This window comes from Drosophila hydei, unplaced genomic scaffold, assembly GCF_003285905.1.
Source record: "Drosophila hydei strain 15085-1641.00,03,60 unplaced genomic scaffold, DhydRS2 tig00008119-arrow-pilon, whole genome shotgun sequence".
Classification (NCBI taxonomy): Eukaryota; Metazoa; Arthropoda; class Insecta; order Diptera; family Drosophilidae; genus Drosophila; species Drosophila hydei.
This window is the reverse complement of record NW_022045830.1, coordinates 4,369,153-4,653,715: the sequence shown is the minus strand read 5'-3', so window position 1 is coordinate 4,653,715 and position 284,563 is coordinate 4,369,153. Positions and strand designations below refer to the sequence as shown.

General features: G+C 41.5%; 25 protein-coding genes across 41 annotated transcripts; 10 read left to right on the top strand and 15 right to left on the bottom strand.

Annotated features, from left to right (window-relative positions):
* Positions 1-1,065: 1,065 nt before the first annotated feature.
* LOC111598335 (acyl-CoA Delta(11) desaturase-like) lies at positions 1,066-10,077 on the bottom strand. 4 transcript variants are annotated; one of them, XM_023313538.2, is made up of 5 exons: positions 9,974-10,077; positions 3,146-3,471; positions 1,781-2,117; positions 1,525-1,710; positions 1,066-1,458 (listed from the first exon to the last, which is right to left on the bottom strand). In XM_023313538.2, exons 2-5 carry the CDS (start codon positions 3,456-3,458, stop codon positions 1,140-1,142), a joined length of 1,155 nt encoding a protein of 384 aa, XP_023169306.1. In that variant the 5' UTR covers positions 3,459-3,471; positions 9,974-10,077; the 3' UTR covers positions 1,066-1,139. The 4 variants fall into 4 exon arrangements, with proteins under 4 accessions (XP_023169306.1, XP_023169305.1, XP_023169307.1 ...); XM_023313537.2 differs by lacking the exon at positions 9,974-10,077 and adding an exon at positions 6,258-6,456; XM_023313539.2 differs by lacking the exon at positions 9,974-10,077 and adding an exon at positions 4,395-4,469.
* Positions 10,078-10,288: 211 nt separating this feature from the next.
* Positions 10,289-11,050, top strand: LOC111598338. The gene is made up of 2 exons (XM_023313542.2): positions 10,289-10,532; positions 10,598-11,050. The coding sequence occupies exons 1-2, from the start codon at positions 10,437-10,439 to the stop codon at positions 10,979-10,981; spliced, it is 480 nt and encodes a 159-aa protein (XP_023169310.2). The 5' UTR covers positions 10,289-10,436; the 3' UTR covers positions 10,982-11,050.
* A 95-nt stretch (positions 11,051-11,145) lies between these two features.
* LOC111598336 (acyl-CoA Delta(11) desaturase) lies at positions 11,146-13,757 on the bottom strand. The gene is made up of 5 exons (XM_023313541.2): positions 13,515-13,757; positions 12,297-12,587; positions 11,895-12,231; positions 11,642-11,827; positions 11,146-11,577 (listed from the first exon to the last, which is right to left on the bottom strand). The coding sequence occupies exons 2-5, from the start codon at positions 12,580-12,582 to the stop codon at positions 11,259-11,261; spliced, it is 1,128 nt and encodes a 375-aa protein (XP_023169309.1). The 5' UTR covers positions 12,583-12,587; positions 13,515-13,757; the 3' UTR covers positions 11,146-11,258.
* A 543-nt stretch (positions 13,758-14,300) lies between these two features.
* On the bottom strand, positions 14,301-15,823 carry LOC111598297 (probable enoyl-CoA hydratase echA8). The gene is made up of 3 exons (XM_023313485.2): positions 15,604-15,823; positions 14,760-15,548; positions 14,301-14,697 (listed from the first exon to the last, which is right to left on the bottom strand). Exons 1-3 carry the CDS (start codon positions 15,701-15,703, stop codon positions 14,423-14,425), a joined length of 1,164 nt encoding a protein of 387 aa, XP_023169253.2. The 5' UTR covers positions 15,704-15,823; the 3' UTR covers positions 14,301-14,422.
* Positions 15,824-16,142: 319 nt separating this feature from the next.
* On the top strand, positions 16,143-24,176 carry LOC111598274 (glutamate dehydrogenase, mitochondrial). Of its 2 annotated transcripts, XM_023313451.2 has the most exons (6): positions 16,143-16,632; positions 21,534-21,968; positions 22,031-22,350; positions 22,590-22,794; positions 23,238-23,276; positions 23,823-24,176. In XM_023313451.2, the coding sequence occupies exons 1-6, from the start codon at positions 16,230-16,232 to the stop codon at positions 24,092-24,094; spliced, it is 1,674 nt and encodes a 557-aa protein (XP_023169219.1). In that variant the 5' UTR covers positions 16,143-16,229; the 3' UTR covers positions 24,095-24,176. The 2 variants fall into 2 exon arrangements, with proteins under 2 accessions (XP_023169219.1, XP_023169220.1); XM_023313452.2 differs by lacking the exon at positions 23,238-23,276.
* Positions 24,177-24,537: 361 nt separating this feature from the next.
* Positions 24,538-26,463, bottom strand: LOC111598276. Its single transcript, XM_023313453.2, has 5 exons — positions 26,283-26,463; positions 26,045-26,218; positions 25,584-25,952; positions 25,218-25,486; positions 24,538-25,144 (listed from the first exon to the last, which is right to left on the bottom strand). The coding sequence occupies exons 1-5, from the start codon at positions 26,314-26,316 to the stop codon at positions 24,875-24,877; spliced, it is 1,116 nt and encodes a 371-aa protein (XP_023169221.1). The 5' UTR covers positions 26,317-26,463; the 3' UTR covers positions 24,538-24,874.
* A 179-nt stretch (positions 26,464-26,642) lies between these two features.
* On the bottom strand, positions 26,643-27,689 carry LOC111598270. The gene is made up of 2 exons (XM_023313447.2): positions 27,336-27,689; positions 26,643-27,276 (listed from the first exon to the last, which is right to left on the bottom strand). Exons 1-2 carry the CDS (start codon positions 27,609-27,611, stop codon positions 26,710-26,712), a joined length of 843 nt encoding a protein of 280 aa, XP_023169215.1. The 5' UTR covers positions 27,612-27,689; the 3' UTR covers positions 26,643-26,709.
* Positions 27,690-27,744: 55 nt separating this feature from the next.
* LOC111598269 (cytochrome P450 307a1-like) lies at positions 27,745-29,680 on the bottom strand. The gene is made up of 3 exons (XM_023313446.2): positions 29,660-29,680; positions 27,897-29,593; positions 27,745-27,826 (listed from the first exon to the last, which is right to left on the bottom strand). The coding sequence occupies exon 2, from the start codon at positions 29,575-29,577 to the stop codon at positions 27,898-27,900; it is 1,680 nt and encodes a 559-aa protein (XP_023169214.2). The 5' UTR covers positions 29,578-29,593; positions 29,660-29,680; the 3' UTR covers positions 27,745-27,826; position 27,897.
* A 432-nt stretch (positions 29,681-30,112) lies between these two features.
* LOC111598355 (26S proteasome regulatory subunit 4) lies at positions 30,113-31,700 on the top strand. Its single transcript, XM_023313566.2, has 2 exons — positions 30,113-30,242; positions 30,302-31,700. Exons 1-2 carry the CDS (start codon positions 30,240-30,242, stop codon positions 31,616-31,618), a joined length of 1,320 nt encoding a protein of 439 aa, XP_023169334.1. The 5' UTR covers positions 30,113-30,239; the 3' UTR covers positions 31,619-31,700.
* LOC111598250 lies at positions 31,617-32,304 on the bottom strand. The gene is made up of 2 exons (XM_023313414.1): positions 32,215-32,304; positions 31,617-32,054 (listed from the first exon to the last, which is right to left on the bottom strand). Exons 1-2 carry the CDS (start codon positions 32,302-32,304, stop codon positions 31,701-31,703), a joined length of 444 nt encoding a protein of 147 aa, XP_023169182.1. The 3' UTR covers positions 31,617-31,700.
* On the top strand, positions 32,153-33,465 carry LOC111598358 (probable DNA-directed RNA polymerase III subunit RPC6). Of its 3 annotated transcripts, none has more exons than XM_023313571.2 (3): positions 32,153-32,241; positions 32,503-32,901; positions 32,959-33,465. In XM_023313571.2, the coding sequence occupies exons 2-3, from the start codon at positions 32,509-32,511 to the stop codon at positions 33,445-33,447; spliced, it is 882 nt and encodes a 293-aa protein (XP_023169339.2). In that variant the 5' UTR covers positions 32,153-32,241; positions 32,503-32,508; the 3' UTR covers positions 33,448-33,465. The 3 variants fall into 3 exon arrangements, with proteins under 3 accessions (XP_023169339.2, XP_023169338.2, XP_023169337.2); XM_023313570.2 differs by having other exon boundaries at positions 32,158-32,241; positions 32,363-32,901; XM_023313569.2 differs by lacking the exon at positions 32,153-32,241 and adding an exon at positions 32,242-32,321.
* Positions 33,466-33,557: 92 nt separating this feature from the next.
* Positions 33,558-35,029, top strand: LOC111598357 (zinc finger protein-like 1 homolog). Its single transcript, XM_023313568.2, has 5 exons — positions 33,558-33,883; positions 33,935-34,046; positions 34,103-34,296; positions 34,359-34,557; positions 34,618-35,029. The coding sequence occupies exons 1-5, from the start codon at positions 33,782-33,784 to the stop codon at positions 34,911-34,913; spliced, it is 903 nt and encodes a 300-aa protein (XP_023169336.1). The 5' UTR covers positions 33,558-33,781; the 3' UTR covers positions 34,914-35,029.
* Positions 35,021-35,995, bottom strand: LOC111598359. Its single transcript, XM_023313572.2, has 2 exons — positions 35,393-35,995; positions 35,021-35,331 (listed from the first exon to the last, which is right to left on the bottom strand). Exons 1-2 carry the CDS (start codon positions 35,979-35,981, stop codon positions 35,042-35,044), a joined length of 879 nt encoding a protein of 292 aa, XP_023169340.2. The 5' UTR covers positions 35,982-35,995; the 3' UTR covers positions 35,021-35,041.
* Positions 35,983-36,653, bottom strand: LOC111598360 (biogenesis of lysosome-related organelles complex 1 subunit 5). Its single transcript, XM_023313573.2, has 3 exons — positions 36,558-36,653; positions 36,226-36,497; positions 35,983-36,165 (listed from the first exon to the last, which is right to left on the bottom strand). The coding sequence occupies exons 1-3, from the start codon at positions 36,577-36,579 to the stop codon at positions 35,995-35,997; spliced, it is 465 nt and encodes a 154-aa protein (XP_023169341.1). The 5' UTR covers positions 36,580-36,653; the 3' UTR covers positions 35,983-35,994.
* Positions 36,654-36,852: 199 nt separating this feature from the next.
* LOC111598356 (bifunctional arginine demethylase and lysyl-hydroxylase PSR) lies at positions 36,853-38,547 on the top strand. The gene has a single exon (XM_023313567.2). The coding sequence runs from the start codon at positions 36,977-36,979 to the stop codon at positions 38,192-38,194; it is 1,218 nt and encodes a 405-aa protein (XP_023169335.2). The 5' UTR covers positions 36,853-36,976; the 3' UTR covers positions 38,195-38,547.
* Positions 38,548-38,952: 405 nt separating this feature from the next.
* Positions 38,953-42,640, bottom strand: LOC111597850 (GTP-binding protein SAR1b). Of its 3 annotated transcripts, none has more exons than XM_030224759.1 (6): positions 42,545-42,640; positions 41,601-41,732; positions 41,182-41,301; positions 41,045-41,110; positions 39,447-39,682; positions 38,953-39,388 (listed from the first exon to the last, which is right to left on the bottom strand). In XM_030224759.1, exons 2-6 carry the CDS (start codon positions 41,641-41,643, stop codon positions 39,272-39,274), a joined length of 582 nt encoding a protein of 193 aa, XP_030080619.1. In that variant the 5' UTR covers positions 41,644-41,732; positions 42,545-42,640; the 3' UTR covers positions 38,953-39,271. The 3 variants fall into 3 exon arrangements, with proteins under 3 accessions (XP_030080619.1, XP_030080621.1, XP_030080620.1); XM_030224761.1 differs by lacking the exon at positions 42,545-42,640 and adding an exon at positions 42,376-42,505; XM_030224760.1 differs by lacking the exon at positions 42,545-42,640 and adding an exon at positions 41,787-41,919.
* A 452-nt stretch (positions 42,641-43,092) lies between these two features.
* LOC111597826 (farnesol dehydrogenase) lies at positions 43,093-46,658 on the bottom strand. Its single transcript, XM_023312716.2, has 5 exons — positions 46,322-46,658; positions 46,100-46,265; positions 45,922-46,048; positions 43,489-43,624; positions 43,093-43,375 (listed from the first exon to the last, which is right to left on the bottom strand). The coding sequence occupies exons 1-5, from the start codon at positions 46,457-46,459 to the stop codon at positions 43,199-43,201; spliced, it is 744 nt and encodes a 247-aa protein (XP_023168484.2). The 5' UTR covers positions 46,460-46,658; the 3' UTR covers positions 43,093-43,198.
* Positions 46,659-67,049: 20,391 nt separating this feature from the next.
* LOC111597869 lies at positions 67,050-67,752 on the top strand. Its single transcript, XM_023312794.2, has 2 exons — positions 67,050-67,167; positions 67,230-67,752. The coding sequence occupies exons 1-2, from the start codon at positions 67,141-67,143 to the stop codon at positions 67,749-67,751; spliced, it is 549 nt and encodes a 182-aa protein (XP_023168562.1). The 5' UTR covers positions 67,050-67,140; the 3' UTR covers position 67,752.
* Positions 67,753-70,007: 2,255 nt separating this feature from the next.
* LOC111597879 lies at positions 70,008-71,085 on the bottom strand. Its single transcript, XM_023312804.2, has 3 exons — positions 71,056-71,085; positions 70,779-70,982; positions 70,008-70,598 (listed from the first exon to the last, which is right to left on the bottom strand). The coding sequence occupies exons 1-3, from the start codon at positions 71,083-71,085 to the stop codon at positions 70,008-70,010; spliced, it is 825 nt and encodes a 274-aa protein (XP_023168572.2).
* A 12,056-nt stretch (positions 71,086-83,141) lies between these two features.
* LOC111597855 lies at positions 83,142-90,350 on the top strand. 3 transcript variants are annotated; one of them, XM_023312767.2, is made up of 6 exons: positions 83,142-83,528; positions 86,578-86,853; positions 86,974-87,151; positions 87,360-87,466; positions 89,916-89,993; positions 90,119-90,350. In XM_023312767.2, exons 1-6 carry the CDS (start codon positions 83,157-83,159, stop codon positions 90,251-90,253), a joined length of 1,146 nt encoding a protein of 381 aa, XP_023168535.2. In that variant the 5' UTR covers positions 83,142-83,156; the 3' UTR covers positions 90,254-90,350. The 3 variants fall into 3 exon arrangements, with proteins under 3 accessions (XP_023168535.2, XP_023168536.2, XP_023168537.2); XM_023312768.2 differs by lacking the exon at positions 83,142-83,528 and adding an exon at positions 86,433-86,492 and having other exon boundaries at positions 90,119-90,338; XM_023312769.2 differs by lacking the exon at positions 83,142-83,528 and adding an exon at positions 86,451-86,521 and having other exon boundaries at positions 90,119-90,340.
* An 8,317-nt stretch (positions 90,351-98,667) lies between these two features.
* LOC111597805 (carcinine transporter) lies at positions 98,668-102,615 on the bottom strand. Its single transcript, XM_023312690.2, has 10 exons — positions 101,934-102,615; positions 101,102-101,459; positions 100,915-101,033; positions 100,558-100,720; positions 100,299-100,475; positions 100,071-100,220; positions 99,729-99,953; positions 99,519-99,646; positions 99,003-99,424; positions 98,668-98,867 (listed from the first exon to the last, which is right to left on the bottom strand). The coding sequence occupies exons 2-10, from the start codon at positions 101,413-101,415 to the stop codon at positions 98,769-98,771; spliced, it is 1,797 nt and encodes a 598-aa protein (XP_023168458.1). The 5' UTR covers positions 101,416-101,459; positions 101,934-102,615; the 3' UTR covers positions 98,668-98,768.
* Positions 102,616-106,211: 3,596 nt separating this feature from the next.
* Positions 106,212-262,850, bottom strand: LOC111597858 (sterile alpha motif domain-containing protein 5). 7 transcript variants are annotated; one of them, XM_023312774.2, is made up of 18 exons: positions 262,078-262,850; positions 219,799-220,540; positions 122,954-123,280; positions 122,235-122,518; positions 122,118-122,167; positions 121,945-122,051; positions 120,274-120,360; positions 119,406-119,462; positions 116,157-116,214; positions 115,565-115,764; positions 113,649-113,812; positions 111,481-111,562; positions 110,816-111,022; positions 108,963-109,155; positions 107,834-107,976; positions 107,499-107,764; positions 107,303-107,424; positions 106,212-107,186 (listed from the first exon to the last, which is right to left on the bottom strand). In XM_023312774.2, exons 2-18 carry the CDS (start codon positions 220,156-220,158, stop codon positions 106,729-106,731), a joined length of 3,165 nt encoding a protein of 1,054 aa, XP_023168542.2. In that variant the 5' UTR covers positions 220,159-220,540; positions 262,078-262,850; the 3' UTR covers positions 106,212-106,728. The 7 variants fall into 7 exon arrangements, with proteins under 7 accessions (XP_023168542.2, XP_023168545.2, XP_023168544.2 ...); XM_023312777.2 differs by having other exon boundaries at positions 106,212-107,165; XM_023312776.2 differs by having other exon boundaries at positions 115,565-115,749.
* On the top strand, positions 109,720-110,209 carry LOC111597860 (acylphosphatase-1-like). Its single transcript, XM_023312782.2, has one exon. The coding sequence runs from the start codon at positions 109,779-109,781 to the stop codon at positions 110,139-110,141; it is 363 nt and encodes a 120-aa protein (XP_023168550.1). The 5' UTR covers positions 109,720-109,778; the 3' UTR covers positions 110,142-110,209.
* A 957-nt stretch (positions 262,851-263,807) lies between the features above and the next one.
* LOC111597812 lies at positions 263,808-265,761 on the top strand. The gene has a single exon (XM_023312701.2). It carries the CDS (start codon positions 263,902-263,904, stop codon positions 265,759-265,761), a length of 1,860 nt encoding a protein of 619 aa, XP_023168469.2. The 5' UTR covers positions 263,808-263,901.
* A 1,932-nt stretch (positions 265,762-267,693) lies between these two features.
* On the bottom strand, positions 267,694-280,375 carry LOC111597807. Its single transcript, XM_023312692.2, is given in 14 exon segments — positions 267,694-268,378; positions 268,503-268,646; positions 269,247-269,346; positions 269,408-269,717; positions 269,780-269,930; positions 271,267-271,353; positions 271,412-271,751; positions 272,364-272,621; positions 272,684-272,818; positions 272,873-273,024; positions 277,314-278,561; positions 278,563-278,638; positions 278,641-280,165; positions 280,256-280,375. Coding segments are annotated over 13 exon segments (4,761 nt in total). The 5' UTR covers positions 279,947-280,165; positions 280,256-280,375; the 3' UTR covers positions 267,694-267,924.
* Positions 280,376-284,563: the final 4,188 nt, after the last annotated feature.

The following is a 284,563-nucleotide window of genomic DNA, read 5'->3' as shown; positions in this document are numbered from 1 at the left end:
GTATCCTGCAATTCGTTGACGGCCTTATAAACATGCCGATTCACTTTCTTTGGCACGTTGAATTGATCCATGTTTGAATAATTAAACAATAATTTTGCAAATAAAAAAGTTAATGTTTAAATGCTTTTATGATATATATATTTATATATATGTACGTGTTAATATTCTCGTGCGCTTTGCCCAGTTTGTGTTTTGTACTACTTTCCGAAGTGTTTTGAAATAGTTCAAGTCGAGTCAAGAGCTCGAGCTGGGGAGCAAAAATCAAAGGCTACTTTGGGTTTAAAAGCTAAAACGAAGAGATTTTCGATTTTATTTATAACAATTTCTTGCGAAAAATTCATTTAGGTGTTCAAGAGGTTTATGTATATATATGTGTTTGTGTGTGTGTATGTGTGTCTAACATAGATCGTTTATTATATATAGTAGACATATAATATATATTATGATTTCTTGGATTCGTGTTAGTTCATTTTTGGTTTACCATAAACACTAAAAACTTTTATAATTTATCAATTTTTTTGCAGGTATTTCTCATTATAAATAATTTTCATTTTCATTTTCAAGTGAATCTTGCTTGTTACAAACTTGAGAGGCTCCACATATATATCCAATTGAACCATAAATAAAATTTCTTTGTGGTCGTTTATAACATAGGTAATAGTGTATATAGTATATAGTGGTATGTGTATGTATAAGTATAAAGTTAAATTTCTGCCCGCTGTCCGAGTGCTGGTCCAAACGGGGTACTCAGTACACCTGGTTGGCATCCGGAAGGGCCGATATCTATGCATTTCCAAAAGAAGCAAATGTGGAGCGAATAAAAAAACGATTTCCAGAGCTGGTTTAACACAGACGGTACACAGTTATTGATAAACAACAGATGTTTATCATCAACATCATTTCTTAAAATTATTTAAAAGGGGTTCAGCTTGTTTTTTTTTGCTGCTGTTGTTTGCTTTGCTTTGCTTGGCTTGGCTTGGCTTTGCGTTGTTTCTGCTTTGCTTTGCTGCTGCTTTGGATATTATTAAGCCGGCACTTTTAAAACGGAAATATCATTATTCATAGTTTGTTAGATCTATTTCTGCTTTTGTTTTGATTCAATTTCATTCTGGCTATCCTGCGAGATACCCACAATCAATTTATTCGCTCTTTTTGTGTGTAATCACGGCATCATCGATCTCCTCCTTGGGCTGATCCTTGTCGCCCCAGCCCCAGGTGGCGTGGGTGCCATCGCCGGTGCGCTTCACACGCTTCTTGATAATGTCGGGGGACACGCTCTTTAGATCGTAGGCCCAGCCAATCTTGGCGAAGAAGTCAATGAAAGCCGTGGTCAGATTTAGCGAGTATTTGCCAAACTCAGCGGTCTTGTAGTCCCAGGGGAACACATGATGATAGTTATGCCAGCCCTCACCGAAAGCGAGCATCGCCACCGAAATGTTCTCCGAAGGATTGATGAATCTAAGTACAGAGAAGAGAAATGTGGTTGAAAAAGAGTTTCAACGATTTCGTAGCTATTCAACTCACCTGTCATAGGGACGGCCGCCGAATTTGTGCGCAGCACTATTTACCAGCCATGTCACATTCAGAATGAAGCACCAGCGGAACATGGTGGCCACGAACCAGGCATTCACAAAGCTCTCACCCCAGAAGTACATGGGCGCCACAGTGGGTAAAATGAAACAGGCCAAAGGCATCAGCACAAAGTAGTGTCTAAAAACAGGCAACAGGAGAAGAAGAAGTTAGCTTAGGGTACAAGTGCTTGGCTTATGAAGGCGCTCACTTTTTCTGGAACATCAGAACGCGGTCGGCACGCAAATCGGATAGGTCAACACCCTTGCCCTTGGCCTTCACCTCGGGATGCTTCTTGCACAGCAACCAGCCAATATGCGAAAAGAAGAAGCCACGCGTGGCATTGTGTGGATCAGCATCGGTCTCCGAGTATTTGTGGTGCACACGATGGTCGCGAGCCCAGTGGTAGGCGGCGTCCTGGAAGGCAACTGTATTGAAGATGACCAGCAGCACGCGCAGCGGCCACTTAGCCTTGTAAGAACGATGGGCCCACAGACGATGAGCGCCAGCCGTAATGCCCAAACCAGAGACAACATAAAGAGCGAAAGCTATAAGAACAAAATGATATTTATATAAGAAATAACCTATATATATATATATATATATATATATATAAAAGTACCTAACGATGTAGACATTACAACAAAGAATTTAATATTGTGTCATAACTGAAAAATTTTACTATCGCCCCGGTTGATCATCATCTTCACCCAGTTTGTCAACTTTGATTAGCATATCCTCGACATTGCGTATGGCATATGCTTTGCTATCAGCGCTGATCGAGATTACGCCCAGCTTTGTCAAGTTATACAGCGAGGACTCAACCTGATATTCTAAACGATGCACAGGATTGCAATTGCGCATCGAATACTTCACGCGATCCTTTATATCAGCGAATGACGCATAATCCAAATCCTCATTATCTGTAATATAGCTAATGGCCTTTAGCACATGGCGATTCACCTTGCGAGGTACACGAAAATTGTCCATTCTATGTTCAGATATGGCTGTGAGTTTATCTATATGTAATACTAATGTTTAGTTTATATTCTGTAGCTGTATTTGACATAAATATAATTGTCTCTAAGCGAATGACAAATATTACTACGTCGTCAAGTTCAATCGGAAATTATTTAAATTTTACATTCCCAATGAATATTTATACCTATTTAATATTGCCCACAGATAACAAATTGATTTTTACTATAATTTCATTTCAATTATGCTTCATCAGTTGACTTCGAGCCCTGTTTCTAAGCTCTCTGTGATATATAGACTATGGTAAAAAGTTATATATTGAATACTTGATGGAGAAGAGAAACGTTGCGCAATAAGCTTCGCGTGGATTGGGCATTATGTTAATTCGTGTCTGATCTATTGGACTATATGATATGACTTTGCTCAATGTTATCAGTGCCAAATTTGAAGTAAACAACGCTGATAACCTTGCAATTGAAATGCGAGGCACGCGACGCTAAGATGACAAACAATGAATAAATATTAAAAATTCTATTGATTGCCGTGCGGTTATCTGGCCGTCTGGCTGGCTGTCTGTCTGACTGTATTTTTCACTTACCCAGAGCAATTGTCTGCCATTTAGCCGAGGTGAAGATTAGCCATGCGCCGTAGACGGCAGCCAAGTGTAAATATCCGAATGCAATTATGTTACGCCAGACGAGTTTCAGTTTGCGTCTGTCGGCCTTCTTCATGGAAACAATGTCCTTGACGAGGCCGCCATCGATGGTCTCGGCATCGCACTCGAACAACACACCAGTTGAATCCTGTTGCAGCTTGGTTGGATTCTGCTCCGATTCGGCAGCAGCTGTCGCTGCGGCAGAGATCAACGAGTCGGTAATCGACTGGCCTCCAGCAGTTGCGTTGGGCGGCATATTGTGGTACCAGCTGTAGTTCAAATACAATAAAAACAGAAAATAGACATTACATTTTAAATGACTTGCTGGCGCAATTAGTTAAACAAATTGACTAAGTTGAACTTGACACGCTTTACCCGCAGAGGTGAGCAGTTTTGGGTGTCACAGCTCTTTAATTATTGCTTGTTTTGTGTTTTTTATTGTTGCACGTTAACTAGCGGTCGTTGCACACCTCCCTTGGGCAATGTGCCGCTGTAGTCTTGTTGGACGCATTGAGGCAGGCTGAATCACAAAAAAATCAATAATTTCAAGGATGATGTCCTTGCTGAAGGATACGTGCAATACAGTGAAAGCACGCTTGAGTGACCATTAACTCTTTTCTCAGTGTAAAAGTCACCTAAAACATGTACACCTATTTCCACCTTTAACAATCGCTTTTTATAATCAATTTAAATACTTTTTCTCAGTCAAAATTGTTGCTTGTTGTTGTTGCTTGGGTTATTTCTGCGCTCGTTTCATGCCGAAAAATAGGGTATTAAAATATTGGGAATTAAATAAATACGACCGGCTAAAGAGCACGTCTGCAGCTTGTACTGTTGATAATTAAAATGCCGGCACGACAACAACAAATCAGCGCGGCACAAACATTCGACAGCACCATTCACACCTCTGTTTGTGTGTGTGTTCATACACACACATGTGGGTCACTGGGCGTCTAATGTGAAGGCTAAGCTCGCAAGACTGTGTATGTGTTTGTGTGTGTCATGGAAAATTTCCCAGCTTTAAATTTGCTATACAAAAACACAAACGCACAAGTAACAGCAATTAAGAATGAAAGAATTATGTATATACTAAGTAACTGTTGTCTCAACTAAAACAAAGCAACATCAATTAGTAAGTGCATTTATTTATTTTGTGCATTTGTGTAAACAGTATAGTATAGTATAGTTTTACCTTTGTTAACGTCTAACAAGTTATTTGACAACCTGCCAATTGGGGGTTCAGTTTTCAACTGTTGAACAGAAAATTTGCGCAAAAGCAAACAAGCGTGCGGTAAAGCTTTTGAGCATACCCAAAAGCTTTGGCAATATACGACGAATTCGTTGGCTATGCCGGCAAGCTTTTGCAGGTGTCCATAGATAGATTAGAAGAAATATTAATAATTAAACGCAGACATCGAATGATGTTTAGTTATTCAGGGTCAGGGTTTTATATTCTGCTAGCATTTAATCACGTTGCTTTATAGCTTCGAGGGTAAAATGGCTATAAACTATTAAATCAAAAATCGTATGAAATGCCATATGGTATTTGTTCACAGAAAACACGAAAAAATAAAAACCCCTCAGCTTAAGCTGTTGTATTTTGTTTTCCGTGTAAGTTACGGTGCCACCAGTGCATTGCATTATTAACATTGAAATGTGAACCACGTGTGTACGTATGCTTAAAGTCATACGATTCCTATGCCTGGCCCGGAGAACCGTGCATGACAGAGACAGCATGAGAAGAACAAGAAATCCAGTTGGGTTTGTTTGTACAGTACTAGTGAATGTCTAAGTGTGTGTGTTTGTGTGTATACTTTCAATTCAAAAGAATATTTAGAAATTGACTAAAAGAGCAGATCGCCAACGAAAGCTTTGCCACTATGGCGCACTCTTTCTGGCTCTTTCTTTGCCGCATAAAGCCATCAGCTGTTCATACATACATAAGTACGTGTTCCCAGTGAACCATAAGATTTATCAAAGCCGGCAACTTGGCTGCCTATGCCAGCGAAGTAAATGTTTCATTATATTTTTTTTCCAAGAAAATTTGTATGATTATTACGGAAGAAGCATTCGATAAAGCCTACTACATTGATATTGAACTTGAAATTTTTGTTCACGTAGCCTCATTGGCGACAATGACCACAGACGAGAGTGCGACACCAAGAGAGAGAGAGAGAGCGGGAGAGTGAGAGAGCGTAAAGCGAATTGGAGCTTAATTCGCCGACCGGCATCACGTTGCAAAAGCGTGTTTCTGCTCAACGCATAAAATCTTGGTTGTCTCGGTCATTTTCTATTGATGCGTCTAATCTGCTAAATTGCGTTTTTGAATTTGCGAATTGTAAAGCTTCCGGCAGATTGTACCATTATTGGATTTATGGAAGAGTATTCTGTGACTACTATGCTTAAGTTAATGAAGCAGTTAAAAAGTTGATTCCCAACTTAAAGTTCAATGTACGAACAATTATACGGCACAAATAGGTGAACTGCGTTTTAATTTATTTCTAGTTTGAGGCAAATGTATTTCATTTTCGTTAACTGTGCCTAATTATACATAATACACATACATACGTATACAACTTTGTACATTTGTATTCGGAATATCAAAAGCATATATTTGATATTCATTTATGCTTTAGTGAATCTAATAGTCTAAAGGGCCTGCGTAAGTATGCTAAATACATGGTCGAGCAGTTAAATGCCGCAAGCTAAGTATAAAAGATTTGTGTATCTGCGCCTAAGTCTCTAACCTTCGGCAAATAGACGCTTTGACCGTTAAAGTACAGCCTTCAGAAGCTAAGAGATTTAAAAAAAAAACTATGAATTGCATGCCTGATCAACAGATCGTTTGATAGTAATAAAAAGCTCACAGAGAAGATTTTTTACTTGAAAAAGTTTTTGATTGTTGGTAGTGTATTTTTTTTTATGTATACTCTTGGGTTGTCTCTTGGGTCACTTGGCTACAGACGAACGTTTGTGTTAGTTAATGGTTTACGTAAACACTTGCAAATCCTGTCGCAACTGACGAACGTCAACATAAACATGTGTATGTACTAACCTGTTTTGCTGACGAAGCTAATAAAGTTGACTTTTCGCGGTTTTTCTTTTGAGAAATATACAAAATAAAAACTTTAGTTTATCACTGTATTTTTGCACGGAGTATTTGTCTGGGGAACTAGCGAGCGGGTAACGTTATAACACGTCCGTACGCTCTGAGGTCTCAGCACACACTGAGAGCCAGTCGAACAGAGTGGTGAAATTTAAACCATTTTTTTCGCTCTCAAAACTTTTACGTTGGCAGAGACGCAAAACTTTTACTGCCCCTTTCTTTGCATTTGTTGTTATATTCCCGGTGCTTGGGCACTTCTAACTGTCAAACATATATATATATATATATATTTATATATATATCTATGTACATACATACGTACACACATATATACGTATATAAACACACATATACACACGCGTACATCATCGCAGATTAGCTTGGAAGATTACGATCAACTGAATTTGCACGTATGCACTTCTCATAGAAGTTTGCAAATTTCGCAAATTTTGATCAATTGAAAGTACGTTAATGAATGAAAATGACTTTAGAGCGTTATTTGAACCCTTCACAAACAACTTACGGACATTGTCAATAGATCAATTACAATTAAAGATACTGCCCCAATGCAATTTAAACAATTACCTAAAGTACACCGCACGAAAATCTTTTAGGAAATAATGCACTCTGCCCTCATCATGAAAATATGTACATAGATATCGGACTAGCAAGATTACTAACTGCTAAACTTTGATAGAAGTTCAAAACCCATTTATAGCTTCTTTAAGTGGCTAACAGAGATAATAAATTTGAGTAACGTGTACTTTTTTAGTACTTTGGCCGGACAAATCGAGCTGATGATGGCACAAAATATTCAAAAACATTTCTTACTCTACTTGTCAACGACGCCCAACTTATACATATGGTTTGTCACACAGTTCAGATTTAGCTTCCAAATATGAATTGTAAATTACAATTTTGTAAAATTATTTAGAGCTTAAGAATTCAAAATGTAAACATTTTAGAAACAAAAAAAAACTATAGCTATTTCAGGTTTTTGACAAATTTTGATTTTAACATTTTAATCAATTTTTTGTTCCTCAATGAAAAACGGTATTCAAAACTCCTGCCAAAAAAATTTAGCCTCAAGATTATCTATTGTTATACAAATAGCTTGAGTCTGCTTCAGTCTCCATAGGTTAAACAATATATTAAGACTAGTATTTTATATTCAAATATATATATCTATATGTATATATATATAGAGCATTGAGTTAATGAAAATAGCTGTACGATTGAGCACCAAATGCTTAACAACAGAATTTCGTGACAAAATTTTTTTGACAATATTCAGTTGTTCATGAAAATAGTAGTTGTTACTAAAAAAGAAAGTAAATCTATTTGACATTAGCCTAACTTTATATAATTTGTCTTTTATATATAGTTTTTGGTCTTATCCTTATTCATTATTTATTCATTTATCCATTATTTTCTATTATGGCTTGGCACCTGCGTGGCATGGAATCGATGAGGTCCTGGCAATGCTTTAGAGTTATTTGGTGCCACGCCTCCTGAACTACTTGACACAGCTCTGCTTTGGTCGATGGCTTTGCAGTTGCCACAGCTGTCTTAACATCGCCCCACAGATTTTCGATCGGATTTAGATCCAGGGACTGAGCTGGCCATTGCATGACGTCAATCCCTTCGGACGCAAACCAATCTATAGCAAGCCGACTCGAATGATTTGGGTCGTTATCCTGCTGTAACGTCCATTTCAAAGGCATTTCCCAACTGGCATAAGGGAGCATTATATTTTTTAGTAAATCGACGTAGAGATTTTCGTCCATGATACCATTTATAACTTGGATTGGACCAACACCAGCATATGAAAAACAAGCCCATACCATAATGCTCAGATGGACATGTTTGAATGTCTTCTGAGTGTTCTTGGGAACATACTGTGTAGAGTCACTCCCAGCAAAGTGAACGATTTCGCTCTCACCCGTCCACAGTATATTGCGCCACTTACTTGTGGGCCAATTTCGGGCGGCGTGGTGCTTGCTGGGAGATAAATGATGTTGGAGTCGACGACGAACTGTCACATCACTAACCGACAGATTCAATACCTCTTTAATTTCCTTTGATGAAGCTAACGGATTAAGCTTAGAATATCGCACAATTTGCCTATCCTCTAGCAAGTTAGTTTTGGATTTGCGACCACGTTTTTCAGCCTGCTTCTTATGGTGAATGGCGTTAAATATCATAGGAGCTGAGCATCCAACAACATTTTCAATTTCTTTATAAGTTTTGCCTTGATTTTTAAGTCTAACAATTAAACTTCTCTTTTCTGCCGAGCAATGCTTTCCTCTACCCACTAAAATAAAAAAGCCATTCCAATAAACTGCAAGCAGTAAAATATAATTTAATTAATTACACTTACTGTTGATAAGTTTTTATTTTATTTTAACTGCTTACATCCAGCACTACTATTTCTATGAACGGCATATTTTCAATGCAATGAATTCAGACCGAAAGTAACGGAATTTTATGCAATGCTATTCTTTGCAGTCTACTCGAAACAAACAGTGCCCATCTTTTTATAACGGAAAAAGTAACGTTGCATTTAATTTTGTGCACTACTTTTTTCATGAATCGCAGCTGTAACAAATAGTTAAGACGGTTTTGTATATTCTTGATTAAAGCTAAAAAAGAGTATAAATAACTGGTCCAAGAACGTAAACGATACGCACAGCTGTTGTTGGATCGCAAACGATAGACACAGCTGTTGTTTGATCGCAAGCGACATTCACAGCAGCTGTTGATGCACCTGCATATGAAACGAACTTTGTATGCATATCCGAATGTGTTCTTTCAAAATAGTACAACTTAACATGCAATTGCGCATGGAAAATTCGAAATGAACTCTAAAGTCAATTAGATTAGAATTGGATTCTAATCGATTAGGGTCACGTTTAGCACGGTGTGAGCTTCGCGCCAATTGATTAACCCTTCAGAACTGCAACTATTCAATACCATATAGAACTAAAGTAAGCAATATGGACAAGGCGCGAGACTAATCTCTGAATTAACGAACTAACGAATTTAGTTCTGCAAATTACATCCGAAATTTGCGGTTTTTTAGTAGTTTCATTTATTTTTGATAGATTTTAAACAAATGGGATAAGATAACGCAGATTTAATATGGAATTTTTATTTTAAGTCTCAAATCTCCATATTATGCAGTTCGACGTTTTCATATATACGAGCGGACGAACATGTACAGAGCGAATGTGCCGTTGTTCTAATAAAAATCATGTGCATACACTTTATAGCAGCTACCTTTTCTATGGCCTATTAATACACGTGAAAAAGCACAGCATTCCCCATTTACAAATTTTTTATAGGGTAGAAGATGTAAGCGTGTTACAGTTCCTAAGAAAACGCGTGATTTCAAACAATGTCCCAGTGGAAAAAATCCCTAATCTACATAGAAACCGTAATCTTGCGTCATTGCATGCAATGTGATGTCACACGGAGAGTGTGTGTTGCGCATCAAAATATTGTTTAGTACACAATTCTAATCTGTAAAGAAATAAATTCTATTTTTTTTTTCGCAATGTGTGGAATGCGCATTTGGCTGAGCTGATATATATTTTGGCAATATATGGATTGTTTTTGATTCTAAGCAAGGTCAATGAAAAGTTATAAATATGTATGCAACTTACTTGTACAACTATTGACCAATTTAGTTGTATAAATCCAAAATCTGCTAAATTGCACTGATGCCTGTAAAATAGTTTAGAGATGACACGTACTGGGATTCTCGAGAAGTAAGTATGAAACTCGCAACTCGATATTTACGATACAAACATTATATCGATATAAAAAAATTAGATACAACCATCGGTGCAGCATTCGCTACAAATTCATATTCAACTATATGGAATTTTTTGGCTTCAGATTCTTTAATATGTATGTAATAGTATGAAATATTTCTTGTTATTATCGTCATCGTAATGTTTTAAATGTATATATTATTTATGTTTTTGGCACAATACAAAACAAGCGCAGTGAAGACTGTCAAAGAAATTAAATGACTCGCATTATTATAGACAGGATATTAAACGATTTTAATCGATAGCAAGCCATTGTGCCATCGCAATTTATATTTTATCTGAAGTCAGGAAAATGTCAAAGCAAATCCTTGAAGACGAAGACGCAAGAAAAGATCTAAACCAAGCTCAATATAATGCGAATGAGGAGCTGAATGAGGTTAAAGTCCAGGTATATACTGGTGCAGTATGTGTAAAACCAAATGACTGTTAAAATAATTTAAAATATCTTTTAAGGAACAAAATGTAGGCACGGCTGCAGCAGAATTAGCAAGTCTAAATAAAAATATCGTAAAGGCAAATACATACAGAAGATTAAATCTGAAAAGAAATATGGATACCAATGCTGCGCAGGATACAAAAGATGATATGGTTAATCAAATGGGTATTGATGAGCATAAGCGAGAGACCAGCTTTGTTAACAAATCGCCAGCTCTACGCATTGCAGTGCACGGCATGTCGGAGCTCATCAACACACGACTCTCGACCGAAGCACTCGACATTTGTGTAGAGCTAATAGAGGCAGGTGTGCAGCCAAGGGCCCTGTCTGAAGTAGTACTTCATATCCTAGACATCAAGGTGAAAAACTACGAAAAGGAACATGGTCCCATACTACCATAGGGTATCCAGGGACCGTTGTTAATCCCCCGAGCACATTCGAAGATAATGCTTATCAACACCATGATAACACCTGCAAACTACAGCCGTCTAGACACGCGAGAAATAAATCGATTACAATCTTAACCGAGAGACTGGCACAGCAGCAAAACCACGCAATTGCGATATCCGAGTTAATTACATTGTATATATTTTTGTTACTATATAAAATACAACCCACTTAGCATAAGTGTCTAACTATATTGTCCTAAGATTAAAGTACTTTTAATTAACTATGCTTTTAGTGCGTCTTCATGTCCATAAAGAGCACGCGCTGTTGATCCTCTGCGGTCATATCCTTATCACCCCAGCCCCATAGCTCGTGTGTTCCATCGCCGGTGCGACGCACTCGTCGCTCTACCGTGTCCGGGGCCACTGACTTCAGATCGTAGGCCCATCCAATTTTGGCAAATAGATCTATGAACGCTGTGGTCATGTTCAGCGAATAGTTGCCCCATTCGGCGGTCTTGTAGTCCCAGGGGAAGACATGGTGATAGTTGTGCCAGCCCTCGCCAAAGGTAAAGGCCGAGACATACGGACTTTGCGATGGGTTAATATTCCTATACGTAAATCATATATGAATTATTTATATGTTTTATGATAATTATAAAGTATAATACGCACTTATCGTAAGGACGTCCGCCAAACTTGTGAGCTGCGCTATTGACGAGCCATGTCATGTTCAACTGGAAGCACCAGCGGAACATGGTGGACACAAACCAGGAGCACAACAGCGATTCGTTCCAGCAGACCATGGGTATGACAGTTGGCAATATGAAGCAGGCCAGCGGCATTAGAACAAAGTAGTGTCTGTCAATTGGAGAGATCAGCTATAGTTGGAATAGTTCTCTCTATAGCCAGGTAACTTGCTACTCACTTGAGCTGGAACATGAGTATGCGATCGGCGCGCAGATCGGTCAAGTCCAAGCCTTTGCCCTTGGCCACCACATCGGGATGCTTCTTGCACAGTAGCCAGCCGACGTGCGAGAAGAAGAAGCCACGCGTCGCATTGTGTGGATCGGCATCCGTCTCGGAGAACTTGTGATGCACGCGATGATCGCGCGCCCAATGGAAGGCGGCGTCCTGGAAGGCGATCGTATTGAAGGTGATCAATATCAGGCGCAGCGGCCACTTGGCCTTGTAGGAGCGATGAGCCCAGAGGCGATGAGCGCCGCCCGTGATGCCCAGCATGCCCGCCACGTATAGAAAAATGGCTGTCAATAGAAAAGTTGGTCAATTCAGGATCAACTCAATGGAGGATCAACTCTGTGTGGCTTACAGAAAACAACTGTTGGCCATTTGGCTTGGGTCAAGAGCAAGAAGCCGCCGTAGAGAGCAGCGAAATGCACATAGGCAAAGAGTATAATGTTGCGCCAGACCCACTTCAGCTTGCGCTTCTCGGCCTTCTTCAACTCTACGACATTCACGTCCAAGGCGCCATCGTTGGTGTCTGCATCATCTTCGAAGAGCACGCCCGTCTGCTTGGATGCTCCAGCTTTGGAGCTGCTCAGCATTTGCTCCACTTCAGCGCTGCCAGCTAGGCCATTGGCTGCATTTGGTGGCATTTTTACTAAAATCAAGCGAGGATAAAATATAAAATAAAATTTTACGATTTTTCTTGATCTCATCAGAGACGTAAGCTAGAGCTATAAAATGTGGTATGCAGCTTATATTTAAACTAAGCTTTTCTTTAATACTCAAAATCTATTCAATTCTTTAGCTTTCTTTATTTTATACAATATTTTAGTCTATCTGATCCTTCTGAACTCAGTAACTATATAAGTTAGAGTTATCAAATTTGCCATGCAGCTTATATTTAAGCTTATCTTTAATTGAATACTTAAGTTCTATTCAATTCTTTATGTTAAGTCTAGATTTCATACCATATTATAGTCTATCTGATCTCAACAAACATATAGGTTTAAGCACGAAAATTTTGGTATGTAGCTTATACATCAAAGGAGCTTTCGATACCTACACGTTAGACATATATATGCACCTATAATAAACGAACTATACCATTTGTAGTCCTTTTGAACTCAGCAACTATATAAGTTAGAGCTATCAAATTTGGTATGTAGCTAATATACCATCTAATCTTTTGATATATACACACGACAATGACTTTTCTTAAAAGTCAAATAGCATGTGATAGCCTTGTTGAACTCAGCAATTATGTAAGTTCAACTAAGCAAATCAGCTTATATTTGAAGTGAACTTTTGACATTTACACGCTATCTATATATATACACATGCCTACGTTGTATAACTGGACAATCTAAAAGTCTTGCGGATCTGAGACAGCAAATTTTGCTCGTAACTTATATTTCACTCGAGCTTTCAATAGGAACACGTAAGACATATTTAACGATTCGTATTGAATTATATTTGGTTTTTTTATATAATCACATCTCTTATGTAAAAAACGTTTCAAATTGGTTCTAACTCAACTGTGCTTTATCAATTTTCTAAGTCACTTCACGTCTGAAATACTCACCAAACACTTTAAGTACTTCAGGGTAATTGAGGAATTTATGAAAGCCGAGGAACCGAATCGACCTGTGCCGGGAAGAGCTGGCTTATTACTGTGCTCACGGCCAGACAGACAATGAATCCAATCGTCTTTCTTATTGGCAGTCTTCTTCACTTTGGTATTCGCTTAGGTTTACTTTTTTTAATATATTTTCTCTGTGGAGCTGAAACGCTTGAAAATTATCTGAAATAGTTTGAAAGGCGAAGATCGACTGCTTGCAGTATTTATACTGAAAGTTAAAATCGAAAGATGCCCTTCATAGGAAAATCTGATTACAAAATAATCTTTTTAATGAGTACAACTAATGAGACTTAATGAAATTAGTGCAATCTTTGCAAATTCATTTATTTATTATTTCATTTATTCCCATTGAACTGTGGACAAACAAACACTCACGTAGGTAAATGGATCGCATGTTGGTCAAAGTACAGGATTTGATGCGTCTAGACGCCAGATGTGAATCATAATTCATCGAAATTAGTGACAGCCACGTTATCTTCTAATTAAAATCAATTCAAAATCCATAATCAAAGCGCCATCTACATGTGAATGTCAATGCGTCAGCTGACGTTCGTTTGATAAAGCTTTCAGAAACATTTTAAGTACCCGGCTTTATCCGTTAAAAATATAAATAGGCGAAAATTTCATTTTATCTTGACTTAAAGTATTTTATAAGGAATTAAAGTAAAATATGGCGAAAATCAAATTTTCATTTTTTTAAATAGTTTAATATAAACCGATTAACTGTTCCTTTATGTATGTTATGTATTTAAATAAATAAAGAAATTCAAATTTTTCAAATCTGAACTGCATGTAAGAATGATGTTATTTACATAATATTTTAGTTTGTCTCATATATACAAAGGTTTTCCTTATTTATCGTTCTCCTTTTTGGTTACATTAATGTTTTCGCCTTCGTTGCAGTCCTTTTTGGCTTTTTCCACAGATGGTTTTGGTTCAGCTGCTTTCTTGGACTTGCTCTTGGCCTTCTCTGCTTGCTTTTGTTTCTCGGCTTCAACAATTGCGGCCTCTGCCTCTTGCTTCTTGATCTCTTTCTGAGCAGCTGCCACAGCTACATCTTCGTCATCCCAATCGGCCATGGAACGATCACGTTTTAGCCACGAATGCGTCGTATCTGCCTTGAACGCTGAAATGCCATGAAATATTCTATTTAGTTCATCTGCTTTCAGTTAACAAGGAATTACTCACTGTTATTGAACCACTTGATGCCATTCTGCATGTCCTCGATGATTTCTGGAGATGTGTACATGACCTCGTTCTGCACCGCCTGGTGGAACGTTGACGTCTCAAACGAAGCCGAGTAAACCGAGTTGCGATCATGATTGAGTGCGCGTTGCGGAAATTTGGATAAGCACATGGCCAGCTCCAGAGCATGGCCCAGCGCTGTACCTGTGGGCACTATGCGATTGACTAGACCAATATCGTGTGCCTCCTGTGAGCCCACTGGACGTCCAGTCAAGATCAAATCCAGCGCACGGGACAGGCCAATCATGGCGGGCAGACGTGCAGTGCCACCATCTAGCATAGGTACACCGAAGCGCCTATTGAAGAAGCCCAATACAGCGGATTCCTCCATGACCCGCAAATCACACATCAGCGCGAGCTCCAGACCATTGGCTATGCAGTAGCCATTGATGCCGCAGATGACCGGCTTCTTGATGTGGCGACGGGTGGGGCCCACCGATCCCTCGGGACGCATCAGAATATCAACGCTTATCTCCTCCTTCTCGTCAGTGCTGATCTCAAGTATATCAAATCCCGAGCAGAACGAGCCACCCACCCCATAGAGCACTGCCACCGGCGACGTATCATCCGCCTCGAAAGCAGAGAACGCTTCACAAAGCAGCGAGGCGGTTTTCGAATCGATGGCGTTGCGTTGTTGTGGACGATTTATGCCGATTAGCGTAATATTTTTATCTTTCTCCACAAGTATACGTGCAGGCTCTGCCGCGTTCGTATCAATCTTAGCTGCGACATCTGTAAAAATAATTCATTTCATTATCAAACATTATGTCACGTTGGTTTTAACTACCTTTGAACAATGCAATTGTAGAGGCGAACGTGCGTCGAGGTGTCAAACGTAAATTTTGGCCAATTTGCTGACCCAGTTGACGTCTTATCATGTGGAACATGTTTGTTAAAAGATGTTAACAACTTTAATTTAGGATAGATGCCAGCTAACAAACAAATAACTCCAATTAAGATTCTACAAACAAATATGTGAATATCGTAAAGGGGCTATCGAGAAACAATCGCGGAAAACTGTTCGATAGTTAAACGCACAATCGATAAAATGTGTAGTACAATCAATGCAATCAGATATCACATGGGTGACTATGGGACATGAAATTAAATTGCATATGGCTGACATAATTTAATTTCCTAGTTCAATATCGTTATAACATTTTTTAATAGCTGTTTTAATTATCGATATTCCGAATTTGCACGTTCCACATCTCTATTATGCGCGGTTTGATAAATGCAAATTTCACCATGATTCTGGTGAGAAATTCTCAATAAGAAAGCTTTCAACGTTTGGAGCGTGCCTGAACGTACTCAGTTTGGAGCGGCGGTTGTGTATTAGCCATCAGCAGCAGCTAAGGAGCGGTACCAATATAGAACATTTGAATTTTGTGTGTGCGTCGTATATTATAAACCATGTATCACCTGAAAAGTTTGGCCCGACAGGGAGCCATGCATCAGCATGAGCTGACCGCCTTGGCCAAGGCATTGCCCACCGCTGTGCTCCAGACGCGCAACTACCAAATTCCTGATCGTCTAAAGGACGTGCCAACCGCCAAGGATCCCCGTTTCTTTGACATGGTTGAGTACTTCTTCCATCGCGGTTGCCAAATATCGGAGGATCGCCTGATTGATGACATGAAGGGCAAGCTATCGCTGGATGAAAAAAAGCAGAAAGTAAAGGGTATATTGATGCTTATGCAACCCTGCGATCACATCATCGAGATTGCATTCCCACTGCGCCGTGATGCGGGCAACTACGAGATGATTACAGGCTATCGTGCACAGCACAGCACACACAGGATTCCAACAAAAGGAGGTAAGACAAACAAACATTTTTCGATACGCATTTCGTTTTTCTTTTCGCGTCTCTCTTTCTTTATCTTGTCTGTCTACCTTTTAGCCGGTGTATTTGTTTTGGATTTTTTTTATTCGTGGCGTGTGGGAAACATCTTGCCAAATGTTGGCAAAAATCGATATTTCTCTAGAGTTGATGCAATTCTTTCTTGCCTTTGCCATTATGTAACCATCGCACTCATATTTCGGTCTACTCACTAGCTGCTCCCATTTGGCATCTTTTGTCCTGCTCTCGCGCACTGTACAGCATTTACTGTTTGTTTACATTGACGCTGTCCGCAGTTAAGCGTGTTTGCTATTATGTGCTGCCTTTTCCTTACCGTTAGTCCAATTGCATAAGCAGCTGGTAGGGCATTCCACGTGCCACTAATTGATTTCCAAACCCTTCAAGTGTTGTTCACACGCCCTCATCCGATTGCCACGCCTCCAACAGAGAATGTGTCGTGCAAAATGAACACAAATTTTTATTCACCTAGCTAGTTGGCAAAAAATTTTTCAATAATTTGTTTTTGTGCTTTTGCGCTTTGCTTCTGTTCTATTTTTAATAACGCTGTTTAGCTCCTTTCTTTTTGCTTTTGTTTTGAAGAGCAAGAAGAGCAGCACAGCAAATAGTGTACAGTGTGACAAACATAAACATACGCCGAAAGAGTCAAAAAACGAAATTTAGTTGTCAAGCTGCAAAAAACGTGCCCCCGAGCCCTTTTTATTTTTAACTTAATTTAGTGAATATTGCATCTGGTAATAAATATGATGGGCATTATTATTATTATTATTATTATTATTTAGTTATTCATATTATTTGACATATATTTAAATACATTTTAATTATATTTTTTTAACGTATAAGAAATCTTTAAAAATTATATACGAGACACGGTTGTTATCAGACCTTTACTAGGCAAAAAAGAAAAAAGTAGACTAAAAATGTATATATAAATATGTATATATATATTTATATATATTTGTGTCGTATCATACTATATAATTGTGAATGTTATTTTGTTTTTGCTTATTGTTATTGGCTGGGACGTTGATAGGCGACGCCCTCGAAGGCCTGCGGAGCATAAATAGACGAATAATTGAACAACTTTATGATTTTATTGCCGATTTCATATAATCATTGAAACTGGTTGTAAACAAGTGTGACTTGCTGTTGCCAACCACTTCAGCTTGTTAATTATGCCTTTAAATATTTTGATACTACGATGCTTTTCAGATGATTGCTAAAGCTATAAGCACATATATATATATATATATATATATATATATATTATATGTATATCTGTATCTACTAGATATGGGTGCTAAATTATTTGTGCGGCCTTTTAGTGGGCATTTTAAATAGGTTCGGGTTTCGTTACTCTAATTAATGTTAATTGCATTCAGTTCAATAAATGCACGTATCTATGAATGTGTCTGTCTGTGTATATTCATGAATGTGTATACTTTATTGACACAAATGACTTCATAGCTTGGCTCAAATTCGGCAAAATATATTTTGCAATTTGTTCTCAACGCTTTGACGTCGAAAGCTAGTCATAAAATGAAAGAAGAAGAATATCAACATGCAGTTGGCTGAGGCGCAACGAATTTGAAACACTCTGACAAGGCTTAAAAGGATTTTTCACTTTCATATGATATAAATAGTAATTTGTTCTTTTGACTTATTAACTATTATAGTTAAAAATCTTTGATATAGTAAAATCACGAGTCAAGTCGATTCTAACTCAATGAATACTTTGGAGGTTCAATGATTCAGTTATTAATTCAGCACCTGCTTTTATGTTGCTGTAAAGGAACTCTCATATTAGGAACTCTTTAACATATTAGATTACTTTTACGAAATATTAAAAGTAAATGGACTATTTTCTGCTCAACATTTTCTTCTTCTTTTTCACTATTGTTAGATCTGTAGCTGTCATATATGTCTATCAATAATTCGCATAATTTTTTTCTATATTTTCTTTCCTTTTAAAACATGACATTTTCCTATACATGTTGCATATCCAATAACAAATTGCATATAACCTTCACAAGACAATGAAGAAAGAAAGAGTAAAAAAGCCGAAAACACAAAAACCGGTTTTCAGCCCAATGCTCTGGGTGTGTATAAAACTGTATCTCCGCCGATCAGCAAATTTAATTTTTATGAGCTTCACATGATGCTCACGTTGTGTTACTAGCGTGAGTCACATGTTTCACAGTCTCGACACACTGTGCAGCAAATGAATCGAGTGTTTAGCCGTCTTCATATACAGCTTTCTATGTCGTTGAACTGTCTGACAATTGGATTCATTTTATTTGCTATATGTGAATGTAAATACAATCATATATATACTGATACACTTATATATATACAGTAGCTGTAATGGATTGACAAATAAACAAGACATTAGGCTGAGCTGAAACATGTATAGGCAAAGCATATATTTCCCCATGCCCAGATGAGCACATTGTGTGTTTGCCTTCAACTATCGAAATTTACTTGGAAATCAAATGATGTTTCCGCTGATAATCTAAGCAATGTAATAATAGCCCTTATCAAGCCAGGGCTTATGTACAGTAGACGCTTGTTAAGTAAAGTGTGTGAAAGAGGGAGAGAGTCAGAGTGAGTTGTTTATCAAAATTTATGTTGAAAATAAGATAATAAATAAAATTGGTAAAAATCTAAAAAAAAAATACATAAATATATTAAATGTTCTATGGAAAAATACTAGGAAAAAATATATTTTTTTTCAAAAATCAAACAAATTCTATATATTTATAAATAAAATACAATTTATTAAACATTTAACTCATATATAACTCTAAACCGTTTTTGTTTTTCATGTGTCGACTGTACTTTCAGTATCTATATACGATTTGCTTACAATATTCTAATCTATAAAACTACTAGTTGCAATTGGTATTCAAATAAATTGTGTCAACATTTAACTGTTGTGTGAAAACCTGCTGTGTTGTTTGCTTACATGCTTCTGACTCAAGTGGCAAATACGTCCAATTCTCGATGACGCCCCCAACGCCCCCTGTACAAGATGTATATCTATTTGTTCAGTTGTTCGAATGGTCCAAATATTTTTGGCAGCTATGATATGTACATATTTTCACAGCTCTCAAGTCATTTCCTGCGCTATCTTGATTCGGCTATATCTTATCATATATAACATAAGATGCCGTCAGCATACGCTAAATCAAAAAAATATATATCATATGGCTCAGTGACTAGTCAGCTGATGTGCGCGGACCCCCTAGGGGTCCAACCGGTTTTTAGTCTATGAATTTGCGATTGCTGTTGCCAATGGCACACAGAAGCACACACACGCAATGCTTATAGACGTGGCAGTATATACGCCCCATACGATCGAGCCCCCAAAAAAGCACAAGAACTTATCGCGCACGATTGTATAAGCATGTCATACGTACATAGTATATAAACTCACATATATACACACGTATATGTATATAGCTTCTATGTAGCTTGTATGCTTCTAGATTGGCAAGCTCTAGGCATAAATAGATTTCTGCGATATGTGTGTGGTAAATAGTAGAACTACGAAAAAAACATAAAATAGAAATCACGCGTTCGCTTTTTGTTGTTTGGTTTGTTTTTTGGTACAACAAAATATTAGTCGAAAACAAGTAAACAAGTAGCTTGTTTTTCTTCAGTGTACCGATAAAGCCGGTTATTATTAACGTATCTTGAAATGGCCGCAACACAAACGAAAGAATAAATAGAGCTGAAGTTTTGTTTTTTGAGACAACAAAAACTGAATATTTTCGCGCTGTTGTTATGCGCACAAATTGTAGAACGAAAGAAAGAGAAGGGGAATTATATGGAAAATGTCAAAGAAATAAGGCAACAGCGCATTGAGCTTTTTTTGCGTTGATGAGTTTTGTTCGTTAAGTTTTTGTTTGTTTACGCTGCAATCCAATTCCGTTTCTTGAAGACGCTATCGCTGCACTGCTTGCCAGTGCAAGCAGCGCTGAATACACTAATGCTGAGACACTACTACATGCACACATCCATGCAGATGTATGTGGACACAGCTGATAAGCAAAGCCGAGAATATGTGGAATGGCAAAGTTCAAGCGGATTCATGGTCAAGCAATCAAGCTTAGCGCTTGGCAACCGCATTTAATTAGCAAAAAATGATTTGTTTATTTTCTTCTTTTGTTTCGTAGGGGGCTTGTCAACGGGAAAACAAAACTGATTGATCGTTTCTTGCTATACGATACATAGAGTATACAAATTTATGGCTATAGATAAAAATTATTAAACTTTGTGCAGGGTCATTAATATTTTATGGCTTACATCGTAAAATTGGACAAAATAAGCATTTTGTTTTTTGAACGCAAGCCATTTAGAACTTGTGGAAGTTACTTATCTAATCGCCAAGACATTTTTTTTTAAAGATATCTAAAGATAAATGTGACAAACAAACAAGATAAGCAACAACGGAAAATACTTGCCCAATGGACCTCGTTTTCCTTCGTGTATTACGCCATGGCTAAAATGTGGCAGCTAAATGCGATTATGACCCAGTTGCACGTGAGCAGAGGGAAATAGTAACAGAAAATGTCTTTCAGAAATCAACTTTTGCTTTCGAATAGGTACAAAAAAGAAAGCCGAAATATCGCATATGTTTTTCTTTGTCTATTCTTAGCGCTTTGCAATTGGATTTAGTCCAACATAATATGAACAAGACGAATGCAAAGCTGTTGAGACCGAAGGAATGTACTTTTCTGTTAAACATATATAGTATTCAGTGTTTAGTATATAAATTGCTTTCAAGGCTTTCTGTGTGCCCAGGCACACCTGTCGTATACGTAAGACTTATGCAATTCGTTTGTTGTTTGCTGCAGGCATTCGCTTCTCGTTGGATGTGTCACGCGATGAGGTCAAAGCCCTGTCCGCTCTGATGACCTTCAAGTGTGCCTGCGTTGATGTGCCCTTCGGCGGTGCCAAGGCCGGCCTGAAGATCAACCCCAAGGAGTACTCAGAGCATGAGCTGGAGAAGATCACTCGTCGCTTCACCCTTGAGCTGGCCAAGAAGGGTTTCATTGGCCCCGGCGTCGATGTGCCCGCCCCCGATATGGGCACTGGCGAGCGTGAAATGTCCTGGATCGCCGATACCTATGCCAAGACCATCGGTCACTTGGACATCAACGCCCACGCCTGTGTCACTGGCAAACCCATCAACCAGGGCGGTATTCACGGACGCGTCTCGGCCACCGGTCGCGGCGTCTTCCACGGCCTGGAGAACTTCATCAATGAGGCCAACTACATGAGCATGATTGGTAAGTCCAACTGGTGGTGCCATTCATTTGAGAACTTTCATTTAACCATTCTGTGTTTGCAGGCACCACTCCCGGCTGGGGCGGCAAGACCTTCATTGTCCAGGGCTTCGGTAACGTGGGTCTGCACACCACCCGCTATCTGACCCGCGCTGGCGCCACCTGCATCGGTGTTATTGAGCACGACGGCACACTCTACAACCCAGAAGGCATTGATCCCAAGCAGCTGGAGGACTACAAGAACGAGCACGGCACCGTTGTTGGCTATCCCAATGCCAAGCCATACGAGGGCGAGAACCTGATGTTCGAGAAGTGCGACATCTTCATTCCAGCGGCCGTCGAGAAGGTCATCAACAGCGAGAATGCGGGCCGAATTCAATGCAAAGTATGTATCAAACAGATATGAGCAAGGCTATAGGCTAATGATTGATGCGGGTCGGCTTCGTCTTGATGTAAAGCAAAGAATCTTGTTGCCTCTCTGTATCAGAGCTATTACTGATTGTGTGAATGTAATGGCAGTATTATGAAATCAAATGGATCCATCTGAAATCCCGTTTACAGCCTTGTTTATGATGCTTTCACAGTAATTTTCCTTTATTTAATATTTGCCTTTTCCACTCATAGATCATTGCCGAAGCCGCCAACGGACCCACCACGCCTGCTGCTGATAAAATACTCATCGATCGCAACATTTTGGTCATCCCCGATCTGTACATCAATGCTGGCGGTGTCACTGTCTCCTTCTTCGAATGGCTCAAGAACTTGAACCATGTCTCATACGGTCGCCTGACCTTCAAATATGAGCGCGAGTCCAACTATCATCTGCTCGGTAAGTTAGGGCCTTTAGCTAATTAGATTTAAGCGCACCATCTGCAGTTTCTGCGCACACTCTTTCTATCTATCTGTCTTATCTATGAGTATTTCATAGGCTTGTACGACCAATCATGCCATGTCATTTAAAATTCATTTAAGGGTATATGGTTTTATAAAGTTCTTATATTATTTATTGTATATTATGTCTCTTAAGCCAGTTGCACCAAACCATGCAGAAAAGCAGCGTTTGCTCTTCGTGTTTGGTTTTCATCGAAATACACAAAACACCAAAATGAATATTTATTTGACTCGAACCATTTAGTGCTCTCCTCAATATTCGTATTTCCAACTATTTTTATCAACAAGAACTTAAGACCGTAATTTAATTATAATGCCATCTTAGTAATTCGTTGTTTATTCTATTTCTTCTTTTTTTCTGTTTCTCTATCACCAATGTAGACTCAGTCCAACAGTCAATTGAAAGAATTATTAACGACGGTACATTCTTATTATTAATTCTTCTTTTTCTATTATCCTCCTGCCCCCACCATAAACAAACAAAACAAATGCCTTTTACTGTTACTCATTATGTATTCACCCACACACGAATCGCCCACATTAATTCTTGTTATCCTGCATAATTTAGACAAGTTTATTGTGTGACATATATATCTATATATGCATCTGTTTTTGCTTTGTAGCTTTTGGATTTATCCTTTTTGTATGTTCTGTTCCTTGTGTCAGCATTATCCGTACCATCAATGCATTGGTAGAGCTTGAGGATCTGTTTAGATCACACCCGGACATCTCTTTCCAGCTCCCTATCCATTCATACACACATACGCATCATGCCTGTGATCTAACTGTGCCTCCATCCCTGCTCTAACCTAATCTGTCTAGTTAACCTTGGCGGCTGCTTCTAACGTCAAAACTATCCAGCATGAAGCATATTTAATTAATCGCTTTATTTCGGTTTTTTGTATTTCTCTTCATTCTCTCTCTCGTCCGCTCTCCTTGTACAATGCGTGCTTGGTCATATTTTAGAATCCGTGCAAGAATCCTTGGAGCGCCGCTTTGGCCGTGTCGGCGGTCGTATTCCCGTGACACCTTCTGAGTCGTTCCAGAAGCGCATCTCCGGCGCCTCCGAGAAGGATATTGTGCACTCCGGTCTTGATTATACCATGGAGCGGTCCGCACGTGCCATAATGAAGACAGCCATGAAATACAATCTGGGTCTGGATCTGAGAACCGCTGCCTATGTCAACTCCATTGAGAAGATCTTCACCACATACCGTGACGCCGGTTTGGCCTTCTAAGCTTCGCAGCTAAAACTTAACTAGTTTATTAATCAATCGAACTCAACAAGCAACAAAACATTAAACATATGGCATCAGCGCACCTCCGTTTTTAGAAAAAGTCACAAAAGCAAATTAATTTATATAAATCGACAAATGACTAGCTGGAGCTGAGTTTGTTCAACTTTTCAACTTCATATTGTGTTTTACATTAAGCTAAGCAAGAAACAAAAAGGCGAGCTTGCTTTTACAATGAATATTGTTGATTTTCTGTAAGTTTTTAAGTTTAATGAGCGTTAAAGTGAAGCAATTGCATTTTTCAATTATGTATCGTAACGTATGAAACGCTCCGTTGCCGCAACTTTTAAAGTAATCAAATATACACATAAACTAAACAAAACAAAAATTAAACAATTTGCGTTTTCTCTTTGTATTTATATTTAATTAAAATTGACAATTGTCGTTGGCCACTAAAAACATCACAATATCAATTTTAGTCTTTCCATTACGTATACATTTTATAATTGATTGGAATGTATGGGAATACTAAGATATGTTTATATATGTATATAAAAATATTGGGAGCTACACATAATACTATAAGTACACTTTTCCTTTTTTCTTTGTTTTTGCGAAAGCTACAAAACAAATTACAGGACAATAAACCTGGCATAAATTGGAAGATAGTTCGTGGTCGTATATAGTAGATTCGCAATATCAAAACTTTCCACTTAACTAATAAAAAATTGTTGTGTGCGTATTAACGTGGTGCTTGGTCCAAACAGTGTTCGCAGCTTCAATTTAGATCGCCAGAGATTTCGGGAATAGCTGCTGCTTCACATAATCGTCAATCATTTCCATAAGCAATTCGCGCGTCAGCTTTGGGTGCTGCAGTGTATAGCCGAAGTCCTTCAGTTTCGTGTTGTCCAGATAGAGATGTTTATGATGCAATTGCTCCTCGTCCAAGTACGGTGTAAGCGGTGTATTGTCAATGCCATTGTGTTGGCAAATATCAGCCCAGGGCGCCATGTGCTTATCGTTGATTTCACCCACCGTGTCGCTTGGATAGAGCTGAAAAATAAAAAAGCAATGAATATTTAGTGATTAAATAGTCATGAGTCATCGACCAAAATTGATGACATACCTTTGTCAAATTGGACATAACAATGCCAAAGTATTCCACATTGATTTCAAAAATGTCCACTAGCAAATCGCTGATGCTGCCCTGCGTAGACGCTGAGTCATCCACAATGTTGTAGACCTGTCCAGCCGTTTTTGGACTCTGAGCTAATTGCCAAATCGCGGCACACACGTCGCTCACATGCACCGTATTGAGCCGCATCGCATCGTTCCACAGCAGTTTCATTGTCTCGCCCAGAAATTTGTATATGGCTGCTATTATAATGCGTGGCACTGTGAAGTAGTTGTAATGTTTGTTATACGTACAAATATACAAAACAGATTGTAATGGCGATTACGATTGCTGACAACGACGTCGACAGCGACTTACTTAAATAGCGCTTATCACCAATGCCGTAAACAATTGGTAGGCGCACCACCGTATAGCTCAGATTGTTGATGTGCGCCAGCTCCTTTTCGACTTTAAGCTTTTGCTTGGCCACGCCCGTCCAGGGCTCCAGCTTGCAGTCTTCTTTCAGCGGCGTTTTCTCGCTGCTGTTCACACAGCCCGAGCTGAGCTCCACAAATCGTTTCACCTGCTGACTGGCTGCTTCATTGGCACAGTTAATGCTCAGCTTGTAGATGCCCTCCTTATAGACGGCATCATCTTGGTTCGCACGCGTCTCGGCTGCGCAGTTGATGACCACATCCCAGCCTCGATTCGTTGTTGGGTGTGGTGCGAACGCCAATTTGCATGAGGCTGCAATACATAAAGGACCCGTACAAATGAAAAATCAAAACCAGTTTTAGCCGCTGTGTTAGTGTGCGTGAGTGGGTTGCATTATTACATACCGGCATTAATTAAATTCGCGCTGAAAAACTCGACTTTATCATGGGCGAAGGCCTTGGTTTGCTGCTCATTCAGCCAGGCCATTTGTGGCGGAGTCTTATCAACAATTCGTATTTCCTGCGTCAGCTCATTTTTTAACAAGTAAGTCACCAAGTTGCGTCCAATGAAGCCGCAGCCTGTAGATACAGTCGAGATAAGTCGTACTTATCGCTCAGATTGCACTTCCCCACTTGTACTTACCGCCCAAAATTAAAACAGTCGGTTTCTCAGACATACTGTAACGACACCAGCGACGACGACGAAACCAACAACGAGACTACGACGAATGACTAGACTCTTGCTTCTGTATCGTTTCAAAACCTTTAAATTATATGTAAACGGGACGCGAATCAAATACAAAAGCAAGCGTCAGGGCTGAAATGTTGTGTTTGTTTGGTTCGATAAGCCGATAGCATCTGTTATCGAGCTACAAGCATCGCGGTTGCTTCAACAAGTGAATGGTTCACTTCGAGTTTTTAAATTTATTTAAAATTATCAAAATCAATTTCTTCGTTAGCTGACCGAAAAACCTGGATATAATCCCAAACCCTTTTTAAACGACAGAATTCGTATATGTAAAATTCTAATTTTTACTATTGGCACATAAGGTAAAATATTTCCAAATTTTTTAGCTAGACCACAAGTCGAATTTTGGTGCTCTAAATCCATGAACTATTACATCGGCTTGCCACCACCCAGTCTTTTGCTCTGTCTCTTCAATACACACTTCGTCCTTGACATCTGTTGAATGTAAATTCAAAATGGCGATATCCTCATATATAGTTAATTCCTTGCAGCATTGCAGGTCCGATTTTTCCTTCTCATTCACATGCAACAAATGCAAATGAACATTTTTACAACTTCGGGGAAGCTGACTGATGACATCCTTAGGAAATAGTTTCCAAGTGTCAACCTGTTGCTCTTGCTCACTTGTCAATAGTTCCAGTTCCAGAAACACATTAGTGGCCTTCAGCTCTGTGGACCACAGCGAGTAGAGCTCCTCGCATGTGAGCAGCTGCAGAAGTGTTTGGTTCATTGGCCCATCTGGCATGGAGTGCAGATCACCGTGGTATTTTGATATAGATGCGTGTGGTATGTGTACTGTGTACGATTCTGATGGCATAAATGTATTATTTCCAAACAGAAATCGTAAACTTTTTACGGCTTTGTTTCCCCTAAACGTTCGTCGTATCAGCTAAAAAAATAAAATTTAAGTATCATTTATTTGTTACAATACTCTATGTTTATTTTTACTTCTCGCATATTGCTGATGGCATCCTTAGTCTCTTTAGCCAAGGAACGCTGCTTTTGTAATTGATAGTGATTAAAAGATTCTTGTTTATTTTCCTTGTGGTTATCCTCATCCCATTTGTTCACATAATATTTGTATGTTTTATACACGAATGGAATTTGACTACGGTGAAATAAAAGAAAGTCGAGTATGCTAATTACAAACTCCGCAGTGATTCCCGCTGTTAAGACGTCAACGTCTTGGAGCCTCAGTTCAATATTTTTAGTGTTTTGTGCCATTTGTTTACAGGCGGAACAATTTCGCGGGTTTCTTTAGCAAATAGACTTGAGTTGTTTAGGTTAGAGATGACAGTAGGCAAGCTATCGCTTTCATGGAACTAGCTTGTTGAAATCTCGATATATGACAAAAAAGATAATCGATATTATCTACATATTCAGAGGTTTTTGAAAAAATATTTATTTTAAATATTCATATTCTTATTTAGAAACTACATCTGGTGATAAAAATTTGTATTTACATTTTTATCAATAAAATAACAATAGAAATTTTCTTCTGTTGCTTACTTTAAACTCTGGCCGTTAATATAAGTGGAAAGCAGTTCGCGGGTAACGCTAAGCTAGCTGGATTAATTTTTATATTCGAGATGTCGGGAGTACTTACATTATAATGTAATAAAATATTTGAAAGCAATATAAAACCAAATCCTCGCACTAAATTTTGTCCAATGCAAGTACGTTTTCCTATACTAAAAGGCAAAAAATGTGGAAGATTCTTCTTCAATTGAAACTCTGGGAGATTCAGATTGCTTTGATTATCTCTGGTGCTTAGTAAATAATTATTTTCTTCAAACTCTATGCCGGAATCAGACCCCTCAGATATTTTTCTCTTGTCATTAAATGTTGATGTTCTTTGAGTATTTTTTATAGATTTTTCCTCTAAAAATCTTTCTGGCCAAAAGCTCTGAGGATTTTTCCAGCTTTCTTGACTCATATTGAGTATATAGTTGTTTATAAACACAATTGTGCCTTTAGTTACTCCAAATCCAGATATAACTGAGTCCTCGGTTGCCACATGAGGTACAATGGGAGATGATGAATAGCGCAAAACTTCAAAGATTGTGGCCATTGTGTAAGGCATATGTTCCATGTCCTCTAAAGTAATACTTCGCTCTCCCCTATTTGAGATCACATCTGCTTCAAATTGAATATGCCTGCCGATCGCTGGATCTTTGGCTATATATGCAAACACCAGCATTATCAAGTTCCCAACCGCTGAATGGCCACCGATAAAGTCTTCCAGCATGAAGATGATTGTATTACGGCACATATTTTCGTTCTCAATTAAACTTTTTAACAATGCATCAGTGAAATCGTTGTCTGGCTCCTCAGGATCAATATTCAGCTCTCGATGCTCAAGAACTCGATCCAGAATAAATTTTCGAATCGTCGTTGACCAATGTGCAATGCGATTTGTGTGCTGATTGTAAAATGGTGACAGCCAAGGCAGGAAATCCAATGGATGTCCTTGATTGATTTCCCAGAAGATTTCGTCAAAGAACCAGACAATTTTTTTAAATTCCTCATCGTCATATTCAAATCGCATTGAGCACATATACTGGATAAACATATTTGCACAGGCTGCATTTAAAATGGGCTTCAAAGCGACAGGTTGACCAGGTACAATAACTTTTTCCAGCTCCTCCAGTAATGTGTCAGCCTCTGCACATCCAATCAAGGACATCTTGCAGAAGTACGAGGACGATTCACGGGGAGAGCAATGACGTCTAGCTAAATTCCTTCGTTTCTGTTGCAATTGCGACCAATCGCACAGAGCTAAAGAGTTATTACGATCACCTCCAAACAGCTTATGATAGCGTAGAAAATCCGGTCGGCCACCAAAGAATTTTCCATTCTTATTAAGAACTTCCCGAATCAATTCCAAGTTGTTCACGACAAGGCAGCGCGTGTGGCCAAGAGTCAAGGAGTAAATGTCTCCATAACAATTTGCCAATGTTCCAAATCCTTTGAAGGGATTGTCGAACTGTCCAATTATGTCCAAATTGCCAAGGATGGGCCATGGATGTGGGCCAGGTGCCTGATGGAATGCACGTTTAACGATTGCCCCACTCGGCAAAACCATTTCCACAATTGCTTTTCTTTTGCTTTTAAATAATATTAAAATATACGACGCAACGAACAGAATCAACAGAAATGTGATGAAGAGATAAAACAATTTCAATAACATTGTGATACACAGGTATCTAAAAAGAGTTAACAGAATTCCATTAGAGCTAGGTGGATCGTCAGGTGTCTAAATCAATATCTACCTGTTGATAAGTCAGTAAGATATAACCAATCGCTAATAAATATAGCAACTGTTTGTGTTGCTTATGTTGTTATGTGTTGTTATTAGTTTCGGAACTTGAATATATTTAATATTGTTAATAATACTTTAATTCACTTCGTAAATGATCTTGCCATGTCGGCTTGTAATGTCCTTACTCTTCGTGGTGAATATGTTGAGTAGAATGTAACTTCTGTAATGAGATGCTATGTTAACTACGATGCCATGTTAAATAGTGAACATTAGCTATAGAAGCATAACTAAACAGCTGTTTATTAAATTAATCTAAAATGTTGATGGAAAATATTACAAATATGCCCAATTCGCATATGTGTATGAAAGAAAACTGTTCAAACTCATATTTCATGTTATGTTAATGTTTAAAAATCAGTAGGCGCCAAAGTTCGATTAGCATGCTGTGCAACCGTGCTTAACATAGAGTGTACACACTGGCAATGTAGCCGCAGCCAACTTCACGTTGGTTATGACTAGTAAAAATCTGTTTGTGTTGCCGACAAAATAAATTTCATTTTCGTCTGAAGATATTAAAGTAGAAACGCAAAATGGTAAATTAGCTCAGCAACGATTTGGGCTGAAAGCTACATTAACTGCTTTCGTTTTGTAGGGCCAAAATCAATCGGCACAGGGTGGCACTGGAGACAAGAAGGATGACAAAGACAAAAAGAAGAAATATGAGCCACCAATTCCCACTCGCGTTGGCAAAAAGAAGCGTCGCGCAAAGGGTCCAGATGCAGCCATGAAACTGCCACAAGTGACACCTCATACGCGCTGTCGTCTAAAGCTTCTCAAATTGGAGCGCATCAAGGATTACTTAATGATGGAGGACGAGTTTATACGCAACCAAGAACGACTGAAGCCACAAGACGAAAAAAACGAAGAAGAACGCTCAAAGGTTGATGACTTGCGTGGTACACCAATGTCTGTGGGCAATCTGGAGGAGATTATCGATGACAATCATGCAATTGTGTCGACATCTGTGGGCTCCGAGCACTATGTCAGCATTCTGTCCTTCGTCGACAAGGACCAATTGGAGCCTGGCTGCTCTGTCCTTTTGAATCACAAGGTTCATGCTGTAGTGGGTGTCCTGAGCGACGACACAGATCCCATGGTCACGGTAATGAAGCTAGAAAAAGCACCACAAGAAACCTATGCAGACATTGGTGGGTTGGACACGCAAATTCAGGAAATCAAGGAATCTGTTGAGCTTCCGCTAACCCATCCCGAATACTACGAAGAAATGGGCATTAAACCACCAAAGGGTGTGATTCTGTATGGTCCCCCAGGCACTGGTAAAACGCTTCTCGCCAAGGCTGTTGCCAATCAGACCTCCGCGACTTTCTTACGTGTTGTCGGCTCCGAGCTTATTCAAAAGTACTTGGGCGATGGTCCCAAGCTGGTGCGCGAGTTGTTCCGCGTTGCTGAGGAGCATGCGCCGTCCATTGTCTTTATAGATGAAATCGATGCAGTGGGTACAAAGCGTTATGATTCCAATTCAGGTGGCGAGCGAGAAATTCAGCGCACCATGTTGGAGTTACTCAATCAGCTAGATGGTTTCGATTCTCGTGGTGATGTTAAAGTCATCATGGCTACAAATCGTATTGAAACACTTGATCCAGCGCTTATACGTCCGGGACGTATTGATCGTAAGATTGAGTTCCCATTGCCCGATGAAAAGACCAAGCGCCGCATTTTCACCATACACACATCGCGCATGACGCTCGCCGAGGACGTGAACTTGAATGAGTTAATTATGGCAAAGGATGATCTGTCTGGTGCCGATATTAAGGCGATTTGTACAGAAGCTGGGTTGATGGCGCTGCGTGAGCGTCGCATGAAGGTGACCAACGAGGACTTTAAAAAATCAAAGGAGAGCGTTTTGTATCGCAAGAAGGAAGGCACGCCCGAGGGATTGTATTTATAAGTCAGTTCAATTTTCAGTTAACATATATTATAATTCCTAATCACACACAAGCATTAAACCAGGTTAATCTTAATCTATCAAATCATTTCGCTTGTGATTTGAACAAATTTGTTGTTGTGTGCAGTGCATCGGCGCAGTGTTCCAATAAATTGTCGACATAGGCATTTTGTTTTTCGGATACAATGCTAAGTGGTTCGCTTTGATGTTCTAAATACTTGAAGTGGATTTTATCTGTAGCTTTCGCCAGCTTCATTTCCGTGTATGCCAGGTGCTCCTTTGCTAGATTGTTTTCAATGTTTGCCTTTGTAAATGTCTCATAAAAAGCTGAAAACTTTGTTAGTTCCATGCCAGTTTTTAATCCATCTGCATAGCCTTGATCAAAGCTGCTCTGGAAAATTTGTTCGCGTCCATCCGCGATTCCGTCGGCATAATTAATCTGGAAACAAATTATTTTTATTTGCCATATGTTTAGTTCAGTACAATGACAGCTGATTTTATTAACAGTCTCTTGCACTTAACAGACTGCTTCTTTTTAATAACAGACGCTGTCCGTGGTGCAGGCAAGCAATTTGGTTCAAAGCACGCTTTTGTCATACTTTTTCAACTTTTTCCTGAATTCGCTGGTAATTATTTCTGTTGACGGCTTTAAAATCAGTTTCATCATCAGAGCTGTGTGTTTGTGACATTTTGTGTTTGTACAAACGTAAGTTAATGTAAAATTACAGCACCACAATTATTTTTCAGCTATAGAAAACAAAAACATTCGCGTGTATGCGTTGCTAGAACTTAACAGCACAATATCAGAGATGCTCCTCTTTTCGAAAACACTCCACACTTCACTACCAGCAGCAAATGATTGTACATTTCGTAAAATTCGTTTATAGATCAAAATGGAAGCCGAGGTCGCTCAACTGTTGCTCGCGGTAATCCAAGGAATTCCAGGAGGAGCGACAAATGATGACCTAAGTAAAGCGTTATCAGATATGCCCGCAGGCTCACGGGTTGAGGGCTTGAATGTATTGTTAAAGCAGGGGAGCATAGAAATTTTGAAGAAAGGAGATAAACTCATTTATCGTGCCAAGGATCCGGAAAAGAAAAGTGCACTGCCCAAGGATGCCGATAATGAAGAAAAGGTGGTCTATAGTATTGTTGAAGAGGGCGGCAACAAAGGAATTTGGATACGGGATATACGCATGAAGTCTAATTTGAATATGACGCAACTAAACAAAATCCTCAAGAATCTGGAAACCAAGAAACTTATTAAAGCCGTTAAATCTGTGAACGTAAGTAAAGGATATCTATAAAAAGAAAATTAATCAATTTATATTACCATATTAAAGGCAAGCAAAAAGAAAGTCTATATGCTGTACAACTTGGAAGCAGATAGATCTGTGACAGGTGGCGCTTGGTATCAGGACCAGGATTTTGAAGTCGAGTTCGTAGATGTGCTGAACCAACAATGCCTGCGATTTCTTCAGATGAAACGCGAGGGTGCCGAGAAGAAACGTGATGGACCGCTGGCATTTAAACAAATGTCCTGCTGTACTGTGAAGGAAGTGCACAAATTTATTTCAGATTTGGGTATTAGTAAAGTCAATCTGGATGAAGATGATTTAGAGACAATATTGAAAACCGTTGTATATGATGGAAGCGCAGAACGTATTCTACAATCAGATGGCACGTACGTTTATCGTGCGGTAAATTTACCTCTACCGGCACCTGGTTTGGTTCAAATGCCGTGTGGCATATGCCCTGTGATCAAGAATTGCTCCAATTGTGGTGATGTAACCGCTATAAATTGTCAATATATGAACGATTGGTTGGATTAAATATGCAATGAACTGAAATTTCTTCTATTCCTGTTACGTTAATTTAAATTTACTTAGCGCGCCTTCGCCATTTCCGCAGTAAATAATTGCACCCCGTCTATCGATTAATCGTGAGCTCGATAAAAATTGTCGACCAGGAAACAGTATAAATACGTGGCTGTCGATTCTGTTGTTGTCTCGACAAAAATTCCAGCAAAGCTAAGCACATAATTAAAATTAATTTAGATGTATTCACATTAAATATGCGATAAACTCTATACGAATTGCGACTGTTAGCTCTAGTGCTGTACAAAGATAAACTGCAAAGAACGACAATAACTACTCGGCCTCCACAATGGGACTGTGCAAGTGTCCAAAACGTTTGGTGACAAACCAATTTTGCTTTGAGCATAGAGTCAATGTCTGTGAGCACTGCATGGTACAGAGCCATCCAAAGGTAAGTTCATACATTGGCCAAGATATTTTTCACTTTATCAATCTCTTTCAGTGCATAGTGCAATCGTATTTGCAATGGCTACGTGATAGTGACTATATATCCAATTGTACGCTTTGTGGCACCGGCCTGGAGCAGGGTGAATGTGTGCGTTTAGTGTGCTACCGTAAGTATAATTGTATGTTTTGTGAAAATCGATCAACATTCAACGAGTTCATTTAGATGTTTATCACTGGGACTGCTTGAATGCACGCCAAGCCGGTCTGCCTGCCAATACAGCGCCTAGTGGCCACCAATGTCCGAGTTGTAGTGTGGAAATTTTTCCAACATCGAATCTGGTTTCACCTGTGGCAGATGCACTCAAACAATATCTGGCGCAAGTGAACTGGGGTCGAAATGGATTGGGTCTTGCATTGGTAAGCACCCAACCAAAGGGCATATATATATAATGCTTATATATTTACAAATGGACTTTCAGCTTTCGGATGAACAAAACAATAGCTTCAAGGCAAAAGCTATTAGTGGCCAGTCGGCTGTTACCAATATTACCAAAGTGCATCATCATTCCACTGGAGAACGTGAGCGTATGAAACCGAATGGGGGCATTGATGGCTCCAGTCCACATTCCGTTCTTTTAATGGATGCCTTTAATCCGCCTAGCTCTGGTGACATGCATGGTTTGTTCAAACTTCTCACCTTGTAATCGCTTCTCTTAAATATATTCAACTTTTCTTTAGGAACTAGCAGCAGGCGTCCTCTGCTGCCCCGACAGTCGCCAATTGGCGGCACCGATCGTGATGATAATAAATATCAGCGCCGTTCACCGGCTGAGCTTTTCTCGCGTTGGACGCGTCGTTTTTACGCACCATCCTCGCGTCCACCTTGGCGCCGCACTTGGTTCTTGGTACTCAGTGGCATTTTAGCCTTCATTATGTTTATATATATAATGGCAGTGCTGGGTCGCGGCGGCGGCAACGATAGCTTGGATGACAGCTGGAACAATCCAAACCCCAAACAAAACCACTACGAATAAGTATATATATGTGTGTAACGCGTAATCATATATCCGAAAAGTCCTTCCCTCTGTTAAAATCAAAACTTATTTATGTAACCCAAAATATTGCAAAAGGAAACTTAATATTAAGCTTTCTTAATAACGTTTTAATCAACATGTGGCTTTTGCATCATTTGCACGCCACTAACTTTAGGTGAATTTTTATTTTTACGTTTTGGCGCATCCAATACCTCGTCGTACTCGTGTAGCTTCTTGGCTAGGAAATACATCTCAGCTAGCGCTATAACTAGAGCCACAATGACGCCCAGTAGAATGCGAAAGCCAAAAGGCAATGGACCAATCATCAGATTGACACCAAAAAAGCCAAAAGTAAATCCAGCTGCTACCGAGAAGATGAACTGGGCCACAGCTATAATTTGCTTATTAATGCTTTTTACTGCAAGAGAGAGATTTACGATGTTTAACAATTGAGTTTAGAATAGAATTTGTCAACTCACATTGATAGGCAACTGTGTCCTCTGGAATATGCTTAAGTGAAGCATCAACATTTTTGGTCATTTTGTGATATTCGCGATTTTGTTGCTCTTCGCGCAGGCGCTGACAACGCGCTTCCAGCTCCGGATTGCGAGGCTTCAACTCATTTTCCGGCAGGATAAGCTCGCAGCTTTCAATTAGCTCATATAGAAATACATTAGTTACATTCTTCTGGCGCAGTTCGATTAATATTGAGTTAAGAAAGTGCAAATCGTTCAGATATAAAAAGTCGCCAGTAAGTGGCTGGGTTTGTGCCTCTTCCTCTTTCTCCTCTGGCATTTCATCAATTTCTTGAACTTTTGAAGGCACATCTGGCAAATTTGCAGTCAGTTTATCCAACAGCTTAACATCGATTTGTGGTCGCTTACAGACTATCTCATTGTCTTTTAAGATTCGAGTACTTTTTGGTATGCTATATCCGTTTTTCTCTAGGACTTTGGCCAAATTGGCTGGCAGCTCTTTTAAGTGTTCCTTCTGCGCGCCCAATAAGTCCAACAGTTTCTTGGATGGCCGGAGACGAACGCGAGTGTCCACGATAGTTGACTTCAGCATGTTGTAGATTAAGTTATTTGCTAATATTTAACTTTAGCTGCAAATCCGAATAAAGTTCTGCGATTTCCTCCTCTTTTTCCTCGAATGAATTATCAATACGTTGATAATTGTGTTTCAGATTGTTCATAAACTCAGCTTTGCGTTGCTCACGTGCTCGTCTTGCCTCCTGTAGCTCAACGCTCGGCTGTGCAAACAAAATTATATATATATAAATAGACCTTTATTATTGTTTAAATATACGCACTTCTCGTTCAACTTTGGCTTTCTGTAGCAGTGTTTCAACGCCGTTTAGCAAATTGTTAACAGCTGTTGCAAGTTCAGTAAGACTTTGGTTACCTAATGTAATGCAACGCTCGGAGAGATCGTACTTCAGCGAACCCACAATTTCGGTGACCTGAAAAAGTGACTCGACTTCGCTATCGTTGCGTTTTAGTTCGAATTTATCCAAGAATGTGTCGATTTCGCCGTTAACAAATACTCGATGGTCTAAGATGCGATGCGGCACTTTGTATAATTCTGCAAGAGTCAAATTTTTACTTAAGTCGTCTTCCAGGTAAAGTTCTGAAAAACACGTACCTCTCCCAACTTGGCTTATCATTATTTTTCTTCACAAAACTCAAAATTTTTTACTTCTGTCACATGAGTGGGTCAACGATATAACAATCATTAATCGATATATGAATACGATATGTAAATATAACATTGATGACTTTCCCATAACAATATAATAACGAAAATTAAAATTGGAATTAAGTGTTTTACTACCCAAGGTAGTTTGTAACCATAAAGCAACGTAATTCAAATTTTAGACATAATTGTTAAACTCAAATTTTAATTTCATGTCATTTCACGAAGAAAAATCGATATCAAACCAAAGAAATATATATCGATAGTTGTAAATACAACTCATCTGCATTAGCAGCGAATGCGACGTGCAGAAAGTCATCCACCATCTGCCGAATTACAATTTTATAAATTTTTATAAAATTCCTACAATGAGTGAAGAGTTTAAACTGCCAAAACGGTCGCGTAAGCGTACGCGTGATGTAAAGCGGAAAGCACGACCTGAACTCGATGGAGATAACGCGTGGATAGCAATGCGTTATTTTGAGAAGTTCGAACCATTTTGGGACTTCGTGGATAACCTGGAAAGAATAGACAATGAAACTGTAACATGTGATGAATTCATTGAACGGTTCGAACGCCCATATCTGCCGGTAATAATAACTGGCTGCGCTGACGGCTGGCTGGCGCAGGAAAAATGGACGCTCTCCCGCCTGGCAAAAAAGTATCGTAATCAGAAATTCAAGTGCGGCGAGGATAATGAAGGCTACAGCGTTAAAATGAAAATGAAATATTATATCGAGTATATGAAAGGGACGCGTGACGACAGTCCGCTCTACATATTCGACAGCAGCTTTGGCGAACATCATCGCCGACGCAAGCTGCTCGAGGATTATGCGGTGCCTAAATATTTTTGTGATGATCTCTTCAAGTATTGCGGCGAGGAGCGCCGTCCGCCATACCGATGGTTCGTAATGGGCCCTTCTCGATCAGGCACCGGCATTCATATAGATCCGTTAGGTACTAGTGCATGGAATACACTAATTCGTGGCCACAAGCGCTGGTGTTTGTTTCCAACGCACACGCCCAAGGATTTGCTTAAGGTGACCAGTGCCATGGGAGGCAAGCAGCGAGACGAGGCCATCACCTGGTTTAGCACCATCTATCCTCGCACCCAGCTGTCCTCGTGGCCGCAGGAATACAAACCCATCGAGGTACTTCAGTGTGCTGGCGAAACGGTATTTGTGCCTGGTGGATGGTGGCACGTTGTGCTTAACTTGGACGACACCATTGCGATAACGCAGAACTTCTGTAGCTTTACGAACTTTCCTTGTGTGTGGCATAAGACGGTGCGCGGTCGACCCAAGTTGTCGCGCAAATGGTTGCGTGTGCTGCGCGATCAGCGTCCGGAGTTGGCTCAGATAGCCGAAAGTATTAATATAAATGAGAGCACTGGCTTTGCCTCCGATAGTTCAAGCAATTCAAGTTCATCCTCCTCGTCCAGCAGTTCCTCATCTTCTGAGACGGAGGCTGACGCCGACTCAAATACTGATAGCGGCCAAGAAAGTCTTACCGCAAAGAAAAAGAAGAAACGGCGGATGGGCGGGAGCGGAGATGGCGGCAGTGCCACGGCCTCATCGCGCTCTTGATGTCGGCACAAAGCGAAGAGGAATGGCCTCCTGCTGCGGCTGTTCCATCGTCAACTGTTTTTCTGTCGTCGTATGCCACGTTGTCAAGGTCCGTGTGGCCACCCATCCTGCCGCCACAGCTAGCAGGGATAATCCAGACCCTGATCAGCTCTGCATGTTTTAGTAATATTTTTCTACATAGTCGAGTAATTAACGATGTTGCTGTAAAATAAAACTTTGAATTATCAACGGCTTGGCCCGATAGCCGCTTAATATTAGCTCCAAATAGTCGATTTTTTATTTAAATGCCAGTTGATCCGTCAAGGATAATTAGCCAACGACTTGAATGCAACATAAATAAATTCAATATATTTGTAAAAACCTAAATTGTGTTTTACTGCTGGAATATATTCGAATTATTTTAAAAACCATTCAATTTTCTTTATACAAAACTTTATCATTCTTTTTATTATTTTTTTTAGAATTTGCGTTTTTATAAATTGTTTTCCATGCAACTTAAAAGATGTAGAGCAACAAATCGTATTGTTCGTGAAAAAGTTGATGGCAATTGAAGAAACGAAATCAAAAATATTACAGACATTTTCAAATGTTTAAATAATAAAATTTATTTATGGAACATAAGCAAGCACATGGTCCTTAAAAAATCACCTTTAATTCGCTACAATTTTTTATTCATACATAATTATTTTTAAAAGCTTTTCCCACGCATTCCTCATGTTATCCCGTTTTTATGTTGTTTCTTGTTTTTATTATTATCATTTATTTTGGCGACCTGCGTGTGTTGAATTTTGAGAAGTTTTTGCACTTTGTGATTTTAAAAAATATTGTTTTGCTTTTCATTCTTATTTATGTTGTTTATTTAATTTAGTTCCTTTTTGTTTTTATATTTACGATTTATTGTTTATCATTGTGTAAAAATTGAATATTGCGCTTGCAGCTTCGAATTGCTTACTGTTTCTGTTTTTGTCCATTCTGAATTTAAATCTTGTTGTTAGCCAAGTTCTCGGTTTGTGTTTTGTTGTGTGATTGGTTGTTGTTGAATTCAGTTTGTTATTGTTTGTTTATGTTAATCAAGACTTAATCAATATACTGCGCTAACCAACGGAACCCTTCGCCATAGCCCTGTCGCTTCAGCACAGAGCACATGAACAATTCCAACGGGCGACCAGGCAAGTCCGAGCGTGCAACTTTGCCCTGAAAGCAACAAATGTAGATCAATTGATTTAATTATATATTTAAAGTAAATGCATACCTTGCCGGTCGTTAACTGATACAGTCCAAACACATTTCTCAGCTCATCTTCACTGGCCGCGCCAGGCTTATCAATTTTGTTGCCCAATATGAGCACCGGGCAGTTGGACAGCGCCTCATCTGTGAGCAGTGAATCCAGTTCGTTTTTGCTCTCCTGGAAGCGACCGCGATCCCAGGCATCTATCAAGAATACGATAGCATCCACAGCAGGAAAGTAATCCTTCCAGACACGACGCGCTGCAAGAAACCAAACATTGCCAGTTATTAATCAATCTGAACAGAATGGAGGTGCCATTGCCATCAGTCACGATTGTAGTATCATTCAATCTAAGCGTCTTTCACTCAAAACAAACACAGCTCTGTCTAAAAATCACGCGTAACGCTGTCAGCGTCATTTCGTTCTTTAGGCTTTTAATATACATGTACATATTAGACGTATATATGAGCTGCGCCTCGCCCTACCTCGCTTATCAATAAAAGTTCATATACACATGCAATATATATATATATATATTTGCCAGTCGCTAGACAGTTTCCGCCATCTAACGCTTACCAGCATGATTATATGGATTCGTTTATACGTAAAAACTTGAACATTTCTTATAAATGTATATATAAATATATATTTGTGCACTATGTACATGCAAGTGCTTTTATTCGTTGTTGATAATTTGCAGTTATTATATTTGTTTTTGCTATCTAGCCCGTGTGCTTGACATAGTGTTTTGTAACAGTTATTCTAAGCACAGTGGTTAAAAATATGATATTTCCAAATTAAAATAATTATTTAATATTTTTAAATTTAAATTGTTGACAAATTTAAGTATTTTTAAAAGAAAATTCTTTACACGCTCATTTATTTTAAATCATTTTTATATCCCATCTATGGTGTGAAATCAAAAATAATCTTTTATATTATTTCTATTTTGGTTAGGAGATGCCCGAATAAAAATTTTGTCGAAAAACTCACAAAAACTCGGTTAATTCTGCAATCATCTCAACTTTTCTAATAATATGTACGTAATTTTCTGAATAGTTTAGATGAGAAAATGTGAAAACCTTTCTTTCCTGATTTATTACTTCCCTAGACAAATCTCGATCTGATTTTGTAGGCACAGTAGGGAATTTACAATATAGCCAACAGTAGATAGTGTAAGTAAAATATAAATATTTAATATATAAATTAGTTTACTACCTATAGATAATCACGTATATAGATATATACAATTTTGTTTTGTTGTTTTGCATATAGATTAACGATGACATATTTTTACATATCTTTAAGCACTGCGTTGTGACGTTGTTGTTATTGTTTCTGAAGAGTGAACGCAACAAATGGCAAAATTTACAACGTGTTTTTTATTTGCAAGTATATGTGTGCGTGTGGGTGTGAGTATGTGTGTGTGACCCCCTGCGCTATATTTTACGCTGATTATTTTGTTGTCTTTGTGCTATGTATGTCTATGCGCTTTGTGCTATATTTAGACGAAGAGCACGTTTTAACATGCGCAATATTTATGATTTTAATAAGTAAACTAAGATGATTGAATATTTAATATATCTTCTGAATGTTTTATCTCTTTACGGAGCTTTACTTACCTTGAGTGTGGCCACCCAAGTCGAATGTAGTGAAACGCATATTTCCTATGGACAGCTCCTCAGATGCTATGCAAATCAGGGAAAGAGAATATAAATGAGTTATACCATAATCTGGAGAAGGTGAATGTTCTACTTACTTGGATGCAGTGTTGGCACATGTTGCGCCAGCTTATCATCTTTGAGCATATGCAATAATGTGGTCTTACCAGCATTATCCAAGCCAAGGAACAATAGTTTGCCGGACTTTTTCCATAGACCTGCGCATTGTAAATGTTGATTTAGTGATTAATAATATATTTCAACAAAAGCCCTGGCCGTTTGCTTGTCAATGTTAATGTTAAGGTTAAACTGCGTTTCAGTTCCGACTTAACGAAATCGACATTGATTCCAAATCAACAGCTTCACCAAAACACACGCACACAACTAAACGATTTCATTTGCTTTTGTTGTCTGCTTCTGTTATTGTTGTTGCTGCTGCTGTTTCTGTTTTGTTGGCAAACGGTCAAGAAAATCGCTCATGTAGCAATGTCAAATTCCAACTGGCCCAGACACTTACCTAAGTATCCCAGAACACCCGTGAACCAGTCCCAAATGAACATCTTGGCTTGTGCTGTGGTTTCTTGCGGGAGTGAGCTTCAGTAGCAAAAAGGCTGAATGTGTGTTTATTGGGGGGAAGTGCGGTGCGATACTATAAAAAAAATAGATATATATATATAAACAAAAAAGCATATAATTTTCGTACAAATCAACGAAATGTAGATGAATTAAGTAAATATGCGTGACTAGTTTAACATTCAGTTGCGACACTGTTATTTTTTGTTATTCATAATCCATTTGCTATCGCTCGTAACCTAAATGCTAGTTTTTAAATGTATTAATTTCGAAGCAGCCTTGACATAAATACATTCGGAAAATACCGCGACAGTTATTGCGTTCAGGAAGTAATGTCTGACCGATTATAATTAGGTTAAAAACCTGTTTCAGTTCTTTGTCAAGCTCTCTGGGCAACACTTTCTTTCTTTACAAGTATGCGGTTGTATATATATATATATATATAAATGGTTGTGAGCGGCTACGGCTTTGTCTGCATGTGTGTGTGCGCGTGTACGCTGTATTATATGTACGTGGTTAACACGCATAAAACTTTGTAATTTTCATTTATTTGAATTTCGTAATCTCGCACTTTGGAGCTAGGCATACTCTGTGTGCCCCACAATCATTTCAATTTGCCGCACCCTTGACGCTCGCGCCATACCACTTATTGGTCTGGGCTCATATGTATTAAAAAAACAGCAGACATGACAATCTGATTTTGCACTACGTGGACACACATTTATAGTTGCCTCTTATTTTATGCATTTGATTGCCTGTTACTCTCGTGTTGCTGCCACGTTACTTTGCAGCACTAACTAGAATGGATCGCTGTATTATATGTAACACTATGTGGATGCGTTAAATGCATTTTTCGTTTATTATTTACGAGTTATTATTATTTATTACTTTTTCTGCACACGTTGTATCGAATCGTTCGGAATAAGTTCAATCGAACGACTCACTAAACTGAACAAGCGATTGCTGTTCATCTAGTTCGTTACGTATGTGCAGTAGCAGATGGCTAACATTTAATCGCACTGTTATTAACAGTGGGGCACAAAATGTTTGTGGCTCAGCTGTTGTTAGGCATAACCAGCTTTTAATATTACCAAATTGCAACTATATGTATGTTGATGATCAAATAATATAGCTTTTGCTTTTAATTTCATATTCAAAGGAAAAGTTATTCATATCCTTATCGATGTGCTATCGATGACTTTTATGCATACCGATTGTACCAGCGATAGTGCTAAACTAGCTGCAGCTCGACAATGAACGTTCATTGGAGCCAGTGCAATAAATTTCGATCGATTTACAGCACTGAAAAAATTAACGCGGGAACCGTCTTTTCAAAATTATTTTTAAATCAGAAATTGAAGTATGTACACATATTTAGTAGCAAAGCATTAAGAACTGATTTCATCAACCAAATAAAATGCGAATTGCTAGTTTTATTTAATGAAGTGATTGCTTATTGTTTCATTATACCAAGAGTAATATAGTATAGACAACTGTGGAATATTTAGTGAATATTGTTTTGTAATTTAAACTGATTTTGCTTTATTCAACATTTCGCATCTTCTGCAGAATAATATCCTCCACCTGTACACCGTCGGGAGTGTCGAGGGCATATAGAACTGCCTTGGCCACATCCTCTGGCTGGAGTTTGGGCAATGCATCGACAGCCTGTGAGTAAACATTCAGAAAATCTGTGTCCACCATGCCGGGGCAGATGCTCTGTGCGGGCGAAAGAAGACAGCGTCACATTTGTTTGCTTGCAACATGCGGGGCAAACCAAAGCCCATCCCGCTTATCGGTCGGGTGCAATGTATGCAGTGCATTTAACTTACCGTTAATTTAATATTTAATTTGAGAAAATGTATTTCCTGGCGCACCGTCTGGCAAAGTGCTGTAATTGCATGCTTCGTGGCCGGATAAACGCTGAATAAGGGCACAGGCACATCCGGTATGCGATGCCCCAGCACGCTGTTGTCAATCAACATAGCAAATGAGACAGAGAGAGAGAAAGTGAGAGCGAGAGAGTGAGCATAGGCACGCAATGGGGAAATGAATAAAGTCAACGTTGCTACGCAATGTAAGCACTTGAAATAACAACAAAGGCGATTGGCAACTGTCGAATCACTCACGAGTAAAATGATGGTCAACAGCTGTCGTTGCATTCACCGTGTGAAAGAGGCGCCCGGACCGGAGAGGACCATCACTCGAAAGCTGTCGTTGTGCATTTTATGCAAACATTGCGTAAACTTCTTTTAATTTAACAGTGTCTGAGACAGAGTGGAGGCTGCAGCATTAAGTGCAAATAGCGGTACCAACAGGAGACAGCCCATGGCCAGCACCAGCAGCAGCCCGGTCTTGTTCACGCACTTTTAATTAATTAAGTCTGAATATTATTTCATTGACATTAAGCGCAATGCATATTGAAGCGCACAAGCTGAGGCCAGGTCTCCGACTCGATAGGCGTTCATTAGCAACGCATCTGCGGCGTGCTCAATTATTATTCTCCTTTATATATATAAGTATATATATATATATATATATATATATAAAGTACGCCTACGGCCTGCAGCTGCATTATATCAATTTTCTCATTAATTACTGCTGATGCTCGAGAGTTTTCTTTTGTGGCGCAGCGTTGAGCAGTTGCTCAATTGTATTTGATTACGGCTGTCATTCAATGTATGCGTTTGCTTTTCTTCTTGGCTCATTAAAACTGCAAATTAAACGCACTTCTTGAGGACAATAATGCAAATTCATGGCAAACAAAAGTAAAGTTCGAATTAAAGTTCAGAAATGGACTGAATTGCTAAGGAAATTCACTTTGACATTGACACTAAAGCCTTTGAACTGACTTGAGCTGTTTTGTGATTTGTTCTGAGCTGCTTTGACATTAATTATATTCATTAATTTGATATTATTTAACCTATTAAAGTTGGTTTTTACCTGTGCACTTGGGACAGGCGCTCCGTGCGTATGCGCAATTATTCAATTTATCTTTAATTAAATACGTTTATGATTGCTTGTATGTATATGTGTGTCTGTGTGTGCTTTACAAATAAGTTGCATTTAAACGAGATCAATTCAATTTTAATTTAAAGCCAAAGCGCGCAGCAAACGAGGCGGCTTAATGCGCAGCATTTTGATTTTAAAAGCGTTGCCCATTGGAATTCATGAAATAAAAATCAGCAGACATACACAAATACAAACATATGAATACATTTGTATGCAGGCTGCTTAATGCAAAATACTTAATTATGTTGAATAATTGAGTTGTTGTTGTTGCTGTTGCAGTTGCTATTTGCGCAAACACTTTCGCCATCGCGCTGCAAATGCAAAGCTTTTAATGCACAGGACAACCACAAAGCAGCAGCAACAACAACAACAACAGCAACAATAACGGAAACAGTCGTTGCGGCGATTGCAACATTTAAATATCAATAAATGTTTGTTTGTTTTTGTGCAATGGCTTTTAATTTAATTTAAATAACGCGCAATCGTCTCGCCTCCACACAATGCCGAAACGAAGCCAATGAAAAATGTATGCGCTACTCAACACTAGCCAGTGAAGGCAATGCAGACGCACTATTTACACTTTCATTACGCCCTTACACACACACTCGCGCATGGACACATGCATAATACTCTAAATACTAGCATAATTTTGGCACTCAAGGCAACTTTGGCTTGATGTTTGTCCATTGCAAGCAATTGCTATAAAGCTAATACATATTCAAGCTATTTGTGCGTGTGTGTGTGTGTGTGCTCGTAAGTGCATTGTGCTGATGCATGACCACCAATTCAAGCCCACTGGACCCATTTTGCTATTTTAGCTGGACAAACATCATTTACAAAACGATAACACACTCGTCTCTTCAAACTAAGCTAAGCGATAATTGTGCTAATGTTGTAGTGCAATCAGGCGATTTGAAAGCAAATTTGTTGTCATTTGTAGTCGAGTGTATTGGTTTTGTGAGCTAGCAGCCTGCCCAATGTATGCCCTATTTAATTATTGAGCTATGCCAACAATCTAACAGTACGCAGCCAATTCAATACAAATAATTATAATTTACACTGCCCACTCGGCAGCACTGTTGTTGAAGATAGGCTAATTATATGAACTTGTTCCGATAGCAAATATGATGATTATCGGAAATACTATCTTTTGACATATATAGGATTGAGCGTTAAGCAACACTAGCAATTTGGAATTTAGCAATATTCTGATTTGAAATTTGTGTATATAATTGTGCTTTGGTTTAACTTACCTATTTATAACGATAATATGACAGCGCACCTTTATTGCAGCCATATGCTTTAAGGTCTCTCGCAAACAGCTCGCTGTGGCCACAACATTCAAATCGAACAATTCCTTTATGTCCTTGGTGGGCGATTCTAGTGAAAAGCATTCGTATTGGATTTATCTCACGCGCTCGTTGCACTTACCGCTCAAAAAGTTAGCCTTAAGTATGCCCGCGTTACAGATGAGCACATGGATGCAAAAGAAACGCTCGCGTATCCAGTTGAAGGTGCTGATAAGTTGTTCATCATCGCTGAGGTCACATTGACGCGCAAAGATCTTACCCTCGCCCGTTACTTGAGCGCTCAGAGCCTGCCATAACAGGTCAGATGTAATGATGTCTTACAAAACTTGAAGTGAGCACTCACCTCAATGAGCTCAACGCGCCTGGCCAGACCCACCACCACCATGCCCGCATTGGCCAGAGTCAGAGCTATGCTAGCGCCAATGCCCACCGAAGCGCCCGTGATGACCGCCACCTTATTGCGCCAGTAGAAACTCTCCATGCCGCTTGCTTGATAGATAGACAGAGCTACTCAGAGATAACCCAAACAACTGCGTGTGCCTCGAGCAACTGATGTGCGGAGGCTGTGCGCTATCGCCCCCCAAGCAATCGCAGCGGCTGCCTCAGTCGGTCGCTGCCTTTGCCAATTGCACAGTTCAGCGTCTGCGTCCGCTTCGATTGACTTGGCGAACTTGCAGTTCTCGCATTTAATTATTTGCAATTTACTATTGTCATATTGTTATGGACCTTATGACTCTCCTATCCCCGCTCTTCCAGTGCATTGCACTCTGAACGAATCTCGCTATATACCCTATAAAAATTAAGTGAACGCTTTTGCTATAAGTGTATCCTCTTGATATATATTTTGATTGAATATTTATTTCAATTTTACTTTATATGCCCCCAATAATCCCTATTATATAATGTCTAATCATTTACGGAGTGTCAGCGCCACTAAGTACAGGGTATTTTAAATTCAAGTAGATTCCACATTCTTACCTGTGTTCTAGCATTCTCGCTCAAGCTTGTTTCATGGAAATTTGATACAAAATGAAAATCCCTTTTCGCTTTGCGGCTTTGCTTTGGTTTTGTCACTAATCCCTCGTGGCTGGCACTTGCAGCTTATGCATTTTCATATTTCATAACTAAACGAGTCATTGCCGAGCCACAGTAGGCACTCGCTAAAGGTACATGCATTTTTATAACTAGGTTTCTGGGGGCACCACTCGAAACTCAGCCTATGGTTATATCATGTAAACCACATACATTCTATTTGGTTGTGACAGTGTCGTCTGGTTGAAATATCTTGAAATGGTTTCGTTCAAGCGTTAAACCTTATCATATTTTTGTTATTACCCAACAACAGCTTTGGTTTCTGCTGCTTGCGGCATTCTTATGGCCTCCCGGCAAACACAGAGCACTTGCCACGCCCGACTGAATCCGTAGCAGCAAAGCCGCTGTCAAGTAAATCAGAGATGATATTTATCAGCATGCAGTACAGAATTTTACTGAGTGTAGTCGAGTATCATATACCCTGTTTTAAAATTGTATGTTTTGAGCGTAACTAAAACTGAGCGAGAACACATTCTGTAAGTCTTTAACAGTTTCTCTTTTCCAAACAGTGTTGGAAAATTAAAGCTTTAAGTCGATAGCCAAAAAGATATCGCAAGAAAGTGAGTTATTTATCAAATGATCTGGCTCTGTTAACCTAAGGATATATATTATTCCAGTTCCAGTATTAGACAACAAATTCGATTAATAGTTAATCGAGCATTAAACCAAAAGAGATTGAAGAAACACTTTGTTGCTTAGAGATCTGACTTTGATTCTAAGCAAACCGGATGCAATAATATTTTATTAACCTGAATAAAATGCTAGTTTATTAATATGATATGTCATAGATAAGATACCCCAACTGCACTTGGTAATTATAGCAGCAAAGTAAGCGACAATTGTAAAATACAAAATGCAAAATGAAATTCTAAAATGCATCTAAAAATGCACTCAACTTGGATTTTTGTCAGAGCAGCGTTGCAGATGACAGCAATAAAATGCAGGTGCAGGTATCTCAATCTCATGGCAACCGAGACAAGTGGTCTTTTGTTTGTATATTTCGTTGCACAACCACAAATACAGGTACAGATACCAATGCTGTTAACTAACAGCATTTGTGCAGTCTCCATAACATTTGCTTGTCTGCCAGTAAAAGAATGTTTGATTAAACTGCTAGCAATAAACAGTTGCCGCTGGCTATTCAATTTTAGTTTTTTCGGCCTGATTGCCACACACACACACACATAGACAGACATCGTGGCACATTTTGGTGGCATAGCCATCAAAGTGGCTGCCATTTAAGCTAGACAAAAGCGCAATTGCAAACATTTGCCTCACCCTCAAATTGATAGAAAATTGGCAGGGCCAAAGTGTATTTTATAGTTTTGCAACAAATTTATTTGTTCTTATTTCGATTTTTTATTTGTTGTTGTTTCGCGCATAGCAGCGAAATTTATTGTTGCATACTTTTCGGCTCAGCGCGCGAGCATACGAAAAATATAAAAAAAATGGCATGTTGCCACATGTTGGGGCATGTTGTTGGCTGCTTTTTTTGGTTGGCCTTGTTTATTTTTCGGTTAAGCTCAGATATGCATTTTTCATGGGTGCCGCAGCGCTTTTTGTCTGCAGCTTGGCCAGAGTAACTGCAGCTGTTGCTGCTGTTGTTGTTGTTATTGTTGCACTCCTTTTAATTGTAATAACATTTGTTGGGCACACGATTTAAATTGCATTTATGTTTGGCAATTGGTCTGAGCTCTGACAGTACCACTGTTGCCACTGCTGCTTGGCTTTTCATATGACTCATACGTCACGTTGGCCACGTCGCGTACTGTCGCTTTCACACAATCTAATAAAAAAAAAGAGCGCGCGCAAAAATAAATTGAAACAATGACAATGGCAATGGCAACAAACGAACTTCACTTCGTCTGACGAAACGGGGCCAAATTAAATTACAAACTTTTCTTTTAAGCAAGCAATTTAATTGAATTGCTTCATTCACACACACACACACACAGAGACAGACACACGCACACACATATGTACACTCACACATGCAGAAGGCGTATGCTTATTGCATTTGAATGTGCACAAACAATAAAACTCTTTGGCATTGTTTTAACAAACACAACAAAACTAAAACTAAAAAGTTTCCCTTGTTCTACAACAATAAATAATTGAATTTAACTTGGCTTTGGGGTATCCATAGCACAAAAGGCTTAAAGGTTCTTCAACTGGAGTTTGTTGTCCTGTCAATTAATAAACTTATTATTAACTATAGTTAACTATTTGTCCATAGTCGTATATATTAAGTTATAAAACTTGTCTTTTTTAAGGCTTTATTAATAAAAGGCAGTTTCTTTTTTTCTATTTCCTCTCATCATCTTTAACTTATCTAACATCTCTGGAAGTGTATTTAAATTTTATCAAATCAACTTTTTTTGTCTTTTACATTCTTCTCATTTATAAATTTGAAATACATGTTTTATCCATTAGGCGCCTGTGCAATTATCGTTAAAGTTGTATAACACGAAATGCTCGCAACTAACAATTAATCAAACGTGTGCTAAAGAATTTAATTAAGTGCCACGCCCACATTGACACCTCTATAATTGACACGTAGACAATAGACGAGTTTTAAGCAATTATTTAAGGCGCACGTATAGACAAGAGATCTGGCAGGAGATAGTCGAGGAGAGCAGAGCGGCACTCAAAGGAGGGGTGCAAGCCACCAAATGTGAAAGCCCAAAAACTATGCCAACAATTTTAATGTTAAGTGCCAGCCGGTGTTATGGATTGTTGTTGTTCTGGTTGTTGTTGTTGGGTAGAGACAACTTTTGATTAAATTAAAATTTATTTTAATTAAACAAGCGTCGCAAATGTCTCATTTACGCTTCGATGATGTGACAGGCAACAGAGCTGGCCAACACACAGGCCTGTCTGCCAGGGCAACGTTACGTGTGTGTATGTGTGTATGGGTGTGTGTGTGGGTGTGTTTGAATGACAGCAACAATGTTGCTTTTTTGTTCGCATGTTTTGCGGTCTGCTGACAATTTGTGCGTCGCTTGCGCAACCCAAAAACAAGAAAAAAGACGAATTTTTGTTACCTCTGGCAATACTCGCTCAGCGAGTGTGTGAAGTTGACCATATTGGGTTACAGCTATGATTGATGTTATCCAAGTATCATAGCTCAGTCAAGGAAAAGTCTATGGAAAACATAGTGGAATATTTCTTTATATATTTCGGATCTTTTCATGTATTCATAAATATAATGTGTGTTGAACGTTTCTAGCACAAAAATGGCATTTCTCCCACATTAATATCATAATTAGAGTGACCATATTTCTTATAAATCTCACTGAAAAGATACAAACAAATGAAAAAGCATTCAAGGGAATCTTAACGCATCGAAAAATATACAACGATTACAGTGTGCAAATTAGGGCTACCATATTTTTAATAAAACTCTGTGAAAGGCGTCTGCGAGCGAGATAGAGGCATACCAAAAGTACTCAGTGTGTTAAAGAAGAAATTTGAGCCCAACCTCATAATTAGGGTGACCATATTTTAATGAAACATACTCAATATCATCTATAAGCATTAAACAAATATTCAAATGGTTATTATCGAATTATAATATATATATCCAATACAAAAGTATTAAAATTAGGATGACCATACTTTAAATAGAACTTACTGATAAGCATTTAAAAATCAATATTAAATAAAATATTAAAGAATTCAACTTTCAGCGGCTGTCAAATTCCGAGCGAGCATTGTGCAGTCGTGCCAACCCGCCTGCTATGACTCACTTCGTTTTTGTACTGCGACAACAACTGCAATTACATATATTTAAGAGCCAAAAGTATGCTAAACATTTGTGGCTGTTAGACAAAAAAAGGTAAATGGTGCCGCAAGCAGGTGTTGGGTGTGGGTGGTTGGTGGGCGTGGCTAGAGCCACTAAGCGACGTCTAAGCGTGCACGCTTAAGTGCAACTAATTAGCTTAGATTTTAGGGCAAGTGAACATGCAGCAGCTAAGCATAAGTTGATGTTGTTGCTGTTGTTGTTGCACTTGTTGTTGTTGCGTGTTAAGTGCGCCAGGCTTGCCGCTTAGCTTACGCAAAGTTTTTGGCATTTGCTCAGCCTTGCTGCGGCACTCAATTAGCTTTATCTCCTGCTACAGCTGCAGCTCCTGCGGCTTGGCTATTAATTGATGTTATTTATGACTGACAGACATTTAGACAAAACGCATAGCAAGCTGCTGCTGCTGCTGCTGCTGCTGCAGGTGCACAGCCTTGGCTATGCCAGAAGGTGTGCTATGTTATTTTCATTACGCGCAAACTTTGCATTTAGTTTTGCCGCATCTAGTTGCAAGTGGCTGGCAATTAGTTGCAAGCATGTTGAGCATTTCGCCAAGCTGCAGCTGCATTCATTAGAACTTTCTGTAGAAGGTCTGATGAGGTCAACACTAATATGCGACTTGCCGCCCATCAAAGTGGTAACTAGGCTACGCATAGTCAGGGCATAGTCTTTGGCTTCGAGTATTATGATTTTGTTATCCAATACGCATCATATATATTACGACAAATCCATGGAAAACGCTGCGAAAATCCTTTAGTTTTAGTGGCTTAGCAATCTGTAACAAATCTTATCTGACTTCAGCAAGGGTATTCAGTCGTCTGTTGTTGCCACAGCAGCTACAGCCGTTCGTGCATGTCGCCGCTGATTCTGGACTGCAGTCCAGTCTAGTCCAGGATTGGCCAGCAGGACATTGGGACTGCTGCAGGCATAAATCACGTGCGCCGCACAAGAAACTTTTGATTTGTGAAATCAAAAGCTATTTGCAGCGCTGCAATCAGCACAAACATTGTAGCAGGCAAAAGGCAGCAAAAAACTTTTGCTTTTTGGCATTCGTCAGATATGGATGCCAAGTAGCAGCAGCAGCAGCAGCAGCAGCAGCAGTTTCAGTTGCTGCAGCCAAATCTAAATCCAAGTCCATATCCAAGTTCTGCTCTGTCTGAAACTTTTTCTCTTGTTGTAAAGTTTTTAATAGTTTGTTGGCGCTTTCGCTGATTTGCTGTTGCAAACTTTGTAGCTTTTTATTTTTATTTTGATTTTATTTATTTTATATATATTTTACAGTATTTTTCATTAGCTGGCTTAAAGTCGAAATGCATTCGTTAAATTTCAATGGAGAGGCTAATGAAATGCCTTGAGGCAGGCAGCATTAAGCCAGTTCACATTCACATTTCACTCATGTCTTCTGCTCTCTCTCACTCTCTTTCCCTCTCTCTCTATTTCTCTAGTCATCGTCTTTATCACGCACGTGTCCAACATAATTTGGCTTTAGCCGCACTGCGCTGCGCCCAAAAACTATGCTAAAAGAAACTAAAAGTGTGTCAGACTCTGGCCGCTTGGCATTTAGCATAGAGCCGGAGTCGCCAGCGACACGAGAATTTGTCACAATTCACGTAGGCTGCAGCAGCCATAAAAAAGAGGAGCACGAAAAACTGTGCAAAAAGTGGAAAATAATCAACTAAAGCTAAGTGCAGCGGCAACTGCGACAAGCTGTGCCCGCCCCAAATGAAGAAACTTCCCAGGCCATGCATGTCTCTCACTCTCGCCCAGGCACTTAGTCTGTGTGTCACTATTTTTTTAGGGTATCTCGGAATATTGCACATGCTGGTAACTGGGCGAACAAATCTACTTCACAGCATGTTTGCTGTTGAATATCTCTAGAGACTTGACATTGCAATTTTTGAAAACTTAAAGCTGTAAAGCTGTGCTTGTCGATATAGGGTATCTATTAGTCCAGCATATACTCGCTTGCTCTCACTTCGCTTTTTTCTCCTTTGCTGGCATTAGCAAAAACTCGTAGGAAAGTAGTTAAACTTAAACTTTTAGCTGCTTTGGCTGACATAATTTCACTCGGTTCGCCTTCTGAATGATATATACAAAATGCAGTAATAAATTTGCACAAAGTATACAAAACTTTTTGGCCAAGCATGACGTCACACACACACATACACTCTCTTATATATGTATACCTAAAATAAGTATCTGGTTTATGCGGCGTATGCGTATTAAAGTTACATTTCGCTTTTTACTTGGGCTAAGTTGAATAAATAATATAAATTTAACAGCTAAAGTTGAATTTTCAAAAGAAATAACATTAACTAAAATTATGTTATATAAGAAAAATATATATACAAATTTGTAATATTTTATTTAATAACATGTTTAAATAATATATAACATTCAATTCTTATGGGAAGACAAGCTATAATTTAATATATTATTATTTATTAAAATTGTCATATATAACTCAGAACTAGTTCAGAAACATATTTAAGATACATTTGAACTAGCTCAACTCATATATCAACTCAGAACTGCTTTGAAAACATATTTAAGACACATTTGAACTAGTTCAGCTCATATATCAACTCGGAACTATTTCAAAAATATTTAAGACACATTTGAACTAGTTCAGCTCATATATCAACTCAGAACTATTTTGAAAACATATTAAAAAGACATTTAAACTAGTTCACATGGTTAAGTTTTGTTTGAAAATAATAATAAAAAAATATATAAATACAATTTTTAAATAATATTTAAAATAATAATTTAAATTTTACTTCTCTTTCTCACTAATCACAATGTCAGCTTTATAATATTTATCATTTATTTAATGTCAGTAAATAAGCTCAGCTTCTCTCACTGTCATTCGCCCTCTTTGACCTTCAGCGCAGGACATTAATTTCATGCATATTTTTAAATTAACTATTTGTGCTTTGTTTGTGCTTTTGTTGCGTGTATGCCACAAATTGCTGCACATAGCTGGAATGCATTGCCCTGCCACGCCACCTACTGCCGTCCGCTTTGGCCAAGTTCAGGGCATGGCTGGCATCTTAGCACGTGCTGCCCAGATTCATCTCAGTCAGTGGCAGTCAGCGCACAATTTCTCCATTTAAATGAGAAAAAATTGTGAAAAATTTGTAACGCAGGCGTTTTGCTTGCCCCTCAGCCCCCTCCGGTCCCGACGCCCCTTATAGACCACTCCCACTTTGTTGTTTTTGTCTTTGTTGCTGCTTTGCCTGGCTTTGCCAGTCAAGTCAAGTAAACATGACGTGCGATGTCTAATTTTTTTACTATTCAACTGTTCCTTTTTTTACTTTTATTTTCGGCTCCTCTCTCTATCCATCTCGCTCACTCTCACTCTCTCTGGCCAGTCGTTGACTCCATGAGCCGTTGTCTCTGTCTCGTTTTATTTGTCCCAGCTCGCTTCTCTTCCTCTCTCGCTGTCTCTCTCTCTCTTTCTCTTGCTGGCTTTCAGGAGCGCAATATTTTACATTTTCATGCATGACGCGTTTAATCACGTGATGCATATGATTTTCAGCCGCTGAGGGCAGACGCAACACTTTTCCCGCTCCCGCTCCCGCTCCCACTCCCACTCCCGCTCTCAATCCACAGTTTCTCAACCTTATATTCATGCATACAATTCCATCAGCATGAATTATTATGCCTTGCATACTTTTCAGCTGCCTTCGTTGGCTGTTGTTGCTGTTGCTGTGTTTTGAGCTTAGGTCTTTGGCGCTGTCTGCTGGTGGCTTGCTGTGGTTTGGTGGCCCTTGGCGCCTTTACGAAATGTCGCCTTTTATGTTTTTTACTTTATTCGCTTCTGTTCGGTTTGTTTTTAGGTTCTCTTTCATTTTGTCTGCCAGGTCGGACTGCGCTCCACTCGAAAAGTTGTGGATTAGAGCGTGTAATTTAACTAAAAAGAGCACTTCACATACGACGTATTTGTAAGTGTTTTTGGCTGTTTGGGTGTTTCGGGGCAATGCGCTTTTAATTTCGTCTCTTTTTGGCCAGAGTCACAAAATTTCCATAGAATTTATGTGCTTAACTTTTACAGTCCGCTGCCGGTCAACGAAAAATAGTCATAAAAATGGTCAACATTTTCACACTTTTGCGCCTTTTGGCCAAAAACTGAAAATGAAAGCGAACACAAAGCCAAACAGTCAGCAACCCAGCCACCCAGCCAGCCACCACCAACAACAACAATAACACGCTGAATATATTCAAGTGAATATTTATGAGCGACAAAAGTAGCATTTGTGCTTTGCATTTCGGCTGGCACTTGTTATAAGGTCTAGCCACTGCTCGGGTATTTGGGTTTGTCCGAGCTTATGTGACCTCATGGGAAGTTTTAAGTCTTTATAGCTGAGTTGATCTGGCCTGTCGTGAGTGCGTTACTGACTATCTATCTCTATCTCTATATGAATGCAATCTTAGAGATATTAGAGATCTTAGCATATAGAAATCGAACTTATTGGACATGTCTGTTTGTCTCTCTGCCCATATATCTGTTGTCTCTCTTATCTCTGACTGATTCCTAGAGCCCTACAGCTTTAAAATCTTAAAGGTATATATAGTCTATATATCTATCTGTCACTCTTTGTCTGTAGTCTTTGTCTTGTGGACTCTGTCCTGTTGCATATCCAAGTAGATGCCCATATATTTGTTTTATCTCTTGTCTCTGACTACTGCTTAGAGACTTTAAGCTATACAATCTAAAAAGCATATATAGCCTTTATACGTCGCACTTATTGAACTTACCTCTGTGCCTACCTGTCCTCTTTTGAGCCTCTGCATATCCAAGTATAGATCTGACTGCACACAGTCCCAGTGAATCACACTTCTCATTGATATTAGAGACTTTTGGATCTGGAGTCTTAAAAGTTTATATATTCTTATTAATATTCAACAGCACACGCGAACTATCTCACTGTCTCTGTCTCACTTTTCTCATTGTCTTTCTGCCTGTTGACTTCTTTTTATAAACGCGTTTGATTTGAAAGACCTGAAAAACTAGAGGCAGAAAAGTATATATTATATAATATTAATAATCAATTGTTCGTTTCTCTCTCTCTTTCTTTTTCTCTTTCTCTTTCTCTCTTCTCTCTTCCCTGTAGATGCTCGCCAGTATATTAGCTGGAGTCGTAAAAGTTTTTATGTTTGTGTTAAACGTATTAGCGAACGGGATTAGTCATGCTCTCTGTGTTTCGTTCTGCTTGTCTTCCGGTATGTCTGTTCTCTGTCTGTCTGCATAAACGCATTGATCTCAAAGATATTGAAAAGCAAATGAAGTTAAAAGTGAAATTGAAGTCGTTTCAAGGTACTGGGTATCTTCTAGTCGTGCGTGTCTTATTTGTTTGCTTGTTGCTGCTGCTGTTGCTGTTCCTGCTGCTGCTGCTGCTGCTGTCATTATCCCAACGTTATAGCTGTAAGCAACAGTCGGCCAAAAGTGACGGCCAGCGACAACAGCTTTTTGGCCAGCTTCTCTCTTGCTGTTGTTGTTGTTGTTCGCTCTCGTTGTCAGCATTTCCGACGCTGATGAGTTTATGCTTTTGGGCTATATTACTTAATTCGCCATTGCTATCTGTGTGTGTGTGTGTGTGGGTGGGTGCGTGTCGAGCCTGTAACTCTGCGGTTATGCGCCTCACACAAACGCCCATTCATGACTGTCATGAGTTTTCCGCAATTGATGGTCTAATTATGCCGCCAACACTAAATTTCATGACTTTGGTGGTCGACCCACTTGTGGGCTGAGCTGTGAGCTGCTCTATGTTTGCGGCAGACAGGACGTATGTAATTTAATGGAAAAACATTTGCCACACACAGACACACACACACACACGCATCTGCCAGCTGTGACTAAGAGCTGTGTTATCTCTGTGTGAAGGATGCCCAACAGCAATTGCCCTTTTAACAGATTGACACTGAAGCGTCTGACCAGAGCATCAAAGGATACGACTTGAGGGCAACTATTAACTCACAAGTACTACGGACATGCTGTCAGCGATTCAATGGAAATATGAACTTATAAAATCGAAAATGGCCTTCAATAGGCATTAGTTAAGTGGGGGGAGAACAGAGCGACTGATTCTATAAGTCTTAGAGTTAGTGGAGACTCTTAGAGTATATAGAAACTTTCCTTCTCTGACTCTATAGTGTATCTATCTTTGATTCTTTAACTCTCTAGAGCTTTTACTAGGCACATTTGACAGTTTGATATATGAAAATTGAAACTAAGATAGACTATGATATAAGAGATGATTGAGCATCATTTGATTTCAGAACTCTTGAATATTTTGCATGAATTTGGTATTCATACAGGAAACAGTTTAGCTTCGCTGATAAACAAATCGTTAAGAGTTGGTGCTTGGCTTGGAAGAGAGTTTCACTCTGAAATGCATCCAGATAAATATGAAAAATATATAAATACAAAATTAATAATCCCAAATATATATTTATTTCTAAATACTATAAATATTCTAATTGAAAACTTTGTTGAAGTTTTAATTAGCCTGTTTAACATCTGATAGATAGTATCTGATGATAACTTTGACTGTATTAAGTTATTCTATTTCGATTCCATTCAATTTCTATTCAATTTTACAGGGTATACTTAAGTCATATGATTTGATTTAGCAAACATTGTTTAGTGAGTCCTACAGACATCTTGTCTAGCTGAGTCCGACTATTTATAAAGCACTTGAAATAATTGACTAAAATAAACCAAGCAACAGCTTTTGAGTATTAGGGTATTTAATTATTTACCTATTAACAATAATAAGCCATTTAATTTATGTGAACTTAATCAGGTTTTCGGGCAGTTTTGTTGTTGTAACTGACTTACCACAAATTTATGCAAATCAGTTTGTTCGCACTTTATAATAATTGAATGCATATTTATGAGAGTCGGCAATTAACATATGTATACAAATTAATAACAATATAAACAATATTCGGAGAAAAAACTATAATTATATGCCGAAAATACGTATGTGACCGTCCACAAACAACGAAACGAAGCGTGATCTACGTAGAACAACTAGTTAATGATGCCGCATCGGGCTTATACATAACTGTATGTTTCGTTTGCCCAGATATCAGTGTGTATCGGTGCTCGAGAGAGGCTGGTTCTGCCGTGATTGTTGCTATTCAAAATGTTCTTCGATCGGCCCACATTTGTGTTGAGCGTGCTCTGCTGCTTGAGCTTCATCGGTGCTCAACAACTGTTCGAACAGCCGTCGTCGTTGGCGGACCAAAAGTAGGTCGTCTATGGGCTTTGGTGGTGCAAAGAGGTCAATCTATTGAGCTGCCATTTACTTGCAGCTTAGTACAAACAACCTACAGTGCAGAAGCGGCTGGGGTTGGCGCCGCACAGCTGCCAAATCCTGCCGCGGCCGTGGCTCAACGTGCGCCAACACAAATTATTAAGGCATCGGTGCTGCAAGAAGTCAGGGATACCGAAGCGCTGTCGCCGTTCCTCCAACAATTGTTGATGCAAACTATGCTAAATTGGCAGACAGCACAGCCGCAGCAGCAGCAGCAGCAGCAGCAGCAGCAGCTGCAGCGGGGGCAGCAACAGCAAACCTTTTTTGTGGACCTGCCAAGTCAACAACCTCAAATACTGCAAGGGTACAATGGTGTCAATGTACGCCGGCAGCAGCAGCCGCTGCAGCAACAACAACAACAACAGCAGCAGTTGTTTCAGCAGCAGCCACAACGGACATCTACGCTGCAGCAGCAACAGCAACAACAAACATTCACTCAGCTGCCAATTCAGCAACAACAACAATCATACACAACATATTTACAAACATCGCCAAAATTCGTATTGGCGCCGTCTGCAACGGCAACAACACAATCAACATCAGCAGCAGTTGGTGCTGCGGCGCCAATTGGAGGCTTGGCCAACAGTTTTAAGCCCATGTAAGCAAACAGCTATCAAGCATAATAGCAGTAGAGTTCCTTTTTTATTTTATTGATTTATTGTTGAAATGCATTTTTTTAATTAGCTCACCTCAAGCGCAAAATACGACGCTGAATGAACCGCAATGCGAACGCTGCTGCGACCCGTTGGCGCCGTCGAATACGCCCTGTGATTGCTGCAATACGAAGCCGTTGCTGAGCATTGCGGCGCTTAAGTCGACAACTGGTTAGGAGCTATTTTAATTAAAGTTCGTGTGCCTGTGTGTGTGTGTGCGCTGGCCCAATTAATAAAGATGTTGAAAAAAGTGTTGCATACTTTTGAGCTGCTCGCTAAAGGCAAGACAAGGAGAGAGAGAGACAGAGTGAGTGTGTGTTATTTAATTGCATACAGCAGCTGTGGCATATGTGTGTGTATGTATGTGTGTGTGTATGTGTGTATGTGTATGCATGCTTGAAAAGTTTTCACAATATGTGTCTTGTCTGTCATCAACGCCAGCCACGCCTACGTCTGCAGCGTCCAGTTGACTCCAATTGCGGCAGCTGCTGCTGCCGTTGCCATATTTGTTTCAAACACAAAAGCAACTCATGCAACTAAAAACAATTTCTAAAAATACAAAACATGCCACGAAAAAGAAGTAAAAACCGCAACACTTCATGTTGAGTGCGACGTTGCAAATTGTTTGCCACAGCTTCTCTCGCTGTGTGTGTTGAGCTGTCAACATGAAAATAATAAATAAAAAATCTTCTAAAAGTGCGCGTTGTACTATATACGTGTGTGTGTGTGTGTGTGAGTGGGAGTGTGTTTGCGAGTGTTTCAACTGAAAAATGAAAGTGCTGAAGTGTTGCCCATTGTTTTATGTCAACGCTAAGCGAAATCGCAGTCCCATTCACCGCAGAGCAACAACAATGACTAAAACCTAGTCGACGACGATATCAGAAGGACAGGTGGCAACACGATTCTTCTTATCAAGATATATACCCAATACAGTTATATTCTGGGCGTATAACATGCTAAGATAGGCTACATTGAGTTTGTCAACATCAATACAGATATATATATTGGGCTTATATCTTGCTAAGAATTATTTTATTAGTATCTATAAATTATGTGAGTGATTTGAATTGTTAATTCGAATTGGCCGTGAGTCACTGCGGCTCAGCTAGGGCCATAAACTCTCTTATCGTTTTCCCTATAAACAAGCCATAAAAACTCTTTTATATATAATAAATTCTTAATATATGTTATTATGCTTATTTTATATATGAAGAGAACTCGTTGCTACTCGTGCCATCATCAGCTCAAATATATTCTATTATCATCTATCTATCTAGCAAATCTTATACAGTGTAAAGGTGCTACTGTAGTGTAGTGTCTAACATATATAGAATGGATGTATGTTTCAAGCAAACAAACAAGTCAAGGTAAAAGAATGAGATTTTAGACACTGACCCCATTGTCAATGAATATTTATAGCATTCTGCTTTTGTTATAGTAAAAGATAACTGATTCTACAAAGTTCAGATATTTGTGATCAGAAGCAACAGATGACTGGATTTAGCGTTTCTCTGTAGATCCACCTAAATGAATCATCGATCTCTTTGTGAAGAACGCGTAGTTCTTCTCTTAATCAATAACTTTTGCATTCCTAGACATATTTAAGAGCAAAGCACAGTTGTTTGAGTAACATTTGCAAACTAAATTCATTTTATAGATTCTTCTAAGGCATACTATGCTAAAGATAGGATACGCCACTTTTAAGATCATATCATATACATAGAATTTGTTTGTCATTGTTGCAGTTCAGGGTATTTTAAAGTTGGGCATTTCTATTAAAAATTACTCTTACGTATTGTAACTATCTATCTATTTACATATATATACATATATAACAAGATCCCATTCATATGGCATGTGGCTAGAGGAAATATATAGAGACATAGATAATTGAAATTTAACAAGATATAGATAAACATATATAAATATATATATTCAACATAAAAATTCAAATTAAAGCTTACAAGAAAATATATAAAAGTACACATTTGAATTAGAACTAAAACAGGAATTTAATATTTAATTCAACATGTCGAAAAACCTGGCATAATCAACTTAAGTGTTGTTACCCTTTGCACTCGCCCTCGAGCTAGGCTACTAAAAGCTGTGTCATGTCATGCCACGCATATACATATCTATATACACACATATATATATATATAGCCTATATATTATTGCGTTAAATTTGGCCAAGAGGTAAATGTAATTTCATGCTCGCTGCCTGGAATGGACCATAATCGGATGGCGTGGCTAATTAAATTCTAAGCATTTGCCAGCAGCTCCAAGTGCAAACAGTAAAAAATGTTTTATACGGCAACACAGTTGCAAAGGCCAGCTATAAAGCGGCAACCAGCTACAGGCAGCTCTTAACCCTAGCGCTCTATCAGCCCAGACTCTAACCCCATACCCGATTGACAATTTCAATTGCAGATCCTGGACCCACACACGCCCCTATGCAAATGGCGAAGCTGCCTCCGTTTGTGCTGACAGCTTTCGAGCTGGAATCGTTTGTTGTTGTTCATGTTGTTGTGTCAGTTGTTGCTTTTGTTGTTGCAGTTGTCATTGCCGTCTAAATTAACCGTTTCGTAACATCAGCTCAGTCCTTGCCTATCTTTGTGCGTTACCAGCTGCCACGACTCGCCCGCCCCCCTACGCCGCCTCCGCCTGGTTGACTGCCTTTGCGCTGAGATGCGAGCACTTCTCTTGTTATACTGATTGAACATGAGTAAAGAGGGTATATGGATTTTAGTCAAATGTATGTTATTCCCAAAAAAATATGAAGTGCGGCTTATGCCGTCATCTGGACTTGGTTTTCTAAGCATAACTCAAAGGCACACCAAAGACCTTTTTTTTCAGTCATATATATAGTTAAGTTCATTAGCAGGGAGTGTCGTAGAGTTGGAACAGCGGCTGGAAGTGTTGTTCAGGGTATCTCGTAGTCATGCACGCCCGCCTAGAGCACGCTTACTTGTTTAGTTTCAAGTTTGTATGAGTCAGTCGTGCGTGCCCGGGAGCTTGCCAATTGGCGCAATCAGGCAGCGACTATAGACAACGCCACTCGACTCCGCTCGAGTCGACGCAACGCGACTCGACTCGACTCGACTCGACAGTTGGCTTTGTCTTGTTCTGGAGCGGATCAGGGCGCCGCCCTGATTGCCATTTACAATTAGCGCGCGGGTAAACAGTGAAATCGCATGGCCTTAAAGCGCGCTGTCTCTAATGAACAAACCCGCCTCAAAGTAGAAAGGAGTATGCTACATCCCCCACAGGCCAAGCTCCGCCTCCGCCCTCGCCGCCGCCTACTTTGCAGCTGTCTTATGTGCGCGCGTAAGTATGGAATTGGAATAATGTACTCGTAATTGGATATGTGATTAATGAGCCATGTACGCGTTCGCCTTTGACTCAAAACACGTGCTGATTTAACGCTGTCAACGGGCGGTCTCACATCACACACACACACACGCGCACACACATACAGAGAGAGTGAGAGAGACAGAGAGAGATATTATGCATTTGCTTAATCATTATCCGATTAGCTGTCCAGTCTGTATTATTATCGAACTCGGTATTTACTCCGAGTAGCTTTGTTTTTCAGCTGCTGCTGTCAGCTGCGTGGCAACGTGCAACCGAATGTTGCAAGTCGCTGTGAAAACTTACAGTTAATTATGCTTCAATGAAGCTCTTACCTCAGCTCTTGGCGGCTTGCAGTCATCGATGAAATAAATGTAATTAATGGCAATTAAGTGGGCGTGGCAAGTGCTGCACATGCAACGCACTCAAAGCTAATGACCCATATTATGCATTGGCTGGCAGTGTGTGTGTGTGTGTGTGTGAGTGTGTGTGTGTTGCGAGTGTTCTTTATAATTGCAAGAGCTTAAAATTGTCAATGGAAGATGCTGTTAATTGGGTCAGCAAGCTGTTGCAAGAGCAGCACAAAAGCGCACAAGGCAACCATTTCATGCTTCATAAATCTCCAGTATAAATCGCTTTCATTTTTAAGTCCAGATTGCCCTTCATTAATTCCAACGAAACTCTCATTTTGTATATACGTTGCTTCTTGAGCTCACATCTTGGTTTTTATGGCTCAGTTTTCTGGCATATCTGAGCTCTATGCCATAGGCAAATGAGTTCTTATATTCTGCAATTGCATATAAAATACAGTTCTGTAAAAACCTATAAATGTCCATCAAAATGAATAGACTAAAGCTGAAAATACTTTGACAATTTTGGAAATTCTTATATGTGATATGCCAGTCGATGGCGTCCGACCTTCCCATGTTATTTCATTTAAAATATCAAATGGGGAAGCTGTGCTCTTTAATAATAAATACTATAAAGACTCGCACACGTATATATGAAGTATATTACGTATTATTTATTATTATTTCTATATTGTGTATTATAATTATTATTAATATTTATAGTTTAATTTTAAGTCAACATAACTTTTCTGCTTATTGCTATGCAAACTAGTTTTGCAGTGTTTGGTTTATTATCTATAGTTCGATTGCTATTTCGTACTGCGAATCAAATAGCTGTGACCTTATATATTATATCTGTTCAAGCATGAATATGCTATAGACGGCTAATTTCTGATGTCTTTATGCGGAATATGAGAGGGTGTTGAGGCATTTACAACGTCAATCCATCGAGTCTAGGAACATGGCATGAGAGATAAATTAATATATAATATATATAAATAACACATGAGAATTCTAAATAAAAGATGATAATCAGTGCAACATAAGCCTCATACAAGTATGAGTCTCTCAAGCATACTTCAACTATATCTTATAGTTGCTATAGAAAAAAGTCACAATTATAGGTAAGTTATCAGCTTTTCAAGATTACTTTCTTACATTTTAATTATATTGAATCTCTGAATTTGATGGAAGACTTATTCAACTGTGCCATCATTTTATTGTGTTAGGAAGAATCTATAAGAACTGTTTGATTTATTATGACTAACATCAATCTGAGATCTAGATTGCTCCTGCACGTTATGATATGATATGATATTGCACAATTTGTCAAGTCCGATATCAAGCTTAGAAAATATAAAACTCTTGTTGATTCTCTACAAGAGTCTCAATCTGCACTCTGCGCACTTTATTTTCACTTTTCCTGTAGACATGAAAGCCAAAGAGCTTAACTTATTAATTTATATTGATAGCTAACTTAATAGCTTATTCTCATTTTAGTCATTAGGCAAAATGTAAGCTAAATAAGTTGAATTAAAATGCAATTAAATTATGAAATGCAATTGAAGAGCTTTGAAATTTAAATGCAATTCAATGAAAACTTTGAGGTTTTTAGCCAAAGACACTTGGCTCCTTAACTGCTTAGCTCCTAAGTTTCTGCGATTAAATCGGGGCGGAGTGGAACACACATTATATGCACAGTTTGTTGTGGTTAAAATGCATATTAAATCTAATTCGATTTGCATTTGCTCTGAATGGGTAATGATGCACGTGTATGCTCTCTCTCTCTCTCTCTCTTGCTTTCTCTCTGTGTCTCCCTCCCCCGCTCTCTGTGTCCCCTTTGGGTTGAGGTTTTGGCTCAGCTTTAGGTGCAGACCAAGGCGCACCGCAGGCCAACTTGCAGCTGGGCGTTGATGCGTCTGGCAAGTCGATGTAATGTTGTGGTCGAGTTTCGAGGCACGTTGCTTTGAGGCTTTGGCCCTGAGCTAAGCTGAGCAAATAGTTCTAGCCAGACGTCAATGGGGCCCGCCATCAAATGCCCAAATTCTCTTCAAATAATTGAAATTTTGTTATTGCCAAATGAAAGCAAAAAGAAGCAACAGATTAAAAACTCAAAATACTTGTTTGTTTTGCTGCATTGTTTTTGTACAATTTTTTTGTTTGTTTTCTGTATTCTGTTCGGCTGTCCGGCGTATTTTGTTCAGGCGTAAATTCCCAGCAAAATATTTTTACATATTTTTTTCACTCGCGGCTGCTCAGCTTCCAAAAACATGTCTTTGATCTCAAACGCAGCAACCGAAAGAAAACAAAAAAGAAGAGAAAAATTTACATACAACGTAAAGTACAATTTACACAAATACAAAAAAAAGCAAAATAAAAATACTAAAATTAAACAAATACGTGAATAATGTAAGTGCAAAATAAACCTCAGAGCTTGACGCTCAAATTATTTGTGGAATTCATTATTTTCGTGAGCTGCTCGAATGCCAATAAAGCCATCGCCGCTGGAGGCGTTCGCTTGAGATTTTTCCAGCAACAACAATAAAAAACAGGCTCAAACTCAACTCACATTAATTAATGGAAAGCGGCTTTGATTGACAGTCAACTGAAGCTAATTCATTTATTTATATATATTTTATGTCACTTTTTACACGGAAGACAAGAGTTGAGCATGGGAATGTGCTTACAACAAATTAATCATTTTTATTATAGAATATTTGCGATGCTTCCTAATGTTCTTCTGCCATAAATCAAGCTATAAATCTATAAATTTATCAACTTCTTTAAGTTCAATTAAATTCGTCAAAGTCAATCGATCTTTATGAAATATTTCAGTTTGGGTTTTAAGTTAATAGTAACTCTTTCAGTTTTGCTGCTACTTAACTCTTAAAAACAATATATCTTAAAGAAATTTTGAAATTTGTTTGTTGGGGTTTTCCCTATTTCTCATGCTCAGTTCTTTCATAAAAACTGCTTCTATATTCAAGAAACGTTTCTTCAAAGTGTAATTGTTGCTTTCTCATGGTATTTTTTACTTATTTCATTTCTTCTTCAATTGAAATCACCGAAATGGCTTTAGGAAAGTTCTTTCACTCAATGTATTCTTTATCATTTAATTAAAATCTTATTACTTGTCTTTAAACAAATTTTATTGTGCCAAATAATCTGTAAATCTGTGCTAGTTTATTCGTATTTAAGTCGGTTTATGAAAACGTGTTATATATATATATATATATATATATATATTGTATATATATATATTGTATATATGTATTGCAAGCGACAAACAGTCTAAAGGCAATGCACAGCGAGCTGCTCATTCGTAATTAAATATCAGAATTAAAATTTCACAGTGTAAAACCTTTTGATTGATATGCCAATTTGTAAGCTGCAAGAGTGTGCGTGTGTGTGTGTGTGAATCAAGTGCTTAAACTTCATTAAAGTTCAGTGGTACAAAGCGAGTGCAATTAATAATTTTATTCATTTTCATTTAATTTGTGCGTATTAATTAGTCAATAAAGTAATTGAAGACAGTTAAACAAAGGTGTTTTATTATTTTGTGTTAGCTTGTAAAGCACAATCAAATGCAAATGTGTGCCACAGTGGGCCAACACCTTGATTTGTTGCTGCCTTTGTTGCATTTCTCTTTTGAACTTTTGACGTGCAACATGATGCATGACGCGACTTGTCGCGCGAATCATCTGGGCTCCAGCTGCTGCCTGACCTGCCCTGACGTCTGCTGCGTGTGTCAGTCACTCCGATTGTCAGTCAAAGGCAGCAGCAGCAGCAGCAGCAGCAACCGGCAGCTGAAATGGTCGTCACACAGTTTGAAATCGGAGCTTGCGAACCGGATTTACCCAAAACAAACAACAAAATGATTAAGAACATTTGATTTGCATGCTCACGACTGCACAATACTCTGTTTGTTCATTTGAATGAAGAACTGATAAAAGATTTGAACATAAAAGCATTCTTTTGATTTATTTATTTTTTCTTTTCAGAGTTATTTACAATTTTCCAATTTTGCAATTTTGTAATATATAGATTTTTGAGTGAGATTATGAATATATATTTTACTTATTTGCGGTACATTGGCAGCTTGTCTTAAGATAACTCTATACCCTGTTTATATAGCAGTTTGTATTTCAAACTACTTACTAGAATTATTAGAATTTATTAGAAGAATATATCTTATATCTGTATGGAATGGCTTTCCTTAACATTTAAAAAAAAAATATATTTTGCCAGAAATTTCGCCCAAGCAATATACCCACTTGCACTGCATGTACAGTGTAGCAGAAAGAAACAAAAATAAAAGACGCAGCAGTGAAATGATTTTTTCTTTCCACTTGAACTTGATGCGCGCCTTAAATATAAAAACTCACAGCCTCAGAACATTAGACGTGTTTAAGAGCTCGATTAAAGCGTAGCTCGCCTTAAGTTGACTTGAGTTTAGTCAGAAAGAAATTTCAGTTTGTTTATTTATATTTAATATATACGTAAAAACATAATTAGAAAGTTGATTTCAACGATTTCATTTAAATAAAATTTATCAGAGAAAATCGAGTTCAAAAATCCAGCATCCAACGGAAATGTGCGACAAAAGTGTTCGAAACATGGTAATCATTAACGATATCTGAACTGCATACGATCTATATTTATATATATCTTTTAAACTTAGCTGCTGAGCTGCTGTCTTGCTGTGCTGCTTACCACAAGTCAGGCTCGGCCGCGCTACAGTAAAAACTCGCATAAGAAGAACTTTGACCTCAGCAGCGCAGGCAGTGAGACCATCTTGGCCTACGCATCCAAGCCCCAGCCTCCCATGACCCTGACGGACAACTACAACTTGATTATGCCCGATTACTATGATCACCATCCAGCGGAGTCGATGCAGCTGCAGAACTTTGCCAACTTCTACGATGCCGAGATGAGTCCGGGCGCCGACCTGGGCATGGATGAGTCCCAGTTCCTGACCAGCAGCACGCCAGTGCGTGGGCCCACGCCAATCAATGTCGACGAGCAGCGCATACGCCAGCAGCTGTATCCGGTTGACATCGCCCGGGAGAAGAAGGCCCTGCAGAAGCTGAAGAAGGGCAGCACAAAGCCACGAGGCCCCGACTATGCCGAATGGGATCAGTTCGATTACGATCTCTACAGCGTCAATCCGGGCGATAGCAAAAAGTACTATAACGATTTCTAAATGTTTGCCCAACTTTCTAGTTATTCCCGTATTTGTTTTTGTTTATTGTTTACTTCTGTTTAAGCACTGAATAAATTATTTATTTATTTGTAAATTGCATTTAAAAAAATGTATTTGGAATGTGGTTTTATTACTTTTAAAAGCTTTTGTGACTGTCGCAATACTTTTGCTTAATATGTTGTCTCTCCTCCTCCTCCTCTTCATCTTCTTTTTTATTTTTAGCAAATTTGTCTGGCTACAATAATTATTAGTTGCCTAATTTGTTTAATTGCACGAGTCATTAGCAGTTGATTTTGATTATGGAGAGACTATTTTACTCTTTTCTTTTTGACTTGTGTGCGATCTTTTGCACAGCATCCGAGTCTCTACGCTGCGGGCCCTTAGAGAGTGCTGTCGGGACAGAAGCTTCATCATAAGCGCCTCTCTTGACACCTTGTTTACTTATGCAGCTCTTGTGGCGCCTCGACGCTGCACAGCTTGTGACATTTCCTCTGGACCCGGACAGTCGACCGTCTGCAATGGTGATGAATCGCCCAGCAGCTGTTGGCGTGCTTTTCATACACACATTGTGACGTCAGGGCTTGAAACGTGTTTCTATTTAGTAACTACCTAAAAGATAAAATAAAATAACAACACAACAGATGAAGCTATTTCTTGGCATGTCTCACTCGAATGCTAAGCCAATGACTCAACAAGAGTTCGACGCTGTGTTTGGGAGCAGGTCTCCATTTGTTTGGGGATTTTACAGTAATTTGATATCGAATATTTCCCAATTAAGGCGAAATGAAGAATTCTTTTTTGTTTGATTTTCTTGCTAGCTAAAAACATTTCAAATTGCCTTTTATGGTTGCGGTTCGATATCGAGCTCGATTGAGTAGCCGAATAATTTGGAGCAGCTACTGAAATTCAAATAGAAATCAAATCTGAATTTTCCGTTTGAATATTGGTAATTGAGGCTGTTTACCCTGGTCTGAGTTATGCACACCACATTATAGTTACTGCAAGACTTATGACAGCTTCCTTGTGATTTATTTGCCTTTTAGGTTTATTGTTCCCTATTGAGTAAAGTAACTCCCAAGCATGTTTCAAGCTTAGTTTTTAAATGTTTGTATACATAGCTATGATATGTTGAGCAGCAATGCTGCCAAGAATCCAATCAAAATTTATAGCATACTTTTAGGCTGGACGTCTTAAAAGCTCCTGTGTGCTCATTAACTGAGTGAAATAGTATGTTGGTTTTGTCCGTTTTGCTGTCCGTCCGTCTGACCATAAGAACTCAAACGATAGCTTATAATGTAGCTAGAGACTTGGATCGGAAAATACTATATCTGGCATGGCAGAAACGTTATTAGCTAACGTGATAGAAACCTGCTTGAAATTTGAAAAATGTGCTTGCGGTGATAAGCCAAGATCAAAAGATATAGTGGATATATTGGGGTCATGGCTAACAGCTTAATCTTGTCTTCCACACTTTTTACTCTATTGATTCATTAAAAGATAATATTAATAAGCTTCTTAAGGGCGTGGCAAGACGGAAATAAATCATAATCCAAATCTTACCAGATTTGGAAGCTGGCAGCGCTTAGACCGTGAATAAATATTAGGCTGTCGGTAGCGCTGGCTTTAAATATTTTTACTTAATTGTGATTTCAATTTGTTGCAGTTTTTGTAGCCTTAAGTCATAAACATTTTGTGGGCCTGTGAGCCAGCGTAGACATCTTGCCCCCGGATTTTTCTTCGGTACACTTTTGTCTATTGTTGTGTGAGATGCGAGCTGTGTTAAAAGTGCTGCTAGTCAATCCACGGTATATATGGAGTTCTGTTGCCTAAAGAATTCTCTGTAGCAGTCAGTTTCTCATAAGATAGTCAGCTGCAGTCCATCATCGTAGCGCTTTGTTTTGCAAGCCTTTAATAGCTCCTGTAAATGGTGCCTTTGGCTTATGTGTGCTTTGAAATGCGTTTCAATATCGAAACATTCCATGAAATGTTTGGCAAGAAAGCTGCACAGGTTTCAATACAAATATAACATTAATTTAGACTTTGCAAGCAAAACAGTTAATTTTAAATATTTGCTCCAATTCTCGAACTTCTTAAGGCTTAAATAAGTAAGTGGAGACAACAACTGCCCGTAGAAATATTGAGGATTACGAGAATTTTAATGGCGAACTAAAAAACAATTTTACAGAATGTAAACAAAATTTATAAAATTTTCCTCTATAATTATTCTATGGAATCTTTTAGATTTTGTGATGTGGCTTAATTATAGGGATACCTGGCCAGCTGCTCTTGTATATGTAGATTGAGGCGTCTGTCACGCGGTCGCAGCTGACCCTCGGCATTTATCTCGGCGCCCGGCGTCACGTAGATTTCCTTGCGGTCTTCGCTTTTTGCCGGCAGCGTTTTTGCACGAGCCGAATTTAGGACCTCGAAATGATTGGCATCGATCTGGCCGGGATTCAGCTGCAGCTGTTGGCATTGGCCGTTTGGCTGACAGTTGCTCACGATGCGCCGATAGCCGCGCGAATCACCTGGCACCGACTGCTTGTAGTCGTAGTTGTCCAACATGGCGCTCTGCGACTGAGCGTTATAGTCGCCAATGCGTGGTGCTACCGTTGGCTCTCCGGCCGCCCTTGGGACTGGCCCAGAGCCATGACCACCATCCAGCTGACGCTGGCCATTAGGCAGTGTGATAACAGCATAGGGCAGTGGATTGTTGTCCAGCTTCGGTTGCTGCTGTGGTGCACCATAAGTGACCACTGGCTGCACCTGAGCTGTGGTAATTGTCAAGGCCTGCGGCTGTCTGTAGTAGCTGGCAGCTGGTTGCTGTGCTTGATAGTACTTGTTGGGCTGGATTGGGGCAGGCGGTGGTGCTATGAGGCCCACTAACGCAGGCTGGCGGTTGACCAGCAGCGGATTGTACGGCGAACTGACCAATTGCTGATGCTGATATTGCTGCCGCGGCTGCTGCAGTTGCTGCTGTTGATATGTGGTTCGCTGCTGCTGCTGCTGCTGCTGATGAGCCGGCACCGCGAACGTTTCATGTGCCACATAGACCGCTGGCGCCCTATGCGCTTGCAGCTCATAGGTGCGTCCATGTTGTCCAAGTGTTTGCACTACGAACTTGGTCGCCGACTGGCCCACAGCTGGAGTCCGTGGAGTCAGGTGGAATGGTATTTGCGGTTGCGGATAGTTATAACTGACTTGTGACTCGGCGCAGCTCAATAGCGCCAACTAAAATAATTTGTTTCAAAATATATTAATATTGATGTGGCGTTGATGGCTAATTAGCCCGTATGCTGCTTACCGCCAAGACCAGCAGCATCATGTGGGCCATCTAAGCGTAGAGAGTGAGTTATTGATTTGGAAATTATGGAACTGCTTGTGGTTTGTGTTGTGCACGCCTCGCCGTCTGGCAAATGATTGAGACAGATGCTGCGCAGATCACACTGTTTGACTTCTTCGAAAGAAGAGTCAACCCAGAGCCGAGGCAGTGGCAGCAAAACTTGTTTTGCCCATTGAGTTGTAATTGTGGCACCGCTTGCCTTTGGATTTGTTGTACCACATTTAAATTTCATAATTTGTTTTTGTCTCTCTCTCTCTTTCTCTCTGCAGCTCTACCTCTTTCTCTCTTTCCGTACATATATATATGTATATATATATATATATGTGGATTTATTTATATGCCTGCATTTGCTATCGGCGCTCGCCACTTCAACGTTCGCTTGCTTGTGGTATAATTTGGCTATCACTTATGTTTCGGTTTTGTCATAGTTAAGGAGCCAACTTTTACGTTGGCCCATGCGAAGAAATCATTCCGTGAGGCCGTGAAAATGCTTTCCGCTCGTTTGGATACGCTTTTAGAGGGTACTGAGGTTAATTCACATGTTGTGCAAGGTATTGATGGGAATATATAGTGATAAATGTATTTCTATATTATCAACTATTGTGATGTGTTTATTTATGTGATTGTATGCAGTTAAGACTCTCAGCTAAAGCCGCTCAGCATATAGCAAGTTTAGTAAGGGCTTGGATGAAGATATATTGACCAAATTTTTAATTTTCTAAGCATATAATGTCTTTTCAATGGCTCACTTCCTCCCTCTTACTCTCCATCTCTCATTCTTTGTCTTTCCCTCTTTCTCTTTAGCTCTTTTTATATTTCGCTAATTGAATTGTTTTTTATCTAAAGTATTTCTGGTTTTCAAACCTCTTCTTCTCTTAAAGCCAATTCAAGCGCAGCTTGTTTCATTCATATTTTTATATATCCCCCAAAAGCGCGCAGACAAAGCGTATTCATTGTTCGCTTTGCTGCCTCAAATTCACTCTTTTCTAGTTTGTTTATTATTTATGTTATTCATTGTCTTTCCGCACTTAACCACTTTTAAGTTACCAACTCACCCATGCCACATTATTGTACATTTCTGCGTATTGACTTTATGGCTAGAAAGATCATGTTGATCTCGTCAAAAGTAAAAGTGCGATTCCGCCGGGCGTAATCATAGCTCGCGTTGTTGATGTGATTGTCGTTGTTGTTGTTGTTATTGGTTTATAAATAAATTTGCATTAATTTTGTATGAGATTTATGGTTTGTGTTTTTGTTTCAGGTTTCATCTGCGGAGGTTGTGTAAATTGGTAAACAATAAAGTTTAATTCGATTCAAATGCAGAGTTGATTTATATTTGGTCAGCCGACTTGAAGCTGGAATCCAAAATTTATTTCTCAAATCTCGCATTTGATACTATTCTACATTTGAGGCCTATTTATGGGCCATGGTAAAGGTCGTTGCAACCATAAAGTCTGTTTCAAGTTGACGAATTAGGCTTGATTTCTCTTTTCTTTCGACCGAACTTTGATTTCGTCTGACATAAAAGATATATGAAGTGATGCGATATGCAGATGTGTTAGCTTTGGCACTTATATCTTAACTTCGGGTATTTGGCAAATGCGAATGATTGATTCATTGCAAATCTGCAGAAACTGTCTTAGCCAACATAATAAGAGTTGATATTTGAGGAGATTGTCATGAATTGATATAAAAGCGTAGATTTATAGCTGCTTCTAACAGGTGCTAATTCAGTTAATGCCATTTATTAGAGGGTAGTTGTCAAAGTTGATAGACAGATTGTATTTGATCAATATATTTCAAAGTTAGTGCTGCGACTATCACCACTCATTAGCTCACGCATTTTTAAAATGATGTTTAATCAAAAATCAAGTCTAGAAAACTTTGTACTCGAAAATTTGCATTTTTAAATAAATTATTAATACTAACAAATTATGAAAAAACTAAAAAAAATCAACTGAAAAAATTATTAAAAATTGAAAACAAAATTTATAATAAGTAAAAATATAAAAAGCTAATTTTTGGTAAAATCAATTACGGAACTAAATAAATTTAAAAGTTTTTTGAGCATAAATCAATACTTGCATTTTATTAACAATTTTAAATTGATTTTAAGAAGCTATTTCAGAAAACAGTAAATTTGTCTTAGTTGTTGTCTTGGCTGCACAGGTGAATGGCCTCACAAAAGATCTGATTTTTATTCATTTCTTGATTAATTTTTGTCGCTGCTATTTAATTTTCCATTCAGGCGGCATAATGGAACAGGTTTCGAATGGCCTTTGATTGTTTGACCAATTATTTAACACGATTATCAATTGGCAAAAAGAATCTCTATGTAATGTGCTAAGAGGTAAGCCTACCTGGGTTATAAAGCAGACATTATGATCGCTTTGTTTGCCTTGACTGAGACAAAAAATCATCGATGATTCATAGAGCGATAAGTGAAATTATGAATATATAACATTCAATGTATGTCACTTTATGTTAACGTGCGGCTCCATAACCGGTATTGATCAGAGTTTCGGGTAGTTGACTGAAGCTTTCGTCGTGTGCTGCAAACGCAGTCAATTGCCTGGCAGACGTTGCGCAATATGTTAATGTAAAATCAAAGGCGCGGCATTTGAATGCCACTTGAGGAGGCAAAAGTCTATGCCGGGGGCAGAACTACGCACGTGCAGTGGCTCGGGCGGCTAACAAAGCGCAAGGCAACTGCCAACACTTGACATTCACAATGAAAATGCAAGGCAAATGAAAGAGACTTACTCACGCAGACAGCCACACGCACTCGCGACGGCTTATCAGAGCGCTGGAGTAGCGCTTAATAATGCAAGTGGCCGATGCTGCGTATACGCAATGTGCCTTGACTTGAGCTGACTTGACTGGGCTCAGCGTGAGCCCGCAGGCTTGACTGGGGGCGTGCTAGATTTGTGAGGGTGTGAGTGCGTCTGTGCGTTGTCTGTGCCACGACAGCGTTGCATTCATAACGTGCATTCAGGGTTAAAAGTCGAGTTGAATTGCGTCGTGCTGCGCGGCGCCGCATTGCATGCAACGCCGAACGAGATAGCGCACGTGATGGGGTCGCTATAGAAATGCAGTTTGCAGTTGCACTGACAAATACGGCTGTGCATGTGTGTGTTCCATCAGACGAAGGGACGTGCAGTTTGTTTTAGCCATTTTCCACATGAAGCGTCACTTTAGACACCTCGCTGGCTTTGCTGGGCTTTCAGTAGCTTTGCTTTAGTTGCGGCGCCTAATTAGGCACACCTGAGCCCACGGCGTAACTGGCCTGCCTTGCAAATTGGTTAGCCGCTTGCCAACTGGGTTGAATGACCCTTTGCCACCCAGCTGAACTCCGTAATCCAGCGAAAAAAAAGGAAACAGAAAAACTGCTTTAAGCAGCTTCGCCTACAACAATGCAAAAAACGCTGCAAAAAAAGCAAGAAAATCAATTGCATAATGGCGCATGTGTTGCGCTCAGCAGCAGCAGCAGCAGGAGCAACAACAACAATAACAAGACTAAATTGCAACTCTTATTTTTTTTTATTTCCATTTGCAGCGGAGCAGAGAAAATAACAAAAACAACAACAAAATCAACCACCAGGCGACGCCACTCGAGTTGCAGTCAGAGATTTTTGTTGCTGCTGCCATATTTTTTTGTTGCCATCGGAGACAAATACACCCACACACACACAGAGACACTTGGGTCGACACATGTGTGTGACTGGCAGGCAGTCAGCTTTTGTTTGCGCCCGCACAGGAAGCCATTTAAGTGCGGCTTCTTGAGAAAATTGCCGGCGCGACGGGCAGAGCAGCGCGGCGGAGACAGAGGCAAAAAGAGCGAAATAGATAGAGAAAGTGTGAGAGGGAGCAAGCGATAGTCCCATAGATATAGATAAAGATAAAGATAGAGTGTGAGAGAGCTACATAGAAGGATGTGCCTAACGAGCGCGTTGCAGTCTTAATTATTAACAGCAGCAGCAGCAGCAGCAGTTGCAGGGCAGAGTAAGGGGCAGACTAAAAGAAAGAGAGACAGAGAGATAGAGAGAGATGGGTGACGAGAAGTTAATGCCTGTCCAGAGCTTAACTCTGTTGCTGGCTATCATGCACGACGGGACTTGGAAACCCGCTCAGTGCTAAGCCGCTCAATTGTTGAGCGACTCAGGCGCCTTAATAGGCTTAGAATCGAGTCAACTATCAAAACAAGTCCGATAAAAGCACAAATATGCATGCACACATGCACAGACATGCACAGACAAGCGCAGACATGCACAGACATGCACACTCGCATTTGATATGCTTGCGCTCCAGTTGCAGCGCAAACAGCTTTGTCAACGCATTCCAGATTCGCGTGTGTGCATGAGTGTGTGTTTGTTGGTGTGTCCCTGTTCTGTCTCAACTGCGTCTGCACTCTTACTATACCCGCACACACACATACATACATAAATGTCGAGATTTGCATATGTCTGCTGCAGCGCCGCTGAGTATGCAATGCCCGTCGCCAGCTCTTGACTTACCCTCGGAGTCGTCCTCATTGGCTTTGTTTTATAATTTTCCTTTGATTAATTTTTGTATTTTTATTTTCGGTCACATGCACTAAACAATGCCCATGAGCAGTGCAGTCGGTAAATAAACAGGGTGTGCATTGCTGTGCAAGCTAATCAGATTTCTTTTGGATTTTAAAATATAAACATAAACAAATGTAATATTATATGATTTTAAAAATTTAATATAAAAGAAATGTAAACTAATAAAATGTATATAATGAAAATAAATATAAAAATTAAAATTAAAATTAAAGAAAATTGAAATTAAAGATTTTTTAAAATTAAAGAAAATTAAAATTAAAATTAAAAAATTATATAAAATTAAAATTAAAATTAAATTAAAATTAAAATTAAAATTAAATATCGAAAATATGTATATATATAATATATAGATAAAATTACTGCTTCAATACATTTCTCTTTTTTAATATCCCTATCATTGAACAGTAAATAGATAAGTAAATTAAGACCCTATATAGACTGAATATATCATATAGTAAGTCACAGTTTGATGGCAAGTAACCCTGGCTGCAAATGCTGAGTATTGCAACAATATCAAAAGCAACAACAACAACAACAACAACAGCAGCAGCAGAAACAACATCAGCAACAACAACAATTGCTGCTGCTGGATATGGACTCCTCTGATGTTTATTTGCAGTCACTTCGCATGTGTCGCCACCAGCGGCTGAGCGACAGAGATGATGAGGCACAAAATGTGGCCAGGCGAAGTCAAAACTAAACTGCCAGCCAGTCTGCCTGCCTGCCTGTCTGTCCGTCCGGCAGTCCGTCCATCTATCCGTCTATCTGTCTGCAACAAAAAAAGAGAATTAAAATTGAAAAAAAAAAAACAGAAATGTTTGCAACAAACAGACAAATGAGGACGGCGGCGTTGACATGATGCCGCCCGGGAGCCTGCGAGCGGCATCTGTCGGCGTCGCTGCCGCGTTGCATGTTGCAGACGATGTCGTCATTGCCGCGCTGCATGCGTTGCATTTTTACGTTTTTTTATATATATATATTTTTCTGCTTCAGTTTTTTTTGTTTTTTTCCTCTTTTAGCTATATTTAAATACGCTGCGGGTTGCACTGTGCACAGCACTTCATTTGCTTCACAGCTCATTCATGTTTTGTGTCGAGCCTACGCCAGGCAGCGAGTAGCAAGCTGCGAGCAGCGAGGCTGCCAGCCAGACGTAGCTCTAAGCCGAGGTAAACACTGCTCGACAGTTGCCCGTCTCTCTTTGACTCATGCGGCTGTAATGGCAGCTGCCTCACCTACATTCTGCACTTAGACATGCTGCCACGTTGGCGGCGGTGGTGGCTGCCTCGAAATAAAAAAAAAATTGCAAAAAAAAACCTCCCCAGCTGCGACGCCGTCGCTGACGCTGCTGCTGTTGCAGCTCCCTCGCGGCCTGCGTCTGGGCTCGGGATATCGCTTACAACAAACACTTGCAACGTTTGCAAAGCTTCTGCTCCGCCGCACGGTCGTTGGCCATGGCGGCGGTGGCGAAGGCGAAGACGGATGCAGAGGCGCTGGCGGCGACGTTAACGTTAACGTTAACGGCAGCGGCAGTGGCAACGGCGACGTTAACGTTAACGGCGGCCTTCCTTTCTCGAGAAGTTTGCCGAGCTCTACACTCGGTTGCATTTGCTGCATGTGGCATGGCAGTTGCCAGTACGTTCGCGTGCTTTGCATACTTTGGTTGCGTTTTTTGTTGCGCCACAGCCGCTGCTGCAGACGCCGCGCGCGTGATTTAACGGCATCGAGAACGTTTCGAGTTTTTGCCTTCGTTTATTTTTCAATTTCGGTTCGCATTTGCAATCAACGCGCTTTTTGCCAATTGCGGATTGCCGATTGCCGTTTGCCGATTGGCCGTTTGTGTGGCGCCTCCGATTTCCGCCGGTGTTTTGGCCATTTGCGCGCCATTTTTTACACGGCCATTTGATGCGTTGAGATGGCCAAAGCTAGCGCCATAAATCACATGGCATAATTGTACACGTTGAGCCAACAGCTTGGCTTACAGCTTGGCCAACTAGCTAGCCACTCGGTCAGCCAGAGGGACAACAAGTGGATGCCCTCCTAGGCGTTATAAGCCAAACGAAATCCGAAACATTTTCCATCACAAAATTACAATAAACGAAAGCCGCTTAAACTTAACATTCACATTGCGCATGGATTAGAGAGCACTTTCCGAGCTGACAATAGGATATATAAATATATACACATATATATTAAGCGGAGCAAATTGATTTCCAAACTAAATTGTAAGTATGTAAGAGGAAATGAGTGTGAGAATAAATATAATAAAATAAATAAATAAATATTATTTAAATTAATATAGAATTGTATAAATACTATTTTATTGTATAGCTTAAATCTTTGCTCAGATTTGAAGATTCTTTTATGTTACAAAATTATAAAGAAAATATATTTATAATAAAGTTTACAAAATATTTTTATAAAATTTTACAAAATACCAAAAAAATTATAAATAAATTTAAAAAAAATATTTTTAAACAATTTACAAAAAGTTGAAAAAAATGTTGTAAATAATTTTCAAAACATTTTCAGAATATTTTAAAAAATTGGAGTAAATATTTTTAAAAAACTGTACAATAAAGCATTTTTTTATATATTTTTTTTTAACTAATTTTAAATAAAATGATCAAACTTTTTTATTTAACGTGGGTAGAGATGATTCTTAAATATAATCAATTTTATCTTAGAATTGCCACTCAAAAAGTTAAAAAAGTTTTAAGATGTTAATCGAAAGGAAGGCTAATTGGTATAGATCAATTCAAAATATGATTTTTGTATAATCTCTGTGAACTTACGAGCATACAGGAGATAAGCTTAAACAGAGTACTTCGACGAGTCTTGTTAAGTTAAAGAAATATACAAGAGGTATTAAGTTGAGTTAAGTTTACTAGATCTTGTATTACCTTACCATATACTTTACTATAAAATATAATATAATATATAAAATACTACTATTATTATATATTATGATTTAATTATATTTGTTATACAATTAATATTTTTTTATTAATGATAATGAATCATTAAATATGATACGTGTTTTCAACTGTATTCAATCTCCTCCTTTCACTTTGAGTAGGTTTAGGTAGAGATTTGCCATAAGCGGTTATTCGCTTTGTGTTTTAAGAAGGGTATTGAATGCATTACGAAAGCACGTTAACCGCAGAATTGTCTGACAACTTGTCGTACGTTTGCATGATGAGGGAGCCGAGTCTCCGATGCCCTGCTATAATTCACAACTTGTAATTGTGTGCAAACAAACGCAGTAAATGCAATTTCAATTAAGCAGGTACAAAAACAGAGACTTCAAAGAAAAGAGAGAGGGGGAGAGAGATGGGTAAAGGGAGAGAGGGAAAAAAGTGAAATCGAATCCGTTAACATCACACGCTTTGTTAAGCACTGTCCCCATACAGGAAAGCAAAGATGGCACTCGAATCGCTTGTGAGGTTTCCCCAGCCAAACACAACCGCAAGTGCGTAGCCTGTCAGAGGCTGTGCTGCTCGCTGGCAGGCTGAGTGCTGTGCGGCATGTAGCAAGTGGCAAGTGCAGCGTCAGGTGCACTGACATTGACGCGCACGACTGCAGCAGCAAAAGCAGCAGCAGGGGACTTGCCACACAGCCAGCTGTTCCGCAGCGAACCTTGAGCCCAAAACAAACTCGTCTGCTTTTTGCTGAACGCCTGCTCGCCAACAGACGCGTCTGCAAGGGCGTTCCCGAGTTGCATTTCGAGCCCCTTTCACTGTGCATTGTATGCGTTTGTTTTTTACGTTTCTCTGTTACTTTTTTTTAGCATGCAATCCAGCTGTGTGTTTTGTCAACATGGCAGCCCAGCAAATCCAGTTACGAGTCCCAGCTCCAGCTCCTACTCCAGCTCTAGCTCCAGCTCCAGCTTCAGCTCCAGCTCCTGCATTGTGCGCCTTTTTGTGTGCATTGTTTTTGTTAGCTCTGTGTGAGCGCGAGCTTGGGCAAGGCGGGAGCGGCAGTCGAGTTGCCGTTGCAGTTAATTGAAAATACTAAATTTCCACTGTCTAGACGGCAAATTATATGACAATTGTTAGAGCGCATGTTTGACTTTCATATTAAAATTAATTACTTCGGCTGCTTGCCATAAAAATGGGCACTGGTTAAATATTAGAGATATGCAAATACTCATACTAATGTAAATATATATATAGAGCTTATATATAGAGCTAATATTAAACCTCATTTAGTTAATTATTTTTGCGTGAATTAACTCAGTTTGCAGATTAAATGAGCTTAGATATAAAAAAGAGGTTTTCCACTTAATGCATTCAGCTAAATCCGGATTTGCACGGTCCAGTCAATAAAAGTTACGTAAGCTTCTTTATGTTTTTTGCCTAACATTAAACATTTCTACAGTTAAATAAATCAAAGCTTGAATCTGAAATTAATCTAATACTGCGCCCATATAGTTTATGGCACAAAACCAGTTTCCGCCGCTGTAGGTGGCTACGCGCAAGCCACGCCTTCTTTAGATTTTATTTCACAAAAATTAAGCGTGCTTTTTCACTCCGATAACCCGTTTATCAGTGCGATCCGTCAGAGCGAGGCACTTCTTACATCAATGTAGCTAGGCAAGATCTCTTGGACTAACCTCTGAGAATATCTTTGCCATGGAGTAGATACGGCCGAAGACCATTAATTAAGCTTTAAGCCAATGTGAAATGAGTTGAGTATCGATTTTTGATATATCACACACAATTTATGCAATTATCACACAAGAGAACTAATCACAAGTTGCCTATGATAATAATTAATGCGATAATTGCAAATGCATTAAAATTAAGGAAATCTCATAAACATGCAGAGCTCAGTCGGACAGGAAATTGAACGAAATTTACACAATAAGCAATTACAAACGGAAATCGTGCGAAAGCAAAACACCTTTGACTACTGCCTCACACACACATATGCACACACTCGCACACAGCCACATGTGCTGAGGGCATTAATTTGGCATTTAATAAACAATGAAATTGAAAATTTAAGGTGCTTAGCCAACGAGTCGTAGGCCAAGTCGTATGTCAATCTTGGCATTACAGTCATGCAAGTAATTACACTGACCGCCTCAATAAGCCAGAAATTTTATGCATTCCCCAATTGCAAAAGCATCAAATGTGTGTGCGTGTGTGTCTGTGTGTGTGTGTGTGTGTTTGACTACTGCAAATTCATTAACTGCAACTCCTTGTTGCTGTCGTTGTTGTGGCCCTTTTGGCCAGCATCTTGAAAATCAAAATTTGCATCTACTTCAACATTGACTTTACCGATTTTGCCTTACGCATTTTATTACGTGTTTATTATGCTAACAATGCGAGAAAAGTTTGCCTTTGTGTGTGCGTGTGTGTGTGTGAGTAGTGCAAACAGTGGCGCAGTTCTTCAAGGAATGAAAGTTAAACATAACTAAAATTCATGTAGATAAACACGTGTTAATGAATATGCAAAATAGTCGAGGGTTAAGTAAGATAAATGCGCCTTAGATATATGTTTGGTAGATATGAACGGGAAGTATAGATAGGTGAATAAAGTGTAAGCATATAAAATAATATATGCATGGATAGAGTTGAGTATTCAAATGTTTTGTAATGAATTAGGATTATTTTTGCGGATGGAACGTCAGGGATAAAATAGTGTAAACTACATTTTAAATAAATGTTTGGTGTGTATAAAATCATAAAAAAATAATAGTTGAAAGAATAAAGATAATAGTAATTAGAATATTAATACTGATAATAAATAATAATAATAATAATTATAATAATAATAATAATAATAATTATAATAATAATAATAATAATAATTATTATAATAATAATAATAATAATAAGAATAATAATAATAATAATAATAATAATAAAAATAAAAATTAAAATACAAATAAAAATTAAACAATAATAATAATAAATCGTTTCATAACTAGCTGATGGATAACATAATTTTCTATGGGCATTTCGATTATAATATATTTTTCAACAATATAAAAAAATAAGTAATATTTTCTAATAAATTAAATTTAAGCACATTTCATATATTTATTTAAAATGAATATTTAGAAATTGTTGATCATGATTTATAGGTTATTTAAATTTCCATTGGCTTCAAATTACCTTCCTGTCAATAGCCAAATTTCAATATACACGAAAATAACTAAAGATTCATAAACAATACTTGCCAATCATCATTTCATATAATAACTATTTTCTGACTGATAGTTATTAAACGATAGCAAATATGCAAAAGGCATTGCAGCACAGGCAGCGCTTGGAATATTATCTAATATCATTTATTGTACAACGATTTCCACATTTAATTACCAAGGTTTGTTCATTGCTTTGCTGTCGAGAAATGTGACAGAGGAAGCATTGTTGATTGTGGTATGTGGCTGCATTCGGTTTGATCAATAAGTCGGAATGGCAAACTCAAGTGCCTGAATGTGGCTCCCAAGTGGCACCAAATAACAAATGAAATATCTTATAAATATGTACACCTGTCTGTGTGTGTGTGTGTGTGTGCGAGTGTGGTTGTGTTTGTGTGTCTAAATAAATCAACACACAGACGATGTCACTGGACCACCCTACTTAATGACAGCTGCAGCGCAACCGAAAACTGTAGCCACATAACATCTTTTCATTAGGGCATTGTTTCCTTAAATTCTTATGTATGTGTGTGTGTGTGTGTGAGTGTGCTTGAGTGTGTGTTCGCACGACTGGACACCTGAGCTAAGCCAGACGAATGTGTTGTGGAAATGGCAGCACATATTTCTAGTGGCAACAGCCATTTGCATTTCATTTTTCGACAAGCAGAAATATTTTTCAGGCGCAGGACGAACTGTCTGCCAGGACATTATAAATAGTTAGACGACTTCCTTTTGTCTTTTATTCGACTACCCTGCCAGCCGATTGCCATCCACGATTGTCTCTGTAAGCCTGTGTCTGTGTGCCTTGTCCATCTGTCATTTTAAGTGGCTTATTCATATGCAAGTGGCTTCCGGGGCTAAACATATTCGAGTGTTTTAGTGGCCCGTGTACATGACCGAGCATTATCATTAAGTGCTTATAGGCTGGCTGGCCAAACATGGCTGTCTGTCTGTCTGTCTGTCTGTGAACAATGATGGCTATTAACACAAAATTGATATACGTGTATAACTGCCTATTGCATACTTTTGCGGGCGCCGGAAGTGACAGGCATTATTAAGCATACGCACTGTTGCACACTGTAACATAAGTTGGCTTTCACTTTCCACTGATGTTGTCGTCTGTCTTTGCAGGCGTTGCTATGAAGGCAACGGTCAACAGCAGCAGCAGCAGCGCCGCCAGCAGCATCAACCACTTGGAGCCACTGGCGGCCCCCAGCAGCAGCAGCAACAGCAACAGCAGCGGCAGCTGTAAGCCGCGGCTGCCCAAAGTCTCATTCGCACCGCTGGACATTCCGGCTCCATCGGCCGCTACGTGATACGCGAATATGCCGCACCACAATATCGTTTGCGAGTGGCTGCGCACTATCGGGCTGCCGCAGTACGGCGAAAGCTTCCTCGAGAACGGCTACGATGAGCTGGAGATATGCAAGCAGATTGGCGAAATCGACCTCGATGCCATTGGCGTCGATAATTCCTCGCATCGCGGCAAGCTGCTGAAGAGCGTGCGAGCGCTGCGTGAGAAGGGCGCTGCTATTGTCTATGTGCTCATCAATGATCCGAAGGCGCTGAGCAACAGCAACGAGATACTGGCCTCCGACTGCGACACGCCCATTACCATGAAGGAGCTGGAGGGCGTGATGAAGCGGCATCTAGAGGCAGACGGCATACGCCTCACAGCCCATCCCTACTCCTCGCCGGTGAGTACTCTGCCGCCACACTTCAGCTAGTTTCAGTTTCAGCGTCGGCTTATCTTGGCCATTTTATTTACCGCTTGCAATTTGCATGCTCGCCATGGGGGACTTGTTGTTCTGCTCGGCAATAGTTGTTGCTGCTGCTGCTGCAGCGTGTGACAGTCGCCGCTAGTTTGTAATGGTCGCCGTTTGGGAACGGCCAAACGGACAGCCGCCGGGTGCCTGCAGCCTGCTGGCTGCTGGCTGCTGCCTGGTGCCTGGTGCGCTGTGTGCGCTCTAATGTGAAATTAACACGATTTTAATTTAGTTAAACCGAGTGGCCAACCGCGCGTCTGGTCTGGACTGAAGCGGTCGCCACTGTTGGCCCTGACAAAGCGACCGCCCACAGAGCAAACGAGTAAACGGGCAACCGTGCAACCGGGACTCCGGGCCACCGGACAGCCATTTGTACACATTTCGCTCGAAAGTTTATTTTATAATATGTCGGTTTGGTTTAGTCGTGGGAAATACTTTTTGCATTGCGTTAATTTTGTTTATTTTAGGCGGCAACTGTTTCTATGTTCTTCTGGCCCTGACTGGCGCCGGCCTTAACAAATTGGGCCATAAACACCAACCGGGAGTGGCCAAATAGCAGAGCAACAGTCGTCGGGTGCTCGCTCTGCAGCCCTCTAATGATCTGCCAATATACAAATTTTTGCAGCGCTTGCAACATTGCCCAATTGCTGCCACTAGACACGCACGATAAAGCAGCGTTGGCAACAATGTGGCCATAATGCAAGTGTTGCAACATGCGAACAAAACGACAAAAGAATTCAAATAGATTATATTAACCGTGGGCTTAGTGCTATGTCAAATGCAGATCGAAATTCTTTGCTTTAAGACACGTAAATGTTAGAATATTTAATTAATTTACAGCTCAGTTTGGAATGTTTTTATTGAGTAGATCTATTAATGGTGGTTCGAAAAAAAAATGAAAAAAAGAGCTAAATTTGGATAGTAACGTAATAACTATATAATTTTTTAATTTTTAATTTTTAATAAAATCTTTTTTTTTAAATATTTTTTAAAGATAAAATTAGACCTATTTATGTAAATAATTTCATAATGCAACTCAACTTTTTCAAGTTAAAAAATAATATTAATAAAATAATTTGCTTTGGTTTATGTAGGATAACTAAAATTGAATCTTGAACTGATTTACATTTGAATATAAAGAGCTTGAAATACTTTGATATTAAAAAGTGAGAAGAAAGGGTAAAAAAAGGAGTGTTTCCTTCAATAGATTTCATGCAGCTTACGCCTCTCTGTTCACAAGAAGTCATTGAAATCAGAATAATAACACGAAGCCCTTTCATAAGAGTTTCAAATCCCGACTTTATATCAATTTCCAAACATTAAAACTCTTGATTAACCCCTATATTTTTCTATAATGATTTCTCTTGAATATTCATGTCTATAGTTAAGCACACTTTTAATAGCGTGCGTCCCACTGTGCCACATGCATAGAAAGTGCGCATTTAAGGAAACACACACCAGATACTCGCACTGATATAGTTTTGCAGACGTGTTCGCATTGTTAGATCTGATGTGATGAGTTTTGCAAGCGTGTCAAGCGGCAGCTTTGCATGAGCTGCGTTGGCAACCCTTTTATCCATGGTTGTCATGCACTTTTGCAGAACAAATAAAAACATGTCACTGGTTCAGGGCCGCATTCACATTCGAAGAAAAGTGCGCTGCAAATTAATGCGGAATGAGGAATGAGCTGCTGCTGTTGCTGTTGCCTTTGATTTAAGGTTGCATATTTAGAGCAGTCAAGCGTTGGGTGGGCATTGCGAATGCAAATGGGCGTGGCCAGGTGGGCTATTGAGCACGCATAGTGCTGGGGCACTTGCCAGCCGGCAATAGCGATGCCTAACACCTGCCCAAGTGCCAAACTGTGCCGTTTGATGATGAAGCACGCAGCGAAGCGCCGCTTGTGGCATGCTCTGTGGCAGCAGCTGCCTTGCATTTTAATTAGCAGTTTTGTTGCGCTTGTTTCTTTCGGGCACTTAACATAGTTTGCCTGTTCGTATGTAGTGAAATAAACAAACATTTTGTGCAACGCGTCGTATGCGCAATATCACGTTCCGGCCGCAAATTGAAATGCAACTTAAATGCGGCAATAAAATTATATGAAATGGAAATGCAGTCAAGTAAAAATACATATATGCATGTCTGTGTGTGTGTGTGTGTGTGACAGGTGTCTGCGCTCGTGCGAGACTACAAAAGCTGGGAGTAGGAGCTGGGCTAGGGGCTAGACTTGTTGGCTTCTGGCTGCTTGGCTCTGTCTGGGGCATGTTGATGCGCGCAACTTCAACTAATTGCACTTTGCGCTGATGAGGCAGACACAAGTGTGCATGTGTGTGTGTACGTGTGTGTGCATCACTGACTGACTGACAGTTGCAGACAAGTTGCATTTCAGCACAAATGTTTGCATGAATGAATTTGCCTGGCAGCAACTGTAGCAGACAACAGTTACACACACACACACACACACACACAGAGCTAGACATTTAGATGCCTTGAGAGGATGCACTGATGCTTCAGTGGACACTTTGAATGTCAAGCAGGACACATTTAAGTGGCAGCCTTACGCTAATTACCGGAAGATATTAACACTTGTGTTTCTGGGCCACAAAGCGTCTCAGCATTTGACCCTGGTCAACATCTTCAAAGCTACGATTGCGGCTGGCCTACAGGTGGAATATAAGGATTAAAGATGTGTACACACATGGGCTAGAATGAGTTCCGACAGAGTGAGTTGTTGGTGTTTGATTCCAGATTAAATTTGGGAATTGGGATTTTTGGAATATTGAACCTGCAGTTGGAAAATCGATTGATCAAGTGACTCAAGTAATTTCAGAGTCTGAAGTTTATATTTCGTTTAGCTGAATACACTTCTGATCCCAAGTTTTCATCACGATCAGCCTGGTTAGTTTGAGTTGACCGTGCAATGCCGGGTATTTTCTGCTAATACAAACTTCGACTTAAAAGCATTTCATGTCTTCTCCCACAGGAGGGTAAACGCGGCTACTTGGAGGGCCTCGCTGCACATTATAGCAAACAGATTAACATGCCCTACGAGGATGTGCTGGATGCCATCGAGCAGGTGCGCCTGTCCAAGTGGAAGGAGCGACATGTGCGCATCTCGACGGGACACACGCTGACGCGGCGCAGCGCTGGCGCCAGCAGCGGCAGCAGTGGCAGCAGCAGCGCCACGGGCGGACTGGTGGGCTCCTCGGTGCTGCCCACCAGCCACAGCCAGCCGCTTTATGTGCCGGGAAAGTATTTGGTAAGCAGAGAGCACATTGACTTTTACGGCCCGCCGTTTTTACGAGTCGGGCTAATCAGGCCGCACGAGTCGCATGGCGAATGAGTTCTAATTCATTTCGTTTATTATGCATGTGTGCAGCCATCGAGCTGCCTGTCGAATCGCGAGGAGAACGAGATCTACAGCTATACCCAGAACGATTTGGCCAATCGGATGGCCCGCAACGCCATCGACTCCAAGTCGGCCCTCAACCTGAATGGCATGCAGCACAGCTATCCCGGAGCGCGCACCAACTTCTTTTACGACTTTTCGGCAACAGGTAAGGGCGCAGGCCAGGTGGCGTGGCAGTTGCAGGTGAATTTGCTGCAGGTGACCTGCCATTTTGTCGGCTGTTTGACTTTTTATGGCTTTTAATTCAATTAAATTGGTATCGTTTCGTTTCGTTTGATACTCAATCTTTATCTATATGTTTAGCGTACGGCTTGCGGCTTTTAATATCGGTTTGATTTCTGTCTCTTTTTCCGCAGAGGGCCGCAACAAGAACAAACAGCGACGCACGGTATTTGCGCGCTTCCTGCAAGGCTTGCGGCAAAGCGGAGACGAGCTCAATGCCAATGAGGGCATGCAGCTGAAGGTGAGTGAGCGGACGAGGCTAGGCCTTCAGATACGGGCATACTTACAGGCTGTTTAATTTATTGAATATTGATTTGATTGAAATGGCAATTAAATGGGCACAGTTTGTATAAGGAGGTTGTAATGTAGGTAATTAAAAAGCAACAATAAAAGAGGTCTTTTTAATAATGCAAGGCTGTTCCATATTCAGTGACTCTCTCTATCTCTTTCTCACACTCTCTTAAAATGCAAATGGTCCTCAAGCAGTCAGCGTGGGTATATGGCATTTGTTCCCTTTTATGAATTTATTCCCTCTTCATTTCAACTTGAATGCGGGAAATTATTTTTGGCACTTATGTTAGAGCGTCTGCAGTGAGTACAAGGAATTTATTTGCTGTGAGGGATATTTAATACGAGTACCAAATAAGTTCCTATGACCTGGGTATTTATTTGGTGAAATTTAGCTTTGATCTTGGGTAATTATTTGCTGTAGGGATATTTATCGCAGGACAGAAGTTTCTAAAGAAATCTATATAAATTGAGAATACAGGAATATATATAGAAAGAAATATATACTTATAATATGACGTTAAGAGCAGTTTTATTGGCAAAGGATAAAGATTAAGAATTTTCAATTGTTGCAGGGTATATTTTGTTATACATTAATGGCTATGTGGTAAATAGAATATTTTGTTAGAGGGAATTTCAATTATGTACCAAACAACAGGTACTTTGGGTAGGGCTCGTTTCGTTATCGATAGATAACTACATAAAAGGGAATTATAATTATATTTGCTGTATTTGACCTTTCCTTTGTTTTCGGTTTTCGGTTTTTGTTTTATTTTTGAGTATTATGGTATGTATGTACCGTAATGCTGCGTATTTAACTGCTATGTAATATACTTCAAAGCATTTTGTGCCCTCAGCCAATGGGAAAAACTTTTTGTACGCTCTTTTTAATGTCTAATTTTTGCAAAGACAAACTTTTGACCTCGGGCGCCGCCTCCCGTGTGCTACTTATAAAATTAAATTAAAATATAAAAACCGCGTTAACCTACAAATAACAACAACAAAAAGCGCCACTGCAAAGTTGACAGAGACCGAGAATACGAGGAAGGGAGAGGGAGTGAAGGCGAAAGAGGATGAGGAAGTGGAATGCAAACAAAGGGAAAAAACTTATCAGGACTAAGCCGATAAAAGGCAATTACCGTTAATTGCGTTGCCTTGTGCGAAGGGCGTTGCACGAGATGACAAAACAGAAATGTAAGAGTACGCAAGAGTGAAGTGAGATGGGATGAGAGAGCGAGAGAGAAAGAGACAGAGAGTGAGAGAAATGGGTGCAGTGTGTATATGTGCAGCATGCAAATGGTGGTCCGACAACGACCAAAGAGATATGAACTGTTCAGGTGAGGTGCAAGGATGTGCCACGAACAGGCAAAGGATTTGTCCGGTCTAGCTTAACGGCTTGCAGTACATTTCTGCACTTCTTGGGGAATGGCCGGAAGCTGTGCCAGAGAGACAGAGCGGAACAGTGGGAAAGTGGGCGAGCGAGAGTCGAGTGAGGGCAGGTAAGTTGCTGGTCGCCCACTCATTTGCACCTTTGCGCGTTTGCTTTCTGCGGTTGGCATCCGTTGATTCCCAACACACGAATGTCCTTTTCCTTTTGTTTTTTATTTTGTGTTTTTTTTGGAAGAGGGGGAACAACATTCAACGACAGCGTCGCATTTGTTTTTATTATTTCAGGCGTGCCAAAAAGTGTTTTGTTTGGCGAGTCTCTTTTTGTGCTCCTGAGAGAGTTTATAACTTTTCGTGTTTTACGGTTGTTGTCCGGCATTTCTTTGCCGTATTTGTGCAGCTTCTTTTCTCTGCTGTTCTTTTTTCCGACTCTTTTTTTGTTGTTGTTCATTTAATATTTAAGCGCAATTTGCTGTCGCCCAGCGCAACAGAGTCCCGACTCCCAGCTTTTTGTGCGGCGTGGTCAATTTTGAAAATGACTTGGGCTAAGCACTGGCGACAATTGTGGCCCGCAACTTGTGTGTGTGTGTGTGTGTGTGTGTGCGTGTGTGTTTGTGTGTTTGTCCTTTGGCACTCATTACCTTTTTTGTGAGTGCCGCCATGAGTCGGGGTCGCGGCAACAGCTGCCGGCCATGGTTAGCCAGCCAACAAGAGCGCACAGACGCGTATGCACGATTCTAAACTTGGCTGCGCTCTCTCATTATGCGGTCTGTTGCGGAAATGTTGCTTTAGGGAAATTCCCTGTTTGGCCTTTCATTAATTTTTCGCTGCTCGCCGCTTTTCATTTGACATTTTCATTCTCATTTCGGGTGCTTTCTTTTTGTGGCTTTTGTTGTGAGGTGTCGATTTGTTTTATGCCGTCTGGCTGCCAGAGCTCTGGCTGCTTAGTTTGATAAAGTAATCATGGGCTACAAGAGTACTTATTTATATCGTGAATTTATGTTTGTATTTAACAGACGAACGAGCGCTTGAAAAGCTGCGGCACCATGAAACGACCCGAACCGCCGCAGGACTTTGAGAAGACCATACAGCGTGTAAATATAGCAACCCAAACCCCAAGCCAAATCCAAACCGAAAAATAAACAAGTTTAGCCTGACTAATGTATACCCTTTCTTTTGCAATTTACATCTAACATGGCGATTCTCCATTGGCCTGCAGCTGAAGACGCAGAAGGCGGCGCAAAAGAAGCCAGCCAGCGCTCCCCTGGACATTGCCCTGCACGAGCGCAACAAGGAGGTGGCCCACAGCCTGGCCACGGAGATGCCATTGAACAATTATACCAAGCATCCCTAGGACACGGTCATCAGCATAGATGCTGCATAAGATTTACATATTTAAGCGACATGCGTTCATATACGAGCACTCTAGGAGTTGGGCTCGGGTGATACACACGTTAAGCAAGCAATACGAATTTAAGATAAGTCGAATCTAGTTGATAGTTCAGTGTAAGGGTAAAGGTGATATTGGACAGTGTAAGAGCTAGTTTTATAACAGTTGCTAGACAGTTCGCAGCGAACTGCAAATAGACAGTTGAAGCCATTACAATAATTACAAAAGCAATTCCATAGATTATTCACTTCCAACTCGAGACCTACAGCCAGTTGATCGGAATTTGAAGTTTTTTGTTTAACATATGCATCTAAAGGACTTAATTACATTTATTTTTGGGCACACACAGACATGCAGCTAAAAGCTAAAAGCATTCACAAATCAATCAAAACTTCTTCTAACATGCCAGAGCATATGCCATACTAGATATTCCACGAGCTGCATTCAGGCACTGAAATAACTAGCGGCAAACGCATCCGAAAACTTGCCAAGGAATGTTGACAAAACGCGAAATTCCAACAAGATTAACGCTGAATCAACATGACCACATACACACACACACTCACACTCACACACACACACATAGACACACGAACACACGCACAGCAAACTTGCGCCAACCGCAGACGTTGCATAGACAATCCAGCAACTGCTGCTGGTTGCGGTCCTCTCAGCTCTGCCCGGATGCTGCTGGGCTGGGATGGGCACATCTCGGTTTGGGCACTCGCATTGGAGTGCATCGATTTTGGTCTTTGGCTTATTGGGTGGGCGTTGCTGGGCTGACGCTGCCGCTGCCACTGCCGTTGGCTTTTTTGCATTTTAATTGCATGTCGCGCAGAAAAGTATGCAACGAAGTTGACACTGGCCAGAACCTGGCTGTTCCCTCCCATCCTCTCTCTTTCTCTCCCTCTCTCTCTCTCTCTTGTTGGAATGGAATTTGCATTTTGCAACGAAAGCGGGCAAAAGCATTTGATATTCGCTTATAATTTTATTTGCTTTTTGGCCAAAAGGCACCGAAAATGGTCGATAAGAGAGACACGCTGTTGTCCTCGTTGTTCGCGGACTCACAAATGTTTCAGTTCCTGTTGCTGGCGACTGCATTTATTATTAAATGTCTGCTGGCGCCTTATGGAGCTGCCAAAATTGAAACATTTAGCGGATACGTGAGTGCGAAACAAAACGTTCCAAAAACTATGGCCTTCTAATGGGGCTTGCGTGCCTGCGTTTCCGCATCCGCATCCGCATCCGCATCCTCATCCGCTTCCCGTTTGTTGGCAGCCCTCGCAGTGATTAGCCAAAGTACTTTGCTGGCAGCCGAAAAGGCTGTTTTTGTCGCAGCTTTGCCAAAGCTAAAGGTTTCAAGATATTGACGCATCGCGTTCCGCGCAACGATTTCGCCGCAGTTCAGCCAAATTAACAATTATTGGCAATTGTTGCATGGGTCGAAACTCAATTATCCTGGACTCAAAACTTGATTGCGAATCGCGTGCTTTATGAAATATCTTTTATTTGCCGCTGTTGTGTGCTTTATTTGCTTTTAATTTCTGTTAACGTGCAATTAAGCTAGCGCTTGCTCTGGCGATGCAGGCCTCGTTTGGCATTTTATCATTTTATCATTGAAATTTAATTAAATGCAATGAAAACTCATTCGTAAAATCAACCAGCCATAGTGAAATAGTATAGAGACAAACAAAATGCAAACAGTGAAAAAAGGTGAAATTAAATATAGACAATATAGGCAGTCATGTATTAAATTGTGCGCCATTTTAAACACACATACAATACAGCTACAGCTACAGTTACAAACACTCACACACGCATACACACATGCATGGTATGCAAAGCAGAGGCAGGATTACAATAGCAATACAACGAAGCATACATATAAATCTTTATGCATATACAAGCATAAGGTTTTTCAATTTGTTGCCGGCTCAATTTTCATTTAATTTCGTTTCGTATATAGGCAAATATTAAGTATACGCAGCAGTATGAAGTAAATATAGCTATATAGATATAATCGAATGCATGCATTACGATACGAAATACAGTTCTTTGTTAATATCTCTGTAGATGTAGTCAACATGATCATATGCCAAGTGCCAGTTGAAATAACGAATGTGAACACGTCTAATTGTAATCTGATTAACATAGAGAGACACAATCAAGTATTCATAGCTACGATTAAGGCAATGCAAAAGCAATAACAGTTAGTGCTCACCAATCACAATATCAAAAACAAAACAAATTTCGAAATGGCCATCAAAGTTTGCTGAGCCCTTCGCAAGCAAATCAATATTTTAAGAGACAGCAATCCATATGGGGGCATGCATATTTATTGATAGCGTATAAATATTGATGGGATACAAAATATTTACTATATATTTATATATTTACAATTATAAATACTAGAGCAACAACTCAAATAAATACATATACAAATATATACATATTTCAATTTACATTTTTAAGTGTTTAAGCAAAATGCCAAAATGCATTTTAAATGCGTGGCTCAAGCGAAAAAGTTGTTTGCGCAATTCAAAACAAATATTTATGAATGTAAGCGCATAAATACAAAAAATATCAAATTCCCCCACACACACACACACATATATATACATATAGATTACAAGCATATATAAATTTAGCATACGTATTCTGAATAAGCATTTGGGAAGCATCTGACAAATAATACCAAACGAATTTAATGTATGCCACTTGGTTTGTGGCACACGGCACATTTTGTATTAAAATATAGAAAATTTGCATTTATTGCGAGACACATTTGCTTCAAATCGAACCAAAAATAATATATATGTGCATATGAAACTGAAAATGAAAATGAGATGAATAAAGAGTTCTTCAATTATAAACCGAGTTTCATTTTAGATTTAAGCTGCTGTATGCTGTATGCTACATGCTGCATGCTGCATGCTGTATGCTGTATGCTGCATGCTGCATGCTGTATGCTGCTTGCTGCATGCTGTATGCTGCTTGCTGCATGCTGTATGCTGCTTGCTGTATGCTGTATGCTGTATGCTGTATGCTGTATGCTGTATGCTGTATGCTGTATGCTGTATGCTGTATGCTGTATGCTGTATGCTGTATGCTGTATGCTGTATGCTGTATGCTGTATGCTGTATGCTGTATGCTGTATGCTGTATGCTGTATGCTGTATGCTGTATGCTGTATGCTGTATGCTGTATGCTGTATGCTGTATGCTGTATGCTGTATGCTGTATGCTGTATGCTGTATGCTGTATGCTGTATGCTGTATGCTGTATGCTGTATGCTGTATGCTGTATGCTGTATGCTGTATGCTGTATGCTGTATGCTGTATGCTGTATGCTGTATGCTGTATGCTGTATGCTGTATGCTGTATGCTGTATGCTGTATGCTGTATGCTGTATGCTGTATGCTGTATGCTGTATGCTGTATGCTGTATGCTGTATGCTGTATGCTGTATGCTGTATGCTGTATGCTGTATGCTGTATGCTGTATGCTGTATGCTGTATGCTGTATGCTGTATGCTGTATGCTGTATGCTGTATGCTGTATGCTGTATGCTGTATGCTGTATGCTGTATGCTGTATGCTGTATGCTGTATGCTGTATGCTGTATGCTGTATGCTGTATGCTGTATGCTGTATGCTGTATGCTGTATGCTGTATGCTGTATGCTGTATGCTGTATGCTGTATGCTGTATGCTGTATGCTGTATGCTGTATGCTGTATGCTGTATGCTGTATGCTGTATGCTGTATGCTGTATGCTGTATGCTGTATGCTGTATGCTGTATGCTGTATGCTGTATGCTGTATGCTGTATGCTGTATGCTGTATGCTGTATGCTGTATGCTGTATGCTGTATGCTGTATGCTGTATGCTGTATGCTGTATGCTGTATGCTGTATGCTGTATGCTGTATGCTGTATGCTGTATGCTGTATGCTGTATGCTGTATGCTGTATGCTGTATGCTGTATGCTGTATGCTGTATGCTGTATGCTGTATGCTGTATGCTGTATGCTGTATGCTGTATGCTGTATGCTGTATGCTGTATGCTGTATGCTGTATGCTGTATGCATCATTTGGGTCTTAGAGCATTTTCAAGTTGCTTTTCGAGTGCTTTTTCTATTCATATGTGAACTTTCCTTTACTATAGCGATGACCAGCGATGTCTCCATATATTTGTGTTTCTTCATCGATTAAATAAAGCGTAAAAGTATGTAAATCATGTGAAAATTGACTTTGAATATTTAAATTATCTTTGGGAATTCCAACACTTAAGCTTAAACCCCAGTGAGCTCTGCTTCGGCTAAGGAATTTGGCCAGAAGATGATTTTTGCAAATATGAAAATGCTTAGAAATGCAGAAGTGAGTCGTCCGCTTACAAATATCATCTAACAGCCAGCTCCATTAAAACTAATGAAAGCAATTTGTAAAGCCGCCAGAGCAAGAGTATAAATAAATGGAATGCATCTGCACATTTATTGCCGACAAATATGCAGAGCTCACACGGTTCGAACATGTCATTGTAAGTTCAAGTGTAGCCAGGACGTCAGCAACAGCACTTGGTCGGGGATTGGGCGTAGGCGTGGGTGTGGGCGTAGACACTGAAGCTGGCAGGCTTACAGCTGACTCTGGCTGATGTTTGGCATTGCAATGGCTGCTGCTGCTGCTGCTGCTGCTGTCGCTGCTGCGGTGCCTGGACTGGGACTGAAGCTGATGATTGTGATGGGCACAAAAGCCGACACCTTATGAAAAATGCATGGACTCTCATATGTTTTATGGCTTGTTGAATTTCGTTGCTGTTGTAGTTCAAGTTGTAGTCAAAGGCGCAGCAGTGGCAGCCTGTTAAATTAATAAAGGACATCAGTGCCCGGGTACCGAACATCCAGCTTCAGCCTGACAGAAATTTCGTATGCGACCAAAAAGTTGAGGTTTGTTTTTCAACAGCTGTGCAGGAGACAACGGCCGGTCGAGCCGCCTCTCAAAACTGGCTCGACCCGGCTCAGATATAATATATTAAATTTTCTTTACATTGTTATTGTTTTTCTTTTTTTTTGCTTGTTTTGTTTGATTTTATGCGCTCAGCCAGCGCGCAGTTGGTTAACGAACTGTGAATTTTGTTTTAGCTTAGCAGTTGTTGTCTCCATGTGTGTGTGCGGGTGTGTGTATGTGGCTCATGTGTGTGTAAAGGATTGCGCTTACTTTTTTACGATAGATTTTAATTTCCGTTTGCATTTTGCACGTTTTTCATAATTCATGCGCTCAAGTAGCGAGATTGATGAGGGCTCTCACAGCAGGTTTTAGGGCGCTTGGTATACGGCTGAAACTGGCTTAGCTTCCAGCCAACACACACACAGACACACTTTCTCACAGGGCATAATCGTGCGGAAATGCCAGCCACACTAAGCTGACCTGGGCCAGTCGCTTGAGTATTACTTATATATAAAGATATATACACACATATATATATAAAGATATGTATATATATTTCTATAAGTAAATCACAATGAGTGCAGCAGCAGCAGAAACCACCCAAGCACCCCAACCTGGTCAACCCTTTAGACATTGTCGAACAGCTGCCGTGACTAGCGCAGCTCGTTGCATCCCCAAAGGGCCATTGACTAATAGGATTTGAAGAGCGTAAAATTGGTTCGTTGTGAACATGAAATATGCAGTAAATCCTTCTGCCAGCATCCAGAACAATCTCACTTCGTACAGCCCCTCGCTCCCTCTCTCTCTCTCTCTCTGCTTGGCATTCTTATTTTCACATGTTTTTCTTTAATATTTGCTGCAACGTCGCAGCTTAAATATTCTTTGCAGCTTGCCATATTTTGCACCCAGCCAATGCAACCGGATCCTTGTTGGCGCTCGCGTTCGTTGCTGCCGCTTCCTGTTGTGTCCGGGCCCGCTCGCCTTGTTCCTTAGGTCCGGGTCCTGACTTTTGCTATTACCGCTGCCACGGAGGCCAATGTACGCGCAGTTTGTTACAATTTCGCGGTTCGATTTCGCCCAAAGTCGCCAGCGTCCTTGTTGTTGTCCTCGAGGGCGCGATGGTGTGTTTTATTATCGCAAATAAAGCGCAATCATTGTTGTTGCACCCGCAGTAAGGCAAACGTGCAACTCACTGCCTCAGCCCCCATCAATTTGTACTTCTGCCCCCGACTGGCTTCTGTTCATGTGGCAGCTGGCTCCATGAAATACTGCAAATAGTTTTATTCATACCCGATTCATACTGACTGAAATATGAAAAGCTCGACGCTTTCAGCCGCTGCCGCTCCATAACCAAGCAACCCAGCAGCATCGAATTGTATGACAACTGGCTAAAATTGAACTGGAATTAAACTGTTTGCCAATGGATTTGGCTAAGTCAGTTTGTCAACGAACAAAAAAAAAACGAAGCAATCCAATTTGTTTTGTCTTGCAGATGGCTGTAATCCATCTGCAAGTCTGCTGATTGGAAAAGTATTTGCTTTGGCCGACATCTTAAATTAAATTTTATCGCAAAGCGTCTACTGATTGGCTACCATTTAAATTAAATTTTAAATTAATTTTATAAACTATTTTGTCTAATCTGTTCTAATCAGATATTTGTTTTTCAAAAACCATTGCATACTTTTGTGCTGCGAGAAATATTCAAAACTGAAAATTTCCATTGCCTACTTTCGTGCTGAACAGTTAAAGAGCAAAGGAATTTCATTGTAGGCTGCTAGCTGATTGTATAAAATTGAATCAGTTCTAAGGTCAACTATTTGGTTGAAAAGCAAATCTTAATATTTCTGAATATCTAGGAGTATTATTGAGCTTAAAGTAGCCTAATCAATTGTCTATGTTGTTAATGAGAGCCATATATAAATGGACTGTGTTCTGCCAGACATTCTACTGATAATTGTGAATAATGACTTTGCAGTTGTGTTGTGCTGCTGTTTAAAGTGTCATTGATGCTTGAAATATCTCAAATCCCTTGTAAAATCTATCTAGTCTTAACGCAAAGCTGGCTGAAGATATTCTCTCGCTTGTCGTTCATTCAACTGCATCTTAGCTGACTTCCGGCGTTGCCTTTTATGATAAATTGAAACAAATAGCCAGCAACACTAACACACACACACACACGCACAGGCACACACACACTGAGTAGAAGTGGAAGTGCAGCCAGTAGCAGAGCTTATCAGAAAATTGCGCTCAGCTGTTTATGAAAGCATAACAATGTTAGCTGCTGTTGCTGCTGCTGCTGCTGCTGCTGCTGCTGCTGGCGGGGCCATTACTGTACGAGGCATCAAGCTGATCATCAAGCTGAATAGCTGCCCCGGCTGGCCGTAGCGTCGCAGCACATAACTCACAAGTAGGATAAACAATTTACTTATCGCTGCTGCAGGCCAGCAGCAAGGAAAGCCTTTGGTCTCTCCTGGCCCACAGCTCGCTCAACACTCAGTTCTCAGACGCTGCCACATTGGCAAATAAATCATAATAAATAACTTGAAAAACGAAACACCTTGCCGCATAAAACTTGCACGTCGTTGCCTGCCTGCTGCCTGCCTGTTGGCAAACAAGTTTTGTTGCCGCTCAAACTTGTCCGATATTTGTTGGGTATTCCAACTTGGCAATAACGTTCGCAACATGCGTCGACTAGGGAGTCCAGAGACTCAACAACTTGTAGCATTAATGTAAACTGAGTTTGAGCCATGAAGGTCATCGAGACCAAATCTATTTTTAGCCAAGTTGAAGAAAAAATTTAGTTGTTGTTCCGGACAGCTCACACTATATTCTCAGCATTGTTCAAAGATTTTTATTTCTAAAATATATATCAATATAATTCCTTAAGCCTTGTCTGAGGCAAATGTTTGAACTGCTCATAGAGTATCTAGATTTTCAGTTTATTAAACTTCTTGCATTACTTTTCATTGCTGTTACTTTTATTGTTGCTGGTGGTGTTAGTGTCTGCTTACAGTTTAACACTTTGCAAACTCTTGGCGCCGGTGGGGTGGGCGTGGGTGGGCGCTCGCTTTTGCAACTGGTGATAAAAATTGATACATAACTGGCATAAATCAGGCGAGTGGAGCGCATTACGCATACGACGCGTGTGTATGCCAAGCCATTTATTAAATTAGCCACAGTAGCATCAGCATAAGCAACACACACACCCACACAACAACGCCCACACCACGGTTCTTACGCCAAGGGCAACGGCAATGGTATCGCAGGTAATTTGTAAATATCTGACAGATGCGCTGATAAACTCATTGCAGAGATTTCATTCATTCACGACGGCGGCTCTCAGTGATTTATATGGGGCTTATTACAGTCACCAGCCCACACACATACACACACATGTAAATGCACAGTATTAAGTATAACAACACTTTATTCGTAATACTTGGGGCGTACTTAATGTAACATCACAACGGGCCAAGCAAATCAATTGCCTTTCTGCCTCAGCTCCTGGCTCGACTTCAGATTCGGCTTTAGCTATAGCTGCTGATTCATGGCGCAAATGAAGGCTGATTCAGCTTGGTTAGCTCCGGCTCGGTAGCTGTCTTCTTGTTGAGCGCCGGCGGCGCTTTTGGCAGACTGAAGAATTTCTGTAAATTAAATTTATGAAAAATGAAATTAGGCTACGGCTGCTTTGCATAATTTAAATTATAAATTAGATGCCGTCGATGCCTGATGCCTGTTGCCTGATGGCTCATGGCTGATGGCTGATGACTGTTGCTTACATCGTGCCTGCCAAAGTTCTTTGCCTCCTCGATAGTGTCTGGCAGCTTCTTGTGCAGCGTCTCGGGCAGGAACAGGGCTCCGATTCCGCCCAGCAGAAACAGGGTGCCCAGTATATAGTACGGCGCGCGTATATTCACCGTCGTCCCCAGGTACACCAGGTACGGTGCGAGCACTCCGATCGCATTCGCCAAAATGGTGCCCAGGGCAATGCCCGTCTGTCGCATGCACGTGGGGTAGATCTCCAGGCACTGCAGATTGGCCGTGAAAAAGGTGAGCGCGTTGAGGAACTTGATGAAGGTGGCCAGGTAGATCATCAGCCACTCGAATCGCTCATCCGTCGCATAGGCAATGATGGGCAGGCAGGTGAAGAACGAGATGAGAAAGGATACCGAGTTGGTGAAGCGGCGTCCATATTTGTCGCCTGTCGAATAGAAAAGCCAATGCCAAAGAGCCGAGCCGATAAGGATGATTGGCAATCAGTGGCCGCATTTGACCACGCACAGCTTTGCACTCACCCATGTACTTGCCCACCATGTACGCGGGTATTTCCACAATGCTCTGGTACAAAAAGTTCAAAAACGGATTGCCCGCCATGCGCGAGCTGAAGAGCACCAATGTGAAGTAGGAAACGGCAACAACACACCTGATGGAGGTAAGGCGGGCAAAGGAGAAGTCAGCCAAAGCGGACCGCAGTTAGGAATGCAAATTGGTTTTTTGATACGCACCAGCTAAAGCCCATGATTGTGGTGTTGCGGGCCAGGCGCCAGCCGGCGAACAGCGAGGCCATGCCATAGGTAACCTCGTGCTTGTCCAGGCTATAGATTTCGGTCAGTTCCTTCTCGGTCACATCGAATGTGCGTCCATTAATTTTGGCAATCTTCTTGAACTGAACAATGGCCTCGCGGAAGCGTCGCTTGCTAATCAACCAGCGCGGCGATTCGATGACATATCTGCAAAAACGGACCCCAATACAGAGAAGCGAAAGACAAAACAATTGCTAAATGGAAAGGGAAGCAGCAATGGGACAACAGTTGAGAGCATTCAATTGAATTGACTGCGTGACTTACTTGGAGAAAAGTAGAACCGTTGCTGTGGGCACGGATGTCAGCCACATAAAGGATTCCCAGTGGCGCAGCCACCAGTACAGCAGCGGCATCAGCGTCGTGCCCACGGACCAGCCCACGCTCTGGAAGAAGGCGATGCGACTGCGATCCTCCCTGGCCCACGCATAGGCAAAGTTAGTCACAAGTCACAAAACATTTTCTGCTGGCTTATTCAATATCTGTCAAACTTACTCTCGGGAGATTTCCATGCCAATAATTTGCGGCGATTGAAACAGACTGTTGACGGTGAGGCCCACAATGCCGGACATGATGAGGAACCATGTGTAGGAGGACGTGCACAGTACAGACCCCAGGCGGCCCACCGAGCAGAAGACGACGCTAATGTAGTAGACCACGCTGCGACCAAAGCTGCGGCCAATGAGAAATGCCGAAATTCAATTACCAATTACCAATTGCGTCCAGGCCCATAATTTAGTTTCGGCCAACTTACGAATCGCCCATTTGTCCAAATATAAATGAGCCGACCACCTCAGTGACGCGACCGACAACGAACACATTTGTTACGAACAAATCCTTGGCGCAGACCCAGTCCTGGTCCGTGGGTATTGTGCTGTCATACCAGGTCTGGTCGTAGGTCCAGCCGTGCTGGCAAGCTGGCAAATCGAAGAGACCGTCCAATAAAATGTATTAGAGTGCAAAGTTGTACAAATTTATAAGACAGCCAGCAACTGCTGGCCAAGTTTTTCCATACGCTCCAACTGCCGCAAAGCCAGGCAATATATACAGCTGTATAAATGGCTCTGTTCCTCTAAGGCTCTGTATGTGTGTGTGTGTGAGGTTAGCTCACCTGTAGTCTGATTCTTGCTGCGGCTGCTGCTCCAGGCCGAGAAATCGGTTAGTTCTGTAAAGTTGGCATCGTACATTTCACAGGTGCTGTGCGTCTCCTTGCCTCGATTGTCTGTCTGCCTGAGGGCGAAATGGTTAGGCTTAGCATGGGATTCGAACCTGTGCTTTCAATTTGCCAGCCAACTCACTTGGGCAATGTCAAATCGCGCCACTGATTCATTGTGAGATTGGTGCGCTCCCGGCCGGGCACCGTGCACCAGTGATCGGGTATGTTGAGGGCCAGGATGATGTTCATGTAGACCATGGCGCCAGCGAACGCCAGGCCAGCGACAAACACATAATTGTAGAGCGTCTGATAGCGACCATGGTTGCCCGCCTTCTCCATGAGCGCCTGGAACGGATCGTTCAACTCGGACTCATCCAAGTCCATTTCACTGAAGCTGCCCGCTGCCGTAGATAACTTTCTACTGTTGGCTACCACCTCCTCCAGTTTATCTTTCATTGTGTTGTATTTGTATTTCTATTTCTATTTGTGTGCTCGCTGCTCTGGTTATTTAAGTAAATCGTTTGAAGATTAGTTTCGCTCTTATCTTTATGAAATGCCAAATAACTCGTAAGAGCAAACTTTATTTCTCGAGTTCTCGTGCCCAAAGATGTGTCGATGCTCAGAAACGTTTATATAAATAACATATATATATATATATATATATATATATATATATATATATATATATATATATATATATGTATATATAGACAATTTGTTCAATTTGGCATATCATCTAGTCTAAGGGCTATAACTGCGCAGATATTGTGAAGTGTTTTATGGGAACATTTTCGAATTGCTTCGTGTCAATACAGCTTAATGACGCCATAAACTAGGTGCTATAAATGATACAACTATTTTTTATAACAAACTATTTTTAAATGAAACAAAAAGAAATTTATGAATATATTTCCTCGCAGAATTTCATATCTTAATAGTAAACTTTATTTAAAAAATATATTTAATATACTTACAACTTTTGCTTAAAGAACTTTCGACAATTGCCTCTGCACGTTTTATAACCAATTGATGGAAAGATTTCACAATCGATGCGGTTTGTTTACACACTCTTGAGCACTAATTAACTTTATGGACGCGTACACTAAAGGAAACTGAGTAGAACTTGTTGCGATAAGATCTGTCTAATTGCAGTTGAAAATCAAATTGCCTAGGCTCGGGTTAGCTCGGGTTTGCCATGGGCTCAATCACAGCTCATTTGATAGTATTTAGTTCTTTTACGCTCGACACATTTCGCATGCAAATGATATGATGTGAGATGATATATGCTAATAGTCAGCTGGATTGTAGAGCAACGCATCAACCGTCCGCAACACTCGCGGTTGTCACTGTGAGTGCTGGCCCAGACGAATGCCGGCGTTAAAAGGGGCCCTCTCGAGAAGGTGGCTTATCAGCGGAGACAGAGCGCATAAGCATTATAAAATAATTGCTGATAAGCGTGGGTCTTTAGTTTACAACGTTATTTATATGCGCACGTCAAACGATTAACCAAAAGCAAGCCAACAACTTCTCAAACAATTAACAAATTATGCAGCTGATTGTCAGATGAACTCTCCACACTGATCACATAGATGCTTTATTAGATATGCATTTTTCATAAGTTGATTAGAACTGCTGATGACTCAGCGTTTTCCTGCCTAATCATCTATCTGGATGAATGACTTGATTGAATTGTCAGTGTATTGATTTTTTATTTATTCAGCTATGATTTTGCAGTTATTTTATTAAAAATTCTCTCTTTTATATTTGTGTATTTCAGAGTATTTTCCAGTCGATCATTGTCACTCGCATCCTGCAATTTTCTTCGCGTTGCTAATTCACTTTTCACAGTCAAAAATGGGAATGTTACAAAAGAAGGCTTCACTTCTTAGCTACAGGTAAAGGCTATTGATGAGCAACGCAACTGTCAGGTGTAAAGTTGTGTAAGCTACTGCACATGAAAGCTAGTGCTTGGGCCCGATTAGATAGTCTTGTGTGAGTGCTTATTTAGTGACATTGCTAAGCAGCTGCCATAAATCTGATTGTCAATTCACAGAGCAAAAGTATTTAGAAAACTTTCACATTTTTATTTTTGAGCGTATTTTTACCCGCTAGACTATATAAGCATATATTTAGTGTATATAAATACATAACATATTTATATATATATATATACATATAGTCGAGTTGTCTCTGGTATTTCTTTATTGGATTAGAGAATTTTTTTATTTATGCGCTTTGGTTCCGACTCGGAACGCACAGCAACTGAAACTGAAACTGAGACTGAGCGCAAAATGTGGCAGAAAATGAGATAAAGTCTACATAGTTTGTGCAATGCAATAATATCAATTTTCATATTTTCATTTACTTATCCGCTGGTAGAAAGACAAAAGCAATTTAACAATCTACTAAACCACTTAAGCGCAATTTTAGTTCCCGGCCGCGCAGGCAGCATCAAAAACTGTGTGGAAAAAATGATACAAAAAAAGCAAAAAACGTGTAAAAAATATGCTAAATTCCAGCATAAAGTTCGTTAGTTCGTGTTCTCAGATCTGTTACAAGTGCTCTATGAATAAACATCAGAATGCATTATGCATGTGCGAGCGTGTGTGTGTGTGTGTGTGTGTTTCAAGATAGATCTATTTCACAAGTGTAGTAAATTTAATCATCATCAGCACAGATTAGAACTGACGCCGCTGCGCCTCATCGACACCAGGGGCCGAAGCGTCAACATCCATCCAACCGTTCGACTACCCAACCACCCAACCACCCAACCATTACCCCTTCACAGTGAGCGAGCGGAACAGCTGCCTGGCCGGTTAGCAGAGCTTTATGAATTGTTTACATACTCATTTCGGGTAGGCGCGACAACTTATATGATAAGATTACCCGATCATAACGTAGGTGTATGCATATGCAGTCACACTTACATACATATATGTATATATATGTATATTAATTTATATTTTGCTCACGTGTAGCTGAAGCAGCGTAATCAGCATTAATGCGAACTGTAGCGCTCATTCAATGTCACTGAAATTTAACACTTGTAGGTAAGTGTGTGAGCGCTCTCTAGATAGATGATGAATACAGTCATTTAGGCGGTTTCTTTTGATCAAGGCTGAATGCAAATACGAAATACCTTTTTGTATTCCAACTATTAACTTTGAGTCCAATCGAAGCTAATTAGCAGATTAGCTAAAGCCTTCAGGCATGGGCAAAAAGTTCAATAGACATTTGGAAAATAATACGCGTTGCCAGGGCTGGCTAGGCGAGCCTCTGGGCAGGAAGCTAACTTCAACCGCAGCTCTGCTGTTGATTGATGTGCTTAAGTAGCTTATACTATATATAGTGGCTGATCTGCTATATTTAGCTAGCTGCTAATCAGTCTCAATCAAGCAAATGTGCCGCCTCCCATCCAGAACAAGCAGAGTCTTGTCTAGGCGAAAGAGTATTTGTCTTACCTGTGAGCTCCACTGGAAGCAGTTAAATAAATAACACGTTTAATTACTTTTTAGATATGTTCAATTTTATTTAAGACTTTTATTTGATTTATGCATAAACTTTCATCTTGCAGCTTGCTGCGTGGTGCGTGCTGCGTGCTGCTGCCCTCTTTTGATTCTTTTCTTTTCGTTTTTCTTTGCTTGAGTTTTCTTCTTCTAAAATGTAGGGAGCTCTGGAGAGTTAAAGTTCGCTGACTGCCTTGTTCTGTGTGCTAATGAATTCTAAGATTTTTGTTAGTTTTTTATTTTATGTTTACTTTGCTTGCCTGAAACTGCGTTGTGATGCCTTAGGTATTCGTTTTTGCTTTCGTTATTTAAACTTTAATATTGCTTACATATTCGAATTTAATTACATAATTTTACAGTGATAAATGGAAACTCTTAGCACATGCTGCATGCGGCTCTTGTGCACAGTATTTTGTTTTTGTTTTTGTTTTTTTTTTTTTTTGCTTTTTTATCGTCTCTAATATAATTTACAGTTGAAACACTTAAATATATATTTTTAGATAAATAAAAATTCAAAATGCCTACATAAGAATATTTTTACTCTCTGGCTTTAACACGTGCGCAATTAATAATTTTTATCATTTCTTTTTTTTTTTGACTAATTTTTAAATTTTATTTAAGTTTTTGGGATTATTTTATCTGTTAATTTTATGAATATTGATATATTTATATATATATAATTTTGCTTATTCATGAATAAAAGCATTTTGGAATTGGATTTTCGTTTCTGTGTCAAATGTACATAAAGTCAATTGGTATTTCATATTCAGATGCGCTACGATATAGTTTAAATATATATATATTTTTTTTTTCTCTTTTGTGCTCGCTTGCAAATATTCGTATTGATTTATTTAACTAATTGTTTAATATGAAATCAATAAAATCTGCCGCCCAATTCGTTTCATTGTCCTTTTCCTTTTGATTATCGCTAATAGCTGGCAATTGCTAATAGTTTACATATATAGATATATATATATATATATAGTGTATATGTATGTATCTATTTACTTATGCGTATTACATATTTGTATTTAATTGTTAAATGGCATAAATGAACACTCCAGCGACAGGCACACCTTAACTATATACAGCTCGCTTGCCTGGAGAGTCTACGTCTACCAATTTATATTGCTTAGCATACAATTTTTCCTTAGCTGATTTTCCAAATATACAACTTTGACGGATACATCATGTGTGTGTGTGTTTAATTTTCGCATTTAAAATTTGAATACAATTCAATTGAGTTTCGATAGAGTTATAAATATTGGCAAATTCGTTTGCTTCGTGTAAATATTTCGGTTTTAAAATGTAATTGGTCTATTGCCGGCAGACTGTGTGCCTTAATATAGGAATCAACTTGAGTTATTTCTAGATATCTTCGGCCCGTTGCTTCGTATTAATTAAAATGTAATTTCATCGATTAAAAACTGCAATTCAAGTTGGACGTTTGACAATATCACGTTGCGAAATATACATAGAAAGCAATTGGCAAAAAATGGCAAATGAACAAAATTCTTTTGTTTTCCTTTTGTTTTTGTTTTTTTCTTTGTTTTTTTAACATCAGGCTAACTAAAAATAGTTAAACGATTTGATTACATTACAATTACTAAGTATATAGCTCTGTCTGTTTACATATATATATAGGTAAATATATATATATATATATGAGTATATATATAAATGCCAACATTATCGGAGGAAGGATTGACTGACTAACTGACTTTGCTTTATGTGCTCACTCTCTCTCTCTCTCTCTCTCTCTGTCTCTCTCTCGCTCTCTTGCTATCTATCTGTCTCTATACACTATACATTTGAACTGAAAGACGCGTCTTGGCCTTTTTTCACTATCGAATCACAGCAATTGAAATACATACATATATCTAACGCAAATATCGAGAACCTAAACTAAAATCTGTATGTAATAAATGGGTTGTTATTGATCCTTGTCGTCCTGCAGCGCGGCTGACACATTTCCACCCGTATTTTTGCGCAAATGATTGCGCAACATCACCAGATTGCGATTCAGCGGCAGATTGCTGGAGAGGCCCAGCGTGCTGCTGCTGCCACCGGATGGGGCATGCGGCAAAGTGTTGCAAATGTTGCCAAGCGGCGCCGTTGCATTCAGGCTGATGCCGCTGCTGGGGCAGCCCAGCATGCCAGCCGACGCGACCGACGTGGTGGGCGAGGTGGCGCCCACGCTGCTGCCTCCGCCCACTTGGCCCACGCCCAGCAGCAGCTCGTGGGCGAGTATGGTTGGCAAATGTTAAGTGCTGCTCTTCAGCGGACCCGACGATAGCGAACTGCTGCTGACTCCCGAGTCGCTGCTCTTCTCGCTGAGGCCGCCACGCGTGAGCGTATCGTCGCCCATAAGACCGCCGCCGCCAAGAAAGGACTTCTTGCCGACTCGCGCTGGCAGCGTCGCCTTAAACGGATTATCCTTGCAACGCCGCGCGCTCTCCACACGCTTCATTATCTCGCTCGAGCACTTGGACACCACATCGTCGAGGCTGTTCGACTCGTCCGTCGAGTTCACTGTCTGCGTGGGCGTCTGCGAGCTGGGCAGCGGCGAGCCCTCGTAGCAGCCGGAGTCGCGTGGAAAGTGTCGTCGGCCGAAAGGCGAGGCGCCGTGCTTCTTGTTGATGTTGTTCAGGCGTGCCTCATCGTTCTCCGAGCTGGAGCCGGCTATGTCCACGTCGGAGCCTGTGCGTGCGAAATTTGTAGCTGTGTTGAGTACGTGTGTGTGTGTGTGGGTGTGGGTGTTCGTGGAGTGGGGCATATTGTGGTGCACATAGAGCTTTAGGCATGGGGCAAGGCATGAGTGGGGCGCCAATACTTACATTCAATGTCATGCAACAGCTGCACGGCCGTCAGCAGCTTGGCGCGATGCTCCTGGTTGAGTATGCCCAGATAGTCCAGATCGGCCGGCTCGAGCTCCTTGAACAGTTCCAGATCCTCGTAGCTGCAAATGGAACGATAGGTGAAACAATCCAACAAAAAATTTGTTGAGAAATTTGTTTCATCTACACCACTTACCCGTTGAGCACAAAGACCGAGGTGTACTCCTTGAGTCCGATGCGTATCAGCAGATCTTCCACAGAGCTGGGTCCCGTGTTGCCACTGCCATTGTTGCTGTTGGCCAAGCGCGAGGCGGGCGCCAGGGTCTTGCTGCTCGAGTTCTTCATGCGCTGCTCGGGCAGCACCTCCACATTGATGAACTTAAAGTGGCCAACGCGACCATGACAACGCCCTTTCCAAATGCCCGACGCATTCATGGACAGCACATCGATCAGATCGCCCTTCTGCAGAGAGGCAATAGGCAAGGGCATTTAGTATAACACATAGAGCCGGTCTGCTGAGCGTTTGCTTACCTTGAATTTAAGTGCCTCCTTGTCGTAGGGATTGGGCAGACTGTCGACAAGTGCCTTGGCCTTGCAAATGGACGCCAGGGAGGCGCGATCCTCGGCTGAAATGGAGCTGTGTGGGCTGCCGGGGCGCACCAAAGCCTGAGTGCCTGCCAAAATAGGTTGGTTTTACGTTCAAATATTTGTCTCGACAACATTTCGATGGAAGTTTGCCCAGAAAATTTTCCAATTAATGCGCCCACAGCCAATTAGCCAGGGGCTAAAGAATTTGGCAGTGTACGAAATGCAAACACACACACACACACACACAGACTCACACACAATTCGTTTGGTTAATTAAAAACTTTTCAAATATTTTTACACACTCTGTGTGTGTGAGAGAGAGACAGCATGAGGGGGTCTCAGACACAAAGCTCGTTTCGCCCAAAAAATATTCAAATAAGCACTTGAAGTTTTTGGCCAAAGCTTTGGCTAATCCTTGCTTTGTGTCCTGGCCACATGAAAATAAAGTATTTTTTCTTGCACTTTTCAAAGTTGCTCCTGCCTTCCGCTGGCCGCTGCCGCTGCCGCTGCCGCCTGCTGCTGCCAGCTGCTCTGGCTTTTTGTTTTTGTTTTGCTTTGGTTTGGTTTTTTCTTCTTTATTTGGAGTAGAAATTTGCGCATATAGCGAAAACTTTTGTTCATTAAAAACTGAGCAGCAGCAGCAGCCCTTTATTTAACCACGCCCCAGACATTGCATCGGGCTGCATGGCCTGGCCAATGCACTTGCCACATTGCCAGTTGCCACTCGCCACTTGCCACTTGCCACTTGACTGTGCGCAAGTGCATTAAAAATTCATTAAGTTTGCAAAATTTCAAGTTATTGTGCAGCGGTTGCAAAACAACCGCAGCAACAACTACAACTGTTAATAGACCAATATGCAACACGAGCGTGCAGCAGGGCGGCAGTCTGGGAATTTTTATGCACAAGCCGAGGCAGAGCGAATGCTTCCTTTGCTTCTCAGGCCGCAGTAAAAGAAAAAGCAAATGCAAAGGCAAAATCAAAATTCTAAATTGTAAGCACACACATACACACACTCGCACACACACACACAAACACAGACATCTAAGCACATAGATAGAGTTTTATACTCACTCGAACCGGATGCACTGGGCAAACTTTCAACGGAGCTGGCGGAACATGCAAACGCCTGATCGCTCATGCTGCCACGGTCGGTATTATCTTGGGAATTGCTGAAATCCCTTGATGTATCCTTTGTGGCAACAAAGTTTCGTCCATTCTCATTAAATGCGCCAATTTCCTTTGGCGAGCTACGCATTTCGCCCGACTGTGCAGCAGCGCCAGCCAGAGTGAAAGTTGTTTCGTCGTCGTCGTCATCGAGTTGTGCAATAAATTGCATGTTAAGCCGGGCAGGGGCGGCAGTCGAGGGCGCATGGAATAGAGCAAAAGTTTTGTTAGTTAAATCATTAAAAAGTTTAATGCTACCACACAAATTCCTACACACACACACACACACGCGCGCAGACACGCCCTTTGGGCTGTCCTTTTTTGGGGTCTTGAATTTGGCTGCAGCGCTTCCGCTTTGGCTTCAGCTTCGACTACGGCTTCGGCTGCCTTTTCTTCCCCTTTTTTGCATTTGGTTTGACAGTGAATATTGAGCCGCTGCTTGCCTCAAAACTTTGCTCATATCTCGCACAGTCAACAGGCCTAGGCGTCGATTGCCTGCAACATGTTGGCGCTGCAAGCGCGATCTACGACCCGTTGATGCCCTGTACTTTGACAGCACATTGCTGGCTTTTGATTTACTTTTGGCTAAGGTAGCCTGGAGCTTCGAACATGTTATTTGTTCGTAGTCTCAGTTCTTTTTAAAATTGTATCAAAATTTGTATTTTGTTTTGTGTTTTCTTTTTTTTTTTTTTTTTTTAATGTTTTAGGGTCCGGCAACGGAAAATGGCCACCGTCTATTCCTGTGAATTTGAAGTGTTTGGCAAAGTACAAGGCGTCTATTTTCGTCGGCATGCCGAGATAAAGGCGAAGACGCTGGGCCTGCGCGGCTGGTGCATGAATACGGCCGATGGCACCGTCAAGGGCTACATTGAGGGGCCGCGCAACGAAGTCAACCTCATGAAGGACTGGCTTCGCACCACCGGCAGTCCCACGAGCAACATACTGAGGGCCGAATTTTCAGAGGATCAGGAGAAGCGAGAATACGGCTTCAAGAACTTCCACATCCGACCCGACGCACCCAAAGACAAGAATCGCAAATCACCAACCAGCATGAATATATCCAGGAAAGTGGAACACAAAATGTAGTCCCAAATGTTATTCAAATACTGCGATTTCAGGCAAAATCAAATAATTAAAATTTGAGTAAACTTTAAGTGAAAGATAACTTAGAGAAATGCATTTCTATGGAAACCCATGGGAATTGCAGATTTTCGAATTTTCTCATAACTATTTGGCAGCTCTGCTGCCAACTGCAGCGCAATGTAATCATGGCCAAAACTGAAAATGAGCTTTCACTTTTTTTTTTTGCCCATTTGCCCCGCCTCCGCCTGCTGAGGACCTTGTGGCTGGACTGCTGTCCACGTTCGGCAGTTGGGCGCGTATAAAAACTCATTTAACTGGCATTTGCATTTAGAGTGCATGTTCAGGCGCTGCTTCCTGCTCCTGCCGCTGTGCGCCTCTTGGCCACGTTGGTGTTTGAGCCTTTTTTGGCCAACGATTTCTGCATAGGCCGTAGACAAATTGCAAGTGGCTTAGAGAGAGCGCTCACAAATTCCAATCAGGCGCATATGTAAATGGCCAAGCTAATTACATTTTGCAGCTCACGAGTCAATATGCTCGAAGCTACAGCTGCGGCTGCTGTTGCTGTTGCTGTTGCTGTTGTTGTTCGTGTAATCCAAATGCAATTGCAATCACTCACAGACACACACACACACAGAGCGAGAGAGAGAGGCACACGCAATACTGATTAATTAACTTACGTGATGCACCATGGCCTTCTGGCAAATCGTATTCGCCTTGTGCGGCAGTCCGTTCTTTTTGGTCTTCGCTGCAAAACTGGGCGGCAGTCCGTGCCTTGTGGCGCCGATGTCCTCGTAATCGGATGAAGGACTCGGCGACAGCGACGGCGACTCGCCAATGCCTCCACTCAGCGTCCGGTATCTGGCGGTGCAATTGTTGGTGCCAATCTATGCACGAGCGACCGAGAAGATGCAGAAGAAGAAGCAGAGCAAGTAGAAAGTTAAACGCGTTTCGCATTAACCAAAATGCTGCAGTCGAGTCAAGTTGAGTTTGCAAATGAAATGGCCAACAGGCAACGGCATCGACATCGTTTAGCTGGCTTAAGTGGCATGCCTGCCTGCTGCCTGCTGGCAAAAAGAAAACTTTTCTATTTTTTTTTTTTTTGTTTTTTTTTTTGGCTAAAAAGCTTTTCCCGTTTTTATGCTCGCACACAGACTCTACGTGCATTTTGTTATTCTTCCTGGTCGTGCAGGTCGTTGCAAACTTTGTTTGTCACTAAGTGCACTTAATCAATTTAGACGACACATTGAGACGCAAACACACACACAGATAGAGACATGTGTGTGTGTGTTAGCAACTGCAAGCCAAATGAGCTGCTTCGTCTAATGGCCTTTGGCTTACTCACCGAAACTGTGCTCAGTCTGGAGGTAACGCTTTGTATATCCGAAATGGAACCAGCATAGTCGCCGCTCTCGCGATCATGAGATCTGTAAAGGCAAAATAGTAGTTGAAATTAGTTTGGGTATAAATAGCAGTTTACACACTCACAAGCTGAGAAATAGGTTAGTAAAATGTCTTTTGTGTGAAACTCAATTAGAGCTAATGAAAACTTGGCTACGACTAGCCAATAGAAAAACTTGCTTAAAGAAATCTTATTAGCTGCCAGCACAGCACGCAGCAGCTGTTGCTATACTAGCTCCAAGGAATATTTACCTTAACTCACTTTGACTATTTATCATGAGCGTTTTCTAAGCAAGTTCTTAGTATCCAACTATCTATGGCTACCAACTACATCCCACTGGCAACTCTCTTCAGCTTTGCTCTCAGCTCTGACTTGCAGCAGCTGTCATCTTGTGCTTATCTGGGCAAACTATTTAAATTATATGCCAAATATTTGCTCATCTTCACCTTGAGTAGCCAGAAAAAGAAACAAAAAACGAAACACAGTCGGGGTACGCTCGAGTCCTGTAATCTAGCATACACTTGAGGAGCTGTTCGGTAACCGTTTTGATTTCAAGCCAGAATTTGTTGCTGCTAAGCAAATATGTATACACAAGGGCAACAGCAACACAAACAACAGCAATAATAACACTTGGCACAAAGGTCTTGGGTCCACGAGCAAGCAAAAGCTCATATAAATAAATATTTTATACCTTTTTCTTCTACTTCAGTTTTTTTTTTGTTTGGTTTATTTGTTGTTGTGCCTGGGCATTTGACTTTAACACTGTTGAGATTTTCACTTTTGGCTGCTTTTCGTGCTTTTTTTTCCATTTCCATTTCCATTTCCATTTTCATTTTCATTTATTTTATTTTTGTTTTGTGTTTTCTTTTATTTGGCAAGGAAAGTTTTTTGTTTTGGCCCTGAGGGCACACAGGGCGTATAAGTTATTTCAGCACGTCTTTTGTATAGTTGGCCGATGCGTACGTGTGGAAAACGGCCCGGCAACTGCTAACTGACGACCGACTATCGACTGTCGACTTGCTACTCTCTACTCTCTACACTCGACTGTGCAGTGTGGCCTGGCTCTGGCCTGGCCTGGCCCGACTGATTGACGAGCCGTGCGGCGCTGCGTCCTGGAGCCGCGTTGAAGTAGCAATAATGCCATTTCATTCAAGTGTCGTCGCTGTCTGTGCACTGGCCCAGGCCAATATTGCAGACGTCGTTGTCTTCTTATTAGTTTTCGGCCAGCTGACTGGCTGGCACGCCTCCCAACCACCAAGCGCACCAACCTTTCCTTAACCTGGCAGTCCATGTTTTATTCTTTGTGGCATGCGTAACAATATGAAATTGATGACTTTCGCTTCAATGCGTTACGATATGTTGCAAGCAGTCAGTCAGGCAGACAGACAGACAGACAGACAGACAGCTGGGACATTCAAAGAGTCAGTTTGTCATTCATTCACTAGTTCTTCCCTTGGCCCTTTGCCTCATTCATTCATGTGGCTGCAAAATGTTGATAACGGCACTAATGAAGTGAGGCTACCTTTTAACTCGTTTCGTTTCTTTTTTATTTTTTTTTTTTGTGGCATGTTGCCCGGGTCAATCCTTTTGCGCACCTTTTCGCATTGACAAATAAATTCAAGGAACCTGAGTGGGCGGGTGGCTTGGGTGGGATGTTGCGTCAATTGAGCTGCTTGATTGCTTTGCTTTGCTGCGATTCGATTCGATTTTGGCTTGGTTCGGTACGGTTTGGTCAGCTATTAGTGTTGGGTTGTTTGCCAGGCTAAATGCTTGGCCTTTTCATGCCACACTGCACACATTTGTGGCACATTTTGTACTTCAGTGCGCTTTCCCCTTAACGCTTTGAAGTGGTCAAAGGGTTTAGAGCGGGCCACCCAGAAATTGCCAGATATCCATTAACAGATAACTGCACCGCCATTCATCTTCACATACTTATATACCTAATATATATATATATTATATATGTATATATATATCTATTTTATATATATTTATATTTTGTTGCTGGCTGCTGCTGTATTATTAACGTTTTGGGCCTTGGCCCCACAAATATTAATGACAATCAGCCAATGAACGAGCTGCGCCATGCCCTGCTCGCTTTGGACACTCACCTGGCATGCGTTAACGGTATTATTGTCGGCGGATTTGGCGGCTGTTGTGGCACGATAAGCCCTCGACGCGGCGGTCCGCGTTGCGGCAGTGAAATATCTCCGGCGGATCTTAATGAAATTACGCCCGTGCTCTCGCGGTTGTTCGAGAAGCGCACGCGGCCACCCTAGAAGCAGAGAGAGAAAGAGAGTTGTAAAGTCAGTCAGAGAGAGAGAGAAAGAGAGAGGGAGTTATGGCAAAGGTAAGCAAAACATTTGGATTAGCGCTCAAGTCGAATTTGTTGCAGCAACAGCCGCAGCAACAACAACAAATTATGAAAAATTAACAAAGTTATAAAAGTTTATGCGCCGCGTGTTGCGTGTTCCTAAAGTAGAGTTTACTTTGGGCCCTTGTGGCCGCTGTTGCTATTGTTGTTTTAGCTGTGATTTGCTGTTGCTGCTGCTGCTGCTGTTGTTGCCGTTGCCTTTTATTCTGCTTGGAATTTTAAATTTAGTTTATTCGAACGCAGCGGAAATTGCAAAGTTGTTGCCTTACATTTGGGGCAAGGCCCGCACACACACACTCACACACACACACGCCTACACGCTCATCTAAATTACAGCAACTTTCAGTTTGGACGCAACATGTAAATTGCAAAGTTTTGTAGCATGTAGATTTGCTGTTGCTGCATACTTCATGAAGCCAGCTCATCAAACAGCAAAGTTGCAACTTGGCATTGGCGAGGGGCATAGATAATGAATTTGTTGCATACTTTTTGCCATGGCTGGTTATGGTCGGCTCGTGGCGTATGCTCGAATGCTAAAGCCCTGTATTGGCCACGTCGTTTTTATTTTTGAGTATCCATTAACATTGGCCAAAGTTGCGGTTCGCTGCGCAAATACAACAACAACAACAACGACAATGGATAGGGACAATTGTGCGCTTCACATTTTTATATAGAGGCCCGTCTAAAGTGCTGCGCAAACCGCAAAAAACTTTTTTGCTAAACAAATTTTGCGGCTCGCTGCTGTTGTTGTTGTTGTTGCCGCTTTACGTATTGCCACATCAAAGCGAAAACTGAAATTGAAAGGCCACAAAGGGCGGCGGCTCAAGCATATCGAAACGCCGCCGCTGAGTGATTTCCAATTGACTAAGAAAACAAAATTTCTACCCCGAAAGCTACCCTCTCTGTTCAGTACTTGCCAGTCGCCACGCCCCTCGCAGGGGCCGCAACAAAAGCGCAACTACTGCCGTGCATAACACAAGGCAAATAGCAAAATGGGTAAAAAGTAAATTTTATGCAAAGCCCGAGGAAAAGTCTCAAGACGTCGTCGCCGGGTTGAACAAGTCAACAAGAATTATGCACTTTTTGACTGTCAATAAAAAATAAAGTAAGTTGAAGTTGAACTTGCACTGGCGCTGGCTGCTGCCGTCGAGAGTTGTCGACAGAGGCAAAGAAAAAAATGGAACGAAAGAAAAATGCCAAAGAACATACAAATCGAAGTTGGAAATCAATGCGCAGGTAAAATATATTCAGCGTATAATTTAATAAAGCAAATAAAAAGGCGAAAGGACGAGTGAGAGTGAGCGAGAGGGAGGGCAGCCGGAAGTGCTTGGCTTCCGCTCAGAAATCAAAGCAGCCAACGAGGCGTGTGCAGCGTCTCAGCCAGGATTAACGGCAAAGACGAATGTGCTGCATAAATCGAAAGCAGAAAAACCGATTGCATTCGCCGGCGACATTGTTGAAGCCAAAGAATTGCCTCAAGTTATCCTGCCTGGCAAATGTCCTTAGCCACTGCGAGCGGCTTAGCTACTGCGCGCTCTGCAATAAGTGGGCGCAAGTGTTTGGTAAACCGCGTTCATAAATCACAGCGCAAGCAGCTGCACTCTATACCATACACACACACACACACGCTCACACACACTGAGCTGGACTTACCTGTATGGTTGCAGCTGGTCCACAATTAAGTCCGGCCATAAGAAAATCATCGGGATCGCTCTCATAGGGCGGCTCGTCGTACCAATGACCTTGATGATGCAGCGCACTGACCGCATAATGTGCACCGCCTTGGGCCACGGCGCCCGGGCCGTTGCGCAGCGCCTCGTCGTACATGTACGTATCATCTGCAAAAGGATAGACTGCGAGGTGTTAGTCAGAGTGTGAGGCAGCCAGGCGCATCTAAATGGCCATTGGAGGCGGTGCTTTAAACTTTGGCCAGAGCTCGAAATGATGTGCAACGGCTACACGATATTATATTATACGCAATGTTGCACACACAGACGACACACAGTTGCAACTTGAAATGCCATTTGCCACATGTGCTGCACAGAAAGTTGCACAGTTGCAAGTTGCTGTTGCTCTTGTCGTTGGTGCTGCCGGAAACGGACATAAGATTTTATGCTCGCTTATGCATGTGACGCTCGCCAGACGGTGCCAAACCCACTCTAACAAGATGCTCGAGTGGCAGTCTTAAAGCAGCGCCGGCCCCTAAGCATATGTGGACCACTAATTGAAATACTTTTCAGCTTACCCGCACGTCCCTCGCCACGACTCATCTGCAGCAGGCCCTGCCGTATGTCCCGCAAGATCTGCAAAGGAAATTTATGTATATATAACTAATATGATATATAAAATGTAAATTCATGTAAGTACTTAAATGTTTGGCTTTGGTCATAATTGAAATAACTAGCGACTCCCCAGAGCTTTAATCTCGCTGCCTAGCACATAAGGCCAGCGACTTGTGCTCCGGAGCCTATGCCTAAGCCCAGTTTAGGCACAAATGAGTGCACTTTATGAGCTCCGGCCAAGAAGCAAGTAATTTATATATATATACATTTGTACTCTCAATGGGCGGGCGGGCCAAGGGAGCTGGGCACGTGACTGTGACTCGGCACAATAAAAGAGATGCGAGTCGTACTCAGCATTGGCAGACGCAAAGTTTCAACTTATTCGTCAGCCTGGCAGACTTGAGCCACTTCGTTTTGCTCTACAGCTGCAAAGGCGCTAAAATTGCAAAATTCCATTTGAAAACTAAAACAATTTTCGAGAGCAGTCGCACAACTGAGATGCTGCTGCTTCTGTTCGTTTGGCTGAATGTCCTGCAACATAATAGCGCAATATGTGCTGCATACTAATTTAAGAGCGTGTGTGTGTGTGTGTGTGTGTGAAGGATGCCAGGGCCAGGCCAGCTTGAAATGGAAACAGCGCAACATCAGAAAGTAGTGTAAAAATTAGCTAAAAGCTTTTTCGGGGCAGCAGCATTAAAAATGCATTTAAATGGCAGAAGCAACGGCAGCAGCCGTAGCTGTGGCAGCAACAATTGCCTTGCAACGCCCGTCTGTGGCACAGCAATTTGCAAATTTATGTGGCAGAACTTGTGCATGTTGCTTAGGGCTAATCACATTGGTCTAGAGCCCTGCTTAATTGACTGCCCGATTGTTGGCACAAATTATTGGCCAGCAAACATTGGCCTTTGCTCTCCTCTGACTCCGCTTCGCCTGCTGTCAGAGGTCGCTCGGCTATCTCTGCTGTTTTATTATAAATATTTCATAAGCAGGGGACAATTTCTTTTATTTTCCATTCTACTTTTCTCTCGCTCTCTGTCTGTCTCTTTCCTTTTGCTGTCCCAGCTCTTGGCGCTTGCAGAGAGGCCGAAATGGAAAATAAGCAGAGGCGAGAGATGAAGCACCAGGCGCAGGCACAGGCACAGGCACAGACTCAGGCTCAGGCTCAGGCTCAGGCCCAGGCACTGGCAACAAAAACAGCAATTACAATTAGACAAACAGCAAGTTGTTTGCACAAGTTAAGCAGCAACTACAACAGCAACAGAAACCACTGTGTGCAAGAGTGTGTGTGAGTGTGTGCGTGAGTGTGTGTGCTTTTCATTTATGCACAAAAATTATTGCCTGTGCTTAGGCGGACACGTCGTCGACATGCAAACAGACAAATTGTCGTGCAGCAACGCATGCCACATTTATCTCTCTCTCGCTCTCTGCCGCTCCCTGTCTCTTTCTCACTGCATGGATAACAGCAAGAATTATGCATTTTCAGTTCAAATAGCAACAGCAACAAATTTTCAGAGGACTTTTTCAGCTTAGTTGAACGAAATGGAACGAAATGCGCCTTGTTGCACCTCCTCGTTGCTGATAACTGTGCTTTCTATAATTAACTGTGTAGCTGTTCGGAGTTTCGATTGGAAAATCGGTTAAGCAAATGGGTCGCAGTGCACAAGATGTTTTCATCAGGCACAAATCTGAGCAGCTAAACTCGTGTGAACTAGTCAAAAGCATCAGGTGATTTAGGTGATCCAAATAGACTTTGATAATTTCCTGTGACTACGGTTAGCTTGCTTTGTAGGAATGCGTTTCATATATATGAAAGCTATGTATGTGTGTGTGTATGTATGTATATCCAACATCATATGTATTTAGAGCAATGTTCTTTTGCAAATACTTTTCTCATGCATTTATAATGCGCTGCTGTGCATCTCTTAGCTGGAATTAGCTAGCAGCATAGGTAGCCATCAGTATAGACAATCTTCCTACTTCCTTTTCAATTGCTATTCTTATTTACTTTCTATTCCCATCTGACTTACTATTTCCATCGCTATTCCTCTTCTAATTACCTTCATTATTAGCCTAGTCTATTCACTATGTCAGTCTATTAGATTCAGTTCTGTTCTGTTCATTTGAGTCCTTTTGACTTTGTTCCATTGTATTTAATTATATTTCAGTCTATTCTATTTTGTGTTATAATTGCATCTCATTTCTTTGCCCAATTATATTGTTCTGGAGTCAAAACAGATTTTCATATATTTTATTTATATTGTTGGCCAGGCACCTTTTGGCATGTCAAACCATATTTTCCCAACTTCTGCCACGCCCATTTACACACTTGCACACACACATTCAGACAATTAGTGTGGCACCTTTGCTGACTGCTTCACTCGGTCCGTTGCTGTGTACAATTTTTGAAAATGTGCAAAATAATTTTTATGACAGACAAAAAGTTTATCATTTGCCACGTTACAGTTCATTGTTTTTGTTGTTCTTGTGTGTTTGTACTTAAGTGTGAATACATGTGTGTGTGCGTGTGTGTGTGTGTGTAAATAAATGAACATTTGCGTCTGCTCTGCATGTTTTCCAACATTTGTTTTGCTAAACGCCACGCTCCTCGGCGACCCAGTCGCCCCTGGTTATACTACAGCAAAATAATTGCTTTTTTCGCAAGGAATGTTTTGGTAGCTTTTCGAAAATTGCGACTACAAATTTAAGAGATTGTCCGGCATTTAAATATGCATGAGGCGTGGCAACTAAACTGTTTCGGGGCGGTAAATAGCCGGGTAAATGCCATGGATATGGATTTTAATTTTCACCAGCTGCTGATGTTTTATTTAGGCAAACAAAATGTTGTTAGGCCTAAGCACAAACGGCAACAATTGCCTTATGCATTTGTTTATTTATTTATTTTATGTAAACTCTATCGCTCGCTCTCCCTCCCTCTCTCTCTCACTCTCTCTATATATATACATCTCGCTTATGCTTGATTTATTTTTGGTTTACAATTGCAATTTTATTGTTTGCAATTGCAACAAATTGGAATTCGGCTTGCAAATTGATTGACAATATTTTCGCATGGCTCATGCAATTTTAATCGAACGACATGGCAACTGTTTAAGCACTGCAACAATATTTTCATTTACAGCAATTTGCGCATAACAATTCCAAAATTTGCAATCACATTTGCAATTCGCATTGCCTCTTCACTTCACTTCACTTACCTCTTCGTGTTCACGCTGAAACTTCTCCTTCTTGCGCATGGCCTCTTGTACTTTTAACTGGTTTTTCGACATGGAAGTAAGACAGAAAGAGAGAGAGAACATTATTGAAATAAGCGTATTTATTTTCTTAAGTACACCTCAGATTATTCATGAAAATTTGAGACCAACTGTAAGACAACTTAATGGCAACAGCGACAGGGACAACAATGTTGGAAAACTTTAAAGTTTGCTCGACTTAAGTTTTCTTTGGCGGGTGTGAAAAACATGCGTGCAATGGCGCAGGTGGGCGTGGCGCCAGTGGGCGTCGCGGTATGCATTATGCAGTGCTTGCCGTTGCAACTGTCATGTTGCAGCTGCCACTGCAGCTGCTGTTGTTGTTGCTGTTGTTGCTGCTGCTGTCTGTTTGTTGTCGTCGTTGATTGCATTTTGTTGCTTGTTTTCGGTTGCTGCTCGCGCTGTCATTAATAATGAATGTTGACGGCAATGAACTTTTAAATGTTGCATGCATCTACTTTCAGAGCGGAGCCTTTCTGTTGCACCAGGTAAACGTAAACGTGAACGTGAACGTGAACGTAAACGTAAACGTGCTCGCCAGCAACGTTTGCAGCTTTCGTGTTGAAATTACATTGCAAATGCAATGCCAGCAAGTGGGCAACTGCCGGTGGGTGGCTGTGGCATAAGTAGGTGGTGCAACTTTCTTGTTGTTGCTGTTGTTGTAATTGTTGTTGTTGTTGCAAACAGTTTTGAAGTAATTTTGTTTGCTGCGGCAGCTGTTGCCAAATGCGTTGCACTGCATAAATATTTATGCAATGCCAGCTGCTGCAGCAGCTCCATACATATTTATTAAGTATACGCGCCACACACTTACCCTGTGAATTGTCTCCTCGAAGCTCTGCTGCGGCACCCCAGCGCCGCCGTTTATCATTTGAAAGTGTCTCAGACGATCGTTGGCCGCCTGCAAAGGAACAAAGGAAAGGTTATCGATATCAATTAAGAAAAATTCAATTTTTCAACATTTTCAATTTTCAATTTTCAATTTTCAATTTTGAATTTTGTTTGAAAGTTTTCCACTCTTGGCTTATTGACTCTGCGCTGGCTTGAACTTCAAGGCAGTTGGCCTTAAAATATGCACAAGGAGCGCTGAGTGCGGCCAGAGCTCGGGATGACCCGGGCAAAGAGACTCATAAATCAGCGTGCGGGTGCCACGTGCTTTATCGCCATAACGACGCCATTTTGTATTTCACACCTTTCAGCCGGGCTTTAATTTTTAATTAATAACGAGTCAGGGCAACGAGGGTCGCGACCCAAGTGTTGAGAGCCCTCTCTGTCTCTGTGCGTGTGTGTGTGTGTGTGTGTGTGACCCCTACACAGCCAATTCAAGGCAGCTCGTCCACTCACGCCCCCGCTGCTCTTGGCCATCTAATGCGTTTGTTTTCTTATCATAAATACGAAATCAGCTGGGCGAGGTCTTGCTGGCTAAAACACATGGGCCATGGCCAGGTGAGTGCTGTTTAATTATATTTTGAAAGGCAACTTTTTATATGGAAGGATGCTGCTACTTAGGCGCATATCCTTAGTCATTTCCTGCGCTTATCTGCTGCACGACTACGCCACCCTCTTGGCCCACCCCTTCGGCTGCCTTTTTGGCTCGTTCACTTCTTCAGTCATTCGCTTTATTATTTATTTTCAGCTGGCAGCTTCTTTTATTTATTCTGTTCTCTCCTTTTTTTTATATATATTTTTCTGTGTTGCGCTCGTGCGCTCGTTGCTTTTGAAATATTTATGCATGTCCTTGCTTATTTATGAGCGGCGACGACGACGTCCTGCCACGGCAGCGTTATCTTTGGCCACAGTTTCATTGCCAGGCCGAGTCGGGCTCCCCTTTTGTAAGAATAGTGGCAGCAGGTCTACTGCTTCGTAAGGTGGCTGGGCTCTAATCAAAGGCGCTCAGCGCCTGAATATGTCCTTTGTGGAGAGCGCGCAGATAAACTGACTACATGCCAGCAGAGCAGAGCAGAGCAGAGCACAGCGCAGCACATTATGCTATAGTCAAGAAAGAAGTGCCAATGTAGACATACCCGGCAGGCATAACAGCAGCAGCGGGAGCAGCTGAGCAGGAGCAGCACCAGCGGCGAGCACATTTTTAACCTTTTCAGTTGGCGCGGGATTTCTCGGCGCGCATAAAAATTTACATGTCCCCAGGGCCAAGATTAAGTACAGCAGCATCAGCCAAGACGCAGTCATAAAACGACAAGCGCAGAAGTGGGTGGGGTGTTGAGAGTGGGAGACAGTACAGGAATTGTTACAAAGCGTAATATTATGAAATGTACGAAGGACTACAACGGGGCCAAAACTCTGAGCAAATAAATTGAAAGAATTACCGCAGTTGATTTAAATGAAAGGCAAAAGGACAAACAATTTGCTTGCGGTCATAAAACCAAGCTACGAAAATGACTTCCACTTGTACAACTTTTACATAGCGGGGCAATATGTATCTCTCTGTATGTATATTTGTATATATATATATTTTTAAACTTACCCTGGCTTGTGCGCCATTCTGTTGATTGTTGCGATCCCTTCGATTGACAGTTTTTAAGCCTTTCAGCAGTCGCGCCAAGGTTGTGCGCTTCTTTGTCTCGCGTCCCTCTGTGTATGAGCAGAATTTGATTAGGGAGTTGGCAAATTGTTGGGCCTAGCTGTAAGTGAACTCACCTGCAGTTGGTGGAAACTCATAGAAATATGCGGAGCGTGGACTGAGGCAGCTGTAAGCAACATTTGAATATCAAATTTGTATTCCAAAATATGTCTCTTCCTCTCTATTCTACTCACTTTTGCTGCACAAAGTTCAAATGCGCTACGTTTGGCGGGAGTGTCTGATGCTGTTGCGGTCCAACTCCGGGCTGTCCTGCCGCCTGTTGGCCTGGCACAATTGGTAGTTGTTGCTGCTGTTGCTGCAACTGTTGCTGCTGTATGCTATGCTGCGTTTGCAACGTCTGCTGCTGCAGCAGCTGCTGCTGCTGTGTCAAGCCGCCGCGTGCCACTCGCGGCGCAAAGACGCCATAGCCAAAGCCATAGATCTCGTCCTCCTCCTTGTCCGACAAGCAGCTAGAAGGCTGTCAAAGAGGGAGGGAGAGAGAGAGATGGAGATACAGTTTGAGTTTGTTTTTGCTGTTTATTAAATGCCAAGTATTCAATGTGTAAGCGTGCAACATGCGGCAAAGGCAAAGCGAAACGTAAAACAACACAAATTCACAAATATTTACAAAATCATTTAGCATTTTCTTCTTTTCAGTTTGCATAATTTATTTAAAACACAATTTCATATTTTTATATTGTCTTTTATATTTTTTCACTATTTGCCAAATCAACGCCAACATCAATAAAATTTTATAGATATTTGTTTTTTTTTTGTTTTGTAAACCTTTTCTGTAAATATTTAAAGCAAATAATTTGTTGTCAATGCTGCATTTGTTTGTTTGTTTAGTTGGCCCAGTCTGTGTTGTTGTTGTTGTTGTTTTTGTTGTTGTTGTTGTTGTTGGCATACATACCGAGTACTTTCCTGGCACATAAATGGGCTGACTATGACTATTGGGCAGGCCGGCGCCGTGCGTTGAATGGCCGCGATGGCCGTGCTGCTGGCGTTGCTGCATGACACCGCCTTGAGCGCTGCCACTGCCGCCGGCACTGCCGCTGAGGCCGCTGCCACCGCTGCCGCTGGCGCCGCCGCTGCTACCGCCGGCGGGATGGAGCGGACTGCGCTCCGCCCATGCTGCTTGTCTAGCATTTTCTAAAGCACTTAAAATATCTCCAAAGGGAGCCATTAACAATTCGCAATAGACGGATGCAAGACCCTCTAAATGGCCGCGTTGTCCATCCTGCAAGCAAACAGCAAAACAGCACCAAAATGAAAGTTACATAAACGTATTCCAAACTAAGTTGCTTGGACGAGTGGACGTTGGGCGGTGTAGGTGGGTGTGGCAGCTAAACATGTTCATGTTCATGCCTATATATACATTATATATGTGGAGTATGAATGCAATTTGGTGCAGTTCGAGTTGGGTTGTTGCAATCACTCGAACAGATTGCAGGAGCTACGATTAACGATTAACGATCTACGATTAGCGATTATTATGAGCTGGTTAATGATGGTTATTGATGTTGGCGCTGGGTGCGATGGGCATGGTCTAGGGCAGTGCTAGCTGCTTAAATGCTAAATAATTGTTAAGCTTTAGTTTGGTTAGTGGACCAGGCGGGGATTAGTAGGTAAATATATGTTGAATGGATGGTTCAGCTGCAGGCACAGCTTATAGCAAACAATATGTGTGTGTGTATAGGTGTGTCTGTGTGTGTGTGTATGTTCAATGCGCTTAACTCAAATTAGTTTGCCGCTTGACGCCAATTCGCGCAAATTATTAAGTCGACGTTCCCCTTAGGGCACTAAAAGCGTTCGCCTAATGCACTTAGGCTCCCTGCAACTCCCTCCACCAGACACACATCGTTTGTCTTGGCATAAATTATAGCACACACTTGCTTGTGTGTGTAAGTGTGTGTGCTAGTCTCAACACAGCTGTAAAAAGCACCCCCGGTCTGCGTGTGTGTGTGTGTGCAAATATTTACAGCTTGGCAGGCAGTTGCCTAGTGGCAGTAAATTGCGTAGCCCAAAACTTCCTCAGCCACCCGACAAAACAGGGAGCGACACAGAGTGAGAGAGAGGAACAGAGTGAAACCAATAAAATTGTTAAGCAAGAAGCGACGTTAAATTACGCAACATGCACACAATAAACAGCTACGCACACACACACACACAGAGTGGAGCAAGTCGCAGTGACAAGCAAATGATTTTTATCCAAGGATATGAAATTGGCCCCACGCACATTTTCCATTGCATACCTGCAGGCAGGCAGCAGGCGCCCGCTGGCAGCTGAACTCTTGACATTGTTGCCAGAGCTCTGGCTGGCATCAATCAAATATGACACGCATTAAAATTCTCACGCTGCCTCTCATATGCGTGTGCTGCTGCTGCTGCTGCTGCAGGAAATTGACAGCCTGTCTGACACGCCCCCAGCCCCATCCCCCAGGCCCCCTTTAGCTTGCGACACGCTGCGCATTATAAAATGTTTGCGCCTCTGTGTTTTATGCCTTATTTATAGTTGAATTTTATGCCGCCGCCAGTCACCTGGCCATATCCCTAGGCAAGGCAGTTGCAGGTGTGTGTGTGTGTGTGTGTGTGTTGTGCAATTTACCAGGAAATTGCTGCGTTTAGCGTAATTTTTGCTACTTATTGCCTGTTGGCGTCCCGCGCAAAAGCCTTTTTCATTTCTAGCTTCGAAGTTGCTTTCCTTTTTTCTTTGTGTCCCTTGCCAAGGTAATTTTAACATTAAGCGCTTAAGGCGCCAAAGGTGTTGGTTGTTGTCGCTTGTTGTTGTTGCTGCTATTGCCGCTTGACTGTTTGACTTTTTTATTAAGGACGCCAGAAAAGTGTCAAGTTTTGATGGGCTAACCAAGTGTTTTGCTTTATACCTGGCGGGTTTCTAGCGAAACCAAATACACTTCAGACATTGTTGCTGCATAGATTTTTAAAGCTGAACATTACGTAAATTGGACTTGGGCTTAAGTTTACGGCCGGGACTTAACTGCTTGATTATAGACTCTCGAGTATCCCAAATGCGTATTCATTGCGATAGACACATAATTTATATATGGCCGAGTAAATCTAATGTTCATTATGCATTCTGCACAAATTTATTATGCAATTCCAAGTTTATGCGACGAATCAATTTCATAGCTGCCTCAGCTTATTATACAACACATATATGGAATATATATGTATATATATATATATATATAGATGGAAGGAATGTGTATTGCGTTAGCCTTTTCTCGGCTTGTCAGTTCGTCACAGAATGGCAAAGGAAAAAATTCATAAAGTCATTTGCAATTTGCTGCCAAAGCAAGCCAATGCGAAATGACAGCAGCCACAGCATAGATGCCGCTGCAAAAAGCTACAAAGATATATGTATGTGTATGTGTGTGTGAGTTCGTTCAACAACATCTTCTGGGGGAAGCAAAATAACTGTCGCAATAAAATAATTTATTGAAGTTTTGCAATGCCAGCGACAAATGCAATAAACTGCAAAACTGCGCGAAGCCCACATGACGTATACGTTATAAATTTATTTTCAATGCTTCGACAGCAGGGCGCTGCTGCTACTGCTGCTGCTCTTAGCAACTCTTGACACACATCCCACAAAGACGCTGCCAGCAAAAAAAATGTGCGAAAATGTGACAGAGCAGGACGCATACACACTCAGACACACACACAGCAGTTAGTTAAGTATAGCTGCGCATGGTATAAAGGCTAAAGTGATGCATGAGTTTAACGCCCTCACGTATCTGACGGGACAGCTGCAAAAGTTGTCTACTTATGAGGCAAGAATATGTTGGCAACAGCACAGGGATATTGACAAGAAATCGAAGAGACTATATATACAGTTGTAGACACATACATATGTTATCTATATATATATATATATATATAAATATATATATGTATTGAACGCATGCTCGTGCTAGGATTTGGCAATGACAGCAGCAGCAGCAGCAGAAAAACTTTTTTTGGCAACAAATTTTGTTATTGCGAAGGGCCCCATTGAGCTGGCCAAAATGACTTTGTTTATATGTTGTACTATGTATTTAGTAATCAGCTTTCTTGGCACAACACAAATTATTTGAGCTGAGGCTAATAACTTTTGACATGCGCTTGTAAGTGCCACTAAGCAGTGGGTGTGCGTTGTGGGCGTGTGATATGTGTATATGCGGCTCAATGCGAGAACTGCTTCACGTTTGCTCATTAGGTGCCGCAATGCCACAAGATTCGCTCAAGCCTGTCAATTTTTTGCGCAAACTTGGCATTCGACAACGACCAACTGCTAATTGATGACATTGCTCTTCTTCTTCTGCTTCTTCCGCTCCTTGTTATTGTTGTTGCTGTTGTTGCTTTAGCTGTTGCCTGCAAGCGTTTAATGAGCAAACAGAACGCACGCAAAATTACAAAGAAGCAACGTCTGTCTGGTCAGCCCGTATTTACACAAGACTTCAAGCCGCATGCAAACACCAATTAGAGTGACCGCAATGCAAACAAAGGTATCAATTAAGGGCCAGTCAGAGCTCAGGTCCCCCCTGCTTATACCCCACCCTCCACTCTCTTGCGCTCTCTCTCTGTCTCTCGCTGTCTTTGTAGATTATCAGCCAAGCCAAGCTCTTTAAACGGCTTAAAGCATTAAGGTCTTTGAGCGTGTCAGCCAAATGGAATGCAAGTCAATTTACGCTCAGCTCCCACTCTTGTTGCATAGTGTATTCATAACAATCAGTGGCACTGCATCCTGTTTCCGTTGTGCTGGCGCGTAATCAGCTAAAAGAAATCAACTTGAAGTGAAGCATTCACTGAAATGTTGATGTCTCTGTCAGGAAATCAACAGCAGCAGCAGCCGGCAGGCACCACTTAAGGGTTAATTTCATAAATTGTAGATCAAAGCATTTGCCAGCGGCTGGGCCCTGGCCCTGGCCCTGGCCGTGACTGTGGGTGCGCGCTGGCATTTGCCCTGCAGTTGACAATTTTTGAAAGTCAGTGATTTGTAAATAATCCTTTTATAAGCACAATAGCTGCTCGTTAACGGCAAATGAGTTTTGACATGCCCAGTGGACAACTACAGAGCCCACACCGATTATCCAACCAGCTAGCCAGCCACCCACACCAGCTGCTTATCCCTCTGACAATCTGAGAACGAGACTTTGAATAATGCGTGGCCATTAGCACAGTCGTTGTTTCCACCATTTGTTGTTGTTGACGGCAATTTAAGGCAACACATTTTGTGCCGCCGCCAGGCTCACACTCGATGGCACGTTCAGGTTGTAGTTGTGGCGCTAGTTTGCTTGTTCGGTGTTAATATGCGGCATACATGCAAAGTTTTCAGCTGTTGCGCTCCCGCCATGCCAGCGCCAGCCGTTAAGCAATGCTTGCCATTTTCCGCTGTGCACTCTAAGGAAAAAGGTATTTTGTACAACATATGCGACTATGTTAAGTTGCTAAAAAGCACAAACTTGTGCACTGGCGAAATTCATTAGCACGCCTTCTTCCCAACACACACACACACACACAAGATCAAGAGGAATGGGTTCGCTAAGCGGAAACTGTGCAGGTCCTGACTGCTGCCTGCCTGCTGACTGCTGTCGCTGTGAGTCAGCCTGAAAGTATTTTCTAATTAAATACTCATGTTTTACAATATGACGCTGACATTTTGCGGAAATGCCTTTTAATTTTACATTTGAGATGCGAACGCTGCGTCGCTGCGTCGCACACATGTGCCCGAGCGTTTCGCTTTTAACTCATATTTGTAGCTGGGGCACATTTCAGTTTAATTTGGCAGAAATGAGTTTTAGTTTTCACTTCAGCTTTTTGGCCAAGCTGGCGTGTGTGCCAGCTGCCGTTGTTGCCTTGCTCTTTTGCTGTATCATTTCCGTTGAAAGCAGCCCCCCACCGTAACCCAAGCCAACCCCGCCCTCCACAGCATCCTCCTCTCCCTCACTCCATATCCAATTCACAACCCTTACACGCGCGCTTTTCTAGACATTAGCAGCAAATAATTTAATTTCTCATTTTCGAGTTGAAAGTGCTCAGGCAAAATCATTTAAAAAGTGCACACACACGTGGAGGGCCCCACCCACAGCTGGTAAATGAAAAATTACGCATACGCCACGTTTGACATAAAATTGCGCATGATGCGCGAATCAACAGAGCAAATATGAAGTCAAAATGGGCAAGAAAAAGCCAGCAACATGCAACGTGCAACGCGAGCTGACAGCAGATAGCAGACGTTGCATAGAGCCGCTGGCAACACTGCGCTGCGACTGCATTACATTTCAATTTCCACTTTTGCTCCTCTTTATGGCTTTTAATTTTTATTTTTCTTCTCTTTTTTCTGTTTTTGCCATTTAATTTTAATTCATTTGCATTGTCTTTTATGATATTGCGCGACGCGTCCTTTGTCTGCTTTGAGCGCGGCAAATGGAATGAAATCAGCCATAATTAGCATAATATTTCATGCTTAATGTAATTTAAGTTGGCAAAAAATAAGAGAGAGGGACAGAGACAGAGAGAGAGAGAGAGAAAGGGACGGCGAGTGAGAAGAAAACAAAAGGAAAATAAAATGATGTGAAATGCATGACAAGGTTCGAGTGACAGGCATGCAACGGCAGCAGCAATGTGAACATGCAACACCTTGGTTCATGCCACACCGGATAACACAATGCAGGGTTGCCACCATTTGACATATGCGCTGGCAAAGTGCATCGTTTGATTGTTTCGGTCCCACCCACCCATTCGCCCACTCGTCCGCACGCCCAGTCAGTCGATGGCTGTCACTGCGTCTCGATGGATGGCCAACGACGATGGCTACACGTGCAACATGCCACATGCCACATGCTGTGACGCCCCAAGGGCAGCTGTCTTTGGCAATTTATGCGTTTGCTGACGCAATTATGCGAAATTTTCGCACAGCATGAAAGCGCGGGGCGTGGCTAAGCGTTTTAAGTTTTTGTTCCAGCTTCGAGCAGAGGACAGGGGCAGGGGCGGGACATTGTTTTTCAGCGTAATTTAATTACATTTCTGTGGCCAGAGGCTGGCACCCTCGCCTAGCCATTTTAGCAGCTCTTGCCATTTATGTGGCAATTTGAATTTTGTGGACGAGCTGCTTGAGGTCATATTAGAAGCAAATTAATGTTGTTTTAATTGTAAATGAGTTTGCAATGGCCAAAGGAGCAGCATGCCACAGACACAGACACAGACACAGACACCGCAAGTGGCAAGTCCCATGAAATATTGTTGCAATTGGAAGCAATTCCCAACTGGCTAGAAATCATTTTGATCCTTACTTTTTAGCCAAAGCGAAACTATATTAATTAAAACTATGTCCGCTCAGCTCAAATTCAAAATAAATAATATGTTTTGCGAGCTGCCCAATGGCGCGCGAGAAAGAGGCGGCTAATTGCGCCTTGTAATTGCCGTGCTTCACCCACTTTCAACGCCTCTGACTAATGATTTATATTTGAGCTCTGCTCTGCCTTGCCAACTCCACAAATTGACATTGAATGCACAATCGAACTTGCCAAGACAGGCCCATAAGAGGCAAGCGAGCCCCAAATAGTAATCTGCCACAGCAGCAACAGCAGCCAAAAAAAAAAAAATAGAAAAAGTAGGCGTTACTCTGTAAGCTGACAGCATGAGAAAGTGCCAAAATGACTAACGCTCGAGTTCTGTGTGCTGCCCGGCCATAGAACGTCAATGCGCTGCCCCAGTCTGACTGACTGGCAGACAGACAGATTGGGTTTCATTCGACTGTAGCCGACAGAGCAAAACACAGCCAAACAGAGGCAAATGCCAAGCGTACGCACAGTGCCAACAATTTTTGCCAAATTACATTTCAGCACAGCCTTTCGCTTGTGCAGCTACAATGTGTTTGATGCTCTACTCTATTTGAAAGTTGCACTCGCTATCAAAACCTGTCAAAGTGGAGGAATGTAAGCTTTAAGACTTGTAATACATTATTGCATGTAGAAATAATTAAGAAATATTTTAAAATAGATATATAGATACTAGTTTACTTAACTGTCCATTCATCTAACTTTATGCCTTGCTCATCTGTTAGACTCGATGAGCGCACAGCTTTCTATAGCTAAAAGCGTTCTCAATTTGCCAGACTTTAATCCATGCTTAGGCAATTTCTTATATTAGGCATCTATGTTGCCTCTTCATCATCTCCAATCCAAGACAAATCGGAGTCTAACATCACAATAAGCTAATTTCTATACTAAACTAATAAGTTTCTCTCGTTTGCTTTGCCATTAACAGTTCAGAGCATTTATTATTCGGTTTGGTACAGCAAACTAAACTTTCTTATTTCATTTTACTTTTTGCACTTTTTGCTTCAGTCGTTCGGGCGGGTGGTCAGTGAAAGAGAGAATTTTCACATTTGGCACATCAATGTCAAATTGAGGCATCGCAACGACAGGCCGAGGCCAACGAATGGGCTGCCAGGAAATTGCCAAAAATATGTATGTGTGTGTGTGTGCGTGTGCAGTAAAGTAGACATAAAATGAAATGAACAAAAAGATTTCTATCGCAGCTCGGACACTCAGAGCGGCGAGCTTGGCTGGCCAACGGAATGGCCAAAGTTGCTTAATATGACAGCCTCGCGCTGCAAGGAGGTAGTCCAGAAACAAATGAGTGTGTAATAAACGTGACCGGGGATAGGACTAAAGTTTGAGCATAAACTGCAATTGCCAGCAAACTAAGAAGCGAACGCACGCGCCGCCGCCTGAAAGCAGGCAACAACTTTTGCTCGCTGCCCGCTAATGGCAAAATGGCAATGCGGGCGGCTGGGTGGCGGATGGTGCGGGGGATTTTTGCTTGTTAAGCCGCCAAGTTCTTTGTCATTCGGGCAAGTCCGGCCCGTGTGCGTTAGCTATCAGATTTTACCCCACTCAACGCTTGGATGGCTGCCTGAACTTTAGCCAAAGCGTAAGCAGATGCTAATCGCAGCTCTTCGCTATGAACGCTTAAAACAATTTTCTTTGATGCGACTCTAAGCCCCGAGTCCAGACACGGCACAATCCAATTGACTTCATTTGTCCAGCTAAAGAGCAAAAGACTAAATGATAAAGCGCTCGAGGCTTTTGCTTTTGCTTTTGCGTTGGCTTTGGCTTTGGCTTTGGCTATGTCTCGGCCAGAGTCCATTTTCTATATAATGGCCTGTCGCACCCTCGAGTCATATTTGCAGTTAACCGCACACAACAATAGGCAGCGTTTTGATGAATTCATCTGTGCCCCATACATACAACATCAGCACAACGCACCACATGTGGGTGGGTGGGATTATAATACTCTCTGTGTGTGTCTGTGTGGCTAGGCATATGAATTGATTTGCTGTCAGCGTTGCGGCTGTGCCTGCATGCACGACTTGCCTCGGCGACGTCCTCATTATGCCGCACATATGGCCAGGCCTTGGCAAGCGAATGTTGCCACCACGTGCCACTTAATATGCGCAGGCATGTGGCAAGATTTGGCTGCAACCACCAATGAACCCGCCAGCAGTTAAGTCCCCAGTCTTTGTCTTCTTCATGTTTAGCATTTGTCATAGCTCTCTCCTTGTCCTTATCTTTCTCTATTCTTTGCGATATTTGCGCATTTGCCTCGAAGCAGGCAGACAATGGGGCTGTCAAGTTCTTTGCCTAATGCACAAATTATGAATAATAAAACTTACCAAAGCAAATATAACATTTAGGGGCGTGAAATCAAATAAATTGTCTGATTGTTGTCTTACTTATGGATAATGCGAGCATAATTCCTAAAATACAAAAGCTTTTGATGAGACTTGGCAAGAGAGCAACTATTGGTAAAGTTGAATTGTTACTTAAAATGATTTGAAAGCTAAAGAAATAAGTTTCAATTCGATGATGATGTATAGCTCATAATAAAAACTTTCAGAACAATATGAAAAGGCTTAACAATTGTTAGCTAGCTAAATACTAAAGACGAAAGTTCTCTTATATCTTGCCTCACTATATATATACTCTATATCTTTGTCATTGTCAAAGTTTTGCGCCAGCCAAACAAGCTGTCAACATTTTAATAAAACTCCGACGAGAAGAGAGAAAAAATTAAGTAAATGCTTAAAAAATTGCGACCAAAATATTTGTATAAAATTAAAAAGGCAAATGAAGTAACAGCGGGCGTGGGCAGGTGACTGAGGCAGGAGTTGGCCAATAAAACTTTCTTCATCAAGTCAACAGCACTTGGACCAGCGGCGCCTGAAACTATGCTTAATTTTTCTTTACCCTGGATGAGCCAGAGAATCTGTCTCTTTCCCCTCCCTCTCTCTCTGTGTCTGCTTTAACCCAAAGACCAAGTTTTGCGAGGCTGGCATTTAGCCAAATTTGCGTAGCTGGCTAAAAAGGCTGCTGAAAGGCAAGAAAAATTGCCTGCCAAATGCTACATTTAGCCTACAAAACTGTGTAGGCAAAACAAAGGCGCGTGCATTGAACTTATAAGAGTGTCGCGCACAAAAACAGACAGCAAGAACGGCAGCCCCCAAGGCGCAGCAAAAATAAAAGTAGAGAAAAGTGGGCGTGTGCGGCAACGTAAATAGTTTGTGCAGCTGCAGCAGCAAGTGCAGCAGGCACTTTGGCAGCCAGACAGTCAGGCTGGCAGGCAGGCAGACACAGAGACAGACAGACAGCCGACAAGTGCACATGGCTTGGTTCCTAATGAAGCCAGCCAGAGGCGCACATCAGCCTTGCCCCCGCTCCACTTCATCCATCACCTAGCAGCCCACCTCAGTGGCAACAACAAAGCGCAACGGCGACCGCCGAAAAGTGCAGAGACTCGGCATGTCGAGGCAATCTCTTTGGCCTGTCTCGGCGGCCAGCTGTGAGGCGTGCACACTTGTCAGCTGCCGTTAGACACATTGTTGACAGCCATTGCCACGCCCACTGGCAAATACCTGGGCGCACTATTGCAGTGTTGACAACGTGCAGCGCTTATCTACTCTCCGCTTCTCCCTTCCTCTATCCCACTCACTCTCAGTTAGTCTCTGTGCTTTTTATTTCTGAGCCTGTCAGTTGTTTGGCTTTTAGTGCACTTGCCAATTGCCTGACCCATAAAAGTATGCCCACTGCCACGCCTACAGCCCACTGCTGAAAGGACACAATCAATTGCCAGTTTTTAGTGTTCATTTAGCTTTGTCGTCGTAGTTGTTTTTGTTGATGTTTATGGCTCAAATCTTTTGTGCTGTAAATCTGTTAAGCTGTTGAGTGCTATTGGAGGGTTTCGGAAATTAATAAACTTTTATGTGGCATTCGCGTTTATTATGCTAATCAACCAATGGCCAATTGGCAGCATCTCCCTTGGCTGGCCAAAGCTGATTGCAGCTAAAACAAAAGCCATTGGCCCTTTCTGTATACTAAATTTTTCTCTATGCAATTTCAATGCAAACGTAATTATCTCTTATGGCAATAAACACTCTCTCTCCCTCTCTCTCTCTCTCTATCTAAATTTGATTGTATTTATAATGATTTTGGTTTGGCTATGGCAGCGATTAGCTATGCCCTGGCATAGACGTCCCTTGGCATTTGCAAACTTGGTCGACTTGCTGCTCCACAGTTAATTAAACTGTAAATTTCGATATGGTTATTGGCAATACTTTCCGATGTTAACGCTTGCCTGTGTGAGACGGCCGCAGACAGACAAAGCCGTCATTAAATGTGCACAATGCAAATTAATATAGCATACTTAGCAGCGCGGAGACCATTCTGCGGTTTGGCAATGCCATTTTTTTACGCCAGCTTTGCGCTGGCTTTTTATCAAAGCAACAACAGCCGCAACACTTGCACATTTGGCCATTTGTGGGTGGTGCTGGTCCCAGCCCGTGCACCGCCAGACCAGCGGAACCATTCGACTGGCGGCGTCGATGGCAAGTGCGGAAGAGGGCGGCGGGAAGAGTGGCAGTGCTGTGACGCCGGCTTTGTTGTTTATCAGCGCTGACAAATCTTTATGCGTTCATTTCATTTTACTCTCGCCTTTTTCCATTTTTTGATATACCTCTTAGAATAAAAATATTCATTGAAGGGTTGAACGGGCAGACAGACAGTGAGGGAAAGATAGACAGAATTTGCAAGGCCAATTGAACACTTGTTTAAAATAGGTGAGTAAATTATATAAATTATATATAGATGTAGATCTATGAATTTACAGGGTATTTTTTGATTATTTGACCAATTTGGCTATACTATTTGCCTTTATAAACAAGTTTTGATATTACGTAAAAGCATCACAGTAAAAGCTTCCTATTGATATGAATCGTAAACTATACAGGGTATTGGCAAGTTCATCAAGAAGCATTATAGCTGCTGTTTATATGCGGCACTCGTGCTATTTTTCATTAGAGCGCGCGTGTGGTTAGCTGCATTGTTGACATGCGGCTGTGGGCGTGGGACACACAACGACAGAGAGAGAGAGAGAGAGAGAGAGAGAGGCGGAGGGAGAGGGAAAACCATACTCGGGAAAGGGTATTCACAGAGGCAACGCGTCTGCATCTGTGCGCCTAAGCTACAATGGCGCTGCGCATATGGCGGGGGGACTTTAATTTATTTAAATGCTTATCACGAAAGGCTTAAATGTTATTTTGCTTGTTGTGGCGGCGGTTTAAAGCGGCTTAAAAAAAATGTTATGCACAAACGCACAGTGGTACACGGCTCGCAGTGTGCTGGAGTGGGTCAGTGCAAACAGTGGCGCCCCATACACAACTGTGCGAATTCCCTTTACCTTTGCTTATTTACGTTTGTTATTTACTCTGCTTCTATATTTCTTTTTTCCTTTGCCATTTCAGATTGGACTTCCGGCCGGGTCAGTTGAATTGTATTGCTTAATTAAACGCAGCCAAGATTGAAGGCAGTTGGGCGCCACAAGACAAGATGGGCTGGCAGCTGGGACAGGAAACAGCAATTGGCGGGCGGGGGAATTGGGCAGGTGCCCCAAATGCCAACCGCAACAAGACAAAATCAACAAGGACATGCGGCATGCTTGGGTCGTCTGGCTGCGGCGTGGGGCCCATTGCCCGTTGCCAACTGCCAACTGCCAACTGCCTGTTCAATTAATTATTCAAGTGAAAATTTTCATATCCTGCGATACATACAAAATAAGTCAGGTCCTCGCTGCTGGCATGGCCTCCCCAATTCGACAGCTGTTGACCTTACCTCAAATGACAGCCCCCAAAATGGCCTGGGAAGTGGGAGTGGCGCAGTGGAGGTGTTGCGCCTTGTTTGCTGTGGCAAATTTATGGTTGCAAATTGTTTTGCACCCGGCAACAGGCCAAAAAGGTTAACACGCAGCGAATGAGTAACATATTTTGAGGCTCGTTGAAAAGTCAACATTTGGCAGCGGCAGCAGCTGAAGTGCGCACTGCTCCAGTCAGATATTTCTCTTTCTTTTTGGTCAATGACCATTTGCTGCGGTTGCTACTTTGCATGCGCAGCGGGTCGGGCTTTCAGGAGGAGGCTGGGCACTTGGCGTGGCTGTAGAAAAGGTTCAAGGCGTTCGCAGCTGCTGCTGCTGCGGTTGTTGTTGTTGTTGTTGTTGTTGATGATGATTGTAATCCGGTTTGTAAGTTATGTGCTGCTTAATTGAGTTCACATGCACATGACCTGAATTCTTGATTGCGAGAACCTGCGCCGGCAGCCCAAGGATGCCCAAGGATACTAAAAATTCAGATTAAACCTAAACCTTTGCCCATATTCAAGCTTAACTGTGTGGCGGGAGCGCGCCAGGTGTGCTGACTGCTGATGAGCTTTTAGCACAGACAAACACACACACACACATCCACACACACCACCTACACTCATGTGTGTATCAGGTTGAACACGTGCTGCTACCATTTGCAGCGCAGCGGGAAGGCAGCGGCAGGAGCGACGTTTAACCTGAAAGTTGATTTCACTTGTGCTTTATCTTTAGCTTTGCTCTTATTATGCAATTCTTTGGTGTACGTGGGTGGGTGTGTGTGTGTGTGTGTGGCTGGAGTTGGAAAAACAATCTCTTAATTTTCGTAAATCTGCACCTCATAATTTATTTTAATTGCCCCCAAAGACCCGAGCTCAGACATGGCTCGAAACGCTTTGATGCTGGCATAAAAAATGACCCCGGACCAAAGCAATTTATGATAGGTAAAATGTAGCCACATGGCTCGGCCATTGTTTATGTTGTCTAGCCATAGAATTTACGTGAGTTTTTCTCAAAATTTAGACATCCGACATCCGACATCCGACATCCGCACAGGCAATTCAAACTTGCCAAATGCACAGCGAACTTTTCCTGTCCGTGTGTGTTTTGGGAGTGGGCTGGGTTTTAAAAACTAATGAAACTAATTTAGTGCACAGCTCAAAATCTAAATAGGGACGCTGGCTTCAATCATTTAGCCACAAAGCCCGCAAAAAGACAAAACCCGCACGACCGCAGGATACGGGTAAAAAATTGCACATATAAAAATATGTAAATATGCACCTGCTGCTGATCCTTGCCGTGCCGTGCGAGGGCCGTTGCCGCCGCTGCTAACCAAAATACACTTCAACTTTTTCAAAGCACACACACATGAGTAGCTGCCTGTAAGAGTGGGCGGGGCCGCAACAATGTTGTAGAACTTTTTGGCCCGAGAAACTGTTGCTATTTTGGCTGGCAGCTGCCGGCGAGCGCGCGCTCCACAGGCCCGCAACATTTGACAAATGCCGGCACAACACAGCACGGCGCAGCATGTTGTGTGCAAGCAGCGGGATTAGTTGCCTGACTGCGATGCCCTGGAGGCTTCTACACGAGGCTTTTAATAGTTTGATGTATGAGCCGCATAGATGGCAGCCACACATATGCAAATTTCACAAGGTCCTTGTGAGGGATGGCAGCAGCGACTCAAGAGCGGGTCGCTCGGCTTGTCAGAGTGCCGCCACTAAGCCTTTTTATTACGCATTTGTATGTTGTGCGTGTGTGTGTGTGTGTAAGTGTGTGTTTTAGAAAATTAACACAAATGTATTTAGTTTGGCCCGAAATGTTGGCCAAACTAATAGTCTGCTGGCGAAAGGGGTTGACAGGCGCCCATTTAAAGGTGTCCAATGCTTGTACATATGCGTGTGTGTGTGTGTGTGTGTGCGCATGTATTTGCTTTACCATCTGTGTGTGTGACTAATAGCTTTAGAGCCAGAACTTTTAAGCTAATTTCAAGTGAAATGTGCTTTAAAGCCATATAAAAGTTCCCCCTTCTTCTAACCCTATTGCTCCTCTCTCTTTCTTTTTCTTTCTCTCTCAGAAATTATGCATCAATTCGCTTTGTTTGTGTTTTCCCTTTGCTCGCCTTTTCTCCTCTCTGTCTCGTGTCTCTGTGTGCATATAATGAGCGCAAGTTCAAAGCCAACATAAATAAAATTGTTAACATTTTGCGCTGTGCCACGCCCATATGCGAAACGCGTACACGCCCCAACAATTGAATTTGCTTTAAAAAAAATGTGCGAATGTACTTGAATAGCAGACTGTCTAATACCCTGTAAAGGAAAATTCTATCTCTATCTCTATCTCTATCTCTATCTCTATCTCTATCTCTATCTCTATCTCTATCTCTATCTCTATCTCTATCTCTATCTCTATCTCTATCTCTATCTCTATCTCTATCTCTATCTCTATCTCTATCTCAATCTCAATCTCAATCTCAATCTCAATCTCAATCTCAATCTCAATCTCTATCTCTATCTCTATCTCTATCTCTATCTCTATCTCTATCTCTATCTCTATCTCTATCTCTATCTCTATCTCTATCTCTATCTCTATCTCTATCTCTATCTCTATCTCTATCTCTATCTCTATCTCTATCTCTATCTCTATCTCTATCTCTATCTCTATCTCTATCTCTATCTCTATCTCTATCTCTATCTCTATCTCTATCTCTATCTCTATCTCTATCTCTATCTCTATCTCTATCTCTATACAAATCCATAAGAGTGTATACCACACGGCATATTTACAGGGTAACACGGCGTAAGGAAATAAATAAAATAAAATAGATGCTGAACTGAGTTAAGAACGAGCTGAGCAGAAACTTTTTCCTTTTCGATGGCGCTCGGGCGCTGCAAATGGAATTCGTCGTTTGATGTGCTCGCATTTTACTTGGGTTTTTTTTCTGCGCTTGGCTCGACTTTCACTTGGGCGTCGCCTTGTGCAATTGTTTGAATACTTTTTGCAGCGCATTAAATTAGTTTCGTTTGAGTTAACGTGCCGAGCGATACCGACAGGCGGACAGACAGCCTGGCAGACAGCAAGCAACATGCTATGCACAGAAACAGAACATAACAGAACAGAGCAGAGTGAAAGACACATACAACTTATAATCATGTCAGTCAAAGGCAACAACAATTTTTGGCTAACAAGAAAATGTAACACACACACTCACACACACACACACCCGCTGGAAGAAAGGATGTTGTCTGTGCTGACAGTCAGAAGAAAGTTTTCTGCAGCCAGACAGTTGGCGGGGGTGCTAAAATGAAGAAGCCAAAATGCCCGGGCAATTGACTTTAATCTGAAGCCAAGCGGAGCTCGCTCAATAAAACTGTTTAAAACTAGACAGCAGTGAAATTGAGGCTACACTCAAATGCCAGGCCAAAGAATAAATGTCAAATTGCAAACGGAACAAGTCGGCATATGGCATTAGACTAGTCTGTCAATGGCCATTGAGTTCGTAATTGTACGGCTAGAGCTGCTGCTGAGCTCGTTTGCAACACTGTTCGCAACACTGGCCACGCTGAGGTGTCCTTAAGCTGCCCTGATCTCTACTATTTGTTTACATGTTGTATTTTTATTTACACAACTCTAATTGAAGTGCCATTTGGCAGTCGGACAGGGGTTGGTGTTGTGCACAACCCTTACGCATGTTGTGGAAAATTATGCAATTTTCATAATGCGCAACTTGATTGAGAGATCGTTTGCTAAAGATAACAAACAGCAGCAGCAGCAGAGCACCCTTCTGCAGCAAAGTAATTGTGGTTGTGGTGGCTGCCTAGGGTTGTCCTAGGGGCGGGGGAAGCTACTCGAAGAAGCTACATCAAAGAGGGGGCGTCTGTAGCGTCTGAGTTTCGGAACTTCATTTGCATGCAATTTTTTTATTTAGCTGTGACAATCGTAATAACAAAATTGAACGCAATTTCTATTTAAAAATAAGAAGAGCAGAGGAGGGAATGGATGTCATTGGGAGGGCTGGGGTTGGTTGATCCTCTGTCATGACAACGACGCATGTCAACATGAAATAAATCACTAAACGTTGTGACAGTGTCAAATGTCAGGCGAGTCGAGCGGCTGTTGTCTCGACTCGACTCAATGCGACGCCACTTGCCATGCCGCACAGGCGCACAGGACGCAGGCCGCAGGCCGCAGGACGCAGGCACCGGCAATAGGCAGTTGGCGGCAGCAGCAGGACAATGACCGTTGCCGCTGCTGCGTCACTTCATTGTTGACATTTAACGTGTTCGTGTTTGGCGTGACAAGTGACATGCTGTGCGCGACCTGACGGCGGGCGCGACCAACTGTTGAGGTGGAGTTGGAGTCGCCGCTCGAGTGCAGTCTAGGGCTGGAGTTTGCCAAAGCCAGCCAAAAATGAAAAAAGGGTTGAGTCTGCTAAGAGCCCAGAGCACAAAAACCCATGCACAAAAGGTAGCGTATAATTGCATAAATATGCAAATTAGTGAATGTGCGAGTGTGTATGAATGACTATATCTGTATGTGAATGTGTGTGTGTGTGTGGGTGTGAGTGTGTTAAAGGGGTGCGCCAGCTTGACGCATTGTCGCCCCAATGTCAACGAGTGTCGCTGTCACACACGCACAGGATGTGCGAGGCGCTCGAGCAAAAATCTATAGCATACTTTGTAGCGCAGCGCAGCGCAGCCCAACCACCTTTGCCTGTCTGGCTGTCTGCCAGTCCGCACACCTGCTCAGCAGCTCAACTTGTTTCGCCCGTGTGCATTGGCATATCAATGCGCAAAATGGCAAAGTGGAAGTCCTTGCAGCCGTTGGCATTTTGCATGTACGGAAATGTGTCTAATTTCAATACAAAGTAACTTTGACAACGAGCTGCCTGTCGATAAGAAGGGCCCAAACCTGGGAGCGACAACGCAGGCGGAGGCGAAGACAAAGGCTGCAATTGCACTAACAAGCACACATACACACACATGCATGCAGAGACATGTGCTCACACACATGTGCACAGCTTCCAAGCCAATGCACAGCATTTGCATTGAACATTTCACAGTTGCTTTTTCTGCATATTCCTTTGAAAATATTTTTTATTTTTTTGATACCCTGTTTGCATTTAAATATTGTTACATAAAGCTTATGCCAATGAGTTCGTCACTGTTTAACCCGAAACTTAACAGTTGGATAATTGGAAATGTGTATGATTGCATAAAAGACGTAAAACTGGCTACAGTCAGGTCGATAAATGATCTGGTCTCTGTGGATTCTTGTATTGTAGTAGCACATCTGCTAGTCGGTCACTTCTAGTGCAGCCCTTGGGCACTTTCCTGTGCATATTTTCATGCCTCGGCTCTTTGAAAATCAACAAAATGTTATTTATTGAAAATTGTTATGGACTTGTGCCGCAGCCAAGAATCTTAATTTGGCTCAAAGTTGCGCCATGTTTTTCCTTAGTTGATTCTTTTTTTTTGTTGCCTTTTTCTGCTGTGAATTTCTTTGGCGCATTATGACAAAATGTGCATTTAAGTACAACATTTATGTAAAATGTGCGTCTGGCAAGTTTCGTCTAGCGGCGAAGCTTTAAAATATGCCCCAAGTACTCAGCCCACAGCGAGCATAAAGTCCATGCCCGCCATACCTTCCAGACCTTCCAGCAGCTTCATAAGAAGACGTTGAATAAGCGACCAAGTTGGTGACGAGCATTTTGCCAGCGTCGATTGGGGGCGGGGCTGGGCGGTGCGGCGCGTATGCCATTTGCTTTGGCTGGCAACGAAAAAGTTCAGAAATTAAGTTTGCTGACAAACGTTTGTACAGGACGCCAAAGGAGTTGTGGCGGGGCGGGGGCTCTGGCTCTGGCTCTGGGTACTGGTAACTTTGCCAAGACATTTCTAAACTTAAATAAGCGCAAGTTTGGCGCACCGAGTTGCCAGTTGCCGCCTGCCACATGTGCGACTTCGTGCAACTTTTCTAATGCAATTAATTTCTGCACTCAACAACGAGCAGGACAAGCATGGGAGGAGGGGAACGGGATGGGAACCGGAGCTATAGCAGTAGCTGGAGCAGGAGCCGCAGGAGGTCGCAGATGAGGACTTGCTCCAGGACTAGGACGAGGGCAAAGTTTTCAAGCCTGCAACTTGGTGGCGGCAGCGTTTTGTTTTTCGCACTTGCAACTTGGGAATGCACAAATTAGTGTGGCAGCATGTGGCCTGCCTGGCCTGTGCGGCTGGCAGCTCCCACTCCCACTCGTCTTCTGGCCATAATGCATGTCATACTTGTAATGGCAGTGCAGGGCGCATTATTTCGGTCTTGCCGTAAATTTGTCACACGCACAAATTGTTGCTTGGTCGGGTTGGGCGGTCGACCCGCCGCCACGCCCAACTATTTGATGTAATTTAAATTTTTAATTAAGCACACAAATTGTTTTCGGCGGTTTCGCAAATCTCTGACAGATTTGTGCTCTACGCGCTGGCATAAAACAAAATGATAATGAAAACGTTTAAATATTTACCACAATTTGTAGCAACACTCACACACACACAAACACACATCGACACACACAACAACAATAACAGAAAGATGAGTGAACGGATGCATATTTAGATACACACATAGAGTAAGCATAGAGCAGACTAAATTTAGTTTTTGATTAGTTTTTAAAGCGAAATTAGACTACATAAAAACAAAAAGATTTTAGTATAAATGATTGGGGTGTACGATGAGCGTTGTTGAGAGTGCAGAGAAATAGACATTGATGAAACATCGAGTGATAGTTGGACATTAAAGTGACAGTTGCTTCCAGTAGACATACCTGCAAGAAGAAGAGAAAAAACAATATCAATTAGTTGTAATTAAAAATATATAAATAATATTTATAAAATTTCTATATAATTAAATTGCTTTTGCCTTGAATGAAATCTTTGTTCTTCCTGTAATAAAATCAAGTGAAGTTTACTTTTGCCCGTTTTAATGCAATTTATTTGTGTTTAATCTACTGAAATTCGAGTAAATTTTTATTAAATATAAATGCAAATTTATTTGGAATTATCAAATTAATTAAATCGCTGTGACAAAACGAAAAAAAAAACGAATATCTTTGGCTGGCTGACATCGAGCGATATCAGCAAATGGCATCTCTGATATTTGCTTAAAATTATAAAACAAAACTTGTGCATGCCACAAAATGCGGTTGTTAAATGAAAAACAAGCAAATCACGGCAACAAATGCGCGTTGCACGCACGAGTTCAGCGTGTGTGTGTCGCTTGGGGGGTTATGGGGGCGTATGCTTGATGTATGTATAAGCAGCTGTCCAGCTGACTGATCTCGGCTAGACGAAAATATTTGCCTTGCATTTCACAGTATAATTTAAATTTCGCCCGCTTTTTTATATTTTATTTACCTTTTTGGTTCTTTTTTTTTTGCCTGAATATTGTTGAAAATGTTGCATGTGTTGCCCCGCGTGTGTCTGTGTGTGTGTCTATGTCTGCCTGCTATTTGTTTGGTTTGCGGCTTGTGCGGCGGCATTTATATCATTTTTGCACAGTGTCGCTAAAGGTCTGAGTTGAGGGTATCGAGGATTCGGGCTTCGGCATTGGGTTTATGGCTACGGGTTCAGGAAATGCGCTCACGGCGATACAATTTCAGTTTCAATTCATGAATGTTAATATTTATGTTTTGATTTCAAACAACGCCACCTCTGCAATATTAATGAAATACAAACAAAATGTTAGCGCGCGGTACAAATACGTTCACACACACACTCGCACACACGTCCATATGGAGAGCAGCTGGCGTGCAGGCAAACACAGACATAGTTGATATGCAAATAAAGTTGACTGCGAGGCAAACGAAGAAACGCAAAGCGAAGCACCTGGCCAAAAAGAAGCCCCAAAAAATCAAACACAAATTGAGTGAGCAATAGAGACAGACACAGAAAGAGGCAGAGGGACAGAGGCAGCGGCGGCGGCAAGGCAATGAGAAGTTCTTTGTCAATTTGCAAGAGCTTAGAAGTGTGTAGCTAAGTAAAAGATACCAAGAAAAAAACACGTGCACACACACGCGCGCACAGCAATTGTGTAGGTTTTTTGTGTTGTTGTTGTGCCAAAATTTATGCAAAGTCTATGGAAAGTCGCTTTGCGTCAAAGATAATCAAAATGCCGCCTTGCGCTCTAAAGTATGCAACGCATTTTTTGGTGGTTGAATTTCGTTTCAAGCGATTTGCTGCTGCTGCCGCTGCCGCTGCCGCTGCTGCTGCTCCTTCAAAACAAATACATATTTTATTTCAAAGATTAACGCTTGACTGTCTGACTGTCCAATGAGCGCTGTTTTCTTGAAAAAAATGCAAAAAGCCCCCCAACACACACGCACAGACAATTTCAATTCGGTTTGTTGCACTTTGTAGCCCTGGCTGAGGGGCAACAGCTGCCATGTGCCACACCTAAGCCAACGAGCACTCTCTCCATCTCACTCTCTCGCTCTGTCCTTCTATGTGTGTATCCACAGCGACAAAGCGACAGGCAGGCAGACAGGCGATTTTAGCTGCAGGCTAAGCAAATGACAAAGCGGCGACGGCGACGACGACGTCGGCAGCGGAAGCTGCTTGTCCTGGCAGCCGTTGCCGTTGCCGTTGCCATTGCCATTGCCCGTGTCGCATCTTGCGCTGGCAATGGCAAAAAGTAAAAGTGGCGGCAACACCAGGCAGCCGCCTCGCACGTTTTATTGATTTTCCTTTCAACGTCGACTGCCAGTTGCACATGCGTTGAGCAGCGCCCACCGCTGCTCGCTGCTCGCTGCTGCCTCCTCTTCATATTTTTATTTTTTGTTGTCTTGTGCTGCTCGGGTATTTCCGGCGATTAAGGCGAATGTTGCGCCGTTTGTTTGTAAATTATTTAATGTTGCGCTTAAATTTTCCGGCCCAGGCTCAGTTTAGTTTGAGGCTGGGGCCGATTGGGCCGTTGCAACAGTTTTTTGGGCCGTTGCGAGTCTTTGAACTTTTGTGCTGTCTGCGCTGGAGCGAATGGTCGAGCTTTCGGTTTCATTTTTCCCATTTCGCCATTTGGCCATTTCGCATTTCGCATTTCGCATTTACGCCGGCCATGTCCTTTGTTGGTGTCCTTTTAGCTGCTGCTGACGCTGCTGCTACTGTTGGCTCTCTCGCTTATGTCTTTTGTTGTTACATGGATTTGCTGCTTCCTTTTGCTGCTGCTGCTGCTACTGCTCGAGTGGTATTTAACATTATCTGCTTGAGTACATGTTGCGGTATTTGCAGCAGACAACAGGCGATGCCCAGCCACAGCGCAGCGCAGGACAACAAGGACACACACACACCCCTGCTTTCAATTGGATTGTGTTCGTGTTTTCTTTCTTTCGAGCTGCCATTTTTTTCCATGTCTGCGTTTCCGTTTACAACAATGTTGTCCTCTTTGTTGTTGTTGTGGTTGTTGTCGTTGTCGCCATCTTTTTTGCTTGAGCGCTGCAAGCCGCTTATCTTTGGTTATGTTTTCCTACATTTTTGTTCATTGTTTGCTTTTGATTTGATTGTTGGCAGTGCTTTGCTTCAGATACAGCTACAGCTACAGCTACTAGCAAGAGCTATAGCTATGTGCCGCCTGCTAACTTTTAACGAAATGTCTACAAAGGATCAAGCATTATGTGCTTGCGTTCTCCTGCCACCCATCTCCCACCTGCCACTCGCCTTCTTTCTCACTTGAATGGGTGCGTGGGTGTGTGTGTGTGTGTGTTTGTGTGTTTGTCTGGCTTGTCAGAATCACAACTCTGCGCTTGAGGATTTTCTTTGGCATTCGCCTTGGCATTCCTTGGCATCATTTTCCGTTTGACTAAATGCACTCAAACTGCCAACCTTTCATGTCCGATGCGACGCGACGGCAGCATTAAAAGCTAATTAATTATAGAGCTCAGCTAGTCGGCGACAGCAGTTAGTCAGCGCTTCGGGACGTCTTGTGATTTATCTGCCGTTGCCGTTGCCGTTGCCAGTGCTGGGCAGCAACAGTTTGCTGCACGCTGATTGAAAAGTCTGCGCTCAGATTTGCTGTCAAAGTATCAGTTTCAATAAAACATAATTTATGCTACATCGCTGCACAGCACTTGACACCTCAGACCAACTAGGGAGACAGACTCGGGTTGCGGGCTTCCCATTGGACATGCACAATAAATCTTCTTCGGTTTCATTTAAAATGCAGACAGATTGCTGGCATATTTGATATCAAAGCAGAGCGCAGCACAGCTCAACGGACAAATAAAATATATATAAAAATATATAAACAAATTTGATGCACTGTTGTGTGAAACTGCAAATATAATCCCCGATTGGCAGGGTATTTCTCTTTTCTTACTCATTTTATCATAGTAAATGCAGCTCAGCAGCGCAAAGTAGTTAAAGCTCTTTAAAGCAAGACGTTTGCATAAGAGTTAAGCAGCTTCTCAAGAGAGGAGTTCCACTGAACGTAATGGGCACTCGAGTTAAGGCTAATGTAATGAATGGCTAAAGGAAATAAGGAAAGTGAAAACTGCGTTGGGATGCTTTAGATTAGCTTCGGTATCAGCCAACTCAAGTTGTTATAATTTACAATTTTGAGGACAGCAACTGGAATAATGAACTCATGAATCTAATAGAGAATTTATCAAAGACTCAGAATCAAAAAAAAAAAAACTATTTAAACTAGATAAATGTAAACCAATTTAAATTGTCATAGAACATTAAAAAATAAAAATATATATATATTTTTAAGTACTTCCGCCTGCCAGCAGCTCCAGTTAGTGCATTATAATTTCAAGAAACTTTTCAAACTCTTCTTTAAGCCAAATGAAATGGCAAAATATATATGTCTAGATATGCCTCCATGTGTGGCCAATAAAAGAACATTCTGTTATGTAATCATATCGTGAACGTAGCTCGCCCAACGACAGCTAAGTGACGTTGCAAATTCTCCGATGGGAAACATAATATGAAAAAAAGGCGAACACAAATGTTTTATACTCAAAGCACGCAACTGAATATGCATTAAAAATATTTCATAAAGTTATGCATGTTGGCATTGTTGTTGTTGTTGCAAATGTCAATGTTGTGTGTCAGCAGCTTAAATAATTTTAGATATTTTTGCTGGCAAACTTGTTGGCTATGTTGTATCTGGTTTTATTTTTTTCTTGTTTTTATTACTTTATTTGCAGTCGCATAACAAAGGCATAAAAACGGCAAGCAGAACGCCGAACGCCGAACAGCAGCGAGCGGAGACGCCCCATTTTCATGTCAATTGTCAATAAGCTGCAAATGAAATGAAAATATTATTTCTTGCTGTAGCTTTGTTCCAGTTCGTCGCAAAGCATTTGCACTTCCGCAGCTCAGCAAATTCGCTGGCTTCCTGTTGGCTCTGACTCTTCCTGCACTTCTTTTTTTTGTTTTGCTTTTTACGACAGTCAGAATGGCAAGAAAGTCGCGTCGGCAGTCAGCATGTTGGAATTTATGCATATTTTATGTTTTTGGCAAGTACAAAAAGAAGTCACGTAACACGCATACGACATGTGCGCCGACAACAATGACGAAGTTGTCAAGCGCGCCTAAGTGAAAGGTGTAACGGCGACTGCGACGCTGACTGCGACAGCGACTGCGACAGCGACTGCGACGGCAACGGCGTCGCGACTGAAGTGCGTGCGCAAATATCAACAATAAATTGTTCGAGTGGCATTTAGTGAGCTGCGACGCTGATGAAAGTTGTTCTTGTAGTTGTAGCTCTGTTGTTGCTTTAGTTTAAATAAAAATCAAAACACGCCACACTTCAAGCTCAAGACAAACACTTCATTTAAACCTGAACAGAAAAGGAGTTATAAAAAACACTTGACTCACTCAAGTGCCAGACAGCGGCTATAAGAGAGTTGGCGTTGATGTTGCTGCTGCTGCTGCTTCATGCGCCATTTGGCAGACAACAGCAGCAGCATCGCAACTGCTCTTGAGTCGCGCACATGTTCCAGACGCGCGCTCAAACCAAAAACCTAAAAACCCCAAACCTAAACGCAGCAAAGTTCCAGTTGCTGCTGCTGCTGCTGCTGCTGTTGCAGTTGCTTTTAGCCATTCATATTGCGTTTCTCCGGGTTCTTTGCACTAATGAAGTCTCAAAGGCGCGATTAAAAATGTAACTTGTGCACAAGAAAAACTACGCTGAGCAGCAACCGAGATGAGTTCTCCACCGCCAGCCGCATGCAAAGCGTAGATAAAAAGCAAATATGCCGAGGGACAGCACAGCACAGAGCATAGCTCGTTGGCGTTGATGCGCTGCCAAAGTGCTGCTTCAACACTTTCAAAACTAAGAGCTGGAAAGAGAACGTGAACACACACACACATACATATATATAGAAGCTAGCTAGCTAGATAGCTGCTGGCCAAGCCAAGTGCCACATCCCGACCAAAGCGAAGGCGAACAACTTCAAATGAAGTAAGAGACAAAAAGCTGTAGCACATTTATCACAAAGTCAGGCAGCAGTCGGCAGTCGGCAGTCGGCAATCGAGGCAGTTGAGGCAGGAGCTCTAGCTGTAGCTGTAGCTGGAGCCTGGCTTGGGTCTGATTGGAAGTTTGTTTTGCTGTTGGGTGCTTAGCGGTCGCCAGATTGGCAACAGCCAGGGAATGTTGCGGGTGTTGCGGGTGCTGCGGGGGCGGTTGTTGCTGTCTGGCTGCCATGTGCGATTGCTTTGTAGTTGTTGTTTTATATAGATTGCGCGCACGAGACGCATGACATTGAAAAATTTATTGCACGCTTGTGAGTTGCAAGCCAAACCGTTCGGTTTAGCTAAGCAGGAGTTGCCATGGACTGGGTTGGGTTGGGGTGTAGGTAAGCTTAGAGGGTTGTTCAATGCCTAGGGGTTGTGTCAATGTCATTGTAAGCCCTAAAACTCACACTCCCGCACACAAGCAAACACACACACACATGCACACTTTCAGTCTGCTTTCGTACCACGTTTCATTTAACACCTCAACATTGGCCCCGCTCAACGCTAGATGGCGCTAAAGCCAAGCGGCTTGCTAGCTTTTTGAGTGGTCCAAGCACTTGGCTGTCATTTGAAATGCAATTAAAAAGCATTTTGAGCACTTGGTCGACTTGACATTCGCGTGATAAATGACTCCAGCGTCCAATGAGTCGCCAGTTGCTTTCATCTCAAGTTTGTTTGTTTGTTTTTTCAACGTTTTTCATTTCACTTTTTTGTGTATACCCTAGTAATAAGAGGTTGTTATAATTTTGTTAAATTATTAAAGAGACTTTGTATATAAAGCGTTAAATGGGTATAAAATTAACTAAATTATTTATATAGAAACTATTCTACACTTTATGGAAACACTTTACTGTTCCTTCAGCAATTTTCTTAACTCATCTGCTAAGCCATCTTAAGTAAGTTTGGTAAAGGCTTCTGCCATATTAAAGCACTTCAAGGAGCTAACTCTGCCAGGGTATTTTATGTTCGTAGTGCCAATCTGTCTTGTTTATTTCTGCTGTTGCTGGCAAATTAAACATTTCTTTTTTCAGCTTGTATTATTATGGCAAATGCATTGCCTCGGCATATTCGCAATCCTTGCGCTGCCCTCTCATACAGATATTTCACGCGCCAACGCAATTTGAAAGCGAAATTCCAGGCCAGCAGCCCTTGTACGAGCAGAACCCACCCAATCACCTACCACCTACCACCTAGCATCTATCTCTCGCTGGCTCTACAGCTGGCACTTTTCGTTGCCTTGTCTATTCGGCATTTAAATGTTTTACGGTGTCGTTTCACTCTGTTTCTGTTGGCAGCCACTGTTGTCTGTTGTTTGCGCCTCTTGAGTGTGTTTTAATTGCGTTTGTATTACACGCACACCCTCACACCTCACACACACACATACACTCAGCTAGCAATGGAAATTTAAAGCCCTTTTTCACCAACCCCTTTACAGCTTGGCAGCTCGTTTCATGCCCACCCCGTTCCTCAGCCCTCAACAAAGTTTATTATATTTCATTTGCCTGATTTTTGTGCCTGTGCTGCGCTTTTTGCCTGGCTGCTGCCTGGCTACTGCCTTTTGCTAAATTAACTTAATTGTTTTTGCATGAAATTAATTTCGGCGCATAAATTTCACCTTCGGCCATTCACTGGCATTCCACCCACCCATCTAGCCCGCCGCTCTGTAGCCAGTCCACTCGCTTGGCTGTCAGCTTTAAGTGTGAATTGCGTCGCCAGCTTCGCATAATTTACGCATTTTTGTAGCCACTTGAGGCGCCTGGCAATTAATTATGTGCCACTGTGTAAATATTTAAATGCCCAAATTAATGAAAAATACTCGTAGAATTCTTAAATGGCGAATGCCTAAGACGCAGCATAAATATTGTCTTTGCCACTGTCCAAGGTTTTATAATAATGAGTTCATTTATATGCCGCATTGGGAGAGACTTTCATTTGCTATGCCAATTGCATTTGCCAGCGGGCAACTAAACGAGAAAGACAGACAGACAGAGACAGATAAAGAGAGAGACACAGCGCTGCATTTCATTTGCCCTGACATTCATTTATTTAATCTCCATCTTGTGGTTGCTTTGTTCTGGCTGCTTTATTTGATTTTAATTATGATTGAACTAGAAAAAAATAATGGGTATATGCTAGTCTATCAGCGAAGGTATGCACCTAAGCCGCTGCTAATTTGCATAGCTTGCGTGCAGACTGCTGGGTGCTGAATGCCTGAGCCAAATCTGTTTAGATCTATAAGCTGCTTATAGCTCGCATGCGAATATCCTTGCATTTCCCATTTGGAATCTCGCTTGTGAGACATGCAGAACAATCAGCATAATTTCAGTTTATGTGCAAGCCAAAAGCACTCGAATTCTTTTCAATTTATTTGCTGCTTAGCTGCTGATGACATAAAGCGCCCGCGAGCACAAGACTAAATAAAAAATGTATTTATAAAAACGCGTATGCTCAGAGGACTATATACGTTATTTGAATGTGCATACAGACATTCATATATACAAATGAATGGGTGCCAAAAACCTGCGCATTTAGACAAGTTAACAAGGATTTAAAAGGTTTTGCCTGTCAAGCACACACACAAACAGCCAAATAAAAAGCACGACTCTGTGGTTGACAATGAATCAAATATATAAAAAAATATGTGAATATGTGAATATATGTATATAATGCATACATAAGTGCTCTGCAGAGCTGCTGAATACTCAAATACTCTTACAGAATTTCAGCTCTCATTTTACATTTATATATCTTAAAGACAGCAGAGGAGAATGAAGACCTTTAATGCAGGTATCTCAGTTGTGTTCATAAAAATAGTAGTGATAAACACAATGTTTTAAAAATAATTTGAAATGGATATTAGGATGAATATAATTTTTAATAATTAAAAATATTTAAATGCTTAAAATACGTAAGGAAACATGTTCACTTCGGAGCTTGATAAAGCAACAAAATGTAGCTGTTCATAAAAATAGTAGTGGTATATAAAAATCTCTTACAGAATTTCAGCCTTCATTTAATATGTCCTAAGGCTGTTAGCACTAGAAGAAAATACTTCTCTTAGCATATTATTTTATTTTCTTGCATATAAGACTATATAACAGACTGTATGTTTTGTAAAGAGCATATATGAGCATATTGCACCTGTATCAATTTCATATATAGATACTCTGATCTGACAGATCTGACAGCTTAGTTCATCTAAAATATTTCTACATGCATTTTTCTGAAATACCAACAAAACCTTTAAGTTGAAACTTTATAAGAAACCTAAAAAACCCACATCAGCCTGACTTAGGCATGAGTAAATGATTGTAAAAAGCAATATAAATACGCATACACAAGGCTCTGCATATGAATTAATATATGTCTATGCTTATAAGGAAATATGTTTATCACCTACTTTGCCTGTCTAACTCACTTGGCCACTTTTTGTCTGTTTGGCAGCTGCCTTTTCAGCTTTTTTTATCAGGCGTTTAGTAAATTTTCATTTTCCAAATGAAATTTTATCGCCCCAGCCGGTGCGCTCCCCTCAAGCGCTGCTTTTTAGTTTATCTTCAGCTGATGTTGTTCTTCTTGTTGTCTGCACATGTCCCTGGCAGCTGTTAGACACAACACACACACACGCTTCAGTTATATGGCTGACAAAGGCAGTTTAATTTCATTTCAATCATGCTAAAAGGAAAACATAATAATTTATATAACTGTCAGAGGCATCAGCAGCAGGAGCAGCAGCAACAACAACACCAGCTCAAAGTGTAAATTAATAAAGCCTCGCACCGTGGGCTGCAATAAGCACATAAATCAGTTGCTGCTAAACGCGTTTTTTGTAGCCAACTTTAATGCACTCGAGGCACAGCCCAAACATATGGATATCTAGAGAGCTGAAAGGATTTCTTTTTTTTTACTTTTATGCTATTGCTATTGATGGAGTAGAGAAAAAGGTTTTCCACTGCTGACTCTTCTTGAATTATTAATGAAGTCTGCTTCGCCACACAGTGTGAAATCAGACGCTACAACAACAGCAACGACAGCAGCAGCAGTTTAAGCCGCACACATTGTTGCTTCTCTGCTTGAAATTTGACACAGGGGATCAGTGGCAAAATGGCCGACAGCCGGCTGCCATATTTATATACAAGCACACACACACATAGAGAGAAGAGACACAGCAAAGATGCTGCGACTTTAATCTGACCTTGAGCGCGCTTCAACAAAGTGTTACCCGAGTGGCGTCAGTTTCAATTATGTTAATGTTGTCTGCGCTTCATTTTTGTTTTTGGCTTCAGCCGCTTTTGTGCAGCCAAATGGCCAACAATTTGGCACTTCATAACAGGCATATTTTTCAGCACACACACACACACTGGCTTTAATTAAATTAACACAACAAACCACACACGCACAGCGTTTGAGTCGCGCAAAGTAAGCAAAAAATTTATTTAAATTTTTTACGCGAACGTTTTCTGATTTTTATATAATTGCATATTATTGTTGTTGTTGTTGTTGTAGCTGTTGCTGTTGTTGGTTTTTGCTGCTGCAATGTCCTGGCTCGGCCAGATCCTGCTGTGTGCATTAAAAAGCCACTTTGCGGCTTCCTGTGAACACCGCCCCTTGGCGTGCCAACATGCCTGTGTGTAAATTTGTGGGCAACAGCAGCGGCGGGGGCGTGGCCGCACTTTAATCGTTGGTTGGCCTTAAAGCGCAGGTAAGCAACTGGCAGTGGGAGCTCTGCTTAATGCGTCCATAACTACAAGTGCATAGGCATAAAAGCCAAGTTGGGTTCGTGTTTGGATTTTTGGGTTTCGGCTCGGGTTTTTCGTTTGGGTTTGGGTTTAATGCCAGCCAAGACTTGGCTTATCTAATCCTTTACAGCAACTCTGTACCTGAGCACTTTGGGGGCTTAGCCAAGCAGAGAAAGGGGACAGTGAGGGCGGGTCAGTTGCCGGACGCTTTTATGAGGCATCGTAAAAACTTTTGTGGCAGCAAGCCGAACGTGCGCCTAGAAATATGCTATGCATACAATTTTAATGCCACTGCCAGAAGACGGCCGAAAAAGCCAAAGTTAAGTTTATATTGTCGACGTTTTTATTGATATCGTAAAATTGCGACGACCAGCACGAACGCTCGAACGTTCGAACGCCCAACCTGTCCGCCCGCCTGCCTTCTCCGTCCACCACACAATTTGCATAGTAAATTTATGAGACAATTACTGAGCATTTTTGATTTAATGACAATTATTGTCATAATTTTCATAAAATTGCCTGCCGTGCGCTCTTTTTTCGCTGACTTTCGGTCTCTCTCTCTCTGTTTTGCTTAGCTAATGCCATGCTTTTTGCCACATTCGTGTCACACACACAGCCAGACAGGGAGAGAAAGAAACGCGTTTGGGGAAAAACAAAAACGAAGCAAAGTTGGATATTTATGCGTTTTCGTGGCTCATGAATTTCGTAGCATACTTCACTCAGCTGGCGGCCCCAAAAACTCAGCCTGAGTGTATTTTCCATATTCGCCTTTTGGGCTTTGCATGCGCTCGTAAAAAGTCTACGCCAAATTCTGTAGTCTACTTTTTGGGTCTGCTTTAAGTGGCCGCCTTGACAGCGTCTCCCTTTTCAGTTTCTTCTATTTTTTTTTTATTTTTTCTTATTTTTGGCTTTTACTCCATATTTCTTTAGGTAGGTGTAGCCATGTAGCCATGGCTATAGAAAACTGCCTAGGCGAGTTGCTTGGCTTTATTGAACTGCAAAAATACTCCATGGTCAACTTTAAGCGAATTCTCTAGATTTTCAATTTTCAAATCAATTTTCTTTATTTACACATTTGCAATTAAATTGAAACATATTTCTTCTTTTCTTTAGTCTAAGTCCTTTTCACTCTGAGTTTCTCTGGCTTCCCTTTTATATATTTATTTCTATGTACTCCAGTCGCTGAGGTATCTTTGCTTCTATCATTCGCAGCTATAGCTTTTATTTCTCTTCCATTAGCCTGCGCTACGTTTCTTACTCATTTCAATTAGCCAGTCACGCAATTTTCTTATATAGTTGTCTGCTGCCCTCGCATAAATCAACATTGCCCCAAACAATCTAGTTTTTGTGTTTTGGTATCTTAGGTGCGCGTTAAATAACTCTTTTTAATGCTTAACTATGAATTCTATGGCTCATTTAGCCGATAAATGAATCGAAAGAATTACGCAACTTTTAGAGTTTTTGAAAAGATTAAAATACACAATTTATGAATATTTTAGATAAATTCTTTACTGTCATGAATTAACTAATCCATATATTCAATTCATATTGGAAAAAAAAACTATTCTAAAACATAGTTAAAGTACAGGTGATAAAAATATTGTGAGTGGCATTGAGAAGAGTGGAATAAATATATATAAATATATATATATACATATGTATGTATATTTACCGTTTTGCGGTTTTACGTTTTTGGGCTGGCTGGCTGTGAGAACGCCCACTTGTCTGGCATCAATAACCCGACGATGCTTATAAAAATGCAAACAAATTTTGCGCGCTGGCACACAGATATAGACAAACACATGGACAGACCCATAGACATGCAGGTGTTGTTTGTCCAGGCTTTGGGGCACTCAATTTGTCACATTTGAAATACGACGACAAACAAAAACTCTGCACAACACAACGCAACACAACACAACCCGGCAAAGCAGACTCGAGCGCTGCATAAAACAAAACAAAACAAAATCGAATTGCATTTTTATTTACAAACGCTTTGCACTTCAGCCAGAACGCAAATGCGAATGGCGGTCGTTGTTTTTAGAAAGAATACTCGACTCACTCGAATGGAACTGCCTGTGGGTGTGGTCGTGGCTGCATTTGGGGTTGACGTGGCATTGGCAAATGTGCACCACTCAGCTGCATAAAACCGTTGAAATGTTAAATATCCGAGTGAGCTGAACATCAAGTGCGCTGGCAAATACATTTGAGCAGCTTTCCGCAGCTCAAATCAATGGCATATTATTTGGCAGCACTCACTCACGCCCGAGCCATAGCTCGTTTGCCACAGCCGCCACGCATCTTCATCTCCCGCATGGCAAACAAGAAAATCAACTTAGAAATGATGGCTCCTTGGTGGGCGCAGAGCAAAAATTAAACATAAGAAACAAAAGCGCAAAATCATAAAAAACATAAAATAAATGTAATAAAAAAACAAAAAAAAAAGAAGCAGAAACGAAAAAAGAGGCGAACAATGCAATTTTCGGGGCGTATGTGTAACAGGCCACAAAGGTCATAAAACCATATCAACGCCATTAAATGTACAACGGGGGGTAAGCCCAAACATACACACTCATGTGTGTGTGTGCGTGTGTGTGGGTGGGTATATAAACACCTATGGGCGGGGTGAGCTTTGCTGGCGCAGCTCAACAAAATGCTATAAAAAAGTGCGCAACAAAAAGTTGCCAGGGAAGTGGGTCGGGTAGTTGCCAAGTGAGCCACCTATGGCCGGGGCGAGGAAGTGGGGCTGCTGCTGCCAAATGAGATCCCGTGCGCTTGTTGGCCATGCCCGGGCGTTTAGACAATGTAAACGCCGGATAACCGCAAAAAACTAAACAAACTGAGGCGAACTTCGACTCCTGGGCGAGGGTTGCTTGGCTGCCCGCTGCTGGGTGTAGCTATAGCGAGTGTTGCCTGTTTTCCCAGCCGGTGTGACTCAAGTGTGAGCACAGACGAATTTTTTACGATGCTCAAACGTTTCACGTGGCACAGGATGCAAAAAACACAAACTGACTAAAAAAGAAAACACGTCTAAAAAAGAAGAAGCGAAGAAGAGGCAGAGCGCACAGCAGGCGGCCATGTGAGGACGTCGATGAAATTAGGGCGGCAGCGTAAGGTGAATAGGTTGCCAGAACTGCGACACTAAACTAGACAAATACCAAAGAGAGAGTGATAGAGATAGAGATAGAGATAGAGGGAGAGGGAGCGGGAAACAGCGCCAGTAGCTCCCTGGTTTAATGAGTGGTAACAGGTGTTGCAGCAGGTTTGCTACACGCTCGATCATCGTAAAGTACACGTTTAGTGGCACGCCCACTACTTACTTTTTGGCCAGCGCTCAGTATTAGAGCGTTAAGTGTTGCGAAACGTAATCGACATTGCTTGGCGTTACGTAATATTAACGTTACGTTAACAACAATGGGCAGCAATTAGCTTTTTTTATGCCCTTTCTCTTTGGCATTTGCAACTCAATTAAGCAGCCCCTCGAAGGGCTCGCAACTACCCCTAAAACTAACCAAATAGCGAAGCATTTTGTAATGCAGCCAACAAACAGCGACGATTTAATGAAACTCACGTGCTGCTAAATGCCAGGCAAACACACACACGCACACACACACACACACGCACACACATTCACTTAGGCAAAACAAGCTGCATTTACATTTAGTTTTTATATCCTTTCAGCTTTATCACTCTAATGAAGGCAATTTAAATAAAATGCATTGAAAATGGCATTTAGCAACATGCAGGTATTTAATTAAATGGCTTTCAAAGCAGCTAAACAATTGCAGTAGCAGGTGTAGAAGGCTTAAACAAAGCAGCTTTGGCCCATTCTGATGGCCAGCTCAAATTGAAAGAGGAATTCAAGTGAATTAATAAGAAGAAAGGATTCTAATGCAATATAATTCCAAGCAGTTTCAGTAATGGCTCGACTTATGTTCACTTAAAGGTGAAATAAATAAATATTAACAATAACAAGAGCCATTTAAGCCGAAGACATGTAGACAACTCTCGTATAAGCCGATTAAACAACTTTTATAGGGTATCTAGGCAACCGTGAACAGATGCTTTTGCCAGCCTTGGCACAGCTTGCGGCTATAACAAAGCGAATTAAGACTCATTAACAATAAATGTTATAATTTATGCAGCAGCAAAGCTTCGTCGACAAAAAAACTCCACAAAAAGCTGTCAAATGAGGCAATTTCATTTTGCACTTAATAAAAGGCGACTTTAATGGCTTAAACACATGCAGAACAAGCTGCAAATGGCTAAGCGTGTGAGCCTCGTTGATCGATAAGAGAGAGAGGAAGACGAGCTGGCCCAAAGCCCCCGCAATCGAAAACCATAAATACAAAACCAATTTTATGAGACAAAAAATATAAAAAGTTGAACAACAAGCAAACATGTACAAAGGAAGAGGACGAGGCCTAAACTTGAGCCTGGTAGCGCCAACAGGAAGCATAAAAGCAAAGCGTGAAATATGTCAAAATGGCCAGCAACAACTTTTGCCAGTCATAAAACTGTTGCCAACAGCAGCGCGATAAAATCCACACACAGAACAGCCAAAACAAAAAAACCAGCAGAGCAACAGCCGCCGCGAGCCGAAACTATACAAAAAGCGAGCACAACAAAAGCATAAAAAGAGACGCACACACACAAACATGTTTTTGCAAAGTTTATAAACAATATGTTAAATCAAAGAGTGGCCAAAACGAGCCACGCCCAGCACAGGAGTAGCCAGCGAAGCTTAAGCGTTTATTAAAGGCGTCGACTGACAGATTACAGGTGTGTGCATTAGCTCAGGCCAACAGGGCGTATGCGCAACAAGCCTCAGAGCACACATATACTTTAGATATGCTCGCAATATACATACATATATATATGTGTATATAATGTGCAGACAGTTGGGGCAATGTCAACAAATTGACACATTAAAACAAATGAGGCCACTGCGACCGATGAGAACCCAGCCAGCTGTCGAAGCCTGCCAAGGGCTGAGGGGCAGCCAACTAATGGCGCTTGTTAGACGACTTATGCGTAGTTTTTCACACACAGAGGAGAGAGAGAGGGTAGAACTTGAGTTAAAGTGTGGCAATATAGGGAATCCAGTTAGTGGCAGCCGAGGAAATTAACGCCATCGCTGCCGTAAATGATTGCAAGTGTGTGAATGTGTGTATTTTTTCTGCCTTATGCGACGTCTAAACACATATTTCTGTTGACTTTGCAACCCAAAAAAAAAAATACATAAAGAAGGAGCGCAAGAAAACAACCTTGGCAACACCTGTCCAAGGGGCGTGGCAGTGCGAAAGTTTTTTGCCGTCGCCGCACGCATAAATCAAGTTAATCATTTGGCACCAAAGTTGCGCAGACGCTGCGCAAATTGGACATTTATATTTTACGCTCACAGCAGCAGCAGCAGCAGTAGCAGCAACAACAATAGCCATACTGTGGCATGTTCTGCCACATAGCTGCTGTGTTAAATTATGACGCGTCCAACGGCATTTGCTGTGTATTTCGTTGTGTTGTGCCAAGATTTATGATCCTGCGACTTGTACTTGACACTTTCGGCTTTACTCCACTGCCTGATGGCTGAATTAGTGTAAATTACTGGCCAAGTCAACTTGAAAGTTAGATCATCAAGTCGCCACATATATATACATATATATATATTTTATATACACTGTTTACGCCTCTAGGTATAAGCTTATATAAAGCAAACCTGTTTCGTCTGCTGCTTCGCTATATATTATGCTTTCTCTCTCGGCTTACCTGCAATGAATGAAAATAGAGAAATGTCAAATGTTATTCAAGTTTAATTGCATTTCAAATAGGAGTAGACGAATATTCACAAATTATGCAATATGCAAATCAAATGACAACAACAACAACAACATCAAATAGAATGTCAGCTCATAAGCAATCGAAACAGAATTTGATTATGCGCAAAAACTAAACAAAAATTGATTATTTCTCTAGAGACTGGCTGGGCAGGTGTACCAGGCGACAGGTGAGTGAGTGAGGAGCTCAAAAAGTTTTGCTCGACAACAACTTTGGCCATAAAAATGCGTTGAAACAGTCAAGAAAGAGTGCCAAGAGTGGCTACAGCTCCATGCATAGATAAATAACTGCAAAAAGCCACTGCCAAAAGTCAAATCAATAAAAGAGCAATAGCCAAAGGGGGCGAGATCTCACTAGATTCAATATATATATATATATATATATATATATATATATATATATATATATATATATATATATACATATGCGAGAGCTAGATAGAAGTTTTCTAAAGTTTTACTCTAGCTGAGCCAAAGTCAAGCTACAAAATCAAATCGAAATGTAAAAGAGTTACCTGACTCTATACAACAACAGCAGCTGCAACAGCAGCAGATGGGGGCAGCTGTGGCAGCTGCTGGTCAAACACAAAGCAAGCATCAGGCAATTGCATTTTTAACAAAGGGCCAACGGCATGCGAGTCTGAGCTGCCCAGTAGGTGCAACTGTCGCATTGATGAGCAAACGAGCTCGCAAGTGCGTGACACCAACGGCAACGACCAAAAGGGGGCGTGGCTGGCAGCTGACACTGACTGTGTGACAGGAACAAGCACAAGTCCAGGTAATCCTTTGGGTACGACAAGCGCTCGGTCACGCCCAGGATGCTCAGACTGAAGTGGAGCGGGCAGCGACCAAACAAATTCAGCAAAAATTCTCAACTTGGTTGATCAGTCAATGTGTGTGTGTGCTTGTGTGTGTGTAAAGAGGGTGCCTTTACTTTTGGCAGCCCAGTGAGGCAGAGCCACAGTCTGTACTCCAAAATGCTCTGCTTGGTTATTTTTTGTGGTCAGGTGGGTTGCCTGCTGTTGTTGTTGTTGTTGTGGTCTTGTTTGCTTTGCCTGTGTGCAATTTGCGTGCGTGCAACGTTTTGTTTGTGCGCCTCAAGGTATGCTTCATTATTTTTGCAAACTTTTTGCTCAAACATCTCTGGGTGTGTGCGAGTGTGTGCGGCTTTAAATTTGTCCATGTGTTTCAGTGCAGCACAGTTTATTGATAAATTAGTCTTGGACACTTGTGGACAGTCTGGTTTTTGGCATATGAAATGCAATTATTGTTAATAAATGTTCTGTGCACAGAATTCAATTAAAATGCACACACACATGCACACAGAGACAGTGGAAGACAATGGCCTGTCAATTGCCCTGCCACACACACACAAACACACACACATACATACGCACTTAATGGCAATCATTGCATGCATAAAGCGCCACTTAAAGCCGTGCCAGGTATTGTATGACAAACTGTCACGCCCACAAAGGCAAAACAATATAGAAATCCGCTTAAGTTAGCTTTTCTAGCAATTTTACTAAGTGCCAGCGGCGTAAAAGATTTACCACAAAGCCTGTCTTCATGTGTGTTCATGCGTGTGTTCAGCTTAAACTAATTTAGCCCTTGTCTCTCGAGTGGAGGTGGGCGAACTAAATGAAAGGCTTTAGTACTGCTTGCGTGTTGCAGCACTTTTCCAAACGATAGAAAAGCAATTCACTTTGAAATTTGCACCTGTAAACATTGTCAAACAGGCAGCGGCGACAGGACAATGCGCAGGACAATGGACAATGGCATAACAGCACTTGAGTGCATCCAGTAGCCACACCTGATGTGCTTGTGCTGCTGCTTATTGCTATTGTTGTTGTCGTTGTTGTTGTTGTCTTGTGCCTTGCAAATCGCCTTAGCTGGTAATTGTGTATATGAGCAAACAACAGGACAACACAGACCAATGCCCAAGACCAAGAACAAGACAGCAACCTGAGCCAAGCAGGCGGCCAGCCGGGCAGCCATCGACAGGCAACAAGACAGCACAGCCAAGGTAAGGCACAGACGACACAGCTAGAGGCAGGGAGTAGCAACTGCCATCATTGGTTGCTCGTTAGCAACGCCTTATGCCACAATTTGCTGACTCTGCTCAATGCTCGAGGCCAGCCCCCACTTGAGCACTCTTTTAATGCCATCAGCTCTACGTGAGTCTGACCAGCTGCAGTGGCAGTGTTGTATGTATAAAAGCCAGGGGCAGCGCAGCAAATGCAATCATAAAATGTGTCATTATATTAAATTCACTATTAGCGAGCGAGTTTCCTCGTCTGTTGCTCAGGTATGCAACAACATTTGCAAAGTGCAGCATTGCTTTAAATGGCTGCGCGTTGCTTGTATATGAAAGCACACACACACACATACAATTGTATGGCCAACACAATTTAAGTTCAGTTAACTTGGCCGCATCAGCTGCCAGACAAAAAAAGGAAAAGAAAAGAAAACGGAAATAAAATAAGAGTGTCGAGACTGCTTGACTCGGAGATACTCTCAAATCTGCAAAGGGCTAATACTCCAGTGACTATATATATAATATATACCAGGTTTATACATCTATTAAGGCAACAACAATAAAGTCAACTTATTGTTTCTTTGCATCAATATACAAACATTTAAAGTTTCGAGTCTCTAAGCAGTGTCAGACAATCAGAAGGGCAGGGCTTGATTGAATCGGCTCGTCTGCCTGTTCAAGAACATATATCCCTTATGGTGTCTGCCCTGCCTCCTACAAATTTTTACACAAAGCCAATATACCCTGCATTGACATTTTCAATGGTTTCAGGGTATAAAAAGGTGCTCACAGTGCGTGGCGCAAAATAAATTGAAAATCGAAAGTTGTTAAATTTAACGACCTATTCCGCTTGCTATCTATAGAAACATATATATTTATATACAGTTTATATATATATATTTATATACATCAGAGCCCTCTCGGTTGCCGTCTGTTTCTATTGAAAATTTAACGTTTCGCGGCGTCAAATGTTTTGAGTTGTCAACGGAAATCGCCGCAGCTCATAGCAATCTTCATCATCTTCAGCATCATCAGCATCGCCATCATCATCTTCTTCGCATTTAGCATATTTACTTTTATTTTTGTATATTTCTTTTTCAATTTCTTTGGCTTGCTCGCTTTGTAATTGATTTTGAACATTCATTAGCCTCAGTTGCTTTGACTGCTCTTCACGTTGCCAACTGACCCCACGTTATTTCCTTCGTCGTTTGTATTTGATTTTGCACTGTGGCAAATATCATTAAACTGCCAACGCTTAAAGCAGTTGCGCTCTGTTTTCTCTCGCTCTGCCTCCCTCACTCTCTCTCTCGCTGCCTCTCTTTCTATCAATTTCTCGTCCTTTTTGTATTCAGAAAATGTTTGAATTTTTACTTTCGCATGTGCGACTTGATTTCCGTTGCAAATGGCTGCATGCTATAGGCAGGGCGCTGTGGTGTACGGGGCGTGGCGTGGCGTGGCATTATAAGTGATATTGAAAGCGTTGCGTTTATGGGCCATTGTATTGGGCAACGACGGAAGGGCAATACCCGAATGCCTTTTATTGTTAAATGGTGCGTATGATTTATATTTGATTTCATTTTTATATCCAACACAATTCAAAGTGCTTAATGTGGATTTAACTTTCTGTTCTGAAAAATGCTCTCACTCACAATTAAATTTGTTAAGTATTAGTTTACAAAAATTGAGGCCCTTAAACTGAGGTACATAAATTGATGTCAGAACTGCAATCACAACTGACAAGGACATGAGATAATGCACATAAAATATGTCAGAAATGCTTAAAACCAAGAAAAAAACCAACAAAAATGACCAGAACAAAGAAATGCGAAGATGCGGGGCAAATGTTTGCATGTTTTGGCCAAATAAACTGAATGAATTTAAATAGATCCGCTGGCCAAACCAAAAAAAGGGCAGGCAGACAAGTAATAAACCCAAAAAGAATGCGGCAGCTGATATACGGAACAAAAAAGGACAATATTTGTGTGTGTGTGTGTTTGTAAGGAACATGTACGGAAAATCAAGACACAAACTGCAAAATGCCTCCAAAGCAAAACGTAGCCAAGCAAAAAGGGAACAAATTGTTTTGCAGCCGAATGGCATGCCAACAACAACAACAATAAAAGCAGGAAGAAGAAGTACATAGCGAGTAGACACGGAAAAAGAGGCGGAACTGTCGCCGTTGCAAAAATAATAATAAAATCTACAAATAGATTTTAAGCAATTTCACTTGTGAGCGAACGCAATAAAAATCAAGAATATTTGCCATGAGTTTTGTGGCAAAGGAAGCCACTTACACACACACACACACACACAGGCACACACATGCACAGAGCGAGTGGAGGCCCGGCAGAACGGAAAAGTAAATCGGCGGCGTCGATGGCGTCTGCTGATAAAACGCAGCCATTGAAAGGCGCACCAAGGATAACAGCAGCAAAAACGAAAGAAAGCGTAGAAAGCAGAAAGCGATTAAACTACATTTGTTTTGGCCTCTCTCTTCCACTCGCTCTCTGTATTGTGGCACGGCCTTTCAATACATGTGCATGCAAAAAGGTTGCAGGATATCTCAATAGAGTCACGACTATTTACACGCCAGGCACCAACTCACTGTTTGTGTTTGTGTGTGGCAAATGGGAAATTGAATTTCATGCAGAGCAAAAACAAACCCAATCGAAGCCCTAGCAAAAATAAAGAATATATATATATATATATATATATATATATATAATAAAATGATGCCATGGGAAATTTACGCCGCCCAACGTCGAAAAGTTTAGTGGAGCATCCTCGTCTTAGTGTCGCACGTGCGCGCTGTCGAAATGAAAATCGAAAGCAATAAAAAAAGTGAAATAAAATAAGAGCTTGAGCACAACACGGCGTATACGTAATGCGCCAGACTTGACAATCAGCCTGGCCAAGAGCCGACGACGCGCAGAACGAAAACGATGCATACTTATTGGGGCATGCAGTCGCTCTGACAGCGGCACTAAAGCGCCAATTTTGTGGTCGTCGCAGTAAGGAAAATCAAGTGAAAATATCAGGCACATATGAAAAGCCAACTGCAGGCATTTTTCAATTTATTTTCCCTGCTTACCTCAACAATGATGCAGCAGGCAGCCAACCAACAAATACACATATAACATATAACAACATATATAATAACCAAACAAATAAGCAGCTGAAAACGCATAAAAAGCTTTAGAAAGTAAGTAGCTTTCAGAGAGCAGGCAATAAGAGTGACTATAAGAGTTCTTTGTGCCAGCAGCCAGGGCGGCTGACAGGCATATTGCGAATCCTGAATGCGTCTGTCGGCAAACGGAGACACCGCCACTTGCTGAATGCCACAAAAGTCAAGAGATTTGTGCGTCATTTGTGCAGATTACAAAGCGGAAACTCTATAGCAACTGCCGTATGATTCAGATAACTTAACTATATGCAATGATTAGCTAATCATATTTTATGAAATTGCTAATAAATTTAAAATACATGGAAATTTACAGTAATTTCTTTAAGTTACCCAAATCAGTTTGCCTTATGCCTGATGCCTAATTTATATGATTTGAGTGCCAATATTAAAGAGAGAGTAGTTGCTTTTTATGTTTTTTTAATGAACTGTAGCATAAATATTGTGAAGCACTCAAGCGCTGGAAAAGCCTGCTGGGAACTGCTTAGCCTGGGCTATCCATAGACAGTGGCTGTGACAACTGTTTGTTGGACAACAATCGCTGTCAAATTGGGGGTGCGAGCCGCTTGGCTAGGTGAAAGCCAAATGCCATTCGAATGGCTCACAAAATTTGCATTTTTAATTCGGCTTTTTGCCAGTTTTGCATAATGCCGCCGTCGACGCGACGTGTGTCAGTTGTTGTGGCTGCTGATGTCAGCTGCCAGTTGCCAGTTGCCAGTTGCCAGTTGCCAGTTGCCCCGTTTGCCAGCTGCAAAGGGTCCGCAGAACTTTGTTAGAATAAGCCCCGAGAATAGCAAAATTGGCTTGTCAGTTAGCATTTGTCGCTGTCTCAGCTCTCAACTTTGGCCGCAGCAGTAGCAAAGAGAAAAAGTGGGGGGAGAGAGGAGCATGCCCTCCCCACGCTCTCTGTCAAGTTCGTGTCGTCCAAGTTGCGACTGAATTAATATACAATTGCATAGCTGAAGGCACATTTAAATAAACAAACTAAACACGTAACGGGGGGCGCGCCGCCAGAAGTTTCGCAGGGGCAACTTTTGTCGCATTCATAAATATTCATAAATAAACACTAAGTAAAACATATTTTCTGTTTGATAGCCAGGGCCAAGTTTTGTTTACAGCTCGCGGCCCAACAAATGGCAGTCAATTTTTGTCAAAACTGTCGCCTAGATAAAACTCATTAAAGCCCAACTGCCAAAGTACGATATGCGAGAAGAGAGAAAAAGAGGAAGAAACAGAAGGAAAAGAAAACGAAAATTGACTCAAACAAAAAAAAAACATAGCAAAGCAAATACTTTGCGCTTCATTACAAGTCACTTCCGTTTCCTGCTACTCCTCCTTCTCCTGCTGTTGTTCTTGCTGTTGTTAATGAAGGCGCAAACCCCGATCTGATCTCTATCGAAAGTTTTTGGCTTTGATGATGCGGCCACGCCCACACGAACGCAGCATGTGGGCGTTGCAGGCGCAGCTGTGCACAAGCAACAACTAAATTAAAATTTACAGCACTTCAAATGAAAACGTGCCAGTTTTATTAAATACATTTTATGCTGCTCAACGAGAAAGACGAAGAGTGGAAAATGGTAGAAACTGTGAAATGGAAAAGCTTGTTGTAATAACGAATTTTCTCGCTTGTTCAGTTGCTGCTGCAACAGTTGCCGTCGTCGTTGTTGTTGTTGTTGTTTGGAAATAAATTAGACATTTAATGATGACCGCAGGCTGTTTGCTGATTGCTCCACAGCTGAGCCGAAACTAGACTCTGAGATTTATTTAATTTAATTGAAGTATTTATTGAAAGCAGCGTCCGTTGGCTATGCCAAAATGAGATTAAAGATTTAAGGCAGCTGCCGAAATGGAAAGCAGCTCAAGTTGTGTACCCAAAACAAATGCGGTCTTCGGCTGAGCCCTCGCACTACGAATGATATACAATAGCTGCACTCTAAAGTACACATTCTATACGGAATTGTATATAGAGTGCATTCTCTATCTTTCAGCCGCCAGGCGAAAAGAAAAATACTTTTAAAATGCATTTTATTTTTAATGGCCCAGAAGTTTTGCCGTCTAAGCTGTCTCCAGCGCTCAGCTCTCACTCATTACTTAACATTTCGGTAATTGAATTAGAAAACATAGAAGGCAACGAAGAAGCAGGAAACTTTGTGCCTGGTCGTTGCAGGATTACTTTCACTTGAGCGCTTCGAAAGCATTTGACACTTGTCTGCAGCAAGGATATGCAAGTATATGCAGGCGGTCATCAGCTGGGGACATCAAACGGCCATTGTCGGCTAATGAAAATTAGAAGCAAACGGCGTCCCTAATGCACAGCCAGACAGACGAAGAGACAGAGAGAGACTTCGAGAGAGCCAAGACACATTTTGAATATGAATTTCAATTTATGCTTGAAGCTCGCTTGCGTCGCACATGTCTAAGAGCCGCACCCCAAGGACAAAAGCCCCACAGACACACACACACACACGCAGAGAGAGAGAGAGGCGGAGGGAGAGAGGTCGCTCAGTTTTAGGGGTCGTCTGTGCCAACAAATTGCAGCAGTCAACAACCTTAGCCAAGTTTAAGGTAATAAGCCTGGCAAAAAGAAAAGTTACCAAGAAGCTGGCAAAAGAAAACTAAGCATTAAGCATGCACACATGTATGTGGGCCTTGTTGGCGCTGTCAGGCAACGTCCTTAAGAGGTGTATGCATAAGTCATGCTTGGCAAAGTTCATGCAACTGCCACGCACTGCTGCAGGTAGTCGTCGACTTTAATGTGGCACTTTAATTAAAGCAGCTCAGAGCAGGGCGGCGGCTGCTGCTGACGCTGCTGCTGCAATGTCTGCCTCAAATCATATTAAAAGTTTTTTTTTTCACTCAGCTGGGGAACGCAGCAAAAGACGCAGAGCGAAAAAAAAATTAAGAAACTTTGTGCGCCCGCAAAATGAACTGAACAACTGAGTCTGGATTGTCTTTGTTTGACTGCGTCTCGCATTAACGGCCCAGCATGTCTGCAGGACACCCTCCTAATTATTATGCTATATGCGTGCGGGACTCCGCTGAAGGACACACCAGTCGAGAGTCGAGCCAAAAAGGAAAATATAATAATAATAACAATAAGATGTAGCAACTCAGTTGGAACTCCGTTGGGCAGCTAATGCCCCCAACCTCAACCATTTCTCTATCTGTCTACATAGATGTATATATACAAACATGGACTGTATTTGTGGCTCAGTTCTGCTGTATTCCCCAGCTAGCTACGCATTTTCGATTCAACGGGCGGCGGGGGCAGGGCCCAGAGATAGAGAGCCATAAATTGGCATTGGCAGCCGCAAAGCAACAACAGCTACAAACTGAAAGACGTACAAAAATAAGAGAAAAAACTTTTCCTTTCAGGCTGTAGACGCAGCACTTAAGAGCAGCGCAGCAGCAGTGCCGTCTGCTAGAACATGGCCAGCACTGGCAGCCAACTTCAAATGCAATTAAGTTCTGGGCCGAGCCAAATCTCTGCCAAAGAGTTGCTTCACGTTGCTAGCGGCCCACAACAATTTCACGCGTTCGCCAGCTCAATAAAAATGGCAAAGGACTTGAGTTAATGCCACAGCCACAAAATGCTTTTCCCTCTGCTGTCCTGGCCCCACACACACACACACACATTGGCATTGCATTGTACACTGTGCAGCATTAAAAATGGCATTAAAAATAACAAAAAAAAAAAACATTGCAAAAAAAAATAAGAAAAATTATTATTTCACATTTAGCACGTAACGCACATAAATCCTTTTAAATAAACGTTTGGCACGTTTTTTGTAATATTTTTGCCAAACGACGAGTTCGCCTCGCTGTCTGGCCGCACAGCATCGCGACAGGACAGGTTGCCAGGTAGACTGGACCCTTAAGTCGTATCCTTGTGCTTTTTTAATTTCTTTGGTTTCCTTAAAAAATTACTTAAAACAGCGGGCAGACAGTGGGCGAACGTGAAGCAGAAGCCCGGCAAGGACAACGAGCTGAGGATTATCCTGTCACGACTCTCGAGGCACGAGCAGCGCATGCAAATGGGTTACAAACGATGCTGGGCGTTGAAATTAATCACAGTGCATTATAGCCCTGGCCAAGCAGCATCACTCTGGGCGTGGCAGGATAAGGCGTTGCAATTGCTGTTCTCAACTTGTCTCTCTCCCTCTCTGTCTCGCTTGTCTCTCTAACTCGTCTGCGTTTTAATTGAACGAGCTTGGTCGAAGTTATTCGGCATTAAGCATAGCATACTTCTCAGCGCACTTGACATGCATGAGCCGCGGCAAGTGCTCTGCCACTAATTGCAGCAACGTCTTCACGACGCGTTGATGATATGCAAGATGCTGGCAACAATTTCTTCGTTTTTGGCTACAATCGATGCTGTTGCAACTGCATTGCAGATGAAGTCTGTTCCGTGCCATAACGTCTGACACGTGAGAAGTGCCAAACTTAAGACAAACATAGAAACTCGACTTATTTATTATAATGTGCGCTCTCTCTCTCACACTCACTCTTGTTGCCTGTCTCAAGCCGTGTGATTTATTTGGCGAGCTGCGGCAACTGAGCTTAATTCTGCCTTGGCCAAAATCACTTGGCTGCCGCCTTTGGCCGTCGCCATTGCAGTTGCTGCCACTGTCTGAAGGTGCCACCACGTAGCACGCGATAAGGCCGTCGCACACTTGAGGGCGGCAACCGCAAAAATGAAAGAATACAAAAAAACGAAAACAAATAGAAAGAAAATACAGAAAAGCGCTGGAAAAACTGAAAGCAATGCACAAGGAAATGCAAAAAATGACACGATATCGTTAAGAGCTTCGCTTCTAACAAGCGCGTGCCCAGGCAACGGAAATGCCACGGCCCCTGTTGCAAGTTGCAAGTGGCAAGTGGCAAGTGGTAGGCAACTGAATGCGGCGCGGCAAGTGTCGCCGGCGATAAGCAGCCCGGGCACGGGCACAGGCACAGGCACGCCCACACTTTTAGATCCAGCCCAACAGCCCAGCAAATGATATGCAAATGTGTGAAAAGCCAAAGGACAACTACGTGGCATAGCTGGGACTTTGGGCTGTAGGCGTGAGCTTGATCGCCTGGACTTGACGGGGTAAGCGATATGCCACAAGTTTTGCAACCCTTCAGCTGCACAGGTAGACACAGCAGGTGGGCTCTATGAGGGGGGAGGGGGGATGGGGTGGCGATGGCATGTAAACAAATGAATGCTTTGCAGCAGTTGCATGATTTATGCCTTGGTTTTTCGGTGGCTTCTTCGTGGCAAGCTTTAAGTGCCTGCCCGCCTGCCGCATGTGAGGCGCACATTTAAATTTATGAATTCGCTGTCTGCCCCGCCGCACGCTGCACGAAAATCAATAAGTGCCAGCACGTTTATCGATATGGCGAGTGAAGTGTCTACTAGAGATGACAGCGATACGACAGGGATCAGCACCGGATATATATACCTATATAAATATATATATGTATGTGTGTGTGTGTGTGTGTGTGTGCATATGTATTTATAATATATGAAGGGACTTATGGCTATGCAGTTGCTCAATGTACTCTCGACACGATGCGACGCATAAATTTCAATTTTCAATAAACCGCTTGTAAAAAATGCGGGTAATTTGCGTTTTTTATACGTTTGGCTGCACACACACACAGACACAGTCACGCACAACCACAAATATGTCCTGCAGCAGCTTTACTCATGTATAGACATAAAGGCTGCAATGGCATCTCCTCTATATGTATGTGTATCTATCTCTGTGTGCTTTTTATGTGGTCGCTTTTAAATGGTTCGTTCGACTTGAAGTGCTAAAAAAAAATTGTCATATGAAAAATGCATAATAAATGTGCTTGATTGCCGAACCGAGAGCCGAGGCTCTGTGGCATGTTCACATGCCCTTAGTTTTTGGTTTTTATTGAGCATTGGCTGATTGATTTTCGCTGCTATTGCAATTGCCAGGGCGTTGGGGGCGCGACAGTAGCCAAAATGAAATAGTTGGCAAAAGCAAACTGTAAAACGAAGCCATAAAATTTCGACATATGCATAAATCGAGCTGAGAGTAGTAAAAAAAGGAAGAAAGACTCGAAATTGCTTTTCTACTATTGCAAAGGCAGTGAGTCTAGCCAAAATAAAGAACTAGTCGCGACTATTCAGATTTTCGACTTTTTGTTAAGCCCGCAAAGTGCATTAAAACTAATCGAATTAAGCAGCAAAAATTTGTATAAATTTTTTGGTTTTTCGTGCTGGCTTTGCGCGCTTGTTTACACATTTAATTAATTTGCGTGTCAGGTGTGTTTATTTTTGGTTATGTTTAATCTATGCTGAAGTGGCTCAGTGCGTTAATCAGGCATTTTACATGCGGCTGGAGCTGAACAAACAAAAATATTTGCCAAATGCGCTGAAAACAATGTTGATGCATATAATTCATGAGCTCGCGTATTAAATATTTAATGTGTTTCTAATTGTGCGGCAAAGTCAACACGAATACACTCACACACTCACACCCAGACACACTAATACACACTCATGCGTCTATCTATAAATGTTGTGCGTAAATTATGCAGTTGGAAACATTTGTCACGAGGCCTCGCATTGCCAACTGATTTATTGTTTTAAAATTAAAATTTCATTTGCTTAGCTAAATTTTGGCTAAGTGCACAGATGGCCCAAAGCCCAAGCAGAGTGGCAGCGGTAGAGCATATGCATTTAATTGCATTTAAAACTAATTAAAATTGTAGACAAGCACTTACGCCAAATGATTGTTGTTGTTGTTGTTGCTGCTGGTGAAACTAGTGCTGTGTAGTGCAGTGTAATAAGCTTACCTGCAATTAGAAGAACAAACAGGAAAACGAAATTAAATGATTAGTTTTTAGTTGTGAGCTTGTTAGCGGCACCACTGCCTGCACCACTGCACCACAGCAATGCCAGCAATGCCAGTTGCGAGCCACTTTGTGCCCCTAAGGGGCCGGCACAGAGCTGTCAACGCGCTCGCCTGCCAGTTTCTCACATGTCGCCGGTAATTTGTTGCTCATGACTAATGCACAATGGGCCGAGATTGGACAAGTTGGCTTGGACTTTGTCCGGCTAGCTAAAGACTCGCATAAAAAAGACAGAACAACAACAAACAAACGAACAAACAAACAAACAAACAACAATATATCTCATGGCACGTCAACAAAGTCCCAAAGGCAACGCTTACACTCACACATGAACACACACACACACATGCAGCCAAGCCAAAAATGGCAGACAACGAGCAATTGATTGTTGTTGCTGTTGCATCTTTCAATTGAACCCTTTTTTCCGTACAATTCATTTTGGTTGCGTCTATAAAAACAGAAAGCTGAAGGCAGGAAAATTGAAATGACATAAAATGAAAATTCCAGTACGTGCGCACAATATAACCCAACGTCCATTGGGGATCAGCAGCAACTGAGCGACCCTTTGGCCATGCAAGCACAATAACTGAACATGTAGAAGAAGGCAGAACTGCGAGCTGCCGAATACTAAATACCCTTGAGCAGCCTTGCAGTCTAGACATAGCTAGAATATGATACATATAGATATATCTATATTATCTATACAAATGTATTTATGTGTAAGTACATCAAGCTAGCAGACAATAGATGCATAGAATTACGATTAAATATTTACTGATTCTGCTGTGCTAAGGCAACTTCTGCTCTGTCACATGTCAAAGTTTATATACCACTTTTTGGGGGCATAGATTTAATGCCCATCAACACCTGCCTCCCGCTGCAGCGGCAAGTAATCGAGCAGCATCGTATTAAGCATCCTTGTCTGACTCTATGCCCTGCCGTTTTGCTTACTCATCTCATCGCTCACAAATAATCAAGTTAGAGGGAAGCCAGCAAAAATGTCCCCAGCTCAGCCGTTGTGCACGGCCTGTGCAATCCATTTAGCGCCCGCACGCCAATTACAATGACAATGAGTAATTATTTGTGCAGAGATCAGCGCTGGAGTCAGGGCCAGGGATTTGGCCAAAAGGAATTTTAATAGCAGCTGCAGCTGCTGCAGCAGCACGAGCAGCAGCAAGGGGCGGCACAAATTGCTGTCAAATTAATTTTTACTCCAATCTTAATTTGAATGCATAAAGACTTGGACGAGCGAGGCAAACGCCTTTGTTTTGCAAATTTACCAACTGACAAGCATTTCTTTCTTTATTACCGGGCATTGCTGTAGGTGTTGAAGGTCCTTTGGGCGCAGAGTATGCAAATGCCCTGCCATTCACAATGGAGCGCATTAATTACGTTTTCCAAATGAAAAATTGATGGCTGCATTTGCCAGCTGCTCCGTTTTAATTACCAAAAGAATTTCGCACATATGCACAAATTAATGCGACAATCGAGCTGCAATGGCTGCGAACTGCTATGCTGTGATAATGATAATGATGCCAGCGGCCGAACAATGGCCGGACAATTGCAACGAATATTGGCATTAGAGCACGTTCATATAATGCCCAAACCTAAGCCCAGCCCAACCCAACTCAACCCAATCCAGCGCAGCCCAACCACCATTGTTCGCTCCTCGTTGGTCACTAATCCCGTTGACAATTCGAACATTAAGTGGGCGACAACGTCTGACATTATATCAATTACTCAATGGCAACCACCAACTGAAATTGAGCATTGCATTTGATGTAATCATTTTTGACGCACTCGCATATTTCGATTGATGATCTCTCTCTCTCTCCCTCTCTCTCTGTGTGTGTGCGTGTGTGTAGGTGTCTATGTGACAGATGTACGCTACAAATTGCCGTTCATATGGTGCGCGAAGCTGCCACGCCCACGCACTAGTACCACCCCCAACTGCCAGTGCCGTGCGACTGCATTTGCAGTTGTGATTTAATTTGCTGCCGCATGTGCGACAATTTTCGAACCCCAGGGAAAAATTACACAAAGACCAATTGGACGCCCATGAAAGCGCACTACTTATAGGGTATTAAACTAGGCTGTCAATCGCTTTTGAATTACTTGTTGTGGAGGCTTTGGTAAACTTTGCTATTTAATACTTTCTGATCAAAGTCTGAGTCGCAACTGCTGCATTCGAAGGCTCTAGAAATGTCCTATGAAATCACTTGGACTTTTGATTGATATTAAAAATAAAAACAAAAAATTAAGAAAATTATTTTAGAGATAAAATAGGAAAAGCACGTCTTGAGCTTAATTGAATACGAAAAAAAATACTTCTTACGCTCCCTGACACTATCGAATCTATTTATTGCCAAACAGCTAAAGAGCAGCTTCATGAATTGAGCTTTGCTTGGCCTTAACTTTGCACTCCGTCAAGCATTTCAGCTCAGTTTTGCACAGAGTCAAAAAAGGATTTTCCTTATGGTATTTTCACTATTTAGCTATGTCAGAGATATGTTAAAACTGTTGTGGAATATATCTGATCGAAAATAGTTAACAGATAACTTTAAGCTCGAAGTTCTGATAACAAAAAGATATTTTCCTTATTTTTTTTTACTTTTTATTTGTGTGTTTATTTTTTAGATATATATATTTTTTTTTTTGCTAGCGCTGTCTATTTTGAAACCGAGTTTTTTTTTTTGGTCATTCCAATTGGGGTTCTGAATTGGCCGCTGCTCTTCGCATTTTTGTTTAGACATTAGCGCATTTTTTACATTTTTTGCTTGGTTTTCTACAAAAACGTGTGAAAGTGTTTACTGTGTTCATGTGCGTACGTTGTATTAAGAGTATAAAATGGCTAAGCTCCTACATTGCTCTCTATTCATCTAATGGGTATACCTAGGCTCTCTCTATGGAGATGATTTCTATATGAATGTTTTTCATTTTATTATGATTATTGTTTTATGGGTTGGGGATGGGGGTTGGGTGGGTGGATGATGGGGGTGTATGTTATCTTTGTTTTCTGTTTGATTTCGTAATTTTTTTTCTGAAATTTCATCAATATATATATATTTTTTTTTTATTTTTTTTTTTTTTTGCTCTCGGATGCTTTTGCTATAGTTTTTTGTTGTATTTGTACTAGAAGTGATTTTTTTTGCGACCACATTTACGAAAGATTGGAGTTGAGCTTTTTTTCTGGGGGAGACAATCGCTTGCGATGGAATCTTTCAAATGTCAAGAATCTAAATTGTGAAGTGTCCAACGTAAAATTTAAAAGTGTTATTCCGGTGCAAGCTACAAGCAACTACGATCGTTTATATCAAAATAGTACACTTTTGGATGGGACAGCAGCCTAGCATTAGCGCACAACTAATGATCGCTGCTCAAGTCTAAAGCTGGTACGTGAGGGAGACTTTTGGTGCGGTTAAAATATTCATTATTTTTTTTGATGATTTTTTTCTTGTTTTTCGATTATTTTTTGAGAGGAGACGGGGATGGGGCTTGACTTGTGTTTATTTTTTGCTTGTTGTGCGTGGCCGCAGTTTTTCATTTCTTGTCTATTATTGTGGGGCGCGCGCATTCTTCTTGGGCTTGGCATCTTTAGCCAAATTATGCACATGCTCCTCCACAATGGATACCATTTCGGACTGTTCCACCTTGTTGCGTATGTCACTCCAAAGAGCTGTGGTCGCCTTATCCACCATGTGCCTGGGCGACGGCTGTGCACTGTTCGATTTCGACGACGTGGCACTCGGCAGCTTGTGGCCCGACTCGTTATCAGAGTCTTCGGTGAGCGGCGCCATCTGTATGGTGGGACCATCGTAGTCCTCGAATATGGAATTCAGATTGCGTGTGGAGTCTAACCGACTATACGAGGCCAAAAAGATGGCACGAATGCGATCGAATGTATCCGGATCATATACCGAGCGTGCCGTATTTGTCAAATCGAACGGCTCCTCAATGCACAGCTCATTCCACTGGTGTATATCATTTTTGACCGCCTTCGAGGCGCGACATGTCTCCACCGGCAATACGCCGCCGACTCGTATCGAAATCGCAAACTTGCTGTACTCAAAGATGCTGTAATAGTGCAGAAAATTGAGCAGAAGCTCGCCCAGCGTTTGATGATTATCCGATTGATATGGGGTCATCACCTCGTTCATGTCCACATAGCCAAAGTCGCTCGGCTGCAATATGCTAAACTTCTCCGGATACAACTTGTGCAGGCATGGCAACACCGGCGGATTCACGCCGGACTGCAGAAAATGTATGACCATCAACATGAGCGAGTAGCTGGAAATGGTCATGTTCTTGGCGTTGTTGATATTGTGATACTGCGCCCACTGCTTGATGGTGAGGGCAATGGGGCGCAGACGCCATTCTAGCTGCGAGTAGCAGTACAGCAAATGTGTATTTCGTATGCCCACCGAGTTATTGAAATTGATGTCCACCTCCACCTTGTGGCGGCGATCCGTGAAACGCAAAATGGGCACACGCGCCTCAATCAAGTTAAATTCCTGAAACTGTTCGGTGGCATTCAGCATTTCGCGCATGATTTGCAAATGATAGACGGCCTCCATGCGTGGATCGATGTTGTGATTGGTGCAGGCCAGCATGCAAATGTCCATGTCGGAGCACTTGGAGCCAAAGTATGATATCGAGGAGCCGACCAAGTAGACACCATAGCGCGGATAGACGGCCTAGTAAAGTAGCAGGATTAGCTGTGGCCAGCACATACTCTGTTCAGCGATATACCCACCATTGTCACCTTGTAGATGAAGCGCCAGAGACGCATTTTGGTCTTGAATATGTGGCGAGTCTGCTGTGCTTCGCGGAACTTTTGCCAAATGCACAGCGTCAATGGATCCCATTTGGAGCGACTTGGCACCGAGTGCGGCGGACGTTTCATTTCCACCAATTTGGTGCGGGTCAGAAAGCGATCGGCCGGCGTATAGCCAAAGAACTCGTGCCAATAGCGATTCTGCATGGTCAACGGCTGATCGTCGTCCAGCATGTCGTCCTAGGCGAGGTGAATGTAAAACTCAATCCCAAAAGCAAAAGAAACAAGTAAATGAAATGAAATGCCCACCTTAATGATGTTGCCCTTGGTGGAGACGGCCAGAACGGTCTTGCTGGGGCGCGCCGTGGCATTGGTGCAGGACATTGCCGATGCCTCGGAGCAGTTGTCCTCATCCGTTTCGTTGGGTCGAACCAGCTGCGTTGTCTTTGGCTCCACCAGCATGTCGCCGCAGCAGTGCGACGAGCACTTGAACCCATTCCTCGTGCCATGCTGCCCCTTGCGCTCAGACTCCCGCAAATGATGCATGTCCCCAAAGGGTATCAGATTCGGTCCCTTTAGATCGGGCATCTGAGCACTGGTGGCCAGCGCCAGGCAGCTGATTGTTATCTTACGCACCATCGACTCCAGCGAAGCGTCGCTCTGTTCACTCTCCGTACTATCACTGGACGAGCTCGGCTCCAGGCTGACAAACGACTGGCTGTCGCAGTCACCGCAATTGGCATGACTCGTCTGATTATTGCCCTGCAGATCGGCATCCGATGAGAACTCCGTGTTTGCCGCCACAGCATATTCGACGGGGCTGCGCTGCTCGAAATCCGATTCATGATGATGATCACCGTCCGAGGTGCCGCTGCTGGCAGCCGTTATGCCCGGCGAATCCTGATCCTCCAGCTCATTGGGCGCCTCCGGATAGTGGGCTATTGCCACGGAATAGCCAGCATGCTCCATGTGCCGTGATTGATACGAGCGCGTATGCTGACGCTGCATCTCCGTGAACTTAGGCATACGTCGCAGAGGCGGCTGATAATTGCTAGCCGGTTGCGGGCCACGATGTTGGCCAACCAGCTCCATGCCCACATTGGCGGTCATATAGCGCGCCCGGTTGCGATAGCTGCGCTGCTGATGATTGTACGAGGCCAGGGAAACAGAGGATGCCGTCTCGACACGCTGCTCGAACTGGGTCTTTGACGATGAGGGCGAAACGGAGTCCGAGGAATGGGAGCTTCGCGCCGTAATCATTTGGCTCTTCGAACGCTTCAGATGCCTGCCCGCTGTGGCATGGTAGCTGCTGCTTGCCTGGTAGCCGCCGCGTCGATTCATGTTGCCCGGCTCCATAGCAGTGCCGTTGTGGCCATTGTGCAAGGGGACGGCCGAGTGCTGCTGCTGCTGTTGCTGCTGCTGTTGTTGCTGTTGCTGCTGCGATCCACGCTGCAGCCCTGAGCGTGGATCGAACGGATGCCGAATACGTGTGCCCGGCGCTCCCATAGTTACGTTGCCATTGCTATTGTAGAATGTCTTCGACTCTCGGGCAAACGACATCGGACCATTCGCATGGCGGGTGGGACCGAAACGGTCGCGTGGCGGCGGTGCAGTCGGACGGCCATATCGATCCACAGGCGGATAGCCGTTGTTGAAACTGTCCTGTACCGCCGCCGCTGCCTCGTGCTGCTGCTGGTGCTGGTGCTGTTGTTGCTGCTGCTGTTGATGCTGCTGATGCTGCTCTGCATTGGCTGATTGCTGCTCGGCGACGGCGGACAGATTCGGCGAGACATGACGATAGCCGCCGCGCGGCATTGCCGTTTGATTATAGTAGCCCGGAAACATGAAACGCTGCGGTCCATATGGATGCTGCTCGAAGCCCAGCGGCATCATCGGTATGCCATACTGCGAGGCGTAGCCCTGATTGTACGGATAATTGCGATCGAACTGCCATACGGCGTTCTCGGCATGCCACAGGCGTCTCTGCGGACCACTGTACCCCGGGCAGATGAATTGAGGCGGCGACAGATTTGCATTAGCAGACGCTGGTGCAGCTGCGGCCGCCGCTGCTGCTGCTGCTGCTGCCGCTGCAGCGGCGCTAAAGCCCGTACTCGGCGAATTGGTACCAGATCGCGGCACCATGGGAACGGCGGGCAGCAAGGGCAGCTGTGTGGGTGGCGGCGGCGGTGAGGTGCGCAGTGTCCGCGGCGTTATGGATGTGGGCGTAGGTATATCGAGAGTCACCCCAGCCATATGACTGCCAATGCTATAAAGGAAGCCCATCGAGTATTTGTAGCCGCCGGGCGGACGCGGATACGTTTGCGTTAACGTCTTGTGCACCTTTTTCTTTCTCCTGGCGCCGGGCAACGGAAACTCATTCGGATCAAGGTAATCCGATTGAAACTCCGAACCAGCTTCCGAGTCTGTTTCCCCACTCAACGCCTGCTGCTGCTGCTGCTGCTGATGATACTGGTGCTGCTGCTGCTGCTGTTGCTGCTGATGATGGTGCTGCTCATGCTGGACGGGTGGCTGTTGGCGATGCTGCTGTTGGTATATTGGTGTTGTTGGGCCGGCAGGCAATGTTACGCATAGACTTACATTTGTGCTGGCCTCATAATCTGCATAGGTTTTAGTCGTAGATTGCTCCACAAACTGCGGCAAGGGCTCCAGCAACATGGGTCTTGTGTTTGCCGCTGCTGCTGCGGCAGCTGCTGCCGCTGCGGCTGCTGCTGCTGCGGCTGCCGCCGCTGTGGCAGCTGCTGCTGCTGTTGCCGTTACCGTTGTTGCTGTTGATGCTGCTGTGGCTGTTGTTGTCGAGGACGTGGCTGTTGTGGTCGCTGCTGGCGGCGCTGTTGTGGACGTGCCGGTTGCACTTGCCGCCGCTGCCAGCGCAGTTGACATTGCTACCAGTGCGGCGCAATTACAAATTAAACGACATATAGTTCAATGTTCACGCAAATGCAGATTTTTCTAAAAATCCTATAGAATCTAATGCGCGGGCGTGTGCTTAACCAAATTGCTCTAGACTTGTGTGTTCTTTATGTGCCTCAAAATGAGCAAATATTTGACAGCAAACTACACGCCTTTCCAGCAGATCCAAAGCTGTCGCTCTGTCAGCTCTCAGCTAGTTTCGCTCTCGCTCGCTCTTTCTCCTTCTCGCTTTCCTTCGTTATGTCGCTCTATTTCGCTGTCTCTGTCTCTGGCTCACTCCGTATACGTTTGCACGGTTAACTGCGTATATGTGTATTTTGTGTATATGTGTCTGTGTCAGTATATCAGTGCGTGTTTCACAAATCACAAGAAAAACGAAAATGAAATGAAATGTTCCTCAAACCGAGTGTGTTGTGTTTTCTTTCAATAAAATCATCGTCACATCTATTGTTCGCTTTAGTTTGTTTAAGCCTCGTCTTTCAATGTTTATTATTCAAGTATTTTTTCACAATTCCACTAAATTTTTATGCGATTTACACAACCGTAGAAAGTCAATTGTCATACGTATGACAATTGCTGACATTTGCAACGAGCTCTGAAAACAGTGTTGGAAACCGACGTAGACAAATACAAATACAAATACACACAAACACAACTTCACCTGATACCGTTAGTTGGCAATGCAATACAGTTTCAAAAGAAGTTCATAGCTTCTTGTCATTTCATATCCGATTGGCCAACCCAATTAAAGTCCCAGTCTCAGTTGCTAAGGAACGCTAGGTAAGCTTAGTTCAGTTTGGCATATTCGGGTAGCTTGCAATAGTATATATATATAGTATATATATATATTTATATGTCAAAATCAAGTCAGTATTTGACACAATATACAAAGGATTTTATTTTATTATTTTTGTTACGCCCAGCCGCCGGCGCCGGGTTTAACATTGTTATTTATGGATTTCGATTTGTAGGCGATTCATATTTGTAAAGAGATCCTCAATCTCTTCTCGTAGTAGGCGTTTGTAGTAGGAGAAACTGCCTCGTGCGTTGACAGCTCTATAAATTTCCTAAATACAGGGGTGTTCAATAAAATAGTAGTGCGACTGAGCACTAGATGTTGAACAGGACAATATTTAGAAAACAATTTAAACTATTTTTTCCTAAACACAACTGTACTTAACCATGGTAGCTTTGCTATCATTGTCACTTGCTCGCTTTTAGCTTCAATGGAAGAAGCAGATGCAGAAAACAATCAAAGATATGAATATATCGAATATATTTTCTCTTAAACCCACTCGAGTAATCTTGGTAACTCAACAATTAATAATATAAAGAAATAACAATAAACAAGACTCTTTAATAAAATAGTTAAGGTCTTAGCTCGTAGATAAGATCAAATTTATACAGTAGTCTGGTAATCGTAGTGCTACTAAGCTATATACTATTAGTAAATGAATCTGATATATAAATGTCGTGCTCCAATTCACACTGCTCAAGCAGCCAAACCTCTTGGATTATTTTCAAGTTTTATATCAAAAGTATTTGCTATAAAATCAAGTGTTATCACATAATATATACAATTTCTTGCTCTGCTCAATTTCCATTCCATTGCATATTCGATTTACTCTTAGCCATGTTAAAATCTATATATCAGCTCGCCATTATATTGCTTAAACATATTTCATTGAGTGCTCAAGTCGCAGCGACGATCAGCGAGGCAAATTGTCGCCGCAATTGTCAGCACAGATATGCCTTTGGTTATTATACACACTTGGGCAAAACATACTTATGTGTGTGCATGCTTGATGTACTCGTGTGTATAAAGGCGTCACTTGAGCCAAATTCTTTGACGCATCGACAACAAAAGACGCACAAAGCACGCAACAACAAAGTATGAAGCTGACACAATTTGTGGCAAGGATGATAAAAATGCGAGCAAATCTACGTCAGACACTCAACATAGTTCCATTTTTTTCCCTTTTTTTATTTTTTATTTTCATTTTCAGCTGGTTTTGCTGGTGACATAAAAGAGCGGGCGCCAGCTTCAGTTCCCTCAGCCTTAGCTACATCCTCTTGCTCCGCCCGCCGCCAGCCCAAATTCCATTTACAATTTGATTTGCTTATGTAAATTATGAAAATTGCCCGCAGAGAGTAACCGCAAGTAAGATTCGATTTGGCGGCTTAACAAAATGCAGGCAACAACCTAACAAAAAGAGACGAGGAGCCAAAAATAAAGCCAGAACAAAAATTGTTCATTGCTTTTTGGCTGTAATTTGAAACAAATCAAATTTATTGCCCAGACGCACAGGCGCCGCCATTGGCAATTTTCAGTTGCGGATGCGGCCAGATGCGCTGAGCATATGAAATGAGGGCCAGAAGGGATTGTGGGCATGGTGGCTAGCTATACACGTACATACATATATATATATATAGATAGATTGCTGCGGTGCTCACATATTCTAATTAGATTTATAATGCAACAAAAATGTTCTGTCCAAGAGATTTTCGAATTTAAAATTTTTGAATTATGCTCAACATGGACAGATGACACACAGAAAGAGAGAGAGAGAGGGAGAGATGGCAGGACAAAGCAAGAGAGCAAAGGGGTGGCTGTGTGCAGGACTTGCAGGCGAACAAAACCCGATTTGAACGCAGCAGATAAGCCAGCAAGGAGCGACTCAGAGGTAGCTAAATCTGTGAGTCATAGTCATGGCGTATTAGTGTGGTATGATTTTGGGATTTGATCCCTCGGCCCCTCGTTCCATGCGGCCTGCAATGCGTGACGCGTGTTTCAGATTTTCGATTTAGCACACACTTTTTGCCTCCTTTTCCGTTTTTTTTTGCTCCTTTTTGCTGTGAGTCATTGGCAAACTAAAAATTAGCCAGTGCACAAAAAAGAGAGAGCGAAAAAGTTTCATATTACATGCAAGCAATTTGCCAAATAAACTGTCAGCAACTGCGCCAGGCAGGGGCAGCCGGTCTAAAGAAGATGCCATTGGGTTTAGCAGCAATCGGCCTTATCGATTGAGCTCTGAATAATTCACAGAGCAAAATGGCAAAATATGTGCAGGCTGGCAGTCAGACAGGCAGGGCAGACAGGGCATCGTCCCCAGGGCACGCACAATAATAATCATCAGCCAAGGGGCCAACACCACCCTCTGTGACGTGGGCCACAGGGTTGCAATGGTCCAGTCGCGTCTACCTACGCATATACACAAATATATATCTCTTTATATATATATATATATATATTTGTAGAGCTACCCAGCAGCCAGCCGTAGCTGCTGTTAAAAGGAAACATCGACGCAGCTGAGTTATTTGAAGGCAAGTTTTTAGAATTTCGTTACGCAAGAGAAATAATGTATGACAGGTAATTAGATTAAGCTAATTTTGCTTTTATTAGCAATCAGGCTCGTTAGCCACGCTCGGCGCATTTTGGTTAATAATTTGATTAGAACTTTGGCACAGCGCTCACAAATGACCCGCGCCTGGCGGCCGCCGCGTCGTCAGCTCTGACTGACAGTGTTGCATGCGGCTGTCAGAGTGGCTGACAGCCCAACAACGTTTGCCGCAATGCAACACTGGCCAGCAGAACGTTTGTGAGTATGAGACTGTATGTCGTCTGTCTGTTTCTCACTCTGTGTGTGTGTGTGTGTGTGTGTGTGAAAAATCAAATAATTAATAATTCATGGGACACGATTGACAGTGCGCCCAGCTGAAACAGAACTCTTTCTCCTGCTTTGCTTGCGCCGCTTTCTGTTTGCTGTTTTTCTTTTTTCTGCTTTTTTATTTATTTATTTTCTTTTTTTTTTTGGTTTTTGTTTTTGCAAGCTGCCTCATAAATTTACAATTACAGATGCGAGTGCGCTGTCGTTGCGCCTTTTGCGCTTTGTTTTTTTAATTTAATAAATTAATAAAACAGCAACGTGACAACACTGGCGGCCGCGTTGCCATCAAAGTGGCAAAGTGTTGCCATTTGCATTTTTAATGCACTCGCTGCGTCGCGTAAAAATAATTATCAACTGAATTGATGATGAGAGCGTACGAATGGAACTGGAGCGGGCATGCGGCATGCTGAAGAGCTCCGCTGTGAGATGAGACCGCGCGTGTGTGTGCGTGTGTGCCGTGTCAACACGACCGCTGCCACGCCCCCATTGAGTGATGCCAACAAAAATAAAACAAACAAAAAAAGAACTTTTCCCAAATTGAATTTCACAATTTTGCGTGTCAACTTTTGCTGACTTTTAAATTAACAATTTTTGTGCTTCCCCCGTTGGTTGAGCGAGGAAAAATGTTTTAGTTAAGGCAAAGTAAATAATCAAATGTTATACTTTTGCGCTCAAATTTCACTTTCAATTCCTCTTAATTGCATAGAGCGAATTACAGAGTGAAAAGCCAACTGAGAAAATGGTATAACTGCAGCCCGACAATTTATAAGTGCGGCAAAAATTTTACTTTTCCTTTTTAGCACACTTCGACACAATGGTCGGCGGCGTGCCAGGCGCTTCCTTCGCTTCCTGGACGCCGGAACTGGGTATGGGGCGGCGGATGGGGCTGCCACACCTGGCCGTAGTTAACCCCAATTATGCGCACAAAGCCCAAACAGTAGACAGACAGCCGGACAGACTGTAGCAGAGACAGGCAGCCGAGCCAGACTTCGCAACTAGCTAGCGAATACGTGCGGTAGTTAAAATATTTAAGCAACCGAGCAGCCGGAAAAATGCCTGGGAAAATGCTATAAAAAATGTTGCAGTCGGGGGCAAAAAAGTAAGTAAGATGAAATGCAGCCGCAGGCATTAAAATAATAAGGATAAGGAAGCGCTTGTTAACCACGAAACCGCTCAAAAATGAATGAAAGCCAGTTGAAGTCGGCGAAGTCGGAGTTACAATCGGAGTCAGCGCATTTGCCATAACCATTGTCAAGAGCCGGAGTGAGTCAGTGTGCCGCTGACGGCGTTGCCAGACCGACCGCCTGTGCCTGTGCAGCGTGTTCATTATGCGTTTCCTGTTTGCATAAGCTCAGGCCAGGCCCTGGCCACGCCAGTCCAAGCCACCTCAGCTGGCTAGCTTCTGCCCGAGGATTCGCTAGTTGTAATTATTCTGCTGCTTGTTGTTACTGCGGCTAGCAGCAGAAAAAAGCGAAACGAAACAACAGAGCCGCGTAGCATTGTGCAGAGCGTTAAATTTGGAAAGTTTGCCTAGCCATGCCTCGAGGTCTATTGACCGAATACGAGTTGAGCTAGGCGAAGCAAAAGTGAAATTGCCAAGACGAGCGTAAAAAATAGCAAGAATTTTAATTATGAAACGCAAATAACGAGCAGCAAGTGGAGAGCGGAGAGAGGATATAGGGTGGAGATTGGCTAATGGAGGCTGTAAAGTGGAGAGCGAGAAGTGAGGAGTAGAGAATAGGGAGTAAATGGAGAGCAGAGAGTGGAGAGGGTAGAGAAGACAATGGAGAGTGGAAAAGTGTGGAGAGTGAAGCGGAGAGAATGGAGAGTGAAGAGTGGAGAAAAATGAGAGAATAGAGCATAGAGAGTGAAGACTGAAGAGTGAAAAGTGAAGAGTAGACAATAGAGAATGAAGAGGAAAGAGTGCAGAATGGAGAGTGAAGACTGGAGAGAGCAGAGTGGAGAGCGAGGAGTGGACAGTGGTCAGTGGAGATTGATGGGTGGAGAGTGAAGAATATAGAGTGTGGAGTGAAAAGTAAAGATTGGAGAGGAGAGTAAAGAGAAGAGTGTAGAGACTGGAGAACAGAGAGTGAAGAGTGTTAAGTGAAAAGTAAAAGTAAAGTAAAATAGATTTTTGGATTGGTCAATGGAGAATTGAGTAGATGCCTCAAAGTATAAAATTGGAAACAAAAAGAAATGTGAAGACTGTGAATAGTGAATAGGGAGAAGAAAGTTGACTGTAGCGAGCTGTGGCACCTGTCAAACGTTTCCCAACACTGGCATGCTTATTTATATGCAGAGGCCAATCGCTTAATTATGATTTCAGTGGTTACAGTCTGGCAAATTTTCCATATGAATGAATTTCGCACAATTAACCGTAGGCCGCTGAGTCTGGGGTGGCCCTCGACAGTCACATGTCAGCACATAGAAGGCAGCAACACGCCCAACTCTCCCATTCACAATTAAGCTAAAAATACACCAAAGAGACAGACGTCGTCGAGGCTGTCTGTGTGTGTGTTGTGCGTAAAGCTACAATAAAATTTATTGTCAAGTGCAGTCAGAGCGGCTCAAGATATGTAACAGCCGGGCGCCTAGGTGTGCACAGCAACAACAACAACAACAAAAGCCGTGGCGATGTCTTTGGTGTGGGAACTTTGGGTCTGGGTATCACGCTGTCGCTCACGTTGCGACTGCCAGCCTGTGACAACAGCAACAGCAACAACAATAACAACAGCCAGCGAGACAACGACAACAGCAAAAAATCAACAACGCAATCTTAATGAAGGCAATAATTCAAACAAAATGCAAAATTCCCTTAACAAACTGTAGGAAGTCAGCCAAGACGAGTCAGTCAGTCACTCAGTCACTCTGTCATTCAGTCATTCAGTCATTCAGTCACTTAGTCAGACAGTCACTCACTCGCACTCATACTCGCACTCACTGAGCTCTTGGCTCATTCATTTTACAGTCAGACCTCCGACACAACATTGAAAAATTGCCGCCTAGTGTTCCGCTTCTTCTTCTGCCTCCGCTTCTTCTTTCTCATGTAAAACGCTGACAAGAATTCCTTGTTGAAATTAAATTTGTACAAAATCAAATAAAATTCAACGTGGCAACGTCTCATTGTGGCATTTGCGGCACTCTGCCTGCCAGGCAACTCCCTCAACGTTCTTTCTATATTAATTAGTTTGTATTTTTGGCACACGCACGCACAGAAATATAACAGAAAATTGTTTAACATTTGCCCCGTAGCACATTAAGTGGCCACATTTGTCAATTCGCGGGTCAACATTTCTTTTTTATTCCGGGCTCGATCCCCAGCCGTGGCCGCACTGTAGTTAATGGCTGCACATTTGCCTAAATAATGAGCCACCGGTGTATTGCCTTGAATTCGATTTGGCTTGATTAAAAACATATTTCATTGTGAAGAAGCTCGAACAGGGGGCGGCGGTAGTTGGGGCTCTGCTGATGCTGGACAGAAGAGCGATGGCAGCGGCAGCTGAGAAGCTAATCAGCAAAATGTGGCACAGTTGAGGGGCCAAACTATATTGATTAGCCAGAAGGCAAGTGAAATAGGGAAAAGGCAGAAGAACTTTAATTTACTATAGAACAGTTCTAAGTATTATCATAATCATCATGATCAATGGAAAAAGGATTGGCACAGCTCTTATTCATTCATTCTCAAGCTCTACAGCAAGCCAGGCTAATATACTCTCTTTAAGCAAGTTATTTGTGGCAGCTGCAAGGACTTTTGGCAGGCATTACATGTCATCAAGCACTGCAGCGTCTTATGCATTATAATTTAAGCATTTATTTGAATTTGTCATGCGAAATTGAAGGCAACTTCGCGCATTTCGCAGAACTTTAGCTGAGATTTAAGTCATGCAACATTGTCCAATGGCTTTCAGCAGTTAAGCAGCTTACAGCATTCGCTGAAACTTCCTCAAAAGCCCTGAACTAAACAAGCAAAGTGCTGGGGCAAAGAGAGGGAGACAGAGACAGTGACAGAGAGTGAGAGAGAGACAGAGACGCATTGACAGTTGGACTTGACTACAAAGGCGCTGCCATTAAGCTACTCATAACCTAAATATTCGAGCAAAGCTGGGGGCTGGTGGCTGGAGGCTGCTGGTTGAGTGGGCGTTTGGGGCATTCAGCAGGCGGCACTTATGTCAAATGCGTTTGCGATTTGTGTCAATAAACGTTGTGCAGCAGATGCGGCAAACGGCGAAAGAAAGAAATTTCTATTATCTGTGCAAAGTGTGCGCGAAATTGAAAATTGCAGCCGGTCGTCAGCGTTAGCAACGCCCCGCACCCCGCACAACGCTCCAGCTCCCACTTACAGTTGTCCTTGCTGTAGCACTAAATTTTCATAGCGCTGCCAGTTGATAAACTCCAATATGACATTGTTTGGGGGCAGAGTTGGGTGTGAGAGGGGCGCAGACCGGGCGCCTTGGCTTATGCAAGCATTTTGTAAAATTGCATTTAAGTTGCTTTTGCTGCTGATGCAGCGCATTACTGCACAGCTAGATGCTATCCGCATGGAGTGCAGGGAGATAGTTACATGTGTGTGTGTGTGTATTTGTTTGTTTGTGTATATATATATCTATATAGACATGGCAACAAGTTTACCAACACATTGCGGTTCCGCGAAAAAGTCAATTACCATTTTAACTGAAAGAGCGCCGGCTGCTGCCGCTGCTGCTGCTCGTTCCAGCAACCTGCAGCTAACTCCTCCGTGGGCAGGCCACGCCCAGGCGATCATCGGGTACACACAGTCAATCAGTTGGTAATCGATTTTGTCTGGCGGGCTGGGTTCTGCCACAGCTACTGATTCAGATTCAGATTCAGATTCAGATTCTGTTTCAGTTGCTGGCTCTGACTCTGACTCTGGCTCTGGCTCTGGCTCTGGCTCTGTTGCTTGAGGTTAACAAATATGGCAATGCTTTTTACGCACAATTTTCCTTTGGCAAGCAGCGCGCGTTTGCCAAATGGAATGTAAATATTTATTTTTATTTGCTGCCAGCCGCATGACGGGTAGAAATTTGTTTGCAACTTCGCTCGACATAATTAGACGTCTGTATTTGTGTGTGTGTGAGTGTGTGTGCGAGTGCAAATGATAGTCATACTCGAAATGCGAATAGATTTGCAATATTTGCGCATGCAAATTGCCTTAAGCCACAGACTTGGCTTACACTCGTTGATTTCATTTGGCCAACAAGCTGTGGCGGAGCCAGTGGGTGGTGGTGGGTGCTGCACTGCCGCTTGCTGCATGTGTGAGGTGTAAAAGGGCGTCAACCTTCTAAGTATTCATAATTGAATTTTCATGTTTGCCAGCGTTTGTGAGCTCGAGTAGTTTTCGAAAACGAGAATGTTTAAAAGTTCAACACGCAAACGCGTTGCGGATATGTTGCCAGAGTCGCTTATTTTCAATACTCTCCGAGGGCAACGGGCATTAACCACTTTGTCATGTTGTGTAACGAGCAGCTTAGACTTAGACTATAAGTTTGAAGGTGTTTTTTGAGAAACTCTGCGTATTCGTTTGTTTAAAGCAAAAGTAGATCTTCAATTTTGCTATCTGTTAGTAAGAACTTTATTCTAAAAGAAGCTACTGTAAGTTATTGTGTGATAAGCCTGAATAACTTTCCCCCAGCTACTCTTAGCTCAGCTGCTAAAATCAATCACGCAATGTATTCTTGCATAAAAGATTCTCTAATTTTGAAACATCTCAACTCAAACTCAATTAGACTTGATTCACAGTCCAATATATGCAATTACCATGAGCTATATTCTACATCATCTATACAGCTCTTGGAAATAGCTCAAGAACATTTCATTTTCTTCTCTTAGATATAAAGGAAATCTCTTTGACAACTTTTACTATGCCCTAAGACACTCAGCTTGAGCTTGAACTTCACTTAACATCTATCAATTACATAAGCGCTATACACCGTTACGTCAAAGTGCAAGTGTATCTAAGCTTCGTCTTGTTTTGGATCTTTTTTTAACCCCTTGTGTTTTTGTTGCAGTTGTTTTGCTTGTTTGTTGGTGGCAGCTCCTGCGCCTTGTTTTAATAACATAATTGAAAAATGACTGAGGCCAGCCAAGGAGTGCACTGGCCACACACACATACGAATGGAATGTGTGTGTGTGTGTGCGGCACAGCTGGCTCTGATTACAGATGAGGCATGCGAAGGGTGGTTCGATCGCGTGCAGTGCGTTGTTAACATGCGTTTGTCCTTTTAATGGTGCCCTGTTAGGCGGCAGCGGTAACAATAACAGGCCCTGCTTTATTACCGTAAATCAATAAGCGACAATCACACACACACACACACGCACACGCACACCTAGGCTGATAATTAAGTGCAATTTTCTTGTTGTGGAATGGCCAGCGTTTTGCACAGGATATAATGTCTTTTTACCGTTGTCTGTCATTTCGTCACAGCAAGGGAGAGAGCGGGAGACTCTTCCTTTATCTGTCTCTGCTGCCCATCCGTCCATGGCGGAGTAATGAGCATTCCGCGCTCTGGCATAAAATTGAAACTATTTTGCATAGCATTGGAAGCATTTTAATTTGAATTTCTTTGCAAGTGATCAGCGCTGGGCTGCTCTCTGCTGGCTGCTGGCTGCCGTCCGCTGTCCGCTGGCATCCCATTCACAATGCCAGCTCGCAGTGGGCGCCGCTAATGGCGTCCATAGTTGCTGGCAACATTAAGGATAATTGTTGTAGTTAGCATGTACTTTTGCATTTATAATGTGCCTCATTTATTTCCTGCTGCGTTCCTTTTCGCATTTCGCATTTTGCATTTCGCATTTTACTTTTCGCCGTTTGAATTACTTCTTTGCATATCCTGGGACCCAAACGATAAAAATTATAGAAAGCGAAAAGAAAATGCTGATTATGCATTTTATTGCTTTCAGCTGTGGTGTTGATTGCGGCTGATTGCTTTAGGGCGGCATAGCAGCGGGCGTGGCACATCAAAAGGAATAAGCAACTCTGGCAGCCCCAGCTAGACCCAAGGTGACTGCTCATTTATTATGCTAAATATTTGTAATTGCCGGCAAACCTATAAAGGAATGTCTGACTAAATAATATCAGAATCTAATTTCGCGACACTTGCGATTGCATTTTTAATATAAAACTATGTTGTACGCCAATAAATATAGATAGTGATTGAAACTCAATCAATAATAATTACAAATATTTACATTTAAAGCTTAAACACTTAAGTGCACTTCAAAAATTTTAACTTTTCACAATTACCTAAGCTGTATTAAGCACACACACACAGAGCAGCTCGTGTCTGTGTGTGTAACTAATGGCATCCAGCTATTGCTGTCCACTAATTGGCAGCCAATGAACACTTACAAGCGCACTCTTATTAGCCACAACCCGATCCGTTCGTTACCTATCATAATTTCAAAGCGGAGCGCCAATTGCAAGCTCATACCCAGAGGCAAGGACAGCAGCAGGAGCAGCAGCAGCAGGAGCAGCAGCGGCAGGGAGCTGACAGGCAGACAAACAAAATTGACGTGCCGACACGTCCAGCTAAACGGGTATAAGGCGCCCCACCCCGCTACCACCCGCACAAAACGAACTGGCTGACAGACAAACAACAACAACAACAACAACAACAACTATAACAGAGCAAATTGTTGCCCAAAATGATAGACAAATGCGATTTGGAGCATGGTCGGTGCGGAGCCGGGCAAATGTTTTTGTGTTAAAAATTGCATAAATAAATCATGTTCTAATATTGCACTTGGCCTTGCAGACAATCTGTCAAAATGCAGCGCAGTCTCTTGCCGAGCTGCCGTCGCCCGTTGCTGGCATAACATGGCGCACACATAGATTGGAAGCCAGAAACAATGGCAACATGCCCGGCTACATGGCGTGAATGAGCGCGCACAAAATGGCGTTAAAGGCCGTTGCAAAACAGCAAAAAGGGCTAACGAACAATGGCCCAAAAACCAATCGATGTCCGGCCATAGATAGCGGCGCGGCAGAGTCATCTAAGACCCGGACAACATGTCCGGCTAACCGGCCCAGGGCTCTGTTGCCTGGCAGCAGACCACCGCAGCCTGCACTTGACAATGCGCCGCGACTGAAAGTGAAGTGGGTCCGGTCCGGTTGCTGCTGCGTTGGTCTAGGGTGGCCCTGACATACTGAATCGCCGAATCGCCTGTCTGTTTTGGCGCTTAATTCGTCACTAAATGAGATTTTTGGCTGCCTGTTTTCCTATTTTTTTTGTTTTTGTTGCTCTCTACTTCATGTGTGTGTGTGAGCAGTTTTTTGGAAGCGCGTCTGCTGCTGCTGGCATTGTTGTGCGCCGTTTGAAATTGGTATTTTGGAAGTTGGTGCTGCGGCTTTTGGCCGGGACGACTGCCGTTGCTTGCTGGCGCTGGGGCAGTTGCAGCCACTTTGCAATAACACAGCGTGAAATTGCAACGGCAAATCGAATCAGTCCACACGGGAAATTCGATTCTCTTCCTGTTTTTTCTCTTTTTATTTTTTTTTGTTCGTTGCTTTGCGCTGCCTTTTGCGGGCAATCAGACAGCAACAAATGCCTCGAACTCCCGGCACAGACAGATACAGCAGGAGAGTATGGCAGATGCAGATGGAGCTATGCAATTTAGCACGCGCGAATTTTTCAGCCAAAAAACTGTTGCCGAAATCGACACACACACACACACACACGCACACTCAACAACAAAATAGGGATAACAGCGACGTGCTGATCGTCCAGTTGCCAAGTGGCGCACCAATGCTCCAAAGCATCCTCGCATCCTGGCATTCAGCACTCAGTCAGCCAGTTGTCCAGCTGTCCAGTTGTTCAGTTGCCCATCCATCAACAGCTACAGCTCGACTTTTGCTCGCATAATGAAATGAAATTACAAAATGTGTTGCACGAGTGTTGAGAGCACGCTTTGTGGCACTTTTGCATAGTCCGTTGCTCACACACACCCACACACCCACACACACATGAGTACACGCCCACAGCTGCTGATTGGCGCCGCCTGCCCCTCTGTTGTTCAACAAATTGCTTATTTATTGTTTAATAGTGTGATTGCTAACAACATTTGAAATTCCACAGCGCCACAGCCCCACCACCAGCCCGCCCCAAGCCAACGCTTGTCATTGTGTTCGCATAGGATTCGGTGATTGAAAACAGGTGTACGTACGTACGTGCATCTCCAACGAACAGGTAACTAGAGCTTGTTGCCCGCCAGTCTACAAATATATACACATATTGCAGTTTGATTTTTGAATCTGTCTCTCTGAATGGATTTTAATTTCTGACTGGCTTTTCATGCCCAAACACAATTCCTTTGCAAATTGTTTGCTGAGGCTGCAAATTAAGCTGCCGCATAAAGATAATTGAATTCTCTGTGTAATATTTGAATGCAACTCAACTAGCGTCTCATATGATACAAATTCTCATTTAGTAGCTTCAACTGAAAGCATTTCAATGTACCTATTTCACTTGCTGTTCAGATTGATTTCATATTTCGATTTTTATTTGTGCACTTTTACACTTTTAGTGCCATTATTTGTTAATCAATATGTATAACGTGCCACATATTGAGGCATTCGAATAGCAATTGAAATCAGCTAATTTAATTTGAGTTTTTTACACAAGTTGAAATTAGAAAAAAGCAATAAAATATATTTTTAATATTAATTAAGGGGCTTTTATGGAAAGAATATTTTATGTTATTAATGTTTGAATATAATTTTGGCCAAGGGACTGCCGAGTACAAAAGCTTTTCCCTAACAACTCTTTGAATAAGTCTTGATTTCCAATTGCTCAATTGTCTATGGTTTATAACCTAAACAACCTTTATATAAACAAAATAATTTAAAGTGCTTCAAGCACACGATCTTAGTGACTTTGATTGGCCAAGCTCAACTCAGCAAAAAACAATTAACAGCTATTAAATGTTTTGCCAACTAAAACTTTATTTGCCAACTCAAAGTTGTGAAGCTCTAAGCTGAAAAAAAAAAACAAAAAGCAGATTGAGCTTCACAATTTACTCTCTTCTAACATATATCTCTGTAATGACTCCAGTTCTCATGCTGCCTATCAAATTTGTTTGTATGCTTAATAATTCAAGAGTTTTTATTCTCATGCAGCTACCTTCGGGTCTGCTCGAGTCTCTCCACCCGCAACTATTCGCGATTCAAGTGACATCCTGCTCGAAAGTCGAATGGCAATTGCCATTCAACTGACAAGCCTTCAAATTGATTTGCATAGTGATATTCAGTGAAATATAATAATGACAAGACAATCGGGGAAATACAATGAAAACCGTTTAGATTATCGGCTGAAAAGTGTCCCACACACTCGATTGTCGATCAGTGATCGTCGGCTCGCTCTCTCTCTCTGCGGTGGACTTCCAATTTTGGTCATTGCGGCTGACAACATCGCACATTGTGAGCCGTGCGACAACCATTGGCGTCCATCAGTCGGGCAGTTGCCAATCAAACAAAAGTCACAGGCAATGGACAACTGTGGCAGCAGCAGCAGCAGCAGCAACAACAACAACAACAACTGCATAACGATATGCAAAATATGCAACAGGCTGGCAGCTTCTGTGTTGATGCCACAGCAGCTGCAGCTGCAGCATCAGCATTCGACTCCTGGATGTTGTCTGCGACGTTCGCCTGTCGCTTTGCGCCCAATTACGCCTTCAAATTGAGTGATAAATGTCTTAAGGATGGCACATAAATAAGCTGGAGTTAAATTTATTACACAACCCACACAAAGACTTCATAAAAATGCAAACTAAATGAACTATTAAGAGGCGGCGGCAAACATGAGAAACAAATAAGAAGCCCAGAAACCAAAGCCAATAAACAAACCAGCACCCGAAAAACCAGCAAAGAAATCCAAGATCAGACAATTGAATTGCATTGCGCCAAAGCAAATAAATAAAAAACAAGAGGGAAAACAGAAGAAACGAAGGGACAACAAACAAGTTGCGAGTGCTCTGTGGCAAAGGGGGCGTGGCATGGGGAAGCCAGCCAGCCAGCAGCAGCCACAGCAGCCGTGTGAGAAAATATGCAAATAAATGCGCAAATAAAATGTGCAATCAACTGGAGATGGCGCACTGAGATCTGGCAACTGGCAACTGGCAGCTCGCAACTTGCAACTGTGGCAACTGGCAACTGGCGACTTGCAACACGCAGCTCGCCTTTCCCGTCTGCGCCCGTCTGCGTGCCCCAGCGAAAGGCAAAGTGTGAATGTTGCGCATGCGCAGCGGCCGCGTGGAGAACACTGCGCATCAATTAGGCCGCCAGGCGGCCAGGAACAGCAGCACGAATTGTCCAGAGAGTGCGAGATAAGGCAAAGGCTGGACACGAACGCAGAAGCCACACACACACACACACAAAACGTTTAGATAAACAAATACAGAAGAATGCTGAAATGCTGTTAAAAGCTACAAAATGAAGTGGAAGTTGGCGGCCCTGGAAATGGGATTTAGTTAAAGGGACACATCGGTGGCTTGGGGGAGCAAATGGTTATACGGATTCGTATTGGACCCAAGCTGGCTGCAGCTACAAATTCAATGAACATGCGCGCGCACAGTTGAAGAGCAAACAAATTTATTACGCGCCGTTTGAACAGCGCATAAATTTAACAGCAGCAGCAGCAGCAGCAGCAGCAACAGCAACAGTCGCAGTTGCAGCATTTACAGTCGCAGTCACAGTCACAGTCACAGTCAGAGAGGCAGTCAAGATTAACATACCTGGGCAGAAACGACTGTCCGACTGGGCCCAATCGATCGCTGTGGCTTGCGTGCAGCGTGCGTGATTTAAAAACAGCGCCACATTTGGCGAACATTTACGTGGACTTGTCCCAAAACTACGTAAAACGATTTAAAGCCGAACACGAGCAATTTGTGGATAGGCTGCAGGCAGCCAATTGAAATGAGACGCAGCCAGCGCTAAGCCGAACACGAAATGCCCTTATATATATATATATATATATATTTGAATTGAAAGTCGCTTGATGATATCATGATTTCATATGAGCTTTTAGATATAATAAGAGAACTTGAAATTGTTGAGTTTGATAAAGAAATCTTCAAGAACCGAAAAACTTTTGAAGGCAAAACTCATATATCGATCAGTTCTGTCTTTTTAGATATTTTTTAGCTTTAAGTTTTTTATATGATCTATATTCATATTTCATATAAATATGTTAGCTTCTTTGTAACTTCATTATAAATATAAAGCTTTATGCTTGATTGATCTTATCTATATCAGCTGTAGCTTAGAGAAGTTCGTCCTGTTTCATTAGACTTAACTCTAGCGTGTTGCAGCACTACTATTTTTATGAACAGAACTTTATGCCATTTGCAAGGCTTCATGAACTCGACAGCTAATCGTATCTATATAGAAATACATCAGCTCTATATCAATTATTTATTATAGCAGCTTCAGCTCCAATTTAGGTTTAGTGTAGTGCTGCACTACTATTTTTATGAACACAGCTTTATACAATTCGCTTCGCTCTCTAAACTCGACAGCTAATGCCACTCAAGCATATATATTTAATGCACGACTTCAGTTATAAACAATTCCAAGTGTTGCACACTTCTCGACAAGCTGTTAATACCCTTTAGCATAGTACAAAAGCTGGCAACGACTCTTGTCTGTGGTCGTCTCTGCCCACCCGCTGGCTGGGTGCACAGTGAGGCAACGGCCGCGGCGGTGTCACATTTTTCATTTTGGAATTTATGCGCACATTCAATTGATTGCTGAGAGTTTCTTGTTTTGTTTTTTTTTTTTTGTTTTTTGCTTTCCAACTGCTTTTCTTCGACTCAACATTATGTAATTCAATATGTTTTAGCGTCTAATAACGTCTGCGCTGAAATCAATATACTAGAAGCGAGTATGTTAATTTTTTGGAGCTAGCTCAGTTCCAATGAACTGTCTGCAATGTCATTTACAGTTCCGCATCAGAGTCAGCGTAGGGAGTTGTAGCTGCGGGACCCCACACTTATTAAAAACATGCAGCGCTGTGACATTTCGATTTATTTTTATTGATTCTCCAGAGCACAGCGTGTGGAGCACGGGTGAGGGGTGGGTCGGTGCGAGGCCTGGCCACACTGAAATGCAAGTCAGGCGCCGCTGGCACGCAAGTGATCATCACACCTTGATAAGGTGCTCGCGACTCGAGAGCTCATGCCCCAAAACGTATCGAATTTTATTGAAATGCAGCGCTGCATGTGCGTGTGTGTGATTGTGTGTGTGTGTGTGTGTTATCTGAGTGTTGGCTGTGCATTTGTTACTTTTATGCTTGATTTATTGACTTTATTTTATGGTCGCTTGATTGGACACTAAATGAGTTTTTAAACTGCATACGAAGCGGGGCGGGCCTTATCAATTTTGGTTGCTTTTATAATTGTTGTTGTTGTTGCTGTTGTAGCTGCTGCTGCTGCCTGTCCAATGTGAAGTTTTGTTCTGCAGTTGGTTTGTGAGCCACTTACTTTTACATTTAAACCACGTCAGACAAAACGTTTCGATTTTATTGCGGATATGAAATTCTTCGTCTCTTCTCTTTGCTTCGAACTTACCTGAAACGAGATGGAAAAAGAATCGAATACAGAAAATGTTAATTAAATTGTATTTCTTGAGATTGCTTGCTTTTAAGCCATTAGCTTTTTGATGCAATTAAGTCTTATATACTTCTGCTGGCAGGTCAATAAGTAAACAAGACTTGCCTAATTGGAAAATAAGTCTAAATTAAGTCAATCAAATCAATTTGAATTTGTTATGCCTTTGTAAGAGTTGAAATTGTTTCATAAACTATTTCATGTCAACTGTTAGACAGAGAATCTGTTAGTTCTTGATATATTTATATATTCAAATATATTCTCAAACAGTTGTAATCAGATTAGGCTTAAGATTGCTATGCAAACTCTCTCGAACTAAGATCTCAATTCAAAAAATATGTAGATTTATCAATCATAATCGCAATTTCCTGCTTATGATAATTTTAATCTCTCGATCCTCTTGGCGCCTGTCAAGTACTTAGAGGATCTTTAGCTCGTATCGCATGTCTATCGTTGCCCACTTTGATATTTCATCTGGTTGAAACTCTCAGTTAGAGCTGCAACTCATGTCAAACTGATTTGAATATGTTGCCCACGCAACATATTTAGTTATTACCAAAAGCGAACATCAAAGTCGTGCACAGCACAAGACATGGGCACCCCGCCATTCAAGAAATCATGTTAACTATTATTAAATCTATAAGCAAGACTAACAACAACAACGACAACAACAACAACAACAACAAGAGTCGGCGTGAATAGCAGAAATGTCCATCAAAGCAGCTCAGGCAAATGATGCAGAATACTTTTTAATTAAACATAAAATTACTTTGGCGCAGTCAGACAGACAGACAGAGAGAGAGAGAGAGAGAGACAGTGAGACAGACACAACACAGCTGGCAATAAATCATGAAATCTACTTGGCAAACAACTCTTGAGTGTTGCGCGAATCGAGGAGATTTCGTAGAGGGGCTGGGTCTAGTCGGCACGTAATAATCATTTACATGAACACTCGCATAAATGTCACGTTGCTGCGATTATAAAAATAACTTCAAACTCGAACTCGAACTCGAACTAATGGAGTTGGTCCGTCCGTACAGGAATCGTTGCCAGGCCGCCGTTGGGCCGGCTGGGCTGTTCGGTTCTATCGTTTGGCCGCCTCTGGCAGTCATAAATTAATGAAATTTTATTTGCTTATGCAATGAGGGAAAAATAACAAAGCGCCCCGCACGCTGCTGCACTAGCCCATCTATATTAATGAAAGCATATCCTGCTTAAAAGCGCGCCCGTACCACGCCAGGTGGAAAAATTCAATTTCCAGGCCATGCGCCGCTTGCCGTTTGCCATTCGCTCCGAGGAGGTTGGAAAACAAGTTGCATCCGCAATTAAGTCATCAAGTTGCAATTATTGCCATAAAAACGAACAAAACGCAGGCAGCAAAAAAATCTCTGGCCACGCATGAACGTGATGCTGTGCGGGGCCAGCTGGCAGGGAGCAGGGGAGTAGCACAGGCACTGAGTGGCTCCCATAGCCGTGACTGCGACTCTGGCTGTGGCTGTGGCTGTGGCTGGGGTGTTGACGCTCAGCGGGGCAGCGCTTCGTGAGAGACTTAAACAAACAAAACAAAACCAAAAGGAAAAAAAATGTGGAGATACAACACAAAATCAAGCAAGACAAGGCGCGCAGATACATATTGCAGTTACAGATACGGCTTAAGATACAGATACGGCCGCAGATACAGATACATACGCGGCTTACGCGCAGATAAATTATTTTCTTCTTTTTATTTTTTTATTTTTATTTTTTATTTTTCTTTTTTGCCAGTCCAAGCCGAAGACGAAATCAAAAGCCCAGATGGAGTCGGCAGTTGGAATCGTAGCTGGGCAACCAGTTGCTCTTTGGCTTAATTAAAAGCTGCTGCACTGCTGGATTGTTACACGGATTCAATGAGATTGCTTTAGTTTGGGCTGCACAGCGATCGAGAGAGAGGGGGAGAGAGGGAGCGAGAGGAGCTGAGTCGACTCGCATGTTGGCTTTTTATTTGGCTTTCATGCTGCGGTCGGCTGGACAAGTCGTTGCTGAAATGACACTACAATGTCTTCAAAATGAAAATAAATACGACGCGACGACAACGGCAACAACAGCAACAACAGCAACGGGCCACAATGCGGCCGCAACACGCCGGCAACTGGGCTACATGTTACACATTAAAGCCGCGACCCGGCGCGGCCCGATGCTGCCTCGTCTTGACTCGGCTCGGCTCAGCGCGACTCGGCCACATTCTGTGGCAACCTTTTGTTTTGTTTGCTTTTCTGATTTCGCAGCCAAGCGCAACGCTGACAATGACTTTGCTCTTTTTGCTTTTTACTTTTTTATAAGTAGTTTTTTCACTTCTTACCCCCTCTCTTCCCACACACTCTCTCTGTCTGGTATTTTTTCTTATTTTTATGCTGCGTCTGCTCAGTGTTTTATAAATCTCATTTCAAGAGGATTTGTGTGCCTGTCAAAATGTTGATGTTTCACAAAACACTCCGCATTGAGTGTGTGCCTGCGTGTGTGCCTGCGTGTGCGCGTGTGTGTGAGCTCTGCTCGATTTCAATCATGATCGATTTCAGTTTGTTTTACTTTTGGTTACTTTTGATCTGCGCTGCGGCGGCTGCCTGGGAATTAAAGTGCAAGATTTATACGATTTCTCGACGCATTGAATTACCCGCGCATCCAACTGAATGACTTGTGGTGAAGTGTATCTGTATCTGTCTCTGTCTCTGTCTCTATATTTGTATCTGTATCTGTATCTGTCTCTGCTTATAGCTGTCCGTTTCGACTCTCACAATCAGTCGCGCCTGTGGCCAAATAACAACAATTTGTTTGCCTTATAAAGATAATGCCACAACAAAGGCATTATACACACACACACTCGCACACATAATCATCATTATCGAAATGTCATAAAAGCAAATGAGCGTTCATTATTCAATTTTAAACTGCAAACGCAGCAGCTGGCAAACAACTTAATACAAAGGCAAAACAGCAGCTACACAAAGCGGCCAAAACGTTCCTGGCCAAAGAATGCAATTCGCGTCGAGTCCAGCAAATATATAAAAATAAATGTTTCAACTGCCACAAATGCCCTTTCACTGCGCCAGCAGACGCCAACAACAACAACGGCACACAAGAAAAAATTAAGCATAATTACTGACAGCAATTCGGGGCCGAGTCGGTCTCGGCCACACAGGCGCTGTTGGCCGGGCCAACGAGAATTGGTTAAGATACGTGCAGGCTGGCCGACTAGCTGGCTGTCTTGCCCTGCGTCCGTCCGCCTGTCCGTCTGGATTGCAACGATTTCATTAAAATTGCCGGCCCCAAACATTCATCGGCTGCCCCCAAAAAGCAGCAATTTGCTGCGAGTGAGACAATTATAAGCATGACAAATGAATTTCGCATTTAAGATCGCTTGAGCTGGGCCAAAAACTGTCAGTCAATTGCGAGCATCGCAAATCGTTCTGCAGCACCCGCTTCGCTCGCACTGCACTCCACTTGGCAGCTGTTGCCGTTGGGCACACACCTTCGCCTTAGCATTTGACTGTGCGTGTGCAAGAGTGTGTGTGTGTGTATGAATAATTGCATCAAGATTTTCGTTGCTGAATTTCTTTATTTTTTGTTGTTAAAGTGCGGTTTTTTGGCCGCAGCATCAGCTGCCAGCGGGCAGAGCTGACTGCAATTCAAGGTGAGTTTCAGCATAAACCGCAGTCAACGTGACATGCGGCGACCACCAGCCGTGCGGCAGCAACAAAAAATATACTGCAGACTGCCTGCAACAAAACTCATTTAAGTTTAATTTTTAATTTCAGCGCTTTAAAGAGCGAATCAGCCAACAGCAACTGCCACAGCAGCAGCAGCAGCGGCAGCAGCTTTCATTTTAATGCAATTTGCTGTATTATGCACATCAGCAATAAGAATGGCAACAACAATAACAACAACAACACTTGCCACCACGTTGCCTTTATGGAATTTCACAAATATGAGCTGCATGGCAAGCTCTTTCTCTTTCTCTTTTTCTGCTGCTGTTGCTTCTGCATAACTACATTTGTCTGACGCTGCGTATACTTGATTTTCCTTTTCTCTGTGAAAGCTGGCATCGTGTTGCAACTCTTATAATTTGATGTTTATGTCGGATATGTGTTGTTCTACCCTTATTCATTCTTCTTATTTTGTTTGTAGTCTGTGGCAGCGCATTACGCAACATTCCTTGCCTTTGGCTTTGGTGGCAAACCAAAATTTTACATATTTTTGGCATTGAATGTGGCCCTGAACACACAAACAGTCGCCGGATGCGGACGAGCGTAGGCGCATATTAACCTCTTTTTTCCGGCGTGTGTTAAATTTGCATTAGGGCGACTCAGCTGGAAGAAAGAAATGGAAGTCTAGGACTCCTGCACAACATTCAAGGAAATAGAACTGAGGTAAAATTATGAAAAATATTTTAGCATTTCTAAATATTTTTTGATTATTTATAAATTTTTTTAAAAATTTATTTTACATTAAATTTTGTCACGAAAATGTAAACAAATAAATATTTTCACTTTATTGAAAATATATTTTATATTTATTTTGCTGCTAATTTAGATTGCAAAAATAAAATTTAATATAATTGCCTGGCGCACCCTACTGCAGATATACATATATATGTATATATTTTACATCATTTATATATCCACTGGCACACGCATATTTTTGCCAGCCACAAAATTTTGCGCTATTACGATGGAAAAACAGCTAAAAAAAGGGCAAAGGAGCACATGAAATTGTTTTCTACATAACGACCTACAACAAACAAACGTTCAAACATAAAAAGAAACAGAATGTTTGTTAGTGGAACAATGAAGATGGAATACCCTTTCTGAAATAAGACACAAAAGTCAAATATGAGAATAATGAATCAGAAAGGAACTGCCAAAGTAGATTAATATAGAGCGTTATGGACAAAGAGAGAGACAGAGAGGGAGAGAGATAGAGCTAAAGATATAGTTAGAGAGAGTTCACATAATATCTGATCAATCATATTCTAAATATTTAACGATAAAGGATTTGCTGCTTGACTCTGCTGTTAATACTTTGTGTTCACACATGAGCTTCCCATGCTATACTTCGTGACAAAACCTGAATACCCTTTTGCAGTAGTCTCAAAAAAGAAAAACAAAAAGAAACATTACGAATAGCTGAAATACGAAAATAAAGGCAGACACATAAAAAAATGGCGCACAATTTCAGTTATGCTAACAAAACCAACATGAAATCCACATAGATGTAAACAGCAGCTATGTGCTATGGCCAAACACAGCCCCTCAGCTACGCCCCCAAACAAAGGCATCTCTTTTTGCATTTGTTTTTTTTTTCTCTCCATTTTGGAGCATCCCTTGCCACACACATACACCGCACACTCACTGCCCCGCCCAGAAGCCTGCTCAGCTGCACAACAAACAAAAGTAAAAGCCAAATTGCAGCGGCCTTTACAATTTTGTAAACCAAATTTACAGTAATGTAATGAAAACGCGGCGTTAAAAGGATTAAATTCCCATTGCATTTGTGGAGTGTATCAAAAAAATTAACAAAGAAAAAGAACAAAATAAAAAAAGGTTTTTTTTTGTTGTTGGCCAAAAATTGTGGAAATTCGGAAAATTCTTGAAATTTTGTTGAATTTTTTATACGTGGCGCACGTGTTTTTGTGTTTTAATTAACAAACGGCAGCTAAACAATAAAAATGGAATATTAAATGGGGCTATTGCCAAGTGTGCGTGTCTGTGTGTGTGTGGGTGTGTGTGTGAGCGCTTCACCTTGGCGCCCATAAAAATGTAACAAAATGTTTACCAATTAAGTAAACAAAAAGTACGAGAAACTCTGAATTAATTGCGTGGGAACATTTTAGTGTGTTTTTATGCATTACGACAATGAGACTTCAGATAAGCTCTACAGCAGGCGGAATGTGTGTGTGGGCGTGGCAGTTAGTGCTGCTGCTACTGCACATTAAATGTTAGTTTATAGCTGGCATATAAAAAGTGCCAGCAGGGATGCAAAAGTTTATTTTGCAGCAGATTTGACAGGCCATGTTTATAGTACACTCTCTCTCCCCCACTCTCGCTCACTGTGTATGTATTAGTGTGCCGTTAGTGGCTCATAAATCAAGCGTTGTAGGTGTTGCGTTGTAGACAACTTAACGGCTAGCCACAGCTCATGAGCTGTGTGCGTGTGCTTTCAAATTAAAATTCACACAAAGTGTTGCCTACTTTTTGGTTGCCTTCGTTAAAGCTCATTAGCGCAGCGGGCACCTGAATGAAGCCAGGTGTTGGAGTAGTGTGCGTGGTTTGAGGTTAGCTAATCTTTATGCATAACATAATTTGCGCACAGCCTTTTGTCAATGCCAATTGATGGATGGCTTAGCGCGTTACACTCGACCAAAGTTGACAATGTTGCATGAGGCAGACTACTATATACCCTATAAGCACGTTAAATCGATGGAAATATTATCAAATGCCAAGTAACTGTTATTAAGTAACAATTATTTTAGTCACACTTGCATTCAGTAGCTTTTGCCGTAGAGACACTTCTAAAATATATATCGAATTAGCCTGCAGCTTCCATTAAAGCGGCATCTCAGGTGTCGCATAACCCTCACAAGAGCTGCTAATGGGCAATCCATTTGTCTTGGTTGCTTAAACTTAACACGACTCATTAGCACAGCATTAATGACAAAAACAGGCGCCAAGCAAATCGATAAAATTAATTAATAATTAAAGACGATAGTGTTGATATTAAAGATGATGTCATATGCGTTAGCCAGCTCGAGTAGCAGCTGGACTATTTATCAGGTGTTTCTCAACACCAAGCTTAATGCGTATGTTATAATTTCCAGGCGAATAACGCAGCAATTTACCATTTCAATTATTAATTTAACGCTTAAAACAAAAAAAAAAAACGGAAACTAATAACCGCGACTAATCCAGTGCGCGATTTTCACATTTTCCATTAAGCTGCTTAAAAAAAAGGCGAGCAGCGGAATTTGGCGTAACTGCTGCTAATAATGCAAGCGAATTTAATGCAAATTTGTGGTCATGCATGCTTAATTACAAAACATTTTCAATAATTATAATTGTTCTGTAATATTTGGCAGCGGACAAAAAAACACTCGCGCACAGAGCGAGAACACATTAACCAATGAAGTGCATAAAACCCAATCGATAGTTAATTAGCGTTTTTTATTTAACGTGTGTGGGTTAAGGCAAAGCTTTTTAATTGCAATTAAAAGGGTTTTTATTTATACATAAATATATATATAAATACATATCTATCTATATAGATGTAAGTGTGTGCGTGTGTGTATAATTAAGTGTCATTTGCATTGGCCTAAACAGAAAACACTCAGTTAACATAAGCCGGCAAACGCTTTTTCCAGCTTGGCAAACGCTAATATCTATTTTTATTATGAATCCATTTTTTGCTGTCTATTTTTTTTTTGTAATGCTCATTAAAAATGTATATAAAAAAGGGTATATTGATTTATTTGTAAAGTCTTTATTTTACTCTTTTCTGCAGAAGCAGTCGAGCTGGCTGTCATATGAATAAGGCATATTATGAGCTAAAGCTAAAGCTAGAGTTGAGACTCTTAAAATTTCTCTAGGTGAAAGACGTAGATGCCAACATAGAACTGATAATAAAAATGACCTCATACTGCAACTGTGTTATCGATAACAGTGCAGACCTTACACATTATCTCTACTTCAGAGTGTCTCCTATCTATTTCATACATCATTTACCGTCACAAAGATAGAGCTGGAGTTAAAAGAATTAACACAGCTGCCACCACAGAACTTTCTATTAATCGATATCTTTTACAGCAACCTTATTATCGATAAGTACCCATATAAGAGGAAACCTAAGACAAAACATTATCCCACCTATAGAGTATCTTCTAGTCAAGCACACTCGCTTCAACTTGTTTTTTATGTCATCAATAAATTGGACTTTGCTGGCAAAAACCAAATCATTTTCAATTAAGTCGCAAATGCTTTGCAAAGCGACAACAACAGCAACACAAAATTCTATAAATTTTAATTGATTTAAAGTAGTTAGTGCATAAAGGCGAAAGGCATTTAGTTCATAAAAGTGTAATTGCTCGATTGAGACTTTAAGAGCTCTTCGTCACGTTTCGAATGTGCTCAGCTATGCGACTTTTGTTCAGCTAAACTAATTCAATTTGCATGCAAGTTTTGTTGAGCCTAACCACAGAGCACTGTACTTGCTCTCTGTCAATCAACCTGCCACTCCCGCTCGCCGAGTCGAACATTTGCGCCACTCGCTTCATTGACGCTCATCATTTTATTTGTTTAGGCCATTGACTGTGCAATTCGATATGAAATTTGTTGCCGTCCTTTGCAATTTCATTTTTCCAGTTTTTCTCCTTTTTTTTTTTTTTGCAGCCGCCACTCATAATGAAAACGATTTCTACAAGTGGCTGCAAGCGAAAAAAATAAAAATATGCGAAAAAAAAATTGGCTAAAAAATTGAAATAAATGTTGATATTTGCACACGTAATATGCGCCTTAACGCTCAAATACGCTTTCAATTGTCCAAATTTTTATTTAATTTTTTGTTTTGCTTTGTTCATATTTATATTTGGATAAACTGGCTTGGGGTATATGGTTTTTGTGATCAGTTATGTTGCTTATTGGAATATTAGTCCATATGGGCTTGGTTGCTTCATAGAACCTGATTGATTTCAGAATTTCACTATTATTTATTGCTTAAAATAAATCTGCCCGAACACCCAAAAGTAATCTGAGTTGTATATGCTTTATTTCCATATTTCAATCTAAAACAGCATAATCGCAACTTGACTACAACTTAAGTTAATCTATTCATTTTTGTTTCAAATGTCAACACAGAGATTCACACTGAGCTCAATTCATATATCAATTGTCATCTACAGGTAATACTTCTTTAATATATGAACAGTTGCTAATGAAGGTGAGGGCTAGATAACTAAAGATCACATATATGATATATATATATATATGATATATAAGAGTATACAGAGTAGAATACTTTTGGTAACTTGTTTTTATATTTGGTAAAAGAGAGGAGCAGAGTATAGACGGGCTGTAGCCCTCAAGTGGCTGACGTGCAAATAAAAATTGTTATACAATATAAATAGAAACACAATTTGTTTCGGGCGCTGGAATTTCAAGTTGTCTGCTGAAGTTCTCAAAATATTTAATTTGACTGGATGCGGCGGATGACGGGGCTAATAGAGTAGCTGAAAGGTGCATTTGGCCATTGTTAAGTGAAGCCATGTGGGCTTCAAATAAAAGGAAGTGGAGCTGAAGCTGCTGTTGGAGTTGAAGTTGAATTTGGCTTTGAGCTGCCGCCATCGCCGGTGCTGCTGCTGCTGCAACCGCGGCTACATTTGTTGTTGTTGTGTGGGAGTTTTCTTTATGCGCCATAATTATGTCATTTAAATGCAACAAGCTTTGGAATGAGCCAGTCACTCAGCCAGTCACTCAGTCAGTCAGTGCAAGCCAAAGAGCACAACGATAATTCATAATTAAAAAAACATGCAAGGAGATGAGCACAGAGCAGCAGCACAAAGAAAGAATGGGGCAAAAAAGACGAGATAATAAAGGCAAAGCAAAGAGAAAAAATTGGCTGCCCGCCCCAAGATGCAGTACGCCTTCTTGGCACAGCCTCCAGAGCCAGGCTGTGGCATGCAACATGCCCAAGCCTTGCTTTGCCTTGCCTTGGCTTGCCCTGACGTGGCGCGCGACTGTTAATTAAATGAGCGCGCAGGCAAACGAGCAAACGACTGATGGACATATCGCATGGAGGCACCACCAAAGCCATTTGCTGTGAGTGGGTGTGCGGCTAAATTGCTAAATGGATACGGGGGCCAGCATGCAGCAGCAGCTAAGGACACCCGCAAACACACAGAGCCACAGAGAGATGGAGAGATGAAGCGGCGGAGGGATAGAGAGCGTATGTGAGTGGCATAAGGGGTTAATAGTGCAAACTGCATAGTGCCACTGTTGCAAGTTGTCTGGGGCGTCTAACTAACTTAGGCTTCTAATTAAGCCAGTCGACGCGGGCGACAGTCGGACATGGAGAGTCGCTTGCATGCCAAGTGTGAATGTGTCTGTCCGTCGCTGCAATTGCTGCTATATCGCCGTGTCTCTGTGGATCTACTGCGTCTGGGCTTTTTGCATTTTGTCGCTCATTAGTTTATTGCCAAAAAAAAAACAAAAATACAAAAGCCTGCGCATGAAGCCTGGCAAACAGCCTGGCAAATGCATGCGAACTTCGTGTTGGAGTTCAAGCACCCCAATGCTGACTGCCAGGATCCGCAAGTGCCATGTGGCATGTGGCATCCGTATGTACTCCATATATATGTGTGTGTGTGTGCCTGTGTGTGAGCTGGACAAAAGGCTTTGCCAGCTAAGTAACTGAGCTGCTCTTAATTGCCAGCAGGCAACTTTTTTCTTTCCTTCTCCCTCTTCTTTTTTTGTTTTTTTTTTTTGCAATGCTCAGCCAATTAGGCGCAACGCGGAAGCTGCCACTTGGCTACAGCGAATGAGTTTTCATTTGAAGACTTGTCAAATTACGCATACGTCGTGTTGTCTACGCATCGCCATTTGCCAATCAAATGACTCGCCTTGTCAGCATGAATTCCAACCGCCCTCCCTGGCCCACCCGCTACGCCTGTCTTGGCCCAGCATAAACATGGGGAGTTGATGCACATATGTCACATGATAACAACATGGGGCCATAGTGTGGAGCTCAGCCAAACTTGTCTCTCTCTCGCCCAAGTCTCCGAAGTAATATAAATTTTGCAAAAATCAGCAAGCTGTGTAGGCGGTCGCAAGACAGTGCCTGCCAACAGACAATGCCAACAATGGCAACAGGCAACTCACAGAAGGGCAACAGGACAGCAGGGCAGCACAGGGCAGGGCTATAACCACAAACGAGCGAGTTGACTGAAAGGTGTTGCAAATGTTGCCATGTAATGCGACGAGCGGCGCTGGTCAGCTTAAAGCAACAACAACAACAACAAACGCAGCAGCAGCACCCGTAGAGGAGGAAAGAAAAAAAAGCAGGAAAATATGCTGCCTCATACCAGTTGGGCATTGCCTGTTTTGGCATGTGTCAAGGCTTGCAACGAGGCTGCGTCTCGAACAGTCAGCAGCATGTCCATCAATTGTGCCTGCCACTGCGACTGACTCTGGCGCCGTTGTCCTCCACAGTTGATGACCATGTGACTAAGCTGCGTGCGTGTGCGTGTGAGCTGTGTGTGCGTGTATTGCTTTTCGCAATTATTTTCTAATTAAAGACGTGCCTGGCAAGCCCAAGCCACAGAGCCACAATTCCATACAGCTCGCTGGCATTTAATCAAACAAAAACCCATCGCTCTTTAAGGACAGTTTGTAGCTCGCTGTCGAAATGGGTCAAGTGGCGGCGCCCCAACTCTGCTTGCTTTCAAAACTGAAAATGAAAAGCTCGCAAAAACTAAAAGGAAAAAACTGTTACATGCCACACTCATATCTGTATGCATGCAGATATATGCCTAGGATATGTGCCATGATTAGCCAATTCTGTAATTTTTTTGGTCTTTGTTTCTCTTGCCACTGTGGCACAACTGCAACACAGCACTTCATTAAATATTTAAATGAGCATCCTGTTTTCGTCTTTTTCTTGTTTTTTTTTTTTTGTTTGTTGTGCATCACCTACACAACATGCGAGTAGGACAGTAGTAGGGAGGGGCACAACGACAACAGCAACTGCATATGCAGATTCATAAGCAGTTAATTAAGGCCGAGCTGGGGTCGCCGGCAACACAACTATGTAACACACAGGCGCACAAAAAGTGAAAATCACATAAAGAAATTCAAAAACTAGGTAGGCATGCACTACTAATAGATACTCTGTAATGGGCTTAGCTTATTAATAAAAAAAAAAATAATTTAAAATAAATTATAAATTAAAAGTAATAAATAATAATAAATAATAAATAATAAATAAATAAAAAATAATAAATAATAAATAATAAATAATAAATAATAAATAATAAATAATAAATAATAAATAATAAATAATAAATAATAAATAATAAATAATAAATAATAAATAATAAATAATAAATAATAAATAATAAATAATAAATAATAAATAATAAATAATAAATAATAAATAATAAATAATAAATAATAAATAATAAATAATAAATAATAAAAAATAAATAATAAATAATAAATAATAAATAATAAATAATAAATAATAAATAATAAATAATAAATAATAAATAATAAATAATAAATAATAAATAATAAATAATAAATAATAAATAATAAATAATAATCAATAAATAATAAATAATAAGTGATAAGAATAAAAAAATAATTAATAATAAATAATATTGAAATTTCGAATATATTATAATTGATTAAATCAAATCAAAGATGTATTAAGCTTTTAGAATTCAATTCAGTTCCCTTCTTCAGATTATTTAAAATTCTATTTTATCTTTTAAGGAATTCCACCCGCTTACCATTTACTTTTAGTTTTTCATTTGTCTACAACTTTAATTGGCACAACAGCAATATACCCTTTTCTTTTTTATGTCTTTTAATGATGCAGGGTATTTTGGGAGAGCGAAAATATATACACACATAATAATAATACTTGCCAAAGCAACTGCCCAGCCAATGTCGAGGAATGAGACTGCAGTCGAGTCTCGGGAGGAGTTGCTGCTGCTGCACAGTCGGGGCAACATATTTTACACATTTCATTTTCGTTGCTGCACGAATTTATTTGGCAATAAGAGCAGCCAGAGCCAGCCAGCCAGCCAGTCAGGCAGACAGACAAACAGACAGAGAAATAGGCTGGCAGAGGCAGTCAAGAAAATGGCGCAATGAATACGAATGGTTATAGTCGTGTCTGCGTGTCTCTCGTTTGCTCTGCGTGGATGCGTGGGGCATGTTGGTAATTTCGTACAAGTGGAATTATTATTTATAATTTTTAGCGACGTCAGTTGGGTGGGCGTAACGGGCGCTGCGCTATGCCGTAAATTATGTCATTTAAGACAAGTGCAAGGGAGGAGGGCATCTGGGCGATTGGGGCGTGGCGTTACAACGGGGGATACACGGCGCAATTCGCTATTCATTTTAACATACTGCGGATACGAATCCCCAACGACATAAATACATACATAAGTTCAACTATATGCATATGGAATTGGGTTGAGCAGCAGTCGCGCGCACTTGTGCGCAAATGGAGCTGGCTTTGCTGGCTAACCAGGGTCCAAAAGGGGCAAGAGAGGGGGCGAGCGGCTGTAGTGTTAAGTTTCATATGCATTTTATCTGACTGTTGGGCTCCCCACTAAATGAAGTGGCCCAGCATGTGAAATTAGTTAGCGTTGAGTGCTGGGAATGCTTGACGAGAGCGAAAGGAAAAAGCGAGTGGCACAAAAGGGAGGCAAAGGGAGAGAGGAAGAGGAAGAGAGTGGGCTATACGAACAGCCCACTGTTGGGAAATTGATATAAATTGCTTGGAGCTGCAGATCAGACGAACAGACAGACACAGAGGCAGTCAGACTGTGAAGGCGACAACTCTTTGATTGGGTCAGACAGATGGAAATATTTGTGCTAGAATTGAACATGATTTTCTGTGAATTCCTGTGGCTCATTAAGAGAAATCAAAAATATTATAAATCATAAGACAGACAGGTATGCTTTCATGTTCTGCTCTGACAATTTTTCAAGTATTTTTATTAGAATAGATTATTGCCATGCAATTTTTGTACAGAATGAATAATCTAGTCTTTCCTTTAGTCTTATTTGCTCGTTGCTTACCTTGCTTTCAAAGGCTCCCATTATAAACCTCGCCTCATCCTTTATCGCAACACTTTAAACATTTAATTTCGATAAAGTAACTATTACTTAATCGATTCCTTATATTTCAGCTTAATTTTATCTCTGCATGTTCAACGTTAAGCCTTCAACTGGTTTTCCCTGATAGTTGCTATATATATAAATATAGTGTATTATGTGTAGCAGTTTGCATTTTGCTTTGCAGCTACCTTAAGCCTCTTTCCTATCTTATTTCCATAACAATCCGACATATATGCCTATTAAAGGGCAGCTCAGCTGCAGCTGTTGTCTCAATTCTCACACCTTTTGTGTGCAACAACTCCGTCATATCGCATACACGTATACAATTTCAGGCCGGCCAGCCAGGCAGCCAGGCAACCAACATGCGACTGAAATGCAATGCATAAACAACAAAGAAGCAAGCAAAAGCAACAGCGGCGACAACGACAACGACAACAACTAATGTCAACCAATTCATTTCATTGAGTGCAGCGCGTTGGCCGGACAACGCCTGGTAGTAGTCGAGTCCATCTGTGAAGCTGTGAGGCATTTAAGGCGCATGTTCGGTCTAAAGCCGCCTTAGCCCCAGGGTCAAGTTCAAGCGATGCGGCAAGAAGAAGCTGGCCGAAGCGCAGCCAGGCAAAAGGTTTGCATATCGCATATCTAAATGAGGTGATGATGCTGCACATGCACAAATATCAGACGCAGATACAAAAACACAAACACAGACACAGACAGAGAGCGAGACACAGACTTGGACACGGATGCAGAAACTTTTGCAATGGCTATGGCTATGGCTTAAATATATATAAAGAGCATAAGGCTCAAATGTCCACTCGAGTGGGTAGCATGAACATGAAGTGTTTGCGCAACAACAACAACAACAACAACAACAACAACGTAGGTTGTTGATGAGACGAGAATGTCAGTGCTGCCAGTGCCAATTATGAAAACTGATATGCTTGCGAAAACCCGTTGATGGGCGCGCTTCAAAGCGCTGACCAGCCGCCAGAGGCTGGAGCAGAGCCAGCCAGAGATAAGGAAGTGTATGTGCATCCCGTCGGTGTCCGTCCAGTCGTCCGTCTGGAGTGGCGCTTAAGCACATTGTGGTTGCAGTTTTGATTGCATACGGATATTGGACACTCACACGTGGCACTCGGAAATTAATTAAGCAGGCAATGGCACAGAGCTGATGCAACTTGCTGCAACTGGTTGCACCTACAGAGCGAGAGGGTTGGACACAAGACTGCCGACTAATGAAAATGTAATGCCCCAGATAGGGGCGAGAGCGGCAGCATTCCCCTCAGGCGGGGTGTGGCAGATGCATTGCGGCTTATTTGCAAGTAATTAGATTGAAACAGAATCTTGTCATTCAATTGCTACTCGCACTCTCTTCTGTTTCTGTCTGCGCTAAGGATGATGCATCAGCATCAGCATCGTCATCATTAACATCATCATCATTTGCGGATTTGTCCAGTTCGCAAGCTGGCTGTCGGAGGCGTGTCTTATGGGCGTTTTGACTTGTCTTATCTGCAAGTAATTAAGCACCGCAGGGCGGCATTACAAACCAATATCGAGGCACATCGTCTGGCTTATATACATACAAGTATATGTATATGTGTGCGTGTGTGCAGCATAATTCACTTGAAAGCTGCTCCAGCAGCAGAGCAACATGCTGGAAAAATGCCGAAATGTCGCCGTAGCGAAATTTATGACCCAAAACGGCAACAAGCAGCAGCGGCAACAACTCTCAACTCAACTTGCAACACAAATGGGGAGCAACAGTCGCAAAACAGTCGCAAAGGACGCTGTTGTAAATGTTTTTATTGTTGCTTTAGCTGTTGCTCTCTTTTGCTGCTGTTGCTGTTGCTGTTGCAGCCACAATGTCAAAGTAGGGGAAAGGCAAGAACAACTGCAACTGCAATTTATGCGCAGAAATATTGTTGAAATTGTTCAACTTTAACAACTAAATTTTCAGTTCTCGTCGGCCAGAGCAGAGTGTGGGTGAGTTTATGTCTCTGCGTATGTGTGTGCTTGTGTGTGTATTTGTGTGCGTAGACAAAAGTGCTCCAAATTGGTTTTTGGTTTAACTCTAACTCCAACTCCACACAGTGGCAGTTGCTCTGGTGATAAACTGTGCAGGTGCAGATGTTAGGCTCTGCCGTTCGGGGTGTTTCGTGGCACAAAGTCTGTGCAACATGATTTGTGTGCTTCTAATGGCCACAGGTATTTAGTGGCAAGGTGTGGCAAGGCACCAAACACAGCAACAATAAGCAGAGTTTTGCAACATGATTAGCCCTGCTCTCACTCAAGTGCGTATTGTCGAACAATTCCGGCAGCAGGTTTATGGCGACACGGCGTGTCGTGAGAAAGGTGCTGCCACCTTTGTGGCACGCTCATCTGTTAGTCTAGACCGCAGAGACCATCAGCATTAAAACTGTTAAACGTGGCGCAGACGACAACAGCACACAGCCACCCAGCCACACTGCCACACAGCCACATTATGCAAATCCCGTTTCGCATGCAACGTGGCCAGTCCAATCACTCAGCTCCAACTGGAGCCAAGCTAAGCGCTCAACATTTATATCAAATGTCATATGTCCCGAATTGCCAAATGAATCATAAGAAGTGAGGACCACCGTCAAACAGGAAATAAACGCAAATGTGATGGGTAGGTGTACCCAAAAAAAAAGAAGAAAATAAGTACACAAAATACCCAGAGAGCGGGTGGGAGACTGCAGTACGCCTACGGCTTGACTGAAGACCCCCAAGACCTGCAGACAGACAGCTGCAGATGAGGGGCCATGATAGACAGCAGGGTAGGCGCACAGCAGGACGATGTCTGCACATGCAAAATAAAAGTATACTATAAAGAGAGAAAAGGAAAAGAAACGTGGCTGGAGCGCACCCACACCCGTGTCGAAATCACCAAACTCCATTTCCAACTTCGGGTCCAACTCCAGGCGGTTGACCAACATAAATGGCGCAAAGTTGAAATGCTGACAGGCGCACATTCGTTATGACGTCGCAACGTAACGTGGCATGAGCTATGTGGCATGAGGCCATGAGCCATGAGGCCACGATGGCTGACTGTAGCTGTAGCTGTAGCATGCAGTGAGTAAATCAAGTTGTAGCTAAGTGAGATTTATGCTTATGTCGTTTAGTGTAAGCCAGCAACATCGCCAACTTGCCCAGCTCAACTCGTCTCATCCCGTCCTGCCCAGCAGCAAGTGCTGCTCGGTTGCGGTTGTCGTCTAGCGCATGCAAAATATGACAACATGCCACCCGAACGGATCAGAGGTAGTCAAAATCGAAATGCAGCTCAATGCAAGCGGCAAAAACTGTTTTGGCCCAGGCCATGACGACTCAGATCTCGTTGCTCAGCACATTTGTGTCTGTTACCCTAGTTGCTGGGCATCAAATTTGACAGCTCTCATTTCTCCATTAAACTGTCGGCAGAGAGTGTCCAGATAACTTTATTAATGGATATTGCTTCGACTGCGGACTCTGTAGTAGTTACAAATGCCTTTAGCCCGAATGCGAGTTCTTTAAAGCTGTACAAATTTGCATACAGATTACTTTAAAATTAAATATTTAACAATCAACTGGATATGCGAAGCGACTTCGTCTAGATTCAAATTTTAGCAAGCTCGCAATTTTTAGTCATTTAGTTAATCAAACATAAATGACTACAATTTGGACTCAGATCTGAGGCTGATGAAGAAGGATTTTGTATATAAAGAAAGTTCAATTTTACATTTCCAGAGATATAAATGTTATGCAAACTTAACATTTTGTTAACAGTTGAACAACTTTTAAAGTTATTTAATTGCTAAAGCAGCTTTAACCAACAGTCACATCAAGTCTAATGCCATAAGCTTAAGCAAAATACACTTCAAGCTGCTGCTATGTTAACTAAGTAAACATATCCATTAACAGTGTCAAATTAACAGCATTTACTTAACATTATTAAATATACTCCAAGCAATTCGTAAGAATATGCAATGCTTTTATGCTTTTTCTCTATCTCTATCTCTATCTCTATCTCTATCTCTATCTCTATCTCTATCTCTATCTCTATCTCTATCTCTATCTCTATCTCTATCTCTATCTCTATCTCTATCTCTATCTCTATCTCTATCTCTATCTCTATCTCTATCTCTATCTCTATATCTATATCTATATCTATATCTATATCTATATCTATATCTATATCTATATCTATATCTATATCTATATCTATATCTATATCTATATCTATATCTATATCTATATCTATATCTATATCTATATCTATATCTATATCTATATCTATATCTATATCTATATCTATATCTATATCTATATCTATATCTATATCTATATCTATATCTATATCTATATCTATATCTATATCTATATCTATATCTATATCTATATCTATACTGTTAAAGCTCAACAGCTTTAGACATATCTTAAAGTCAATGTAAGTCGAAACACTTGCTGTAATATTCATGTGGTGACCCTTTTTTGTGTTTTGGGTAACCTGTTTCTAATCGCTGCTGCCGCTGCTGCTGCCTGTTAATTACAGCAAACAAGCTGCATTCTAATCAAAGCAAGCCCCATAGCCTCTATCATCTTTCAGTTGGCTTGCGTGCAGTGCTTGATGTGTGCTCGTCCTCCCATTGGATGCTCTAATTAACTGCAGTTGCCCCAAACGGACTAACTGGGACAGGCCATGGTGGCGCATTTGAAAAGGCTTCAATGGTTGGCAAAATGTGTCAGCAGCAGCAGCAGTAGCAGCATCAACAACATTCTGCCACGAGGCAAATGTAAACAACTTTCACTGGACGCTCGCTGTGAAAAGCGTTCAAGAATCCATTTGCACTGCGATGCCTGGAAGCGCGATTCCAAATGCTCTCGTTACGGGAGCAAAGCCAGAAGTCAAGAGCAAGCCAACAGGGGGCGAACAGTTTGCCCAGTTCGCGCCGTTTGCCCGCCCACAATAATAAACTGAGAGTGAAAAGTGGGCGTAGCAGATGGGACGCCAATTAAAAGCGAAAACGTTGCAAAAATAGTTGATGACATTAATTGACATTTAGCTGCGACGGGCATATCAATGCGCCGGACAGCACAATCAGCCCCAAGGCAAAAGACCAGCTGGGCAACTTGGCTGGAGGGGCAACAACTTTTAGCCATTTGCTGTAATAGGTAGTAATACTATGGACTAGGCCGCCTTTCACTTGGCCGCAGCTCCACGCAATTGTACAATTGGCAAAATGTCACAAAATCGAAAAGGCAGTTGTCAGCGTTGCTACGGACGTGGGACTCCCATCATTAGCGTGGCACAATTGTGAGATGTGTAATTGCTGCAACAACAACAACAGCAACAGCAAGTAGTTACAACAACAACAACTGGGAGACATGCAGACGACACATTGACAGCGAGTTATGTCAAGTCGAGCGCGATTTGTTTAGCTCGAGCGCTGCCAATGAGAATTTTTGCAACATAAATAAATGTAAGCAACAAATTGAAAGGGAGACAGCAACAATTGAGTTCTCTCTCCCTCTCTCTCTCTCTGTCTCTCTGTCCTCCTCTTCCTCTTCCTTATTTATTTGTGAAGCACTCTCTGATAATTGGTGGCACGAAACGCACAAGCGAAGCATCGGAAGGAGTCCTCGCCGCAGTTTGGTCAGCGCAAAAGTGCGCGACAAGATTTATAAGCGGCTGTCAACGTAGCTGCAACGTGGTTGCAACTTTGTGGCAAGCGCTTTTTGATTTATAAGCAAAATGTTGCCGCTTGCGTTGCAAACTACGGTCCAGTGTATTTATGAAACATTTCAAGGCAGCGGACACACGGCTCCTTGCGCTGCGCAACGGCCTGGCCACTTGTGTAGGCAGTTGACATAGCGCAGAGTGCCGGTGCGGTGCAAGCTGGACCCGCCAGTAAGTAGCCGCCGTGGCGGCAGTAATTGCGGCGGCATGTGAAATATGAGATAAACTCCAAGTAAGGCTCCAGCGGCAGCCGCGGCAACAGCACCAACAGCAGCAACAGTTGCAGCGGAAACTTTCAAGCATGTGGCAAGTTGTTTAGAATCGCAACTAGCCAACGCTGTGCGACAAGCGACAGGCTCGACAGTAGCTGACTTTAGCGAAAGAGAAAGACAGGCGACGACAGCATTTTGGTGCCACATTGCGGCATGCGAAATAACTTCGCACAATTGAGCATGCCGACAGCCATAGCCAGAGCCATTGCCAGGAGTCAGTGTCAGAGTCTGCGGCAGTGGCACTCGCAGAGCCAATGCCAGCTAGTTGCAACACCAAACTTGGACATTCTATTAAATTAATCGTCAATTATCAATGGGCCACTGAGTACGTCGATAAATTGCATGTGAACTCAGAAGCAACTCCAAACGTACCTAACGGCCAAATCAATTTAACTGCATGTCTAATTAAGCCGCAATTGCCAAACTACAAGCACTTCAATTGCTCACACACACACACACACACATCCTCTCTGTCTCTGTGTGTTGATTCGGTTTCGAGTGCTGCCAAAAACTTTGCATGCAATTTGCACGAACGCCTCCTTCAGCTGCCAATGTGTTTAATTAAATAGCAAGCGTAATTAAATCGCAATTAAATTAATTAAAAAGCACGCAGCCCATTGCCCGAGGGTTTGCAGCTGCGGCGTTTAGTTTAGGGTCTGTCTCCCACACTCGCTCCCACCCTCTCGCCCGGAGTCAAAAGAAAAACAAAATCGTGTAACCGCCCCGTTGGCCGCTGGCCACGAAGCCGAACCTGAACCTGAACCTGAACGTGAACGCCAACGCGGCAGCTTCGTGTACAATTAGACTTTAATTTTTTATGAGCAATGAATGCGTTCACAGTTCTCCATTTTGGTGCTAAATGCTTGATTAAGGCACTGATACTGGGCCAACAGTCGAGCAGCTATGCAAATTTGATGGCCAGCTAGCCAAAAATTGGTTCGCTTTGATGTCGAACGAGCGGGGCGGGGCGTGTTTAATGCTCATGTTTTAATTTACGCAACGATAGGGGTCGAAGGGAACTGGCAGAGCCAAGTCCACTCAACGAAATGCTGGCTAATAATATGCGGGCCAAAAGGATGTGTGTGTGTGTGTGTGTGTGTGTGTGTGTGTGTGTGTGTATGTATGTGTGTGGGCGTATAAATTGCGAACAAGTTTTTGGCAGAGCTGCTGCTATCATAATTTGTTTAATTAAGAAGACATATTTTCATATGCAAAACTTTGACTGCGCCCATGCAGTTGGCACTGGCATATGCTAAAATATGGAGCATATTTCTGTCGCATATGCAATGAGTTGAATAATTCAAATGCAACTGCACAAATCAATGGTAAAATGTCAAAAGTTGTAATTAAAATGGACTAGAAATGATAGTAAATAATCGAAGAGCTGCAAATCAGTGCAATCAGTGCAAATTATTGATATAGATTAAATGGAACACGGCAAAGGCTAATTTGTAAGCAGAAACAACAGCCACAATGCACAAGAGCCGCATGAACAAATTGAATTGCGGCAATTACTTGCCACGATACGCAGAAAATGCTCCGCACAACGGTGCAAGAGGTAAAGAGGAAGCCACAGACGTGGCAAGCGAACTGAAATCAAAATAAAAATGCACAGAAAGTCAAGTTCATAAAAATGAAATCATGCCACAGCTCAGGCAGAAGATCAAAGAGGACAAATCAATAAAAGCCCAGCGCTGAAATAACTTAAAGTCAAGCCAAGTCCCGAACGCCAGACCCCAGACCCCAGACTCCAGACCGAAGCAGCTCAGTTCAGTTGAGTGGAGCTGAGCTGAGCTGAGTTGAGGGAGCAGCTAGCTAGCTAGCTCTGGCTAGGCAGTTCGACCCCAAAACAACTTGACCTGGTCAAGGCTACAAGCACATAAAATAAAATTATACAACAAATGCCACAAATAAAAGAGAGACAGAGAGAGACGGGAAGGAAAACTAAAGCAAACTGTCTTTTGATCTATGGCAAAAGCAAGCGCTGTCTGCCTCTGTTATTGCTGCCGCTGCTGCTGCTGCTGCTGATGAGATGATGATGATTATAATGATGATGATGATGATGATGGGTCTCAATATGGAGCAGCATCGAGCGCGCGGTCTATAGTCAAGAGTAAATTGGCATAAGAAATCAGAAATCACAGAAGGTTGCTGTCCACGTTCACGTCGAGATAAATGGACGCCAGGACTGGACACACACATATACTAACACAAAGAGTGCACAGACCATTGCAATATTAAGTAAATATACAAAACGTTGTCGGCGCGGCGCACAAAACTAATGATGTCGATGCGGCTGCCGCTGCCGCTGCCGTTGCCGACTCCGAGTCCGAGTCCAAGTCGGATGCTGTGGCTGTGGCACAGACGAGGCTGATAATGATGCGGCTGGCAAAAGTTTAGGACGTTCTCTGTGTGTGTGTGTGAGTGTGTGTGTGTCTGTGTGTTGTATGTTTCAGTTCACTCTGGCTCTTTGGCTGACTGGCACTGGCGATATACACACGCCAGGTAATAAATTTCATTTCTCAGCTGATATGGGCAATTAAGGAACAATTTTGCAGCTGAATGAGTAATAAATAAAAATTGTATGCCAGCGATACGCAGATACAAAACTGCAAGAAGTCGTCAGGCAGCCAGATAGTTTTCGGATAAAAATACACAAAACGAACGAACGGACGAACGAGCAGACAGACGGAGAGACAGCGAGACGGGCGTACGAAACGTCAGCAAATGAATGAATGAGCCAACAGCAACTTGGGGCAACTTGCTGGCAACTTGAGACTCTCTGATAGCCGCGGACTCATCAACAAAACGAACAAACGAACTGTGGGTACTGCAGTCAGAGCTTCAACATAGCTGGGCGATGCTGCATGCTTGCCCTTTTGATGAAAACAACTCAATGACGTGATTTGTGCGGCTAGCGTCGCGTTGCCCCCAACGAAGCCACAACAACGTATGTGAGTTGCAGGATGTTGCATGTATCACACACACACATAGCCTTGCTGCCTCTCATATATAAATCACACATTTTGCCAGCAGATTGACGTGCAAATTCCACAAGTTGCGCGGATACCTGCCGACTGCGGCCAGTTTATAATTTCAGCTTTTGCATAATAAATCACAAAGGGCTTATAGTGGCTTGACCGACGCGTAGACATCAATTTTTGGCCACGTTTGCTTCTCTTATGGCCAAATATCGACCCTTTGAGCATTACTTTAATTACACAAAGCCAATGGCGGCAAAGGGCGCCGCGACGAAGCTTCAACAGGCATTTTTTAAATGCTGCCGAAAGTGTATAAAAAAGGAGGAGGAAGCAAGCGATTCGAGTGGTTTGGCTGCACAATTGTTTTTCCCCAAAAAGCAAACGCGACGCATCGTTGCCTTTTGGTACATATAATGTCGGCACATGATATGTCGCCTCTACCTGAGCGTCCTACAAAAGGCACCAGCAACCCGCCCAGCAACAGCAGAACAATGGACCAACATCATGACACTCGAGACGGCACCAAAGCCGAAAGCTGCATACAAATGCCATTTGGGGGCAGCAACAGCAACAGCAACAGCAGTGGCAGCAGCATTGGCCGGCAATGAACCAACGCCGGCTGCCACCGGGGCTACTGTTTAAATGTGCTCCATTTTACTGTCAAGTGTAGACCGGGTTGACATTTGAAAATGCTCTAACCCTATCTCTCTCTCTCTCTCTCTCTCTCTCGTCCCTCTCTCTCTCTCTTGTAGCAGCACTTTGCTTGTCGTAGAATTTTAATTTAAGTATGTAAACTGACATTGAATAGTTTGTCGGGCTTTGCTCCACCTTTTGTTGTGGGTGGCTACAAAACTGAACTCCACTTAAAACTCAAAAAACTAAACCCAACTAAAGAGGCGAGAGCAGCAGAGCAAAGTTGCAGCGAGGCAAGGTGAGACCAGGGCGCACCTGAGCGCAATTTAAAACAATTTTAAGTTTTTGCAATTTTGCTTGCGATTGGATTTTCTATTACAAAGCGTAAAAGCATTGCACGACTTTCCCATTCTCTGCTTTCAATTTAGTCGCAGCTGCCAGCAGATGAGACAAAGTTTTCTATGCTTTCAATTACGTCTGGGCTTAGCCTAAACAATATCTCGCCAATCAGTGTGTAAGACTAGCAAACTTATATACCCCATTTGAATGCTGCGTGTGGTGCATAAAAAGCTGCTTCAACTTGCCAGGAAATAGAGTTTGAATAGGTTTTTCTCTAGCTGGTGTGAGCTACATTTAATGAAAACTGAGCATTGCAGTCGAGCTTGCTGTCTTGATGAGTAGCTGTCCGAGGCAAGGGTCTAGGCGCAGCTGACAGCCACGTATAGCCAATGCAGTTGACAGCTCGGGGTGCGCCACGGGTGGTGCATGGCAGCATGGCAGCATGGCAGCAGAGCCCAGCAGCCGGCGCTAATCAACAGCAAGCCCAAAGCTCATTTTAACTGCCAATCAGTGGCGTCTTCTAACATATATAAAAACATTCACATATATATATATATACACACATATGTATTTGCTGGTGCTTACCGGTGTTGAATATGGATGCGCTGTCAGACGCACTCCGTCTGTCTCCAGCTGTTCGGCCAGCACCATTTCCAGTTCGTTGCTGGGCGGCGTCTCGCACAGGATCTCCATGCTGCCGGATAGCGAATTGGGATCGTTGAGCATGAAATAGACTGAGGCAGCTCCCTTTTCGCGCAGCGAGCGTATGCTCTTCAGCAGCTTGTGTCGGTGCGCTGGATTATCGACGCCAATTGCGTCCAGATCGGGATCGCCAACCTGTTTGCAAATCTCCAAGTCATCGTAGCCATTGTCCAGAAAGCTTTCCGCATATTGCGCTAAGCCGAGGGCGCGCAGCCATTCGCACACAATGTTGCTAACGGCCATTTTGACGCCTGGCCAAGGAGGTGTGTGTGTGCCACCAATTACCGTTACACAACGGGGTCGTCTATTAGCGCCGCGTCACGTGCTAAGCGCGTTGCCACAAGCTGTTACCCTTGCTTCTCTTCTCCTGCTTCTTCTTCTTATTCTTTTTGTTACTGCTGCTGCTGCTGCTACTTACAGCTTGCAATTTCCTTAGCCCTTTACTGTGATGCTTTTCGTATTGTTTTAAATGCTCTCGTTAAAACTCATTGCCGCAGGCCACACACACACAGACACTTCAGAGTTGATCTCACATCTTTGCAGTTTCCCATGCCTCGGCGCGCTTTTCAAATTTCCTGCCTGCGCTAGTGGTGGTGGTGCTGCTGCTGCCACATGCTGTTGCATTCTGTAAATAAGAAAGAAAAAAAACCTCAATATTTAGTTATGTTCAATAATATATTGCATCAATTTCAATTAAATCAACGGTCGCCCGCATTTGCATAAGATTTGAGCATTTTCCCACCATTCGGTGAGGCACTTGAAGTCGCCATGCGCTGCAGGCAAATCAATAGCTGCAGTTCGACTTCAAATCAAAATCAAAATTCTAGAAAATTAATTAAACCAATGGCAGCTGATGCGGTTTCCGTTTGCCACACACACGCACACGCACACACAGTCAATAATTCTCACATTCTGGCAGCGCCTTATCGGGCAGCAACTCAGGCATGCAACAGTGTATAATGCGTGCCCACACGCACACACACACACACACACTTATAGACATATCACTTTATCATAGACACTCTGACGTCGACTCCCATGTGGGCTGCACAGGAGTTTTCCTCCCATTTGCACTCGACGCTGCCTACGCCTTAGCGCTTTAGAGAATCTATGAGGCGTTAAACGCAAACTAAAAGCTTAGAGCAACCAATCAACAGCAGTGGCAACAACAACAATAACAACAGCAATAACTACAACAACATGAACTGCAGTTTTTGGGCGTGTGCCGTCGCTTATTGATAAATGATTGATTATCAGCTTGTGGGTGCGCTGCGGTTTGCTTTGCTTTAGCACAAGAGTTTAGTGTTTGCTTTTAGTTTATCTTTAATGGATTATTTTAGCGGTTGGCAGCAGCAACGACAACAACAACAACAACAACAAAATCATTGCCATAATCCACGTTCTTTTGCCACGCCCAGCCAGCAAAAAGGGAGCCATCATATAAGCAATTTCTATGTGCTCCAGTCTCCTTTGGCCCCTCTCTCTTTGGCTCTTGCTTTTGCTGCTTCATTCTGGCAGCTGTTTCATTTCAGTTTCAAATTGCCATCGAATAGATCAATCATGGCTGCTCGACGTGCCTTACAAATGGTTTAATTATACGCAATTATTCACCAATAAAACTGTCGAGCAGATGTCAAGAGTTGAGCTTTCACAAAACAAACAAGAACTCATATAAAAATTGAATTTCTTCAGCATTTGCTCATAAAGTCAAATCATAAAAACATTAACCAAGAAGACAGAAACAGACGTCGTATAAAAATTGTTCTGCTAGATTTATATAGATAGTTAGTTAAAAGTGAGTATCTGAACAGCTGCTCTGACTGTAGATGGCAGTGACTGGTAATCAAGTGAGCTGTTTTTGAATGCTCTGTAGACTTAGTGCTAATTGGTAAATAGAATTGGGAGTTTATCTATTGAAGTTCTTATCTAGAGAATTCGAAACAGTCACAGTTAATATAGGTAAACTATATGCTATAGTTACTGTTGTGACCAAGGAGGCAACGAGATGAGCTATTGCCTCCACTCACTGCAGACGACGAGAGATTACATCTTATTCGTTGATGTTATCTGAAAACATATTATCTGATTGTCATGTCTTCAGATAGCATCAAAGATCAAGTTCAAGACTTCCTCATCTGCTTCAGCTCTCAGTGTGGGCTATTGCTCAAACCCAAGTCGCCTTTTCAGCTCACAAAACACGAAACCTTTTAAAGGCAAATTCATTCACATTATGGTTAAGTGCGACTTAAGCTATCTTTAACAAGACATTTATCAATATTTCACATTAAACTCAAGCGCAAAGGCGACTTTTAAATCGAAAAATATAATTAATTACTGAACTGTCTGTCTTTCTGCATGTTGCCTCAGGTGCAGCTGCCTGTTATGGCCAGCAAATGTCTTTCAGTTTATTGCACAATTGCAGCTTTAATTAAAAGGGGCTCGATTGTACAGAGCTAAATGCAAACACGGACGGATATATATATTATTATTTTTATTTATTTTTTATTTTGCTGTCATAAGGGGGGCGGTGACCGTGCCCGCTCCCTCTCAAGTCTTGACATGTCTTGACATTTAAGTTGGCTTTTAGTTAATTTATTGAATACTTTCAATTTCGTGGCTCGCAATCAGTTGCAATGTGGCTGTAAAATTTTAATGTGCCCCGTTCATTATCTGAACTCGAGAATCTAATTACCAAAAGTGGCTGCACCGACGACATGTAGACCCGGTCCCAGCTGTATTCCCGCACCTCCGCCGTTACCCTCGACATGAGCAGTAGCCGTTCGCTGGCATTTGGCGGAGCGAGCGATATGTGACCTGCTCGACTTGCAGCTGACGCTATGGCTAGCCGGCTTTTGATGTCTTTCATATACACTTGCTGGACGAGTATTACAGCTAGCTCACCCAGCATGTGGCACGAAGGGCAATGATTATGTTATATTATTTATTAAAAATATTATTTACGTTCAGCATTCATTTCTTTTTGAAACTATTAGAAAGATGCATTCACTATTATTTTTATGAACAATTAAAATTTGTCCTTTTTCAAGCTCTGCTACATAGTTTGTAACAAATAGCCTGTAAAATTAATAGCAAATTATATAAATTTTAATATTCGTTTCAAATTGTTATCAGAATAGTGCGCTTATCACTCAATATTGTTGGCCAACATTTGAAGCTCAGTCGCACTACTATTTTAATGAACAACTTATATTCATATCAAATCGTTCCATTACATTTCATAAATGAACCACATTTAAAGTATTCTCCTAAGACCCTTTTTAAGTGTATTCAATCTTCGGCCAGTCGAAATCCATGCTCGTTTTTTCTTAACGCAATTAAAGGCGGCCAAAAACCAACAACGAACGGGAGGATAAAAAATAAAATAAAGAAAACAACAGCAAGAAACAAAGCAAACAAAACTTGCTCGCTGGCCTTTATTATCTTGATGAGCGGCCAAACTATTTTACGAGCTCGCCAACAAGTTAATTAGCCATTGGTATTAATGCGGCCAAGAGCGGCTCGAACAGTTGGCTGAAACGAAAATTTTTGGTGTTGTCAAACGTATTTTACTTTTATTTGCCTGACTGACTGCGGCCTACTTCCTATCATTAATGAAGACGCCTTGTTCTTGCGTTTTTCTCATCCGTCTCTCTCAATTTTTATAATTTGATTTGCTCATTTTAATGTTTATTGCCCGCCCCCAGTTGGCCAGAATCAACAACAATTGCCCCCACCTCACTTCGGCTAATGACAATAATTAAATGCTCAAGTGCGTGGCGTCCGAGTTATGCATATTAATTAGCCAAAGTCGTGTAGCGTGTGAACATTTTCTTGTTGTTGTCGTCGTCGTTGTCGCTGTTTCCGTTGCGCACCTGCACGCCAAAAAAAATGGAAAATTAAATAATAAAAGAGGCAAAAAAAGCAAATATTTATATATATAATGTGGCTGGGCAATTGGCGAAGCTGTGCAAACAATTTTAATTAAATGGCAATTGCGCATACGCCGCGTGTTCATGCGCCGCAGATGGCAGATAAAGCGTAGCCCAACTGCCAGCTGACAGCTGTTGGCAGTGCCGCAACGTGTTGCAATAAACGTTACCGGCAACACCAGCGACAACACCAACAACACCGGCAACAACATCAATATAAATTTGCCTGCCACAGCTTATTGAGGTTCAATTTGATTTGGTCTCGCCTTGTCCACCTCTCACAATTGTTTCTTGCTCTAAGGCCAAAAGTCAACACGATCTGCATAGGGCTTGCTATGTTGAATTGACACCGTTTAAATACAAACGGACGTGCTATAAACAAATTAAACTTGCCACAAAACAAAAGTAACCAAGACAGAAAAAAGCCAAACAAGAATTTGTATCAACTCGAACATAATGCGTTGGGACGACGCCCACGAGAAAAGCCAATACGAATACGAATCTCCATTGTGAATGAAGGCAACAACTGCAATACAACAGCGGCCAACAACAAGTCAACAATTTATTGTTGTTGCTGGCATCGATGATGTTGCATTAAATTTTGTTTGCCCCTTGCCGCGCGATGCTGCGTTGGCGTTGAACATTTGGGAAGACCAAAAATGCCAGCAACAACAACAACATTGCAGCAAACGCTGACAAACTTTGACCCAAAAAATAACAAAATAGAGAGAGCGAGAGAGAGAAAAATGCATAGGTAATAGGTCGGAAGTGAAAGGGTTTTATTTTTGAACACGCTGCGCTTTGCCGCTGACAGCGCCACAATTTGTGGCATTTTGTTGATAGAGCATTAAAGCATTTAAGCATTTACAAAAGAGGCGCGCCCCCACCAGAAAATGATATATATAATTTTTTTCATTTACGATTTGGGTGTATTACAAAGCGAAGACCATAAAAATGCAAGCTATGCATTGATTCAAATGAAAATTGTTTTTATATAGCTCAACTGCTTAAAGCATAAAAAAGTTTATCACTCAAGAGCTCATTTATAGAAAAAATTAACATACAATTCAATTATGCTAAAAACGTTTATGCATCTTTGACGAATACTTAACAAACTGGTCTCGCTTCTGTAGGCAGTTTATAACGATATATAAAACGATCAATCGTAACTAATTGCAGACACGTTTCAACTGGAATTTACAATGTTGCTGTGGGCAATCGGCAGTCACTCCTTTGAACTTAAGATTTGAATACATATAAGCCAAGCCAGAAAACTTATATTATAGATAGATATAACATCCAAAAGAGCTGTTAGTATAAAGCTCTTACAAAGACAAAATATATCTAAGCAAATTCATTATTATCCACTCATCTGCCACACCTTAGATTTCAGCCAATTACAAAACAGCTTCACCTATTACAAATTTTATAGAATATATTTCTGTTATATCTCTACTCTTATATTTTTAAATATTTGTTAAAATAAATAAACAGCTTTGTTCCTTAAAATAATGAATAAAACATTTATTGTTCATTAAAAATAGTTGTGACTCACAAAAAATAATATTGTGTATAAATTTATATATAAATATTTTGATCTACACATAATTCTCATAAAATTGTGATCCACTTCTTATCTAATAAATCATATACTATAAACATTCATGTTCATTGACCAATGCACTACTTATTTTGGAAAGCTTATTAATTTTGGGATCAGGCACTGCAGCTAAATAGCAATATACATTTCTATATATAAATATATATATATATATATACATTTATATATTTATTTATATATATCTATATATATAGTCGCCACTGCCAACACATTGTCAGTTTTTGGGTGTGCATAAGACCAAACCCAAAGTGTTGCAATTTTGAACGCCTTCTCTCTGAGATGTAGCTGAGCTCTCCAAGCAAAAGTTTCACGCTGCGCACAAGCTGACGACCTTTTGCCATATACACACACACACATTCTCACACACACGTGTGTATTTGAATATTGGCAATGCCTGAAGCTGTGCACAAGTCCAAGTCAAAAACTTATAAATTTATATCATTTTTTTTTTAATCTTTTTGTTTTTGGCGATATTTAAGCGCAGGTCAGGAGCAGCGGGTGGTCAGAGCGCAGGTGGCTTCAGATATATATATATATATATATATATATATTTGTATACACTCTTTTTTGGTGCCTTAAGCGTGTTTTCTGCTTAATGTTTAATGCCCGATAATTTAACTTTTGTGTGTGTGAGCTTTGTACAATTTGTTATGCAAACAAACGGGGCCACAGTTTATTTAATAGTCGCTTATAAATCATCATCTTCATCATCATCATTATCAGCAGCAACGTCATTATCATTATCAGCTTCGTCATCGGCAACGACGGAACGAAAGCGTCGATAATATCGCCATTGTTTAAACAATGAATAATGTGCGATATGCCCTCATAATATTTATTTGGCAGTCTATAACTATGCAACAACAACAACAACAACAACAACAACAGCTTCATCTTCATCATCATCATCAGGCAATGTGGGCATTGATTTTCGACAGTTTTTCTTAACGCCTGTGGCAAGAACCCCATACATATGCTTCGTCTTTATTGATTGCTGCCCCCATCCCGCCCTCTCCAATTCTTTTCTGATATTTCTTACTTGCCGCGTCTCATTATGGACAGTTGAGCCGAGCGAACCCAGTTGGCTGTGCCGCTTCCAATCGCCGTGCCAATGAAATGCAATAAATTCGAATTAAGCCGCTCACATAAAACGCCTGATTGCACACGGCGCGCGCGCTGTTGCGGCAAAAGCTAAAGTTCGCCCGCTCTCTTGGGGAACGCGGTGAAGCCAACATCCTGTTGACAGTCGACTGCAGCGGCAGCAGCAACAGCGGCAGCATCAGCGGCAGCAACAGCGGCAGCTATCAATATTAAAAGCGCTTATTTGACAGAAATATGACAAATGCCTGACAGCAAAGCTGAAAATAAGCGCGCACAGGTTGCCATTCGCTCATCGCCATTCGATTGGATCCTTCCTTCCTGCCCTACCCTTGCCGCCCTCTCGCCCTCAACGATGTCCTGTTGTGTTGCGCAAAGTGCCAAGTCATTAGTAACAGGCGAGAGCAAACGTCAGATATGCTTTTTGGATTAGTCAATTCAAATTGCGTGCGAGTATTGAACCGTTGGCAGCTGCACGGGCGAAATGATTTCTGTATCTCCTTTTGCCTGTTAACTTCGTCCTCGGTGTGTGTGTGTGTGTGTGTGTGTGTCTGTCTGTAGACCTCAATAACCATACGAACTTGCCACATGCTGTGCCCAGGCATTCAATGCGCGGCTTCTGCGCGACTGCCGTTGACAACGCACGACACGTGCAACACTCACGCAATTTCAATCACCCCCAACTTCCCGCTTCCTCCTTCTCTCAGTTCACGTGTGTTAAATGAAATAAGTAGCATCGAAAATGCGCTCAACTGTCAAAGTGGTGCAACCACTGGCCCACGGGTAACTGTAGCCAACCACCATATTCTGCCACCTATTACCTTTATGTGGCATGCAATGAAGCGTGCCGCAGCTACAATGCAATCACAGCTAAAATGGGGCACAGCCAAATTGTAGGATAGCTTATCAACTGTGTGTGTGTGTGGGCCCAACTCTCTCGACTTTCAATTCGAAATTGAATCGAGCCCGCGATGAGTTAGTGCTAATGAAAATCAGATGTCGGTGGGAAGTGCGGTGCGGCATAATTTAACAAAGGGAAAGACATCAATATGTCAGGGAATTCCTGTTAAACGAGATGATATTTCACATAGCCACATCTGAAGTGTATCTGGGATCTAAATTGTTCTATTGTGAAAGAATATTTGTAAATTAAATGCTGAAGTGAAGCAAAGTTACCGTAAATGCAATCTATAGGTAAATGAAAGCCTTGGAATTGGATTGACTGAGTCTAGGAGAATGGAATGATTGACCAACTGATTGATTTTCAATCAGTGAAATCGATTGATCAGTGAAACTGATTGCGTATCTTATGGATTGACAGATTGCGAAAGACAGAACCGCATACTGCGTGATTGATTTACTGACTGATTGAAAATTGAATGATTGACAGACTGACCAAAACAAATGGACTGATTGAACAATTGAGTAACTGAGCAAATTTCAACTGACTGACTGATCTAATTACTGACAGACTAAATTGAGTGATAATTTCTGCAATTCACGACTTAATATAATTTCAATAAAACCTTCAAATAGCCTTTAGCAAGTGAAAAACAAATTCCTTTAAAACTATACTATAAAATTGGAGCAGCTGCAGTTGCAGCTGCCCTTAAATTCCTTTACACTTTAAAAGGGCCTGGAATGGACCTCAATCAAAGTCAAATTCAAATTCCCAATAATGGGAATAGTTATGCATCTCATTATATTGGTCGATGCACTGTTATTTGGCGCATTATCAGTTCAGATATTCGCGCATAATTTTCGCTTTATTTTAAAATGCACAACAGGCAAATAAACACGACGCTTTGCGCCAATTTCATAAATATTTTTATGGCGTTTAATAAAATTTTATTGGCAGGGGCTGCATGTTTTATGACCGTCTGCTGTACTGCCTGCCTGGCTGACTGGCTGACTGCATGGTCTTTGGCCTGTCCATGGCTACTTCAATTTGTCGCCGCGCTACTGCAGTTGATCAAACCAAAGCCCCCTTCGACCTGTCTCTGTCTCACTCTCTCTCTCTTTCTATCAGCACTGGCTCTCATTCTGTCTGCCACGGCAGCATGCAATTTTTTGCGTATTTTAACGCTTCATTGTCAATGCAACTGACAGGCACTTGCAGCCTGCCGCCTGCCACTGGAGATGGCGATGGCGATGTCGTTGCCGATGGCCATGGAGATGCAGGCAGCTATGCAACGCGACGTTGTCATCAGTTGCAACAATTACTTAAACGCAGCTATAATTTTTATGCAGACGGGCGGGCAATTTACTGGGCCAGCCAGCCAGCCGGACGGACAGCCAGCCAGCCATCCGAGTGCTTCTGGCTATTTTCACAATTTTATTTTTATTATTATGAGTCCAACTATTATTATTATTACGCCATTGACTTTAATGCTCGTGCTTCAAAATAATATTAATAAAAAACATATACATACACGTATAAAATACCAGCATAGCTGACATATTAAAATACCAACTGGCTGGCGATAAAATAATTGCATTATTGCTTCTCATGCCCGTATCGTCGCAGTGTCAACCTGCAATGGTTGGCCAACCAAAAAAAGCGCTATATTTGTGGTCCATTAGCTTGTCGCATTGTTATACATAATACTGAACATTGCACATTTTTAAAATTCCTCAAAATATATATACAAACACATGTATATATATTTATATATATATATATATATATATATATATATATATATATATATATATATAAAGATACATATATTTATTTATAGAAAAGCATTCAATTAAAGTAAAAAGTAAACTCTGGCAGAGAGCTCGTTTGCTCGTTCATTAATTAAGCTTTGCCTAACAAGCCTTAATTCATTTGCAATAAGATGTTGGAGTGAACACTCAAGTCATAATACTCTATAAATTTTTGACAGCAGCTGTAGAAATTCTTTTTATACAGCCTGCTACTCTGCACTGCTAATGTTTCTTTAAGACTCTGATTCGATTAGCCCAGACCAGTCGGCGCTGCCTTGTACAGGGTATTTTAAGTGACTCAACGACAAGTTTTATTGATCAATTTGGGTATTTAGCATTTTGTCAATGTGTCATATTGTGCCTGGCCATCGCCTTCATTGGGTCTTCGTCATCTGCTCGCTCCGCCTCCTCGCTGTGCCCTTTTCAATTTGCCGCGCGGCGCATAAATCACAGCACAATTCGGCACAGGCGAATAAAACATTTTTTACAGCATCTCTTTCTCTTTGCTGCTGATTGCCGAACAATGGCAATTAACCCATAAAATGAAAATGCCCACATTTAATCGCAACACAGTCGTATCTATCGAGACCCCTTATACGCCTCGCCAGCCCAATCCCAGTCCAATTAATTGAAATTCAAAGCTTTGGCTTTAACTTTGAATTTGAGTCAGTTTTATGATGTTTTTTGCCGGTTTCTGTATAAATTCACTTGGCTCTGCACCATGCCCACCATCATCATCTGCGTCTTCATCATTATCATCATTGTCATTGACTTGTGTTTCCAATGAATAATAAAGTAGTGTGGAGTACACCAAGCCGCCGTCGTCTTCGTCGTCGGCGGCGGCGTTGCTACAGATATAAATCAATTCCAGGGAAGCGACAAAATTTACATTCCGCTTTGCCTGCGTGTGTAGGACTGAAACTGGAAGCCAGGGCGGGAGCTGTAAATGGAGCTAACACAGCGCAAGATAGACCGTGAGAGAGGGAGAGAGAGTGAGAGCGGGAAATGGTATGGGGATCAGCCATTTGGCTTATTGAGATTTCATCGGAAGTTTTGTGCGCATTGTGTCACAGGCGCATGCGTATTGAAATTTATGGGAACGGTAAAGCCAAACGGCATTGTATTAATAATAAAAAATAAAATAAAACAACAAACAAAATCAGAGACAGAAAAGAAATCGTTATCGTTGAAATCGTGCGAGGCGATACAATTCGTAAGCGTTTAACTTTAAGTGGGCCTTGATTAATGATCACAAAGTGCGTTGCGGTCGACCACGCACCACAGGAGGCTGGCAGCTGGTCTAAAAAGCTACAGCAGGGGGCAATACCAATCCAGTTTCAATCGAAACACTTTAACCTTGACTAAAAATTCAGATACGAACTGATCTACATGCATAACTAAGCACAAGCTATAAATTTAAGCAGTTAAATTTTATTCAAAGCTTACACAAAATAGTTTCCATATGCAAATTACTAAGCGATAACATCTTAAGCTTCTATATGAATATTTATCTGATAGAACTATATATTATGACACTATATGTAAGTTCTTATACACATCCATATAGCTGTGTTCACAAAAATCGTAGAAATGCTTATTGAAAACAATTTGAAACAAACTTGTATCTTGGAGCAGGAAAAAGAAACAAAATTTAGTTGTTCATAAAAATAGTAGTGGCTACTAAAAAAAGAAAAGAAAAGTAAAAAACTTTTTAACAATAATCAAACTTCCTTCATAAATTAAGTTTTTATAAGCATTCAAGTTTCATTAACAGTCGAATTTATTAATAGTTGAGCAGAATCATATACTGGATTACTCATATCTGTCTAACAGCTTCAATATATATTTATATATGTCACATAATCTCTCGTATATCTATATATATACATTCATATGTATTTTCTCTGTTAAGTTGTTAAAGATAAATTTGATATCTTCCGCTGTATGGGCTCTGCGAGAGTCGCTTGGCGACTCTGTGCTGCATATGTCAGACAACATCTTTGGCCTCTAAACTATATCTATATCTACCTGTCAGACCCTTAGAGCTGCAAACATGTCCAATCAATGCCACTTCCATTACTTAAAAAACCATCAACACAATGGCCACAGAGTAGCTCAAATTTCACATTAAAAATAAAACACATCTACACATTAGGCAACGCACACATAAAATCTAAAATCGAACTCAAGAGAGACAGACAGACACAGAAAGAGAGAGGGATAAGATGGAAATTTCATCATTCTGATTAGCTGGTTGCACCATCAACTTGAATTGTCGTCTAGAATTTGTGCCTGCGGCATATGCCATAAAAATAAAAGACGATCCATTAATGAAAATTACGTACCACACGGCGCATAAAAATTTTCCAACTGACTGCAAACGACGCACGATCAGATAAAATACATATATATATATGTGTACATGTATGGAAAAAGAAATAAACCATATATATTAAAGTTGAGAATGTCATGTCAAAATGTGGCGCTGCTTCGTGCCACAATATGACAGGCGGGGCACAGAGAGCGAGCGAGAGAGGCTAAGATTCTGGACAGGATTCAAGGTAATGGCAGCCAAAAAAAATTTGTGCTGATACCCACACGATTCTCCCTGACTGTAAGCCGATCCTCCACGCGCTACACAATGAAATTTCAGTTGAAATGAAAAATTGACAACCAACAAAAAAAAAACCAGAGAACAGAGAAAAGGAAAGTGAAGACGGACAACGCTGGATAAGGACGACGACAACAATTACACAAATAAAATGCACAATATTAAACGAAATTATACTCTATATATATATATATATATGTGTGCAAGAGTATGTGTGCGTGTATCCGTGTGTGTGTACTACTTCCCCTCGCAGCTCAGTTGGCAGACAAGCGACATAACAAAGGCCAACGGCGGCATAAAACAAAAGGGCCCAAAGGCATAAGGCTGACAAGGCAGCTGTCCCTATGCCGCTGCCTCGCTCGCGCGCTCGCCTCTTCTCTCTCTCATTCTCTCACTCTGTCTCTGTCCTTGTCGCTATGCCTCTGGCTGCGCCGGTGCCTGTGTTTTGGGTTTGCCTTGAGCCTGCAGCGCGTTTTATGTATCATTTTTCATGACAGGCAGCTACTCAAATGCACACACACACAGGCACACACACTCAGGCAGCTGATATGTCCGCCTCGCCTGACAGTCGCGCAGTTGACAGCCACTTCAAAGTGCAATTGCTGCTGCTAATTACAACTAAATATGTAACTGCCTCTCTCTCTCCCTCTCTCTTTCCAACTCTATCATGCCTTCTCCCTCTATTGCATTTAGTCACACATTAATCAACACGTGGCCAATGCTAATGAAGACGCATCTTCGCACACAACTCACTTCAATTCTGATTTAAGGCAGCCACCCAAAAATGTGCCCAAAGACATATATCATTATTTGGAATCTGGCAGACAGCACGAGTTCATATAACTACAAGTGTGTCTGTCTGTATGTGTGTGTGCTGGGGCAAAGACTTCATCATTTAACGATTATTTCTAGCAATTTTAATGCACTCACTCAAACCGCTCACAACTCGGTCGTCAGCTCACCTTCTCTCTCCCGCTCTCTCTGTCAATCCCACCCCCTCAGTCGACCTCTCTTGCTCTGTGCCCCCTTTACTAACTGCAACATTGCGAAAATTTACGATGCCTGTGACACAGTTAACTCATGCTCGACACCAAAACATATATCAAATGTGTGGCACGACTTGGAATGACTGAGCCAGAGCCACGGGCAACGCTAGCCTGAGGGTAAAGGCTGCGTTACCTGCCGCTGGCACCCAACACCGATCCGCATCTCTCCTCGCTCCATCATGCCCCTGCCCAGTTCCAGTTGCAGCCAGGCAAACAATAACGTGAAATATGTGCGGCGTTTTGCAATTCATACGCAAAAATGGATGAACGGCGTATTTGAATCGCAATGCGGAATGGTTTGTTGGTCTGGTCTGGCCTGGCCAGGTCTGTTCTGCTCAGCTCTGTTCTGTTCTGGTTTGGTTTGGCCTGGTCTGGAGGCAACGGTAGCCGCCACGTAGCTTTGTGGCAATGTGGGTTGCGGGCATCAAGGACACATATTTTGCCGGGCACACAATAACACATTGTAATGGCAAAAGCAAAAACATAAAATTAAAGTGTCGCAGCCGACGGTAGTGGATCGGTGGAGCGGGAGGTTTGCATTTAATCTTCCAATTGAGTGCGTAGCTATGGCTGCTGTCCTGACATAGATAAACTGGCGTATCCTGCCTGTCTACACCTCTCTCAGCTGCTTCATTGCCATTTCCATTTCCATTTCTTTTTTATTTTCGTACTCTGCATTGCCAACATTTTTGCTTTTAAAAAACAATTAATCTTTATTAGCCGGGGCCGTTGGTAACTTTGTCGATGGCTCAAAAGCCAATTAAAAGTGTTTTGCCAGTGCAACAATCAAAAAAGGCGGCGCACACCCTTCAGCCACCACCCCCTCACCTCTATAAAAGAAAATCCACAAAAAAAATATGCTCGAGTGGCAGAGAAATAACGCCCTTTCAGTTTTTAGCTTGTGTAATTAATCATTTTTACTGATTTTATATTACATTACTTGCGCTCGCTCTCTCTCTCTGTCGCTCTCTCGCTCTGTCTCTCTCTGTCAACGCCGAGAAACAGGGAATTGTGCAATATCCGTAAAATGCGCAAAAGTTGCCATCAATATGCTACGCTCGGATACGTCCATCAGAAATGCATTGAAGCGTAGATCCTTTCGTGTTACAGTGCCTCTTCGACAAAGGATTCGTTACGGATTTATTGGCAACTTGATGCGTACCCTCGACCCGGTCCTGGCCCCATACATGGTCATGGTCCTTAGCCTTTCTGTGACTTTGCTGCCTTTGGCTCGTGGCTATAAATTGACTTTTCCTTTTCTGTTTTTTTTTTTTTTGTGTTTATTCCTTTGGCTGCGGCTCTGATTTGTTGAAACTTTTTTGCACATCAAAAAATTCACATCGCATCCCAAACTCAACCCTCAAAATTAACAAATATTATTGCTAGGGAAAAAGTTTCGTGCGGTCAGTTAGGCAAAACGTATCTGAAAGTTTGCTGTGCTGCCAAATTAATCCAAAGACAAATCATTAAAAAGGCAAGAACGACATTATTACAGTGCGACTTAAAAGGACTTTACGCGTTGGCAGCGCACTTGAATGGGATTAGTTGCCGATGGCCGAAACAATACAGGCGAACAAAGGCAAAACGGAGCTTTGGGTATTGAGGTAATACGAAGATTAAATACTCTTTGCATATAAACTAAAAGAAGAAACGAAAGATTTCGATTCAAATAACAAAGCTCAAATTCGAAATCAATTTTGAAATGTTTCCAATTGTCAACCCAACTCGTAGCTTTGCTCATTCCATCTCTTAAAATATATAAAGTCATAAATAGTAACACGATTATAAAGTCAATAAAGTCTTGATTTGTTACACGCATGACAAGCCCCATGCTAAATGCCTAATGCCCATTCGGCAAGGGTATGCGACTGTTGGCTGTCGTAGCACAATAAATTGTTAATCATCCCCGCGCCTTTTGCGTATCATTTTGGGGTGTGTGCAAAACAGGAAAATCGTGCAACAGAACAATGCATGGAAATCCCTAAATGCTGTTAAACAGAAAACAAATGAAGTCGGGGTGCAAAAGGATTTGTGCATTAGCGCCGCAGACAAGTATTGATGGCTGGCGAAGGCCAACTCAAACAGTTATATATAGAAAATCAGTTGTATATATGTATATATTTAATGTTAGGGTTAGTCGGAGGGAAGTCTAATAATGTCGCCAAAATGAAAATATCCACACAAGGCAACGAATGGTGGTTGCTGCATGCTCAGAAATGTCTATTTGCAGTTGTTGTTTATTTACATGTTCCTCTTGTTGTTGTTACTTTGTCATAGAAAATTAGCAGCAGCCTCGCCCCCCGAAACGTGTCTCTTCAAATCAGTTTATCAAAAATATTTGCCCAAACGCTTAGCCCGAACATATTCCGAGCTGTTGACACTTTCCACAATGTTTGTTTAGGTCTCCTGCACGCTTTGCGCTCTGCCTTGATTGGGTTAGCTGCTAATTTGAGCCACTCTCGGCAAACGCATTTTTAAATCAAAAACTCAATTTCCCATAAATACGTGTATGCGTGTAGCATGTATATTGCAACACGCGAAAAAAGTAGAGAACAGAATCGAAATCAAACAAAAATATGAAAAGTTTTTAAGTTTTTTTCGATTTTTTGTGCTGTTTTTGCAGCTAAAGTGCACAGCAGGAATCAGGTCAACTGGATATATGCAAATGCCATGTACAACTATTGTAACAACATGTAGCCCAACAATGTGCGCACAAGTTGTTAAAAACGTTTTTCTCATTCTTCTCGCTGTGCTTTTAATATATACTCGCATACGCAGGCTGTGCCAGTGGCTGTGCTGCATGTGGCATTGGCCAAAAAGTCGGCTGCACCAAAAGCAACGCCAAGTGCAACTGCAACGCGGCGGTGGCGGCGACGGTTGCTGTGGTTGTGGTAACAGACCAAGACAATGCCAACAGGCAGACAGCAGCTAGCGAATCGGCGCGGCAAAGCCAATGGCCCAAACGAGCAACAGTCATGGCCGTGGCTCTGCTGAGGCTGTGGGGTCTATTTTTCGTTTCATATTTCAGCTGCAGTTTATAATTCACGTTTTTTGCTCTTCAAAAGGAGCCACCAGAGAGAGAGAGAGCGAACTGAGTGGCTACATTTGCATTATGGGACAGCTCGTGTTACCATAATGCATCTGATTAAGCAGCGTGCAAAAAGTGCAAAGATTTGACCAATAAATTTCATATTTTTTCAGATTTTTCAAATTTTACTTCCAGTGGTAAAATGATTTATATTATTTACATAGATCAAAGTAAAAATCTTGAATACAGTAATTCAAATTTAAACATACATTTGTTGACGTTTTTCAGAACATACTAAATAAAAGATATAATTCGAGTAAAGGATGCATTGTCCCAAGATCTAAGAACTATCCAAGTGCCATGCTTAACCTATGAAACAAATTGGAAAGATATACGCCAAAGTCCAGAGCTCAAAGCAAGGCAAGAGAATTGATAGAGACTGGCGTTAGCAGCATCATAATTACAATTCCTCAAAACACATCGAGTAAACTGTATGAATAGATCTGAAGTCCTTAAGCATCAATCAAAATTTGAGCTGAGCAAAGATTACAAACTTTGCTACGTTCATTTGAACAGCGAATAATCTTGGGTCTTTGGGGCGGCTGTGCAATTTTTTTTTATTTGCCAGCACCTAAGCCCTGAAGCCGACACAAAACAAAGTTTGCTCGACGAATACGAATTTTTTTGCAGCTTTACGTTTGCTTTAAGCCTTTTTTCGATTTCGAGAGAGTGCAGGCCAGCATAAAAACCAGTTACAGGGGGAATTGCATATTGAAAAGGGTAACAACAACTGCAACAACTGCAACAACTACAACAAATAATGGCATCTCTCTCTCTCAGTCTCCTTCTCTCTCTCTCTCTCTGTCTATTTCACAGCGCAAAGTGCATTGAGGCATGCGCCTGCAAGGGATGGACGCCATTTGTTTACAAATAGCCAAATACAAAATGCGAAATGGGAAATGGAAATGGAAATGGGAATGCTAGATGTTAGCTGCATAATACATAACTATGTATAACTATTTTTGCCAGATTTTTCATGATATTTCTTTATATTCGTGCCCGCCCAGCTGTGAAATTGTGTCAAAATCGGATGCTGCAGGCGGCATTTTACTGCAGTTGCAGTTCCAGTTGCAGTTAACTTTAAAGGCTGCTGCGCAAGCGAGTCAGGTTTGTTATACCCTGTAGCTTAAGAGAATAATGTGTATATTGGCTTTGTGCAGCACAGAAGTCATAAATATTTTCTTTAATTATACATTTTATCCTCAAATTCTAGTCATTTCCAAAGGAGTAATTTGAGTTTTTCATTATAACTCAATGACTTTAAGAAGTTAATTTGGTATAAAGACAGAATTAGACTATAATTAGCTCAAGAATATTTTACTTTATGAACATATTCAAACACTATCAACTAGCTTAAATATATCTGTGGATTAAAGTTCTTTTAGATCTCTGTAAGCAGAGGCGCTTTATCATCTAACAGAACTCTGTTTCAGTCAGAATTCAAGTTATTCCTCAGTCAGTTACGCCCGTCTAGAGTCACTTACTTGATTTTACTCTCTGCAATATTTATAGAGCTTGCCGAGCGATTGCTCCAGGTACGTTAACTGGCAATTTTAACGGTATATTGTAAATTTCATTTAATATGACAGCGCCGTTGCCCAATGCCGCAGCGCGGCTAATAAAGCTGTGCCCAGTTCAGAGTCAACTAATTAGATGCGGCCCAGATTTGCCAAGAAACTTACCTAAAAGAGAGAGAGAACAGATTAAGAGGGATGAGTAAAAAATAGGATTTAATAAGCAATTAAATTATTTTAATAACATTGACGACGGAGGCGCAGCTAAACAAACTGCACATAAAATTGCAATTTTCCAGCAAATTCATAAGAAAAACTACAACAACAACAGCAAGAACGAAATTCTATAAAATCAGGCCGCAGGCGTTTGGCAACAAAAAACGGGCATTAAACAAAAATTAAGAGACGACTACGAAGAAGAGCCCAAGGAAAAATAGTAAAACAAAAAAAGACTGACCGAAGACTAAATACCCTTTAAAGCAAAGGGCACATCAGCTCTATAAGCAATTGCTTTTAAGTTAGAAGAAGTTTCTGATTGATGAATAAACTACAAAATGAATGAATGAAGCTATTATGAATTTAATCATTTGATATATAGATTCCATCAGGCAGACTCTACCAAAGGTAGTGTTGAGAATAGGTCGATCAAGAGGCGAACTGTGGCTACATTAGCCCTGCTGCTGATAGTGATCAAGAGTAGAACGCATTCTACCACATTTCACAGCATAATATGACTCTCCTCGGCAAGAGTATACAAATTGGACAAAAACTAAAGGCGAACGGCTCTAGAACCAACCGGGCAAAGGCAAGACTCAACAGCTGCCAGGGCAAGTCGTCATCATCAACAGCTGAGATAGCAACAACTCAAGTGGCAGGCAGCAGACAGCAGGCAGCAAGCGGCAGCATCTCAACTAATGCCATCAAGCTGATGCATATAGTGATTAGAGTGGACGCACTACTGACTCGCATCGGCTGCAGATGACGATGACGATAAGTGCAGTTTGCAGTGTAATAGAAAAGTTGCCAACACACACATGTCTGTGTGTGTGTGTGTGTGTGTTACTGATGATAATGATAGATAAGTGTGCGCCAAGTGTACTACGTAACTTTACTCTAACTTCAAAAGCTATCAGCAGTTAAATCGAAAAGCAGTAACCCAACCAGAGACTCAACTCGACTCGACTTGAGTCCCGGACTAAGCCAACGGGCAAGAACTGTAAATGTGGCACAGCTTAATGACAAGAGCGCCCAGGAAGCGGCTGCTGTTGCAGCTACTCGCATAGCACTACCGACTCTGCATCATTAGCAATTGGGGGCTGGCCAAGGCGTGAGCCTGTGCATGTGCCCGGGCATGGGAAATATTTGCTATAAATGCATGCAACATTAAGTAGAACGCATTTTTGCCACAACAGCAACCTGATGACGCCGCTGCTGCTGTTGCTGCTGCTGCCGCCAACGCCACAGACCACTTCACTTGACTGCAGCTCCTTGTCGCAGCTGCTGTTGCTGTTATTGTTGCTGCTGTTGTTGTGCCTTTTCACAGCTCAACGCTTGCGCGCTTTTGGAGCCTGCAAAAGGGTTTTCCATCTTGCCACGCCGCATGCTTTATATATATATATAAACATTTTTTTCTCAGAATCTTGACGGCTATTAAGAAAGCAGCCAAGCCAAGCAGGAAGCGCGCCGCGCGAACTGGGCTGCTGCCATAAAATAAAATTATTATTTTCTTTTCGTGCTCATAATTTCAGAGTTTTCCTAACTGTTGTTTTTCCCCTCTATTTCGCTCTGCTTTTGGCCCCAATTAGTACAAGTCTTTTCCTTATTACATTTTTCGCCTTAACTTTTGCTCTGCTGATAGATTTTTTAGTCACAATTAATGCAGAAAATATCCAAAAGAGTTTGGCTTAAGCGCACAATTTTCAAGTTTTTCCTAAAGTCATTAAGTTGCAAGGGCTTCAAGCTGAATAACTTATAAATATACAATACATATATACACATAGTTATCAAACTCATTAATAGTTAGATATTTCGAGTTTGATATATAGATGATATATATTATAAGTTCAGCTTTGACCATAAAAATAGTAGTGCTTCTGAGCACTAAATGTGTAACAACAAAATTTAGTAATAGATAACGAAGAAAGACACATTTTGTTATTAATGAATTATCTAAATTTTTTGCTACACACTTAACATCTGCCACAGCTTTGCCTTGTTCGGTGTTCCCTTAGCTTAAGCCCAAAGCTTTTGGATCGCTTTTAGATCTAATTATTAAATTTATATCCAGCTATTTCACAGCATCTCTTCTACTCGAAAAGATCCTCTCAGGCTGCTCTTAATTGTTTATTTATTAGCCTGCAAAACTTTAAAGCCAACTCATGTTTCAAGAATTTAAGCATCTCCTGGTTTTATGGCTCATCGCGGACTTTAATTCGTATTGGCCATTTGGCTGCAGTGTCGCCCCGCACCCACACACTCGCTCACTCAGCGAACTTTTATTTATTGACTATTTATTTTATTTAACTATAGCCAAATCAAGCGCTCAGCATTTGCGGCCATTTAGCAGCGATAAAAGTAAGAAATTTATGAAGCAAAATCTTTTTTATACACAAACAAAATGCAGAAAAATAACAACAACAACGGCAGCAGCAGCAACTAAAAAGGGAGAGAAAAAATATATAATAAAATATAAGAAAAATTCTATTTTCTCGGGCAATAAAAATGTCAACAACGTCGCCCCAATGGACACAGCCAATTGCAACTGCGACTGTGGCTGCTGTTGTTGCTGTTGCTGTGGGTCTACTACGTTGGCTGATTTATGCATTTCGCATGCAAAACGCTAATCAGTCCGCTGCATGCCCCTCCACACACACACACAACATTGCCCGCCTGCCCTCGTCCATTCAACTCAACGGGCGGCCCTGCAGGAAAGAAAAAAGCAAACTGAGTCTGTAATACAAAACTCAAATAGCGTTTAGCCAAAGATGACTAATGGTGCGCTGTTGTTGCCCCCATGTTGCAAGTGGTCAAGTGGGCTGCTCGGGCAGCATGTGAAGGCAGTTAAATGAATGTTAACAGCAACAGCAACAAGAACAATGCTGCAAAGACTTGTGGCATTGTAATGTGCAGCGAAATTCCATAAATTTGCATAGTTTTCTGTGGCAAGTGTGCGTCGATTGACATGCAGCTCATACTCACAAACACACACACACACTCACACATATGTTATCTACACATACATATGTTTATGTAAATATAGTTGCATATGCTCTTCACTTGTATTGGAGCTCAATTAATTTGCCTTTTTACGCAACGGCTGATGCCCGAATTGAAGACCATTTTTGTGGCAGTTGTTGCAAGCAGCTCTGCTCACTCTGGTGTGCTCTCTGCTCTGCTTGCAGCTTGTTGAATATTTTGCGCTTCAATAAATTTTAACCCCAATTGAATTCAATAGAGCCAACGGGGCTGCCTTTTTTGGGGTGGCTAACTATTACATCTAGCTGATACTGTTGTTGTTGTTGTTGTTGTTGTTGCTGTAAAAGTTGTTGAAATGCTCGCATATGCCTTGCATAATAACATCATTTTTAAGCGAAATTTTGTACAATTTTGTAACTTCTGAAGTGCTTTAATAAATAATAAGAGCCTTCGCCACTTCAAAGTGAACTTTACATTTTGGCCTGATTCTATACCTTTTTTCTTAGCTGTCAATGGGGTAATAATTAAGAACATATCGAGCTACTTTTTAACAAAAAACATCGATTGAATTAGATAAATTATTATTGAAACATTTAAAAATATAATATTTAGCCAAATATAGATTAAAACTAACCAAAGCTTGAGTGCTTTAATTTATAAGTGTTTAAAGTGCTTTAAGTTTAGCTTAATTTATCGTAATTGCGCCTGTTTAATAACTAAAATAAGTTTTGAGTTATGAATGGCTTAAGAATTGAGAAGTAATTCGAAAGTATTAATTTTGTATGACAAATAAAAGATAATTTATTATATAGTTTAATATATAAACTGCAGCCAATACGCTCTTTCACTTCACGAATTACACAGTACTAATTAAAGGCAACTACAATTGTATATATTTGAAGAGAATATTATAAACAATTCATATCGGAATTATTCATAAGAAACACAGCAAGGCGCAAGTCAAATTGCAATTAAATCGAAGCAAATTCCAATACAATCGTTGCCAATAATAAGCACGATCAAAATCAAATATATATATATATATATATATATATATATGTATACATATATATGTGTATATATTTATGCATATAATGCAGGCAATTGCCTAGTGTCACTTGACCGGAAAATTAATTAACTAAAATATTTACATATATTTGCACAATTGAAGAGAACTTGAGTGCCAAAAACTAAGCACACACAGAGAGCATGGAGACAGACAGAGGCAAATGGGCCGCCCACTTGAACGTAGTTATGCCAAAGAAGCAAGAAATATGAGTCGCATATGTGAGCCAAGCAGGCTGCGCGGGGGCCAGCGGCTAGCAAATGCGACAAATGTCACTTAAGCGGTCATGTCCTGTTCTCTAACTAGCCACTATTTGCAGACCTGTGTGTGTGTGTGTGTACAACATATGGGCTTAGTTATTGTGCATAGGCAATGCTCATGTCCTGCTGCCACAATTAACTAAAAGCGCGCATCAAATTACAAACAAACAGAAGCAGCAACAGCAGTGGCAGCCCCCAAAACGGGCGGACAGACACGACGGACGGCGAGTGACAACGACATGAAACGGAAGTAACAACTGTGCACGAGTATGTTGTGTGCGCGTGTGTGTGTGTGTGTGTGGGTGTATGTGTGTGTTGCCTGTATTATTGTTATTTCAGTCAAACGCTTGTAGATTTGTCGCCAACAGCTGTGCAGCTTTTGTAGCTCAACTCGACGGCCATTTTGTATAGATACCTATACACAGACAATCGTTACACGTATATCCATATATTTGTGTAACTGTGCATCTGTGTTTGTATCGAAGCGGCCGGTACACGGCTGCAATTTATGTATCTTTTGGCTTACAAGGATAGATGGTCATTGCGCTTGTTTGGCCGACCTCAATCAGGGCGCCTTAGGCTGCTGCCACGGCTGGCTGGCGAGGCGTACGTTCCACATATTGTAAGCTACTTAAGATTTTGCACAGATTATATTATATATGCTAAAATAGACGCGCAAATTGAGTGTGAGTTTTCCATAGATAATCTTTACAAGCAATTTAAAGCTAGACAAGTGCTAATATAACAAGCCAATGGCAACAGCCAGACAGCCAGGTAAAGATACAGCAACAGCAACAGCAACAGCAACAGTAACAGCAGCAACATCTGCAGCAACATCTACAGCAACATCTACAACAACAATGGCAAGCAAATTAAAGGCTTAAGTACTTGCTGCTGCCGAGTTAAAAGGCCAGGCGGGTCGAACAGGTCGGCCATATCACGTGCGATCAACTAATTAAAGCAAAAACCGTAAAAACAGGAAGCCGCACATTAGGCAACAACAAAGAGACCGGGAGTGGAGTTTTTCTTTTTGTTGATAGATTGCCTCGGCTAGAGCTGAGTTTTTAGCCTGTGCAACATTAATGAGGCAACAGCAACAGCAGCAACAGCAACAGCTTCCTGGCCGCACTTGCCATATTCAATTATGAATGAGCAGCTAAAAATTACAGTTAACCAAGCAGCAAAGCCTATTGAGCGCACGAACAAGACTTCAACTCAAATCAGCATGGGGCGTGGCTGCTGCCACCAATTCAGGCGAGCAGCACAAAAGAGACTCAGCTAGTTGACAAGCTAAAGCTGGCTAAGAGAAGGAGCCACAGAGTGAGAGAGACGGCGCACATCTCTGGCATGCGTAGATAAATTGAATTGAATGTCAGAGGCGCCACTGATTGTTACAGCAGTGCTCCTCTGCCACAGCCACATTATCTGTCTATCTGTCTGTCTGTCGGGCCGCTTTCACATTTTTCAATTATGGTTAATCATGCAAATGTTTGTCGCCTGTGAAAATGTTTTACATAATGCAAAGTGAAAATGTTGCCACAGCCAATCGGGATATCGTTGGCCGCACTGCAGCCTGGCTGCATATATGAATAATTGCGTCTTTTTGTGTGCCCCAACGGACTTACAGCTGCCGCCGCTGCCACTGCCACTGCCCACAGGTAGCACAAACAATTTTTGCCACTTCATTTCACACAATGGAACTACCTGGCCGCAATCGATGCTGCCTTTTGCTACGTTTTGGGATTAAAAACAACCCCAAAACGTGTCGCATTATGCGTGCGTCCACTGTAGAGAACCGTAAGCATTAGTTTGGCCATGTCCTGTCTAAAGGGTGTCCTCTGCGACGCGTTCAACAAATGCAAAATACCTGCGGGCCACAGCAAAGAGAAGGTAATGAAGTTGGCTTAAACAGTAATTGGAATTGTCTTCAAATAAAGCCAAAAGGGATGCTGCACAGATTTGTAATCTTATATTTTAAAGATAAAGGCAGGAAATCCAAAACCTATTGCAATTACTACCGAGAAGAAGTGGGTCAGAACTGCACATAAACAAGGCTTAAGACTATCATCTATCATATGATATTTAAATATAATTTAGGATGAAATAATTCATTGAAAATATAAAGTTTATATTTATTTAAAAATAAATTTATTCAAAGATTTTAAAGCCAAAAATAGGAAGTTTTTATGAATATTTCGAAGTATGAAAATTTGAATTTAAATCTATTTATTATAGTTTAAATATACAAAATAAATAAAGTAAAATATAGATATTGTTTGTTTGTGTATTTGAGTGAAATGCCAACTCTTTGATTATTCTAATTCAAAAACTATTTTTAGTTCATTTGTAATTTTCTCATTTCTGAATTATTATTTCGTTTAGTCATGCAAAACTGGGCAATTCATCAACATAGTTTTAGCCCTGTTCTATTTGTATAATATATGGTTTATTCTCATGGCATGTTCAGTATGTTTGTTAACCGTATAATGTGCCCGTGCAGTTACGCACCCTATAGCTACCCACAGGCTCTCTAACATCAATTCCCATGCGTAAACCAGACTATTTATATGTCTGCGTTTAAGGCTGTGTGCGTGTGTGTGTGTGTGCATGATTGTGTTTGTACCATTTGGTCATAAATTCAAAAAGCTGTCCAGCTTAAATTTTGGTTTTTCAATTTTTGAATGTTAGACCTACAGCAAAAACTCCCCCCAAACAGCCAACGCACACACATCGTCTGTCGCATAGTTGTGCGTGTAACTGTAAAATGTGTAAGCAGTCAACGCACGGAGCAATGTACAGGAGTCCAAAAGGACGAACGTCACACAAAAACCATGAGATTTCATTTAATTAAAGCATTTTTTCTGGACGGGGGTTACGCAGGGACAGCCCAAGCCCAGCGCCCAGAAAACTCAAAACTAAAATGCTCGCATGCATGTTGAATTTTTGACGCCATATGTGCGTGGAATATATTAAATATATACGTTTTATATTACATATATATATTTATGCGTATACAAACAAGCCTTTAAAAAGGATAAGCGAACGCTTAGGCGTTGTTGCCATCGAAATATTTGTAGTTTAACTTGTTTTGTATACCCTGCACTCAAAGTGAATAGCTGAAAAGGAGTATATTGCTTGTGTGTATATAGCATGCAGAGGAAGACAGTTTAATAGCTGTTTCTAATTAACATCAATCAGATTTTATAAAAGCTGAAGAGAAGTAAAACCATTCAGATCGAGTATCTTTATGTGATCGATAAGTATCGATAGTAACGTATCAAACACTTCAAGCGCTGTCAGAATTGATACCGACTTCATTTCGTTTCATTTTGCAGGGTATTCACTAGTCAGGCACTCTCGCCTTCCGCACTATTACAATTTTTTGTTGTTGTGTGTTTCGTTTAGGTTTTTGCAGTTCCTAAACAAATATGTGACATTGGCCACAAAAACGGTTTGCCTTTGGATTATGTGTTATTAGCCGGGCCCTGGCATGCAAAATATGAAATCGATGTGGGTGGGAACTGGGAAGCTTGGGGCTTAAAAAGGTTAAACAAAGGTTAAGCCTGACCCGAACAAGAAAATTGGTTAGTCACTTGGGTTGTGGCACTCATCAGAGTTATTTAGTTAAAATTAGTGCTGTCGAGGATGTCTTTTCAATAAAGCAAAGCAAACAGGCGACAGACACCAAGCCAAATTAGCTTCAGGCAATGGCAAAGGATAACAGGCAAGGATATTGTCGTGCTGCTGCTGCTGCTGCTGCTGCTACTGCTACTGACAACTGCGAGGCAACGTCAAAGGCCGCAGTTGCTTAAAGGCATCTTCTTGCCACTGTGAAAGACGCTCAGCTGGAAAATCAAGTTGGCCACCCAACAGCAGCAGCTACGGACCCCAAGCCGCAAATCATGAAATAAACTCTTTAATTACGCCTCACGACTTTGCGGCGGGTAGTGAGGCACGCAACACGCTAAATGGAAAATTATGCAAAATGCAGCAGCAGCCGCAGCAGCAGCAGCAGCAGCTTCCGAAATTGTAAGTAAAAATTATAAAATCTTTGGCACGACGTCGACTTTAGCAACGACAAAACTGCAAATTACCAAATTATAAACAAAAAGCAATGCTGATGACGACCAGCAAAGCCATAAAAAGCCCGAGGATGCAGCAGCTCTGAAGCAGTATAAGGGAGAGAGAGAGCGCGAGCGGGAGAGAGAGTGCAGCGTGGCAGTCAGGCGGACCGCACACAGCATGTCGCCCAGACATGCCAAACAGTCTTTAGACCCCCTTGGACCAACCAACCAACCTGACCACCCGCCCGCCTGTCGCCCGTTGTAAGCGCATTTAAACAACCTGATGGTTCGCCTGGCAGCCAACTTGAACGGGCCCCGCTGCTCACCTGGTCCGCAGCGCTTGGCACCCACTCGATTATCACCGAAAAACGATTGACCTCACGAATTCGTAATTAATTTTCACAAAAGTTTTCCATTCGAAGACAAACTTCAAACAAAAGGCTCGAGCACACAGAATGTGAAACGTGGCTGTGGATCGTTTTTGGGTTTGGATTGCTTTTGCCTCGCTCTCTTTACACTCTGTGCATGTGGAGTGCAGTGTATGTGCGATGGTTACTACAATGTTTAAACATTTGAGCAGCACGGCACATACCGTGCCACAATGTGCCCCAACACACACACACACACTGTGGGGGGCAGCAAGTGAGTCTCGCTCCAAAGTTGCATCTTGCAGCGATTCGTTCGTTTTGTTGGTTCATTCGCTAGTTGTGCGCATGATGTCGCTTAAGTGCTGAAACAATGTTCCAAGTTGTAAGAGCAACAACAACAACAACTGCCTGTCGTTGCACCAAAAATAAAGTGTGTAAAAATGAGCAACTTTTTCAAGTGAGAAGCAACTATGTGCCCTGGCAAGCAGCACAAACACAAATACCGAACGACACCGACACACACACACACACACACACACACATACACACAAAGTGAGGCAAGGCGACGCATAGACTACGCCAACGACAACAACCTCTGCTTCAGTCTCAGCCACAGCCTCAGTCCCAGCAGCAGATACTCGCACTCCACACCACAAGCTGGCAAAAGATACAATTTCGCTGCGGCTCAGACTGAAGCAATGTAAGTGTGTGCATGTGTGTGTGTGTGCTGGGTGTGTGTGGGTGTTTGTTAGCATGCACACACAATTTTCCAACTGGCAACATAAAGTGCACAAATTGCAATTGCAGCCAAAGCGCGGGAATCAGGACAAGAGCACATGTCCTATAGCAGCGCTACAAAGGCGCTCTTTAAGAGCCTAAAACTATTTACATTATGGAGCCTGGATCAGTTGCCATTAGCCTAGATAGACAAGATAGCAACTCATGAGTTGTTAGTTTGAATATGCTTCCTATCTTTGTTGTATATATACTCCCATTCATTTACAATCATATATGTATAATATTTTCACATTGCTTGTGCCACATTCAAACAATTTTCTGAATTGCTCATTTTACAGCTTACATTAAGCACTCGGAGCTTTTACGGTAAGTGCTCTGCCATAGATTAACGCCATCTTTGCCATCTCACCTCACACACGCTCACATATGTCATTATAATGTTAACCCTTTTGTTTGGTCCCCAAATGCAAAGTGCAACTGTGGAATGCAACGTTAAGAGGCGATGACCGCAACACAACCTGTCAAACTGATAGTCTCCTGGCCTTAGACATTGCTGGAATGTTTCGGCAAAAGGCTGCAACTGCAACGGCAATGGCAACGGCATCGGCAACGGCACTGGCAACGGTAATGGCAATTGCATCAGCTCCTGCACGCACATTGACACTTTGCCATGATATTGGACCACATGCCACATACAGCATGATCTGCGGTCTATGCTCCTGTTCCTGCTCCTGCTCCTGCTGCTGCCAAACTTTAATTTAAGCTCCTTTTGTGTGGCATTTTTAGCATGATTGCACTACAGTTTGCAACTTCTGTGCTTGTGGCTTGTTGTTGTGGCAGACACCCAATGACGCAGCACAAACTGTTGACCCGATCCGAGACAGCATCGGACATCAATTCGTTGCGTTGCGCTCAAACTTATGTCAAAATGTGGCTGGGCAAAGTGTAAATAAAAATGCTAACCACAAGAAAGATGCAAAAACTTCAATTGGAGCAACAACACAAGAAACTTCGACAGCAACTTTAGCTACAGTTTCAGGTTCTTCACAAAAGTGAAGAGTTGACCAAACATCTTTTCAACATATACAGTTGTGTTCATAAAAATAGTAGTGCTACACTACACAAAACACAAACCAAATGAAAAAGTTCCTTTTTCGTTAAAATATATAAAGTATGTCCAGTTTTATCGAGTAAATAAGCGTTGCTACTTTCAACAAGAATTAATTAACTTTTGTTAATTGTTAGAGAAATGCAATAAAAATCAACTGTTCATAGAAATAGTAGTGCTGAATGTATGTTGAAAATAAATGTAGATAATATATATATATATATAAATATATATATATATATATATATATATATATATATATATATATATATATATATATATATATATATATATATATATATATATATATATATATATATATATATATAAAGCTAGTCCTCAATAGTAGTATTCTAAGCGAAACAAATGAATGTATACCCTTGACATCTACACACAGTTATCTACCTTATCAAGAATCCTATTCATTTATACCCTATATTATTTCCTTATTTAAAGCTCCTTTGAATGTGCATATGCCCAACTGTATTCACTCTCAATTTAATTCCCTAAATTTCACATCAAGTATCTTAAAAGTTTTCCTCAGAAATTGCGCTCAAGTTGAGCGCGTTTTTCTCACTTGTTTCGCTGATATTGAAATTAATTTTTGAAGCTGCTGGCGACAAGAGCACAACAACAGCTGCCAAAAACCAGCCCAGCAGGCAGCTCCTACCAGGCCTCCCGCCTCTCGGCTCCTGCCTTCAGCCACACCCCTCATTTCGCTTTGTTGTGTGACTTGTAAGTTTTGTAAAGCGCTTTTTTCGGCGCTCAAGTTAAATTTGAACGCTTGACTTGGACAACTTTCGCGAGTGACAGTTGCCGCTGTCGCTGCACTCGCCGAGACTCTGAAGTTGCGTGCAGGGGCCTTTTAGACGGCGCAAATTGCTTCAAGTTTTATTTCTCTTGGCTTGCCTTATTGCTGGCATTCAAGTGCTTAAATGTCTCACGAGTGTTACACGTCATTTGAGTGCGCACTCGTAAAAGACTACAAAACTACAAACTAGAGCCATGAATTAAGCGGAAAGCAGCTGCTGCAGCTTTTGTAGCATTAAGTATCTTTTCAGTGCAGCGCGAGGAGGCAAAGTGTGCGGCGCAACCGCGACGTCAAAAGCTAGGCACAAGTTCAACTTAATCAATTTAAAGTGCTTACCGCAAAGTCAACAGTTCAAACTAACCGCAAGGCAGTAAATACACACCCACACGAGAGACAGAGAGCGGGGGTAGGGGAAAGAGTGTGCTACCCTTGCCATAGTCTGGTCTGAGTTATTAGGCAAATTGCAGCACATAGACTCTCAGCAGGTTGTCGTTCGACTGACCAACAAGTGTCCAGTTCTTCTGCGGAGCTGTGGACATTTCCTACTGTCCAATTACCTACCCCCCATTGTCCTGGCATGTTAAGTATCCTTTTCACTCTGCGCCTTTTGTTTTTCCCTTCGTTTTTTTTTTCTAGCACGCTGCGACGCTGTCAACGTGCCGCACACTTTACCTCTGCCACTGCTTCTGCCTCTCTGTTTGGCTACGTGTATTTGTGTTTACTCTGTTGTCAACATTGGAAAATTATGAAAATTAATATGAAAATTGTTGTTATTATGGACACTCTACTCAACTCTACTGTGCTCTGTCTGTGTGTGCGTGCCTGTTTGCATAGCCAATTGTTAGTTTTGGATTTAATTACTTGCCTCAACTTCAGCATTAATTTGATTGAGCATTATGCGACACTGAGCCCTGACTTGAGTTTGTTCCCAGTTTAGTGCTGTACAATTGATCGCATACTTAACCCTATTCCCCTTTCTACTCCCTTTTCTCTTTCGATAAGTCGAACAGGGGCTGCTATTTTCCCAGCGAAAGCAAATCAATTGGGCAATCGCTTTGCACTCTCGACATTTCCATTGGCTGGTTCGTTGTTGTTGCTGCTCTATTTGCATTGAATTATGCAATCAGCTTACTTGCAATACGCCACACACTCTCACATACACACACATGCATGCCCTATAAAATATGCGAGTGAAAAGTTAAGCCAAGCGAAAGACTGCCAGGATATGCTAAGCAAGGCAAAAGCAGCTAAGCAGAGCTCAATCTGCATTTATGATAAGCATAAGCCTGACATCTTGTTAACGGGGCTGCCAACAAAAATCAGCTCAATTATGTTTATGTATAGTTTATGATATGATATGAGACATATATGATAAGGAGTACGATAGCATATTGATTGAGAGCATATTGAGAAAGTGAACGAGATTAAAAGTCTTTTAGAATAAGTTTGTGTTTTTCAGAGAAAAGGATACACACTTTCATTAACTACAATAGGCAATGTGTATCTGGTATCTACGTCTCATTTTGTCAATGAAATACTTTTTTTATTTTTTATAGTTTCTTATATATATTTATTTAATTTTTTATTTTTCTATTTGTTTTTGTTCGTTTCTTTCTTTTATTTATTTTTTAATTTTTTATAGTTTATATTTTTTAATTTTTTAAATTTAAATTTAAATTTTTATATTTTTTTCTTGTATTTCATATTTGTTGCATTTTTTTAAATTAATTTTTATTTTTTATATGTTTATTTCTATTGTTTTTAGTTTAGTTTTCTTTAAGCTTTTTATTTTTAAAATATTTGTTTTTCATTTTATAAATTTTTTGTATTTTATTTTTTCATATATTTCCCCTACCACAACTTCCGCTTAAGCCATCTGTTAAGTAAGTGAAAACAAAAGCTTTTAAAAATTTAACACACTGTTGTGAGGCTGAAGTCAATTAACAAAATTGTAAAACTATCATTTGCTCCATTCATTAAAATATGCCACCTTTAATTAGAGCTCGTGATAACCCAGAAAAATCGAATTCGAATGCGGATTCGAATTCAATTAGCGAGCACTTAAAAAGAAAGAGAGGACAAAAGGCAGTTAGTTAGCTTCGCTAATAGAAACGTAATAAAACACTCCATTATAAATGTCGAATGTCAATGGATGTGAACGTTCGGCTATAAAACTCGAATTGCCCGAATTAAGCAGCTGTTTAAAAAGTAGAAAATCCCCCAATAGACAGACTGCCCCCACGACCCTTTTGGCTATAATTCATATGCATAGAGCGGGTTGGGAAATGGGGGAGGTAGCAGGCGGCTGGCAGCCATGACAGTTTTTTATGACACTTTTATTTCCTGTAGGCAAATAAAGCAGCAGGCAAAAGTTTTACGTTTTGTGCAGTCAAACTTTCAACTTCATTATCATGATATGGGCACTGAATGCAGTAAATGCATTTTTATTTATTATTATTATTTACAAATGCATTAAACACCATATTTAATTGCATCATAAAAACGAGTCCGACGACGACGACGACGACAACAGTTGGACACTCAGCCAACGGCCCAGTCGAACTGTCTGCGGCCACGAAATGCAATTGAAATGGCTTTTCCTATGTATCTGTATCTATAGCTGTGTATCTGTATCTGTAGCCTGTATTTGTATTTGTAGCTGTATCTGTATCTGTTTATTTAGTTGCATTGCTTATCGCAAATGCCTTTTCCCTATAACGCTTATGCGTGTGATATTTTTATGGGTTTTCCAGTCGGCCAAGCTGATAGACAAGTTACATTTTTGGCCCCTGTTTGCTAGTGTTGCTGCCGCTGCTGCTGCTGTTGTTTGCTGTTCACAGTTTTTCGTTATTATTTACACAATTGACCCTTTCACACCAAAAACTCATTGAACTTCGGCAGCAGCAGCAGCAGCTCACGTACTGCTAGTTCTTAGCAGCGAGTGTGTATAAGTGCCTATTTGTATGTGTATGTGTGTGTGTGTTTGTTGTGTGCACCTCTTGCTGAACTGTAAATAGTCATAAATGTTTTGTTTATGTTTACAATTTAGCTGCTGTTGTAGTTGCTGTTGCTGTTGCAGTTGCTGTTGCAGTTGCCGTTGCCGTTGCCGTTGCTGTGGCTGTTGCTGTTGAAGTTCGTGACTCCTCTAATGTTGTCGACGTGGTTGTTGCAGCATGTTTCCTTCTGCTTGCTGTTGTTGCAACTGCTGTTGCCGCTGCTGTTAGAGCCAAGATTTCTGAATTGGTAATGGAGCATGTGCAGTTCAGAGAGGTGAGCGAGCTGCATTTTATTGCTATCTAAATCGCTGACCGGCCATTTACGTATGTCTTGGGCTTTTATTTGCTTTTAATTTGACTCGAAACGGGACTCGAAATGTCAGTTCTAATCTACATACGCCAACGGAAACAATCAGAGACTCCCGCCCGCTTAGCCGCCCCACCACCCCACCTCCACTTGACTACATAAATCTCTGTATATGCATATTATTAATGCATTTAATTAAGTGACCATAACAATTAAAGTCATTATAACAAACATTAAGCCAAATTGCCGAAAGCTATGAAAATTGGTTTCTGTTGCTATTGTTGTTTGTTCGTTTGATGTTGTTTGTTTGCAGTCCACACAACACAGCGCACTAAATTATTTACCATTCCGTCTAAATAACCAAAAAAAAAAGAAAACCCAACCATATATTAGCACAAGCACTTCACATAATTGTAAACGAGGCCTAATAACATTATAAAATACAGTTTATTTCGGTTTTTCTAGCCGGTTTTGGCCGGTTAACGAAGCTGCATTAAATAAATAAGCCAATAATTCTGCTTAATGGATTAGGCCAAGTTGGAAATATTATCAAAAACCATCCAAGTTTAGCAGCTTTGAAAGCATTTTTATTCAACTCTTTAGTAATTTACTTTAATTTAATGGCAATTTTTTGCGTTTATCTAATCTTTATCAAATCGTTTTTTAAGCGCTCAGCTCTTGAAACCGGTTCGAAATCCACAATCCTCAATCCTCAACTAGCTAATCAGTTTACAATAACTAAATTAGATTAGGGCAAATTAATTGATATGCCAAAATCAGAAAAAAGGTTGCCCAAAACAATCGGATCGCAGCCCAACAACAATGTATAGAGCCACATTAATTAGAGCCAACAAATGACAACAACAAAGCGCGGCAAACTAAATCATTCAGTTGTCTTTCTCGTATGGCATTTTAAACTCAATTTATCATTGGCACCGATGAGCAGCGAACAATCAATTAAATGGCTAAGCGTAGGAGTGGAGTGAACAGCTGACAGATACCCTGCAGCTGAAGATGAACACGGAATACTTTTGTGTGTAATCGAAATACCAAATTGTAATTATATAATGAAAATAATATAGCGTAATCATAATCATGAAAAACTCAGTATTAGTCGGGTTATTTAAACATATTATATGAAGTTGAACTACGGTTTGAGTTTTGAGAACCCACTACTATTTTTATAAACAGTTTTGGTAATTTTTCATTCTCAAACCCTGAATTACAAAAAGAGATTTTTAAATGAATAAAAACTTCCCTAATCTTAAGTCGTTTCAAAATATAGTGTTTATTATGAACACAGCTGCATATTTAGATAAGCTACTTCATAACATCCTAGTTATATATATATATACATATATATATATATAGACATATTATATTGGCTAACAGATATCTGAGTCTGCCCGTCACAAAGTCACTTTCATACACCCTCCTTCCACATGCCACCCATTACAGGGTATTGCAAATCGCAAACTAAAATAAAACCATATGATTAATGCCAAACCTATTGTAGGCAATCAATAAAATGAAATAATACACAATTTAGCATAAATTATGCAAAGGGTATAATTAAATAATAATAAAATCGTATAGTCGTTATATGCATTGGGCCACATCAATGCGAAATTAACTTAAATTATTTAAACAAAAAGCAGAAAAAAAAACAACAAAAAAATTACAAAGCTAAAATGGAATTTTGTGATACGAATTGGAAATTTCGGAGCTGCAATTAAAAATGCGCATAAATTACAATTAAACAACAGCAATAACAACAACTATACGAAAGCCGACAACAATATTAGTTTATAATTGCAATATAAATTATAAATAAATGCTCGCGCCTGTCACAGCAACTGCAAATATTTTGCATAAATTAATGAATTACGAGTGGAAGAGAACAAGAAAAAAGGTGAGTACAAAAGGCAACAATGAAAATTAATTAAAATATTCATAAGGCAGCGCTGCGTGGGCGTCGTCAAACTTGACGATTAAATGTCAAATTCAGTCAAGAAAAATGAGAGAAAAAACTTTTTGTTTGCAGCAATGAAAACGAACGCAAGTTGGCTATAAAACTAAAATGTATGTGTATATAAATATACATATAAATATATTTATATAAACATACAATATAGTGTAGTGTTTTGTACTGGTTCGCAAACTTTAGAGAGTATATTGGTTTTGTGCAAATAATCTTCAAGTTTTTAAGCAAGATTCTTCTGGTCTTACAGATAGATACACAAGTATCATAGAATGAGAATTTTTGTGAAGAGTAGATCGTCAAGAAAAGAATTCCGAAAAAAATCTCGTCATTTAATAAATGTACGAAATTTGCTTACTTTAATAATAATTATTCTGCTCTCTCGCCTTAGATACTCACTCGTCTTTGAAGAAACTGAGACTTTAGATCTGTAATTTGGATTAGCTCTATTTTAGTAACGCCTTTTAAATGGAGCGTGGGCGCAACGTGTGAAAAGCGGCTCTTGTTTTCTAATTAATGTTGCCGTCACACAACTGCAGCAACAACAAAGAGCAACAAAGGGTTCAGTGCTCTTGGAATTGTTTATGTTGTTGCTGGTGTTGGGCATTTCCTGTAATTTGTCGAGCGCGGAAATTACTAGCTGGCCAGGCTCACAGGCTCTTGCATATTAATTTAAATATAATTATGATAATTTGTATTGTCAAGCCAAAGAGGCAAAGGCTGCCACATGTTGATGTTGCTGCTGCTGTTGGCCCTTGGGCAACGAACCCTTTTTCGTCCTTAACCATCCGATTGGATTAGTTATTGAGTTATTTTAAAACTGAAAGCAACGATCCCTAACGCAACACAACGCAACGGACGCGCCTCGCTGAACGCGTTGCAGTTCAGGCCGGGCCAACAACTTGTGACTGACATTTGTGCGTCAAATTAAGTGAACTCTTTCTTTCTCCTTTTGTTGCTGTTGTCTTTGCTTTTCTGTTGCAAGGAGTCAGCGGCCGCAGCAGCCGTCGCAGTTAGTGGCACATGGTCAACAAGAGGTTGGCTTCCTGCCTGCCTGCCTGGCTGACTGCCTGGCTTCACTGTCTGACTGACAGACTATGAGTGACTGTTATTGTTGTTGTCTTCGGCCTGTCCCCTGCGCTGCGTAAACTATAATTAATAACAAAACATGTTATGGTTATGCCCGCGCTGCCGTCTCATGAAAATTGTTTCTTATATTTTTTTGCCCGCGGCTGGCGGCGGCATCGGCTGCTGCTGCTGTTGCAGCAGCTCTTTGAGTCTGGGTGAGTCGCGGCTTCTGCTTGCTGCAACAGTTGCTGCCTATTCTGATTCTCTCGACTCAGCCTCTCCAGGGCTGTGCAACACATGTTATGCATTTTTTAGCTGTCCTCGGCATTCGAAAAATTATGTAGCATTTAATTAGCGCATAATTGCAGCGGCCTCAGCCCCAACTCGTTGGCTCCAAAAGCTGACAGAGACAAAGCTTTGGCTTAATCCCCGCAGCTACTTAGCGAGCGGTCCACAGAAATGTCAACGCATGTCACACACACACACACACAGAACTTAACTCACTCCCATTCATATTGTATGTATTTTCCATTTTTTTTCTTGGTTTTCTTATTTTTGGTCTAAGCTCGCTGCATACAAGTTCAAAGGCAGTCAACAGCTTCCGTTGGAAAAACTCTTTGCCTGCGACATCGTCAACCTTTCTAAGCGATTTTCATATGCCTTGGCTGGTGTTTTCGAGCTTTCCAGTTGCCAGTTGGCAGTTGCCAGTTGCTTGTGGCTTGGCAAATACTCAACAAACCATGAAAGTAAATAAATGTTTTGCAACGTTGCAGAAATAAAATGCAATTTAAGTCGCACCAAACTGACTAACGCGACCGAAAACAACAAAAACAAAAACAAAATGTGTAAAAAGCTGCACAAAAAAACTGAAATATCTAGAACGGTGCAACGCAGCATGCCTCCTGTCTAGCCTGCCATGCTGCATGTTTTCCAGTTTTGTTTTTCATATTTTTATAAAATATATACAAATATATATATATATATATATATATATATATATAGAAACTTTTTTCCTGCATTAGAATCGTCTGTTTGGCTGGCAGTTAAAGTTGGGGGCTTCGAACTTTTGCATGCTGCACAAAGGAAAGTGAAATGCAAAATGGATTTGGCTGCCTACGAGGGCGGGCCTATGGAAGGGTATAAGGAAGAAGTTATGCAAATGCAACCAGAGCTAAGGGAGATGCCAGTATTCCCATACAAAATTAGCAGCAGCAAAAACAAAACAGCTTAGGAATTACAAGTATTTAAGAACAAGAGCAAATGCATCAAATTATATCATTCACAATGAACACGAAACTCTACTTAACTTTGAAATTAAAATAAAGATTTCTTTTCGAACAAAATTCGATTTTAGTTAACGCTTAACTATCTATAAAATTAATATTATTTGAGTATATAATAAAACAGCTATCAAAAATTTATATTACAATTTTTCTATATTTTTTTATTACTAAAGCTTATATTCTTATACATATTTATTCGTATTTTAATATTGTTTTTATTATATTTCAAATATTGGTTATATATTCTTTTTGTTTCTTTTATCTTTTATTATTATTTTTCTTCTCTTTTCACTTGAGCCAATCAAGTCACATCTTTACTGTGAATGATTTCAAATCTTGCGTCCGGCCTATTGTGTTTAATGCTCCTCCTGGGAAACGTTAAAGTAAAACGAATTGAAAACCGAAAAAAAAAACAACAACAAAAACATGCGAAGTGCTGCAAATGGCAGACGAAACGGAACAATAATTTAAGCAAAATCAACAGCAACAACAACAGGAACAAAATGGGGACACAAGAAAAGGAAGAAGAAGAGGATGACGAGGAAAAGCCAACACAGCAGCTCCTCAAACTTTGAATGGATGATGTGCGCCTGGTGGATGGATAACTGCCCCTTGAAGCAAAAATCATGTCGTTCCAGTTGTCGTTTGTTGTTGCTGCTGCATTTTTGTATTTTTTTTGTTATGTTGTTCTGTCATTGATGCCGCTGCGTTGATTTGTTGTTGTTGTTTTTGCTGATGAGCCAAGAGTAGGATACAAAAAAAGGAGTTAAAATAAAAAAGAATGCAGTGCAAAAGTCGAGTGCAAGGCCCATCTACAACGTCAACTGGTTGGGTGTCGCCGCAGACAACTTGAAAAAGTAGAGAGTAGACAGGGCTTATGGGAGGAGATCTGTGCAGCAGCGTAAAACTGCAGCAGCCAGTGCCCCTGCACCTGCCCCAGCGCCAAATGTTGCACAGCTAGCCGCCTAGCCGCGCCCCTCAATTGACAGTCACGTCATTTTTGCTAGCGGAACACACACGCAGTCGGGCCGGCAAACAGATTTCCCAGACAAGCAGGTGGCAAAGCCTGCAAGCTACAACTACGACAACAAGAACAACAACAACTACAGCAGGAACAGCTATTGATGTGCCCCGCAGTAGCAGCGGTAATTGCTGAACGGTCTTCGTTCCATGCAAATTTTGCCTTTGCGTGTCTAGGCCTACACACAAATATACAAACACACACACATATACACACAATGCCTGCCCCGCCCATCGCTGCCGACGCCCTTCTGTGGCAAAGCATTCTGTTTGAGTTTGTTTCTAGCTGAGATTATGTTGTACTTTTCGAGAATTTAGTTGTCCCTCTGCCCTTGCAAAAGGGCATACACAAAATGCCGTTAAATGTGTAACGTAATTAGTGTCGTACAGTGATAACTACATGAATGGAAATTTAAAAGTTTATAATGACATCTAATGTTTTATGGACAGTATTCAATTTATATATTATTTATTATAGCTAACTACATTTTTATGTCTATTTCATATATATAACATTAATTGCAACTCTATTTTACGAGTTTTCACTGTGGCTTTGTTTTTGTGCTTCGCTCTTGTGGTGATTATACAAGCAAACACATAGGCAAGGCCATTCTCTTTATCCTAATTGTGTGCCATTTGTGCACTTTCCTTCTCTTTGACAACTGTACATTAGACTTGTCTCGCTCCCACATAAACGCTTACTCTTTAAGCTATTCTTCAAACAGGCAAACGTGATCGAGCGTCGGAGTGAGTGAGAGACTTTTGTCATTTACACTAACAAAGATAAGTTCGACTTTGACTTAATTTTGCACATCTTTTGCGTTAAAGATTTCCTTTCCAAAGTCACGTAACGCATTCGTTATTGCGAGGCCAAGTTACATCGAACTAACTCGTCAGCCATGCATTTGCCATGGGCACAAATTGAGTTATTAAGACTAAAGCAATTTGCAAGTGTATTAAATCTTCGGCATGCCCTAGTAATTTCTTATTTGCCCCGTGTTGCTGTGTTTAGGGCTTGGCTCCAGTTGAGATGATTTCAATTAGTGATAAATCAGCGGCTGCCAAGGGAATAAACACAAACCCAGACAACGATAGAGAGAGCGAGAGAAAGAGAGAGTAAGGTAGAGAATGGGATAGACTGAAATGCAACGGAATTATAGCATTAACAAATTTATTTATAACACAAATTAAATAAACCATTGCGAAGCAACTAGCGAATGCAATTTGCAGATTTCCTAGCCCCCCACCTCCACTCCCTCCACAAGCAAGCTCATCTGCCAAGTGGCTGTCTGTCCGACTGGGCACTGTTGCTGTGGCTTAGTCCAAATGGCAATTGCAATTACCAATGGCCATGGCGCAACAACGTGGCATAAAACAACTAAACAACGCAGAGCCGACGACAGTTTGACTTGCAATTTTGCTGCCGCTGCCGCCGATGTTGCTGTTGCTGTTGCTGGACCAAGCGGCCGGCGGTCGCATCATCATCAACATTGAGAGCGCGCGCCTGTTCAGCTCGTAGTATCCATTACTCGGAATATGGGCCGTTTACCAAGCAAGAGAGGGAGACGGAGCGAGGCAGCGCGGCAGCGAGGGTCCGAAAAATGCGCGCGTTTCAAGCCCTGCGGCTAACTGAGGCCCAGTCCCAGTCCCAGTCCCAGGTCCAGCTACAGCCATAGCTGGCCAAGTTTGCGAGAAAATCGATTTCTGCTGCTGCTACGCTTGGGCCAGTGCCGCCTTTTGCAACCAGCCGCAGTTGCATGCCCCGCACCGTCCTGTTGTGCTGCTGCTGCTCACTGGCAGGACCTGTACGTTTGTTTGTTTGTTTGTCGCTTTTAATGTTCGCAACGTTCCACCGCGCGGAGGCGACTCTTGACTGATTTTTATGCTTTTGGCCCAATTGCCCCGCAGTAGCCCAGGCCCAGGCGCAGGCACCGACTCAGGCAGAGGCTCAGGCTCAGGCCGACCGACAGGCTGCCTGACGACCGGTTTTTGGGCAGCGTTGATCTTTGCGTCAGCACAGCATCAGGCAATGTGTACGCCCCGCCCTCAACCCTGCCCGCCCCCGCCGCGCCCCATTAGCGGCTCTTTGTTTGCGTTGCAGTTTGCAATATATAAGGTCATTCCCTTTGCTTTTGTTATTGTTGTAGTTGTTGCTGCCGCTGTTGCTGCTCTTGTTGTTGTTGTTGTCGAGCCTGCACGCTTTTCGTTTCGTTTGATGGTCGCGCGCACGCGGCCTTTTGTTAGTTTTTCCAGGCGCATTTTCATTATTATTGCCGTATATATATATAAATACTCTTTACAAATGTGGCCCAATTACTTTAATAACACGTTTGCTTGATTAAGATATTTGCCATAAATGGTGCACATCTATAAGCATTAGCTATATAATGGAAGAGACGTCTATTGGACTTAACTTAACAATCTTCTAGAAGAGTCTAGATCAAAGAAATCTAAAACTTATCTCTATATAATGGGCATATATGCATATTACTAATAGTCATATAATTCTATATTTTCGAGTCTTTTTGACATTATTAATATATATCATTTTTTTTATTTTCAAATAAATTAAGTATTTGGTGTATGATAAACATCTAATAATTCAATGGATTGTTAGGCCCGATTCTTATTTCTAGAATTTTCATTTTGAGTTTTCATTTCACTTAATATTGAATTTTCTTATTAATCTTGTTTTTCTTATTTAAAATAAGTTTTATTTTTTATTGTAAATTTAATTTCTGTTAAACTTTTTTTAGGAAGAAATATATATTTTCACTGTGAACGAGTTGAACCTTGAGCCTCATAAGGTTTAACTTATTTTTAGAAATTTCCACACTAACTCTTCTATTCTTATTTATAAAAACCAAGTATCACTAATTCTTAATATAATTGTATAAGGAAATGCTTCAATATTATTATTAATAATATATTTTTAAATACAATATGTAAGAAATGTCTAAATTCCTGCTATTTCTTCATAAAATGAACTGAAATTTTAGCTACAAATATTATTATAGCTCAGAGTAATGGCCCTAAGAATTATAGAAAAGTTTCTGACTTAAGCATAACTTTTTCTTCCTAAAAATTCTAGTTTTCATGTTAAAGAGCACAGCAAATATTTTAATTTTAATTTTAAATTATTCTCAGTCGTATTTCAGTTAGAGTATTCGTTATTCGGCAATTTCTGTGCCGTTTCAAGCTGCCTATTCACAGAATGAATATTTGAGTGTAGTATTTTATTCATTGCACTCACAATTTTGTGTGCTGCTGGTTGGGGCTTAAAGTAAAGTTGGCCGTTGGCTTAAAGTGCGTTGCCGAGCTGGTCGGAAGGCAGCGGCTGCTTATCGCATAATTGGTAGCAATGTTGGCTGCCAGTTTTTGCGGCGCTGCTGCTGCGAGTCGGACGCATTCCGGAGATGCCGGCAAAACACTTGTCAGCGACTTAAATGGCGCGCAGCTGGGCAACAAGGAGCCGCATTCACGTCCAAGGTGGACACACCTCTGGCACAGACACACTGAAGGTGTTGCCACTGATGTTGCTGTTGCTGGTGCTGCTGCTGCAGCTGAGACATTTGATGTGATTATTGAGTTATGCCCAACGGGGGCAGCTGCTTGGCATATTTCTCTTAATTTTTTGATAAAGTTATTCTTCACTCTTTTTTGCCTGACAAAAATATGAGAGCAACAAAAAGAACACACAAATGAGAGACGAGGAGTTGGAGGACGCTTTTTCTACCGTTCACCCACGTAGCAGCACAGCAGCAGCTGATAAAAAAATGAAATGACAAAACTAGGAAAAGCCAACTCAGCAGCTGAGCAGCCGGCAGACGGCAGCGCAGCAGGCACAGATTTTATAGCCGCAACAACAACAACCCCCAATGAGTAGTGGCCAAAGAAGAAGTAAAAAAGAACATTAAAAAGAGTAGAAGAAAAACAGAACACGGATTGCCAACAATAACAACTACACATATACAGGCGCACACAGAGAGAACAGACTCACAATACATGTACACGCAATGCTGGCAAAGCACTCCAGCTGTGCTGCCTGCAATCAATAAAACGGATTAGAAATATCCTCAAATGCGTTGTTCACGGAATGAGAGTGAGACGGAACGTGTGTGAGAGACTGCGAGAGCAAAGGTTTAAGCAGAGAGCCCAGCATTAGGAGGCCGTGTAGCCCGAGCTGAAGGTGACTGCAAATCATTTACAACAATATCAACGGAAAACGCGAATGAAGCAGAAGGACAAAAGGGGGAAAGAAAAAGTAGCGGCACTTACCATGCGATTTGCAAGTTGCGTTGACGTCGATAGCGGCTGCTGCTGCTTGTTGAATTTACGTTTTTATTTTGTCTAAATACTTGAGACACACGCGTATTGAAGATTTACGATTTTGTTCAAGCTTCAATTGTTGTTATTGCGCTCCTGTTTGTCACACTTGCAGCACGAAATTCGTACTCTTTATCTCTCTTTTTCTAGATCTGGCTTGTGTTGCGTTGACTGTGACCTTAGCGCCAACGACCTTTGGGGCGGTGGCACTCGACAGCGTCTGCCGGCAAAACAGACACAAATTGTAAGCGCTGCTGCTTGTTGTTGTTGTTTTTGTTGTAATTTATGTATGCAAAAAAACTGTGTACATTAATTGCATGCAAGAGACAGCGACGGCGACGGCGACTGAGGCAGCGGAAGCTTCTGCCTGTTATGGTTGTGTTGTTGCTATTGCTGTCTACCTTTTATTTAAAACGTCGCTGCTGCTACACATAATTGCAGCAGCCGGCAGCAGCGACGTCGACGCACGAAAATTGCTCGTTTGTTTTTGTTGGTGCTGCTGCTGGAACACACACGATGTTAACGGCGATTGAGCGTGCAGAACAACAAAATGCTGATGCTGGTGCTGATGCTGCTGCTGTTTATGTATGTTTATGTGTGTGTGTATGTTATCACGATTTCTTATGCTGCACGTGAAGCTCTCAAGCTTGTCATATACTCGTATTATAATTATTTGATTGTCTTTCTTGCTCACCGTTTTATTATGATTATGATTATTATTATTATTATGCCTCACACGCGCACCGGTAAATGATTTTTATTTATGTTCAATTGCATTTTGTACAATTGTAAAAACTATATAAATTCAACTTAAAACGTAACACAAAACTAAGAAAGTGCAAAATAAAATCTTATTTATAATTATAACCGGATACTTTTTCACTTTACTTTAATAACGATAACAAAAACAAAAAGCGCAGCTTACGTAGCTTCTGGGAAAGTATTGGACTAATATTGCTAACGTTCTGACACTTTACAGTTTTATTCAATTGCGTTACGGTGTTTTGTACTTGTCGCCTGTCAGTTCTTTCGTTGCGTTCGCAGTGTTTGCCGCTGCGAGGAAAACCACGTCCGTTCACGTCAAGAGTTGCTCGGCAACAGCAACGAAACATACAAAATGAAACGCAACGAACCCCAACAAGCGCAGACAAACTAAGCGAAACGAAAACGAAATGGGACAACAGGCAATGAAACGCGTACGAGGGATAAACACCAAGCGCGACCGAGCGAAATGAAACAAAAGAGAGCAAAGAGAACCAACAGCTATGCATGGACGCGCATTTAAGCAACAGCGAAACGCTGTGAAGTGAAACTAAGAGAAAACTCAACGAAAGCATAAAATAAGCGAAATACTCAACGAAACGCTGCACGCAGCATTACAGGTGATTCAAATTAAATTTCAGTTCTTCAAAAGCGGAAGATTTTTACTACCTGTTGACAGGTAAATAAAATTTTTTAAATAGAAATGTAGCAGAAAGGAAACTTTATATTAAGAAATTTTGTTCGTTTTTTAACTTAAAATTTTTGAATTTTATGAATTTACAAAAATTAAAAATGAATATATTTTAGTAAATTATTTATATATATACACCTACTTACCTGTTACCTTAAGTATGTGTTCTCCAACCTTCAGTTTTTTCACCTTCTAAACACACCTGAGTTTCTCGAGATTCCAAGTTTCGATTAAAGCCAATTAGATTAATGTATAAATTAATAGAAACTGTAAAATGTCGCGGCTGAGCGTTCGCTCAGTGCGTGCTGTCCACTTGGCCCACAATGTTGTTGGCCCTCAGCTCGTTGGCGCTTGGTCTGCCGCTGCTGCTGCTGCTGCTGCTGCCTGGCCAATCGATAACTTATCGATTATCGGAGTCAGACGACACTTCAGATGCCGACTATATACAGCAAATCATAAGGAGAATGCAGAGCGAAAGACCCATCGAGACGCTGCTCTTCAAGCACCTCAGCCGCTGCCTCATCGATCTCAATCCAATTGGAATTCCCGTGCTGCGCTTGGACGAGGCCAACGGGCTGCGGCTGGGCGAGCACTTCAACAGCGAGGCGCTCGCGCTGCTCTGCATGCAGCAGCGGACGGACGTCGTCCTGCTGCAGAGCTTGGCGCAGAACCTGGAGCGCATCCGAGAGATGCGCATTCTCATCTGGCTGAAGCAGCTCGAGACGGATCTGGAGGAGTCACTGTCGCTGATCGCCGAACAGGCAGACAAATACAATTTGATGAATTTGCTGGTGCTGCACTCGGCGCCTGCGGAGCCGGCGGTAACTGCCTATCGCCTGGAGCCGTTCCCGGAAGCGACCTTTGCGCCGCTCAACGACTCGGATGGAGTTAAGATCTTCAACCGGATCTGGGGTGACTTTCGGCAAAGGATCGCCATAACCCAGCCGAGTCTCAGTATTCCCGGCAGCTTCCTGGCCACGGACGCGAGTAGTGCCAGCACCTACCTGGGCGGCTATATGGATCGCCTGATCATGGAGTTCGCCCGCATCTATAATATTCAACTGAGATTCAAGGATCCGCCCAACGAGAGCTGCTGGCTGAGCGACGTGGACATCAAGGACTTGGTCAGGCACAAGCAGCTCGACCTGCCCATGTACGGCCGGATACTCACCTTCGATGCGGAGCACACGACCTACCTGGACATTGCCCAGGTGTTCATAGTCGTGCCGTGCGGTAAGGAGATGAAGTTGGACGATGTCTTTAGAGGTCTGCGCACCTACTTCCTGATCATGCTGGGCGTCTATCTGATCTTTTCGCTGCTCGACAAGCTCTTCGAGCTGGCGAGCCGGCGTAGCTGTAACTCGAACTGGAACTGGAACTGGAACTGGTTCGCGGTGCTGGTCAATCTGCGCGTGTTCGCCGTCGCCCTGGGCCTGCCCATCGGCATTATTCGTCGCTATCGCAGCCCCTCGATGTGGCAGCTCCTCATGATCATGTACGTCTTCAGCCTGGTCTTCAGCTGCTACTTCAGCGCCAGCCTGAGCGCCCTGCTGACCAAGCTGCCCTGCTACCAGCACATACAGAGCTTCGAGCAGCTCCAGCAGAGCGGCCTGCCCATTCTGTTCGACGAGCACGCCGCCAGCATGAGCGAGCTCCAGGTGAACCAAATCCAGATCGGCCAGATAACGAACAAAGTCCTCGCGCCGAACTCGAAGCGCAACAGCCTGATGTTCGCGCTGAACACGGACCACGCCTACCAGACCTTCACGCGACTCTGGCAGCTGGTGAACAACTATCAGAGCAGGTACAAGCGCAACGCGCTCTGCGATTCGCCCGGGCTGATCCTCTTCTACGACTACCCCATCGTGGGCCTCGTGCAGCACAACTCCATCTTCAGGCCGACGCTGAATGAGTTCATCTATCGCGCCCATGACGTCGGCCTGATCGGTCACTGGATCGCCGAAGCCATGCACAGTCTAACGGCCTCGGTTATCGATCAGCCACGCAGCAATCGAACCCACTCCCCCACCGACTTCTCCACTGCTCCGCTCAGCAATCGCGATCTGCTTTGGGTGTGGAAGCTGCTGCTCATCTTCGATGCTGCCGCTGCTCTGGTCTTCGCTCTCGAATTGGCCCACAGATATTGGCATAAGCTCAGATACCCTATAGCAAATCTAATCTAATCTAATCACATTGCTTCAATTCACATTTAATCTGAAGCACAAAAGGCTTGACTTTGCCTAAAGCCAAGGAAATTTAATCCCCATTGGCAGAGTTACGAATTCACATTTTATGGCTTCAAATACAATTTTTATACAATTTTTAAACACCTCAAAAGTCACTTCATTTTTATTTTATACTAATAACAATATTTTTTATTGAATAAAAATAAATTTTAAAAAATTATCAATTAAAAAAAATTTTAAATAAAAAGAAAACTCAATGAGGACAGAGAAAGAGCGAAGGATAAGCGGAAAGTTGTCTGCTTCCAGAATGAAAACTTAAGAGTAATAAAATAAGAATATTAAAGTCGGACAAACCTGACTGCAGAATACTCGTTCTTAGTTGCTGAGTCTCAGGTGTAACTCTCTTATTTCCCTGTTTACCAAATTATTAGCAAAATCTTAATCTTATAGAACTACCCTCGCCAGCAAGTATAGGCTACAAATTTCAAGTTTGTAGCTTTAACTGAGGCGAAATGCGTTTATTTTGACAGACGTACAGAAAGACAAACGTATGAACGTAAGCACGGACAACCGGACCGACCTATGGATGTACGGACGAATGGCCGGACAGGCGGACAGTTAAACAGTTGGACAGACGGACGGATGGGCAGCAACACGGACTCTGCTTAAAATTAATATACTCATTTCAGAGGGTATAAAAAACATTTTTAAAATTTAAATTATCTGAATAAAATCTGTATAAAATCTGAATAAAATCTGAATAAAATCTGAATAAAATCTGAATAAAATCTGAATAAAATCTGAATAAAATCTGAATAAAATCTGAATAAAATCTGAATAAAATCTGAATAAAATCTGAATAAAATCTGAATAAAATCTGAATAAAATCTGAATAAAATCTGAATTAAATCTGAATAAAATCTGAATAAAATCTGAATTAAATCTGAATAAAATCTGAATTAAATCTGAATAAAATCTGAATAAAATCTGAATTAAATCTGAATAAAATCTGAATATAGGCGGAATTTGCCGATTAGAAAATGATGAGAAAATTTGGTTATTTGCAGTAGAAATCTAGAAAACAAGAAACTTGGAAAGCTTTAGACAATTTTTGTGATTTTCGGCAACCTTCAAAATCATCTTATTTATTACTTCTTAAGCTAAATAAAAGGAAACAAGTCAAGAAGACTTTGATGGAAACCTTCTAAATCTGGTCATTCATACTTGGAAATATGAAATATGAAAATAGCGAGTTTTTAAGGTATTTAAGGTTATTCAGACACACAATTTTTGTGCCTTAAGAGATTGTTACGGACTTACGAACGAACAGGCGAAAAGCTATGTTGACTCTTGGGAAATAGGAATAAAAAAATTAAATTTTAAGATATTAAAAGACTGGACTAAAATGAGTAAAGAGAAAAATACACAAAACATTTTTTTAACAAAAAGAAAAAATTGAATTGAACAAGCCATGGTATTCCGACTGGGATATGTTTCTATATATGAAGTTATTCTAAATCATATAAATTATATTAAATTATATTATAAGTTATATTATAAGTTATTCTAAATTGACTGTTCTAACGTCGATTCTGAACAGGCTAAAGGTTAGATAATGTAAATTAAAAAACAATACTTTCCATACAAATTACAAGGTCAACCATAAAAGGTTTTTAAATATCTCTCAACATCATCTCAAGATCAGCCCTATCTTTAGGGCACAACTCGAGAAGTCTAAACGCTATCGCCTCGCAAATTATTCAATTTGGCTTTCAAAACTTTTCACTTTTGAATGTAAGTAAAAAATATTTTTTTTTTTTTAATTTTATTTTCCAAATTTCAACATTAAAAACTTCGTTGAACTTGTTAAAAATATTTACATTTATTTCATTTCGTTGTTTTTTTTTTAATCTTTTATCTTAAGTTGGTTTTTTAAACCAAATTGTTTTTTACAATTTTTATTTAGTTTAGTTTTTGTTTTGGAAACTCTCAATGGTGCAGGATTAGAGGACAGTTGGGGCGGCTCTAGGGATCGGCGTGGGGTTAGTGAGTGAAGGTGGCGCTGCGACTGGCAACTCGGCGTGAGTGGCGCCTCGGTTGCAGCGGAGTCCAAGTCAGTTTCAAGGTCAACCGAAGGAGATTCGTCCCCTACTGAAGCGCTCAGACAGCGGAGATCATGTGGGCGTCGTCCTCGTTGATGTGATCTTTGCATTTGCCGTTGATTTCGATTGTGTGATTCGATTCCGTATCGCTGGGCTCCTGTTCGCCCGGCTCCTCCTCGTCGCCGTCGTCCTGGCTGGAGGAGGAGGAGGCGGCGCCGTTGCCGTTCACCTCATGCTCGGGCGATTCACGCTCCTCGTTCTCCTCGTAGATGACATCACAGCTGCTGGCCAAGGTCTTGGATGGCGGCTTCTTGAGCGCATTGCCTCGCTGCTGCTGCTGCTGCTGCTGCTGCTGCTGCTCGGACATTTGATTCTGCATATCGCGCAGCCTGTCCGTCAGCACAAACAGATCCCGCTCCTGGCTATCACAGCGCTGGCGCAGCTCCGATATCTCGCGCAGGTCCTCGGCGCGCGGATCACGTCGCTCGTAGCGCATGCGCATCTCCTCGAAGCTGCAAAGGAAGCATTAGTCAAGAGTGGAACGCGTCTGCGGATCGACGGCGGCGGCGGCGTACAACAAGGACGACATGGCTAAGCGCTGGTTAAGCTATAAATCAGTCTCGACTGGGCACTTACAGATTGGTCAGGCAGCGGCACTTGCGATGCAGTTGCTCGATCTCGTTGGCGTTGCTAATGTCGCGTTTGTCCAGCGCCGCCTTCTCAGCGTCGTAGGCGGCCTTCAGATCCTTCAGATTGCGCTGGTGCCGAAGCTCTACATCGCTGTACGTTTATCAGTGTTAGATTGGAGTGAAGCAGAGAGAGAGAGAGAGAGAGAGAGAGTGTAACAGAGAGAGAGAGAGGGAGGGCGTTGGGTATATAGCGAAAAAGAGAAAGTAAAAGTTAAATATTCATTGACACAGACCAAAAATTGTTCATAGCAGAGCAGGCACAAGACTTTGATACGATATGATATATAGCTAGATATATATATGTATATATATTTGATACTTAAATGTTGTTCAAGAGATGACGATATTTGATATAGAGCACAGCAATTATATTGAACACTAAACATGCTAAGGCAATCAATGGCGACATCGTCAGATATAGCACATAGATGCTGGGCGCATATGGACACGCCCACTTCGCAAGCACGCCAATGCAGCTGTGTGTGTGTGTGTGTGTGTGTGTGTGAAAGAGAAACAAGAGACAAGTAAATGCATGAATTTGTTGGCAGGCAAATGAAATGAGAAATGTGGCAAGCAGAAACAGTTGGAATACTATTGGCAGGCACTGTATAGAGAGAAGCACGGACGGGGTGAGGCACTCTACTACAGTTAGCTGGGGCATTGAGCTGGAGCTGGAGCTGGAGCTACTCACTTGATTCGTTCCTCGGCAGCGGCCATTTTGGCGCGATGTCGCTCGACCAACTCCTGTATCGCCTCGTCGCGTTCGCTCTGCAGCTTGGCCCTTTGGCTCTCTGCAAGGTGGAAACAGATGATTGATGCAGCATCTTCTTGACGCGGCTTTCCACTGCTTACCCAGCTCCTTGCGATGCGCTTCGATCATATCCTGCGTGGAGAGCTGCAGCTCTTTGGCAAACTCCTCCTTGACTTGACCCAAACGTTCTCGGAATTTCTCCTCCATTTCCTCCTTTTCCGCTTCGAACTCCTTGCGCAGCTTCTCCTCCAGCTCCACGCGTCGATCCTCCTCGCGGCACATGGCATTCTGATACTCACGATCGGCTCTATCCAGGTGCATGCGCGTCTGCAGCAGCGCATTATCCGAGCGCTCGCGCAGCGACAGAAAGTCCTGTTTCTTCAGCTCCAGATTCTCGGTCAGCTCATCGATCTGCAAGGAGGTCGGCACATTAGGAACTCTGAGATTCAATTGGAATCAATTTGCTTCGGCACCTCGGCACGCAGCTCCTCCTCGTTGGCCGTGTAGCGATTGGTCAGCGCGCGCAGTTCCTCAATGTGCTCCGCCTGCAGCTTGTCCAAGGCATCGCGTCGCTCGTCCACGTAAACGGATTCCAGTTCATTTGTCAGTCTTGTCATCTCTGTGCTGTGTGGTTGAAGAACGTGAATGAATAGATCATTGTGAAAGAGCTCTAAATGTCGTGGAAAACGAGTGGAAATCTATGCTAACGGAAGCTTTTAAACTTTTTCAATTCAATCTGTGTTGAAGTAATTATAAAATATACCAGAGAGCGTAGTGGAATATAGGTGAAATACTAAAATAACAAATGGTATTGGAGCTTAAAGCTATTCATAGGGCATTCCACTGGAAAGAGTGAAAAACTGTCACAAATTTATGTTTTGGAAACATAAGTTTGAAGCGATATAAACACAAACTTTATTTCATTTTATATATATATAATATATATGACAAATTTTATTAATGAGTGTGGAAGTGGACTAGGGTTTGCTGGAGTAGCGACAATTTTCATGAGAAATTCCACTGAGAAGAGTGGAAATGGGAAGCATATCTATGATATTAAAGGATAATCTATTAGAGTAAAATATAACATTTTACAGTTATTTGAATATATATGTGTAAATCAAAGACGACTGCTCTGCTTGTTAGTGCTTGACTTGCAAATACCTGGAACCTTGTAAATCTTGCTGATATTCAATTGCTTCTACGCTTTGTATATATATACATAATAGAAAAGTTGATGAATACATCCATATATATATACACGCATGCACACACATACACACACACATATATACACATGCACGCACACCTAAGTATGTGCTCAGCTCATGGGCTTCGCTAAGAAAGCTAAATTATTAAATAATTTTTCTTCTAGATCAACTTTCCTTATGAAATTCTAATGACAATATCCTAATATAATAATATCCCAATGACAATAAAGTGTGGGCATATGCCTAAGCACAAGTCTCTAGTATCCTAAATATGCGTATAAAAAGAGTTTTACTGGGAAAGATGAGAAAAGGTTTATAAAAAGTTTTATATTCGATTATTAATTTGAATTCATAAAAGGAAATTTATGCTAATTCACTAAGAAGTGTGGAAGATAAGTGAAACTTTATGATATGCAGTAGCTCAGAATCGATAGAAATTTTAAATAAAATTAAATTAATATCAATTAGTTATGAGTCCTAAGTATATATATCTTTAAATCTTTTATATATATTTATTATTATATATTGTTAAACAATTTGTTTATTGTCTAGTATAAGACAGACTGCAAAAAAAAAATCTTTTTTCTATTAATAATAATGATAGATAAGCATTTGCCCCTAAGCCAACTAAAGGATATGCCTGCTTTATAGACACATTTTAGCCTTGGCTTTGGCTAAGCCACCTTGACACTGGAATACTCGTTAGTCCGAGCAGTCTGGTCAGCTGTTTAGCCATGCATTGAACTTACTAAAGTTTACTCTCCCAAAAGGCGGCAGCTTCGTTGCGCACCTCATCGATGCGATAGATCATTTGACGCTCCTTATCGTAAATGGCGCTGCAAGGTAAAGTCCATGGATTAGCGAATGCTTCAATGGTCCAAGAGTTCGACTTACTTATCACACTGATACTTAATCTTGTGCACAGCCTCGATCTGTGTCTCCAGATTGCTGTTGGCCACTTCGAGTTCGCCTTTCAGATTGTCGATACGCTCCATGAGCGTCTGTATGGAGCGCTCCTGCTCGCTGACGACACCGCTCAGCGACTTCACCTGTGCCTGGCAAATGCGCAAGCTGTCCGCCTCCTTGCGACGTGATTGCAGCTCCAGCTCCAGTTCCTCGGCCTTGGCCGATGCCTGTTTGCGTTCGTAATTGGATTTGTCCATTTTGTCCTTCCACTGACGCTGCATCTGCCGCATCTGCCACTCACAGTCCGACATCAGAGTGTCCTCGCGCTCTGTCAATTATGAAGAGTCATATGAAATATTATAGACTAGGAGATACCCTGCATAAGATAAAGGAAGGAGGGAGAGGGAAGCAACGAGATAGAAACAATGGGAAGCAAAGAGAGAAAGAGACTGCGGGGAGAGAGAAAGAGGAAGAGAGGGACAAAGAAAGTAAGGGAAAGAGAGGGAGAGAGAGAGAGATAAAAACAAAGAGAGAGAGAGAGAGAGAGAGTCAAAGAGACTTCAGATCATGAGAAGTGCATAGAGAGGCGACAGCTATTCATTCAAATAAACTTGAACTGCAGTCAGTGATAGGTAGAGAAGGAGCTAACAAGGAGAGGGACAAGGAGAGAAAGAACAATAGAGAAAAGGTCGTGATGAAATGTACTATAAACTCTCTGAGTATCCGCTAACTCTAGATCATGTGAAGCGCATAGAGAGGCGACAGCTATCCATTCAAATAAACTTAAACTGCAGTCAAGTAACATTTCACTTTCCCTTCCATCTAATCAGGCACATCTTGCCTGCCCTCCAAGCATACCCTTAGTGCACGCTTCCAAATGTTAGAGGATATCTAAAAGCAATATTTGCTTTGCAAGTGTGTATTACAATGTGGGTCGCACCTCTGTTGTGTGTTCTGAGCAGCTCGAACTCGGTTTGCCACTTGTCCTCGCAGATTTTGCGCTCCGCCTCGGAGTTCTCGAGTGCATTTCGCAGTATGCGTATTTGTTCCTCCAGCTCTTCACGTATTTTGTTCACCTCACTGGCCCACTGGCCCAGCTCGACCTGAGCAGCTGCCAGCTGTGTCTGCAGGCTGTTTGCCAGGCTCTGCGTCTGTTTGTACTTTTCGGTTAGTTCGTTGTACTGCGCCTCCAAAGTATCTAAAAGAAGCGAAGAGCTTAGTTTCGATATTGTCTAGGAATTCAAAGTGTGGCGCACTCACTGTATTTGCGTCGAAATTCGTCCTCATCGTCGCTGTATTTGTGCCGCAGATGAACCTTTTCGTCCTCGAGCAGCTTCAGCTTTTTGCGCACGTATTCATCGTCCTTTTGCGCCGCCGTAAGCTCTCCTTGGAGTCCTGCAGTTAAATGTGATTAAAGTTTGCTCACAGCGCTCTGCTAGCTCAACTCACTGTCCACATTCCATTGCTTCTGCGAGAGCTCATGCTCTAGATTCTGTATCTTCAACTGCATATCGCTCACTTTGCTCTCCAGACTCTGAACATTTTTGTGCGCATCCTCGAGCTGTGTGCTAAAACGCGCCTTCTGCGCCTTCAGCTCCTTTCTGTGAATGAATGCCGAAAGCCAGACAAATAATTGCAGATATATATATATATATATATATATATATATCTTTCTTTATATCTAAATATTTTTAGTCAACAAATCTCTAGAAAATCCGAGTGAAAACAAAAAATGAGTCAGCTACGTGAGCAGCGCACGCACTTGTGTCTTATGTTAGACTTTTAACTAAGCCACAGCAGAAATAAATAAATAAATAAATATAATATTTAAGACACACACGCACACACCTATATAGCACACACTCGCACATATAGACACATTTATTTTGTATATGTTAACGACTTGACGCACTTGAATCGAAAGACTGAAATGAGGTGCAGAAAACATTGTGGGAATGTCTTCCCCACAGGCTAGCCATAATTTGCTAGCGACGCAGACAACGCAGACAAGCGCATCTATTTGGTATATCTTTGAACTTATTCATACTCTTTCAACAGGCTACACTGAGACTGTGTGGTCATTGTAAAGGGCTTTGGACTGATGGGCTTCAGGTGAGTTGTTTATATAGATTGGTTAGAGATTGGCTGATCAACAGCTCAGCTGAGCAGTATAAATAACTGAAAGAGTTTTCTAGAAAGAGTTGCATCTGCAGCTCGGGAAATGCCTTTAAATCACCTTAGAATTTCTAAGATTCTTTGAGTTTGGCTTTGCCTTTTTACAAAGTTGAAAGCAAGCGGCTGTAAAAATATTTGAGAAAAACTTTCTATAGAGTTGAAGCATTCGATTATAGAGGAGCTATCTAATTGATATTTACAAAGATTATGAATTATAAAACCTGTGATAGGGAAAGCTTATTTGGAATATGTAGAAGCTAAGATATATGCATGTTATATATAAATTATATATTAAATTATTTATTAAAATTTTAATTATATATTAAATTTGGGAGCACGTTTAATACTAGATAACGATTGCATAAAGAATTATTATTAAAATTATAAAAGCATATAAAATTAATAAAAAATAAAAATAAAAACATAATTTGAGAATAAATATATAAATATAAATATAAATATAAATTAAAAAATATAATGTATATAAAATTATTATTAAAATGATAAAAATGTACGAAATTAATAAAAATAAAAATAAAAATAAATTCGTGAATAAATATATAAATATAAATATAAATTAATAAATATATATATATAATTGTTAATAAAATGATAAAAATGTACGAAATTAATAAAAATAAATTCGTGAATAAATATATAAATATAAATATAAATAATATTATATTTGAATTTATGTATTATTTGTATTTATATTTTTTAAATAGTAATATATTTATTTAATTTTATATTTTATATTTGTATATTTATTTATTTTTATATTTATATATTCGTATATTTTTAAATATATATACATTTATATCAGTTCATTGTTCCTTTTAGAGCATTGTATTGGCGTTCAGGTCGTTGTTAGCAATTTGCTGTTTTACTTTGTTTTTGCATTAAACGCAAAATAAAATACGTTTTAATTGAATGTAACTTATTTAAATTTGTTGTGTTGTCGCGCGGCGATATGCAAATGCGCAAAGCTATTTTTAAAAGATACAACGTATCTGTGTATCTATAGCTCTATAGTTGTGGCTGTATCTGTATCCGTGTCTGTATCCGTGTGGCTGTGCAATTTGGCAAGTGTTAAGATGCTGCTCGAGAGACAATGAGTGGCGAATTTATCAAATTGTGACACGCGATGCTGCGTACAAGATGCACAGATACATAGATACATAGATATATAGATACACAGATACAGCAGACAAAATGTATCTGGCAAGTTATTTCAATTATTTTGAGTTGAGTTTTTGGCCAAGAATGTTGCTGCTGCTGCTTCTGTTGTTAGTTTGTTTATGCCCAAGTTGTTCATGAAATTACTTTATCTAAACACAGCAGCTCATAAGTTAGATGCAGGCTAAAGAAATTACGCATAAGCCCCATTGCGCAGCGCTGGGCGCAAACATTCGAACATGGCCAACCGATTGATGGGCTAAGATTGTTTACTTGCCCACTTTCAGGGGCCAGCTGTTAAATCAAGAGCAGTCCACCTCCCGCCCAACCTCAAAACGTGCATTTTGCCAGCATTTGCAATTTAGAAATTTAGAAATTGTTCGCATTTCGCTGCGTCCGGTAGAGCCAAAAATTGACGAAAAATAAAAGCAGCTAAAATAAACCGGAAAAACTAGAGCAGGCAGCTCGTGTTCTATGCACACTTGACGCTCTGCATATGAAAAGAAAATTATTGAAAACTGGGCGTGGGAAATGCGAACATGTTGCCAACAAATGACGAGCGAAATTATTTTCAGCTGAAACCGCCAAACGGAAGGGCGCAAAAGAGATGCCATAAAATGCCTGCCTATTTTATAAAATATTTAATAATTCTACATAAATACTAATGTGAATAGTTAGTACGCAATATATAGATAATATATATATCGCTAGTTGGTCAAGACACTTGCCGACCGGCTGTCACAATCTGTCATATTTCTGAAGGCCAAACAATGGGCAAGTGACACATGTTGTTATATGATATAAATACAAATAAATAAAAATTTAAATATACATAAATTCAAATAGTTTTGCAAGAGCGTATACGTAATATGCAAAAAGAAATAATTGCTTTAAATTGAGATTAATTTTGTTAAACAAAAATATTTAAATAGGGCAAAAACAAAGCACAAATAAAAATACAATTTTTGTTAAGAATTCAAAGATATATAAATATATATATATTTATATATATATCTGTTATGGTTTTGTGGAATGGAAATGGAATCTTTCAAGTTAGTTCAAGGCTATTTTTATACACAAAAAGTAGCAGAAAACCAGTTGGCTTTGCCGGATTATGAAATATCCTATGAGGAATTGCAATAATAAAAAAAAAAGTTTTTACTATAAATATTACATAGAAATTAATTGTTGTTAAATTGAGTGAAGTTTAGTATGTCCTTGGCTATTGTTTTCCACTCAAATATTTTATATATGTACTATTAACACCCAACAAAATGTACCTGAAACACACAGTTTTATTATCGACACATATCGATTTATAGATTAAATTCATTATTTGTATTTGCTCTTATTGGCTTTAGTTACATGTAGACTAACAGACTAGATCAGCTCAATTTCGAAATATTATAAAAGGAACATAATTTTGTAATCGATATCTTTGGTTTAAAAGAGCAATTTATAGTTAGTTTTAATAAACTATATTTTAATAAACCATAACTTTTATATTCGCTCGAGCGAACGACTTGGTTAGATCTACACAGTGTTTGAGACTTATTAAAAAACAGTAATTGTATTATCGAAACTTATCGATTTAGATAACTAACAAACTTAATCGCATTTCCTGATATTCCTTCAAACATATAACCTCGACTAGAAATATTACAAAAGAAAAAATTTAACAATCGATAATGAACGATATATATCGATAGTTTGATTAAATCTATATCAGCGATCTTTAGCTATTCTTTTATACAAGTATATTTAGGTCACAGACAGATTCGGCTAGTTTAACTCAGTTATTAATGTTGATCTATACAACCAGTATACCCTCTCTGATTAAGTGCAGAGTATCAAGAGCCTAAAATATCACAAAATATTTTTTATGAAAATAACTAAAATTTTCTCTAAGAGTTAACTTCTAGGAATAATATAAACTTTTCATTTGATATATAACAAATATGAATAATTAAAATTTTCCTTCGATTTTCTTGTTTTCCAAGAAAACGTATAAATCACAATCTCGGAACGCACAAAAATGATTGGCAGAAAATATATAAAACATAACGATAATAAAAAATTGTGTACGCAAATCGCAAGCAAAGGAAAATACAGCGCAGAAAATGTTTTCTTTTTAGGTGACTGGAAAATTGCCACAAAGCACATATATATGAATGGGAAACAAGACAGAGGAAAAGCGATCAAGATGAATGCCAGCAGGAAAATTGCTACGCAAATGTCATGGAAGCAGTGGACGCTGCGGGGCGTCAACTAATTAATGCAGGCATCACATTTGATGCCACAGAGAAGAATGCAGTTGCAGCAGCTCAGAGGAAAGCGGCATAAATATTGCGCATACGCAGCGCTGCACAAACAATAAACAAAACGTTGAATCATTCAGAAGCAAAAAAGCTAAGACGTATTAGATCATCGCTTGGTTTCACTTTTGTTTTTGTTTGCGCTTTCCTATGATTTATGGCTGCGGCGTGTTAGACATGGCGTATACGTTACTAGAACGGGTTATACTTGGCGTATACGTTACTTGAGCTCCAGGGTTTCGCGATTGCTGTCCGTCTGATTGTTGAGCACGCTGCCATCCTCGACGATCTCAACGCTGGGCGGCATGTTGCGTCCTATGCAGCTGTCGTCCAAACTGCGCTGCTTGGGACTGTTGCTGCGACTGCGTGCCGCAGCGGCAGAAGCAGCAGCTGAGCCCTCGATATGTATCGGTATGAAATGCACATTGCCGAGGCTATTGCCGCCGGCGCCATTGGTAATATTGATATTCAGATGGCCATCTCCATTGTTGCCACTGTTGTTGTTGTTGTTGCCGCCACTGCTGCTGCTGCTGCTGCTGCTGGCATTTGCTTGCGCTGTGACGGTCGTTGACTCGACAACGACGTCGGGCAGGCTAATGCTCTCGATGCAGACCAAACGCTCGTCGAACTGCTGCTCATCGTCGAGTTCGTCGCACTGCAGCAACAGCTCCTCGCAGTCGCAGTCGGTGGATGTTGAGTTGCCGTCGCGCACGAAGGGCGTGTGCCGTGGCTGCAACGCTGCAGCGCTACGTGACGTTGGCGTCTGCACCGGCTGCTGCTGCTGCTGCTGCCGCTCTGCTGGCTGTGACTCGTTAGCAGCCACGCCCAGGCCCATGCCGATGCCCGAGTCGGCATAGCTGCTGCTTAGATTGGAATCGCTTTTGAGCGCGCTGCGTTCGCTGCTCGCCGATTGGCGCGAACCATTGGGCGTGCCACGCCCATGGTCATCGCATTCGAGATCGAGCGCCTCGTCGAGCTCATCGTCCTCGGGCTCCGGCTCGGCTTGTGGATCATCCTCCTCTTCGGCCTCCTCCTGCACATTCTCCAGCTTGACATTAGTCAAGCGCGTCCAGGGTCGGGGTATGCCGTTCGCCTGCTGCTGATAGATAGTTGTGGGTATATCAAATACCTCATCTTCGAGCGTCTCTTCGTGTGCCTCATTCAGCTCCTCGATGTTGAGGCCGTGGCATTGTGGCTGGCTCTCGAAGTCATAGAACACTTCCGCCGTCTGAGGACTTTGGCTTGGACTCTGCTCGAAGCTGCAGTCGACGACGGTTATTTTGGGCACTTCCTGTTGTGTTTGCTGTTTCTGTTGGTGCTGGTGACGCGGCGGCGCCACGGGCACGCTCTGTGGCTCGCTCACAATCGACTCACGAAACTCACGCGGCGTGCTGGCGCGTGAGCTATGCGCCGACTGTGTGCACTCGTTGGGCTTGGTGCTGGTCTGGCCCATGTTCTTAGAGATTATGTCACTTGTGTTGTTGTTGCTGTTGTTGCTGCTGCTGCTGCTGTTGCTGCTGCTGATACTGCTGCTGCTGTTGTTGCTGCGTTGCAGTACTGCAGCGTCTGGCTGATCTTCCGCGACAGTGCACAGCTCGACGTTTGCCGCTTGAATAAAATTGGCACTCGCTGCTCTATGCGCATCTCGTTGCTGCTCCTCTCTCGCCAGCTGGCGGCTCTCTTTTGCCAGCTGCTCCTGTCGCGTTCCTCCAGCTGAATTACTGTCGTTTCGCTCGCGCTCTCCTTCAAGTTCTCGCTCGCGCTCACGCTCACGCTCTTTGGCCGCGCTCTGCCGCAACTGTGTGCTATTATTAGACATAGTCATTTGATAACTATTTGTGGACGCGGTCGCGGGGTCGGAGTTCGTTTCAAGGTGTGCTGCCAGTGTCTGCCCAATGGCGATTACGTTGTCGTCGATAGATGTTTTGGATTTCGATTGATGTTGCTGCTGCTGTTGCTGCTGTTGCTGTTGATTTCGCTGCTGGCGCTGATGATTACGTCCACGCGCCATGAAAATATCTGTGAGAAAATCGCGACTCTTTTGCAACGCTTTGCGCTTCTTGTGCACCGAATCTGTGTCTGTGGCACTGTCAATGTCCCTGCTGCCACTCAAATGCAGCGCAAAGTTTCCCAGCGATAGACGCGATTGTCGTTTCAATTCGTTCGAATGCTTCGATTGGCTGCGATAAATAACCGTATCGCTCGCATCAATTACCGTGCCATCGGTAATTGGCCCGTTATTGTTGCGTTTCGTTTGGCCAATGCTAATGCCAATTGGCCGACCGTCGACGTTGTTTGCTTTTGCGTTCGCGCTGGCTGACTCGTTTGGACTGGTCGCGCTGCCATGCCCAGCAGCACCATCACCACCATTTCGATCATCATGTTCATCATCAACAACAACAGACGTCGTCCTCGCCGCTGTCGCCCCATTGCCTGCGCCCATGTTATTTATATTCAAATTGTCGGAGCGCCAAGAGATCGCTGAATGGCCATTAGCTGCTGCTGTAGCTGTCGCCGCAGCTGTTTTAGCTAAATTTACACATGGCCGCTCTTCGTCGTTGTCGTCGCTGCTTAAGTCCTCCAGCTCTTCGATCACAGCGCGTCTTGCTGCCTGCGTAGGCAAACGCACTTCGCTCTTCGGCTCGCACTCTCTTCGTCGCTCAGCGTCACTCTCTCTGGCGCTGAATAGGCAACGGCTCTCACTGCCATTACTGTTCTCTTGCTCAGCGCTCCTGGCTGTTGGCGGTGTTGTTGTTGTTGTTATTTTCGTTTGTATTGCTTCCTCTTCGTCGCTTACATCGTAGTTTTTGTTTTTGTGCGCTTTTCTTTGACGCGTGCGTCGCAGCAAATTAAACATTTTTGTCAATTTGTTTCGTTCACAAACACATGTACTCGCTCACACACTTAGCCAAAATATATGTGCACTTTGAATTCGCTTTTAAATTTTATTTAAATGCATGTCCATCGTTGTTTGTTGCTGTTCTTCTGTCGGCAACTTTTCAGGTTTGCCAATTTTTGCTGTTCGCTGTTTCGTTTATAAACAAATCGTTTTTATCGCTTATTTCAGTGTCCCCACCTGTTGATTTAAATAATAAGTATGTATTTACATTTGCATGGGTGACTAAAAACTAGCTAATTAGCATCAGACATTTGTTACAGTACTTACACACACACACGCAGACGTTCGATGCGTCCGCTGCTTTCAACCGGCTGACGGCTGAACTGGAACTGGAACTGCGATGACAAACGCTGGACAAATATGAGCAAACGGCGCTCGTGAACTACACTTGACAAAAAGACATATGACATAATTAATTTTAATTGCGATTGTATTGCCCGACACACACACACATGCACATGCATATAAACGCACATGTTTGTTTGTAGCTTTGGATTGGATTTAACACTGTATTAGTTAGCTTATGAATATTAATTGAAGCGTCAAGAGCGAGCTAAAGGCTAATTGTTCGATTTTATCATAATGTGTCATCGGAAACGACAATCGCATGAGGCATGCCCATGCCCCATTGCAAAACCACATTCCATATCTGTGCTCAGCTGCCCATGGAATGAAGCCAGCTTACATGGTGCAAAAAGTTGGCGAAGGCAGGTCAAAAGAGACATGGCTAACGATATGCCATAAGAGAACACTTTAATGGCTCATAAAAATTATAAAAATAAAAAATTATATATATAAATCTGTTTACAAACATACGTTATGCTTGCGTCTGTTTTATTTTATTTTTGGCATAGTTTACATATTCTCGATCATTTCGATATCTGTGGAACTTACTTCCTGTTTGTCTGCCCCTTTAGCTATTTATTTGACATTTTTTACTACTTATCTTTCCGCCTCTCACATTTTCTTAATTCCCCTAGGTTTTACATATATCTGTGTGTCTGTCGAAGACTTTGATATTTTACTGCTTAGATGATAATTTGTTTATTTTTTATTGAATATCTGATTATCGCCACATTCATATATATATATCTTTCTCCCTCTTTCACTATATATCTCTCTATTTCTATCTCACTTTCTCTCCCTGTCTCATTTTCTCCGTGCCTTTCCCTTTTCCTATTTCTTTTTCTTTATTTTCCCCCTATCTTCCGTTTTCCTTTTTTCCTGCCTCTCTTTCTCTCTGCTCTCTCCCCTTCACTTTACTTCTCTTTCTCTCTCTCTTTTTTTCTCTCTTTCTCTTTCTCTCACTTCTTTATCTTTTCTGTATGTCCCAATTTCTGTCTTACTATATCTTCTCTCTATCTTTTTATATCTCTCTCTATCTTTGTCATCTTTCCTCTTTATCTCTCTCCATCTCCCTCACCCTCTCTGCATGCCTTTGTCTGTATTTCCCCGTCTTCGCTTCAATTGCTCTCTCACTGTCTTCTTTCTCTTTCTTCCTCTCTCTCCTTCTCTCTCTCTATATATATCTCTATCATGTCTATATCTCCCTCACACTCACTACCTATTTATCTTCTTTCTCTGTAAAAAATTATATTACATTTACATTCCATTATTTCTGATTATATATATATATTTTGTAGTCAACTATCTAGCAATTTCTTTCAGTGTCTTCGCTGGGCACTGAGTCAGCGGGCACTTCGACTCTGCGCCAAAGTTCAAGTCGCGGCAACGTGACAAAAATAAATCTAATTGCCGCAACAGCGACTATATAACATCATAATCCCAGGCAAAACTAACGCAAGACATCGGCCAGCTCAGCTCTAGCTGTGCTCTTATTGCAACATGCAACGAGCATGCAGCATGCAACATGCTGTTGCAAACCGTTTCAAGTTCAGGGCGTGCACATAAACAGACCAATTATAGGCAGCAATAAAAGTGCAAAAATCGCAAAGTTCCACAAAGAGAGGCTAAAATTAGAGGCAGCAATACACCTATACACACACACACACATGTATATATCTACTATATGGCAGGCATATTGTAGGGCCTCAGCGCGCACATTGACGTCACCATAAATGACGCGAAAGCAGCAGGCATCAGGCAGCGTGTGTTTTCTAAGTGGATGCCACAGCAGCAACAAGCTGGCATGTTGCATTTGATTGTGCCACTAATTGACGAGGCACAGAGATTTTCGCTAACTTTTGCGGCGCAATTCGGGCGTATTTTGCTTCCATTGAAATTCATTTATTTTGAAAATAGATAAAAGCTAAAAATATATGTAAATTGCACGAAAATTTGGAAAACGTCAATCGCTGGCAGAGTAAGAGAGATCGAGATATATAGAGAGAGAGGGAGAGAGAGAGAGGCGAAGCTTGAGCTTTGCGTTTTGGCAACAAATTGAAAGATAAGCAAAAAGCCACAAACGGAAATGATGCAAGCAAGAAATCCAAATCTGTTTCAATCAACTCAGATATAAACAAAATAAATACATTGTATGCCATATCTATAAGCATAATATATATTTCCTATAGCCTCTCGCTATATAGCTACAGCGCTGAAGGCGAAGCTATTGACAAACTGCAGGGGATTATTGGCTCACGCCTTGCATGGGTGAACGTTGATGATTACCAAGCGAAAGAGTGCAATGAAAGCAAGCTGTTATTTAAATGGAAGATATGTTTATGTTGTATTTAGTTAGATATTATATAAAAAAAATTATATATATATTTATATGCATCTATTTGCTTAGTTTCTCAATTCATTGGGTGCTTGTGAGGCTGAGAGCTGTTGCAAAAATGAGACCCAAGCTTCTTAATCTTGTTTTGTATCATCTAATTGTCACTGTGTGTGTGAGAGAGTGAGAAGAGATAGAGAGAGAGAGATAGAGATATTTAGCCCATTCGACCAAGATCGTTAGCATTGTCACTGGACGAAGAGCAGCGTCTAGAAATTGTCTTTCTGGAATTTCATGATGCCGATACCGTTATTGGCTACAAAATTATAATGAAAACGGATTAATTTAATAGAAAACTAACCTTGAGGAGTAGAGACTTCCATGCAGTACAGAACTGCAGCTGAGATGCAGCTTATATAAGAATTTGACTGAATAAAGGATTAGATCATTCTTGATAAGAAAATGGCATAATAATAGCAATGGATGGAAAATTTTCTAATCAACGCAGACTCTGCAAATTATTTCTAGCTCACAGCACTCAGCCCTTGTCAGACGACCTAGCAATGAGTGTTCTACAAAATAACTCTTCAGTTCATATATATCTATATCATTTCTACATACATGAAATAGCGCTACACACACAATATCATTCGGTGCTAACAAACAAATCAAATTCCATAGCTCCACCTGCAGCACCTTAAACATTTTGCCTTTATCTCACGTCGCTTTTACTCTATACAAAAAATATCAAAAGACAGCAGAATATAGTCGCACCGCTGTTAACCCAATTTAAAAGTCGTTCAAGTTTGCAGCCTTCGCTTAATAATTTCATATATTTACAAATTATATCATTGCCAATTATTGCACAATTCCAGCAAAGATTTAAGCATAAACTTGAAAAGTTTTACGAACAGAAATCAGAGCAATAAATTGTGCACTTGGGCCAATGCCATGAGTATAAATAAATAGTAAATAATTTAAATAATAGATAAAATATGCCAAGCAGCATATGTTTTCAATAGTTCTCAATATACATATATATATCTATGCCACTTGATACTTGACATCTCGAAAGGAACAAGAATGGAAAATGTGCTTGGAAAATTTGCTTTGTTGTTGAGCAAGTTTTCGACTTGAGTGTAGCGCAGCCAGAACTTTCCGATCCACTCAACTGCATGTCCATGTCGCCGCACACTTTCCCTTTTCTTACCATTTACGCTGCATGCCCCGCGCCCCAGCTGCTGGCAACCAGCCAACTGACATTGACTGATGCCAGAGCCAGTCGAGCCGTTCCATGAGCGATTCGTCGGCGCGTGTGGGTTAATGTTTTGCTTTTTGACTTTGTGTTAAGCTCTCTGTGATTTTCATAAACAATTCGCTCTGCTCTGCACACATATATATAGCTAGAGTATATTGTAGCTGTATCGTCTGCTAGACCGATCAAAATGGTTTTCTAAATTATGAAGGCACATAAAACAGCTCAGCGTGCCACAGCAGACGACAATAAAAGAGGAGACAAAAAACTATTCAACGATTAAAGCATGCGACAGCGCATAAAATATTGCGACATGCGACAAGGTGTTGAGCAAATTAATTGAGCATTTGCTGCACCTAATCGGCTGATAAGCAAATGTTAATTAATTGCCAGCGATATTATTTATAAACCACCTACGGAGGGCACAACAAACGTTCACTTTTATCTAGATTATCTCTACGCTTAGTTACAAACAGTCCGCACGCACTTTCAACTCTGTTTTCAACACTTAAGACACAATTTTTATTGCTATTTACATAATTTTTTTATTTATTCAGTCAGTTTTACAATATTTGCGGCATACTCAGTGGAGCCCATTCGATTTGAGCTTGTCACTGGGCAAACGGAAAATACTCGTTAAACG

Coding starts and splice junctions, on each gene's coding strand:
- LOC111598335 (XM_023313538.2), bottom strand. CDS start 3,458: ATGCCGCCCAACGCAACTGCTGGAGGCCAGTCGATTACCGACTCGTTG. Junction 2,118..3,145: donor ATGGCAGACAATTGCTCTGG/GTAAGTGAAAAA, acceptor TTGTTCTTATAG/CTTTCGCTCTTTATGTTGTC. Junction 1,711..1,780: donor GTTCTGATGTTCCAGAAAAA/GTGAGCGCCTTC, acceptor GCCTGTTTTTAG/ACACTACTTTGTGCTGATGC.
- LOC111597850 (XM_030224759.1), bottom strand. CDS start 41,643: ATGTTCATTTGGGACTGGTTCACGGGTGTTCTGGGATACTTAG. Junction 39,683..41,044: donor CTTGGGTGGCCACACTCAAG/GTAAGTAAAGCT, acceptor GGTTTCTTGCAG/CGCGTCGTGTCTGGAAGGAT. Junction 39,389..39,446: donor ATCAGTTAACGACCGGCAAG/GTATGCATTTAC, acceptor TGTTGCTTTCAG/GGCAAAGTTGCACGCTCGGA.
- LOC111598356 (XM_023313567.2), top strand. CDS start 36,977: ATGAGTGAAGAGTTTAAACTGCCAAAACGGTCGCGTAAGCGTACGCGT.
- LOC111598359 (XM_023313572.2), bottom strand. CDS start 35,981: ATGCTGAAGTCAACTATCGTGGACACTCGCGTTCGTCTCCGGCCATCC. Junction 35,332..35,392: donor GGACACAGTTGCCTATCAAT/GTGAGTTGACAA, acceptor TCTCTCTTGCAG/TAAAAAGCATTAATAAGCAA.
- LOC111598336 (XM_023313541.2), bottom strand. CDS start 12,582: ATGCCACCAAATGCAGCCAATGGCCTAGCTGGCAGCGCTGAAGTGGAG. Junction 12,232..12,296: donor ATGGCCAACAGTTGTTTTCT/GTAAGCCACACA, acceptor TTCTATTGACAG/CCATTTTTCTATACGTGGCG. Junction 11,828..11,894: donor ATACTCATGTTCCAGCTCAA/GTGAGTAGCAAG, acceptor TCCAATTGACAG/ACACTACTTTGTTCTAATGC.
- LOC111598276 (XM_023313453.2), bottom strand. CDS start 26,316: ATGTCTGAGAAACCGACTGTTTTAATTTTGGGCG. Junction 25,487..25,583: donor TGGTGATAAGCGCTATTTAA/GTAAGTCGCTGT, acceptor ACTACTTCACAG/TGCCACGCATTATAATAGCA. Junction 25,145..25,217: donor TTATGTCCAATTTGACAAAG/GTATGTCATCAA, acceptor TTTATTTTTCAG/CTCTATCCAAGCGACACGGT.
- LOC111598360 (XM_023313573.2), bottom strand. CDS start 36,579: ATGATAAGCCAAGTTGGGAGAG. Junction 36,498..36,557: donor GATAAGCCAAGTTGGGAGAG/GTACGTGTTTTT, acceptor TGACTCTTGCAG/AATTATACAAAGTGCCGCAT. Junction 36,166..36,225: donor AAGCCAAAGTTGAACGAGAA/GTGCGTATATTT, acceptor TTGTTTGCACAG/CCGAGCGTTGAGCTACAGGA.
- LOC111598274 (XM_023313451.2), top strand. CDS start 16,230: ATGTATCACCTGAAAAGTTTGGCCCGACAGGGAGCCATGCATCAGCAT. Junction 21,969..22,030: donor CAACTACATGAGCATGATTG/GTAAGTCCAACT, acceptor CTGTGTTTGCAG/GCACCACTCCCGGCTGGGGC. Junction 23,277..23,822: donor TGAAAGAATTATTAACGACG/GTACATTCTTAT, acceptor GTCATATTTTAG/AATCCGTGCAAGAATCCTTG.
- LOC111598357 (XM_023313568.2), top strand. CDS start 33,782: ATGGGACTGTGCAAGTGTCCAAAACGTTTGGTGACAAACCAATTTTGC. Junction 33,884..33,934: donor TGGTACAGAGCCATCCAAAG/GTAAGTTCATAC, acceptor AATCTCTTTCAG/TGCATAGTGCAATCGTATTT. Junction 34,558..34,617: donor TAGCTCTGGTGACATGCATG/GTTTGTTCAAAC, acceptor ACTTTTCTTTAG/GAACTAGCAGCAGGCGTCCT.
- LOC111597826 (XM_023312716.2), bottom strand. CDS start 46,459: ATGGAGAGTTTCTACTGGCGCAATAAGGTGGCGGTCATCACGGGCGCT. Junction 46,049..46,099: donor TAAGGCTAACTTTTTGAGCG/GTAAGTGCAACG, acceptor GCTTTTCACTAG/AATCGCCCACCAAGGACATA. Junction 43,376..43,488: donor AATTAAATATTAAATTAACG/GTAAGTTAAATG, acceptor TCGCCCGCACAG/AGCATCTGCCCCGGCATGGT.
- LOC111597812 (XM_023312701.2), top strand. CDS start 263,902: ATGTTGTTGGCCCTCAGCTCGTTGGCGCTTGGTCTGCCGCTGCTGCTG.
- LOC111597858 (XM_023312774.2), bottom strand. CDS start 220,158: ATGGCCGTTAGCAACATTGTGTGCGAATGGCTGCGCGCCCTCGGCTTA. Junction 123,281..219,798: donor CGCATCCATATTCAACACCG/GTAAGCACCAGC, acceptor GTTTGCTTGCAG/GATGGACAACGCGGCCATTT. Junction 111,563..113,648: donor ATACCGTTAACGCATGCCAG/GTGAGTGTCCAA, acceptor TTGCCTTTACAG/ATCTCATGATCGCGAGAGCG.
- LOC111597879 (XM_023312804.2), bottom strand. CDS start 71,085: ATGGCCCACATGATGCTGCTGGTCTTGGCG. Junction 70,983..71,055: donor TGATGCTGCTGGTCTTGGCG/GTAAGCAGCATA, acceptor AAATTATTTTAG/TTGGCGCTATTGAGCTGCGC. Junction 70,599..70,778: donor TGGCACATGAAACGTTCGCG/GTGCCGGCTCAT, acceptor GCCCCAATCCAG/CCCAACAAGTACTATCAAGC.
- LOC111597860 (XM_023312782.2), top strand. CDS start 109,779: ATGGCCACCGTCTATTCCTGTGAATTTGAAGTGTTTGGCAAAGTACAA.
- LOC111598269 (XM_023313446.2), bottom strand. CDS start 29,577: ATGTTATTGAAATTGTTTTATCTCTTCATCACATTTCTGTTGATTCTG.
- LOC111597855 (XM_023312767.2), top strand. CDS start 83,157: ATGCCGCACCACAATATCGTTTGCGAGTGGCTGCGCACTATCGGGCTG. Junction 83,529..86,577: donor CCCATCCCTACTCCTCGCCG/GTGAGTACTCTG, acceptor CTTCTCCCACAG/GAGGGTAAACGCGGCTACTT. Junction 87,467..89,915: donor ATGAGGGCATGCAGCTGAAG/GTGAGTGAGCGG, acceptor TGTATTTAACAG/ACGAACGAGCGCTTGAAAAG.
- LOC111598250 (XM_023313414.1), bottom strand. CDS start 32,304: ATGTCACAAACACACAGCTCTGATGATGAAACTGATTTTAAAGCCGTC. Junction 32,055..32,214: donor TTCAGGAAAAAGTTGAAAAA/GTATGACAAAAG, acceptor ATTTGTTTCCAG/ATTAATTATGCCGACGGAAT.
- LOC111598297 (XM_023313485.2), bottom strand. CDS start 15,703: ATGTTCCACATGATAAGACGTCAACTGGGTCAGCAAATTGGCCAAAAT. Junction 15,549..15,603: donor TACAATTGCATTGTTCAAAG/GTAGTTAAAACC, acceptor TTATTTTTACAG/ATGTCGCAGCTAAGATTGAT. Junction 14,698..14,759: donor CATCAAGTGGTTCAATAACA/GTGAGTAATTCC, acceptor ATGGCATTTCAG/CGTTCAAGGCAGATACGACG.
- LOC111598338 (XM_023313542.2), top strand. CDS start 10,437: ATGTCAAAGCAAATCCTTGAAGACGAAGACGCAAGAAAAGATCTAAAC. Junction 10,533..10,597: donor TGAATGAGGTTAAAGTCCAG/GTATATACTGGT, acceptor ATATCTTTTAAG/GAACAAAATGTAGGCACGGC.
- LOC111597869 (XM_023312794.2), top strand. CDS start 67,141: ATGTGCGACAAAAGTGTTCGAAACATG. Junction 67,168..67,229: donor ACAAAAGTGTTCGAAACATG/GTAATCATTAAC, acceptor TTTTAAACTTAG/CTGCTGAGCTGCTGTCTTGC.
- LOC111598358 (XM_023313571.2), top strand. CDS start 32,509: ATGGAAGCCGAGGTCGCTCAACTGTTGCTCGCGGTAATCCAAGGAATT. Junction 32,902..32,958: donor AAGCCGTTAAATCTGTGAAC/GTAAGTAAAGGA, acceptor ACCATATTAAAG/GCAAGCAAAAAGAAAGTCTA.
- LOC111598270 (XM_023313447.2), bottom strand. CDS start 27,611: ATGGCACAAAACACTAAAAATATTGAACTGAGGCTCCAAGACGTTGAC. Junction 27,277..27,335: donor CCATCAGCAATATGCGAGAA/GTAAAAATAAAC, acceptor TTATTTTTTTAG/CTGATACGACGAACGTTTAG.
- LOC111597805 (XM_023312690.2), bottom strand. CDS start 101,415: ATGAAAGATAAACTGGAGGAGGTGGTAGCCAACAGTAGAAAGTTATCT. Junction 100,221..100,298: donor GGCATGGAAATCTCCCGAGA/GTAAGTTTGACA, acceptor TGCGTGGGCCAG/GGAGGATCGCAGTCGCATCG. Junction 99,954..100,070: donor ACGGTTCTACTTTTCTCCAA/GTAAGTCACGCA, acceptor CCGTTTTTGCAG/ATATGTCATCGAATCGCCGC.